The 228,332-nt window shown below is 38.4% G+C and overlaps 10 protein-coding genes and 4 long non-coding RNA genes across 21 annotated transcripts; 6 read left to right on the top strand and 8 right to left on the bottom strand.

The window, feature by feature from the left end:
• Positions 1-5,178: 5,178 nt before the first annotated feature.
• On the bottom strand, positions 5,179-10,922 carry LOC122995187 (aquaporin-11-like). Its single transcript, XM_044370219.1, has 3 exons — positions 10,136-10,922; positions 8,883-8,999; positions 5,179-7,917 (listed from the first exon to the last, which is right to left on the bottom strand). The coding sequence occupies exons 1-3, from the start codon at positions 10,725-10,727 to the stop codon at positions 7,811-7,813; spliced, it is 816 nt and encodes a 271-aa protein (XP_044226154.1). The 5' UTR covers positions 10,728-10,922; the 3' UTR covers positions 5,179-7,810.
• A 4,381-nt stretch (positions 10,923-15,303) lies between these two features.
• Positions 15,304-35,119, top strand: LOC122995186 (glycerophosphodiester phosphodiesterase domain-containing protein 5-like). 2 transcript variants are annotated; one of them, XM_044370218.1, is made up of 18 exons: positions 15,304-15,403; positions 15,473-15,561; positions 16,557-16,652; positions 17,331-17,554; positions 19,851-19,954; positions 21,280-21,373; positions 22,444-22,503; positions 23,756-23,854; positions 23,953-24,046; positions 25,104-25,249; positions 25,781-25,863; positions 26,448-26,598; positions 27,536-27,760; positions 29,490-29,647; positions 29,782-29,929; positions 31,701-31,783; positions 32,010-32,092; positions 32,181-35,119. In XM_044370218.1, the coding sequence occupies exons 4-18, from the start codon at positions 17,381-17,383 to the stop codon at positions 32,261-32,263; spliced, it is 1,785 nt and encodes a 594-aa protein (XP_044226153.1). In that variant the 5' UTR covers positions 15,304-15,403; positions 15,473-15,561; positions 16,557-16,652; positions 17,331-17,380; the 3' UTR covers positions 32,264-35,119. The 2 variants fall into 2 exon arrangements, with proteins under 2 accessions (XP_044226153.1, XP_044226152.1); XM_044370217.1 differs by having other exon boundaries at positions 16,557-16,649; positions 17,330-17,554.
• On the bottom strand, positions 23,728-25,096 carry LOC122995188. 2 transcript variants are annotated; one of them, XR_006406757.1, is made up of 3 exons: positions 24,377-25,096; positions 23,972-24,077; positions 23,728-23,812 (listed from the first exon to the last, which is right to left on the bottom strand). It is a non-coding gene; the product is annotated as an uncharacterized LOC122995188 (long non-coding RNA). The 2 variants fall into 2 exon arrangements; XR_006406756.1 differs by having other exon boundaries at positions 24,334-25,096.
• A 1,612-nt stretch (positions 35,120-36,731) lies between the features above and the next one.
• LOC122994950 (unconventional myosin-VIIa-like) lies at positions 36,732-94,706 on the bottom strand. Of its 2 annotated transcripts, XM_044369775.1 has the most exons (51): positions 94,572-94,706; positions 94,371-94,444; positions 92,084-92,194; positions 87,257-87,325; positions 78,521-78,634; positions 76,858-77,010; positions 75,277-75,461; positions 74,215-74,336; positions 73,426-73,568; positions 73,183-73,296; positions 72,195-72,348; positions 71,879-71,955; positions 71,467-71,586; positions 69,970-70,112; positions 69,606-69,816; positions 68,516-68,651; positions 67,002-67,108; positions 66,677-66,718; positions 65,048-65,185; positions 64,293-64,451; positions 63,862-63,954; positions 63,331-63,425; positions 63,057-63,141; positions 62,632-62,850; positions 59,941-60,258; positions 58,552-58,761; positions 57,282-57,458; positions 57,023-57,112; positions 55,259-55,386; positions 52,978-53,104; positions 51,972-52,091; positions 51,404-51,577; positions 50,767-50,994; positions 49,346-49,516; positions 49,141-49,258; positions 48,910-49,036; positions 47,767-47,936; positions 47,447-47,637; positions 46,493-46,617; positions 46,179-46,336; positions 45,612-45,765; positions 44,051-44,206; positions 43,841-43,946; positions 43,274-43,387; positions 42,590-42,677; positions 42,360-42,466; positions 41,976-42,161; positions 41,182-41,298; positions 40,927-41,010; positions 40,471-40,590; positions 36,732-37,659 (listed from the first exon to the last, which is right to left on the bottom strand). In XM_044369775.1, the coding sequence occupies exons 4-51, from the start codon at positions 87,272-87,274 to the stop codon at positions 37,567-37,569; spliced, it is 6,585 nt and encodes a 2,194-aa protein (XP_044225710.1). In that variant the 5' UTR covers positions 87,275-87,325; positions 92,084-92,194; positions 94,371-94,444; positions 94,572-94,706; the 3' UTR covers positions 36,732-37,566. The 2 variants fall into 2 exon arrangements, with proteins under 2 accessions (XP_044225710.1, XP_044225711.1); XM_044369776.1 differs by lacking the exon at positions 66,677-66,718 and having other exon boundaries at positions 94,371-94,706.
• LOC122994953 lies at positions 37,545-41,458 on the top strand. Of its 2 annotated transcripts, none has more exons than XR_006406692.1 (3): positions 37,545-37,633; positions 40,474-40,572; positions 41,236-41,458. It is a non-coding gene; the product is annotated as an uncharacterized LOC122994953 (long non-coding RNA). The 2 variants fall into 2 exon arrangements; XR_006406691.1 differs by lacking the exon at positions 37,545-37,633 and adding an exon at positions 39,087-39,106.
• On the top strand, positions 72,281-73,301 carry LOC122994955. The gene is made up of 3 exons (XR_006406694.1): positions 72,281-72,355; positions 72,985-73,046; positions 73,171-73,301. It is a non-coding gene; the product is annotated as an uncharacterized LOC122994955 (long non-coding RNA).
• Positions 94,707-96,384: 1,678 nt separating the features above from the next.
• On the bottom strand, positions 96,385-161,661 carry capn5b (calpain 5b). 2 transcript variants are annotated; one of them, XM_044369777.1, is made up of 14 exons: positions 161,462-161,661; positions 144,567-144,740; positions 128,031-128,162; positions 119,835-120,043; positions 118,520-118,712; positions 114,085-114,278; positions 110,694-110,771; positions 109,493-109,688; positions 109,275-109,397; positions 108,999-109,195; positions 107,415-107,536; positions 107,252-107,302; positions 105,763-105,899; positions 96,385-104,155 (listed from the first exon to the last, which is right to left on the bottom strand). In XM_044369777.1, exons 2-14 carry the CDS (start codon positions 144,729-144,731, stop codon positions 103,973-103,975), a joined length of 1,980 nt encoding a protein of 659 aa, XP_044225712.1. In that variant the 5' UTR covers positions 144,732-144,740; positions 161,462-161,661; the 3' UTR covers positions 96,385-103,972. The 2 variants fall into 2 exon arrangements, with proteins under 2 accessions (XP_044225712.1, XP_044225713.1); XM_044369778.1 differs by lacking the exon at positions 107,252-107,302.
• LOC122994952 (olfactory marker protein-like) lies at positions 122,436-123,806 on the top strand. Its single transcript, XM_044369779.1, has one exon. The coding sequence runs from the start codon at positions 122,677-122,679 to the stop codon at positions 123,157-123,159; it is 483 nt and encodes a 160-aa protein (XP_044225714.1). The 5' UTR covers positions 122,436-122,676; the 3' UTR covers positions 123,160-123,806.
• Positions 126,730-134,492, top strand: LOC122994954. The gene is made up of 3 exons (XR_006406693.1): positions 126,730-126,894; positions 128,043-128,141; positions 133,988-134,492. It is a non-coding gene; the product is annotated as an uncharacterized LOC122994954 (long non-coding RNA).
• A 14,314-nt stretch (positions 161,662-175,975) lies between the features above and the next one.
• On the bottom strand, positions 175,976-197,912 carry LOC122995534 (cullin-5). 2 transcript variants are annotated; one of them, XM_044370824.1, is made up of 19 exons: positions 197,813-197,912; positions 194,371-194,480; positions 194,186-194,285; positions 192,856-193,032; positions 192,612-192,753; positions 191,899-192,044; positions 189,365-189,445; positions 184,455-184,548; positions 182,814-182,944; positions 181,373-181,480; positions 181,195-181,259; positions 180,961-181,093; positions 179,635-179,766; positions 179,349-179,472; positions 178,366-178,541; positions 177,979-178,140; positions 177,677-177,795; positions 177,074-177,197; positions 175,976-176,898 (listed from the first exon to the last, which is right to left on the bottom strand). In XM_044370824.1, exons 1-19 carry the CDS (start codon positions 197,834-197,836, stop codon positions 176,704-176,706), a joined length of 2,343 nt encoding a protein of 780 aa, XP_044226759.1. In that variant the 5' UTR covers positions 197,837-197,912; the 3' UTR covers positions 175,976-176,703. The 2 variants fall into 2 exon arrangements, with proteins under 2 accessions (XP_044226759.1, XP_044226758.1); XM_044370823.1 differs by having other exon boundaries at positions 184,410-184,548.
• Positions 197,913-203,013: 5,101 nt separating this feature from the next.
• Positions 203,014-211,409, top strand: LOC122996208 (solute carrier family 35 member F2-like). 2 transcript variants are annotated; one of them, XM_044371814.1, is made up of 9 exons: positions 203,014-203,150; positions 205,346-205,451; positions 206,620-206,792; positions 207,246-207,373; positions 208,139-208,298; positions 208,670-208,826; positions 209,806-209,858; positions 209,996-210,150; positions 210,665-211,409. In XM_044371814.1, the coding sequence occupies exons 2-9, from the start codon at positions 205,351-205,353 to the stop codon at positions 210,896-210,898; spliced, it is 1,161 nt and encodes a 386-aa protein (XP_044227749.1). In that variant the 5' UTR covers positions 203,014-203,150; positions 205,346-205,350; the 3' UTR covers positions 210,899-211,409. The 2 variants fall into 2 exon arrangements, with proteins under 2 accessions (XP_044227749.1, XP_044227750.1); XM_044371815.1 differs by lacking the exon at positions 210,665-211,409 and adding an exon at positions 210,433-210,601.
• A 1,887-nt stretch (positions 211,410-213,296) lies between these two features.
• On the bottom strand, positions 213,297-215,113 carry LOC122995687 (tripartite motif-containing protein 16-like). Its single transcript, XM_044371021.1, has one exon. The coding sequence runs from the start codon at positions 214,962-214,964 to the stop codon at positions 213,297-213,299; it is 1,668 nt and encodes a 555-aa protein (XP_044226956.1). The 5' UTR covers positions 214,965-215,113.
• A 4,656-nt stretch (positions 215,114-219,769) lies between these two features.
• On the bottom strand, positions 219,770-221,569 carry LOC122995915 (tripartite motif-containing protein 16-like). Its single transcript, XM_044371317.1, has one exon. The coding sequence runs from the start codon at positions 221,435-221,437 to the stop codon at positions 219,770-219,772; it is 1,668 nt and encodes a 555-aa protein (XP_044227252.1). The 5' UTR covers positions 221,438-221,569.
• A 4,673-nt stretch (positions 221,570-226,242) lies between these two features.
• Positions 226,243-227,990, bottom strand: LOC122995465 (tripartite motif-containing protein 16-like). Its single transcript, XM_044370732.1, has one exon. The coding sequence runs from the start codon at positions 227,908-227,910 to the stop codon at positions 226,243-226,245; it is 1,668 nt and encodes a 555-aa protein (XP_044226667.1). The 5' UTR covers positions 227,911-227,990.
• Positions 227,991-228,332: the final 342 nt, after the last annotated feature.

Raw genomic sequence — 228,332 nt, forward strand, 5'->3', positions numbered from 1 at the left:
ATGCCTTCAAGACATAGAAATTATAGCCTATTAGCATTTAACACTCATACACTGGAAACTGTGGCTAATTAAGGTATATTTAAACAAGACAAGAGCTAAATGCTAACATCAGTATGCTAACATGTTAAAAATTACAATATATCTTAATTTATCTTATAAATATTAAATATCTTAATATATTTATGTATTCTATTGAGACTGATATAAGTAAAAAATATTTTTAAAATCTCCCAAAAAAATGTTAAGCAGGTATAATGTTTTCTATGTTAGCCATCTTAATTTAGCGTGTTAGCATGCTAGCATACTAGCATTTGCTCTGAGGCTGAAAGTGTCAGTTTTGCTGGTATTTGGGAAAAAATACCAATTAGATGAAACGTTAGGGGATCACCAACTTTTGATGTAAAAAAAAAAAAATGTTGTGTTTGGCCGCCGTTAGCCCAAAACTGCCCCAAGTCCTTCTGCAGCAATGTCGTCCCTCAGCACCTATAGAAAGACCTGGATGAGCACAAATTTCCTCCAGTTACACAGCAGCAAAACGGAAGATCTCCTTATTTGCGCTCCACACCAGGTTCAGTGACCCCCCACATACCTCATCTCACCTTTGACGGGCCAGGTACTAATCTGGGTGTTAGGTCTGACCCTCAGCCAACGTTTGAGGACCATATAAGACGTCTATGCAAAACCTGTTTCAACCATCTCAAAAACATCTCTACACTCAGTCACACTTGGAACTCATTCTTCATTCAGGATTCTTGCACTTCAACTCAGATTTTGTATATATTGTTTTTATTTACTCCTGTAATATTTCATGCTTGTTCTATGCTTTTCTCAGAGCTTTTGAGAGTTTATAATGAGGGCGTATTGTGCTTGTCAGGGTGGTTATGTCACAACACTGATGATGTCAGGCTGTGTGCCAGCAGGTAGGATGTTGAATCTCGATCATATAATTGAACAGCAGGTAGTGGAGATGCTTTAATTTAATCTTTTCACAGTGTTTAAGTGTTGGCAGAGAGAGTAATGACACACAAGAAAGCATCTGACATGCTATTAGAGACATGAGTAAAGCTGTATGGGGCCATAGCTTACTCTAGAGCTGAAATTATTTGATGATGAATCAATTAGTTGATCTACAGGAAAATAATTGGCGACAATTTTGATAAGTGATTAATCATAAAAGTCTTTTTTTTTTTAAACACAGAATTCCCTGGTACCACCTCAAATGTGAATATTTGCTAATATTCTAAAACAATTCAGGTCTTAAAACTGGATTTTGACACAGAGTCTCTCCTCGAAACCATAATAGTTCATGTCATAGCTGATATGATAATAATTACAATTAAACTATGTGAGAAAACAGAATATACTTATAAAATAATTACAAAAGGAAGGATCAAACTTACTCTAATATCAGCTATCTGTTACTTTACATTAAACATAAGTATTTTGGTATGAAAACCATAATTTTTGATTGACTAAGTATTGTGTATTATATATAAATGTCTTTTGTGAACCCAAACTGCTGAAAAATTGATTGACACTTCAGTGAGTTATGATAGCTCTAAAGCGGATAACACACTACTATAATAGTTGATATTATAGTTGTTTAACTATGTAGTGTAATTTATTATCTTATTATGTTGTTTCATGTAACATTTTAATCAAAAAGTTTAAAAAAAAAGCAGTCAAAAATATGTAGTAGAGTAAAAAGTACAACATTTCCCTCTAAATTTTAGCAGTTGAAATACAAAGATGCATGAAATGGAAATACTCAAGTAAAGTACCTAATTGCACAGCACAGTAAATGAACTTAGTTACAGTAACAACACTGAACTTTAGCACAAGAATACTTTTCACAATTCAGACAGCGAAACCAGCCGAGCCAAGAGTGTAAAGCCACAGTCACCACAGTGTCACCAGCAGACTCACAGCAGACAAACCCAAATGCCTTTCTACTTCTAGCTGGTGTGAACACCGCGGGGCACGTCTCGTAATGTAGGCTGTGAACTCTGCGACTGTTCCTGTGTCTCCAGACAGCTAAATAAAAACTCTGACAGGAGCCGCTTGTTGCAGAAGAAATGACACCACATGACAAAGCTGCATTACTTAAACTAGACCACAGTTTTATTTTATGTTTCTTTAGTCTCAATTTGTTTTATTGTTTAGATTTGTACTGTCTTACTATTGGCTTGCAGTGGTGGAAATTAACTAAATACATTTACTCAAGTACTGTACTTAAGTACAATTTTGAGGTACTTGTACTTTACTTGAGTATTTTCATTTAATGCTACTTTATACTTCTACTCCACTACGTTTATTTGACAGCTTTAGTTACTTTTCAGATGCAGATTTGACACAATGGATAATATAACAAGCTTTTAAAATACAACACATTGTTAAAGATGAAACCAGTGGTTTCCAACCTTTTTGTCTTTTGACGTCTTACAAAAAGCAGTGTGTAGTCGGGGTCACATTTCACATGTCTATGAGTTGTTAACAGCTCCACCAAATAGTGATTTTTCCCTCTAAACTTCTCACATGGTTTCATTTCAATAAATGTTCAAATGATCCAATATTTCAGCAAAAATCAAAGATTAGAGAAAAAGTCCAAAAACTGAAAACAGATTTGTGTATCAGAACTTTGTTTTTTCTTCTTTCCTCTCCCATTAATCATCTCACCACCCCTCAGATTTATCTGGTGACCCTTTTGGAGGGGCCCGACCCCTAGGTTGGGAACCACTGGACTAAACTAGCTAACTGTATATAAAGTAGTGTAAACTAGCTCCACCTCCAGCAGCTACAACAGTAACATGCTGCTCTAACACTGATGCTTCACTATTAATAATCTAATGATGTCATATATAATAATATATCAGTCAGAGGGACCAAACCACTACTTTTACTGCAATACTTTAACTACATCAAGCTCATAATACTTAGGATTTATGCAGGACTTTTCCTTGTAATGGAGTATTTTTACATTGCTGTATTGCTACTTTTACTTGAGTAAAGGATCTTCTTCTGCCACTTGTCCTTCATCTGTGAAACACTTTGGATTGCTTTAACCAGTACAGAGATCGAGCAGAAACTTGTCAAATTTGGTTGAACTTTCACCATTGATCGGTTTGATTGACATAACACTTCCCTCTGGCTGCCAGCAGAGGTCATCAGCGTGTATCAGGAACCTTTAGGAGCTTTAATGCAACATGTTGTCCAGGTGTCCCAGTAAAGCTCCCTATGACAGCCTCAGGTCTGTCATCTGCTGTTTATGTGTTGAATGTTATCTGCTGCAGCAGCGGATAATTAGCTGATATTCAGCTGAGTCAGAGAGCGGTGAGAAAGGGGGCAGGTCAGGGCACAAAGGTCAGCTTGTGTAACGGATACCATGCAGGTCAAAGTACCAAGTGCTCTGGAGCTGGGCAAGATCTTACAGGCTTTTTTTGTTGGGCTAATCCAAACCTCCTTGATAAATACACAAGGAGATGACTTTAACTGTCATTTGGTTCTTGTTTTGTGGTTTTGTTGATAACATTACATCCTGTGGTTTAAGTGCTAAAATATTGAATATAAAACAAAACTGTGGGCTAGTTAAAGTAATAATCAGCTACATTTTTACTAGAAAAAGGATCTAGGATAACAAATCTCATGAAAAGACCAAATTCAACAATAAATTGATGCTACTCACGAGTATTTTCCGTGTAGCCAAAACGGGATAAATGTAATTCCTCTGAGCCACAGAGATCCATTGTTGTCCAAAAACTATTAAAAACACATCAGTGAGCCACGCTGTTGTGCTGGGTGACATGTTCATTAATTACACTCCAGTTTATTTTGAGTAAATCCCACAAACGCAGTCCTGCTGCTGTAAATACTCACTAGAGCACGAAATGTGTATAAATCCGTCACTGAAAATAGTCCCCAACAAACGCACCATTTTCTCTTGTTTGCTAAAAACTGCAGCACCAAGCTGTTTAAGGAAATTACTGAGCCTTTAACTATATATTTGTGACCCATTTTTAAAGAGACTTTAAAGAATTTATCAGCTTTGGATGAGAGACACAGACAGGAAAGTAGGAAAAAAGTACTGAGAGACGGACTAACACGTCGTTGGCTTCAGACATTTTTTTACCACAGTTCCACTGATGCAAGAATCCAGCTTGTACTGTTTAAGGTCATTCATCATTTTCAAGAACCAGACTTAACAGGAGAAACAAATTATTTCAGACTGCAACAGGTTATTCTGAAAGCTGCTATATAACATTCAGCACAGCTAAAAGGGTTCATTTGAGAGAACGATGATCAACTTATTTTAAAAAGTGGCTCAAATTTGTGGTTTAAAGTCTTTACTTAGAGCCAAATAGATGCTCCTCGTCTGACATGTTTTGCTAATTCGTTAGCTTTAGGGTTCCTTTAGGGCTCATTGTATCAGAAAGCTTTTTTCCCCCAGCCGACCCCAGAGGGCCTCCGTAGAAAGCAAATGGACTCAGCTGCAATTTAGTAGTCTATTGATTTATGTGCTCTTCTAAATGGTTTATATACAGTACTGTGCAAACATTTTAGGCACTTTAGATGTTTAGATTCTTATCCATAATGCAACATCGTCAGAGAGGCATCTGAAGGGTCCCAAATTTGTTCTGCAACACGGCAACGACCGCAAACATCCAGCCAGAGTCATAAAGAACTATCTTCAGTGACAAGAAGAACATCATGGAGACAGTCTGGGTTTACATGAAGAGACAGAAGCAGCTGAGACGCTGAAATCCACAGAAGAAGAACTGTGGCGACTTCTCCGAGATGCAGGAAACAACCGACCTGCTGAGTACCTGAAACACTGAGGGGAACTGCTGCTGGTTTAAAGGCAAAGCCGCTCACAGCAAATATCGATTTTATTTAGGTTTCTTCTGTTTCAACTTTCATCCAGTATTTTTTTTAGTTGCTAAAACTTTTGTATAGTTTTGTATTTGTACAGTTTATTTAAACTGACTAAACTGAGGTCATGCATTTCTTTCCCAATAACTCAACTGCATTTTCTCACAGTGAAAAAAAGCAGTTTTTCCACATATTTACAGTGATACGCGTGTTTACCATCTAAAAAGTGTGTTATACAGTGTAATCCTGCAACACGGAGAATTGTGGAATGATTTTGAATTTCTTTGCTTTATAAACAACCACAGACCTGTGTCTTTATCAAACAGATGTTTTTAATCAAAATATTTCACACAAGATATTACAAATGCATTTCAATCACAACATTATACAAACCTTGTGCTCTAAAAACATTCTGTACACGTTGCTGACAAGACGTTAAGTCAGAAATTAATAAAAATTAAATCTTTATTCACATTATTTAAACTGTTGCATTTAAGAGATGGAAAACATGATGAACCTCTCACATGATCTGCTGTTAGAATAAACAAAGGTTATCATCTCCAGAGGTATTACAGTTACAAATCAGCATGTCGTTGGTTCACGGAAAGATGGAAATTGTTGCAGTTTAGACAGAAAAAAAAAAGCCATAAAAAGCGTCCTGTGTAGGTTTTACAGTAGCAGTGTGTGTTTGGGTCTCTGTCAGTTAATTATTAGCTAAACTGATGCAGTCAAACATGATTTACGCAAGAAAACATAAGCTTTGGTCATCTAAACTTTAGAGAGAAACAGGAGAAAACATCAATCAGCATCACCTCAGTGTCCTGAAGGTAAAATCCAGTTTTCTGTAAACCATGTTCACTTATCAAACTGAAATTACAAACATGAGGAACCTTGTGCCCAGTAACCCCACATTAACCAAACTCAAACAGACAAAACCACCAAACATTTCCCTTCACCTTTAAGCAACTTTGCTTCAAAAGACTTTTTTATGAGTATTGTAAGTTATCTGAGCTTATGTGGTGATAACAGTTATGTTTCCTCTCATCAGTCGAGGTTTAGCCGGTTTATATTTATGTATTTATTCAGGAATGTCACCTGCATGGTCGGTATTGAGGAAATATCTTCTGTCCCACTTGGTGCAGTTATAAAAATTAATTTAGGGGACAAAACGACTTCCAGTGAGGCCTGACGGCAATGACACAAACACGACTGGAAGAAACTTGCTTGCAAAAAAACCCCCCTGAAAATAAGTATCGAAACTTCGGATGCTCACGATTCAACCGAAAGACGAACATAAGCGGCAAATATGCAGATCCGTGCGACACTACGGCCGCTTGTGTTTGTCTTTTGATTTGTATGTACTTTAGTTCATTTGCTTTGCTGTACGTCCACAGGATGCAGCTGCATCACATGCTGGAGGATCTTTTGAGCTGTTTTGCTGACATTTTTTTTTGCGTTTTAAAAAAAACATGCTGAAAACATATTTGCAGCTCGTTTATGATCAATGTGGTGATGGATCTTTTGTGGTCGTACTTGACTTGTTTTAATTACTGTTGAATGCAGCGAATCGTCTCATCTGACATCATTTTGTGATGGTATTTCCTGAAAAGTGACAAAGAAACAAGAAAAAACTAGTTCTGCTGTATCTGTGTAAATTTGTCAATAACAAATGAAAATGAACCATTAAATATGAATTAGTGTCAACTGTCAATAAATAAAAGGCATTTATATACATTAATAATCGAATTTCACACTTCAGACGTGAGCTGAGACACGAGCTGCTCCAGCAGAGAGAAACCTGAACGGTGAAAAGAGCTGCAGCTGCTCTGCTCTGCTCGTACATCTGCTGGACACTGGTGAGAGCTGCAGCGGTTGATGATTGGTCAATTAATCAATTTGTCGATGGAGAGAAAATAAACTGGCAACTGTTTTGATAATGCGTAATAGTTAAAGTTAGTTTTCAAGCAAAGATGCCAAAAATTAGATGGTTTTAGCTTCTTAAATTTTATAATTTGCTGGCTTTCCTTGTCTTTACCTTTTAGTAAATCAAGTATCTTTGTGTTTTGGCAAAAACGAGACATCTGATAACAATCTAAAAAATCTGCATGTTTCACAGTTTTCTGATGTTTTAATGACAATAATCTTTAGTTGCAGCCCTACAGCGGATCGTCTCCCGCAGCCACAACGTGTGATGAATGTGACGCAGGCACTTCTGGTGAATATTGGGTGTTAGAAGTTTCTATATTTTCATTTAACGAGATCAAGGTGCTTTCAACTCTCTTTACATTGATTCCTATTTGGTGCAGTGATGTTAGCAGGACAATAAACACTTGACTTTAACAGTAACACTTCATTTTAACATGAGAACCTGAATGTGTGTGTGTGTTGTATAATGCCTCTTAAATCACTAAATGAAGATGTGCGGTATGTTAGCAGCAGGTTTGTGCCTCTGAATAGAAAGCACAACGGATATCGATGTGTTTTGTTGCTCTTGCCAATCGTTCCCATGAGAAGCTGAATGTACTCGTGTGTTTGCCGATCAATAACCCCTCCTGTGTGCTCTACAGCAGCTCTGTCCTCCCTCCCAGAGGTCAAAAGGCCTCATGACGTGTGGTGCACGTTGTCATGCGTAGTGTGCTGTGATTGTCGGACAGTTGGCTGCATTGTTAGTTTACTGTGTGTTGTGAAAACTGCAGTACAAGTACAGTTCACCCTTATGTGTCCATCAGTGCATTTGTGTAATAAATGTGTGTCACTGCTGTTTCATGTTTACTGAAAACGTTAGGGACTTGCATCATGTGCAGTTTCACAGTCACATGATGCAAGTTTTATCCACCCAGACACTTCCACTGGGAGGAGAGACATGAAACAAAATGCTTGAAAGAAAGATGCCAACTTTTAGCCGTACGACTCGGCTCGCCCCCCCCCCCACCCTACATCAGCGCTACTGTGTCTTCTGTTTCCGAGCAGCAGGGACGTCCAGCCCGATGGTGCTTTTTCCAGAGAGGAAAGGAACGATCTTCTCAAACAGCAGAACGCAGCTCGCCACACCTGAGGACACGTGTGGAGACACAGGAGGTTACTTTAGTGGACATACGGGAGCTAATCGGACTCAAGCAAAGATAATTCAGGTATGAATCATTAAAAACAAGCAAAAATGATTCATAAAACTGGGGACAGCGGTGTTAAATGACGAGAAAGTACATTTTTATTTCTATAACGCCTTTTAAAACCACTTACAAGGTGCTTCACAGGTACACAAAAAAATACAGTATCATAGAATATAAAAGGAAGTATTAAAACAGAGAAATCAAACAAAATCAAGCTGCAGCAATTGATTAATTGATTTCTTTTGGTTGACAGAAAATTAATCTGCAGCCATTTTGATCAAATAATTGGTTTTGTCATATTTTTTAAGCAAAAATGCTAAAAAGTTACTGGTTGTAGCTTCTCAAATGTGAGTGTGTGACGCTTGTCATACATGATAGTAAAGTGAATATCTTTGGATTTTAGAGGGTTGATCAGACAAAACAAGATATTTGAGGACGTCACCAAGAGCTCTGTGAAGAATTTTTCACTATTTTCTGACATTTTATAGACTAAATCGGGAAAAAGATCAATCAAGAAAATGTAAATAATATGTAAATTTTTAGTTCAAGTCCTGAAACAAAATATAAAATGTAAAACTATTGGAGTTTAAATTATAAAAGGAGATTGTAACTATGTCTATATCTGTACAAGAAGGTTTTAAAAGCTTTTTAAAATGAGGCTGTGAAAGCTGAAGGAGTAAAAGCATGATCACTGTTTGTCTTAAACCTGGATCCAAGAACTTTTAACAACATTTGGTTCTCAGATCTGAAGGGTCTTGGTGCAGAGCAAGGGGTTAAAAGATCTGAAATGTAAAGAAGATCCACACCATGTTGGGATTTTAAAGAATCTTAAATTGAACAGGGAGCCAGAGTACTTCAGTAAAACACAATAAGGAAACTGCTAAATCCAGCCCTTCTGCTCCTTACCTAAAACTGGTCCCAGCCAGTAGATGAAGCAGTACTCCAGGTAGGTGTGGCCGCTGCAGGGGAACTGGACGGAGAAGGCCAGGACGGGATTAAAAATAGCCCCTGATATACTCCCACCTGCACACAGAGAGACAAACAGGTCTGAAACACGGAGCAACTTCTCATCTCTTCATCATCCCTCCAAACTGTACTGTGGATGCTGCACAGCGTAATAAAACCTCCACATGACCAGGCTCCTCTATGTTTGTGTACTGTGAATGTAGGGGAGACCAGGGACGGTTGTAACACCTTGAATTCCTCCAATCAGAAACAAGCTACACTGATTAAACTCACTCTGCACATAATCAGATTGTTTTCTTGTTTACAAAAAAGGAGACACATTTGAAACTCCCAGAGAAAGTTACCGGCAAAACTGTTTATTTTCTTCAGGTAAAAATTTGACTTTTCTGTCAGATGTATTTTTGGGATACTGTCCTGAGATCGAATGTCTAGGAATCCAAACAAGTATTAATAGAATCACGGTTTTGTAAACTAAAAATAGAAATGGCTAACATGTCAAACAAGTGTTCAAGCTAGTTCACATGAGGTGAAAACATGGCTGGTGATACTGGGACAGTTGTAACGCCTTGTTACAACCAAGTTTCATTTATAATTTAAAAACCTAAAGGCCTACATAAACTAGATAGATAGATAAATGGCAAATTAAATGTAAAATTACATAAAATTACACACTAAGTTAATGCTAATCAGTGGCATGCTAATAGTGGTGTTTGCTTACAGCAAATATTTGATTGATTAATTATGTATATTTTTGACATGTTACAACCTTCCCTGTAAACTGGGACAGTGGTAACAGTGGAGTGACGGTATTCAAATCAATTTTGCAACCTGTACATATTTCATAAAACCACTTAAATATATTATTTCAGTAGGTGACACATTGCAGTTTATAATATATTGAATGGACTGTTCCAGTTCCAATGGTTTTTATTTATTGGGAAAATCGCAAACGTTGTTACAGCTGTCCCTTGTCTCCCCTCTACTGTTGCCATCAAGTTCACAGCACAGTAACACTTTATCTTAATACTATATAATTTCCTAATAGTTCAGAGGGAAATAACTATGTAATGTGGTACTAATTACAGGGAAATTAATAATAATAAAAATTAATTCCAATAATTTCTTGGAGCGCCAGCATCAATTAACCTGCCAATTATTTTCTCAATTCATCATTTTGCCGTTAATTAACACACCTGTGTAGACCAGAGCCGTGATGACAGCAGCGATGAAGTGAGCGCGAAGTTTTTCGTCCAGCTTGTGGACATGCATGACCGCAGCCTGGATGATGAACCCGCAGGCCAGCTCCACGGCGGCGGCCTCCAGCACTGTCCCACCGAGAGGGTTGAAGCATCTGAACCCGAACCTCTGGTGCCTGAGGTGGACGTCGGACAGACCCAGCGACCACATGGCGGCGGCGAAGTACTGCGCGGCGACCGCGGCGCCGAACTGGCAGGCTATAACGACGAGGGCCGCCCTGAAGCTGCTGCTCCCGCGGCAAACGCTCTCCAGAGCCCCGGTGGGGTTACACGACGCGCCCCGGAAAGTTACCAGGTGGATAATGGTCATGGTGTAGGTGAGGGTCAGGCCGACAGCCAGCTCCAGCTGGGCCGTTTCCCCGAACAGTTTGAGTTCATGTGTGCAGCTGCAGAGCTGGAAAGTGGACGCCGCTTCCAGCAGGTAAATCCGATAATCTCCCGGGAGAAAACGCGCTGCTGCCCGGCGGGTCACCTCGCTGAGGAGCACCACAGCTCCCAACACCGACAAGGAAACCCACAGGTCAGTCATCTGTCCGGCGGTTCAGACCATAAACCAAAAAGTACAATGCGTTCCCAGAGACGGGGGCAACTTTAAAGTATCGCAGTCTGCTGAACTTCGCTCCCACTCGACGCTAAAGTTAATCCATGCCGCCGCAGCCGCGTCAAGCCGCGCGCTACAAAACAGGAAACGCGGCGGTGGGGCCTTCAATATAAAAGCCGCACAGCTAGCTGCAGCTCGCGTCTTTCCTATTAAAGGACGAGATCACTATTTTTCAAATGTGTCTTAAAACAGTCAGAACTCCAAATAATCATCCCTCCTGTTCATACTGACCATTAGAAGATCCCTTCATGATGCACTTACAATGTAAGTGATGGGGGACAAAATCCACAAAAATGTATTTGAAAGTTTATCTGCAGCTAATATGAAGCTTCAGCGTCCAAATGATTCAAATCAAGTGGATATCTTTCAACGTTACAGTCTTTTTAGTGCCAAAGTTCCTCTTTTTGTTACTATACTTCCACTGCAGCTCAACGGGGAAACACAAAGAGGGAATTTCATGCTAAAAAGAAGATAATTTAAAGATAATTTTCTGCCACTTTTTACTTCTTTTCTACATTTATTTGACAACTATAGTTTAGAGCTGCAACTATTAGTCTATTTTAGTAATGTAGTCGATTGACAGGAACAATCAGCAACTATTTTGATAACTGAATAATTGTTTTAGTCATTTTTGTTAAAGGAAAAATGCTCAAAATCTGCTGGTTGCAGCTTCTCGAATGAGAGGATATGAAGCTTTTCTGTGTCATACATAACAGTAAACTTAACATCTTTGGATCTTGGACTGTTGCTCAGATAAAACAAGACATTTGAAGACAGTACCATGGGCTCCAAGATATTATAACGGACATTCTTCTCCGTTTTCTGACATTTCATGGATAAAACAATTAATTGAGAAGATAACAGTCAGCCCTACTATATACTTATTACTTTGCAGATTTAAACGTTAAATATAAAAACATCTGATCAGTTTATAATATAATGCATCATTATAGATGAAATAAAACCATAAATTGATAAAACTGCTTATCCTCGATCATTGAAACTGCAGTTTAATTTTACAAAATAGTTTTTTAAATGTAGAACATAAACTCACATTGCTAAAACCACAGATTCCCGGCAAAAATACAAAGGGCTTGACCTCAGTAGGTACGGCTATTGTTAGAAGGGAAGACAGTAGATAAGAATAGAAAGAGAAATTTACCATTTTAGAAGATAATATTTTAAAAATCCATGCTGAGATGGACATTATGGAGACAAACTGTTGGACAGAGAGATTTCATGTGACTATTTTAGACACAAATCATCATCAGATATCCACTTATCATGTTGTCTCAAAGAATTAATTAGACATTTTGTGAAATGTGCATATTCATTTTGTTGCAGAGATGTAGAGAGTCTGTTAAATATGAATCCAGAGCCGGATGGTTAACTTAGCTTAGCTTAGCTTAGCTTAGCTTAGCATAAAGAGTGGAAGCAGGTGGAAACAGGTAGCCTAAAGGTAGAAAAAAAATCAATACAGGGACTTCAAGACTGCCAGAAGTTACTGCATTTAGCCAAGAAATAGTCCAGCTCATAGCTCCCTGTAAAACCACAACGTGTCATTTTTTCACCTCAGCTTTTGGACAGTAAACAAACGAGACATACATGTTGATTAGTGAGCTTTAGAGGAGCTTTAGAGCTGCTGATAGGGGTATTTTTTTACTCCCTTTTGAACAGAACTAGGCTAACTGTTTCACCCTGCTTCCATGCTAAGATAAACAAACTGTCTCCTGGCCTTTGCTTCATATCTAATGTGCAGATATGAAGAAAAACTCTTTGGCAAGAAAAGCTGTATTTCTCAAGGAGTGACTGGGAGGCTCAGATCCAGCTTTTAACTGCAGATGCAGAAACACAACGACTGGTTATTTTTATTGTCTTGTCTCTGTCTGTAGATCTGAAATTAAATTACTAAAGTGTCTGTTTCAAAATAACAGTAACATTTGATACCCAAATGCATATTGAAACAGATTTTTTTTTTTGCCATAATCATTCCTCTCGTTCATACTGATCATTAGTCCTCATTTTGTGCAAAAAATGATTTAAGAGTTTATCTGAAGATAATTTGAGGCTTCAGCTGTCTGAGTTAGTCATATCAAGTGTTTATCTGCCACAGTTACAACCTTTTTAGTGGGGCTGCAACTAACAGTTATTCATTATCGATTAATCTGTCGGTGATTTTCATGATTAATTGATTAGTTGTTTGGTCCATAAAATGTCAGAAAATTATGTTTGTTTGCTTTTTGTCCACATCCCAAAGATATTCAGTTCACTGTCATAGAAACCAGAAAATATTCACATTTGAGAAGCTGGAATCAGAGAATTTGGACTTTTTTTTCTTGAAAAAATGACTCAAAACGATGAATCGATTATCAGAGCAGTTGGCGATTCATTTAATAGTTGGCAACTAATAAATCGATTAATTGGCTAAACGTTGCAGCTCTACTTTTTAGTATGAAATTCACTCATTCGATCGGAACAATAAGAGAGAAATTGGTACTAAAAAGGCTGCAACTTTGGAAAATATGCACTTGATTTGATTAATTTTGATGGCTAAAGCCTCATTTTAGCTTCAGATAAATTGAACATATTGTTGCCATTGCATTGCTCCATCCCAATATAATGGAGGTGAAGAGAATTTTACTTACATTAAAAAAAAAAACTGAATCAATCTCCTTTTTTTTACTGTGGGTTTTCTACCAAAGACATTGAGGATTGGGTGATAACATGAATTGCAAACCACAAAGCACAACTGCAGCCTGAAAAACCAGCAAACAAGCTATGATTGTAATTTCCTGTTTATGAAGAATTGTTAATATTTGCAAGAATTTTGGTATTTGGTAACTCCCTCCTGTGACTACAAACAAGCCAGCAGGAGCCGCTTATCTGTCTTCCCAGCAGGAAATGACACAGAGACAGAAAAAGTAAACAAGAGGCAGAATATCCAACGAAAATAGAATTGGACAAAATAGTAGAAAACGTCGGACGGTCTGATTGTGGGTTTGGGAGATCTGCTCTTTATGATGCTGTATAAGATAAAGTAAGATGTGATAAAGTGAAACAGCTGAATATAGTGGAAATAGTGAAGAAAATGGATCAAATAAAAAGCTGAAGCAGATTCACACGTGTTCATTTTTAATTAGATTTTTACATATTTTTATTTCTTTAAAAAAATCATTTATTTATTTCTTCTATTTCTTGATTGTATTTATTCTAATTTATCATCACACTGTTTTCTTCTGTTTTTTTTGCCTCCATGCTGTCAGTTTTGGTGGAATTCTCGATATTTTCATGATATTTTGGTAAAGGATTTATGCTGCGTTATAGTAGGAAGTGTTGCTCTGTCTCTGCTACCTGTTGGTGGAACTGACACTGTTTGTTTATTTGTTTATTTGTTATGATCCGCATTAGCTTTGCCCTAAAGCACAGTTAGTCTTCCTGGGGTCCTGTGTTAATGATGAGGCTGCAGTCTGTACTCTGTTAGTCTCTCCATCTCTCTCTGTGCACATGTGCATGTCCAAAAATGAATTAAAAATCTACATTTTGCTTTATGTCTTAATCCTACATTTATTGTTTGTTATGAAATACGAGACGCAATTACATTAACTTGTAGTGTAATAGGGTGTTTGTGTTTTTAATTAGTTGAATTAAATCTTGATTTTTTTCCCTCAGATTTCTCATAATGTAGCTTTAAAGTTACAAAAAGAAATCTCTGTGTATAACCTGCACACTATTAATATTCCACGTTGCATATTTGCCCTAAATACAACTTTGCACCCTGCAGGTCCCTGTTCATCCATCATATGTCCAATGAATAAAACCCAGCTGGGTCTCGCTCTGTCCTGACATCCTCTTTGTGTATTTTCTAATTTGCTGCCTCTAACAGTGTCAGAGCTGCTCAGCTGGAAGTTGTTGTGAGGCAAAAATCCTCTTTATCCAAACTCGTTCATGATTTTTTTTTGGCTTCATCTGCTGCTTTTAAAACATTTCTAACAGGTATGTTCAGTTTTAATCCTTCTTATTTTCATATATTATTATATATCGGATCGCTTTGTTGTCTTCTACTGTTAGATTGCTGCCGCTATTTGTCACCAGTGTGTTTCGGTGTGAAAACTTTTCACCTGGACTCACCTGATGTTACGATGTGTTTGCGTCACTGTGGCAACAGGTGGCGGTCGGTGACACAGAGACACAGATCATCAACAGCAGCCGATGTTAAGCACAGAAGGACACACAATATAATCATTTCCGTAACAGCTTTCAACATACAGCCAATTTTGTGTTTGTTTTTGAGTTTGAAACTCAACTCTCTGAATGAAAAAACGCACTGATTTGGATTCTCAGGCGCATTTTTTTTTTTTAGTTTATATTAATATTTAGATGTTTAAATCGCTTCTTTTTTATTTCCCCTGAATTATTGATAATAATCTGAGCTTCAGTGTAAACATTTGTTGCCGTATCTATGGAGATAAAGCATTTCATTTCCGGTCTCCACGTGCGTAATTCTGGTTACCTTGACGTTCACCTGCTTTGCTCTCAGCAGAGGAAGAAGTACGCACTGCGGCTGCCTGTCTGCTGTTTACCGGGAGGCACAACCGACCCTGGAGGTACCGACACCCGCAATGTTGATTATCAGAATAACACCGGAACTGCCTTTGATTATCGATTTGTTTCAGGGGGTGATGATCGGCTTTCTTCTTCATGCTTTTAGCTCTCAATACGCGCCGTCCTTTCTTCTGCCTGGAGTGTGTCACCAAACTTCATGGTAACAGTGTTTAATGTGATAATTTGATGCTCGCCGGTCGGGGTGCACAGTTGATTTATACATGATTTAAACCGGTTTTTACGCATTTTTAGGCTCCAACAGGCGTCAATTCGGCTCATGCACAAAACCTGAATCAAGGTGCAAACCAGATCTGCAAAAACAGATGAAATGTTTGATCAGTGTATGTGCGGAATTTTCCATCACAACGACAGCGTCCTTAATCTTTAATCCTGCGCTGTTAGACCAGAGATTATTGAGAGGAATTTGGTAACTTTGCTGAATCCAAGAGCAGCTCGTGACACAACGGAACCGGTTTGTTTTTCTCGGTCCTGTTATGCAGTTTAAGACTTTTTAAAAAATGTTTAATGATGACTCATTACAGGTTATTTCTGTAGGCAAAGCAGGTTTATTTGTATCGCACATTTCAACAACAAGGTAATTCAAAGTGTTTTACAGAGAACATAAAAGGCATGAAGACAGAATATAAAGGCAACACTAGGCAATATAAAAAGACATTTAAAAACAATTAAAAAGTATTAAATTGGAGATAAAAAATAAGCTAAAATGGAATAAGACCTCAAGAGACCCTCAAACTTGATTTAATAAAAGGCAGCAAACTGAAAAGTCTTCAGCTGTGATTTAGAAGAACTGAGAGTTTTCTGGGAGTTTGTTCCACAATATGTGGAGCATAAAACCTGAACGCTGCTTCTTCATGTTTAGTTTTTTTTGACTCTGGGGACAGAAAGCAGACTTGACCCAGACCACCTGAGAGGTCTGGATGGTTCATAATGCAGCAGCAGATAAGAAATGTATTTTAGCCCTAAACCATTCAGTGCTTTATAAACCAACAGCAGTAATGTAGCCAACAGGATGCTGAGATGCTGATAATCCAGTAAGTTTTCCATTGTGGTTTAAACTGTGTAACCTGTATGCATACACTGCAGATAATTGTAAAGGAATTGAATTTTAAAAAGTGTCATTTTTAATCCATACAGATACTTTTCATTCCATGAGGATTACGAACTGACTTGCCTGAGTTGCACAAGAGTGGTTTGATCCGAAGAGACTGAAAGGAACAAAACAAACTGGTGGGTTCTGACCAAATCTAAAACTACTTTTCTGGGAACTGCAGCAGAAGAGTTTGGGGGGAGAGAGGGTGGGGTATATACAGGAAACCCCTGCATAGAATAACAACAAAAACAAACTTTATGAATAGTCTACAATAACAGAGGTTTGACTTAGTTCAACTGTTCAGTGTTCCTCTCTTGCTGCAGAGCTCAGGAAGCCTGTTGCACTGCAGAATACTGTCTCCGATATTCAAACCTAACTAGACGAGCTGATATTTCAGCTGTAACGACACTTTTGTCTTTGATGATACAATTTAAGTGACTACCTGAAATGAATTATTAGCATCATTGGGTACTGATTGCAGTATTGTTAGATTAGGATTAGAAGTGAGTATTTCTCAGAATAACTCATATTTCCAGCTATAATAAGGCCTTATATAAAAGGCTGCTGATTCACAATAGAACCATATTTTGACATTGTGGTTGCTTTGGAGTGTAGAGACGCTACCTGTAGACCACCAGCACAAATATGATGTAAATACAACCAGTAGGTAGAAAATGACATGGGATTAACTTGATTAACTTTGTCATTGATGAATTTTATGACTTTTGCGGTAAAAAGAAAAACTAGCTAGTCTTGTTGTAATATTTTCCTTTGACTGTTGTGTTTCAGGTGTGTGTGTGTGTGTGTGTGTGTGTGTGTGTGTGTGCGTGTGAGCAGGATGGAGGGTGTGTCAGAGCGCATGTGAGCCATGGCGTCCACGTTGTCCCGGCTGCAGTTCGGGCGGCTGCACGGTCTTCGTGCTAAACTGCTGCGGCGCTACGAGCACCAGCCTCTAGTGTCGTGTCTGGCCGGTTTGTACGGCTGCCAGTGGAGACGCTACGAGAGGAGCGGCGCTCAGCCCGGAGACTGCTGCTGCAACAAGGTCAGAGGTGCACACACGCCGTGGAGAGGATGCTGTCGGTGTCCTCACGTATAGATTATAGAATAAATGACTTGGTTTGAAGAAGATAAGAGTGTCCATTATGGGTTTTAAGTGAGAGTTTTAGTTTTCTGTGACCTAAATAACATGCTTTTAAAAAAATTTTTATTACAGTCTATACTGATTGAATCCCACCTAAAAACCAGTAGTGGAAGAAATATTCAGATCTCTTATATGAGTAAAAGTAGAAATACAACAATGTAAAAAAAATCATTACAAGCAAAGTTCATACTTAAGTACATTTTGGTGATAGTACTTGAGTATCAAACTTGGAAGTACTGGAGTAAAGTACTAAACAGCATTTTGTAGATGGTCAAAGTGGAGTTAATTTTGATTACTGTTGTATAGTTTAATCATATATTGTATAATAAAGTGGATAAATGAAAAATATGAATGCTGTTGATAAACGTAGATGAGTAAAAATCTATCATAGCACTTTCCTTGTAGGTTTTAAGCTTGAATGGAAATACTCAAGTTAAGTACAATAACCTCAGAATGGTACTTACTCGAAGTAACCTTTCCATTACTGCCAAAACACTGTTTGTTAAATACACACTTAGCTAATTTAATAATAATTTAAGTCCAGGTAAACTCATTTCAAACTAAAAGCTTTCTGCAAGATAAATGTTAAAATGATGGTATGTTGTTGTTGTTCTGATTTCAAGTATGAAAAGACAAAATAAAGTTTTCAAAAATCAGACAGAAATTGCACAAATGTATTAACAGGATAAAAGCCCTTGAGATGCAGAGTCTGGTTTTCAAGAGTTTATATTCCAGACTCTTCTGCACTGAAAAGCGAAACAAACACAAGAAGATGAAGAGGAATGAAAATGAAATACAATCACTGTGATGAAGCTGATTCATGAAAGGAATTTACATCAAGGCTGTAACAATCGACTCGAATAAACTTGCAAATTGAAGTGAAAACACTTAAAATCCATTTGATGATGGAATTTTCTTCTCTCATTTTAAGACAGCCAAATTACCAGCATTACCAACATTCAGTCTCAGCAGTTCACATATTGTCCAATTTCTCAACATTTCAGACGTGTGTCATACAAACTATTAAAGCAAGCAGCAAGATGCCTTTTTATCATCCTATCAGTTAATCTTTATTGTCCCCAAAGGGGAAATTTGGTTTGCAGTCAGAAAAAAAAAAAACAGTAATAGTTACACAACACAGTGAAACAAACAAGATAACAAACACAATTTATATCGTCCTTCCGGTGCAGAACGTCCTCTCAAACCAGCCTTTCCAGATTATGTAACACCCAAAGTCTAAAACATTGTGAGAGTCCAATTAAGAAAAAGTATGGCAAGAGTTCAACCGGCCTACAGCCACTGAAACAAAGGATGATTTGACCCTTTGGTCGACCGGATAGACGTAACTCGGACTCCCTGAACGAGCCAAAACAGCCGCAGCCTTCCTAAGAACGTGCTTATTATAGATGTCAGAGAGCTCAACCTGATGCTTGATTTTACTGAACACTTTGACAAGACTGTTTAATCTGTTTTTGTTGGACAGGCTGAGGTTCTCAAACCACACTACAATGCAAAAAAATAAAATAGATTCAACAAAAGTGCGATAAAACAGAGTCATCATGGATCCACAAACATTATGAGTTCATTTTTCTAAGAAAATAAAGACGCTGTTGAGCTCTCCTATAAACAAAATCAACAGTTATCAACAACTGTCCCAAGATATTTATAATTATCTATCGGGCTGAACCGAACAGCCTGATCATCCAACCGAAACATTCAGCTAATGAATGCTTGTAGGAGAGTATAAATCATTATAATGCAGGTTGGACACCGACAGAACAAATCAATAAACCAGTGAAATGTAATGATTTCTTTGAGAGAAGAAGAGGTAATTATATCTCACTGTTTATTGATTTTTTTTTTTTTTAAATTGAAGTTCAGCATCTTTGCCTCGGCTCAACTATCGGCGTATGAAGCCAACAATGTAGAAATGGTTTTCAAACAAGACGGGACAACGATTAAATTCACCAGTTCATTAACGCTGCACTCAGCTCAGACCAGAGCTTCTGTTTCTGAAGGTTTTTACAATCACAGTTAAACCAGTAAAGAGTTTTCAGGTTTTATTTCCTTTCTCTTCACACTGAAGGCGTCAACGATCAGTTTTCCATCTCAATGGAAACGAGGCAATAAATCGGAAGTAAAAAAAAAAAACACATGTTATGTATTAAAGGACAACTTGTGTTTCATGTTTTGACAGTTGGAAGGAGCCAGCTTCGCTCTGCTCGTGGCGTCTTTCTGCTTAACGTTGGTGTTTCTCTACTTCTGGGGACAAGCACAGAACGACTACAATGACTTTGACTGGTGGGTTCAGTAACTCTTGTACTTGTTGTACAGTCATAACTGAACATACTGTACATGTATGTGTGCACAGATTTGCACTAACTGCACACTAGGGGTGTGCCTGAATACAAATACATTATTCGGCAAAGCACAAATAGTGTTTTTTTTTTATGAATATTTGTTTCATACAAATATTTTAAAAATTATTTGTTTTCGGGAAGAAAAAAAAAGTTGAATAGCAGCATGCAGGTCGGTTACATCACTATCTCAGTCTCTCTCCTCTGCTCCGCTGTTACGTCTATCAGCAGGTCTCACTGAGGCGAGTCACATCCACCTGCTACATGATGCATATTTCCTAATTTGGACATCACTTCCGGAGTTGGGGTGTTCCTCAGATATAAAGTTGAGCTACTGACACATGCAAAGTGCTCCTGAGGGACTCTCCATAACCTGTTCCCCTTCTCCTTTCCACAAAGTTAGGTTGTAAAAAATAGGCAATAAATGAGAAGTGCACAGCAAGAATCGCCTTTGAAGCTCCTCCCTACATGTTACACACTGTGCTGTCTCTGTCTTATGGGTGTATAAATAGGTAGAGGTCTGTCTCCAATGATTTCATGAGTAAAGTTTTAGCTCAGTAGTCAGCACAGTCGTCTATGATCTGGGAGACTCCAGTTTGAGACCTGATGTGGGGACCTCCTTCGTAAGTTAGTTTATTCATGAACACTTATTGTAACACTTTAATTTTCTAAAATTAAAAGCGTATTAAAAACAAAACTTTCCACTTTTATTCGAATACAAATACAAATAATTTTGCTGCCTCAACAAATACAGATACAAATACAAGTACTGGGCTCTCTGCAAATCCCTATTGCACACATGAACATCACTGTAGCCTGTAAACATTACATAATCATCTTTGTTTACTTTTACAAACATTTTTAACTTCATTATGTAGTGGCCTTTCTGGTCCTCGTTATTTTTATTCATTGTAATTCTGTTCATCTTGAGTTTTTAGCAGAGGTCTTTGTGTTGAGGCAACAGATGGAGGATTTTGTTCATGTTTTTATTGTTAAACAAGTCAGTCGACCAATGAGACAATCATCCAAAAAACATGGTGTTTGTCTTTTAAAAGTTGCAAAATTTTTCTAAAAAACTTCCAGCACATCTCCTCTGCTGGAGACTCTGTCCTTCTCTCTCTCGCTCTTTGCACAAACTGTATTTCGGGTCGTATATCTACTCGGTTTATCGTTGCATGCTGGTGTTTTCACTCGAGTCCTCCGCTATCGGTCACTCACAACAGTCTTTCTATCTTCACCTGTTTACCTGACATCACTCTGAGAGCGCAGGTTTAACTTTGGGAACTTGGGCTTCTGGTTTCCGTGGTCTGTGGTGCTGCTGGTCATCTCTGCAGGTTTCTTCACCTACATCACTGTGCTGATGGTGAGACACGAACACAACACGGAGGGATATATTTCTGATTTAAAGAACCTTTTATGAAAAATTGGATCTAGAGCTGAAACGATTAGTTGATTGACAGAAAATTAATTGTCCAACAAAGACAAAAACAGTCTGACATTTTATAGATGATTTATATCATGGCCACAACTAACGATTATTTTCATTATCGATTTATCTGCAGATTATTATCTCAATCAATTGATCAATCATTTGATCTGCAAAACATCAGAAAACTGTGGAAAATGCCCACTTCAATATCCTACAGCACAATGTGAATATTAAACTTATTATCATGTAAAACTCTGCAAAAAACAGCAAAGACAGACTAGAAAAAGTGTGAATCCATCCTTTAAACGATTAATAAAATAGTTGGTGATTAATTTTCTTTCAATTAATCAACTAATTGTTGCAGCTCGAATTTACAAGTTTTTAAATGAACAATTACAGATAAATTTATAATGACAATAATCATTAACAGTAGCCCTAATTAAATCTCATCTTAGTGTCATTGAGTTTGTCACATTTTATATATATATATATATACATTTAGCTTTTTCATATTAATTGTTGTTTTTTCATTTCTTTTTGTGTACAACTTAAACAAGTAAGATATGAAGTGTTAATTATTGAGTTTTAGATGTGTTGGTGGGTTTATTATTGAACTTCAGCTGTTTCCATTTGCTTTCAGACTTTATGCCAAACTGATCTAATCACATCCTGACTGTAGCTTCATGTTCAACAAACACACACACTGGTTATCCATCTCTTTATCTAGCTCTCAGGAAGACGGAGAATAAGCGTATTTACTCAAAAGTGGAACTATTTTCCTCTAAACAGAGTGCCTGCTGTAGGTCTGAATGAGTAGTCTTATCTGTCTGAAAACCAGGAAAAGGTCTATTGTATCTCTTCTTGTAATGCTGTGAAACGGTTGGTCTGCGCTGTGGAGACTGCTGATATTAAACTATGACTCAGTGGAGTTTATCCCTGTGTCACTTATCAGAGTTAACGTGTGTGTGTGTGTGTGTGTGTTCATGTCTTATTTCTCTGTGCAGCTGCTGGCTGTGTGTTTATTGTCAGAGGGCCAGAAACTCTATTTACACTGGAGTCACAAGGTAACGCTCTTCTCCTAGTTTTTATATCAAATGACGAGTCGATGTCTGTTTTATATTAAAGTTTTAGTGACAGTTTCCAGATTATTGTGTTTAAGAGATTACATCAATTTTTGATGGATTGTGTTTCTCAGCCTAAAAGTTCATTGATGAAAAATACCAAATTATCCGTATGTCCTTGGTAGATAATTATTAAGTACTGTACTCAAAGCTTAAGTGATTGTTGGCTTCTATACAAAATATTATAGCATCAGCAGAGTCTTCATGTCGAGTGATAATAACATACATGCTGCTCAAGATCTCTTTTATTAATTTAAAGCATGTTCTTTACACCATTAAACCATTAGATGACATTTACCACAAGGCCATTCGATGCATTACTCACTGCAGAAATATTTAACATCATTAGCTTAAAGTGAACAAGCGAAACGCTGCTGAACTCTGAACTGGTTTCCAGTGCTGTGCGCCTCATTACTGGACCGAACTGCCAAACAAGCTGAAAGATGTTCATCCTTGATGGATTTTAAAGTCTAACTGAAATGAAACTTTTTTTTAATTGTCTTATTTTCTTATCTAACTTACAAACATGAACACGTCTTGTGTTTGTCTTGTGTTTGTCTGAGTCACCAAACAAACCTTCATCGGGGGAAAAGTGCATCGCTAAAGTCAGTTAGCAGCTTGGACTTTAAACTTCTAATTGCTGATGTTTTAAATTAATATTATGACTGTTTAATTACTGTATAAACACTCACTGAGCACTTTATTAGGAACACCTGGACAATCTTATGTAACAGCGCTGCCATAAATCCAACTTATACATTTTTAGTTTTTGTTGACATTGTCAGAAAGGTGATAATTCTACTTTATCTTTATTATTTAAGTCATAGTGGGTGGTGGTGGTATACTGGACTGCTTCATGTATGCCGTTCATCTATGTTAATGGGGTCCACCACCAACACTCACTACGACCTCAATAAGCTTTGTAAAAGTAGAATTTGTGGCAGAGCTGTTGTATTGGGTTACAGTAGAGTGCACAGATGTTCCTAATCAAGTGCTCATGAGTGTGTGTATATATTTGTCAGTGAGAGATCCTGAGTGAATGAAGCTTAAACTAACAATCAGCTGCCAAAAAGAAAAGACAGACAAAACAGATGGCCCCATAAAATATATTTTTATAACTTGATACCAATTGACTCAATGATAACTGCATCATTTTTGGCTGGATGACGTGTTTTTCTTTTTGTCTTGCTGTCAGATCGGGATCCTGGTGAGCCTGACTTTCTCCATCGTAGCCACCGCTGTCTTGTCTGACCTGTGGAGTAAAGAATGGACGACGTTACTACTTTCCTTCCAGGTGACACACTCCTTCTGTTGATCCATCCATCACAGCCTCACTGGTCCTCAGTGTGTTTTCGTCTCCTGATACCTGATTGTGTTTCGTATCTTGAACAGATAACAGCACCTTACTTACACGTGGGTGGAGTCTTACTGATGACGGCGCTGGCCTGGCCAATAGCTTTGCATTTCTTTCGCATGAACAGCAGAGGTGAGATACACTGATGTCTCTACACATGGATCTGTAAGGGATAATTTGTGGGAAATATATTCTATCGTTTTCTTGTCGAGAGTTAGCTGAGAAGATCGATACACGCTCATGTCTGTCTGTTAAATATGAAGTTAGAGCCAGCAGCCAGTTAGCTTAGCTTAGCACAAAGCCCTGAAACAGGGGAAACAGTTAGCCTGACTGTCTAAAGGTGACAAAATCCACCTACGATCACCTCTACAGTAAATCTCACTAATTAACTAGTTATATTTAGTTTGTTTAATCCTTACAAAGCATAAAAAACCAACAACTTCTGAACTTCCTGCTGGTTACCTGGTCACTGCTCCTGGCCAAGAAACAGTCCATACATTACATACACTAACCCCCATAAAGTGACAAATTGACATTTTTACACTTCCATTTTTGTACAGATTGAACTAACAAGATATAACAAGTTTATTAGTGATCTTTAATTTATCTTTGGACAGAGAGGGCAGTTTCATATTTACCGTACAAACATGAGAGTGGTGCTGATTCTCTCAGGAAACTCTCGGCAAAAAAGAAAATCTTATTTCCTAAAATGTCAAACTATTCTGATACTTTATATCCCCGTTTAGTGTTTTTAAGCAGTATACAAACATTTCATAAATGGTTAATAACACACTATAATGTAGTTGTTAGCAGATATGAGTTAACATATTTAACAAACTATAACTCCCCATTTAAATGTTCTTATATCTGCTTATAGTTTACTAAATGTTTATATACTGCTTATAAATGCTAAATAGAGGGACTTAGAGTTAAGTGTTGGCAAGTCATTTAGTTTAGAAGTTTTACCTGTTGATTTTCTTTTTTTTGACGCAAATATCAGTATCTTGAAATAAGACCGATCATCCCACTATATCAAGATGTTTCTTGATTTTAAAAAGATATTAACACATTGATTTGCATTGGAAACAATAGTGAGTGTGTGTGTTATTGAATGTCCTCAGATGCTTTCAGTTAAACTCTTTTCTCTTTGTGTATTTTTTTTTTTTTTTAATGGGCGTCTGTGTTCCAGTAAGACGGAGCCTGATCATAGGGGTCTACCTGACCGTCCTGTTCGCCCTCTACTTGGTCCCCCTCGGTTTGTATTCTCCTTGTATCAAAGAGGAGGGGACCCTGGGCCCCGCTCCGGCCCTCATCGGCCACCGAGGAGCACCCATGGTGAGCAGGAATGAGACGGCTCCAACACTGAAAAAATAACAAGCTTTAATTGTTTCTTCTATGTTGTCAGATGGTCTTACTGAAAGCCAGGATCCCTGAGCAGGATCAGGAATGTAGAGAAAACGGAATCAATTTGAGCTTTTTCAAGAAATTAAAACTAATTTGAATTAAAACAGTTAATATTTCTCAAATTATTCTGACAGTTACATCTTTTCACCTGAGGAAAATCACTCGCCAGAGCAGTAAGATAGCAGTAAGATTTTTTTTCTGTTGCAGAAGAGTTTTAAGTCTGGAAACAAGACAAAAATCCCTTTTTATAAAGCAGCGTAACACTAAATATTCTCTTGGATACTGTTTGGAGATAATGCCTCTTCTTAAGCTCTATATTCACAAAACGTTTTATTCTCCTCAGTGAAAGAGCAACCTCAATGTCCTGTACATGTATTGACTACAGCTGTAAGTCCCTGCAATCACTGCATGTGAATGTATTGATCATCTATCGTTTATCATTGTGTGTAACTCTATTTGCAGCTTGCTCCAGAAAACACGCTGATGTCGTTTGAGAAGGCTGTGGAAGCTGGAAGTGGAGGTCTGGAGACGGACGTCACTATCAGGTCAGTATCTGACTGCCAAGATGTATAAACTGTACGGGGCAATATTGGCCTTTTTAGTACAAATCTGATATATTTATTGTCATTGATCAATCCTGTAGACAATCAGTATACAGTGAGACTAACAAACTGTGAATCAAACAGAACATTTTCAGTGGCTTGTATGTAAAGCAATATTTAATAAGTGGAAATGTGAAGTTTTACACATATTTAACATTGGTGCAAATTCTAGCTTTATCATAACAAGTCTTAAAGTAGTTATAATCAGTATTTTTCATAATAACAGTGTGTAATGTGTTGGCTGTGGCTCGTAGTGATGAACCTACAGAGAATTATCAGTGACTGCAGCTCCCTTCGGCTTTACGCAATTGTTTATCTATCCAGCTGCAGCTGTTTTGGTTTCACTGAATCTTCTTTCCAATCCTTCCCACAAACACCTCATAAAAATATGTTGCATGCAGTGTCCTTAGATGACATGTTGATCTTTTTAGGCCTCTGATATTTAGTCTCAATTAGATCATGCTTTTCTAAACTGAGACCAGGTGTAAAACGTTATAAACTATACTGTTGTCCTGTCATGGTTGCAGCTTTGATGGGGTTCCCTTCCTGATGCATGACCGCACCCTGCGGAGGACCACCAACATCCACGAAGTTTTTCCCAACCGGAGTGACACCTCGGCCGCCATGTTCACCTGGGCTGAGCTGGAGAGCCTGAACGCCGGGTCCTGGTTCCTCTCTGTGAGTGACATCATCAGCTTTCTTTAAGTCCCCTCCCAGTCAAAAATAGATTTTTTTTTTTCTTCTTGTTCCTACAGTTGGATGTTTGAGCTTCATAGTGCAGGATGATGTAAGTGCAGAGTTTGACACCAGAAGGCTGTTTAGATATTCATCTCATGCGTCTTTGTTCTCACCCTAACTACTCTGGAGCCAGTCGTGGTCCAGTGTGCAACTTCTTTGAGTCATAACTAAGTAAAATCTGAACACACAGACATGATTGACATATTTTTAGATTCTGTGAGACTTACACTCGTCATTGTCATCGTCCCTGATGTGCATCTCGAATAAACATCCATAAATCTGCTTAGAAGAAAGACGCTCCCCATAACTCCAGAGCTTGTCTGAGAATCATCATGTTTTAAAGTTTTCTTCAGTATCAAAGTAACGCAGTGAGAAATCCTACTCCTAGGCTAGTTGAACTCTTGAACTTGTTTCTATCTGAGGGTTGTTTGTTGACGTCTGGGGTTAGCTAGAGATATCTTTGCCCACTGTCTTAGAAACTGTGTGGATCATGAGGTACCTAGACGGACTAAATTTGAAGGATGTCCTTGTTTGATCATACTTGTTCGTAAGAAGGTGTAACAGTTTGTGGAAGTGTTATGTCTGTGTGTGGTTCTTGAGCAACAATGCTTTCAAATTGTCACTTTACCTGCTCGTCGGATGTAGAAATGAAGTAGAGTTGAGGCAGATGTGCTGCATCTGTACCGTGCTGCTCTACATATTCTCTGTTCTTTCAGCTTTGTGTACAGACAACATGTGGCAATCAAATCATTAGAGATGAGCTACTTCCTCATCACAACAATAGTACTACACCGTAATAAGCTGGCAGATGAAGAGCATATTGGCCAGCGTGTTATGTCACTGTATTAATTAGATATTGATGTTTTTCCCATTCTAGCACAATCCGTTTGGTACAGCTGGCTCTCTGGGCGCGGAGGACCGACTGCGGGCAGGAAACCAGTCCATCTGCAGCCTGCAGGCCTTCCTCCAGCTGGCAGCTCAGACGGACAAACTGGTGATCTTTGACCTCTACCGTCCGCCCAGAGGTCATCCTTACAGGGACACCTGGATCCAACGTACGCTGGAGGTCATCCAGAATGAGTCCTCCATTCACTCCTCACAGGTGAGTCTTTGTTTCTCTGTTATTCCAGCTTGTGATGTTTCATCAAATGGACATCAAAGTAAACAAAATAATAAAGTAAGACTTGCTGCACGTTGTTGGCTCTGGGGGTCTGTATCAAGAAGCGAGATTAACCGGCTATCTTTGGGCTAGCAGTATGTTTTATTAAACATTGCCGGGTATTTCTCAGAGATACGGATACTTAGCTCTGTTTACTTGAATATGAAAATAATAAGCAAGAGGCACAAACTGGAGCTCTTTGAGTTTAAAGGACTGGTTCAAATTTTTCAAGTGTGTCTTAAAACAACAGTCAGGAGCCCAAATGAGCATTGAAACATGTTTTTCTTGCTGTAATCATTCCTCCTGTTCATATTGTGAAGATCCCTTCATAATGTACTTACAATGTAAGTGATGGGGGACAAAATCCACAGTCCTCCTTTTGTACAAACATGTATTTAAAAGTTTATCTGAGGCTAATATGAAGCTTCAGCGTCCGAATGTAGATATCTTTCAGCGTTACAGTCTTTTTAGTGCCAAAGTCCCTCTTTTTGTTACTATACCTCCACCACAGCTCAACAGGGAAACACTGTCTCATCCTGTAATGTCTTTTTTTTATTGAACTAGAACCAAGGAGTAAGTTAAGTAAATGTAAATAAGTTGACTTTGCTGCATTATGTTCTGTTCAATGTTCAACATCGTGTCGTGGAATTGCTGCTAAAACGCTGGACACAAACACAGAAATAAAAGCGCAGACGCTGGTTAATCTGAAGATTAATGGAATTATTATTGATCAATAAGGACACAAAGTGAATCATTCCCCCTGTCTCACTATACAAAGCCAAACTTATGTAAACTTATAGTCTTCAGAGACAAAGAAATGATCACCGTATATATTTACATGCCCATGTATGCTAGATAAGAGCAACATCTCCCAAGGACACAGGAAGGCAAGAGCCCAAACCTATGTGTGGTCATATTTACTCCAAGACCCAGGATTTTACCTTATCTGAGCCTCTGCCAGAATGAAAAGAGAGGAGTTGGCCTCTTAAAACACATTCCTTCTCTCAAGGACGTGCACACATTAACGGAGCAAATCATCATCCTTGAACAACTCTGCATATTAAAAAGATAAGCCAATCCTTTCAAGTCTTTCATTACCTTTTATAGTTGTTTAACAAAAGGCTTTAACCACTTAACTATGATGAGTCATATTTGAATAACAATAATTAGGACATGCTTTATGCCATAACTATGTAATGCAATTACCACATACCCTCTATGTCTTGTCAACTTGTATAAAATCCCAGACCTCTAGGCCTAACTTTACCAATTTGGCCATCTCCAATTGGCCAAATAGTGCTAATTGCTTTTAGTCATTACTGTGTGATGAAGGATAAACACGTCTGTATCTCTGGATGAACTGAGCAAGGTTTTTATGTATTTTTGCTTTAGAAATTTATTTATTTTTCCATGTTCCATGATGCTATTTATAATTTTTCTCCCTGCTCAGCCTCCACTTTGCCTGCTTCTCTTTTCTCAAAGCACAAGATTGAAGCATTTCTACACATGTTGAGATTTCAGATTTATTTTTTTGTTTGTTCCATCACTGTTGCCACAGTCTCAGTCATCATTAGGTTATATATATTTTCGTAATTTTGATGGCCTTTGTGTTATGTTTTTATCACCACGTGGGTTACTGTGTGTGTGTGTGTGTTGGTTACTCTCTCACCAGGTGCTGTGGCTGCCCTCAGATCTGCGGGCTCTGGTCCAGGAAATTGATCCCGAGCTGAAGCAGACTTCAGGCAGTCGGCTCCCTCTAGAGGAGCTCAAGAGCAACCACATCGTCAAACTCAACCTGCACTACAGCTCCATGTCCACCGAGCTCATCAGGTCTGTGTGTGCGTGTGTGTGTGTGTGTGTGTGTGTGTGTGTGTGTGTGTGTGTGTGTGTGTGTGTGTGTGTGTTTCAAAGATGGCCCCTGTTGATTTATAACACAACGTGACTTTCTCCTCACTTGTGCGCAGCGAGTACGCCGCAGTGAACATCACCACCAACCTGTACGTGATCAGCCAGCCGTGGCTCTACTCTCTGGCCTGGTGCACCGGAGTCCACTCGGTCGCCACCAACGCTCCTCAGATCCTCAGCACCATGAGCTCCCCGCTCTTCCTCATGGTGAGACGCTCACAGTTCAACCCGCATCTCTAATAGTGTTCAGCTTCTCCTGATAGAGGCGAGGGAACGTTTCTGCTTTAAAGGAACTCCAGAAATGTTGTATTTCACTTCCACAAAGTTGATTCATGACCTTGGAAATAGAAGTTTCACTAAAATGTTTTTAGATATACTGTAGGTCCACTTATTAGTTTTTTTTACAAGGCTTTCAACTTCATCTCATGCCCCTCATCAGCAGATAAAGGTTGCTCAGTTGTCATGGAGATAGCTTAAGTAAGTATGGAGCTTGGGTCATGTGATGACAGGTGGTCGTATTTGACTTCCTGTTTTTTCCATCCTTAGGTCATGTGATGACAACTGAGCAAACTCCTTCTAGTAAAAAGCTAGTAAGTGGACCTTGAGTTAGGATTTTGTTTTTCAGGAGAAATTTATATCAGAAAAGTAGATCTGAAGTTTATCAAAAGAAAATTGGTGCCTTTTTTGATAACTGATTAATTTTGTCACTTCCAGCAAACATGGTTACAGATTCTTAAATTTGAGAATTTGCTGCTTGTCTTGGTCTTAGATTACAGTAAATTGAATATTTAGGGTTTCGGACTGTTTATCCAACAAAACAAGACCTTTAATAGCAGCACCTTGTGGCATTTTTCACAGTTTTGATGCTTTACAGACCAAACAATAAATCCAGAAAATAATCGGCTGATGAACCAATAATAAAAATAATCGTTATTGGGTCCATTAAAGGGACAAAAACTAACATCAGGTTATTACCTTTTTATTTACTTGCACATGTATACACTTATTGTGTTTAAAGGATAAGACTGAATGTTCTATATTTCTCTTATCATCAAAAAATCTCATTGAAAAAACGAATGTTAGTCGGTGTCTCGATACATTTCGCATCTTGTCTGTTCACTGACGTGTTTTCAATAGTGTCTGAACAACACTGGAGCTCTATGGCACAGAGGAATAACGGCAATAATTAGTCAATTAAATAATTAGCTGATTGACAGAAAAATAACTATTTTTGGCAGCTATTTTAATAATTGAATGATTGATTTAGCGAATTTTAAAGCAAAAAATGCCCAAAATTTTAGATTGCAGCTTCTCAAATGTGATGATTTGATATTTTTCTTTGACATACATGATCGTAAACTGATTATCTTTGGATTTAAGAGCGGTTGATTGGACATTTAAAGACATAACCTTTGAAATTATAACTTTATAGACAAAGCAATCATTAATTAACTTAAGAAAATAAATGGCAGATTTATCGATAATAAATAATTTTTAGTTGCAGCCCTACTTTGGATACACACACAGTGCTTGTTAGTCAGAAGGTTTTATACTTTTCATGGGTTTTTGAGGCAATAAGAAAATATAAAAGCCAGAGTCAAGTTGAATTGAATTCAAAAATAGTAGTGCAATAAAATTAAATACATTTTTGAATATAAATGCATTTACATAAAGAGAATCCCCTCCCCTCTCTTCCTTTTCTCTTTTCCTTTATTCTTTTTTTAAATATATATTCAATACCAAGATGGCGTTTGCTTGTTAATTTATCCGGATTCATGAACATATGAACATATTAACCTTGAGACTTTATATTAAAGTAAAGAGAAGGTTGGATTCAGGATCTTTTAAGGTAAAAAAACTACAGTTAAGTTTGGTTTGTTACCTTTTTATTTACTATTTACTTTGTTTACGTATGAAACACTGACCTCTCTGTTTCCACACTATTCTTTTTTTTATCTCCTTCCCGTCTCTCTTTCAGAGTCCAGATGAATATAACCTGATGTGGATTCTTATCGATCTGGTGTCCCTCGTGCTGATCTTCATCATCTTCATCTTTCACTGGTGAATCTCACACACACACACACACACACGTCGATAAAAACAAAGACAATGAATAAGCAGTCAGCAGAGCATCCCACCTGTCTGATTCCCTGAATAAACCGGAGATGTAGCAATGACTTTTCACCCCAGACAGGACGACAGACAGAGGTTTGATGTGAATGAAGTGAGATAAAAGCGTCCGGTGCTGACAGAGGTCACGGGGGGGTCGTGTTGTGTTTGCTGACAGGTGGCGAGAGCAAGGACTGGCTTTCTGCTCGGGCAGCAAAATCATGTTGGACAACAACGGCACTTACAGCAAATACAAAACAGGTAAAGAAGTGCGATTTAAAAGCAGAATCAAGGTGTCTTTGTGCTTATTGTTAATCCACATCTTTCTGAATCTTAATTCCCGTTACAGAGATGAGTGACATATGGTCAGTCTCCAGCAGTATCTCCCAAGCAGAGAAGACGCCGTCACTGAGCACTGACGTCTGCCTCTGAGCCCTAAACTGCCAAACCTGTAAGATCTCAGTAAAATACGTTGTACAGTACAGGTACAACACTTTGTTTGTGAAATAAAGTGACTGAAGCCTTTCTTCACTTTGTTAGAATTATCATTCTACACAAATATTAAAATGCTCTTCTGAGGTTGAATAACAAAGTGGTTTTTATCTCAGAAATGAAAAAGAACAGCTGATGAAAGCTTTAAAGAAATAGTTCAACAATAATCAGCTTATTCATGTTTTGCCAAAATGAGGAGATTGAAGGAAAAAGTCGAGGATGTCCACACACTGAAAAGTGCAAGCTCCCAAGTATTTATTATGTTTTATCTTCCTGTAGTTTACTTAATTTCACTATGATGATGTCGCGTTTACGTCATACCAGGATTATCGTAACTACGAGATTGCGTCTTGTAAATGGCGTCCGTGCCAACTTCCAAATTGTAACTACGATTTGGCCAACTCTGGAATCATACAACCGCCTTCAGTTGTCTGACGTGAATATTTCCCATCTTTCCCATATGACATGAACACAACATAAGCAGTATCAATACTGTATTAACAAACAATGAATTTTATATGGTTTATACAGTTTTGGGAGAATATGAACTGTAAATAAAAACATTCTCTAGTCTCGAAAAATAGAAATAAACATGCAGAGGAGGTGACCAGACTTTTTCCAGACTTCAGTAAAAGTCTCCAGTCTTTCTCTCAGGCTGCAAATCCACAAATCACTCGCTGCGGTAATAACTGAAGGTGACTCCGCTGTATCAACACTGATAAACTCTTCTCTTCTCATCTGTAATTTGGCAACTGAACAGTCAGCGGGGGGGACACTGCTGTTTATAGAGATCTTAGTGAGTAAATCAAACTGAAACTGTAAACTGTTAATTTAAAAAGTGGAAATTGCACCCTTGATTAATGGCAAGAACACAATTTCTACAGAATATTTATGCTTTTTTTTATCTCCACTAGTCTTACTTTGGAGTCAAAAAGGATCAAAGCTTTCAAGTAAAACTGGTAACAGAAAAGAAAACATTCTTCAGACAGAGCAAGGAGAGGAGTTTTATTTAATTTGGCATTAAAATGCTGAACGCTTTTGACCTCACATGGTCTTCATCACGGCAGAAACAGTGAAAACAGATTGCTTACATCTGGTACTCTGAGGAGACAATACACCGTGAAAAAAACCCTGACCGACCCTGTGAGATCGAAACTGCTCAGCGTTACCCAATATGAATATGAAATAAAGGCTGTTAGTGTAACTCCTCTCCTTGCTCTGCCTGAAGAATGTTTTGTGTTCATCTTCAAGAGCATCTTTCCTGGACGTAGCTTTTCGTTTTTCATTCACATGAAGCTTTTGAGGAAACCAGATTAAAGTGACTCAACTTGAGTAAGAAATGTGGTAACGCTTTATTTTATATTAATGTCCTGGAAGTAATTTTCAGGTAATTAACAGTTAATTTTTTAGGACATTTTACAGAGAAGGTGGTGCAGTAAGGATCAAATTAAGAGGAAAACGTGTTAAGTTGGTTTAGCTGAACATTATATTTGGGTTCATATGTAGTTGATGCAAAAATTCTTAATAAATTGAACAATTCTTTGACAGAAAAAACTTTTTTGCGTCAAATAAAATATTAACATATGAGATTCTTTCCTTAAAAACTCTAATGAGCACATTTCCCACATGCTACCAAATTACAACCATTTCAAAGAAATAACAAAAATTACACAGCAGCAACATTAGTATGTTAGGTAAAAAACCTAACATACTAATATGTAGTTAAACACACAAAACTACACTGAAAAGTATTTTCTGTCAGTTAAAAAATGCAAATGAACAACTACATATGAACGTAAATACAATGACCAACTAAACAAAACTTTTTTCTTATTTCTACCAAAATTGCACCTCCCTCTATGTAAAAGGTCTCAAAAATTAACCGTTAAATACCTGCAAATTACTCAGAAAATTTCCTGGGGACCTGTAAAATAAAGTATTACCAGAAATTTCTATTTATTTCATGTTTTACCACTAACAATATCACCATCCACTGTATAAACCAGTGAGCACCATCCCTCTAAGAGAGTGAGTGTAGAATATTTTGTATAATTATAATGTATACTTACATTTGTGTGAATGTTCAGCATCTTCTGGCTCCTTGATCAAATCTAAAATCACTTGTGTTACAGCAGAGCAGCTCTTATTAAACAGAAATGAACTCGTTGTGCTCTTTTGAAAAATGTAATTTATTCATCGCTACATCAGAATACGTGGTCACATCCAGGATGACACAATTTCTCCTTAATAAACAAGGTCAAAAAAAGTATTATGATTATTACTTGATGCTTAAAAATCAATGCTAGTGGTTCATACATTTAGAAAAAAAACATTCGGATCATTCACCAGCTACAGTACATGTTTACATGGACAAAAACTACTGTGGATCAGCTGATCATCAAACAGGTGGTGTTTGAACTTTGTGGCACACGTATGGTCTGTTTCCTTTCACATTCATGACTAACAATGCTATAAAAATATCTTCAGGTTATATTTTCTCTCCACTGCAGCTAACCGTAACCGTTCACAGTGCTGGAGTTTCATCCAAATCCGTCCATGATAACACACATTCGACTGCATAAATTGGTAACGAAACAAACCAATGACCAACTGATTTGTGAAGGGTCATTTGTTGAAGTATTGGTTAGCTTTGGTGTAGTCTACATTTAAAGAGATTTGATCTAAAACACATTAAAAAGTGACACCACATTTGATGCTGGTTTGGTAAACATGTAAAACCTCTGAGCATAAATAAGGATGCATCTGAAAAATGAAGCTAATTACAAGACAAACAAAAAGCAACAAGACAGACTGACTTGTGTTTTGGGGATTTTAGTCTTGGTTGTCGAGGGATTTTTTACAGCTGGCCACTTACTAACTAGTCACTGATCTTTTTTTTGTACAAGTTATTAGAGACTGGGACCGTATTCACAAAGTATCTTAACTCACCACTTGGATTCTTCCTAAAAGGCACTAAAAGTTCCTCTTAAGACCGATTCACAAAGCTGCTGAGAGCAACTTTTAGTAAAGAGCTGAGAGAACTCCAAGAGAAGCGTCGGGATGACCCCGTTGCTATGGATGACGTCATGTTTCATCACTGTCTCCTCAGTGATTGGTTAACAGGTGACTGGCGTTTGTGTCAGTAAATGTTAAGCATCTACAGTCTGTGGTTGATACCAAGCGGCAACCTCCGGGGCTGAAAAATGAAGCCAATGCGGAAGTGCCAAAAACTGCAGTTCCTTGAATGGCCACTTGAGGGCAGATCCAAAAGCGAGTCATTCTCCATAGACCCCCATGTTAAAATGCCCAACTTTACAGCAGAAATAAACATGTTTACAGCCTGGTACAAAAAACGATTTTGGTCTCTATAGCTAATTTCCCCTTTCATGACAACTGTACGGAGGTTGAACTCACCCGTTTAAATTTTATTAAGCCGTAAAGTTACGCATAATGAAAGAGATAGCTGCTTTGAGTGACAGGTCCGCCAGCCGCTAGGTGGCTTGTTTCAGGCCCCGCCTCTTTGCCCATTTTTGATTGGCTGGGAGTTAGGCAGCGTCACGCACTGCCAAGATGGCGACGGCCGGAGCGGCTCACTTTGAGCTTCAAAACCGCTCTCCAGAAACCAACGGATGATTCACGGTAACTACGTTCATATTTTATACAGTCTATGGTTTATATCGAGATATTTTTTCCAGTTGACTGAACAAATCATCTTTTGATGGGATAACTCTACATATTAGCATCGTTCCCTCTCCGATGATTCAATACGTATCTATATAACGCTACAGTGTCCACAATGTACAAAAACGATAGATAAATTTGTAACGATTACCTTTGCGATATAAAGCCGAATTGATTCAGCTGCGATTAGGAATTGATATTTTAACTTTTTGAACAAAAGTATGACTAAAAAAGAAACAAAAAATTCTACATATCTTATTTTAAATACAAAATCATAAACACTCCAGAAAAGTACGTCTTCTGCCACACTAACAGTAGTAAACATGGGCAGAGATACACTGGATAACCTTTTAGCCATTAAAACGCTGCCAGGGCTCAGTTTGAAGTAGCATTAGCTGCTAACGCCTTGTGTTGACTTTCAGTAACTTTTCTGTCAGTACACACACACACTTCGCCTTCATAAATTAGCAGAAAGATGTTTGGTTCCACCAGCGTATTTTATGATACTGCGGTGCGTTTTGAAGACTGCAAATAAAATGTAAACATCAGGTAGCATGAAGCCGGTGGTACCAACATTTCTTTCAGTGTGGGATGGTTGAATGGTGGCGGATGAAGAAAAGCCCCGTTTGGCCTATTTTTGGTTTGATGAATAATTCTGACAGATGGCGGTTATACTCTAAAACTGCATGTTTCCAGTGGCACAGTAGTGGAGAGTTATGTAAACTGTTTTTCTTTTTCTGGTATTATTGTGTTGTTTTAATATTTTGGTACACTGATTGAATCCTTATTAACTTACCTGTCATCAAAATACACTTTAGAGAGTTCATTATCATAAATTTTTTTCAAAATCCTGATGCTGGGAGGCACTTTTCTCAGATTCAGGAGCTACTTTTATCACTAAAATGCTTTGTGAAAAACTCTTAGACCAAAAACATATGAGAACTAAAATTCGTTCTGACACGCCCCTTATTTTTAGGAGTTTCTCCTGCAGTAACTCAGCCAGTTAGGAGCTACTTTCAGCCTTAAGATGTTTTGTGAATACGGCCCCAGACTGACATTTTATTTTTGTGTGAATCCAGCAAAAAGCTGGAATACAGTTTGATTGTCTCAACACTGATTCCTGGATTTGAAAAAAAACAAACAAAACAAACATCATGGCATTGAATTCAGTCTGAAAATGTCTAAAACTAGTCGTAATGAAAGCTCATTTAGGAAAACTTTACAGCACAGAGATAATAAACTGAGAAACCTCACTGACAAAACAATGCAGACTGCTGGAGATGCAGGAGGACGGCAGATAACATGACAAACAGTTTATAGAGAGCATCCAAAATTGTCCACCTTACATGTGTCATGTTGGGAAAAGGTCATTTTAAAAGGCAACAGGTGAGTTTTTAAGACAGGGCCGATAAACAATAAGATAAATGAAAATGTTGGCATTACAGTGTCACAGCTGTTGGGACAGTTTTTGTATTTTTTTTTATTCACACTGTGCAGGAAACGCAGGATCGACTGACCGTGCCTCGTCTGTCACAGAGATCGATGAGTTTCCAGCCGTCTGCTCACTTGCTGTTGCCTCGGGAGGTTCGCTGTTTGGTCATGGTCGTCAGCATCTGGCTGATGTAAGAGGTCAGGAGGTCGTCCATTTTGTAGCCCTGAGGGGTCCAAGATCAGACGCACTTTAGTAAACTTGGGAATTTAATACTCTTTTCCAGGCAATCCTGAGATTTCTTGCCATAAAGTAAGTCTGATGTTAAAAACAGAACTGCAAATAATTCAACAATATCTTTGAAGTGGAAAAAAAACGTCGTCAGCCATAAAAAATCATATGAAACTCAGTTTTTCAGTTCTAGTTTTTGAGTGTTATACAGGAGACTAAATATTATATCTGAAGTCTTTTTTAATTTACTAGCAGACAAATGATGATGTCTGTGTGGCACATAGGACATTTCCACTGATTTAAATGTTATTTTTTTATATGTGTAAAACTTTATTTTGAATGTTAACAGACACCCTCCCCCCATTTAATTTCACATACTGGTAGTTGGAATGGAAAAGGCAATAGACCACCTGGGGGTATATAAGGAATGAGCGGTTGCACTCTTCAGTTGGCAGTTAACGTTAAGAGTAAAGCCACTGAAGATCAGCCGACTCACCAAGTGTCAATTTGTTCTTTCAGTTGGGTAAATGTCATGTAAGTGTGTATTCAATTTTTCGGTTTTTCTATTTAATGTACTGTTTTTATTGTGTTATTGTTGTTTTTACTGTTATTGTACTGCTTTATGTATGGTAGCGTGTCTGTAGGTTATTAGTGTATATGCGCTAGCTAGGTGGAGCAAGTTGGCACTAGCTTGCCAGTTACAATGATAGTTATCTTTAAATTAAACAGATGTAAGGTTTGCCTGACTGCACTGATATGTATGTATGTATGTATTTATGTATAAGATTTAATGTTATAGTGTTTTGTGGTTTGTATTTTCTTTGTTTTGTTCGTTTTCCTCTAGCAGTTAATAACGTTTATTTTCAGTTTGTTTATAACGGATAACGTTTATTTTCAGTATGTTTATAACAGTTAATAACGTTTATTTTCAGTTGTTTACAACGGTTATAGAACATCGTCAGTTAGAGCCAGAGCCCGAACAGCTGATTAGCAGCGCTGTTGTTTACCGTTGTCAAGGCAACCAGGCAGCTCACGTTGTAATACATCACGCGTAAACAGAGGATGAATGAGTGAGATTATATTGTAATGTAAATGTTGCGTGATTGAAGTTATGAGGGAATGAGATAATTGTTTTATACCTGAAATGATAAAACTGTAAATAGACTGATATAGTACTTTCAGTGCTCTGTTATAGAATTGATAATTTTTAATAGCCTATTTTATGTATATATATTTTGTGATTCTGTCAGACTAATGATTTTAAATGGAAATAGCTAGTTTATACATGATTACTGTATTTTGAAATATTGAATTTTTATATTATATTGTTATTGTTTTGGATTGTTGTTCTATTGTTCCAACTAATTTAAATTGGCAGTTAATGTTAAGAGTAAAGCCACTGAAGATCAGCCGACTCACAGAGTGTCAATTTGTTCTTTCAGGTGGGTAAATGTCATGTAAGCGTGTATTCAGTTTTTCGGTTTTTCTATTTAATGGACTGTTTTTATTGTTGTTTTTACTGTTGTTGTACTGCCTTATGTATGGTAGCGTGTCTGTAGGTTATTAGTGTATATGCGCTAGCTAGGTGGAGCAAGTTGGCACTAGCTTGCCAGTTACAACGATAGTTATCTTTAAATTAAACAGATGTAAGGTTTGCCTGACTGCACTGATATGTATGTATGTATGTATGTATTTATGTATAAGATTTAATGTTATAGTGTTTTGTGGTTTGTATTTTCTTTGTTTTGTTCGTTTTCCTCTAGCAGTTAATAACGTTTATTTTCAGTTTGTTTATAACGGATAATAACGTTTATTTTCAGTATGTTTATAACAGTTAATAACGTTTATTTTCAGTTTGTTTATAACGGTTCGTAACGTTTATTTTCAGTATGTTTATAACAGTTAATAACGTTTATTTTCAGTATGTTTATAACAGTTAATAACGTTTATTTTCAGTTTGTTTATAACGGATAATAACGTTTATTTTCAGTATGTTTATAACAGTTAATAACGTTTATTTTCAGTTCCAGTTTATAACGGTTCGTAACGTTTATTTTCAGTATGTTTATTTTCAGTTGTTTACAACGGTTATAGAACATCGTCAGTTAGAACCAGAGCCCCAACAGCTGATTAGCAGCGCTGTTGTTTACCGTTGTCAAGGCAACAAGGCAGCTCACGTTGTAATACATCACGCGTAAACAGAGAGGATGAATGAGTGAGATTATATTGTAATGTAAATGTTGCGTGATTGAAGTTATGAGGGAATGAGATAATTGTTTTATACCTGAAATGATAAAATTGTAAATAATGGACTGATATAGTACTTTCAGTGCTCTGTTATAGAATTGATAATTTTTAATAGCCTATTTTATGTATATATATTTTGTGATTCTGTCAGACTAATGATTTTAAATGGAAATAGCTAGTTTATACATGATTACTGATTTTGAAATATTGAATTTTTATATTATATTGTTATTGTTTTGGATTGTTGTTCCATTGTTCCAACTAATTTAAATTGGCAGTTAATGTTAAGAGTAAAGCCACTGAAGATCAGCCGACTCACAAAGTGCCAATTTGTTCTTTCAGAATAAATTATTTTTCTAAAATATGTCACCCCTTGAGTGAGCTTCCACTCTATGGGTGTAACATCTGTCAAAAAATCTTATAAAAATATGCCCCAGTCCATTCTTTTCTGCTGTTTTGGCCATTTTTGCCCAAAAGCTGCTGAAGTCAACCATAAGACAGATGTCCAAATACAGAGAAATTTTGTTCATGAACATGTTATTTAATTCGTTTGGCTCACCAGTGAGGTTTCACACAGCAGCTTGCTGCCTCGGACCAGGTTTCCGATGGTGATATGGAAGTACGTGTTGCCACTGCTCCAGTTGGAGATCTTAGTGAAGGGGTGAGTGGTGAGGATGTCCTACGGGAAGTATAACGAGTCAGGTGAGCACAGATACACTGCTGCTGGCAGAAACAGCTATATCATACATACAAGGAAATTAAAAATGACACCACAGTAACAGAATGAAAACACATCGTGGTGCTTTAACTAATATGTAACTTAAAGCCAAAATGACTGAGATATAAAAATCCCAGATCTTGTTTTTAAAGGTTTGTTTGGTGGATTTGTGGGTCATAACTCCAACCTTTCAGGCAGCCAAATCACAAAGTTCTCTTTTGTAGCTGTAAACATTTGGATCAAATCAAAACTATTTTTTTAACACAAATTGACACAAACAGATAAATCTGGACCCACCTTAGACTTTGGATCAATCAGACTGACTCCATGTTTGTTGATTGCTATCAAGAGGGTTTCTGGGTAATTTGGATCAGTTGTTTGCTGCAGATAAAACAGAATAATTTTAAAAAGAAATTTCACACGTTATTGTGTATTCCTGTTTTCTTAAAATGAGAATAAACACAAAGTAATCACAACAGATGACAAGACAACTCTCAAATTCAACTTTTTATATGCTTTTATAAACTAATTACTGTGATCTAACGTCTTTACCTTGATTTCAAAGAAGGCAGAACCAAATGTTGACCACTTGTAAATGATTTTCAGGAAGGAGAGTTTGGCTTCTTCTCGAGTCTTCCCTGAGTGTTTGTTGAACAGCGACATGATGGACTGAGAGCACAAAAGAAAGACACTTTTTCACTTATTCATTAATTATGTTTACACTCTTATCTCTAATCAGGGTTCAGGGCACTGTAGCTTTAACTGGCGTCCATTTAGCAGAGATATTTGAATAATAACATTAAAGTCAGTTTTTCTGTGTTTCTTTGAATTGACCTCTAAATGTGGGACGCTATTATTTTGTATTTGTGTTGTGTTTGTAACATTAATTGATGCCTGTGTAATTTCTAGGGTAAGTAGCTCTGGTTTCAGTCTATATTTTGTATATTTTTTAGTTTTTTTTACTTATTTGTTGACTGTGATTGAGCCAATATTAATATTAGAGTATCGCCATACACTTTTATGGATAAAACACATCTATTCTGATGTATGTTTTATCTATGTGAACATCAGAAGTCAAAATACATGCGAACTACCAACATCAGATTTAAAATTTGTATTTTTGGATGAGAATAGCTACTAAAATAATGAATAAGTTAACAGAGAACTGCAAACCAAGATGCTTCAATCAAAAGTTTTTTTATTCTACGTCTGTGGCCACAAGCTCAAATGGAAAATATTTGTCAACTGATCATTGGTGCATAACCTGACATGAAATAATACAAGAAATTTCATTCAGACGTCTCGGTGTGTGAGTCAGTTCGTGCTGCTCTCATATATCAGCTCACCCTCTTCCAGTCGTCGGGGGACAGATATCTGATCTGCTCCTGAGGGACGAGCTCCTTGATGATCTTGGAAATGTTGTGGAAGTGGGATTTGTCTTCCTCATACTTCACCCTGTAGATCAGCGCCGCCAGCTGATGCACTTCCTCCTTGGAACACTTGTGGTAGCCACGCAGATACTTAGGCAGCTCCTGCACAGAGAGGAACGTCATTTTTACAATACTGCACGTCTGCATGTGTTTAGTTCAGTTTTTTCAGTTTGAAGCTGTCCGTTGGTGTTAAACTCATCCCTAAACATACACAGAACATCCAAACTCCTTTAAAAAGACCATGTTGATCCACTTGTTAAGCTGTTTTAAGTAAAATAATCTGTAGCAGAGGCCACTCACTTGGTAGTAGTGGAAGATGGAGTCAGCCATGGAGTCTTTTCCCGGTATAGTGTTCGTCCACAGCTTCTTCATGAAGAACACCTGATATGTCAATGAAGGCACAACACCTGCACACCCGCGACACACAGTTGAGAAGATAAACTGTTACAACCAGATGAAACAATCAGACAGAGGACACATTTACAAGATTTGCCTTTTGTTGGAAGAGATATAGTTGAATTTTAGTTTACCATCTTTCACGTGTCTGGCTTTCTTGATCCAGTCAGTCAGGTGCCTCACAAAGTCGAAGAAGAAGTCGCCATCAGGCACACTGATGACCTGGAAAACCACAAAATAACAGACTGAAATTACCAACATTTATATTATAACCCTCTGTACACAACATGTCATATTTACACTTCAGTTTTTACACAGATTAAACACACAAGATATAACATGCTGATTAGCACGAAGCAGATTTTTTACCTTCAGAAAGAGCCAGGCTAGCTGTTTCCCTCTGTTTCTGTTCTTTATGCTAAGCTAAGCTAATCTGCTGCTGGCTGTGGCAACACATTAAACAGACAAACATGAGAGTGGTATCAATCTTCAGAAAGAGCCAGGCCAGCTGTTTCCCTCTGTTTCTTTTCTTTATGCTAAGCTAATCTGCTGCTGGCTGTGGCAACATGTTAAATAGACAAACATGAGAGTGGTAACAATCGTCTTATCTAACTCTTGGCAAGAAAGCAAATAAGTGTTTTTCCCAAAATGTAGATCTGTTCCCTTAAACAGCACTTACTGTACACTGTACTCAACTGTTCTGACAGACATCTAGTTTTAGAATAAAAAACATATAATTCACAGTATATTGATGCTACAGTACTAACATACAGGGTATTTACTAGAATCCAGTTAATAAGGCTACAGATTGTCTTCACCTTGTCAGTGATCTTGACAAAAAGACTGAAGCCCTCAGAGGATTTGAGCATCAGACGTCCAGAGATGTTGTGACAGAAGTCTTTGGCTTTGGTGCTCGACTCCACTTCAAACACCTGCGAACACAACACAACATGACAAATGAGAAAGAAACTGAAATTGTGGGGAGAAAAATGTGAATTTTGAGCAAATATTTTCAGTGTAGCAGGTTTACAGAAGGCCATGTGCAATATATGATAATAAAAATGTCAATGCTGTTGTGTGGAATCTCGAATTATGATTGTTTTTTATAATTTCAAGTAAACTGAAGGATTATATTGATCAATTTCCAACTATTTTACAACCTTCTAGACTCATAAAAATCATTCAGAACCCTTTGGATAATGTCAAAAATGCTTCTTTACATACTGTATGTGGAGTCCAAAATGTCTCAATGCTAATCACAGACAATCAGGGTGTTGATTTTTAAATAAAAGCTAATATGAGCTTCGTAGCTAGTATCAGTCTAATTCTTGCAGTTATTATATGTTATGTAATGATATACATTTTGGATTTTAGTCGTCACTGACCTCATCTGAGTCATCAGGGAAGTAAACTTTGTGGAAGATCTGAGTGGTTTTGTGCTGGATGGCCTCCACCTCCACCAGGTGAGGAGGGTACTTTCTCGACCCATTTCTACAATAAATGAAACAGAAGAGAGACGAATGTAAAGTGAACAGAACAAGAGTATTTATGAAGACCAGAAGAAAGGGACGTGTGTGTGTGTGTGTGTGTGTTACCGTAAGGCTTTCTGTAGTCGCTGCATGCAGTCTGGAGCCAGCGGATAGTGTTTCTTAGCCTGTAGGAACTTCTGGACATGAGGCAGCAGGATGTTACTGGGAGGAAACAAACCAGTGCAGAGCCACAGCAGCTCCCAGCCCTTCTCTTCACTGTACCTACACACACACACACACACACACACACACACACACACACACAGAGTAAGCAATGATCTAATGATGAGCTATGATCCAACTGAGTTAATGGTCAAAAATGTGTTCTTTTGGCATTAAAATATCAACAGCAGTGCCGTTGTGTGAGTTAGAGATCTAAAAAAAACCCTCTCATTTAGTGAGTTAACCCTCCTGTTGTCTTCCCATCGACCATGCATCTTTTGTCTTCCCGGGTCAATTTTGACTCGGGAAGACAAAAGTCCACAGATGCTATAAATTTTAATAAAACACCCAAAATTCAATGAAAGTAGTGATCATTACTTTTACTTGCACAGTGTGTGGTATGGAACCATCCATGTGATCTTCAGGCAATAACATGAAGGAAATCCACATTTCTGATATAAGAACATTTGAAGACGGGTCAAATTTGACCCGAGGACAACAGGAGGGTTAAATATACTTAATGGCCAAAGAAAGAATCATAAAGAAACTGTAGCACGGAGGAACTCGACTGAGTCCTGATCTCCCATCCAACACCTTTGGGATGAACTGTATCGCCAACTGTGGGCCAGACCATCACCCAACATCCAACTCCAGATATATTCTTCATATCAACTGATCTATAATTTTGTCATCCTGTTTTTTCATGCTGTAATTTTGTCTTAGTCTATTCTGTTCACACAACATCTATTGCATGTATCCGTCCTGGGGAGGAGGAGGGATCCCTCCTCTGTTGCTCCCTCTGAGGTCTCTCTTCCATTTTTTCCCCTTTAAAGGTTTATTTTAGGAAGTTTTTCTTTATTCAAATCGAAGGTCTAAAGACAGAGGATGCTGTATGCTGTAAAGATTGAAAAGCCCCATGTTGTGATTTGTGATATTGGGCTTGTATAAATAAAAATGGACTTGACTTGAACATCAGTGTTGGACCTCACTAATGCTCCTGTGGCTGAATAGGAGCAAATCCCTGCTGGCATGTTAAGTCTTGTGATAAAAACCTTTGCCAGAAAAGTGGAGGCTGATATAGCTGCAGCTTATTGCCAATGGGTTGTGAATGACATGTTTAACAATCACATGAGGGTGTAACGTCCCGGCGTCCATTTACTGTTGGACATATAGTGTACCTGCTGTATTCATGCATTAGTTTTCCTTAAGTGTATGAAAAGCTGTATGAAAGCTGTGTCATTATGCATTTATAACATGTTTTCTTATTCTAAATAAATGAACGTAAGAAGAACCAAAACTTTCATCACATCTCAACTGTCCCTGTCATGTTCGTAAATACTGAACTCATAATTCTGACATTTGTAAGAGCTCCTTAAAGGCAGCATCATGCTCTGCTACATGCTTTACATCTTTGATATCTGTTTATGTGTGTGTGTGTGTGTGTGTGTGTGTGTTTTAAACTTACTTGATCTGATTATCGGTGAGCTGTTTGAGAATCTGACAGAAGATCTCGTCTTTGAGCGGCTCGGCCTTCAGCGCTCCTTCAAAGATCTGATCGGTGAGCTCGTTGACAGAGCGTGCTCGTTTGGACGGGTAGTCGCCCATATACTTCATAATAGGTAGGGCCACAGTTAAGGACATCGACTGTTAACATGACAACAGGTCGTGAGGTACAGTGTAATGTGACTGAGTGGTTCTGAAGCTTATATGAGGCTTCATCAGTCTGAGTTATTCATATCAAGTGGATATCTGCCACATTTACAGTCTTTTTAGCATCAAACTCCCTCTTTGTGTTTCCCTGTTGAGCTGCAGTGGAAGTATAGTAACAAAAGGAGGGACTCTGGCACTAAAAAGACTGTAACGTTGAAAGATATCTACTTGATTTGACTCATTTGGACGCTGAAGCTTCACATTAGGCCTTGGTAAGTTTGGAGAAAAGGTTTAGAGACTATTAAATTTACAAAAAAGACATTAATGACAAAAAAAGAGCCAAACATACAACAAAACCTGTTCATCCTCCACTAAAGGATATCTATGAAGGCCAGGCAGGCCTCCTGGGAGAGCTCCTCGTGGGCCAGAACCTTCTTCAGCAGAGGCTGTTTGAGAGGCTCCCTGCTGCAGCTCCACAGACGCTCCTTCCCTCGGGCTTTAGAGATCATCACCCTGCTCAGAGTGCTCTTAGGAGGAGGCCTGGAAACAAGGAGAAGAAACATAACATTCTTGCATAATACAGCTATATGTTAACAAGGCAACTGTATACGTTCAATATCAATATTGTTTGGACACATGGAGTAAGACGCCTGAATTATATCTGTATGTGTGCATGTAAAGATTTGGGAAACACACCTGAAGTAGTCGTAGGAGAACTCCTCCAGTGTGTAGGCCTTGGTTTTGTCCTCATTGTCAGAGAGGTTACTCAGGGAAACACTGATGGATTCTCGCCTCTGATCAGGAGTCATAGTTACCAGGGCCTGAAAGAGAAAAGAGGAAGAAAGACAAAGAGACAGAAAGAGTGAAAAGAGGGCTGAAGACTTGTGAAAGGTGAAGCCACAGAGAGGAGACGTCTGAGTTATTAGACTCACTTGCAAAGACAAGATGTTAAGATGTAGTTATATAGTTTTTTATAAATCGACAGAAGGATGCATCAAATGACTTACACAGAGAATGTTTTTAAAGCAATAGTTTAACATTTTGGGAAGATTTATGATTTCTTTCCAAGAGTGAGATGAGAAGTTTGATTTCAGTCTGATGTCTGTGCACTTCATCTGCAGCTGGAGTCAGGATGTAGTTAGCCTAGCTTAGCATAAAGCATAAACTAAACTATAATGTTAAAGACAGACGAATGGACAAATGAATTGATCACTGTTTAAATGCAAAGTCTTGTTGCTCCTAATTACTTTCCAGCAGCCAATAATATCTCTTGTTCAGAAGTTGATTTAGCTGTTTCACCTGTTGCATTGCCGTTAATAAGACGCATCTCGCATTCAGTTGAGTTCTGTCTCTGTCAGTAATGTTATCTCACGTTACTGGTTCTTGGAAAAAACAGATTTATGAACTACATTCATCTGCCGAGAGAATTAGACAAGAAGCAGCAACGAAACAATTGGGACAAACTACAATAACATGCAGGCAGCACACCCACATTTATTAAGATGTAAGCTAATATAACATTATCAACTGCTGTGGCTGTAATGTTACTTTCAGTTGGCTATCTTTCCTCTTGTCAATGTCAGGAATTGGTGACAGATGTCGATCACTGTTTCCTAAAGCTCAAGATGTTGTTGTTCTGGCTCCACTCACCACTATGTCATACTGCGGTCTGGTGATAGTAGGAAGTACGTAGACACAGTCTGCAGGGAAGTCCCCTCTCTGTTTGGTCCTGTCGTTGATGCCGTGAGCCCAGCCAGAGTTCATCACATGCTCTCCGTCATGTTCATCCAAGATGATCAGATCCCCCTTGGAGAAACTCAGGAATGTGGAATCTACCCCCGCTGGGAGATAAAAACGAATATATGCACAATTAAGGAAAACAAAAGCCAATGTCTCCCAAAAGTGAGGCCAAAACTTACAAAAAATTAACCAAAACATGCTTTTATTTTCAAACCCTCGCTGCTTCTTACCAGGGTTGGGACAGTCCAGCAGTCCTACCACATACTTGGACTTCTTCCTCAGACCCTCCAGGAAGGCGACCACCAGGTCGCGGATGTCTTCTGCGTTGTTGGAGGTGAACGTGTACTCGTCTCCTTTCATGGTGGCCAAGGTAAAACTCTGGCCCTGCAGTTTACCCCCTCTGGAAAACGAAGTTTACTTTAACCGATTGCTTTCATTAATGTATAAATTAATTTCCAAAACATGGACATCATGTAGTAGTTCATGAAAGTAGAAGATCCTAACCATAAAAAAGGTAATTTTTTTCAACTTTGGGATACGTTTTTTAAAAGGAATAAACTACTTTTTTTCTTTTCTGTTGATTGATAATTACAGCTCCAGACCACAGTACCACAGTTTAGTGTTGTATTGAATTCAGAAGTTATACATCTGTGCATAGAAAATGACAATAAAACAAACTCAAGTGCAAACAGGCGACATTAAGAGCATGACCCAAATTAATGGTACTTGTATTAAGTAAAAAAGAAAGATAAAGTCAGATACAACCAGAGGTCCAAACCAAAAATTACATTTTCTACGTAAAAAGGTAATGTTCCTCAAAGCATGTAGACAGTTGTACTTTATTTTGAAATCATAGCAATGCTAGAGCTGAATTTAAGCAATATTCATGCTAGATGGCTAACACAGAGCAAATGTTAAAAAAAAAAGCTAAATTTATGATTTGTTGATGGTTATGAACTCTGGTAAGTTAATATGTTAGTTTTTCTGTTTGCTGAATTAAAAAAAAAATTCTAAAAAAAAAAGCTTAATTATGTTTTTGTTGGAGAATTAAAAGCTTTGGACCAAATTATCCTAAATCCAAAAACTGAGCTGAACCTATTTGTAATGTAACAAATAGTATTCTCATTCTCCCTCATCAATACATCACTGATATATTGATAAACTGCTTGAGTTAGTGTTTTCGTAATATTTTCAGGTCTCACTTTGGATAAAATTGCACATACATACAGTATCAGTCAAACATTTGGATGCACTTTCTCATTCAAGTGAATGGGAAGATGTGTCCAAACTTTTACTGGTACTATCTTGTATAATTTTGACATACGATGTTTTGTTTTCAGTGTTGTTTTGTGTGTTGATACAGTGCTTCATACCTGCTACTGGACACAGCAGTGATCTCAGGGAAAGAAAGCTCCAGAAGGACCTGCTCCTGTTCGTCCACAAAGTAAACCCCGGTCCAGTTCACTGCCACGATCACGTCATTCTTGGGCAGGCTGGGCCCTGTGAACAGACAGTAACATATCCATGAAAACACACAAACATACACAGGAAAACATAGTTTGCAATAGAATATCTTTGCCTTTCAGTGCTTTGGTGTCACCAACCTGAGAATTTGAAGGCCTCGTAGAAGCGAGAGAAGAGTAAAGGCCACTTTAAACGAGCAAAATCCACCACATCCTCCTTCACCTTCTGCGTGTTCATCCTCCTCTTCATGTGTAATCCCTGGACGTTTAGTGGTTGTTAGTCATCTTCACACAATTCAAAAAACTCAAAACATAAAAAAAAAGACAAAGTGCTGGTTTTGGTCACCTTTTTGTGGGCGTTGATGATAAGCTGAGCCCACTTCTCTGCGGTCTTTGTTGAGGTGATTTCTCTGTCGGGGATGTAGGAAGGGATGAGGCTGAGCAGGCGGTCCTGGAGGATCTCTAAACCATAATCCACATAGTACTGCTGAGAGGCCAGTTCTGCTAGATCCTCCTCCTTTGGGACAGATACAGAGTCAAGAGATGATCGCAAGAAATCAAAACCAATATCTGTGATAGTCACTGACTTCTTTAACTGTCTTTTACTGACTGTTCTCCTGCAGCTGTGGTTATAGAAGAGCCCTTATTGTATCAAAAGTGACCAATTTGGACCAGTTTTTGGTTAATTTTTGTTCTGGTGTTGTGTTTTAAGTCTAACTCAAATTTGCAGCTCAACAGTATGAAATATCAATTTATTCAGAAATGTTTTTAAATATTTGTTTGATTGCTAATAAGGGTTTAATTTGTACCAGTACCTCTCAATTTGGATTCAGACTTTTGGCCAACATTTCATGGCAAAAGTCCAGCTTCATAGAAGGATTGCTGCACGATTTTGATTTCAAGCACCTATAGTGATATATTGAGCACATTTTTTTGGCTTATTTTGAATAATTTTCAATGATATAAATATAAATATTTTCTTTTTCTAAGCACAAAAATATCAGATTTTGTGAGATGACAGGCCTAAACTAAAATATGTTTTTGCAAGAGATGGCACTGTCGGTCTGTCGGGTGGCGGACCGTCTGCTTGTCCACCATTTTGGTCCAAATTGAAATATCTCAAAAACTGTTGGATGAATTGGTATGAAACTACAAACACTGATGGCGCCAACCAATTAAACAGAGGATGTGCCCCGGACATTCAGGGGACTATTGTGACCTTTAGGGGCCTTATTTTGTTTGCTGGACATTGGAATAACATTAATGACTTTTGAAATCTCCTAATTTGTGTCTCTCACCTCCAGCAGGTCAGCAAGTTTTCACTTGTCCAATGAAAAATCTCTACAACTATTGGAGGGATTAGAAGAAAATTTGGAACAGACAGTCATGGTTGTCAGATGATGTATCTTACTGACTTTGGAGATCTGTTGACTTTTCCACCAGCAGGTGATATGTCTCAATATCTGTTGCTAGGAAACTTGGTCTTGATATTCATGTCTCCTTCAGGATGATGTAGTAACCTTTCTGATCCCTTAACTTTTCATCCAGCGCCATCATCAGGTCAAAATTTCAATTTCAGCATAACTTTAGACTCTTAGTCCTGTTAAAACATCTTCAGACTTTGCAGAATTGTCTGTGTAGCCTGAACATGTGTTGTTCATCTGTAAATTGAGCAAATGGAGTTGATGGGACTTTTTAAAGTTCTTGCACAAGATCTCCGGTGAAAAAAAGAAATCAATAAGTTACAAAACAAACAAAGCTGCTCACCCTCTCACAGCGGTACTCTCCAAACTTCACCCCTCGGACGATCTGCTGGTAAATGAGGTTTGTGGCGACGTAGTCCTCGGCCGGGTTGTGCCAAGGGTTGAAGATCTCCTTCCTGTAGAACAGTCTCCAGGGGGCGTTCCTCTCCTGGGCGCCCTGCTCCTTCGCGTACTGCTCACACTGGGAGACGGCGTCCATGACGTGGTCGCTGCCGCTGCCCAGCGATGACACCTGAAATAATGAAGTTCACAAGTTTATCCAATAAACAGTAAAGTCAGAGATTTTCAGTTCGGATGTGAATATACAACCTCTATCATATCGGACAACACTGACTGTATGATTTTTAATGAGCAGGTAATACGGTGTCATATTATTGAAACTAATGATTAAATTAATTATTGATTAATCTAACAGTTATTCTCTTGATCAGTCGGTAAATCATTTAGTCTACAAGCATCAGAAAACTGAAAAATGCCAGTGAGAACATTTCTAGAGCTCAAGTTAACGTCATCACATACCTTATTTTGACCGAGCAACAATCCAAAATCATGCCAATTAATCTTCTGTCAATTAGTGAATCAATTAATCAACTAACTGTTGCAGCTCTACACATTATATACTGGTCTAATCCCAGTTATACCTTGTCAAACAAAGCGATGTAGAGCGAGAAACCGAAGCGATCTTTGAGGTTTATCTTGTCTGCCAGAGCGTTGCACAGCTCACTGGCAGTGGTGGCCGAGTCCGCCAGGAGGGTCTTGGTGGTGCCATCCATGAACGTTACTGGGAGCATGATGGGCTTCTTCGATTTAGTGGCCTGGGGGGGGCAAAAAAAACTCTAATCAAAACAGTCTACAGCAATGCAACATCATGCCTTACATAAAAACATCAGATAATAAAGTTTTAATACTTAGGGGGAAATGAAAGAATCTAGTTTGAGGACAGTTTGCAGTTCATTACATTTGAACGGTGCATAATACCTGAAACCAGTTCTGCCAAGATTAGTACGTACATATGAGGTATCTAAGGTTAAGTAATTATTGGATCGTGTGCTGTAGTTACAAGATTTAAATGTAAGAAGAGATGTGAGGTCGTTGGAAAGCTTTAACAGTTGAGCTTTAAAGATTAAGATCATGAGATGATTATTTCTTCTAGTCTGTAAGAGAGTCAATAGAAAACTGGTTACGGAGAGCAACAGGCGTGTTCAGTACCTGTAATTCCAACCAAGATGGCGGCTGGGTCCTTGTGCGGTTGGCAAACGTCCTTCTCAACCTTTCCTCACAATATGGAGCGTAACCAGGTGGACCGTTGACTAGAAACGTCCGTAAATACTGACAACAGAAGGGACAGAGGAGATGGAAAGAAAAAACAGTTATTATCTTTTTAATGTGAAGCACTTTGAGCTGCATTTTGTATGAAAGGTGCTATACAAATAAAGTTTATTATTATTATTATTAGTGTAAAAGTGAGTAGAATTAAGTCCTTGAAGCATGAAAATACAAACTGATTTCACAGGGGATCCCAAAAATAGAGTCATAAAAGTCAAAAATGAAAGAACAACATGTTTTTTTTTAACTAAAGGGGATAAAAGCTATTACATTAGCATAATTGCAATGAAAGATAAAATATCTTCTACTCTGAGGAACTGTAAACACAGTGGCTGCTGAGAATATGCACATTATTTACATTTGACCACAGGAATAAAGACATAAACCACTAAACTCATCACCAACAGCTGTATCTAACAGTGTTTTTATTTCCCTCATTGACTTTGATGAATTTTTGTTAGTTCATCTGAAGAACAGACTCTGTGTCGTTTATTTATGTATACAGAAAGAGGCTGTTATACATCGAGAGCAGCTGACTCTGTGTTTCCAGTAATTGATCTGTCTTGTCAATACCTTCAGTTGGATTTTCATCAATCCAGTAAACATAGGGATTTTTTTTTTCCTCGGCTATGTTCGGTCTGTATTGATTTCTCAGTGTTACACAGCTGTTCTTACTGGCATATTTTGTTTTTCATGTTTTTTTTTGCAAGAAAAAAAATGCTTTTAATTATGGGATCAATAAAGTACAGACAATGTAAAAGAATTATAGTTAATCAAGCAGCACCTGGCTCACCTTAGTAAAACTTTATTTAACTTAATTACAGTGAGACTGCAGGTTTTTGATGATGTTTCCTGAATGTTTTGATCAATAATGTCAAACATTTCTTACTTTGACAAACTTTTCGGAGGGAGCGAAGCAGCCCACGCAGAGAGACAGCAGGATCCATCCGCGGGCGTGGCTGCTCTTCGACGGATTCTGAGTCAGCTGTTTGCAGATCTGACAGTAGATCTCATCCCTGTGAGAGAGAGAGACGGCTGAACGTAACCAGATCCACATCCTGAACACAGTGCTGCGGTAAATCAGAGGCTGTTCTGAATATCTCATTGTAAAAATACAATGAGTTAAATCAGAGGAAAATCCAGATACATATATTCATGGTCCTGGGAGGATTATTCTACATGACGACACTATTATCAGGTCAAACTTACCTTTTAAAGACACAGTGTAATGAAAAATACATTTCCAAGTTCTCATCCTGTGTCCCCACGCTTAATATGTGTTAAAAAATATTTCTGTATTTTTATTTCAAAATTTCTCGCTATTGTTTTTCTGTAAAAATATTTTTTATGACTCATCTTGAACTCAGGGGTGGTTACATAACTTAATCCAGTCCAATGTGATTATGGGGTGACTAACTAACCACATCCATCATATAAAACCACGCTTGATGGTTAGCTCGAGGCTAGCTAGCAGAGTAATATCTCAGTAGGAGGTGTGTGTTTGGATTTCAGCTGGCAAAAAAACATGTTTACATTTCCAAAGACTGTGATTCAGGTCAAATTTATTCATTTCACCCTCACATCCTCCTCCTCCCCGATCAAACATCGTGGTTGAGGGAGTTGTGTCCTCTACAGCTCCATATTGTGCTGTATTCGCTGAACCACAACCACTTTTGAGTTATCCAATCACATCTGTAGAATTTGATTTAACCCTTTCATGCATGGTGTCCACTACAGTGGACAGATATTTGGAAGCCATCTTGAACCATTTAAGTTGTAGTACCATGTCCCAACTACCAGGTGGTGAATCCCCAAAGTGTTGTCTACAATTCCATCTGAATATCATTTTTGACTCTCTGTGATTTTGAGATATTGAATCATAAATTCAAAATGGCGGAGGGTGGAGGAAATGCACCAAGTAGCTCAGGAATATCTGTTAAATACTAACAGGTAAAAAGTATATTTTTCAACTAGATAAGATATTTTAAATACTTTTATCAAGTTTTTAATAATATTTTTCTTGTACATTATTGTCTGTGACTGAAAATACATCTGTCCACTCCAGTGGATGTAATGCAACAAAGGGTATATTCTGTCTATTGGGCCTCGGTCTTGTTTTTCAAATATCTTCTCTATTGTTGTTGTTATCTAATGTGTATTCATACCATTTGCTCTTAGTAATAAAATAATATATATATATATATATATAAACATATATATATATATATTTTGCCTATATTGATTTCCATAAATCACTTTTTACACTGTTGATGCATGGTGTCTACTACAGTGGACACATTTCAAAATTCAATATATTAAAAAAAAGTTACTGACATGATTTTTCACTTGTTTAAGAGTAAAAATAAACAATAACATTTTTTTTTACTTAATAATTCATGCATGAAAGGGTTAAACCCCCCTTGCAACTAAACCCCCATCCCACCCAACATATTCTGTTTCACACAGAAATACATCACATTACTGAAGCTAAAGACCCTCCAACTTCCATTTCACTGTGACTTTAAACCACAAATTGTTTTATGACAGATTTTAAGATATGGAAAACTTATACTGAGCTCTCACAGTGAGGTGATGTGAAAACTAAGGGCTTTGTTAACATGATCTTTTGGAGGGAACTGGAAATAGAATGAAAATGTTTTTGGTGACCCCCCTGACCTTTCCTCAAGCTTCACTATTGGGCCAGAATTTTAACTTGTACATAATAAATGTACTCAGCTTTTCATGCTCCAGAGAGGATAAAAGCTTCTCATATCAGACTCTCTATACATTTTCTTTTATCACCACACTCAAGTAAAAATGTCAACTTTTTAAACAGAGCTAATTTCAACTATATTTAGTGAACAAATTCATGCTCTCAAGCAGATAAAACCTTCTGATTTTAACAAACGATGACCTTCCCTGAGGACTGACTCACTCATTTTTACTCCACTACTCATGAGGCTCTCAGCATAAAAAACCATCAGTATGTGATTTGTTTTATCCAACACAATCATACTGCAGAGTGTTATGAATAATGCAGCTTCAAAGGGCAGCTAAGCATGGATTTAGACTTTCAAAAAAGAGTTTTTAATGCCATTGTTTATGGATCGCAGTAGTCTGGATTCGGTGATGACCTTCAGACACTAAAACTACATTTGCTCGTAGGTCACCTGAGGGCGGGGCGTAAGATGCCGTTTCCGATGATGAAGTGAAGTTTCTCCAGGTTGGAGGTGGGTCGGTCCTCCAGCATGCTGTTCCCCTGGAGGCTGTAGTCCACCTCTGTCAACCTCCTGGTGACCTGCCACAAACATTAAAGAAAACAAACACCTGATCTTCTCCACGCCGAATGTAATCACACTGTTCATTAACGAGCTCCTCTGCTACACACAGAAATTAACCAGTGTCAGCCACATTTGTAACAATGGCTCAGTTAAACAAATAACATATGTAGACTGGAAGAAATAACATATTTAAATCCTGTGTTATGATTATGATCACTGTATTCTGTTGCTCTTCATATATTTACTTCATATACAACGTGTACAGCTTATTAGCAGTTATTTGGGAAAGTCTTTATGAGTTAAAAAGGGAGGGCGTAATAAGCTTAGGTTTCAGCTTTTACCTCTCTGGTATTTAGAGAGACTGTTAATTATGATAAGAAATTATGCATTGAATGTTTTCTTGAATGTATGTTAGACATAATGCTTTGTATATGTGTAAATGGTGTAAACATGATTTGATATGTATGTTGTATGTTTTATTATGGACCGGAATAAACTAATGAAATTTATTCTAATTAATTTCCACTGCAGAAACTTTCCAGAGGACCAAGAACATTTTGATGAACTCAGGAACTCTCTCTTTTGACTGAAAGAACCAGGGACTAAATTTAGTTTTTGTACAATAGGTAGTTCCAGGTGTGAAAATAATTCCTACTCTGGTGGTTGCACTTCCTGATGGTTCAGGGACTGATGGGGCAGAGTTTTCAGGGCTGAAAGTCACTGCATCACAGCTACGTCAACTTGTGTGCAGCCTCGTTCACAAAATAAGGAATTACTGGGAGCCACTAGTGTTAATATCAGGACAGAAGGTGGACTTTTTTATATGTTTATTACATTAAAATGATGTTGTTTGCTTTGCTTAGTTAAAAAAGGACCGAGATGGGGCACCTCGGTAGCTTACTGGTCCAGTTTTTTGAACACACTTTCAAGTGAATGGGGAAGTGTGTTCAAACTTTTGACTGGTACTGTATACCACATAGTCATGACCGCAATGTCCGTGGTTCAGTCCCGGCCACTGGCATGTGTTGCATGTCAAACCCCTCTACCTACCCCTGTTTCCTGTCTGTCTGCACTTTCACAAAGCTGACAAACAAAATGCCAGAAAAGTAGTCTTAGAAAAAGCATTAGCAAGGGAATGAGAGAGAGGGCTCACTGTACGTGGCATTCAAACTGACATTAACCATGCATGAAAAAACATATTGTTTAAATCAGCAAAAAACAGAGTTGTTAAACATGGATCAACTTCAACCAGAACGCTATGCAACGTCATCAGGAAAAGCTCTGCACTGGCCAATCAATAAACTGTATTTCTATAAGCCTCCAAACTCACATCTATTACTCCAACTGGATCATATTTTGACGTTTCTGAAACAACACATTTTTTTAACGCCACTTAGTTCATGAGTGTAGTTCCTGAAACTGTTTAGTCGAAAAGGACTATTCAGGAAACACATAAGAACAAACACAGAATCCAAAGACTCACAATTTTAATGTTAAATATCAAAATATTCACTATTCCGAGGGTTAATCTAACAGTAGTCGTATCAATATGTTGGTAATCTGTAAGCGGTGGCTAAATGCTAAAAATATCACCGTATAAACAGCAAATATTGGTGTTTACTTTAAAAAAGGAGTTGCTGGTATGAGTCTCACCTCCTCAGTGATCTTGGATTTCCTTTTCAGAGTGAGAGACACAAGTTTATGTCTGACGCTGTTCCTCTTCTGGCTGTCTATGGAGCTGTTCTGTAGATACAAACACGGGATAACAATGATGTTTTACATGCTTGTAGATCACATCCTCCACTGTCACTGTCTTCAAAAAGGTAACAATCATCATGCTCCAGAATTATTTGAAATGATTTGAGTATTTTTCACTCCACGTTCCAGCTTCTTTCTGTTCATTTCCTCTCACCTCTCCTTCCACCTGCAGCTCCTGCAGCTCCCTCTTGTAGGTCCTCTTGCCGAGGGTCTCGTAGATCTTGGTCATGACAGGGATCTTTTCGCTCCCGTCATTAATGACCATCTGGCATTTCGGCTCAGGCAGGTCCCCCATGAACCTCAACACGGTGATCCAGACTGCTAATGCAGCCTGGAGGACAAGACAGGATGTTTAATACAGCAGTGAGGAGAGAAATAAAAGTGCTTCATTATGTGACGTGACAGTTAAAACTTCTTTTCTTATCATATATACACATAAAGGTACTTTAATAACTGTTTTAATATCAGTCAATCAACCAACAATAATACCAATAATTAACATGAACAAATGACCATTAACCTGCACTACCTTCATATATTGTGTGTCACTTGGTCAAATTTAGTGGAAAAATCCACTTACAGTAGAACAAAACTGTCATTTTTAAGAGATATTTCTCACATTGTCGTTATTATAGAGTGAAAAATGATCTTTTCATAATGGCAAAACATCTGATTATAACGAGAAAAAACAACAAGTTACATGTTACAACGAGATGTGACTATCTGGATATAACAAGCTCATTTTCTAGTCATAAACAAGAAAACTTTTGTGGTATAATCTGGTTTAATAACTGGTATTTAATAACTGATCAGTCGCTACGGTGCTCTTGGAGAAATTTGGCAGCTCCTGAGAAGGTTCACGACTGTGCAAAGTTTTCTCCAGTTGGAGATTATGGCTCTCACTGTGGTTCTTTGGAGTCCCAGAGCCTTAGAAATGGCTTTGTACCCCTCCCCAGACTGATGTATTTAATGCAGTTCAATACTTTATTGCCATTTCAACAAATTGATTGGAATTTGGTGCAGTGCAGCTCAAATACAATGCAGTTCATGCATACACATATCATTTCTATTATACCTAAGAATGATGTTTAGTCCAAATGAACCAAATTATCAATGAATTTCGGTGGATTAGTGGATTAGTAATTATGGGGGCAAATACTTTTTCATGCAAGCCAAGTTGGTGTTGGATATCTTTTTTGCTTATATAAAGACAATTCTAATTTAAAAACTGTATTTTGTGTTTACTGTGTTAGCCTTTGTTTTATGTTAAATTTTGTTTGAAGATCTGGAACAGTTTAGTATGAGATATTGTACTGTACATACAAAAATAGAAGAAATCAGGAGGGGAGCAAATACATTTTCACAACACTGTAAATAACTCAGTGGACCGCTGGGAGGTGAAGAGGGCTTTATGTTTGTCTCACCAGTTGGTCTCCTTCGTCCTCGTGAAAGAGCAGAGGTTGTTTAAGTGGTCGTCTGATGTAGGTGTGAGTGGAAACACCCTGGAAGTAGGTGGCTGCGAACTTAGAGAACTTGTACTCAGACAAATCCTCATCTTCCTCGTCGGGTAGCGGCGGAGCTTCATTCACCACCTCCTCTTCGGCTTCCTCACCGCGAGGAATGTTCTCCAAGTCCTGAGCGACAGGAAAATACACACATGAAGAAATACGTTAGAAATAGCAGACTAGCTGGTGTAGTAAGTTCAACATTTAGCCAGATAGAGCCAGATATTTAGGAGGTAGCGGAGACCAAATCAGAGTTAAACTAAATGAATGTTAGATTTTAATTCATCAGGTGGACAGAAACATGACTCCAAATGAATGCTAATGTTGCTCTGTGTCTGCTGGATGTGTAAGTAGGTAACTGTTTGCTAACATGTTAGCAATAACAAAACCTTTACCATCATAATATGTCAGAGCTGTATGTATGTCAGCTTGTTGTGATGTTGTTCTGACCCAAAGTGGCCAAAAAACAAGATGAAAAGCAGTTTAAATCTATTACTTAGGCTTTGAGCTAAATGCTAACGTCAGCAAGTTAGCATGCATGCTAACTTGCTCACAATGACAATTCTACTATGCTGATGTTTAACAGGTATAATGTTCACAAAGCTCACCATCTTAGTTTAGTGTGTTAGCATGATAACTTTTGAAAGTATACAGCTAAAGATGATGGGAATGTCACTAGTTTTGCAGATATTTGGTCATAAATCAAAGTGTTGGACAGGTTGAAATGTTGGCATAACGATGAAAAGTTAAGAGATTATTAGATTTAAACCAACTATTTAAACCAACGTTTAAGGCCAGTATTTCCACAGTGGATGTAGCAAAGAAGAGAACAGTGTTTGTAGTTCTGTTTCTGAAAAAGCTGGGCAAAGTTTGTGGAAATACTGGATTTAAACGTTGGTTTCGCCCAGAGCAAAGATGTTCTCATCCTGAGCAGACAGTTAATACCCATGTGATCATGAAAATACCTTGGAGCATACAAAGCGCTGCCAGATAACAAGTAAAAAAAATAATGTTTGTATTTCCCCCATCAGGTTTGCACTGAGAAACCAGTCTGACTGGGTCACATATGGGGCTGAGGGATCACCAGAGTTATCAAAATTCATCCTGAGGGGAACATAAAAGCAATCCATCCAGTGGCTGTCATCAAGAAGGATTTACCCTCTGGGGACCATGAATGTATGAACAAGATTTCATGGCAGTTGTTACTGAGATAGTGGTTAACTGACTGACTGACATTGGTTAAAAATCAATATAAAGTAGTACAAAAATTTGAATTTATATGACTACAAAACCCATAATAATACATACTTCAAAGCCAGTTGGTGCTTGTCCGTCCTGGTTGGGCAATGGCCCGGAGTTCCCCAGGAAACCAAACATGCGGTCCACCATGTCTGAGTGGTCCACGGGCTGCTCCTTCTCCCTCTCCATCTGCTCCAGAAGCTCCTTCTTCCTCCTCGTCTCCTCCTTTTCCTCCCTCTCCCTCTCCTCCTGCTGCTGGACCAGTTGGTCGAGCCGCACCTGGTGTTTCCTCTCGGCCTCTGCCTTGGCCCGTCGAGCCGTCATCTGGTTTCGCAGCTGCTCCTCCTCGGCCAGGCGCTGGCGCTCGGCTTCCAGGCGATGCTGCAGCTGTGACGGGAGGTGAGAGAGGAAACAGGGGGAATAGGGTTCAGGTAGGGTGTTATGTATAAATCAGCAACCTGATTTGCATTTATTAATTTTCTATAAGCTTTTCATAAGTTAAAATTCAGAAAAAACTAGAGCTGAGGAACTGAAGGGAAATATTAAGGGTGTAAAAATGACTTTTTGTTATGATAATTCTAAGAAATGATTACACAACAGTGAGCAAAGAATATAAACTATTCTCAAAAGCTGAACACAATATAAAGTACTTTTACCTCTATTCAGTGTTTGGCTAACGCATGCTATTTACCAGACCTTACAGTAAGTGCTACAGCAGAATACGTCTACATTTCTACATGCTAACATGGCACACAACCAAAAGTAGGTAGTGCAGATGCCAAGGTCAACATCTTTGGACGCATGTGCGACATTGACAATATATAAACAGCAGCCGCATCTCGTCCGTTCAGGTCCACACGCTGCTCCGCTGTTGGGCTCCCAAAGAGCTCACCCATCTCGCCCAACTGACTTCGTCATTGTCGCATCACTGGAGCTGCAGACTTGTTAAGGATTATTATTTGCAAGTTCTCTGAAAGCTATTTGTAACTGATCAATTTAATAACAAGCTGAGATTTAGCAAACATTTTAAAAACGACTGATTTATTCAACATTGACTCTCAGAACAGGAAATGTGCAACAATGGCAGATAAAGTAGCATTTTTTAAAGCACAAACATTCTTAGAAGCTCACAAACATTTTCATATTTCACAAACAGACATGCAAACAGGTTAAAACAAGCTTATTTAAAAAGAATGTATAAAATAAGGTTTTATGGTAAAACATTTCTAAACATGCAAGGTTCTTTTGAAAAGAAAAAAACCCTACTCTTAAGAGCACCTCAGATTGGATTCAGTGTGCTTAAAGGCCTCAGTATGCTTCAAATGAAGTGCTTGTCGGATTGTCCAACAGTGTCTAAAACTCCCTTTCTGATGGCAGAGCAGTAATTTGACAAATATGTGCCACCTAAAGCAGCGACCGACCAGATGTGCAGAGATGAGAGTGAAAGTAAGGCAGGGTTTGAACTTCTCTCTCAGACTCTCTTTTTGCATTCTTCACACGACTATGTTTGTGAGTTTTTGTGTGTACAACTAAGTGAACTTTTGCCTTTAGTCGACGTTGGATGACATGTTGTAAAACATGTCGTTTGTTTGAAGCATACTAAGGCCTTAAAGCTGGATTAATAGTTGATGAATGAGTTTAAGGGGTTAAGGGTTGAACTTTCCTTTGCGTGATAGGTTGTGTTAAAAATAGCACCAGCCACCAGCCAAATGCTGGTAAAATATGCAAGTGGTGGCAGATTTGTGTCACTCACCAGCCCAAAAAACAATAATCTATTGATTGGCTGGTAAAATCTGAGCATTCATTAGCCATTTGGCTGGTGGACAAAAAAAGTTAATTTTGTACCTTGCCCACATCATTTATTTCCCAAACTTTTCCAAGAAAAGGAAAGACACCTGTAGTATACAACTTACTGTCACAGATACAGGTGAGTAAAAGGAAAGTTGCACCCATAATTCACACAAGGTGTCATGGGGTTAGGAATAAGGTGGATAGGCATCAGATTTCACATGTTTTCTATCACCACTGCAACACCAGACAGATGTATTGTATGCAGCAGTTGATCAAGAGCAAGATATTGATTTGTCATATCCACTTTTAATCCCAGTCACATGATCCCTTCTGTTATCTAAAGAAATAATTCAAAACTTTTGAAATTATACATTTATTGTCTCTCTTTGCCAAGAGTAAGATGAGAAGATCGATACCACTCTCATGTCTCTATGCTAAATATAATGCTACAGCCTAACAGCTGGTTAGCTTAGCTTAGCATAAAGACTGGAGGTAGGGGGAAACAGGTAGCCTGGCTCACACTTGGGTTTTTGTATATATTAAACAAAGTATATTGGTTAAATAGTGAGCTTTAGAGGTGTTGGTAGGTTGACTATTCAACCTTAGGACAGAGCCATGCTAGCAGCTGCTGTCTTTAGCTTCATATTTACCTTACAGGTATTGATCTTCTCATCAAACTCTGCTTATTTCCCAAAATGTCAAACTATTCCTTTAAGGTCAGCTAATGGTTTCAAGATATCCCACCAGTTATTGGTGCAACCAGAATGATCCCTCACTCACAGCTGATCTTTGTATTTGAGTATGAAGAAAAACCTTCTGTAGTATTTATCTATTAATGGCATCACAAGAACAAATACAGTAAGGCTTCACATCTTCTTTTAGCCAAAACCCTCAGCACCAATATCCTTCTCTTTCTGGCACATTAACAACAAGATTCGAGTAGCAGTAGTAAACATAATAACTCTTTACCTCTGCCCTGAGCCTCTGGCAGAGGCGTCTGGCTATCATGCCCCTGGTGTAGGCCTGGATGGTCAACACAGCACGAAGACGCCGCCAAAATGTCTGCCGGATGAGGAAACCGCGGGAACGGGCTTGGATGAGAGTAACACAATGGCGAGTCTTCCGGTAGCTTTTGTAGTGCTTCCTCGACCTGTAGACGGCCTGGAGACGCAAGAAGCCAGATTGCATCTGAAGGAGAGGAAAGTATTTTAAAAGGTGGAGTGTGATTAGTTTGGTGTAGAAGTTGTATAAATTAGCGTGAATGGGACACTAGACTTGTGCAGCTCGTAAGAAATTGGGGATTTATTGGGATAAAACATCATACTGCATCTAAGAAATTAGAGAGCAAACAGCTATTAAGATGTTTCTGAATATTTTGACCCATGAAAACTCACAATTTGGTAATTCTTCCTGCACCGATAACCCCTCCACACCTTCTGGATAAAAATCACAGCACTCCTTAATTTGAGAAAGTTAGTCCTAAAAAGAAAGACAGAAATGAGTTTTCACACCAGGACGTACAGCAGAAGAAATGTATCCTGAATCCTTTAGAGCTGAACATGAAATTGAACACAGAGGTTCACTTATCAAATACATCAACATGTAGGAACACTTTTATTTAAAAAAAAGACACTCAAAATAAAGGTACATATATGGAAAGTTCCTGACCTCTCTTTAAGTCCGCGTACAGCCTTCTGGATGAGGATGACCTTGTCAGTAATGGCCGTGTCTCTCTCGATCTCCAGTTGCATGTCGTGGTGATCCTGACAGGAAACAAGCAGAGATACAGCAGCAAATAAAACCACCAGCGGTTGAAAATCATGATGTTTTAAACCAACAAGAAGAAGAAGAGAGGCACTGATTATGTTTTAAGATCAAATATTCTTGTAGATTACATCACTTTAAAGGATAAGGTGATTATTGTGTGTGTATCCAAAGTCTGATATATCTTATTCCTCTATGCTGTAGTCCTAGTTGATGAGCCACACTGCTGCACTCTGTGACATGTGCCTTCACCCCGAAGAGTTTCGACACCTTTGTTTATTTGTTTGGGTACGTTCTGTGGTCTACGACACAGAGGAATTAGATACATCAGGCTTTGGATACACACACAATGTTGGTTTGGCTCTGCACATGAGATTTGTTGACAACAAGACCAGCTTTATCCTTTAATGTTATTAAGTGTGATATTCAGGAAACCTTCAGGAAAATCTTGGTCTTTCCGATCTGCCAGTCATCATGTTTCCCCAGCCGGGCCAGGACTATCTGTTGGCAGGTCCCTCGTAGGTCTTCCTGGAAGGAGAAAGGACTTTGTAAAAGAGAAGTTAAAGACTTTGTACTTTGATCTAAGGCTCATCAGATACCGCAAACAGGAATGTTGTATTAAAATCAGTTGAAGTTAAGGCTTTACATAATTAATGCAGTATTGATCAGTTCTACAATAGATATTTATCAAACAAGCAGATCATACACAACACATTAGAGGTGAATGATACTGCCTGGCTGATATTTGAACACATTTCTACTGAGGTGGACGTAGAAATCTAAATATAAAAATCTGTCTTTGTTACAGGCAGTCCCTTTGAACTAAAAGAAACTGAATTTTAACAGATGCAGGCGGTGCTGTTGACCTGTATGTGGGCAGGTTTGATGCCAGGCATAAGGACTCGGTAACGCTCCACAAATTCGGCAAAGGTGTATCGGATGGGATAACCGGCCCGTCTGATCCGGATGGTCTCCATCATGCCGGAGTAGCGCAGCTGACGAATACACAGCTCTCTGTCAAATAACTGAGAAAAAAAACACAGAGAAACAAGATGTGCAACATTAAAATGAGGTTAAAAAAAGTCAGAATGCCCCATGTAAGAAGACAAAAGTTGAATTAAAGTGTCTTAATGTGTCCAGTTTCTGCAAGACTTTGAGCTGTAAGGTAAATGAGAGAACAGATTTAATATGTGTAACTGTACAAGTGTTGCTGAAATCAATGTTATTGTTAAATCTACAAGTAATAAACACTCAGAATACTCAGTAGTTTTATTTAATATTGTTTGAATTACACTTTTATGCTCTCTGATTAAAATAGCTAGCACTGGCTATGCAAGTAAATAAGACTGATTTATGTAGCACTTTTCAAAACAATAGTTACAAAATACTCAAAATAAAAGCATTAAGCACAAAATATTAAACATGCATAATGGCAACAGACACAAGAACAACAAAGTCATAAATCTGAAAACTCAGAGGCTTCATCATGTAGAGTTTGGTAGGTAGGAACTAAAATTTTATGGACGATGGGACAAGGTGAACTTAAACCAGGGAAAGTCTTTTATTTTGAAAAAAGAGTTGTAGAAATCCCTTCTCACACACACACACACACGGCACTCACCATAGGTTTTTTGAGCTCGTTGGGTTTTATACAGCGAACGAAGAACGGCTGACAGACGCTGAGTGTCCTCATCAGCATCTCGAGGGAACGTTTGAACTGGCTGCTCAGAGTGGGAGAGCGCTTCCTGGTCTCAACACCCTGCGCGCGCGCACACACACACACACACACACACACACACACACACACACACACACACACACACACACACACACACAAGGTGGAAGTAAATAAAACAGTTTCAGAAACCCAAATGACCAATTTTTTAATTTTTTTTTTAATCTTTGTCATGCTAGTGAAATTTGTCTCCATGAGCTGACTGTTGGCTGTAAGTTGGCATTTTTTGGTGCCAAACTCACTTTGCGGGACTCTACGACACTTTTTAAGAACATTTTTACGTGTTTTCACCCACCAATTATTTTAAATAGTCTTTTCTTTTAATTCAAATGTATCCTATTTTAATGTATTAATCCTTGTTCTATTGCAAAAGTCTGATTACTTTGTGTTGCATTTCAGACACGAAATGTGCTATAGAAGTAAAATTTATTAATTACCAAAATCAGTGATCAGTGTGGAACCGTCGCTCACAGAGGGCCTAAGATTTATCCAACTCTAATTGTAAAAAACATTTCTTGTTTATATTTATACATTCTCAAAGTAATTTATCATAAAATCTAAATGTCTCCAAGTCAAAATTAACCTTTGCAACACCACAATAATTTGGCTTAATTGTAACAATCAAGCACAGACAAGAAAATCACTTCGTCTGTTTCCCACCCAATTAGGGATCTCTGTGATTGGTGGCCCCTTAGTAAATTTGCAGAAGGCCTTAACAACACAACAAAATTAAAAAAAAATACAACTAACCAATCAGATTGTACCCACAGACTTTTCAGCAGCTGTTTCAAACTGAGGAAAGTAGAGATATTTAATTACTGTTGCTAAAGTTAGCTTGTTGCTAAAACCGTTTTCACGCCTGAACTTGAATAAAAATGACAACTTGGAATAGATTTGGACATTACTGTTATTTATGGATTTTATTATTTAAGTTTCTGTCACCTGCTCTTCTTATCATCAAGGCAAACTGTTGTTTTAATTAGTTAAGCTGCTTAATAAATTGTTCTGCATTACATGTGGGTAAACACGAGATAAATGTTCACACAGTTGTACACAATGCAAGAACAGGGTGCACACACATTATTACTACAGCACACAATAAAAAACAAATAAAACAGGAGACAATACAAAATCTCTGACAGCTTTCCTCACTGTAATCCTTTCAGTGAAGCCAAACAGAAAACAACTCACGTCTAAAAGTTTTTTAAATTGTCCCGTCAAAAGCAGTTATTACAAGACTTTGCCTCTACTTTTTTTTGCCACAAGACTGAGAAGTCAGAGAGTTTGCAGATTCATTTTTCATTAAATTCATGCTAAATTTCCCCAAATCAACACAATTTTCCTTCTGGTTTCTGCTACAACAAACTGCACACCTGTGGAATAAAGAGAAGAGCTTAAAGAAAGGGGGGGGGTGCTACTATCTGGAGGTGCGTCGTGGATATTTGGATTCATGGGTTTTTTACTCAGTTTAAGGAAACACACACACACACATGTTACTAAAAGGCCTATGATTACCTTGGGAGCAGGGGTGCTGGGCTGCTGATAGCCACACAGAAACTGATGTCAGGAGGAAAAGACAGAGGAAACAGAGAAGAGACAGCAGATAGAGAGGAGGGTTGTGCCATTAGTAAAAGCCAACACCGTGGGGAGAAAAGCTAAAGGGAAGCAAAAGTCACCAGTGACATCATCACTTGAAGACAGCAACACCTTTAAAAGTCATAACAAAAGCGAATAAAAGGAGGTAAAACTTATTAGTCGACCATTACAAGAGTTCATGTGCTTTAATAACGAGTTAGACTGCGGGAAAACCTAGCGGTATTACAGTGTTTGTTGGTCTCACCATGGCCACGTCAGCCTGGAAGATCTGCTTGATGAACTTGTTCTTGGACGAGTGGACGAGCTGGATGATGTCGGTGTGGAGGCTGTCTCGGTTTTTCTCCAGGAATCCTTCAGGGAGGGAAAGAAAGAGAGAGAGAAATACCATGAGGTCGCTTTCACACCTGTAGTTATACATAGTTGTCTGTCACTTATTGTTCACATTGGACAGTTGACCCATGTTGGGAAATTCTGGTGATTGACAGCAAGTTTTGCAGACCTTTAATGCGCCTGATGTGTATATTTATGTTCTCTGGTAGACAGAAAGAACAAACAAAGAAATAATTGATTATGAAAACTGATAGCTGAGACTGAAACTGGACCTCGTATATATATATATATCTCATAGTGACAAATGTGTAGAAACGGGCCGTAAATTAGACATTTTGTACTGTAATATTAGAGTTTCACTTTCAGATTTGTCGGGGAAAATCAACACACAGCATAAATATAAAGATCACTTCCTTGATAGTTCACGATCAGCAGATGGATTTAATAGAAGTTTAGCTTTTTAAAGTCCTGTTTCAAGATTGTTATTGATTTATAAAAGAAAAAAAAAAAGAGGGTGGACCCTGTCAGCTCTCCTCCCTCCTCCCGGGCTGCACTGAACCCCTGCATAACTGAAGTCAGTAGTAGTAGTAGTAGTAATGGTAACAGTAGTATTATGATACTATATACATATGAGCATGTTTATACACATACATGTATTTTCTTTTCCACCATTTGTTTTATTATTTCATTTTATTTTATTTTTCCCCTTCCTTGCACAGACCTGCACATTCCCTCGGTCACAATTACACACACATACATACTATGTTATTTATCATTTACGTAACCGACTACAAATCTGTACCAACTCATGACCTCTGTTTGTTAAGTCTTACTGCCTTTGTATTGTTGTTGTATTGTTTTGTCTGTATATTTTGTTACACAGTTTAATTTGTCACTTTTTGTACAGTATCTAATTGTACTAATAAGAAAAAAAAATGAAGTCATGTTACAATCACATACAGTATTTACTGTGCATTCGTAAAAGCATGAATCAGACTCTTACAAATAGTTTTTTTTGGGGGGGCACAGGCCAAAAAACACTGGTATTAGGTGAAACTGTGTGTTATCATCACATTTGTTCAAAGGTGTTTTAAATAAGAGAAGACAAGAAACTTAGCTCATTACTTTTAATGCAACACATGACTGGATTAACACTCTCCCATCATGTCTTCATTATCTATGAAAGGATTAAAAGCTGCTTTTCTGATCTTCTTCCAGAACGAAATCCACATTTTTGCTCATGAACAATTTAATTCTGTCCCTACAAATTAGCAGAAAGGCTGCTCCTCTGGGCAAACCACTGGCATAACCACTGAAACAATTACACGAACCAGTACAAACAAGAGAGGAAGGAGGAGAAAAGCTTAAAACAAAACATGAAAACAAGACAACATGGGGGACGGATGAGACTGATGAAACAGAACCCACCTCTGGTCTCGTAATGCACCACACCAGCGAAGTGTTGGATACCAAACTGGGTTTCATAGCTGTTCTTTGGGGGGATGTAGTTGGAGTTGAGCTTGTGCTGTGAATTGAGCTTATACAGCATCGTCGCATCAGTTCCCTGAAAAAATACAAAGAACCAGGCATCAACTCTACACCATAAACAGAGTAGAAGAAGTATTGAGATGTTTTACTTGAGTAAAAAGTAGCAGCACTACAGTATAAAACACTCCATTACAAGTAAAAATCTTGCATTCAAAAGCTTAAGTAAAAGTACAGAAGCATTGAATGCATAATGTAATTTAAGTATTAAAAGTTCTCATTATGTCAAATGGCCACAGTCAATATTTTTGTTATATATACTGTATATATATATATATATATATCTATCCAGATATTCAGTGTTTGTTAAAAGTATTAAGCCCCCTTGGATGTTTTATTGTTTAAAACATTGAACCAAAGAGGATTTAATGTGGCTTTTGACACATCAAATGGTCTTTTTTCTGTTGATCAAAGCAAAAACAGATCTTTACAAGTGATCTAAATTATTAAAAATATAGAAAATATAAAATAAATCATCTGTTTTACTCATTAAATCCATCTGCAGTGTTTAAATAATAAATGTAGCACCACTACTGGCCTCAGAGAAACAAAATTTCATCCCTATTGATATGAAAAGTAACTACAGCTGTGAAATAAATGTAAAAAGTAGTAAAAAGTACAATATTTCCCTTTGAAATGTAGAGTGCAGAACTTTAGTAAATGTACTTTGTTACATTCCAAAGAAATGCAAAATATATTATTTAAATATATTGAAGCTAGAAATTTTTGTTGAGTTTTAAAGCCAAAATACAGAATATGCCAACATTTTTACTGTTGAAAGTTTCTGACATTACACACTTGAAAAATCTCATAAAAAGGCCCCAAAAACTTGCCCAGCATGTCAGAAAATCAACATATCACTCAAACTACAGACCACAGTATCCGTCGACATGATAACTATGAACATTTTTAACCTGGTGGCTCAAGACAAAACCATTTAACAGCTTTTATGCAACTCTCGCTTGTATTGTACCTTAGGAAATTTGCTCTCCTCATCAATGAGGGAGATGATGTTCATGGGTTTGTTGGCGATCATGTCCAGTGCGTCCTGGTTGTCCGTGAACTCGATGTGCTTCCAGCTGATGTCCTCCAGGTTGTACTCCTCCTGCTCCAGTTTAAAGACGTGGCGAACAAAGAACTGCTGCAGGTTCTCGTTGGCAAAGTTGATGCATAGTTGTTCAAAACTACAGTGAAAAAAAAAAAATCAGAAGAGAGCAGAGAGCAGGAGGTGTCAAGGTATTAAATTAGCAGAAACAGTACAGTTTTTTATGTTATACGAATAAATAACCAATAAAAAATCGACTTGACTACGCATCAAACCACAAAGTATAAGTGACCTGTTGACACTGAAGTTCTCGAATCCAAAGATGTCCAGCAAACCGATCGACCTGCGCATGATGTTACCCTCAGAGGACGGAGGCCTGTATATAGCGGCATTAATCTTATCTACAATCCAGACAAACAGCCTGCCGTAGATCCCCTGGAAGATAAAACACAGAGGCAATAAGAATATACATATTTTTTTTAACTTTTCATCCTTCTTTTTAACTTTTTATCATCTCTTTATTGTCTTTCTTTGCCTTTGGCCGCCATCTTTTTAAGGTCAGATCTGTTATTGTCTCTGTTTCATGTCTTTGCTTTGTCTTGTAAACTTTGTTTTTAAAAGGTGCTATATAAATAAAGTTATTATTATTATTAATTTTTGGACATTTCCATTGTAGATACACTTTTCTGATCCAGGACCTGTAAACATTTTCATGAGAGGACCCTCCAAAGACTGCGATAGAGGGACCAATAAGGAGAGAATCCCTAATCTAATCTAATCTAATCTCTAATCTAATATTTGCTTTCATGATAAATGATTTTAAAGCAGCGATTCTCAACTATTTTAGCTTGTGATCCCTTAAAACAAACCACTGTATACTTGTGACCATCCATAATTGGGTTGTGACAAGTTCAACCAAAGAGTGACTTTTTTTTCATTGTTTCAAATATTTTAATAAAAGCTAGAGATGCCTAAAATTATCCAGTAATTTGCTTGAAAAGATAGTCAGTTAGGAAGCCTCCTGAGCGCCTCGCTTTGGAGGTTTCCCCGTCCAACTGATAGGAGACCTGGAGCAGACACAGAACACACCTGGAGAGATTATACTGTTTATATCTCATCTGGCCTGGGAACATCTAGCGATGGATGGATGCAAGAAAAGTTTGATTAGTGAGCTTTAAAGGTGCTGGTTTTGGGGTTTTGTTACCTTAGGAAGGAGCCAGGTAAACTGTTTCCCACTGTTTCCAGTCTTTATGCTGAGCTAAGCTAACTGGCTGCTGGATGTAGCTTCATATTTGCCGACCCTGAGAGTGGTATCGATCTTCTCATCTAAGTCTCAGCAAGAAAGCGGACAAGTGTATTTCCCAAAATGTCGAAATTCTCTTTTAATAAATTATACTTCAGGACGTTTTGGTCCACATTTTGCTCATTTAGTCATGAATTTTTAAAGTCTTCCTCCACTAAAAAATGTTTTTTTTTTCTGCTTTCTACAGAACAGAATGATGTATGTGCAGAGTTTGACACTGGAAGGCTGTTTTCAAATTAGTTCACAGAGTTTGGAGCCACTCATGGTCCAATATTTAATTTACACAAGTGTAATATAGAAACTTGAAGCCTCCAGTGCACATACACTTGAATGGACTTTACAGTCAAGTCAGAGGCATCTTGTGTCCATCAGTTCAACTTTTTAACATGCTAATTATTCTTTTTTGTGAAAAAAAAAACCCATAAAAATAACTGAAGTTTTCAAACTAAGTTTTCAGGGGCTTTAAAGTGGTAAAAATATCAATACCTTGACAAAGGCATCCCTGACATCCAGGCCTTGTTCCACACTGAGAGGCGTGGCGACACTTTCACCACGTGTGATCAGGGTTCGTGTGGTCAAACACACCATCACGTCCTTAGGCTCCACCTACAGAGAACAACAAGCAGTGACGAGCAGAAAAATTAAGAAAAAAGAAAACCAGTGAATGACGAAAAAGTAGTGAAAACTTATTTTAATTGAAAGCATCATCCATCACTGCAAGTAACCCTTTATCAGATATATCAGCATATGAGTTAACTGTCCCTCAATGCAGGGATATTGCTGGATTGATGCAGGTGATTACTTTTTTTGATACATAATAATTTAGTTTCTTATTCACTAGATCAATGTGTAGACTTATAGATAGTACACACACACATACTCATACACTCATACACACCTCCATGAGTGAAGCTGCAGTAACCAGGTCAGGAGATCTCACGACCACACAGGCGTCCAGGTTGTCATACGTACGAGCTGAGGAAGACGAGAAAGATTATTAGTTTCCTCACAGCTCTTAAAGGATACGACTTCTCTGATCAGTTTTTCAACAGGCACAATATTAGAAACTCCTCTCAATATTATGCAAAGCAATACAATACCACTACTAACTACAGCCTCTAATGTGACACTAGAGTTGAATCACTTCTCTGACTCTGTCAACAAAAGCTGAAGGTTATTGTATAAGCTAACTGTATGTGTGCAGTGAGACGTACCCTCGTATCGGAGGTTGCCCATGTGCAGGATGGCAGCCAGTAGCTTTGAAATCTCCCAGTTCTCAGTCTCAGTGAACATGAGGACCTTCATGGCTGACAGGATGCTGGAGTAATCTCTAAGATCGTCACGACCGTCACATTGTGTACATTTACCCTGGAAGGTAAAAAAACCAAGAGAACTTAAGATGATTATTTTTAGCCATGCTAACTGCTCTAAAGATGTCAATGTCTGTCTGTTGGTTGGTCCACATCTTTGCTCCAGACTGAAATATCTCAACAACTGGATTGTCAGGACTTTTTGTACATATATTCATGATCCCAAGAAGATGAATCCTACAGAATTTTTTCATCTAGCCCTTAATGTTTATGACCAAATAGCGCAAAACTAATGACATTCCCTTCAGCCTCAGCTGCACTTTGTGTTTTTTTTTTTTTGCAAATTAGCAAATGTTAGCATGCTAACATGAGAAACTAAGATTGTGAACATGGTAAACATTAAATCTGCTAAACATCAGCATGTTAACACTGTCATTGAGTCTGTTAGCATGATGAAATTAGCATTTTAGCTTCCACTAGCTGTGTTTGGATGCCTCCAGGGAAGCGGCTGTGTGCTGCTCTCTATCGGAGGTACATTTGCCAAACCAACCACTATGCTGGTTTTGTTTGTCATCTATGATGTTAAACAAAATATGTTTTTTGGGTTTTCAACTGTTCAAGCAATTTGAATATGTTCACTTGGGTTTTGGAAGATTGTGATGAGCATTTTTTAGATTTCTTCTTTTTTTTGCAGGCATCATGTTACCATGCTAACAAGACAACATGCTAGCTAACTATGAGCATGACATGCTAAATGTAAGTATGGATAAAGTGAAGTATTGGTATCAGTCAATATATCATACCACACTGATATAATAATGTCAATAATGACCTCATTTATCAGTCAATACACAGACTCATAAACTGGTCTCACACACAGCTGTAAACACACCATGGTGAGGTAGGAGTAGTCTGTGGCGAGGCCCAGGCCCAGCTTGGCCTTCATCTCCGGAGCCATCCCCCTCAACATACAGTAGAAAACATGGTAGTTCCTCTCATCTGGAGCCTGGTGGAGAACAGAGAGTCAGAAAAGAAAAGGAGAAAAGTGAGTTGAAGGAACCACTGTGATCCTTACTGACACTGAGGATATATTAAATCTACCAAGATAGGTGTAAAATATGATCCGGTGTCTCACCTGCCGGCACACACGAGACTTCTCCAGCAGGTACTGCTCTATCTTGGCTCCTTCAATGGCCCCTCGCTTGTTGAAGTGGATATCAATATACTTCCCAAAGCGACTGGAGTTGTCGTTACGAATGGTCTTGGCATTTCCAAAAGCTGAATGAGTTGACGAAATCAGACAGTGAGGCGACAGGGGAAGAAGCACAGAAATAAACACACATCAAGCTGGGAGAGGAGTCTGACAGTATGCAGCTATAGTGCAACTGGAGTCATGTGATGTTTGACAGTGTACAACTATACAGGACTGATATCGCAAAAAAGGATTAGATTTGACATCTGAGGTACAACGTTCACTCTCGACATCGGAGCACTTTAAGGACTTCCTGTGCAGAAGAAAAGTCCTTAAAGTGCTCAGAAAAAAAAAGGTTTGAACATTTCCAATTCCATGCAAACTGGTTACAACGGCATCTGCTGCTAATGAAGATCATATGACGTGAGCAAAAGCTCCAGAACAGCTACTTAATGTAATTTATGGTGAGGTTGTTTTCTTAACTTCTGTTCCCATGGTCAAGACTAAACTTTGAGCTTCAGCTTTTAATCCAACATGGCTGAGAAGTCCATAAAGTGAAGATCATGTGACACGATCTAAAGCTCCTGAGCGGACTTTGTGGTGAGATTGCTTTCTCACACTTTGGTTCGACTTCTGTGTGTACAGATTTGCATGTACATTTATAAAAAAAACACACAGAAACCAGACTAGGAGATGGTAAATGATATTTTGTGTCAAAGCACCGCAGCTGACCTTCCAAGATGGGCGTGGCCTCCAGGACTTGCTGCTCAATCCAGGAGTGTTGACCACTGATGGCTGCGAGGAACTGCAGAATCAGCTTCGTGCTCTCAGTCTTCCCAGCTCCGGACTCACCACTGTCACACAGAGAAGACTGTTACACACTCATCCAATACACACTTACAAAGACACCCATTGTCTCTCGTGGTTGTAACAAACAGGATTTTGATCATCACAAAGGTGGTGCTGCACATCTGCAGTGCAGTGTCACTATCAAAGCATAAATCAAGGTAAATTAGCTCCTTTCAGGCTGTATACATGCAGTGTTCTCCACAACAGAGCACACTCACAGGTTCACAATCAAAAGGAGAGCCTTGACTGGCTTCATCTAAAAATAAAATAATGTCCTTGCACAAGCAGCGCAGAAGTCAAAATCATGCAACAGGACATATTTCGCAGTCAGCAGTGTAATTTCCGCTGGGGATGGGGGATACATGTCTCTCTCACTTTCCAAAATTCAATTTTTATTTAGTCCTCTGACTGTTCAGCTGCCAAAATCCATATGAGAGAAGAGAAGAGCTGATAAAAATGTTGATAAAATGCTCTGACAACAATTTTATCTTAGTAATGAATAATTTGCAGAATTTTTTTCGCCCTGCGTTTTGTCTTTCAGGCAACATACAAGCTGCCTTGCCTTTAATGGTGGAGGCTGTGGGAGCTGTATGCAGCCTGAGAGGAAGCTCTGCAGACACTGATCGTGCTCTGCATAATTTTTGGGCAAAAAAAAAACAAAAAAAACTTTTGGTCTATGTTTTTATTTACAGCCTCTCTTCTGCCGAAAAGACGCTCAAATTACACATCAATCAAAGAAAAAAGACAGGACTCTTTGCGGTGAAGATGGAACTATCTCATTTTCTTTCAAGGGTCTGTCAAGGAAACTAAACAGAATTTTAAGTCTCTGATTTTATTGTGTCACACACAACTGTCAACACTCAGCTTTCTCTGAGTATTCAAAGGTTGTTTGTGTTAATTATTGAGTGGGTGTAATCCTCAGTACACACACACACACACACACACCTGATGATGCAGCACTGGTCCTTGTTGTTCCGCTGCATGTTGAAGTAACAGTTGTCTGCTATGGCGAATATGTGTGGCGGCAGCTCGCCGATCTTCTTATTGGTGTAGAGGCGGATCTGGTCTGGAGTGTAGATGGGCAGCAGCTGGTAGGGATTGACTGCGACCAGGATTGAGCCTGTATATGTCTGCAGGAACCAAAAGACAGAAGAGTCGATGTTTCAAACACTGACAAGAATATCTCCACTTACAAGATGTCTTTTTATGCAAATAAGTGCTGTCATATTTTCCCAATCACAAGATCACAGGATAATTAATTATGGATATGATCTTACTGTATTCACTTCTCTTCTCTTTGATTGGCATTTGTTAAACAGTGTTAAACAATTACAGCTTATTTTACTCTAATTAGATTATCTAATTATTATCTAATTTGACTGATTAGAAAATGTGTCACATTTACAAAGTGACTCAAGGAACTCAAGAGTCCATTGCATCAATCACATGACACTGAAATTCTTGCAGCAAATTTACAATTTTTAAAAACAACTACTTTTAGAAATACAGTATATGAGCAAAAATCAGCTACTGAGTATCGAGTACATTAGAAAGTATTAAAAATCAGTTATAAATAAGGCCAGAAAAACTTGACCAGTAACATATAGAAACCAAGAGAGGCCATGAATTAAATACATTTTCACCCCTTAAAAATCAAGATCATGACTCATTAATCTTTTCAGTTCTTGTTGTGATACAACAATTTTCTCATTATCTTCAAATGACCAAAGAATTGTTTGTTTCACAACTAAGCAGTGATGTGTAAAATAAAAACAGATATACAGAAAGAAAACAGAAAAAAGTATGTTAGGAGGATCGCAAAACTGTGTTAGCATACTTTACTTTCATACTCACCCTTCCACCACAATTTGTCTACACAGAGAGAGAGAACAAAACAACCAAAAACCATTATAGAACTAACTGGGACACAATCTCAAAAGGAACACAGCACACGTTTTCAGGAGATTGTCCCTTTGGTCAAATGAGCTGTTAGACGATATCCACCAATATCCACCTATATCCACTGATATCCACCTTAAACCTATTTAAGCCTGCTTGGCCTCTCGGTAAAGCTGCTACACAGGTGTGACCACAGATCGGCTTGTTTCGAGTGAGAAGAAGCTGATAAGGTGTAAACCCTGTTACCAAAGTAACCTGTATGATCAGTGCATGTATGGAAACATCTGACAGCAAGTAGATAGTTAGTAGCTGCTGTCACTTTTATGTCTGAAATCCCTCTCACACCTCAGTCAAAGAGCAAGGTGGGGATATTCTTTTAATTGTGTTATTTATAGTAACAAGTAAACTCAACCGCAGGGCATTAAACGAACAAATAAACAGCTTAACCTGAGTAAGAACTTAATAGTCAGGGTACTACCAGCATGTAAATATAGTCAGTGAGGAAAGCTTGGAAGTCACACACTCTCTCTCTCTCTGCACCTTGTAAGTCCTCGTTAGGTATGACTATAAACATTTGAGTACTGTTTGCAGATGAGAGCTACAGCGGTGTCAGAGGGGGGAACTAACATAGATGACGCGTTCATTGTAGCGGATGAGCAGATTGCGGAGGATGCCAGCTTCGTTGAGGTCACCCAGACGGATCATGTCCTCCACCCCATGGATGGACGTTGGGTGCATGGGCTTGATGTTGGTGGCATTTTGAGGGGAAATCCAGTGTTCCTGAGTGAGATGGGAAAAAAAGGATTAAATTAGAAAGGACTACTGATGTGATATGTTTATAAGGGCGGGACTGAGAGAAAAAGGTGCAATTACAAATCTGTCTGCTACTTCAGCACCACAGACAGCACCATGGATTAATCAATACACAGCACAGTTAGGCTATTGATATTTCAGAGCCACGGTCGGGCCATAGATTTCAACGCACAAGCCTCAGTCAGATAAAGCATCAATGAGACAGGCAGACTACTAGGTCTGCACTCTGTCTGCTGCTAGGGGATGGAGAGGGGGGGTGGCAGGTTAATAAGGGGGATGGCACGCCCTCATTATCCCTCCTCAAATCGCCAACTGTGATCTACCCAATGGTAAATATAAAGTAGTTCAACTTATCTCTACCTCAACAAGCTACAAGAGTAAGACTACATTTGTTTGACAATTTGACATTTGTTCGCTAATGTTACTGCTTATTTTTCAGATTAAACTTTACATCAATTAACAAATATCAAGCCTAAAAAATACAACAAATTGTGACAGTTAAAATAGTGGTATCCAATTTTTCTGGCTTGTGACAAAAAAAAAAAAACAGGGTCTGGTTTGGGGCCCTTGTCACGTTTCAAATGTCTACTGAATAAGTTTTTAGCAGTTCCACCAAATTTTCCATCTAAACTTCTTACATGGTTTCATTTGATCAACTGTTTGAGGCCCAACACATTGTACTTTTATGTGAAAAATTAAGATTTATTTGATGTGATTTGATTTGATATACGGAAAGTGCAGTGGGTGGGAAGTTGGTCTGTAAATTGTGATGGATGTTCACAAAAATTTCTCGTCTTTGATTTCTCTTCCAAATAGGTTGGACATACTGGGTGTGTTTCTTTCCCCTTTTGACTTCTTTTTGGCCATGATGCCTCGTTTAGTGAGTACAATGTTATTACTACTGAGAGAGGTATGTTGTACAGATTGTAAAGCCCCTTGAGGCAAATTTATGATATTGGGCTACATCATTGAAATTGACTTGAACTTGACATGAGAGATGGTGGCCAAAACTACAAAAATAAGATCCAAATAAACTGCAATCCTCCTTTAAGAATAAACATGACTAATGAAAACATGTAGTTATTGAAACAGTTAGTAGTAATAAAGTAGATATGTATTTCCTGTAAGTAGAATATGTGTAAATAAAGGTTTGATTGATTTTACTAAGGCTTATAAAGGCATAAAGTCAGTGTAGCTTAAGGCTAAAAGCAGCAGTATCAGATGGATTAAAACAAACAGAACAACGGCTCTCACAGATCAATAGTCTTCTCATTTATCGTTGGCAAACTAAGGCTTCACATAGACCACCGTTTTCATTTTACTGATTCAAAATATACAATAAAAAAAACACAATGGTCACAACTATTTCTAAGTACACAACAGTCAATTTAAACAAAACATATGTATATATACATATTATTTAACAAAATGCAAATACAACAGCACAAGATTCCTTTATGTTTTGCTGTCGACTCACCCTGCCTTCATCATCCAGAACCTGGATCTGTCCAGAGTCGCACAGTTTAACCACGGCTCCCACAGGAACGTCAAACTCTCGGCCCGTTTTAAGGTCCAACCACACATAGTCCCCCTGGATTACAAAAGCTCTGGTTAGATACAGCACCAAAATGACATTATAAACCTTTTTTTTTTAAAAAAAAAACATTTATTTCCTATTTTCTGTGATGTTTGGAGTGACTTTGGGGTGTGCAGTGTTTGTTGTGTGTCATATGAGCAACGGGTGGGGATAAGGTGAGGCCAGAACAATGAAGTATTTCTGTATTTTTATGTGGGGACTTCCTGGAGCAGATAAAGCACCAAAAATAGCCGATTATACCTTTATCATGTAATTCGTTCTACTATAATTGTAGTATTTAGTGATTGTTTCATCATGTATGTTGAATAACTAGGAAATATCAAAGTTGCATCACACACCCAGAGTCACCCAGTTTTTCTGCTGCCAACTCACTCAATGGGAGGATTTAGTCCGAAAAAGGCTTAGCCTTTACCACCTGCAGTCCACAAAGGGATGATGTAACCCCCTGACCTTAAAGCTTGATGTTGTTTGGGAGGGTATGTAACACTGTGGTGAGGTTTAATTTTAGTGAGGTGGAAGGAGATTTGAGTTTTGACCTGTCAAGTAAATCCACGCCTGAACTAGAAGCGTGCGCTCAGTAGAGTGCAGATCTCCGCCAGGTGTGTCTTGGGGGCATGTATGTATAGTCTCAGTTTTCTTTATGATGCATAGAATAATGTAATGGTATTGTAACCCAGCATCCTCCTGGGTTCGCCTAACCGTGCACACTTAATAAGGTAATAAGGTAACATAAGTCCAAATGTCTAAATTTAAACAGTTGTTATTTATTTAGAACATTTTGCTGTAAAACACCACACAAAATAAAACCCTTGTTGAATCTCACTCCTGGCTCCCTTGCAGTCAAGATGGCGGCAAAGCTAACAAAAACAGGAATTTATTCATCTCATATCATGTTTAACTTTAGCGGATCATAACATAGCAGGTACGGAATTAAACTGCAGATGCTCCAATTCAAGACGAGACCAAACTTTTCTATTGATGTCAGTTTTTGAGCCATGACGAAGGCCAAAATGTAGCCTGCACCAGATTTGTTTTTAGCCTTGCCGATTGCCGGAAATGCCTTTTGCTGCAGTTGTTGATCACTTGCGCCTCCTACTGAGTGAAATGAGGAGTCAGCAGTCAATGTCGGTATAAAACGGGTTATAAAATAGGTTTTTCAACAATTGTGAATCACTGCAACCACGAGAGGTCCTTGAGCATACAGTCATGAATGTGCACAAAAATATTAGGCTAATGGGTCCGGTAGTATGTAAGATTAGCTGCAGACAGAGACACACACACGACCAAACACATGACCATCACATGATAATTAGTTGATATGGAAGCAGCTAGAAGTCATAGATTATGTCCCTTTGATGACTAACCCTGTAAATACATGTAAAAACAAAATGTTGGTCATCAAGAGATTTGCAGCTAAAAAAGAAACAATTTGTTGGTATTTCTTGTGAATTATCTTGTATGATGTATTGCATTGAGACAACATGGTCAAAACAACTTAGTTTGACATTTACTGAACTCATTATATCCTCTTAGCTTCTGTACAGATGAAATTACTTTACTGGTACGATGAAGATAAATAGTGTATCTTTAGATAGCTAGACAAGCTGCCATTACTGTGGTGACATCAGACTTGAAAACCCACGTATAACACAGTTTCACTTGAAGCACTTTGCTCAAGAAATCCGTTCAGGAACCGGTTATATGTTGAAAATATAGACATCAAATACCATTAAAATAAAGGTTATAATCTACAAGACTTTTAAATGAAATGTAGTCCCCAAACCTCTGCTCCATGATTAAATAATTAATTTAACTTCTCCATTAATCATCATGTTTTGATTATGTTTTGAGTGGCTGCTGATGTCTTGCTAGCTTGGCGTCACATTTACATCCATAACATCTATTTCTATAAATTCAACTTTAACAGTATCATGTGTTTCCAGTTTTTTATTAAATAATGCATTTTTTTTTCTGATCACAGTTTGATGATTTGAATCATACACTAGCAAGTAATTCCCACTGGGTTTAACGAGTTACTTCACACAACACTTTCACATCCAGACTGTTGAGGTCGGACAGACGCGGTTCGTTTTCATGTTTCTGCATGTCCCTGATTTATGTTTATGACTGTGTGCTGTTGTTTGTTAGTTTTCCTGGTGAATATTTATTTATGTTATTTTTTCCTCTCGAAGTCTATCAAAACCAACTTCAGACAAGTGTTTTGAGTCTGAATGACTTCAGCTTTCATGCAGACAACCTTCATCTGTTGATCTTGATTAGTTCTGCTTTCACTGTCTGTGTTCAGTAATGGCACTTGAAAGAGCAACACATAAATCAGCCCCTTGATTCGACTATAGGCCACCATCTAAAAATACCCACAGCTCTTGACAGTCCCTGGTTTGTTTAGATGCTCAGCATAAAGAGGGCTGCTGGCAAATCTCCTCATAACAGAAAACACCGCAGCATAAAGTCGAGTGCTCATCCCGACAGTCTAGACCGTGACCTTAAGGATGCTATTTTTGCTTCCATTTAACAACATCCAGATGTCTCCTATTAAATGAGATTCATAGCTGAGGCTCTGAGCTGAGATTGAGACAGCAGAGTGTGTCTGAGCCGTACCCTGCAGGGGAGTGAGGCGCCGGGATCTAGTTATTGAGGAGAAACTATTGATGGGCTGATATGGGGTAACCACAGCCGACTGAGACATGCTGGCTTCTGCTATATTTAGTGTGCTGGGACTTGGGAGCTCTACTGGTGAACAGAGGGTGAGAAACACGATGTGCACATTTAGTTTCCCCATATATGGTGTCTACATCTACCTGCATATGTTTAAATTTTCATTTAATGCCTAATTTGTAGCATTTAAACTTCATTTCAACTTCAAACTCAGTGGCTGGTCCAATAAGACAAATTCAAGGCCTTAAATGTTTCCAAACGTACCAAAATGTCGGACTGTATTTTGGGGATATTTGCATAAGAATAGTAGGGTAACAGTAGTAGTTATGTTTTAGCTCCTGTCTCTTTGAGGCAGCATCCTGTGAGCACACTATATTTGAGTTGGATATCTTCTGGAAGCTGCCCCCGGAGGACTTTTCCCGGCTCTGGAGGCTACGTAAACAAGCAGTCGTAGAAGAATTCAATTCTTTTTCTCATTCTTTACTCGAAATAGAAACTTCTGAAATATATCAGTACATGTTCGAGCCCGAATCAGATCTGAAATATTCAAAAAGGGGACAACATGAACAACCTTAGGAACAAACTTTGATTTGTGGTCATGCACGAACGATCTGACGTCAGGTCTATGAGGAATTAGAGGTGACTGCAAATGAAGCGTTCAGAGCAGGCTGAAGCCCTGGCTTTTGACTCTCAGGGGGCATTTTTACATACGTTCACCTCATGTTTTGGAACTTTGATCATGTTTATCAAAAACATCTAACATTATAACAGTATATAAACGACAGAAAATCACAAAAAGCACGATATGTCCCCTTTAACACTCCTTTGCCGTATTCTTGATACCTTGAAGTTTTAATTATCATTTTTTTCTGATTTTGATGTTGCAACAATCCTATTAATTTATCAAGTTCCATCTTATCTTTCACTGATATTATAATTGCCTTCTGCTTATCTGGCTTTTAAGCCAATTTTATGCGACCAGTGTCACCCAAAGTGTAATGCAGTGAGGTTGGCAGCCTAACGGAAGAATGCTGAAGTGAATCCAGCAGAGGAAAAAAGAGCAACCTTCTGCCTCCTTCAACAGCTACTAATACTCAAATACCCTTGAGTCAGGCCCTAAAACCCCAAAATGCTGCTATGTAGTTGCTGAGAGGCTCAGACTACCTTATGTGCTTAATTGTTTACTGTAAAACTAGACTAAAACTGTGTGTGACAGGAACTGAGCAGTCTATTGTTCTTCCAGCTCTGTCAATCCTTCACGCTGAACACTATATTATAAAACTGGTCAGACATTTGCTAAAATGTAGGCACAAGGTGATCATAAGCAGCAGATGTCAATTTACACAACATGACATATCCCCACTTCTGGTGCAGACAGTAAGTAAAAAGACAAAATTATGGAGTCAGGGCTCATCTATAAGGGTCTATAAAAACAATAAAGAAGATGGACAGTTGACCGTCGCTAGACTGCTGCCCCTAGCAGTGACTGTCCAATCATAGCTTAGCAACTGTTACTGGGCCTGTCAATTGTCAAAAGTACATGGGGATGTATAACAGCAACACCTTTTATATATATTGAGAGTTTGGGGATTCATGTCTTTTTTATCACCTTTACGAAACAGGAGCAAAAGTGTAAGAGTTGGATTAAACTGTGTGCTTATCTGCTCTAAAGTAAGCGTCAATCATTAGCATGCCAGGCTAAATATCTTCAGGACTGGAACATCCACTGACTGGGAACCAAGATGCTACTATATCAGAGTTAAGGCTAACAATAGTGGCTCTGTCTGGATTTGTTTACTCTCCAGCAGCTCTAGCCAAACTTCAGTCGATGGTGTTAAGTTTGCCAAACTCAGTGGTTACACCACATGGCCAAATTCTTTTCCATTGAAAAAGTGAAACATACTGTTGAAAATACAAACATTAATGCATAAATCTAACCTCTCTGTTGCTTGTCCAAGTATGTTTTTCCAAATAGTTGGTAAGGGTTGTGTTAGAGGAAATACTATTTAATTAAATTTGTATTTATAATACTGTACTCTAAAACTAGGAGTAACTAGTTCTATTCTGTAATACATGAACAATACTGCTTCTTTAATTTCATGTCTTCTACTGTTTATAAGCTGGTGAGGATGCAGAGTTTTTTCCTCGGACATGTAGCTTTAGCCTCAGTGTTTTAGCATTATATCATGTACATAACCATCATGTGCATATTTAAAATGCATGTAAGGATTTTGCTTTTAAACTGAATCAGCTGGAAACATTAAAAAAGTCAGCTGGAGACAGTGTTTTCAATCAACTCACTGAGTTTTAGTGTTAGCATGAACTTACCCTAGCGTGCTACAACTGTGAAAACATGCTAACCACAATTGTCATTTAAGCCTACAAAGTCCACGGTTTTTAGCTAGAAATGAGAAACTGCTTTTCTTTGTAAACAGGAAAGGAGTTATACATAAAAACCTAATTAAATGAACACCTCCACCGCTATGGTACAACAAAATAGCAGATTTAAATATGGACTCTTAAACAGTAGATCTCTGTCATCTAAAGTTGTATTAATAAACAATCTAATATCAGATTATCATATTGATTTATTTTGCCTTGCTGAAACCTGGCTGTGTCATGAAGAATATGTCAGCCTAAATTAATCCACTCCTCCCAGTCATATTAATTCTCAAATTCCTCAAGACACCAGCTGAGGAGGTGGAGTTGCAGACATTTTCAAGTCAAGCCTAATAATCAACCCTAGACCTAAACTTAATTATAACTCATTTGTTCTTAGTCTTTCACACCAAACCTGGAAAACATCACAGCCAATTCTATTTGTTATAGTGTACCATCCTCCTGGCCTGTAGTCTGAATCTTTATCTGAATTCTCAGAGTTGTTTTTTTAAAAAAGCCGTCTCTTGATCCAAATGTTTTAGCCAACTATAGACCTATATCTAACCTTCCATGTCTCTCTAAGATAGCAGATAACACAAAAAGCAGATGCAATCAGTTGTGTGACTTTTCTACATAACAATAGGATTTTCAGTCAGGATTTAGAGCGCATCATAACACAGAGACAGCACTGGTGAAAGTTACAAATGACCCCCTATGTAATTGCATCAGACAAAAGGACTTCTCTCTGCACTTGTCTTGTTAGATCTTAGTGCTGCATTTGACATCAATGACATTCACATCCTATTACAGAGATTGGAACATTTAATTGGTATTAAAGGAACAGCACTAAGCTGGTTTAAGTCCTATTTATCAGATTGATTTCAGTTTGTACACGTTAACGATGAATCCTCCATGCACACAAAAGTTAGACACGGACTTCCAAAAGGTTCCTTGCTTGGACCAATGCTATTCACCTTATATATGCTTCCTTTAGGTAATATTATTAGGAAACATTCTATAAATTGTCATTGTTATGCAGATGATACCCAATTATATTTATCCATGAAGCCAGATGAATCCAATCAGTTAACTAAACTCCAAGCATGCCTTAGGACATAAGTGACCTGCAATTTTTTTTTGAATTTTTCTCCTTGTGTGTGTGTGTGTGTGTGTGTGTGTTTGTTCTAATTACAGGAGTGAAGACAGGTGTGTGGGAGTCAGGCAACCAGCTGTCGATCATCATGATTAGCCCTGCTTAAATACCTGGTTCAGCCTCCACCTGTAGACTCTGTTCATGCATTAACTTCCACCTGACTTCAGCCCCTCTTTCCAGACCTCCTGCCTTGTCTGTCTCTCTCATCAGCTCTGCACAACTCCCTGCTCACTGGATACCACTCTGCCTGGCTCTCCTCAGCTTTTCCCCTGCCCTGCTTGGCCCAGCTTTATGCCCAGGTCTCAGCCCCAGGGTTCCAGCTACCTGCCCAATCCCTTGCCCTAGTTTCCCCAGTTTTCTAGCCTGGCCCTGATATGTAGCTACTCTAGATGGCATTACTCTGTCCTCCAGCACCACCATAAGGAATCTGGGAGTTATCTTTGATGAGGATATGTCCTTTAACTCCCACATAAAATAAATTTCAAGGACTGCCTTTTTTTCACCCACGTCACATTGCAAAAATCAGGCACATGTCTTGTTACTTCTAGGCTGGATTACTGCAATTCCTTATCAGGCTGCCCCAACAAGTCTCTAAATACTCTCCAGCTGATCCAGAATGCTGCTGCACATCTACTGACAAAAACTAGAAAAAGAGATCATATTTCTCCCATATTAGCTTCTCTGCACCAGCTCCCTGTAAAATCCAGACTATAATTTAAAATCTCTCTCCTTACCTATAAAGCCCTTAACTGTCTGGCACCATCATATCTTAAAGAGCTCATAGTACCCTTGTGACATCCCTCTCTGCCTTTTGCTTAAGAGGCTGCTTTGGCTTCCTGGCTCAGGAGCCAGTGGGTGGGATTGGAGAGGACATCAGGGAACTACCTGCACCTGGGTAGTTTAGGCTTCCAGCCTATGTAGGTGTCTTCTTTGTCAACCTTTCTTCTCTTCCTCCCAGGCCTCCATCAGCCAGATGGGTTAGACTTTTGTTTTGTTTGCATGCATCATGCATGTCATTTCAGAGGCTTTATGCAAGAGGTCCTGGGTTCAAATCCCAGATGAGGCCCCATTTGTCATGGACTGGCTCAGGGTCAGTGACAAAAAAGGGAATCACACATGATAAAACCTCTAAAATTACATTTATTGTCGACTTAAGATAAAATGTAATGTTAATCAGCTAAGTCAGTAATGAATGCACTGTGTGGATGAGTGAAGTATGTGATGCATGCAAACAAAACAAAACAAAGCAAAACTCTAACCCATCTGACTGGTGGAGGCCTGGAAGGAGGAGAAGAGAGGGGTTAGCAACAAAGACACCTAAATAGGATGGAGGCCTAAACTACCCAGGTGCAGGTAGTTCCCTGATGTCCTCTCCAAGCTCACCCACTGGCTCCTGAGCCAGGAAACGTAAGCAACCTCTTAAGCAAAAGGCAGATAGGGATGTCACAACCTATTACCCCACTGGAACACTGCACTCCAAGAATCCAGGCTTACTTGTGGTTCCTAGAGTCTCCAAAAGTAGAACAGGAGACAGAGCCTTCAGCTATCAGGCTCCTCTCCTATGGAACCATCTGCCAATTTGGGTCTGGGAGGCAGACACCCTCTCTACGTTTAAGTGTAGGCTTAAAACTTTCCTTTTTGATAAAGATTACAGTTATGCCCAGGCTCACCTTGGACTAGCCCCTAGTTATGCTGCTATAGGCCTAGACTGCTGGGAGACTTCCCATGATGCACTGAGCTCCTCTCTCCTCCTCTCCCTCTCCATCTGTACGCATTCATGTCCCATTAATGCATGTTACTAACTCAGCATATTCTCCCTACCGTAGTTTTGTGCTTTCTCACCTCTCTCTTCTCTCCTCCTGTTGCAGTGTGCAGGTATTTCTGCCTCTGGAACTGTAGAATCTGGATCTGTGATTGTGGGACACCTACTGCCCCCCACCGCTACAATTATTATTATCATTATTACTACTTCCATGATTATTACTATATATCTATGTGGAACTTGCATTGTGCTATGCTCTCCTTCCTCCTGCTCTCTCTCTTTCTCTCTCAATCCAACTGGTCAAGGCAGATGGCTGTCCACCCAGAGCCCGGTTCTGTTCGAGGTTTCTCCCCGTTAAAAAGGGGAGTTTTTCCTTGCCGCTGTCGCCAAGTGCTTGCTCATGGGGGACATTAAAGACTACAGTCTAGACCCGCTCTATATGAAAAGTGTTCTCTCTACTAAAAGGAAGGAACCTCTGTTTGTATGTATATCCTTTGCGTATATCGAGAACCATTCATCCAATTGACTCCAAACTTGGCGGGTGTTTGTATGTCAGTTACAAAAATTTTAAACACTGAGATGGGGAAAATAACAGATGAAAGCCGCTGCTGAGCAGATGGAGTCATTTCTATCTAACATGACCTACCTGCTGCAGAATGACCATGGTTCAGCCTTGGGTTGATTCCAGGACATCAGAAGTCACCATGTGTGGGCTCTGCAAAGGAGACAAGTTACAGACATCATGTAGCTGAAAGAAAAAACTACTTCTTTCGAATGAATTATACATAAACTGAGAAGAAAAAATAGATTAACATTAGCATTCATTTGGAGTTGTTTTTCTGGCCATCTGATGAATGCAAGTCCAAAATTAATACTTCTTTTAGCTCTCTTTTGGTCTCCACCAACTCCTGAGTACAATATCTGACTCTTTAGCTGCTAAATGTTCCATTACGTTCAAAAGGTTGTCGGTAACTTTGTCTGTCTGCTGTTTGGTGCTGGGCTGGTTGTGTACAGTTGGTTTATCAGAGCTTATTTGCTGAAAACTACGTCTGGAAATGAGTTTGATGAACTGAAGTGAAGGAAACAATGCACTAAAAGAGGGTAAAAATGCGAATTCTCTTTGAGATCTTTACTACAAGCCACCCCTTCTGCATTTAACAGTCATTTGATCAATTGTTCATATAAACACACAGTATAGGGCAGCAACTAATGCCCTCATCATTATCAAATAATATGTTGATTCCTTTTTGTTGATCAATTCATTAATCTTGGGTCTATAAAACATAAGAAAATACTGAAAAACTTTTCCCCAGAATCCAAGATGTCTTAAAATATCTTAGTTTGTCCAACCACTGGTCCAAAAACCAAAGATATTCAGTTTATAATGATATAAAACAGAAAAAAAAAAATCAACAAATCCTCACACTGTAGGAGCTGGAAACAATAATGTTTTTGTACTTTTTGCTTAGAAAATGACACAAACTATTAATTGATTTTCTCTCAATTGACCAACTTATTAATCAACTAATAGTTTCACCTCTGTGAACATATTAATTAGACAAGATACTTACTATAATTTAACATAGCGTACACAGGAAATGCAAGCACACACAATCATCCACTAATGATGTGAATGAGTAATATCAGTCACAGCAGGTTTAGAGTAGAGACAGTCATCTATGTGGTTCAGCCCGACATGGGAGACCAGTGAAGGAAAGGGGGGTTGGGAGGTTAAAGGGTCTGGTGGGGGCTGCTGAAGGCTTACGTAGATTCCTGGGGCTAATCCCATCGCTTAAGTATGAGGCATAGTTTAGTATGACTGCTGAATCATTTTCTCCCTCACTGAGCCGTCTTTCCTTTGTTTCCCTCATTTACAGTGACGTTGATGTGGTACTATGTACAGTATGATGGCCTGTTTTCAGGTTTAAGGAGAATTTTGAATATTTACAGGGTCACTTTTAGGGCTGCAGTTAACTATTATGTTCATTATCAACTAATCTGTTGCATGTTTTTTTTAAATCGATTAATCGTTTGGTCAATAAAACATGGGAAAACCAAAACAGAAACAGTATCCTAGAACAGATGTCTTGTTTTGTCTGACAAACAATCTGTCCAAAACCCCTAAATATTCAATTTACTATAATGTGAGACCAAGAAAAGCAACACATGTTCATATTTGAGAACCTGGAAACATTGAATGTTCTGTTTTTGCTTGAAAAAAAATAGTTAAATGATTAATCAATTGCCAATATAGTTGCCATTTAATTTCCTTTCAATTAGATCTGCAACAAGTTGTCAATTAATTGATTAGTTGTCAATTATTTAATTAATTGGCAAATATTTTGATAATCTATTAATCATTTGGAGACTTTTCTAAGAAAAAAAAAATCAAAATTCTCTGGTTCCAGCTTTTCAACTGTGAATATTTTCTGGTTTCTTTAGTCTTTTATGACAGTAAACTGAATATCTTTGGGTTTTGGACTGTTGATTGGGACAAAACAAGACATTTGAGGACGTCACTTAGCACTATGGGAAGCAGTAATCAACATTTTTCATTATTTTCTGACATTTTATAGACAACAACTAATCAACAGTTTACTCGATAATGAAAATCAATACTGAAAATAACTGCCACTGTTGATCATTGAAAAATAAGCTCTGACTCAGTTGTGCTGCAGTCCAGATCCATCTAAATGACTGATTAAAACAGGACTTAATTATGAAAGGTTAAAGGAAACTACATACATACAAGTTGGCAACATAAATGGCTTGTGAGGCTAAAAAAAACCCCAGACTGTATGAGTGATGAAATTAACCCATGTCACAGGGGGAGGTGCTAAGTGCAATGATCCATTAGTGTTCCAATAAGTAGATTAACATTTAGTTGTATGTGCAGCGCCTCACTACAAATCAAAGGAATCTGTATTCAAGACACATTTTATATGGAAAAAAAAAAATCACAGATTCACCTCCAACAAGGGAAGCAAACCTTTGGCGAGCAGCAGTGCAGATATACAGCATGAAATTAATTTCCAGCCAACTTCATCCATATGCAGTGACTGTAGTCACAATAGGCTCGGCTTATGCCAAGACAGAGCCTCTTATCCAGAACCACAGGGTGCCAATCTGGCAACTGTCCCGAACACAGACCTTAAGACCTGTACTAACCTTACAGTATGGCCTACCCCATATCAACAACCCCAAATTCACAAATTACAAACTCAAATCTACTGTAGATGCAAACCATTAGCATCCACACACACACAAGCCTGAACTTCGAGCACTTGCAGATAGAAAGCAGAAGTATGCCATATTGAAATACACATGACAACTTGGCAACGTGTTGATAAAGTATTAAGCTTCATGCTTGGGTCAAGTTCAAGTTTGTTTTTTTATCTAATGTAAATTTTATGAGGACGTTTCTCTCTTTCTCTTTCTGACTGTGCCAGTCGTTGCAAGCAGATATGCAGTGCCCAGTGGGAAGAGAAAAACAGAGACAGAGTAGCTGTAGTATTGTAGTATTCAAATTGTAAAGTGAGCTAACGGTCAGAAATATATGAAATTAAAATAAATGACAGCACCAGTCAGGGTCATTCGGTTCAAGTCTCTAAGACACAGTTACAGTCGAGATTCAGGTCTCAGTTTTAGGCCTGTGCAGATCTCAAGTGGTTCTGCACACACCCTTATTGGGCCCCAACAAGACAAAGAGTCTACAGCCTTGCTAGCAGCTTTGTGAGGTGTTCCGAGGGGTGCTTTGTGCTAAATGCCAATGATAGCATGCTAACATCCTCACAATGAGCATGCTAATGCTTAACATGCCATACCATATTCACCATCTTAGTTTAGCATGTTAGCATGCTAACATTAGCTAAACAGTATTGCTGAGGCTGATTGGAATGGCATTCATTTTTCAGGTATTTGGTCAAAAAACAAAGTATTGGACAAATCAAATTTTGCATTTCGAGCTAGGCTAACAGTCTCTGGGCTGCAGGCTTGTATTTAATGGACAGATATGAGAGTGGTATCAATCTTTATTTTATTTATTTTACTTTATTTGTAAGGGACCATGTACAATATTAAATATAAATGTTACCATACGATGTACAATGTTGTACTAATTTTCATCTGCAGTCCCTTAGCAGGTCACAATTAAAACATATAAGCAGTACTGCACAAAATGCAAACAGGACACATAATACAATTCACAGTTTCTCAGAGGCCACAGTCATTTCTTCAATTTGCTTTTTTTGTCTGACTAAGAGCCTTAAATGTTAAGATATTCAATTCACTGTCAAACAGTAAATAGAAAAGACAGCACATCCTCACATTTGGGAAGCTGGAACCATCAAATGTTTGGCATTTTTGCTTGAAAAATAACTGACATGATGAATCGATTATCAAAATAGTTGCAGATTAATTTTCCGTTGATCTAATAATCATTGCAGGTCTATACATTACACACACAGCTTCAAGTGTATGTTTAACAAATTAAAAGCAAAAATTATATTCTTATCTTAACTTCTTAACAAACTGTTCTTATCTGAACAAAATTTCATTCTAATCTTCGTCGAGACATTTCACTCAAGAACCATGAATGTTTGATCCAAATTTGGTGCCAATCCATTTCAAAGATGTTGAGATATTTCACTGGATAGTTGAAAACTTTCACGTCATGGTTGCACTAAAGGAAAAGCCAAGGGATCACCAAAGTCACTGGGTTTCATCCTCTGGGGACCATGAATATATTCGTACCAAATTTCATGGCCATCCGTCCAATAGTTGACAAGATGTTTCAGTCTGGACCAAAGTAGTGGACCAACTGACTAACATTGCCTCCCCAGAGCCACACTGCTAATACCGCTAGCACAAGGTTATAGGCCAGAGAAGGTTGAGTAACCTTGATGTAATATTAGCAAAGTGCGACTTACCAGGTGTTACGTGCTTTATTAGTTGCACTGTTAGTTTCTCAGTTCCATAATCAGCTCATACTGGATGGCTTTATTGTTCTTTGTTTGCCATATCATTATTTGCCAAGACTCTAAATAACGTTTGCTATAATTATCTGCATCTAAGATGCTAAGCGAGTTTTTAGTTTAGCATGAGTAGAGAGCAGCGTCACAGGTATCGCTTTGTTTTTTATTCTTTTCACATCCCTTCATCCTTTCTTGGGCTCTTTTCAAGTGCTAAATTCACAACACAGTCAAAATTGATTTTGAATTGATAATATATCATAGCCTTCACACTAAGACAACTCAGAATAAGTCAGAAAACAACCCAGAACATCCAGGAGATGTTTAATCAGACCTCAAAGTTCAAACCTCAACTCTCTGTCATCAAAGTCCAAGTCAACCTGGTCAGAGATTTTCATGCACTAGCCAACAGCAATCTTGCTAAAGCCTTTGCTGCTAATCTGTGTGTGTGGCCCATAATGCTCTTTTAACAAGTATGTGTATGTTTAACAGCTCTGACTCACATGGCAGGGATTCAGAGGCGCAGGCACAGAGGGGCTTGAAACATTCATCGTTGACCAAGCAAGTTTAAGAGCCTTGCCTCCATGTCCTCCATGAGTACTGAGGTTCAGTCTCTGCAAAAAAATAACACAATTTAGTTTTGGCAATTTAAAGTATCTTGGATTTACTGTTAATATTAACAGTTTGTGTTTCAATGTTGAACAAAAAGAAGTACATTTGCACTCAAAAGACTAAGAAAATATCCACTAGATTTGACTAATTTGGACATCTGAAGCATCATATTGGCTTCAGATAAACACATTTTTGTTTGAAATGAGGACTGTGCATTTTGTCCCCCATCACTTACATTGAAAGTGCATCAGGAAGGGATCTTTTAATAGTCAGTATGAGCAGGAGGAATGATTACACTTGAAAATAATGAACCTTAATGGGTGGAATATTCTGTATCTGTAAACTGTATTTATGATTAATATTCACACCCAAGACTCCCTGTTTTTTATGGCTGTACCATTTCATCACATTGAAATAATCTAAATGTTTTGTGCATAATTTTATACACATTTCCTCCCAATTCAGGAATCTTTGGAATCTGAAGGATCTCCAGTAGAATTTAAAATGAAACTTTATAAGTGTGAAAAGTTTTGGGTGCAGAGCATGAGTTTGTATAAGTTCAAGAGATTAAATGAATAATTTGACATTTGGGAAAACAAGCTTATACACTAGCCTGTTCTATCCAAAGGTAAAAAGCTCTAAAGCTCACTAATATCGTTTGTAAAATCTTTACAAAAATAGTTTGTGGTTTTACAAGTAGAGCGGAAGAAGGGAGGTGGATTTTGTTACCTTTGGACAGAGCCAGGCTGTTTTTGTGTTTCTAGTCTAATTTTCATTCGCAGTCCGTTGGCAGGTCACAATTAAAACATATGCAGAGTGAACAGAGCAGCACTAAACAAAATACAAACAGGACATATAATACACAAGTTACACACAGTAAACCACACACTCCCATAATGTTAGCTACAAGTCTATGTTTAACTCTCTGCAAAAAAGGGAATAAGTGTATTTCCCAAAATGCCGAACTGTTCCTTTAACAAAGCTCCAGCAACCTGACCTGACTGGGGTTTAATGTGAGGAGAAAAACAGCTGTTATTTGATTGAAGTGGTTGACCAAAACACTGCAGGTAGTTGTAATGAACATGCTAATTCACATATTTGAGCTCAGCTGCAATACAGTAAGGCCCAAACTAAACAAGGAAGTGTGGTGAGACAAGTTTTTCAGTATAATCACCAATGTTTGGTTGTGTCACTTTAAGACATTTTAGCACACATATTGATTGTATGAGTTAGTTTGTCCCACATTCAGCCGTCTACATTTTAGACATAAATGCTCATTCATGATCTTGGAAACAGTAGTTTTACCAGGAAAAAAAAAAGACTTAACTTAAGGTCCACTTTCGGGCTGCAACTAACAATCATTTTCATTACTATTTGGTCTACAAAAATGTTTATAATTTAACAATTTCCTAAAGCCCAAGGTCACATCTTGAAATAGCTTGTTTTGGCTAACCAACAATCCTAAAAGGTCTGTTGACTAACACACTGAACAAAGAAAAGCCCCAAATCCTCAAAACCCAGACTCTGGAACTAGAAAATGTCATTTTTTGCTTGAAAAATGACTTAAACGATCAATCAGTTATTAAAACAGTTGCAATTTTTCTGTCAGTTGACTAATCGTTGCAGCTCAAGTTACTCTCATTGTCACAAACATTGAAAGCACTGTAAAAATCTAGTAAGTGGACATTAAGTTAAAATATTTTGTTGTCAAACTATCTTGATTTAGTCTTGTTCTGACATAAATATTGTTGGTTGCTACGCAGTCACATACACGTTATTTTTCACTGTCCCCACTTCTCTGCTTTTATGGTGAACTATTCACTTTTCTAGTTCGTCCAGTAAAGTGTTACTCTCTTTCTTCTCTGTATATTTATATCTGCTTCCGCAAAACTGTTGTCTTATCTGGCAAAAGATAATCTCTAATGGAATCTAAATTGGAAGTAAAGAAACCATTTAGACTTTATGCAACAAACAAACACACACACACACTACAGCCAACTGTATTTACTTGAAGGGTACATAATGGCTCCTTTAAGTGCTGGCACAGTGATGAAGAGCTTGGGGGTGAGCAGAGGGCAGTAAGAGGCTTTGGCCTAAAGCTACAGCAGAGCAGCAGCACTGTGGCCTGGCTGCACGCTAAGCCCTCAGTCTTGACCCATGTTCACCTGCCCCACTTACCTCTCAACACACTTCATAAGGTCCCTTTTCCTTTCTCCTGTACTTTTCTCGTTTGGTTTCTGGTCCTGCTTTATCTGGGAAGGTGTAAGGTATTGACAGGTTGGTTGACAAGATGGTACAGCAGTGGAGAAGAAGTTGGATGAAGAGGAATTTATCTGCGTCTCTGCTCCTGTATTTGTTTGTCTGTCCCCCTTCCTTCACCTCTTTTCCCTTCTTTTGTGGTCCCAGCCTCCTGTACGTGGTTCAGTGTTCACGGCAGCCGAGTTACAGTTTGACGTCTGGGTCAGTGAAGGGGCTCTCCAGACTCTCTCGCTGCGTCTCATTCATGGCTGCTGCTGATCCTGATTAGCTGGGAGGTGGAGCCTGTTGGTGGCAGATACAGAGACCAGCTGGGAGGTGGAAAGGGAAGTGACCCAGGTCATGATTTCCAAGTTGTTGTTTTGTTACCACAAGCTAAGTTATGTTAATGGGTCAGCACACAAAAATGAAAAAAAAACTAATCAAACAGATTTTCTTGCAGATATTTTTAGTGTTATGTGTCCAGATTGTTAGATAAGTGTTTCTGTCTCCTCCCCAACACAACTAAAGTGAACAGAACTTTGTTTGTGATGGTCAAAGCATTTAAAAATTATATTAAAATTTTCATCGGCAACATCTCTTTCCAGATGCAGTGTTACTGTTACTTTGGATAATCTACAGAACACACTGTCGTCAATTTTCATCGGGAATGTTTCTTACGTTGACAATATATGTAAAAACTATTCTGAAAACTGTTGACAGTTTGACAGTCCCATGATTATCTTGAGCACTAGGAACTACCAATGCTGTGAGCACCACAAACAAAATCCAATTAATCTCCATTGTGTTAGGGTAAATAAAACTGAGAGAAAATGTTTTTGTTTTTTTTTTTCAATTTGAGTGAATCTATAATACTATATTAATCTAATACTTTCCTTTAACGTCCAACTCTGCAGTTCCTCTCAGCTCTACGGAGCATTTTAGCATCTTTTGGCTCATTGTTTTGATTTTATAGCTCACAACTTTACTGTTTTGGTTCACTCGCACCAATCTCATCAGTGTCATTTCTCAGCAGCAACAAAAACACTGATAACTGCACACTACCTGCCCAGCACCAAACAGCAGACAGATAAAGTTGCTACTAGCTGGTGAAAAAATTGCAACATTTAGCAGCTAAAAAGCCATTTTTCTAAAAGTTGGTGGGGACCAAAACAGAGCCAAAAGGTGAGTAAATATTGGAATTAAATTCATCATGTAGACACAAGGACGATTCCAAATTAATGCTAATGTTGCTCCGTGTTTCCTGTGTAAATAAGCAAATGTTTGCAATACCCAGGGTAGCGTTGCTTTTGCTAAACACATCGGTTAGTCCTCATCCTAAAAGTCTTTTCTCTTAAAATTTAAAGTGAAACATACTGTTAGAAAATACAAACAAGTATGTAAGCTAAGCAGCCAAAAAAATGAATGAAGTTACATTTTTCCTTACAATACTAAATAATGCTACCACAAGAACATGACTTTTCCAAGTCTTTTGGATCAGAAACTGTTAGCTTTAGCCCCCGTCTTTTAGCAGGATATCATGTATATAATCATCATGTCCTTATTCAAAACCCTTGTACAGGATCAATATTTTAAAAACTAGTCAGCTGGAAACATTAAAAAAGTCAGAGACTGCGTTTTCAGCCAATTTATGAAGCTAGCGTTACCTAGCTACAAGTGATAAAATCTGGCAATGACAGTTGTCATTTCAGCCAGAAAAAGTGATGGTTGCTGGCTGAAAATGTGAAGCTGTTTTTGTCTAAAATCAACAATCCTTGTTTCAAAATGTATGAAGAAATTTTAGCAGTGTGTCCAAAGGAGGCAAATATATTTACTTTATTTACAGTAAGACTTCAGGCATGGATTTATTATATATAAGACACATTTTTCTTTATGTTTATGTTATTGTCCACTCAGTCTTCCTGCTCATTACTATACAATGATGACAAACCCAGTATAAGTTTTCCTGTTTTATTTCAAAGTCATGCCACAAGTTGACATTAAATACAAAAGAAAAAATAATAATTTCAGATTGTAGCTATAAAATAACCACAGTGTAACCGAGAACCAAAAATCAACAAACACGCATTGAAAAAGAAAAAGGAAAGCTCAAGCTGAAAAGAACACACAGACAAGCACACAGTACAGAACATACAGCAAAGCGCACTGATACCTAGCTATCAGTAAACATACCAGTTTGGAACGCAAGGTAAAGTGGATATATAAAATTAACAAGGTTATAAAATACAGATAAAAGATACTTGTTATAAAGACTGTAGCATCTTCTAGAAGTGTCACCATGCAGTAGGTATTTCCAGTCTCCAGTTAATAAATATCAGCAGAAAAAATACAAGAAGAATCACAAGCTCATTCCTTGAGTGGACAAGACTCGATCTCGGATAAAAACGTCAGTGACAAGAAAGCAGAAGGTATCCGGTGACCTGGTACAACTGAGTCAAATTCAATACAGTCCACATAATGCTGTCGTTCAGATAAACATAGAACCTGGTGCTGTCTCTCTGCACTTCCATCACCAATATCTTGTAATTTAGACACATGCAGCAGTATGCGAGTTGACAAGGCCATAAGATCAGCAGGCAAGCGAAGCTCAACTGCGACCATGTCAGACGGAAAAAAGCCTCTTAAACACTCACAAAAAAAGTATTTTTCAGCTCTCCGGATCCTTCATATTTTCAGTTTTGTCTGTAATTCCCTTATTTCCTCTCTTGCTGACCACTAGAGGTAGTGAGCAACAACATTTTCCCCCTTTAAATAAATGTACAGAATATACTCTATAACATCCATCAATACATGGATCCCATAATAACTGATAAATCGAAATTGCTGCTACTTTTATATACATACTGTATACTGCAAGTTACTGAATACACAATATTATAAAACCGGATACTGTTTTAATGCATGCAAGTGTGCAACATAAGCCTTGTACTTCACACAGTATGTTTATCAAAGTAGCAACAGCGGATTATGTTCAACAACACTCGCGGGAACCAAAAATATATAATCCTGTGATTTCGTAATGTGGTGCCGGCAGATTTGAAGCGGGTGGTTGCTACATGCACTGGTATTTTTGGATTCGTACATAAAAGTAATTTCAGCTTCATTCGAATGGTTTCGTAGTCTTAAAACCTGCTTTGGCATCACCGTGCAGAAAATATATACAGAAAATCAATATGCTAATCATCAAGGTCCTGACACTCCAACCAACCTTGGTCAGTCTAGTCGCTGGAGTGTTTGTGTGTGTGTGTATATATATGTGTGTATGTGTGTGTGTGTGTATATATATGTGTGTATGTGTGTGTGTGTGTGTGTGTGTGTGTGTGTGTGGAGGTTAACAGTGAAAGCCTTAACACTTTTGGCAAAGAATCACAATGTGCGACAATTACAATGAGTAACCACGGCAACGCAGTGAGATTACAAAGACAGACACAAAAGAGGACATGTAGAGAAGAACGAAAAAAAAACAAAAAAAAAAGGTACAAAAAACTACAATTACATAGCATCCCTTCACAATAGACCACCTGTCTTTTTGGCACTGCTGTAGCACATGAAGAACGCCTGGATGAGGTTTCACATTTATCGAATTTGAGAAGGATTTGAGTGACACGCTGTTATTTTGGCTCCTTACTCTTAATACTATTTAGGATTGTGAGTGACACAGTGACTCTGAAACCCAAATACTCTGATACATATATCAAAGATGTCAGGTTAGCTGTGTTAGCTGTCATATTTCTGTGCCAAATCTGTACAAATACAGAAATAAGGAGTTCAGAAATAACACACGCTGCTGAAAACCTGATGTGAAACCTTAATGTAGAAAATGGTACCGGCATCAGTCGAAGAAAATTCAACAAATAACAACAACATGGCACATTCATGAGTACTAATTCACTCTTGGATGCTTGAGCAGAGAATCTATTGTTGCCAGACCAGCTTGTGTCTCTAAAGTCAGTTTTACTTGTATATAAATATCTATATTTATTTATAATTGACATGAAATTCATATTTAAAGTAATAGATCTTCATTCGGGTAAATGCACAATTTTTACTTTCTTGCCAAGAGTCAGATAAGAAGACTGATACCACTCTCATGTCTATTTGTTAAAAGAGTACTCAGTAGCCAAAATCGATGCAGCAGAACTGAGTTATTGGGCATCATGCAAGAACAGTTTTATATTTTTATCCTAAAACTATTTTCTCTGAGGTTTACTCGTAAGAGTTTTTCAAGTCGGATTCAACAAACTCTCTTAACTGTCTAAGCTTGTCGTAAATCTCTTGTTCCAGCCTGTGACGATGTGACCTGTTCGTGAGGAGGTGCACATTCATGACATTTAAACATTAGCATAATAAACGCCCCTAAAATGTAAATATAAGGCGACATGTTCCACTCCGTTTGTGAGCAAGTTTCATTCACAAAAATGTTACCAAAAGAGTAAAAACAAGAATTTCACACCACAGAGCTTCAAGTCCTGTTTTCAGCTTAGCTCAGCGTAAAGACTGGAAACAGGGGAAACAACTAGCCTAGCTTTGTCTGAATATAACTATATCTGCCTACCGCTACCTCTAGTGGCTACCTAGAGCTTGGCCAACAAATAGTCTGTACATAACCCACTGTAAAACCTAAAACTGCTGCTTTTAGACTTCTGTTGTTGTTTTTTATTTTGATTAAACAAAACAAGATATAATATGTTAATCAGTGAGCTTCAGAGGTGCCGGTAGGTTGATATCGTTACCTTTGGACGAAGCCAGGCTAGCTGTTTCTCCCTGTTTCCAGTCTTTATGCTAAGCTAAGATAACCGCCTATCTAACGCTCTGACATGAAAGTGGTATCAATATTCTTATATAACTCTCGGAAAGTAAGAGAACTTCCCAAAATATGGAACTATTCTGTTAAACTTTACACCACTATCAAAATAATAGTGACTTTCTACAATAATTGCTACAAACAGCTAAAAGTCAAATTATCTCCCAGCTGTATTGAATATAAATGTATTTATTTCAGTAATTAATGCTTGATAAACGGCTCATTAACACTGTGCCATGACACATCCGGCTTCATCATATGTGTCTGTGTTACTATGATCTCTGTATTAAAATAAAACTCACACTAATTTACATGGCTAAGAAGAAACAGTGTCTACTGCCATTAATAATTGTTGAACATTGATTCACAGCTATTACAATGACGGAAATATTACTTTAAACACAGATTGAAATTAGACATTAGGTTTGAACTGGCATTCATGAATGTACCACAGAGCAGTTATTAGCTGAAAGACATATTTTGTCGTTAGTGTCGTTATTAACTGCTTTATTGACAGTCAAATCAGCATTTACATATGTATACATACAGAATATCCTGTAAATTGTGATGTAACATGTCGGTATTAACCCAACATGGTTTGGTGAATTTTGTTTTTAACAAATTTATGTACTCATGTAATTTTTATGAACCGCAATTTTAGCATCCAAATGGAGGTTCAATGTGTCTACCCATGTGGGTCACTAATGGATGGATGCTACATGTTAGCAATCATCCTCAGATCCCACATGAGTGTCGACATAATCTAAATGGGCTGATGATTGGGGCTACGAGAGAGGAGTCTATATGGGTAAAATAAGGCCCGATATGGTTTATCTATTTGTTATAATTAAATCTGGGTTACAGAGAAGAGTGGAGCATTGCAAGGAAATCCTAAATTCATGATTTACCGTTACATTCAGCATCCATTCAGAGATCCACTGAAATAAATATCTGGCAATTTTTAAAAACACTTACCACTGCTCTGAAGGTATTTCCTGAATCCTCAAAGACTCTTCAAATCATCTGGATGAAAAAATATTCTGTTCACCGCATGATTAAAGTCGCAACTATATTTTCTAATCCAGGAAGATGAAAATGACAATCTCCTCGCTCTTTTTGTTTTGTTATTTTGTTTGAAAATATAAGATAATAGGAAGCAACATCAACTATACACAAAATATGTGATTGTTAAGTTCTTAAGGTTTGGTTCAGGTACAAATTAAGCAAAGAAATATGACACGTACGGCTTATTTGGATTTGGAAACAGAGTCGCAACTGGAGAAACTGATAAAAAAAATCATCTTTACATGCATCATCCTGATGGTTGAGGCGACTAAGGTTTCTAGAAATACCTTCAGAACAGCGGTAAATGTTGTTAAGCGAACTTCTGATGGTGTTTAATATTGTTATTGATTATTTGATCTTCTTTTATGTATTGGATTTTATTTACTTTTCATTCTTTGTTTTTGAAAGGTGCTATACAGTATAAATTAATTTATCGTCATGATTATGAGGTTTTCAGAGATTGGCAGGTATTTATCAGCAGAAAATCAGACATTTAGCCCTGTAACTCGTATGTAATGGTAATGCGTGAGAGGCTAGTATTACTCCCTGGTCTGTTTAACCATATCCATGGAGCGAGCTACCAATTTGGCACCAATTACCTCTCACCATAAACCCCATTATTCAACCCTCAGTTAGCCATTAAAAGCTGAGTTTGAACATATTCACAGTATTGACCTGTGGAGGGATTATTAGAGGTTTTAGAGAGGCAGAGTTACACAAACATGTGCAGTCACACCTGGAAGCTGCCCTGTACAATAGCTGATTATTATGTTATGTTATGTCTGGAACAGTTAGGAGTTCAGCGCCTTGCACTAAGAAACCTCAACTGTACTTAACGAGGGAGGAAGAAGTGCTTCTTTCTATTCTCATCTGGTCTATAAATGTGCACCAGCAGCTATCCAGGCACATGTTCCCACATCTCATCTCTCGCTTCAGACTGTTGGCACCACAGTTTCTAACACTAGCTGTCTGCAAGCAAACATTTTACAAATTCAGTCTTGTCACATTACCAAACCTTCATTTTCTGTACCTTTGTACGACTGAATACAACATAAAAGAGCACAGAGAAGATAATTAGCACCTAAATAGTAGTCAACAACTGCTGTTAACAATGTTCACTGATGCTAGAGGCGTTATGAATGCATCACTGTATTACAAGACTGTTTCAAAACTGTTGATATGATCAAACTGACGTGAGGTGCGTTACTGTCGACATGCTGATTGCTCAAAACTAGTGTTTCCAAGACTTTGAGATAGAAAGAATAAATATATATAGTAACAATTGAACAGTACAATACAAGGCATGGACATATTGGAAAATAACCCATGCAAGATACATTTATAAAGATGCTGTACACAAAGTGTGTGATCAATTAAATGCCATGTGTGACAGTTCAAGTAATGGCAAAAGGCGCTGAAAAACCAGGAAGAGTAATAGTTTGACTGTCTAACTGTTTGTTTTACATTCAAAGGAAATCTCTTGATAATGACTTTAAATTACAGTTTTAATTCTTATTAAAACACAGACAAAAAAGACTAAGACATACCCAAAAGTTAATTTAACTTGGAATGAAAAGTCTCTGCAATTATATTGCACTTTTGAATAAACAAGAACAGGTTGTGATTTTTCTGTCTGAGCTTCTGTCACAAAAAGCCCCGCTAGGTGCTCGAAGGTCAAATCGGATGGCCACATGATCTTCGCGAGAAATGCCATCAGAGATAGATTGTACCAGTGTTGGTTCAATATGGAAAAGCCTCTAAAATCCCCCTGAAAGCACTGAACAGTTCATCCCATGTTTCCATGTTGCTTTCCTGCTGTGGAGGCAAAGCCAGGACCCGAGGCGATGGCACAGGTTGTTTGGCAGGGCGTTTCCTCTGCTCTCCCTCCTCTTCCTGTCACCTTTGAGGGTCTTTGCTGCCCCCCATTAAAACTAAATAAAGTGCAAGGTGTGTGTTTCTTCTCTGTTCGGTTCACACCTTTCCTCACAAATTGTTTTCTTTCAGGTACGACGCAGATTAACAGATATACATTCATACAAGCGCTCCCAGATACTCCCATTCAAAGCAGCACTGGAACTAGCAGGACACACACACTCTCTCTCTCTCTCTCACACACACACACACACAGACACACACACACACACAGACACACACATGCCTTTCCTGTGCCAACAGCAGAAGCACAGCTGCTGTCTCCCAGGGTCACGTGGCATGAGCCTTTGGCCTGGGCCAAGAGGCTCAAGTCAGAGGAAGCATCAGGCAGTGGTGTTGCCGTTAAGAGATGATGTGGCACAGGGGGTGGTGGTTTGTAGCTAGGCTTGGGGCCAGGCCAGGCCGGTACGAAAGGGACTAAGAGAGCGAAGGGCCTGGCTCATCTTTGGTCCCATAAAGCACTTGATTATGTCAGGGTGAATCTTTGCACTCCACTAGACTGGGAAGTTGTGTACATGGGAGGATCAACGGAGGAAGGGTAACACTATCAAAAGCACCGGCTGTTAAGCTACGACTGGAGAGATGTGCAGCACAGGCAAAGAGTTTTGTCTTTTCAAGCCATGCAGTTTGGAAATCGTCCATAGCAACCGGCAGAAAGCGTCTCGGGGAGTTTTTGAAATGGTACTAGTGATGGAAGACGGGAGGCAAGATTTCACACATGTGCACACTCACAGAACATCACAGAAAAGCTCTCAGTAGAGGGAGAGAATAGCTGCTGTTGGCTTTCGTTTTTTTGTAAAGTCCACAGTAAAAAGTGACAGACAGTGCTGCATGCTCTCCAAAGCACCGGCAAACTGGTGAAGACTTGAGGTGTCTTGGTGGGCCGACTGATATCCACAGATAAAAAAAAAAAAAGAAAAAGAAAAAGAAAGAGTATACATCATGTCAATATAGAGAAGATAGAAACTATGCAAAAAGCGGGGAGTAATGTAGATTTTAAGGAACAAGAGTGGAGGCCGTGCTAACACTGAGGACAGCTGATAGAGAAGATAAACACGGCGAGTATTTAACAAAACCCCCCGCCTCCTCAAGGTGGAGAGACAGACTCAGCCTTAAGGCAATGCATAGCCCTTGGAAACATTGGCACATGCATGGAGAATGCAGAAATTTCTGCATATGTATTATGTGTGTGTTATATAAGTGTATGTGTTTGAATATAACAATGTGCAGAATTTAAAAAAAAAAAAAAGAAAAGAGGTTTGTAGAGTAGGGTCAGACCGATGTACTCATTTGATAAAACTTTTCAGGCCAATATTGTCCTTTTGTTAAAATTCAGTTTGTAGCTCAGTTGATGTCGTCCACTGCTGATTTGATGGAGATTCTGGCTACAAAACCTGCGATGAAACGTACCCTAAGAACAAATATCTGAAGCAAACACTGGATTATGGACAGTTTTGGCAGGAATGTGTTCAAAGATATTCAATACGAACCCCAAATATTGTCTATGGATACCTTCCATCCATAAATATTAGTAAAGGCTTTCAAAAACTAACTCAATCTAAATGCTGAAGCAAAGGAAAACAGGGAAAAAGACACAAAGAGAGTGCAAGCGGCAGAAAAAAGACACAGTGAGCTCCCGCTACGGTTGGTGATTGTTGAAAATAACAGCGGGCACGATTGAACGCCACCTTGAGCGTCGATCATTATAATCCTAACGATCGCGTTAGATGTTGGTGAGCGTGGTCGAGGTGATGAGGCGCACAGTGAGCGTGCCCGGGAGGTCGTTGTCCTGGCGACTGCCCTTGTCGCGGAGGTGAAGCGTGTGCTGCTCCTGCCGCTCGTTGGGGTCGCTGAACATGATCACCTGACCCAGGAAGGTGTCCACTATCATGTTCTTGTTGTAGATCTGTTCGCCGCTCGTGGGAGGAAGGCAGAGATCCGAAAGCGAAAAAAGGGCACGTAAGAAAAGAGAGAGGAGAGAAAAGACAAAAAGGCAATAAGCTGTTACAAAAGAGAAACCACAGGAGAAATTAAAACTTGATAGAGGGCGGTGACACCAAGAAGAACAGAGAGACTGAGGATGAGAGGAAGTGCTGATGTATAAGAGTTCAAAGTAAAGCAATAAGTAAGAGATAATGATAATCCTTAAACATAAAGCACACTTCAAAAAGAACTATCTTACAAAAACCTTTTAAATTTGATTTTAAAAGATATAGAAAATCTAAAAAATGTTGAGTTCAGAACATAAAAACAGTTGGAGAAAATAAAAAGGGTTCAGTCTGAGCTTTGAAGTAATTACATGCACATTTCTGCCTCCGTTCACCATGATCCAAATTTCACAGGTCTGATTGAGTAAACACAACAATATATATTACCGATGATAATCCATTCACAAGTACACTCGCTTACACATATCGCCTGATATTGAGCCTGTAATTGATCGGTTACGGATGTTCAGCACATTTCCGTGGTCGCCTCGCTCTCATGTGACACAGTCATGCACACGGAGATAATGAAGGGAAATAGGATGGAAAAGGAAGGTGAGAAATATGGTGTTGGGGATCGAGAGCTGAGAAATATAAAAAACAGAAAGAGCATGCTGTAGATTCATATACTTCCTCCCTGATGTCAGCTTCTGCATCAATCATAACTCTTTCACTAACTACTAAAGGAGACCCATGGCTGAGAAGGGTTTAGGTCAGGGGTCACTAACTGGCGGACCACGGTCCTGGTCCGGACCCAGAAGCTGTCCCATATGGACCCAGACCTACAGCCAAGACAGAAGGTTATTATTTAAAACCTCAAGGGGCGCTTCTGATTTAACTGGTGCAGCTTTTGTAGTCTTTACGGTAGATGGTGAAGGTTGGGAAAAAGATTTATGAATTAAAACTTGACGGGGTGCGTCTGATTTAACTGGTGCAGCTTTTGTATTCTTTACGGTAGACGGAGAAGGTTGGGATAAAGACGAGTGAGATGAGAAAGGGAGAGAAAGTCAAGATGTGAAACAGAAAAGGGGAAATTCAAGCTTTTCCTCCCTTTATTTTATTCTTCTGAAGTTAAGCACTTTATTTAAACATTTGATTTATTTTCTCTTATTTTCAAATGCAGCCCTACTTTATTTAGTAGATGAGATTATTATTATTACATTAAACATATCAGCAGTCATACATATATGTTCAGTTCTATGTTACGTGACAATAAATATTGTCAAAAAGTTTTTGAATTGTACTGAATTCATTTGATTTGACAGTCAGGTATTTACCTCTTTAAATTTTAGTTGCTGGTTTAGGTGATATGGGGAAAAGACATCTGTTAAGTTTATTTTATTGACAGTGTTTTAAACTTTTGCATCACACAATTAAACATGCTTCTGGAAACAGGTTTTCGTCTTCTGTGATGCCCGATAGCGACCATTCACAGGATCTGATCTGCTACATTTTGGTCGCTGGTTGCAGCCGACATGAACATTCAGCTAACTGTCAGCGTGTTGTCCCACAGAGAGTGACAGCTCACCTCGATGTGGATGCCTTCCTTGGGTTTCTTGCGGTAGAACAGGCCTTTGATGTCAAAGTTTGGGCACCGTGTGTCCTTATGAACCGGTGAACGAACCCTCTCTCCTTCACAGGTGATGATCATGTATGGATCGACAGCTGTGGGGAAAAAAAAGTTTTTAATCAGTATATTGTGTTGATAATGGACACTGTGATTAATATGCATGTATGTGGTTTGTTTACTGATTATTTGGGTTGATTAGGTGAAGAGTTTGTTTCCAGAGCAGTGCGCTGTACTTTGGAAGTCGTCTGTCATTTAGTGTCGACAAAATACGGAGGATCAAGTCTGCACATATTTTTAGTCAATATTTTAAAAAAATATATATTTAAAAAAATATATATACTTAAACCTTTGCTGTTGATCATATTGTAGGATATGTTTATATTTTTTCAGTCTCATTTTGTAAAAATTACAACAAAATTCTGTATATGAGTGTCTAGACAGCTGCGTCCAATCAAAAACTCTAAAAAAGAACATAAAAATCCTGCACACTGGTCATCACTTGTACTCTATATATTTTTTGGTGTAATATTCCTGTTTCAATTGGAAAAGCTCAGTAGGGCTGTTGTTTGTAATTAGAAGAGCTCATTGACCTTATTTTGTATGGGCGCCAGGGAGAAGCTGCTAGTTCCCTCCGACTGTTGTTATTTCCCCTGAGCTCTGTTTACATGGTCGAGTTGCTGTTTGTCTATGAATTTAACCTGATCAATGTCTGAGAAACGAAATGTCGTTAATTAATTGAGTACAAGTGATAAACAGTTTGAAGGAGTTTTTGTTTCTTTCTCATTTATCAACATTTATCTCATTTTGGAAACCAAACTCTTCACCTTCACTACAAGTCATCAATTCTGTAACAAACCCACAACCTGCTCGCTCAGCAACAGTAAATCAAATTAAAGCCACTATGTGAAGGATATGAACGGGGACACGGACTGAAAACAGACTGCAGAGGTTTCATCTGGATTGTCTCTTTTTTTGGCATCAGAATAATTTGAAAGATGCTATAATCTTTGAAACTTTGGAGTCCTCCTGTTGAAATTTGTCTTGCTACCTCAGTGACTTCCTTTAAATCTCTACTAAAAATTCATTTTTAGAAACTTGCATTTCTGCGCTAATTGGTCCTTATACTCCATGTCACTGTAAACTTCTACTTTCTATTATTGTTTTTGCTATATTTTTGGGTTTTTTGTTTGATTTTATTTGTTTTTATGAAGCACTTTGTAATGTTGCTTTGAAAAGTGCTATACATATAAAAGGTTAGCCTTACATTTCAATATAATAACAAAAACATCTACACGTAGTGGCTTTAAAGCTGAGTGAGTTGTAAATGTTACAACAGTTTTTGCACACACTGGAAGAGATTTAAGGGAGAAACTACTACTGTATATGCAGGCTAAAGCTAAATCACTAAACTAAATGCATTTAGTTTCAGCAGATGGTGCTGTGGTACCTTGTGTTTTGTTCTGGAGTCTTTTCTTATTGGGATTGAGGCAGTGAAGCTCTGTGGGTGTTTATAGGAGTTTACAGCGCTTTTCAACACAGGAACATGATAATCAACATGCAAATACACAGTCAAAGACATGCTGAGATACAGCTAGGTATCGTGGTCCTACCTCCGTTTGAGTCCTGGCCCTGCAGACCCTCAGCAGTCATCACATGGACCTGAGTGACCAGCTGAGGGTAGCCACACATCCCTGTCCAACACGTCTGAGGAGGCTCATCCAGAGACAGCTCTCTGGGAGATGAAGAGTCCACATGATTGTTAGAGAAGTGTTAAAGCTAAGTGGACTGAAACATGGGTAGAGAGAGGAGTATGACATACAACATCTAGTTACAGTATGTAATACATTATGCCCACATTTCAACGAAACATGATTAATTAGTTTATCAGTTTAGTATAAGGTTATAATACGGTTAGCTATTAGCTTTCTACACTATTGTACCTTTACTTTTTTGTTTATTAGGACAAATTACACATTTTTTCACATTTAGCTGAAGCAGAATTTTTTAAAAAACATTTAGAGTTTGTTTGAGAATGACACACAAAAATACAAAAGTTGTCTCTTTTCTGTTTGCCTTTCATTAAACCACATAAAGGTTAATATTTTACACTGCACTGTTACTTTTATTCTCTTGTTTTTATCTGTCTTATTCCCTTTTTAGCTTCTTTTTTTATTTCCAAATGTAACACTTTTTAATTGCTTTTATATTCTGTTTTAATGCCTTTTTATGCTCTATGTAAAGCACTTTGAATTGCCTTGTTGTTGAAATGTGCTCTACAAATAAACTTGCCTTATAAACTGTGTTACTGTTGAATCAACCGACCATCCGACGAGTCCATCACATGACACAACGAGCATTTAGAACAATGTGGTTTTCACAAAAATGTTCTCAATCAAAGAAAAAAACATTTCTACTACAACAATTACCTCGTCTCCTCTCATATTACAACGTGGATGCCACTATAAAGGTAGACAAAGCCTTCAATCAACAACAAAGTCAATTTCCTACCATGTAATACTGCTCCCTGTCATGTACTTTATTTAAAGAATGGTCTATCAGTTTGCAGAAGCACTAACAACCCGCAATGTAAAAGAGTTTGCACATTACGTGATTCCACTTGCCATAAATCTTTGTAGATTTATTGGCTCACTGACCCCCTCTATTAGTAGTAAATGCTGCAAAACTTTGCCAGTCATGAGAGAAAAGCCTGAAACAGGTTGTTGAGCTCAGCACCCTGCACAAATATAATGTACTGACATAAGTAAATCTTCTGTGTTCACTTGCTAGCATTGTGACTTGTTGAAAGGCAGGCTACAAGTCTAACTACTGGACTTAACACATTTTAAAGTGCTAAATTGGTTGTAAAACATTTGATAATGCACTTGATGCACTTTTTTATTTGGTGTTCTGGCTGTTTTTTGACAGCTTAAGGTGCAGAGAGACAGGAAACGGGGACAGCGAGGGGCAGGACATGCAACAAAGGTCTGCAGTTGTGGTTATGCGGTATGCATCTTAATATCACCTTTGACTCTGGGAAATTATGCCGGGTCTTTTTCACTATTTTCTGACTGGATCTTACAGAGAAAAACAATGAATGGAGAATATAATTGGCAGATTAATGTATGTAACAACACGTGTTCACTGGTGCAACATCACATGTGATGGACATGACTGGTTACAGATAACAGATTTACTTGCAGTCTGAAGGCACATCAGTGAAGACACGGAGCAGGAAGTCACCCTGCTGCCCGGGGTCAAAGGTTGTGGGAATGATGACGTAACGGCCCTCTTTCAGCTCCTTCCTGAGGAAGACGCAGCGCGAGTTGATGTAGATGGAGCCCGCTACTTTCTGCTGGGCTGAATGCATACGGTACTTCCGATTTAGCTCCACCTACGGGACGAGGAAACGTTACAGAAGACATCTGAGGTCACTCATTCGTGTATATGTATGTTTTTGTGTGTGTTTCTACCCGGTGAATATCGAAGCCTATGGCGAGGTTTTCTCCTTTTCCCTCTTTGGGCGTGGCTCTCTTTTCTTTCTGCTGTAAGCAGATCAGCACCTCGTCCTCCACCTTCTTCACATCAAACACGTACTGTGAAAAAGGAAACAGGGACACCAAGTCACGCTCCGACACTGCTTACACACCTCTCTATCACGCACATGAACACAGTCACTACCTCGACCCACCTGAGGGTTCTGCAGGAAGGTGGTCTTGTGATTGATGCAGCCTCCAGATCGGTTGCGGAGGGGGTCTTGGCGGTGGATCCAGGAGCCTCTCATCACCTCCTCCTCCCAGGTTTTGTGGATGCTCAGGTAGGAGGTGTTGATGAGGCGGCACAGGATCAGGTCGGTGAAGTACTGGCAGAAGTCGTCGAACGTCATCCTGCAGGTGGGCGGGAAAAGGAGAGGAGAGAAGAGACCGGAAAGAGTGGATACCGACTAGAGGGAAAATCTTAAAAGAAGAAGACCTTCAACCGGTAAAAAAAAAAATAGAGGAAATGAGACCAGGAACAGAGGAAAGGGTTACATGTTAAAGGGAGACTGGGATTCAAAAATCTACAAACATTAGGTGTTTCTCCACAAACTGTATTCATGTTAATGTGGAAAAGCCTCTTTAAAGAAATAGTTCAACATTTTAGGAAATAAGCTCATTCACTCTCTTGCTGTTAGATGAGAAGATCAACAACATGTTCATATTTGTCCGTTAAATATGAATCTACAGCCAGCAGCATATTATCTTTGCTTAGCACACAGATAACAATTCATCTCCCAGCATCTCTAAAGTTTACTAATTAACACATTAAGGAGATGACTGCCTAGCCGAGAAATAGTCCAGAACCTAACTTCCTGTAAAACCACAAACTGTTGTTTTACATGCATATATGTGTTTATTAGTGAGTTTTAAATATGCTTTGGACAGAGCCACTCTGGCTGTTTACTCCTGTTTCCAGTCTGTATGCTAAGCTAAGATAACCAGCTGCTAAGTGGCTTTATATTACACAAACAAACTTGAGAGTGGTATTGATCTTCTCATCTAAATCTCACCAAGCATATTTCTCAAAATGATCATGATGCCTACTTTTAATTGTCTTGTTTCTTCTTTGGTCTAATCTTCTTCTTTTTTCAGTGTTTATATTGTTGTATTATTAGCTTTACAAGTTAATGGTGTATTTCTTGTGTATGTTTTATGGATTTGCACTTGTCTGTGTAGTATCTGTGTAAAATCTGCCCAAAATGTCACATTAGCATCAGTTCAGGTGCTCTACACAGTTAATGCAATCATTGAAATGCAATCAAACCTTTATACACTGTTACCATGACATCAAAGCTACGATAAATCAGTCTAAAGGAAGGGAACAACAGTTGTTAGTACATTTATGGTTCTCACCAGAACTCGCCATCGTCCTGCACGGTGACGCCCAGCTTTTCTCTTTCACTCTTGCTCACTTTGTTCCATTCCTCCGAACTGCAGCGAACAAAGACATGAGAGCAAACACTTTATTTACATCGACTGCAGAGAGAACCAGGGCCCATATTTATCACACTTACATTTAAGGATGCTCTAAAGTACCAACTTAAAGAGTAAAAAAGTGACTACTTACAGCAAAGTGGAAAAAAAAACTATCATATACTGTATATCTCATATGTACACTTACATTTTTTTATATATTTTAGAAAACTGTATCTATTATATACTGTATCTATATAGTAAAAGTAAAGATGAAGGATATTTATCAGAACTCTTGACTTTGTACTTAAGTTCTTACAGTGTACAGTGCAGAAGTGAAGAGGTTGTGTTACGTAGCACAACAAGGTAATGAAGCACCGTAAACGGAACCACGTCACCGCACATGCTCAGTGATGTCTGCCGTACACATAACTACTCTCCGGAGACTGAAAACCTGATCCTAACTGTTATTAGTCTTTAGAGCCGTTTATAAAAAAAAAACTACCCCCCGGTGCAGCAGTGTGGCTCACTGATGTGTTTTTAATAGTTTTTGGACAACAACGGAGGTCTACAGCACACAGCAATAAGATATATCAGACTTTGGATACACACACAATACTTTAATTGTTGGTTTGGCTCTGCACATGAGATTTGTTGGCAATATGAAACATATAGAAAATCCCTCGCCATATGCTTTAAACAGATATAATCCTCTTAGTAGGAGATCATAGATATTAATAGTAGGACATTTAGCTGTGAATCTTTTAATAATCATAATAATTGTAAAACTGAATTCTCAATCACTGTATTTTGCGTCTATCCCTCGTAAGCACTCTTATGTTAACGAGTCAAACTTATGTATGTGTATTTGTTACATCAAGGGCTATTCTGTATTTACTGCTCAGGGGAAACACAGACATTTACTGGATGTATTAGTGTTTATAATTCACTGACAAACGTCCACATCTCAAACAGTCTTTCAGACTCCATTTACAGTAACAGGTTTTTATCAAACCATGAATAAATTATTCAGTCAGAGGGAGCGAATGATTAAGAAAGAGGATTGATAACTCACGTCTCTTTAATAAAGTCTTTCTCTTTCGCTTATCAGTGATTCAGATTCCATTATGATCGGGTTTTACCACCTCCCTGTTTGTTTCACGTGAGTCTGGATGCTAACGATTCAAAGATGTCGAGGGAGCAACTTTATCTCAGGTTTATCTATTCCCCTAAGAGGTGAAGCGTGTGCAGAAATGGAGGAGTAATGCAGAAAGTAAACCTGGAATGAAACACTTTTTTTTTTTTCTAGGGAGAGAAGACAGGTTTATCCACCTGATGGAGCAGCTACTTGCACAAACCAGTCATTCTGATTCACTCAGACATTTTGAATTGAAGGGTCAGTCAGCTCAATTTTGGTCCGCCTGTTCTGGGAGTGTCCCGGGGAAAATGATATCTGAGCTGGACTGCACTGTCTGATATCGTTCTCTACATACAAGCAACGCTCCAACAAAGCTGAATTCAGTCATTCTTGTTCGCTCCGTGGCCCATTACTTTGATTGCATCAACATTTTTCATCAGCTATACATTTCCCATAGTGCAGCTTTCTTGTCATATGTGGATTGGTCGTCACATGACATGCAATCCCATAGAAACCGGTGTGTCCAATTTTTAGAGACAAACAGGACCAGTGCACATGGACATTTTAAAAATTAAATTAGTTAAATTGGTACAAGTCATAACAAGGTCACATATAAAAGGACGACTATGTTGTTTGTGTTGCTCTGGAAATGTTCCTCGTCTGACTCACCTAAATCACGGTGCAATATCAGGACAGATGGATGAAGAAGGCTAAATGAGCCTCCATGGCTACGTTCACACTGCGATCTTTAGTGCTCAATTCAGATTTATTGCTCAGATCCGATTTTTTTATATGGTTGTTCACAGTATTTTTTAAATGTGGTCAATATCAGATTCCAGTGTGAACTGGTCACAGTCCTGAACTGACCCACACGCGCAAAAGAACAATAACAAAAACATCACCCGTATACGCTGTCATACAGAAGTAAACATGGAGGCCTCAGTGTTTACGGTCTCATTTATAAGCCAGTGAATTCGTGAGCAGATGATAACATGGAAGAGCATGAGGAGAAAAAGAACCAAAATTTAATTATGGCTTTTTGTGGAGGAACGGTTACTTCTGTACGGAGGTGTGTATGGATGTAAAGTTGGAGCCAGGAGTGGTGGGATCGGGTACTTTTAACTACATCTGTCGGCACCTCTCCACGAGACTCTCGGGGCAAGACACTCAGCTCAGGCGGGTGAAGTAAAAGTCGCATGAAATCCAATATGATTGTTCAGACTGAGGTCGCATTGCAAAAAAAAAAAAAAAAGAATTGAAAATTGATTCCATGTGATTTGTGCTGTTCGCACAGATCTGAGTCACATATGAGCAAAACAAATCGGATTTAGGCCACTTTTGCCTGCAGTCTGAACGTAGCCCATGAGACACATTTTTAATTGTTTTATAGCATGGATGTTTGAGGAACATTTAAGAAAAACAACACATCAGGTCTTAATGTCAGTTGCCCAAAAATGACATATGGTTACATTGGAGTGACATCTAGCGGTCGTAGTAATTATGACCCGGAGCAGCAGCGCAGTTCAGATGATGTATATAAAAGTAACCCAACAGTGGACCGCTGTTTGTTTCCCGTTTCTAACTGCAAGGGTCTGTTTTTAACTGTAATTACAACCTAAACCCTCTGCTTATTATTATAGTCATGATGACGACTAACTTTAATTAACTGGTAACTTTAACACCACATGTTTTGCTGACTTGAACAAAGTGATCATTTTAACCCAAACTATGATCTTTCCCTAAACCTAACCAAGTTTTTGTGTCTAAACCTAACCAGACCTTAACCACAGTGTTGTCACATCATAAAGCATCATTATTTTTTAACAGTGATTTGTAACAGTTTTGGAAAAAACAGACAAATTATATTGCACATGGTCAAACGAAGTATTTGGTCATTTATTTTGGAGGACTTGTTGGGATGTATTATAGGAAATGGATACAAGACCCATTGATGGCGCCCATTCCTTCAAATAAGCAGAAAAAGTTTTTAGCTTCAGGTTTCTGCGTTGTGTGGCCCACTGCAAAAAATAATTGGCCTTCTATGCATTTGGAGATGTCTTGACAACCGCTTTTTTATAATAATGGGAAAAAATTGGCAGCAAGGCAGATACATCCATATTTTTTATCTCCAAGATAAGATCTGATAAGCTGCAGTAGTTCACTCATGCCTGTAGGGGGCAGCGTTGTGATTACCTGTCGCTCCAAGGGCCGCTCCACTCCTTCTCTCCCCAGGGGTTTCTCATGCGAATCATGTGCAGCTTCTCCGATTTGAAGAAGGCCAGCAGTCCGTGACCTAGCCGCACTTTCCGTACATCTGTCACAGCGTAGGCGTGGCCTTTGACCAGGCCACAGTCCAGCCGTGCCTCCATGTCCTCTATCGTGGTCGCCTGGGAAACGGCAAAACAGGGAGGTTTAGTGGTTGAAAACAGAGATGCTATTGTGGATCCCTAAAAATACACACAGAGGGAGGCTGGTACAGTTCCCTGTGATATTACACACAGGTAGAACACGAAAACACAGCTTTGAGTCTGTTTTTGATGAATTTCGCAGTGGCACTTTCTGGTGCGACCAAACCTTTGGAAAGTTGTTGTGGTTAATGTGTTAGCAAACACTTGTTTACACATCCAGCACACAAGCAGCACATTAGCTATAAGAGGCTAAAAATCTCTGTTGAGCTGTAGGTTGGGGTCATAATCTAAAGGTTTGTAAGAAATGTGAAGAAATGTAAAGTATATACTGTATATAATCATTGAATCAATTGTTAATTTGAAAAATACTGATTAGCAGAACTTAAATGTTTCTATATTACCGAAATTATCTTAAGGATTTAGCAGAAATGCTACTGGATGGCTCTCTCAAAAATCCAAATGCAAATTCATTTTGCACCTCGTAAAGCCATGCAAGGTCTTAAAAAAGGTACGTTTTCATGACTACAAGAGAAACCACAATTGAAGGAGTTTTCGTTGCCTGGGAAACCACATGCCCTAGAAGATTTTCAATATGAGTGAGCAAAAAACAGTGATGAGACACTTTCAAATTTGAGCAATGCACCATTTGTGACTCAAAAGCTTTGGATGGTGAGAGGAAAAGGGGAGAGAGTCATTAGGCCGCCTTATCAGAAAATTGATTCTTCGATCAAAAAAATGATGTGTTCGGTGCACTTGGCTTTTATGTAACACATTACACTGATAATTTCATACAGTATTCTTCTTGGTACAAGTGAGAGAGCCTGATTAATATGAGACACAGACAGTCGAATAGACAGACAGGACAAAAAGATGAACTACTTAATGGAATAATAAAACACTGGTTTTGTCCAAATAGAAGCTGTGAAAAGGAATACTGATCTCCAGTGAGTCCACTGCTCCTAAAAAAACAGCTAATCAGAGTCACGGTGTCTCGACCATAGGCTGCATTTAAAGATGGAGGTAATATTGGAGCTGGTTTGAAGTCCAGCATTACAGCTTATGGTTGATGCCAATTTTAGCTAAATTGTGCTAACAGGGCAGGCATCATAATCAAGTAGCATTAAACTAAATTTCCAAAATGACCACCAGCACACTTATTAGAGGGCCTGAATTTAGCGACTGAGACCAAGAAATAAACAACTTAGTGTTTCTGCAGAGAAGTTGATACTTTTTGAACTGGAGTCAACTGAAGCCAGCATCTAGTGGCCGTCGATGGCATTGCACTTTAAGGTATTTCCACATTGGCTTCAACCTCAAGCCGTGGTAATGTCCGTTTGGTCTCAACAATCTTTTTGTCCAGCCGTGGAAGGTCTAAGGCTGAACACTAAAGGTCTAACATGGTACATTATAATCAAAATATCTTATGAAATCAGTAGCCTATTAAAACATTTCTGTTATTAAATGAAATTTCACAGATTGGTCAGAAAACGACCATCTTCTGTCTATCTCTTGCCCTGTTGGCTACGGTAGGTTTTATTGTTGGTGCAGGACTTCAAAACAGAACTTTTTAATTACTTCTATTAATGAGTCTTTGAAGCATATAAAAAAATGTTTCTATGACTTTATTTATTCCTCAGACATTTGATTATATTTCTGCTATTTTGTTTTATTTTTGAAAATTAAACTCATGTCAGGTTTGGGGCAGGTTTTCAACAAGTCAGTTTCGGATCTGCTCCTACACTTTGGACCTCAACAGGACACTAAACTCACAGAGCCACCATGTCATGTATCATCACCAAGCGGCAACCTGCGGGGCTGAGAAATGAAACCAATGCATAAGTGCCAAAAACTGCAGTTCCTCAAATGGCCACTTGAGGCTCCAAAAGCGAGTCAATCTCCATAGACCCCCATGTTAAAATGCTTTTACAGCAGAAATAAACATGTTTACAGCCTGGTACAAAGAACAGTGTTGGTCTCTATAGCTAATTTCCCCTTTCATGACAACTGTACGGTGGGTTAATCTTTTTATAACTCAGCCGTTTAAATTTTGTTAAGCCGTAAAGTTATGCATAATGAAGAACATGGCTGCTTTGAGTGACAGGTCCGCCAGCCGCTAGGTGGCTTGTTTCGGCCATTCGGCTCCGCCTCTTTGCCCATTTTTGATTGGCGGGGAGTGAGGTGGACTAAGTCACTGCCAAGATGGCGACAGCCGGAGCGGCTCACTTTGAACTTCAAAACTGCTCATCAGAAACCAACAGGTGACGTCACGGTGACTACGTCAATATTTTATACTCTATGATCATCACCCTTCCTCTCTTATTCTTTTCTTTTTTTCCTTAAATCTGTCCAAGAAAGAAGAAAATGCAATGATAGTAACAGCCTAAAGATTCCTTGATCCATGACTATTATCAACCAGAATATCCCAGAATAACAATTTATGATATAAGAATACACACTAAAGTAATAACAACAATGGAGAAAAGTGGAAAATGCATTTTGTATGGTATTTGTCATGATCTCTAAGCTCTCATTACTCTTACTGTTGAATAATTGACCCTCCAGAGTTAAAACTCATGCATATAAAAGAGCGATATCATTTAAAAATTGAACTGCAGCGCATTCTGAATCACAACAGGGTGAATTAGTTCTTGCTGGAGCGCGACGTCAGGGAATAGGATCGACATGAGACGGGAGACAGAGAGCCAAACTCCTTTTCTCATAACAGTGAAATTCATGATACAGCATGCATTAGTTTTCTTAACAAGTAAACATGAATTCACAACAAGCAGAGAACAAAAAGAAGAAAGAAATTTTTGCAGGCAAGTCCAGGATTTCTTTGACTTGAATCATTAATCATTAAACTCTATTTGAAACACACTAACAATAACGTAAAAGGGAGACTTTAATACAGTGCTGTAAAAGTTTTCTAGACATCAAGATAAAAAAAAACAAAACTTAATATCTGTTTGAACTTCATAGATCTTTGTTCTCTCAAACATAGTCCTTCATGCTGACGGCCTCCAGCTCCCTCCGTTGATCAAAAACATTCTACGTGGGTCATTTCAGCGATGGCGGTAGAGTTTGAGGAAACTCCGTGACCCAGTTTGTAACACAGGCTCTCTCTTATAATGTTGAGAACTGAGTGATGTGTGTTGTGACAATACAGTTTCTTTTCATTCTTATATATATATTATATTTCAACAATTATCGAATGCATTGCAATGAAATTTGGTACAGACATCCCCAGAGGATGAGTCCTACTGACATTAGCGGTCATCTACTAGATACTAGACATCCTAATTTATTGTAGTTGCCAACAGTAGATTAACATTTTTGGGTCTGAGTGAAATGTCTCGACAACTATTACATAGACGGACTGGCACAAAATTTGGAACAATGGGTAAAAAGGTACGCACATCCTAAAAACTCTTGCTGGACCAAACGATGTTTATTTTTATTTACTCTTTGTTAGTTGCAGTGAGAGGCGTCTTCATTGTGGACTGCTGGTCTTACCTCTCAGCTTGGGATTTTATATTATTTAGTTTTTCTGCTGCATTTTGATTGTTTATAGAACATATTTAGTGTTCTGGTTGTTCTGTATGTTTTACATTAATAAATCCCATGGTTTGAGTGTTTTAAAAGGTGTTTGTTTGTTAAAAGAGTTTTAAATTGGGTAAATGGTGGATTGTTGTTCGCCCGATATGGCCGACCAAGGGTGGCGTAACACTCTTGTTGTGCAACGTTTCGATCAATCAGATCTTCTACAAACATCATATTATCATCGATCACAGTTGTCAACAATCGGAACGAAAAACAATATGATTAACAGTCAAACATAAACTCAAAGAGAAAAGTATATATTACATTTTTTGTGTCTTTCTTTTCTTTCTCTTAGGTTATATGTGACTGTTTTTTGCATTCCAGTTGTTGACACCTGCAATCGACTGACTTGTACTGCACCTCTTTCATCAACTTGTTTGGAATAAATCTAAGCAAGCACCTGAGAAAAAAAAAACCTCCATCTGAACACTCCCGAGGTCTTACTACACAATTCATAACCTCTGCTAACATGTGCAAGGTTTTTTTTATGCCACATCTTTCTATATATAGATAGTGAATAAGCGGATAAGAAAAAGGAAGTAAAGCACTCAGGTATGGTGTAAAAAGCATCTCTCAGATAAGCTGCAGTATCTGAACCAGCCAGGCAGCTCTTCACTTACCCTGATGGAACAGCTGATGAGGCCATCTCTGTTGTGGACTTTGAGAACCCGTTCAAACAGCTGGTTACGAGCCACCTCGTCTGTAGCCATCTGACCCTCCAGCAGGTCCACGGGCTCTGAAACACCACCCGTGAAGTCCACCAGTGCATCAGCCGTGTTTCCCCCATCCAAAGCCTCGTAGCAGCCGTAAACCCTGCAGGAGGAGAGTCGCTGTTACGTTTGTTTATGGTCATTAAGTAATTTATTGTCTGAATGCTGAAAAAAATAAGACTTTTCAATGCTGCTGACTTTGTATGAGTGTGTTCAAGTAGGAGTGCTTTTTTTCCACAATTTTTTAATTGCAATTCTTATCTAGTTAGTTAATAATGTTATGGTTGAACAGTGAACGGCGCGAACGAGAGTTCATCTTCAAAAAAGGCAAGCGTTTGGGCACATTTTTAAGATTTAGATTTAATAACTTGATAATTAGCTTTGCATGATGAAAGTGAAGTATTGTGTGAATACTTTATATTCCATCACCCAGAGACTAATGTTAGTGGAGGCGAGCACCAAACACTAACATACAAGAAGCCGACCAACATAAACAGCAGCACTTAACAAAACTTCAACAAACTCTGGTCGAGTGAAGAAAACAACTCGTTCCATAGTCTGTTTTATTTAAAAAATTCTGCGCCCGTAAAGCGTTTTAAATGACGATGGCTTTCAACGGTGTGGGAGAGAGGCTGTTAGCTTTCCTGCCAGTTATGTTTCACTGAGGACACAAGTGAATGGTTTTCACATAGTTCACTTCCATCCTTTCTTTATTAAACCGAGAATCAAGAGATTCACAAAGATTCCCACCCCAACGTTTCAGCGTGAGATTATGGGATTTATCTGGTGTTTTTCTTTGAAAGTTTATACTTATCTAGGCAACTTTAAAGGATAAGACGATTTTCTATATTTTTCTTACTATCAACAAATCTCATGTGCAGAGCCAAACCAACAATGAGCTGATCCTACTTAAGTATTGTACGTTTATCCAAAGTCTGATATATCTTATTCCTCTGTGCCGTAGATCTATGTTGTTATCCATGTTTCTTCACGTCGAACGTTAGTTTGTTTAGAAACATTTTTAGTGCCAGGAGAGTAGTTCTGTGTAACATAGTGCTGTTAAATAGTTTTTGGACGACAACGGAGGTCTAAGGCACAGAGGAATAAGATATATCAGAGATTTGAGATTTACTGATAATAAGAAAATAATTAAATCCAAGACTCAGTTTTTAAGATGACCATGTTTCTTGTCTGAAACTGGATCTGTATATTTGTTGGTACTAACTTGGCGTAGGCCTTCTCCACTAGAGCACTCCAGAACTCGTTGCTGTCGTTGGAGTGGCAGTAGACCAGCTGGTTGTCCACCGTCGGTAGCCGGTCGTCAATCACCACATCCACCCACTCGCCAAAGCGCCAGAAGCGGAAGTGGAAAATCCCGGCATACGAGTCTGGCTTCTCCGTATCCCACTCCTGCTCCTTCCAGTCAGGAATGACCTGCCCAGTGGGAAGAAGAGGGTGGCAGGGGAGGAAGAGGAGAGAGGGCTGGTAAGCCAAGCAAACAGCCACTGGTCCATGGACGATAAATAATGTCAAGGCTGCCAGAGTGCGACAGCGTACCCTCATGTCTGCTGATGCATTCAGGATTAGGGGACAAATTTATCACCTTGGCTTTCTCAGTCATAAATCCAACTGTAATAGGACATGGGTGAGAGGTAATAACTGTGTGTGTGTGTGTGTGTGTGTGTGTGTGTTTGGGGCTGCCTGCAATTGCTGTGGTCCAGTGAAACCCCTGTAACCCAGCCTCCATTTTGTGAACTGCAGTTATTAGTTTGACAAGACCTCCTAACACACACACAGGTTTCAAAAATTGCTTTAACCTTTGCTGATAAATAAAAAGAGCAAAATACAGAGCAGTAAAAAGCATAATCTGCAGGCAAACAAACAATATTACTCATGAACAATAAAAGGTCAAATAAATGTAACTTATAATGACAAACATAATTAAATGTAAAAAAAAAATCTTTCAAGTGACAGACTCAAAGACATTGTTTCCTGCCTAGATCCTTGCTTGTATTGTATTAACTCTCAGATGAATGTTGCTTTGGATAAAAGTGTCTGCTAAATGAAATTGTAAAGAAAAAATTCTATTCCAGTGATGTCCTTCCAGAGTATAAAATCTATGTAATCAAAAGAAAAAACATATTAAACACCTACGATGGTTTCCACTCTTTTTGAATTGTGACATAATATAAAACTCAGAAGGCGCTCACAACACCATTTATAAATGGATTCATTATATGATGCAAACATAGCCAGGCTCTTAAAGGAACAGTTCCACATTTTGGGAAATAAGCTGATTCGCTTTCGTTCTGAGACTGAGAGGAGAAGATCAACATAAATCTCATGTTTGTGAAAGCACTGAGCTGGAGTTGGGATGTGGTTAGTAGGCTTGGGTGGTATCACGTTATAGCAGGGTATTTAGAAATCCCACAGGTATGATTTTCAATACCGTCAAAAATACGGACTCTGAGTAAGCCTGGAGTAGAAGTGAAGAAGCAGAAGCAGCGATTGAAAGATTAACTTCACTGAAATGTTTTCTTTGTTTGAGCTGATATTCATCTGCTGGCCCTCAGTAAGTTTGTTCTTGACATTTATTCAGCTGTTTCTCTGCTGTAGCACCAGATGAACGGTAAGAGACAGTCTTAATTGTTTTATCTCTGAATTTTTGCCTTGTACTTCCACCTAAGCGCTCATATTCATAACTTATTTTCCACACAGTTGGCGGTTTGCGGGTCGGGTTTGGTGGATGATTTAACCTATCGTTAATACAAAAATATTGATTGGTGCAGATTTGTTCTTTGTTGAGTACCTCATCAAAACTAGAAGTTGCCATGAACTGTTCTGTGCTTTGTTGGTTTGAAGGATTCTGCATTCAGAGCCACAACGGCAGTAACAACTATTTTCAGCACTAAGTCATGTTGTAATTGCTCTTTAAAATGTGCAAAAAGTCCCACTGTGCCTTATCAGAGGACCCAACCTAGGGCACCTGTTATGTATTTCAGTGGGGAAACCTCTATGCAATAAAAGCTGAAAATGATGCAATGAGTGACACCACATATGAATTAACTGACAGTATGGCAGCAGGTGTCCTTGGAGATGTCAAGGTGCGCTAACTGAACAGCAGTTTCTGTCGAACCTCTCTGCAGGAGGTGACACTCTGCTGATGGAGGGAATCTGGCCTCTCCGGAGGACCGGCCATGTGAAGCAGCAACAGCTCCTTTAAAAAGAGGAGGAGGGGGAAGGAAAAAAAAAAACAATACAAAGCACTGCACCACAGAAACCTCAGAGTCATTTTGTAATCCTTCGGGAAGCAAGTCTCTCTTGCACTCCACCCGGCTACTGCTCACTCTCTGACTCTGCACTGATGATAGTGAGAGAGCGAAGGATCTATCTATCTAAGCTTTCATCTGGGCCCGGTGTCACTATGCAGGAACTGAACTCTGGTAGCTAAGTGACCTGACGACTGACTAGAAACACAAGTGGAAGGCACCTTGGCTTCCCCTGCTATCTGTCAGTACTGGCACAGAGGGAAATAAAGAGGCTTTCCCCTCACTTCCTTCTCCTCCCCCCTCACCTGATAAGAGTCTGACATAAAAGGGACTACCTTACTCTTACAAAACAGTTTGGGTGTTTATGTTTTCATCGGTGCTCATGCAAGACTCTGGGATTTCCTTCATATTACATGTGCGGGATTAGAATCAAGGATCTGTAACCAAACAAAAACATGACACAAACAGTAATAAGTACAGTTCCCTGAGGGCAAACCCTGCACTGTGGTTGCAAATGTCATTGGATCTTGTTGCCAAGCATCTCTGCTCATCTGCACGTCTTTGTAAGACCCGCCCTCTGCTACCAGTGCTACATACATACATACATACTGTACAAGCCCGCAGGAAGAAGCAGAGAGTAAGAGTTACCGGGTAGAAGGAAGAGGACTGAGTGAAAGCGAGTTCAGAGGGAGGAAGTGAAAGCGAAGAAGCTTAGTTTCAACAAAGCTGCCAATCTAATCCAGCCTCGCAGTTGGTATTGACCTCTTAGCCTGCTGAGGTGAGGTGCGTCATCCAAACATGTCTACTGAGTTTGAGCTGCCCTTCCGGTCGGACACCCAGCTGACGGAGGTGATGCGCCTGCGGGTTCAGTCTCTGCAGCAGCGCGGCCTGAAGAGGCAGGACGGTGAGCGCCTGCTGCAGCCCAACGAGGCCGTATACCGACTTGACTTCTCCAAGCAGTCCCTCCGATTCTCCCATTGGACGGTGCAGCTGGCCCAGACGGGTCACCTCACCATCACGGCCACCTCGCAGCTCTGGACGCCTGACCTCACCAACCTGATGACCCGTCAGCTGCTGGAGCCCGTTGGGACTTTCTGGAGGGCGCCCGGTGACGCCCGCGATGCACCTGTCAATTGCCACGAGGCTGACGCACACGAGTTTGGTGAGAGGATCGCCGAGATGGCGAAGGTAAGGAAGGTGATGTACTTCCTGTTTGCATTTTCGGAAGGCTGCAGCCCTGAGACTGTCGACTGCTCCATCACCTTCACAGTGGACAGTTGAGATTTGAAATCAATATCTTGGACAGACGCTTGTTACCTCGTCTATGCTTGTTCTGTGCTTGTGTGCTTTTAGTTAAAGAAATAATGTTAATTTTAGGTTAAATCTGCATATTTTCTATGTGTGACTGTTGTAGAAGAGAAAGCATTCAATGTCACAAAACCTAAAAACAAGATTGCATTGTTTTCTTTCACTTTTCTTCATCCTTTTGCAGTCAAACTCATTACATTTATGCAAATATAACTTACTTATTTATACATTTGTATCCCATTATATCGGGCATTCATACAATTAAATAAATCAAATTAACTAAAAAGGTGTATCTGCATATTTCTTAGTGTCTGAATTCTGTTGATGTTTTTCTCCCTCTCCTCCTGTTTGACAAACTGCCAGCCCTGTTGGGTTGAGATGAGTCCCACATGAGATAATAGATGACGACACTTTGTATTTGTGTGTGTGTGTGTGTGTGAGAGTATTCCCTCGGTGGTCAGGCGAACAGGTTCCTGCTGCTTCATCTGTCTCTGTCTTGCATGGTGACCCTGACAAACAAGAGAGGGGAGGCATGTGGATTTCATCTCACAGCCCTCCTCCTCCTCCTCTACCTCCTCCTCCTCCTCTTCTTCCTCCGGTTTCAGGCTCACCCTGACTGCCTTGCACTGCCACAGGGGATAAAACACTGACTGAGACTGTGAATGAGAAGACGCGTCTCAGATGAAGTGTGAGAGCAAAGAAAATAACTGAGACATCAGGAGGTATTAAACTTGTTTCTTGTCGGTACAAAGCATGTAACTAACTTGCCACCTGAACCTTCAAATCATTAGAGGCTGAACCTCCCTATTTTTCTGATAAAAGTCTAATGCTGCACATTCTCAATTAAATCAAGCTTGCCTACAGCTTTGAATGCATAAATATAGCTCCTTATTGAGTGTCCTCATTGGTGTGTGTCCTTTTGTCACTTTATGATGGAGAGTAAAATTAATGGACCAGGCTTTTGGTAAATCAGCCCATTATTAAGTGACTGCATGCTAATATTTAGGGTATTTGGGTAATTACAAGGATCTAAGAGAGGCAAACGTAGAGGTTACAACAGCTCTCGAGCTACATGATAATCACTTTAAAGTCTGGCAGGTTTTTTTTTTTTTTTTTTTTTTTTGCAGGTGATTAATGTGCAAAAACAATGACACAAAATAACACTGTTTTGAAGTACTAGTACAAGGTTTCACTGGGGAAAAGTGTGTTCTCCAGTGAGACTTGGACCAGGACTTGTTTTGCATGCTAAGTAGTGAAGCTAGTGGCCAACAGGAGACCCAACAGATGATCATCATCATCATACGAAGGCTGATTTCAAAAAACAAACTCTGACTATTGTTTAGATCTAACAAACAGACTTCAGACAGAGATTTAACTTCATCAGATCTTTATTCTCTTTACCAGAGTTGTGGTCCAATTAAAACTACAAACTAATAGCTAAATATCGAACCAGGGGCCAGATCAGACCGGCAGAACCATTACAGACCCCAGGAGTTTAGAATTTATTGTTACATCCAGCCATCTCCATGTGGATTTCTCTCCTTTCTTTTGATTTCTAGTAATCATCTCATTTTTTTTAGATTGATTACTAGATATCATGCTTTTTTAAGCTTTGATTCTGCAAAGCTAAAATCTGGCTTTTTATTACACATTTAAAATCTAGCAAGCTGCACCGAACCCCATTTCAACCAAAAGTTCCAGGTATTTTGGACGCAGACGAACTCATCTCCGGAACTAAACCTGGAGCTAAAAGTCCCTGTAGTGCAGTCCTGTTTGCGTTTCCACATGCATGTGAGGAACGAGATAGATCATACAAATTAGTCCCATGAGGAATTAAACGATTACGGCAGCACATGAAACGTAGCATTCACACATAGAAGCAAAAAAAAACAACACAGATTTGTCCTGTTGTTCTTTGTATTTACTGCTGCATGAGTTGGATGTAATGAACGAATGAAAAGGAGAAATGCAGAGGAGGGAAAATGAAACCCAACTGGTCAAGACAGATGGCCGTCCACCTAGGGCCCGGTTCTGCTCAAGGTTTCCTCCCATTAAAGGGGAGTTCTTCCTTACCGCTTTCGCCGAGTGTTTGCTCATGGGGGGGGGGGGGATGTTGGCGTCTCTGTAAATTAAAGAGTAGAGTCTAGACCTGCTCTATGTGAAAAGTGCCCTGATATAACTTCTGTTGTGATTTGGCGCTATGTAAATAAAATTGACTTGACTTGAAACAGTAAATCAGCTGAGCGTTTGATGGTTTTATTTCTGCTTTAGAACGTAACCGCCATAAAACAATCAGAAAGTAACGTTTTATTTCTCTCATTCACTGCTTTCATCTCACTCCCCCTCTTCATTCAATCTCTAGCTCGCTCGACCACCACACTCTCAGCTCGCTCGCTGTCTCTCTTTTTCTCTCGCTCTTTTTTTTTTTTTAAACGAGTCGGGAATCCAACAACAAAGCCCAACTCTACTTTTAACATTAACAAATGAAGAGAAATGTCCTCCCCTGGTCCTAAATTGATACTAGAGCACCACCTTGTTTTATGAAATAGTACACAAATTAAATCAGCGACAGTCATCCCTGCAAACCCCGCCCACAAAGTACCCGTACTTTTGGAAAGTACTAACAAAAATAAAAGTGTTGCAAAAAAAGTAAAATCAAGTGTCCGGACACACAATCTTGGCCTAAACATAGGATGGGATGTGCACACAACTACATCTGTAAGTTCTACGACTGAGGGTCATGATAATGCACCTGCAGCTGTTTGGTAGCGGCTACAAAACACCCAAACAAGAATAACTTGTGCATCTAAGTCACAACAATAACAGCTGCTTGCACTGACAGCAAATGCATCCAAAAAGCAACAACAAAAACAAAAAAAAATCTTGGAATAAAATCATCAACAGACAACTTGAGATGCTCTGTGGAGATGAGATTGATTGTGTGTGCATATGTGTTTGTACTCTGAATCAGTGAAACAGAGAGAGCAAACAGAGAGGAAGATACCATGTAAGCATGCCCATATGTGCACACTCTCTCTGAGCAGACTGTCACAATCCAGCATCTTGCTACAACAGGCCGAGGCATCTTGTTTCAAATCCCATTAAACCTCGGTAATCACTTTCCTCTAACAAGATGGATGCTAAAGAACATTTCAGAATAATCCTGACACTCGAAACTCCAGACCAGCTGACGAGATAAGTACACTTCAAATAATATTGGGTTTTTTTTCTTTTATCGATATGACACCACCGGTTTTGAAGCCGCCAAGAGCCGATTTGTGGTGCCAGGCTTCATGCAAAAGTTTACATATTTGTTCTGTTCAGTGTGGAAAAGGCTTCAAATTGCATTAAACTCCCCTGCTGATTAGCCTTGTGAAAAATAAACTAATAAAAACACATTCCGTACCGACAGAAGTAGGGCTGTAGTCTGCTGGTCGATTAGTTGGTCGATATGCTCTCGTCTGACTAAATTCTCATTGGTCGAATAATCTCCGTGTTATTTTCATAAAGAGAAAAGTGCTACATCAACAGCTTTCCAGCGTTTGGGAGTCTCAGTGCAGCGCTGTTCCGGTACGTGAGTCAATCTCTGTCGTTGCCTAGGAAACCGTTGGTAGCGTGGCTCCGTTAAAGAGTATGTTTGCGTAGCGAGAGGGAAGGAGCGAGGATCAGAGAAGTGACGGTGGATGCGAGCGGAGGAAAAGATTAGTAGTAAGTTGTCAGTCTGGCAGTAAATGTACAGTACAGACTACAGTGTGTCAGTTAATAAACGCTAAAAAGTCATGTCTGTTCTTCTACTAACTGATGGAGTCTGCCTGACAACAGGGAGACGTCGTGGTGCTGTAATGAGCAGCACCACAACGTCTGTGGTGTGGTGTTTACTTCTTATCATAATGGCTCCTAATGGATGTTTAAACACTAAATATGGAATAATTACAATTGAGTACAGAAAGAGTTTCTTTTTCAAAACACATTATACGTGCTTTTGTGCAGGAAAACATCTCGTTTCCAGTTATCGTCTCCAGTCTGTAAAAATCAGTTTGATTTTAGCCTTTTGACTGAGTGTGTTTAATCAGCAGCAAAGGCCGCCGATGAGAGAAAACTAACTGACAGCATGGTTGAATCAGTGATTTCACTGACGTAGTGTTATTTCATCTGCCTGTTTACTCATGCGATGCGTTGTTTTCTTCTACCAGAAGCAAACAACTGCAGGCTGACACTGCAAGAACAAAAAGCAAAGCAAAGTCTCAACTGTCAATTAGACGTTTTCTCAATTAGTATTCTGAGCGCCAGAGACCCTTTAATCAGCTTTATGATGGCATTAAAAGTTTTTAATGTTTCTTCACACAGGCAGAGAACATAATATGAGCACATTAGCTATGCAACAGATGCAATATAATGTGCAGATTTTTACAGTAATATTAGATGTGAGGCAGCAGGACAGTTCTCTGAGTGGGATTTTAAACTCTTGGTAAAGAAATGAAAAGACAATCATAATCCTGCTTTTGTCTTTCTTCGTCCGTTGGTTTGTTTGATTATGTGCTGTTGTTGCATTTGTTTTAACCGGTCTTGCCTGACATGAATATCTACCATCTTACTCCTTCTCCCCTTAGACGACCAAAATGGAAATAAGCTTTTAGCTTTATTCTGTTTTTATCCTCAATAATTTAATCGTATGTCATGACTGGGTGACTTCAGACTTGTATGTATTTGTGCTGTTCTCACCAAAAGATGTGTGATCAGTAGCACTTTGTCTGCACTAGCTCTCTGAGGTCAGGTTGGTGCATTAGGGAAAAGGAAGCGGACAACAGACAAACACACATGTACACAAACAAAGACACACTTACTTTTTGCCACAGAGACTCTCTGGAGGCCAGACTGGAGCACGCCGCTACAAACCAGCAGTTACCCAGCTGTCCCTGATGTAGATCGTGTGCGCTGATGCCATCTACAAACAGGTGAGGGTCCTCACACAGCTCCTACACTCCAAACGACACACAAAGTAAGTAAATACACAAGCTGGTGTATCGCAGCTTTCAGGTTAAACAGCAGCAATTTTTCTGTCAGGATTTGACTGATGTTAGTGTTTCAAGGTGCATATACAGACATTTATTTGGATTTAAAGCTGTTGATTTTGAGCCAAGATGTGTTAACCTCAATCATTTTAAAGGAAACATTATATAAATGTATGTTTTTTTGCAGGGTTTATGGTTGACAAATGATGTGTACAGTACAAGATGTAAGACACAGATGAGCATAAATAGGTTATTGAGGCAAATTCATGAATCAGAAAGAGACCATCTGTCCATATCTACCCACATATCACATCCATGATCTTCTACCCGAGTGTGGGAGTGCTGCGTGCATTTGTGAAATCACATTTCCTGTGGTGTCGAAGTCCTTTTTTTGCCACAATGTGGACAGATTGACCTCTATTACAGCTAACAACATGGTGCTCAATGAGCTGTTTTTGCCGTTTCTCTCTCGCATGTGTACTGAGCTCATACACCTACCCACATGCATGCAAACACATGCACACACACACACACACACACACACACACACACACACACACACACACACACACACACACACCATCAGACATCCTGTTCCTGCAATAATGTGTGGGATGATTACTACGGGCAGCGGGCCGACAATAGCCATTTACAGAGAGACACGCTGTCCTCTCTGCTCTTTTGTCTATGCACAATGGCTTCACTTCAGCATAAATGTTACAAACAAGAAGAGGTATGCCAAAAAGTGAGAATTATTTACACCAAAATATATAAAACAATAAAAAGTAAATTAAAGTTCGGCAGTTAATAGCTGCAAAGGCGATGTTGTTAGCTGTTTCTATGTCACTATGTGACTCTGTACGTTACTTGTGTCGTGATTTAAATCATAGAATAACATACAAAGTGCTGAGGTTACAGGATTACCCGTTGCTGTGAGTTTTGACAGTCTGGTACTTTGCCATCAACAATGTTGCTAACTTAGCAACATCAGTGTTTCCCCTGTAATGCTAGCGGGCTGCCAGACCAATGAGAACCCCTCCAGGCCAAAAATATCTTTTTTAATGCCAAATATTAATTCATTTAGAAATCAATAATCATTTGCGTCCGGGAGCCTCTGTGTTGCATTGTTCTGAAATGTGACAACCTCTGTATTGTTGCCTGGGAAACTGTGTGTGTATGTGTGTGTGTGTGGTTATTTGATGACATCACAAATATGCAAATTGGTGTGTGATGTCATCTAGTGACTTTTCATGCAGGCTTTAGCTACTTACAACAGAAAATAGTTGGCAATATTTGCCATCACTACAACTGTTCGCCAAATTTTTATTCCCAGGATGGCGAAGTCATGACCCGCCCTACTCTGCCTCTGATTGGCTAGTGCTCGGTGCCTTCATTGGGTACAAGGGTTGGGTTGGTTAGGTTTAGGCACGAGGAGTGAGATTGGTTAGGGTTAGGGTAAGAATATCAGGGTAAGCCAATCAGAGGCAGAGTTGGGCGGGTCATGACTTCACCATCCTGGGATAAAAAATATCGCCAACTGTACCCATCAAATAGAGACAGCTAATGCTAGCTAGTCCCCTTCTGTTTAAAAAAAACAGCACCTGGTGTACAATTCTGTCAATAATAATAATTTCAACAGGTATTGAAATAACTTTTGTGAATAAAAAGAGACATGTAGTAGGAATCACTGCTAACTTTAGCAAGCTAGGCTAATTAGCCCCTGGGAACAGAACTGGGCTCTGAAGCCAATTTGACATAGTGGCCAAACTGTGTAATTACAACATCACATGATGCTATTGGGCCCTAAAAACTCTTTCCCATAGACTTACATTGTGAAAGAGACATCTGTAAATCAGCTGATACGTTTTTTGAGCGTCACAACTCCAAATGATTTGTTTCACTATCAGAATTTGATCCGTTCAGCCACACAATTGAATCATTTCATCCTCATTCAAGTTAGCTGGAGGGCTAAACTGGAAGTAAGTGGTCTTGGCCAGTGAAAGTGTCCAGTGAGCACGCTCCATGGGAGCATTGGGCCCATAGAGCGTGTGGAGTATGTTTTTATCTGGGTAATTTTATACAGCGGGAAGTGGCTTTTTTGGTTTCATGCGCCACTGAGCAACTTTCATAGGAATGAACTGGGCCTCGTCTCCAACCATGTATCCAGTTCTCTTTATACATCCATGCTTGGCACTCAGGCCCACCCAATCAGAAGGCTTCCTTTTTTGCTGGATCATCCAGTGAACAGAAGTCAATGAATAATGTTTCAATTTCAAATGTGACTACGCGAGCAATAAAAAGTTTTGTTTCTTGCTTCTTGTTTACCATATGATGATGATGATGTTGATGGGACAGCTCCTCCTCTTTCATCAGTCCATGACCTCAATTTAACTGTGTGCCCTAGCAGGTTTCTTAATGCACCAGAAACTTGTGTTTTATTTACTCTGTTAGAGTTTTTTATGTTCATGCTGATGTTTTATTTACCTCGCTGGGGTATTTTTGATACGTTTATTCTTGATGTGTGTTTGTATTGTACTGTTGATGTGTGTTTGTATTGTATTGTTTTGTCTACCCCGAGCACACGCCAAGACAAATTCCAGTCAATGTTTCATTTAAATGGTAATAAATTATTGAATCTTGAATCTCAAAAGGGCTGAATGCTGATGGAGCAGCATCTGATTCTCCAACGACGAGCTCCACTCCTCCTATGCCAAAGCACAGATACCTGCAGCATGCAACCATGCACCCAGAAAAGCAAATTTAAATATTTTACCCTCCTATTGTGTTCAAAAAGAGTTTACACCAATACACCCTCAGTGTTTACAGGTCTGACGCGTTTGGAGACAGACCAGAAACTATTTATTCATTGAATTTACAGAAAATGTGCTATAACGTGCTATGTATCGTTATCGGGATAAGAAATGCCACAATGCCAGGCTATGCGATGCTTTTAATGTCTGTCTTGGTGTTTGTAACATTACCTCTGATGATGTATAAGGCTTGTATGATTAAACTGTGGCTAAGTATGATTGGTCTGGGACGTTGTAGGTCCACCTGATTTTCTCTGTGCTCACCCACACTGTGATTTCTGCCTACGCTATTAGTATTAACGGTTGTGGGTTCTACAGTCGGTAGCGCGCCACAGGAAGCTCGTCTCCTAGCAACGCTGGTTCTCAAATGCCACTTAACCGCTGTAAATGTGCTCAACAGCTGCAGGATCATTATAGTTTATATTTCCTTGCATAAAAAAGTGCAGATAATTCAGATTTAAACTTTATTAAAGTTCTGTATAAAATAATAATAAGTAGAAGAGTATAGACCTGCAACGATTAGTTTATTAATCAATTAGATGCACACTATTAAATTAACTATTTCAACACTCAATTAATCATTTTGAGAAATTTTAAGAAGATCATTTCCAAATTCTCTGATTCCAGCTTCTCAAATGTGAATATTTTCTGGTTTCTTTAGTCCACTATGATTAAAAGATATTCATAAACTGGATATCTTTGGGTTGTGGACTGTTGGTCGGGACTAGGGCTCAAATATCACGATACAAATGCCTCAATATTTATATTGTGACAACATTGTAGGGATGACTATTGGTGCTTTCACAAAATTTTTACACATGAGATTTTTGATAAATTATCATCAGTAAAGAGGATAAACTGAAAGATATAATAAAGTGGGTAAAGGCAAATAATAGAACAACAACAGTCTGGTAAGTTCAGAAAATTACATCACTTTACGGTAATGCAGACTTTAAAACCAGGAAAACACTTCTGCCATATCGTGATATTACAATATCGAAAATCTAAGACGATATCTAGTCTCATATCACGAGTATCAGTATAATATCTATATATTGCCCATCCCTAGTCGGGACAAAACAAGACATTTGAGGATGTCATCTCGGGCTTTGGGAAACAGTGACTGATATTTTTACCATTTTCAGACATTTTATGGACCAAACAATTAATCGATTACTCGAGAAAATAATCGACAGGTTAATTGATAATGAAAATAATCATTACTTGCAGCCCTAGAAGCTTGAGAGTCAGTCCGATTGGAGAAGCTTCATGGGACACTTCAACCCTCAATAATACTAGTGAAACATCCATCCATACCTGCATAGTATACCATCTGAGGTTAATGTAACATCTTGACCTATTGATTCTACAATAAATATTAAATTAAATCAAACAAACTGCATCATATCCATCATTTCAGTGAATGGCCACTATTTGATTTTAATATAAGGTTAACAACAGCGCAGTATATAAAATATAGAGCAACTTAATGTTGACTACGGCCTGCAGAGCTCTGCAGGCAGCGGTCTGGGTGTGAACAGTCTGTCTGTTTTCTGCTCTCTGCTTTATGGGACTGGTGGGTCGATGGGCACCTCGGCCATTACTCAGACAGCACAAAGCACAGCACCACTTAACAGCTCTTTATCTTTACACACTTGCAGCACTCAACTAGGGTTAGAAAAGTAAAAGAGGGAGAAAGAGAGAGAGATGGTGTATATGTGAGCATGTAACACATACATACACAGCGGCTCTACATAGTGGGACGGAAACTGGCATTTTATTAAAAACTGGAGAGTAAGAGTCAATTTTAGGGAGTTTTTTTTTACAGCTTAGGCCACTTTTATACTTGTCATTTCAAGTATCTCATATCAGGATAAAATCCAGATGTGTTATAATACACTTTTGTTTAGCCACATATGCTGTCTCCATTAGCCAGAACACGACAAATTTGATTACATCAGTCTTGGTTTGCAAGCAACTCAGGATCAGCTCTACTCAAGTCCAGAGAGTGGTGATAATGCACCTAAAGCTGTTTAGTAACAGCTTAAAATACCAAAAGGAGAATAACCTGAGCACGTTAGCAGTTAGCTAACAATCATCCATAAACACTGACAAATGTAACTGAATGTGACCCAAAATTATATTTGATTGAATACATTTTTGTTAATGATATTTGATATTTTGACATATATTTGGCATATAACATTAACACAGGGACACAGTATTATATTCATTTCTGTCTTTAAGGTCTTTTGAGGTATTCATATTCATCATAGGTCAGGTAATTAGATTATAATTTTTATATAGGTGACAACATTTTGGGAAATTGGGAGGATTTTACCATATGGAGATGTAAAGATTACTGTCAAAGCAGCACAGTGGCTCAGCGGTTACAAACCCACTGAAGCTGTCGACCATCTGGAGTCCGCATATTGTGTTTTCTGAGAGAGTTCTTGTTTCCTCCCACGCTCCAAAGACCTGCAGGTTAAGTGAATTGGAGACTTAAGACATTACCCATATTGTATTTTTGTTAGCCCTGTGATAGCCTGTCGACCTCTGCAACGTGGGCTGGATTATGCTGAGGTCTCCCACCATCCTGCTTTAATCATAAATATATACACACTATGGTGTATGTTCAAGTGTGGGAGACAAAAGCACATACACACACACACACACACACACATATATAGGACACAACCAAGGTCAGTAATTTGCTGATGCTGCAAAGCTGATTGCTGCAAAAGCCAACTTTTAATCAGAAGCAGAAGGCACTGCAGTGCTCCCTGGAGGCCTGCGGTCTCTACCAGCACCGCTCTCCCCTTATAATGACCAGCACTGAAGTGCTTCCTGTCTGAAATGTGCATCTGTACGTGCAAGTCTGTGTGAAGCAATGTTTGGACGTTGTTTTGTGGAACTCTGTCTGACCAGTGTCAGAGTTAAGATCTCTAATCACGTTTTTTTTTTTTCTGTCCGCAACAGCATTGATTGGTGGAGTCTGAGTGGCGGCGAGGGCTCCCTGTGGTGGTCTCCCGTACAGGGATTGGCTCAGGTGGAAGAGTAATAGAGTATCGATCCCTGCTCGGTCCTGCAGACATTGAAGTAATGTGAATATTGTGGCTGAGCACAGCCTAATCATTTACCCGGCTACTGAGAACCTTTCAACCAGCTTCATAGTTCTCCTCAACACCATCCATCAGCTTGTGAGATGAATCATCAGACACACATTCAAACACAGAGCAAAGCACACAACCAGCCACAAGCACAAAAAGACAGAGTACAAAAATCCAGGGTACGAATCCAAAGATCCTTGTAGGGTGTGGAGTTCTCTTATACACATACATTCAGTTTTCCTCATCAAAATGCATTGTGTGTATCCTTGAGGCCTCACAGACCTGTTGAGAGCATTTCCTTCCTCATCAAAAATTCGCAGGGAGCGCCCTGGTAGCCTTGGTTTGTGGCCGGGACCTTTGTTGCATGTCATATCAACCTCTCTCCCCTTGTTTCCTGTCTGCCTCTTCACCATCGGCTGTCTAATGAAGGTGAAAATGCCAGAAAAACAAACATTTGTAAAGCCATTTTTAAAAAAAAATGTTGTTATCCTGCATTGTTCACATCCATGTTTGCTAACTAGAAGTCTTCTTGTTGCCTATCTGTGTCTCCTGCTGTCATGCTTGTTTATGTGCCCAACATGCAATCCAAATAGGGACCCTCATTACTAGTGTTCGAAAACTCCACAAGATACCTTTAAGGACAATGTTTCCTGCTATATGAGAAGATTAACAGATCTCATTAAGACTATACATATGGATCAAGATTTTTATCACAATACCAGTAATCTTATAATTGTGATATTGCTAAATATGGTGAAAATTCGACTGAGAATCCAGTGAATTAAAAGAAGATTCTGGTTCATTATAATGGTTGTATTTTTATAGTATTGACCATCATTTTTATTGGTAATGATGACATTGTTTTCACCAAGATAATTGCTGAAATACGGGGACATGGTGGCGTCGCTACAACAAAGTCAGACGGGGCAAGAAACGTGAGAGGTCAGACAATCGGATCAGAGTTTTAGATAATCTGTCCCACTTTACTTGTAAACCTATAAATGAGGGCACCTGATTAATTGAACCTGCTTGTACCACTACAGGAAGTACAGTAGGTCAAAGTTGAACTAGGACGTGATAGATGTTTACGACAAACCATGTGGGTAATAATTTTAGCGTTTGCCTTCATTTTCTCTTCCAAATAAAGTCGACTAATTTCGTGTTTGTTTAAAATCTTATCTGATTGTTTGACTACTTGTGTTTCTTGCCCTAATGTCACTACATTCACAGATCACACCAGTTACCGTAACTTGTTGAGTACAATGGCCCAAAACTTTGAAAACAAGGTTCTAACAAACCAGAATTATCCTTTAAAGACAAGGTAGAGTACTTTATCACACTGGCAGCAAAATATCCAGTAAATCCAACATTTCCATAGAGGTCTTTTATTCGAAGCATTTAAGAAAGCACGGCTCCAACATTTTCACCCTCAATAACACCTCCAACACCTAAACTCAGGGTATCTACTGATACACAGTACCAATCAGACACCTTTCTTTCTTACTTTTCTTTTTAGGATCTAATTTGTGGTCGGCAAAAGACCCAGATTCATTAAGCTCTGACGCTAATGAATCTCTTAATCAAACCTTTTATCTCTCCTCAGTCTTTTTTTTTTAATTAGCAAAGAACAATAGAAAACACACCCTGTAGGTAGCACCTTCTCATTTGAAGCAGACTGTCGCAAAGTCAACTTAATTCAATTCACTTTAATCACCACACATTATTTGATTTGGTTCGATACTGGATTCTACTTTGATAAAATGCTGTCAAACCCCACCCATAGCTTTCCAAATTTTTACATCTTTATACTTCACTGCCTGTATCTCATAAGATCATATCTATGTAAGGTAACATGACACCAGGCACGGGCGTATAAGGGATGAAATGAAGAGGTAAAGAAGGAAAAAGTGAAGTAAGCAGGGAAACAAAAAGGGATGAAGGGGACTAATGAAGAAAACAAAGACCACAGCAGTGTCACCATTACATTGTTAATACAACTGGACACCTGATAATTGTGTGAGGTTATGAAATTACCCTTAAGTCATTGTTGGTGATTGATTGTGTCACATTCATTTCAGTATTTCATGAGATTTTGGGGTTCTATGTGTTGGATTTGCTATTTGAAATGTTAGCAAATATGTATTTTAGCCAGAAAAGTATATATCAGGGGCCTGTGCCACAAAGCTATTATGATGTTATCCAGCTACACCTTTGCCACTTATGAATTCAGGACTGTTGCTTTTCATGAAAGGTGGCGGATGGTTGTTATATTGATGCATTTGGTCGTGAAATATTGCCCTAAATATTAATGTGGCAGCGTTATCTGTGTAAAAATGTGTGTGTGAACAAAGCTAACTGGCTAACAACATAATCTAGCTTTGAGACACAGTCCTCAGGTCCTGGTGATTCTTCATTGCAGTAGTAATGACTAGAAGATGAATGTAGTTTATTGGAGAATACATAGAGGCACTTTGACTACAGCTGTCCCCTCCACTTCACTTATTCACTTAAGAGTAAAGACATTCATTTAACAGAAATTGCAATTGCATGCAAGCATAATGAGATCCTCAAGTTTAAATAAACAATGAGTGGTTATTATTAATGATGATTAGCCATCGAATCAGTTTCTGTACTTTTTACTTTTTAATATCTTTAAATATGTGATCTGGGGCCACTTCCTCTGGATGAAATTACAAAATGTACCCATAATTTTTCTCATGCTGATATAGCCAGATAAAAGTATTAAACGCACAATATGTAATTTCAGCCGCTAGGGGTCTCTCAATCAAAACAATAACAAAAGACGGAGTGTGATGACGGTGTGAAGCAGCAAGGGATCATGGGAGTTGTTGTCTTCGTTGTTAAATAACCAGCTTCACCGGGATAGGATTACTCCAGATGTTTTTACCGGGAGCCGAACTACCCGCAGAGGTCTCCTCCTCTTCAGAACAAACGGACCCAGAGATTACAGGTAAAAACGCTGAATAAAGCTGTTTCACCTAAAAAAAAAATCAGTGTTTCTCCAACGATGTACGGCGACCACCGGACGTCCAGTGCGGGCTGTTAGCCGAGCTGCTGCTAACACTTGTTCGGTTTATTTCTCTTATAACTTTAGATCCAGATGTTCGGTCATTTTCTCCTGGAGCCGAATTATCCGCAGAGGTCTCCTCCTCTCCAAAAACAAACCTACACGCAGATTAAAATCGTTAAAAATACTAATTAAAGTTGTTTCACCTAAAAAATCAACGTTTCTCCGACGATGTTTGGTGACCACCGGACTTCCTGGAGGGGCTGTTAGCCGAGCTGCTGCTAACGTTTGTCCAGTTTGATAACTTAAGATCCAGACGTCCAATGACTAAAATCCTTCTTCCAGCTAAAAGATATAGTTAAAAGTGAACTAAATTTATCATGAAAATGTGGCTTAAAACTGAATAAAAGTCAATTTATAACAGTTTCTGTGGAACAACCACAAGACCGATGTATTATCTTGTATGTGTGTAAGTTACTCTTTGGTAGACGCCATTGTAGCGGACAAACACAGCGCCGCCGTCTGCATGTTGTGTGTGTTTACTTTGGTAGAGGAGGTATGACGTCATTGACATGCGACCAAATGAAACAGTCTGTTACTTTGATTAAATTACAGATTTCTCTGGGTTTGAAAATTGTTGGAAACATTTGAGATAATGTAAGTACACAACTCAACAACATATATAACATAGGTCTAGTTGTTTTTAAACATTTTAATGTGGAATAATTACATATTATACCTTTAAACCACCTGTTAAAAGGCACCAGAATACAGGAAATGACATCTGTTAAAAATTTCCTGGGGGGAGGACCCTCATACCCTTCACTAGATTGTCCCACCCATATTTTCAATGCTTCCTACGCCCAAGATACCAGAGATTGCTGTGGCACTAAAAACAGAGTTATCAACTGATGACTGGAGGAGGACAGAATTTTATAATGACAAAAACGTCTGGCAGATACACGATCCACTTAATCAGGTCAGTACATCGATATTGATCAAACTGATCGGATTGAATTGGTACATCCCGAGCAACTTCACCCACAATGACCTGATACATTCAGATATATGAAAATGATAGCTACCTTGGCATGAATGGTATAAAAAAAACCAAACTATTTTCCGTTTCCATTGTCTCACAGTTCTTGTTGTTATTTCACCCTTTTCAAGACACAAATAAGTAGAGGAGATGCAGCGAGAGGAAGAGGAGAGAGAGACAGACAGGCTGAGAGACAATGTGAGACAGACAGAGAGGAGGAGGAGGAACATTTTATTAGAGATTGCTCTTTATGCTCGCACGCTCTGCCACTGGGACTACATTGCTGCCATAAATATCGCCTGGATGCATCTGAGCAAGGATAACATCGAGCACAACATACTCTGGAGGGGGGGGGGGTTTAAACCCATGAACCTTCACCCTGACACTGATAACACGGATCTCTGATCTCTGCAGTCAGATTGTGAGCAACTTGACGGACTGCTGTCAGTGTAAAATAGCTTATTTGAAATATTTCAACTTACATTCAGCATCTGTTCTAACACCATTGCTTTCTTCACATAGTTGTAAACTCATTTTTCATTTTCAGATTAATTTTTCATTTGGCAGAAGCTTTCTGCCTCTTTTTTATTTATTTGGGAACATGAGAAAACAGCACTGCAATGGAAATCTTTTTGAGACACAGGTTTATTGCTTTAAACCAAAAAATGGAGTTTTTTCCAGCAGTAACACACTACCAGAAGACGTGAGAATTGTGGTGAGAAGGAAAATCTTTCCTGCATCAAATTACTGAACAACAAGGGGGAATGGCTGCTTCTCATTGATTTTTTGTTAATAAATTATCACCTGCTCTAGATATGTTTCACATTAATTAGTATATCAGCGATTCATGTGAGCTAAAACAGAACTGCCTTCTTATTTGTCATGTTTTACTGCAGATTTAGATGTTGCACAAGATAAAAACATATGGTCTCTTAAGGAGTTGAAGTCCATGGAGATGATTTACCAGTTTGGATGATTCTGTTTTGGTTTTTTTTGTTTTTATTTATTCACTGCTATATATCAGCCTGCTGCTGACAGGCTCTTAAGAAAAAGAACATTTTCCAGAGACGTTTGAAGCTGTAAAAGACACTGAAATTTATGTCCACATTTGGATATTTGCAGAAATCTGAACCACTGTCTGCAATCCAACTGTGTAACACTGAGATAAAACAACATTATATTTGTCTGTACACCATACCATCACTATAATCCTTCACAGTGTAATATCCCACTCTAATCACATCAAACACTACATCTCTGGAGTCCCGTCGTTAGTTAACTGTTAAAAACCCAAACTATCTGTCTGTGGCTACAGATTTGTGGTGCTGTGTGTTCACGTCATGACGCTCTGCACCGTCCAGACAAAAGTATGTTATGCCCTTTGAGCTGCAGAAAGGCTTTTAATTTGAAACAAAGTGTTGCCTTTCACCAACAGAAGCTTAACAGAGATTGAAAAAAGTGGAGGAGACTGGAAAAGAAAAACATGAAGAAAACAATATTTCTGTTGCAGTAAACAAACTCAGAGCAGCAGATTGATGAATGTGACATGACTGTTGTTGTTCTGATGGAATTAGAGCTGAGAAAATGTCCAATATACTGAATTTATAAAGACAGCAAGTAAACATGGAGGATGTATTGATTTTACAAAAAATGAAATGGGAACAAATCAGAAAGCAGGAAGCCTTAAATATACTGATATAAACGGAAAAACAGAAACACAGGCCTGGTCCTCCCTGCACTTGAGGCTATTTGAGAAATTACGGTAATTTTGAAACTATGCCGTATATATGGGATTATATTGGTCTCAACAGGAATTGATCAAAATGTGTTCTATAATATTGAAACTAGGGCTGCAACAATTATTTGTATTATTGATTGCTCTGATGATTTTTTGTGGATCAACTGCTGTCTATAAAACATAAAAAACTATGAAATATGTATAATTTCCTACGGCCCCAAATTATGTTATCAGATATCTTGTTACATATCAACTGATATTTAAAACCCTTCTTAAGACCCATCTCTTTTCTTTAGCCTTTTAATAGTCATCATCATCATCATCTATTATTTATTTGTTATCTGTGCAATTCTGTTCTGTGTTTTTAGGATTTAATACATTTTATTTTATTCTACACTTTTATTAATTTTATCCTTGATGCTCATAACTATGTCTGTGTCATTTGATTGTAATTCTCAGTCTCTTTAACTCACTTTGGTCAAGTTTTGTTATTTTTAAATGTGCTCTACTGTATAAATAAATTGACTTGACTTTACTTGTTAAGCAAAACCAACATTGTAAAACCCCCAAAATTTTCAGTAAAGCCTCAAATGTTTGGTATTTTGATTTGAACACTGAATTAAACAATGAATCCATTATCAAAATAGTTGCTACTTAATTTTCTGTTGACTAATCATTGCAGCTGATACATATAGTTTTATCCAAGTTGTACTGTGTATTAATGGTGTTAGAAGCACTTCAGTGTAGTGCAGAAATGCAACGTATCCACATGTGTGATATTTTAAATGAGGTTTTGTCAGGAACTTCATTAAATTTTGATTATTCTGAACATTTCATTCTCTCAAACAAACTCTGTCCCTAAAGTAGTTTGATGTTTAATTTCATCATTACGCACTCTCCCCTGAATGAAACACCGCATTGAGAATGAGCGTTCACTAACCATTAGGTAGAAGAGGAAGAAATTCAGCATGTTTAAGGTTTTCAGTGCGTTAGTATTAGTAGTATTCAACAATTATTGAATTGTTGGTGAAACTGAATTACTCTTTTTGAATTGTCAGTTTTTGTTGTAAAACACTGTTTTTTTTATAAATAAAAACAGATGATGATGAATGTAAAATGCTGGATGCTATGCATAGTGAACACCAACTTCTTTTAAGACTATTTTACAGTGATGGAAAGTATATTTACTCAAATATATACTTCACAGTTTGGAGGTACTTGTACTTTACTTGTTAGAGTATTTCCATTTTATGCTATTTTATACTTCCACTCCACTCATTTCAGAGGGAAATATTGTACTTTTTACTCCAGTGCATTTATTTCAAAGCTATAGTTACTTTTCAGATCTAAATTTTACAAGTAAAACAGGTGCAGACAGTATTTGTAATTCATTTTTATTAATTTTTAATAAGGGTCTTTTTCTGTTGCCAAGATTCCATTTTGTTTTATAACACTGAATCAAAAAGCAAAAAGTGAATACTTTGTACATGCTATATCTGTATATAAATAGAAAATATAACTGTACGGCCATTTTGCATAATGAGTACTTCTGCTTTTGATACTTTAAGTAAATGTTTCAATTAAATACTAAATACTTAAATACTTAAATACTTCAATTAAAAATAAAATACTTTTCTACTCTTAATATGCAATTTGAATAAAAGACTTTTACTTATAATGGAGTATTTTTATCAAAGATATTTTTATTGAGCAGTTTGATTGATATGCAGATGACAATGAGTCAGTTGTTGCTCAGTTTCACAATTATAAAGCCAAACGATTCCTTATACAAGTATCTACTTGACATTCACTGAGTAAATAATAAAAAATGTGCCTGGTTGGGGTTCCTAACATGCTGACAGAAATCACAAATCGGATCCTGGAGAGAATGAAAAGGATGCTCCTTCTGCTTTTTCTCCTCTCCACTTCTTCCAGTTTTCAGTCTGCATGACTGACATCAGCACAGACCAAAACATATAATCTGCGTGACCCAGTTTCCATGGCAATGCACGCTGGATGTCGATGCAGCGGCACACAGGCAGAAGGAGGTTACTCCATCCAGAACTGCAGCCTGCTGTGTGAGGGGGATAACAGGGGCAGAGGAGTCAGCTCACTAAATCCTGAGGCCCTGCATCTGATGTCATACATATACAGCACCAGCTTATACAAGGAAACTAAAGAGTGGAGAGGAGCAACGATCGATGACTACTGACATAATGTTATGCTGTAAATTATAAATGATTAGTCATAGGTCATCAAACTCTTATCCTGCAGGGACCTTTGGCACTGAGAGCTCCCTGATGTGAATGTTTTAAAGGTGGAATAACGGCTCCCCATGTAAGCCCAGTTGCATAAAATGATGATGAGGAGTTAAACGAGATGGTTATTTGACACCAGAGTTTCAATAATTAACCAGATGAAGGATTAAGTAATTCTGAATGCATGAAATACATACATGAATACAAACTGTGCAGTCAGAGTCAGAGTTTTTTCAGACTACATGCAAATCAGGGCGATTCCCACTACAGCCCAGTGGGTGTTAGTAATACATCTGAAACTGGTTGGTATCTGCCAAAAACACCAGGAGAAGAAGAACATGCACACTTCAGCAATTTGTTGACAACTTTAACTGTTTGCGGAGTCGAATGGTTACTGCACATGGCACATAACCACAAGGTCCCTGGTTTGATTCTAGCCAGAGACCACGTCACGTCATAGCCATCTCTCTCCCCCAATTTCCCGTCTGTCACCTCACTATCAACTGTCCAATTAAAGCAAAAATGCCAAAAAAATAATCTTAAAATAAAACAACAAGCTAGCTAGCTAACAACCATCCAACAAACACATGGATAGATCGCATTTATGGACTACGATCGAGACAAAACTTTCATCATCACTTCACTCTTGCCGCGCCGTCACACAGATCATTCAGTGGCTGAACTGATCAGGGATCAAACTACAGTTGCATTTTTTTTTAAGATCGTACGATTTGAAATTGCTAGAGCCTCTTAGTGACAGAAATTGTGGAATTATGACTTCTGGATCTCATAATTACAAGGAAAGTGATCTCATACACTCACTTCAGTTCAGCTGTATTGGACTGCATTAGATTGCACAGGTGTTCCTAATAAAGTGCTCAGTGAGTGTAATTACAGTAGTTTTCTTGTAATTATGAGATACTTAAAAGTATACTATGCAAGATTTTCCTAAAAAGCAATGTATAAACTCACTAAATACAAAAATAACCTCTCTCAATCATCACTTATGACCCACTAAAAGTGTGTGGTGGTGTATGTATCTACAGAGACTCTGCCCTCTGCCTGTATTTTCTTGTTATTTTGCTGTGTTTGGAACGTTTCTGGGCGTCAACCTTTGGGCAGTGGGTGTGTAGCCCCCAGCCAATAACAGCGCGCAGGGTGTGAGGTCAGGACTCGTAGCGTAGCGACAAGGTTACATCGCTGTCTCCTGTCCCTCCCCTCTGCTCGGTTCTGCTATCTGTCTCCGTGTCAAGGATGTATAAAGAGCTGCAGGTCTGTGTGTCTGCTTGACGGAGGGCACGTCTGAGCTACACACACGCAGAGCAGAAAGGCCACAGGATGACAGGACGAAGCTCTGCATTCACACATAATCCAGCAATGCGGCACCTTCCCACAGGGTTGTGTGGAAGTGTGGGCATCTCTTTCCTCCCCTCCCTTATTCCCTCCCCTCCCTCTCCGCGCTCGGGGGAGGAGGTGCCAACTTTGAATGCTGTGTTTACAAACACCAACTGACAAATCCCGCATAGTATACCTTTAAGTCATAATTACAAGATAACGCCTCCAAACTGTTTTTCACTGGTGACTGAGATGTGCTTCTGTAAGAAATAGTTGTGAAACAAGTGAAAAAAAAAAAAAGAGCTTGAGAGAGAAGTTCTCACCCTGCTAACTTATCTCACCTCTGCAGAGCTGGCCAATCACAGCGTGAAGCGGCCATGTTTGTCAGATTATGTGTTTTGGAAAGTTACAGATATTGTCGGACACGTACGCTGAATTTTGCCCTGTTTTGATGCAGCTAATTAACTTTTATTAAGGGTTTGGCTGACTATAACCTAGTAATTAAAAATATACAGTATTAAGAATATGTAAATGTAATATATTGGCATTTCCAGACACTTGGGAACCCATCAGTTACCCTGAAACAAGAGGCCTTATTTGTGTCATGAACTAACATACTGATACATCCTGAACTATTTTGGAGCTTTTGGGGCATCTAGAAAAATCTATCAGCTATGGGGCTGCAACTATGATTATTTTCATTATCGTTTAATCGTTTTGTCTGTAAAATGTCAGTAAATATTGATTGAAATAATATAATTTCCCACAGCCCAAGTTGATGTCTTCAAAATGTCTTATTTTGTTGGATCAACAGTCTAAAACCCAAAGATATTCAGTTTTCATAAAATTATCACATTTAAGAAGATTGAAATAGAAAATATTTGGTATTTTTGCAGAATGAAAACAATTATTTGGTTATCAAAACAGTCGCCGATTATTTTTTTGTCGATCAACTAATTGATTAGACAAGAGTTGCAGCTCTAGTCAGCCTCAAACCAAATGTGTCAGTTTTTATCAGTTGAAGCTCTATTATTGCACCAAGCAACTCACCCGAGGCCTCTTCCAAACCACACGTCCGATCCTGTTGCCCTGGTAAAAGAGCGAGTCATCAGTTGCGGGGAAGCGGGGGTCCTCAAAGAGCAGGCCACTCTGCAGGCACTGCCTCTTCAGGGTGGAGTACTGCTGCCCCTCGAAGGCCTTCACTGAAGTGAACATACTGCAGCCCTGAAGGACACGACCAAGATGACAAGAGTGGACACCAGTGAGACCGAACCAGTACACACACAGATACACATCATCATAGAGCCTGCTCTTCTATCACTGACTTTCACTCATTTTATAAACACTGTATTTCTCTCCAAAAGGCAACATCTGCTGGCATCTTTTAAACCACTTCTCCTCCCGAAAACTTCTGCTTCTTCCACTCACACGCACAGGCAGCTGACTGACAGCAGCATCCAGTAGACTTTAATACCTTAACAGTGAAAGCTCTCAGTGGAAATAAAAAAGTCGATGTGTGCGGCTGCCGTGAGCACAGCCTGGATTCACTGGGTCAAAATGATTAATCTGTCAATTCACTGATATCCTCTGGGGCCTAATTATCACTGCTATGCATTGAAGGAACCATGCAAACATTGATCAGCCCAGTACTGGCAGAGCATATGGAGGGACTGGTGAGTCAGGGCAGAGACACACTGAGATGGAGCTACTGAAGGGCTAATCAATGCTAGATAAACGACAAACCTTTCTTGCTTTTGTGTTAAATTTTATTTTATTACCTAGTGTTTCTCCATCAGAGATTAAACTGTAATAATTGTTGTTGAGTGGCCTGCTCTTTGAGGACCCCTGCTTCCCTGCAACTGTGATAATTGTTGTTACCACTATATTCATTTATATGCTAACGAGGCCGGATTACCAACTGGGCAAAGTGGGCAACTGTCCAGGGGCCCCAAAAGCCCTGGACTTACAATTTGGGTCGACATAATTTGATTACATAAACATTTGTTAGAAATTTGTACAACAGTTGAGCTAAAATGCACAACTGGCCTCCATCCTCCATCTTGTGATCCTGGTCTAGAGGAGGGTCAAAATCTAGTTTTAAAAAGGAAGAGTCTTAAAACAATAGTCAGGTACCCAAATGGACATTTACATAATGGAAAAGTAACGCACACCAAGGGTTGTAGTGAGGTGCTGATCACTGGAAGTAACACTCTGGCTCCATATGCATTTATCTTTTATTCAGATGATGTTTCGGCCCTCAAGCCTTCTTCAAGATCGACAAAGACTGTTGATGTCACTACTCTTACTACTCTCAAACCCAAATGAACATTGAAACAGGTTTTTCTTGCTGTAATCATTCCTCCTGTACATACTGGCTAATAAGAGATCCCTTCCTAATATGCTTTACATGACATTATACTGTGAGATGATGGAAACGTGTCAGGCCGTCATGATAAATTATTCTGAATGGCTTAATTTGAAAAGATATTTGAAGAGCAGAGGTGAGGATGGATGACACCGGAGGCATCACCTTTGTGAAGATGTGATAAAGGTCAAGACTTGTCAAGACCACATCTGCATGCAGATTGATACAGGCCTGCTGTCCTCAATGTTAATTTGAGTTAAGTCTGATTTATTTTAATTGAATCGCTAAGAAGCAACTAAATACTATAGAATTTATCTGACCAGTGGGTTAGCATTGTCTTCAAACCCTTAACTTTTATACACATTATAAAATGATGTGATATGATTGATTTATGGGTTATAGACACAAAACATAGTCAAATGAGTAACATGTCACAGTAAAAACACTTATTTCCAATATGGTCCCAAGATGTTAAAAAACAAAGAAACATAAAGAATATCAAGACATTTAAAGCTGGAGGACTGGTAAAAACGCTTTGATGGTCCACCAGCCCACTGGGATTTGTCCCAGTATGCCTGATGGCCAGTACACCACTAGCTGTAACCTACTGTTACAGCTGTAAAACAGTGGATAAATTGTTTTGAGCATCAAACAACCCCCGCTAAATGACTCGTTCCACTACCAGAATTTGATCCATTCAGTTCAATAACATTTGGAAAGTCTAGAAGAGCCGCACGATTAACGGCCAAACGGCCAGTGCGGGAATGTCGCACCCGACATGAAATTTAAAAACTCTGTATACTGTGAAATACAGAGAGATTTATCTGGCAGTGATAGACTTAATCAGCATTGTACAAACGTGATCTTTTCCAACCCTTAAAGTCATTTTAGTCGTCTAAACCACTGATTCCCAACCACTTGTACCCGAGAGATTGTAGAGTAGCTCAACTAATTTGAAAAATTTGAATTAAGGATTTGATTAAAAAATACATATTGAGTCAGCTATAACAATTAATTTAGATGTTATTGCAATTAAGAGTGTGTGAAAACTAGTTAGCAGGTGAGCAGAGGAGATGAAATAATTAACTAAAACTAATGGATGAATGATTGGAACGTGCAGCCTTTGCCACTCCATGTAGTTGTAGTTCAAATGCAAACTTGACCAAACCAAACTAAACATCGACAGTTCCATTGTATGAAAATATTGTAGAATCCACTGTTATATCCATTTTATATGATTATTAATTAAATTACATCCAGTTTGAAATTAATTCAAATGAACACATCTGGAACATAAATGGTGGTGTTGATGAAGGGGTACTTGAGTTAATCGGACTGGGCTGTGGGGGTACATCTTACAAAAAAGCTTGGGAACCACTGGTCTAAACTAAGCAGATCAGATTATATTGTTTTAAAGGAATATAGTAATACTTTAAAGTACTCAAGTTTTATCTCATATTCCTCCTGTTTTGTTGTCTCGGATGTGATTGTTGTAAATTAATGTGTTTTTTTGCATCTTTGTGACACCTATTGTACGCTGCCATTTTGGCCATGTGTTCTTTGTGAAAGAGATTAAGTATCTCAAGAGACTTCCCGGTTAAATAAAGGTTAAGTTAAATAAAATACAATTAAAAAATGGGTATGTTGTAATTACGGTGAACATTGCCACATTATACAAATTAAAGTTATACATGTGTTTTTTAGCACTAAGCACCACTATACTGTTGTTGGATATAAGCAATCAGTATGTTTTTTGGGTTAATTTAGCAATCTGTAATGATTTGGTAGTGCAAACGATAATGTGAATGCTAACGCTAGCTAATGCTAATTTGCGATCGTCATTTCCAGTAAGTACACAACGGCTGTGTTTGATTTGAGACAACACTACCCTGTCAAAATTTGCACACTACGCCAGTAATATATAGTGTACACAGTGTACTACATGAACGTGTACTAACAGAAGTATGTGATTTGAGACACAGCTCTGGTCAAATGGGTTGTTGATAAAGGCAAAAACAGCCTCCGACCTTTAGGTATGAGGGCTTGTTGTCAAGCTAACACATTCTGAACAAAACTGATATTGAATGCAAGACAGACACCAAAATCAAAGTGTAATCTACCGCTTGATGCACTTGAGACCTAGTAGGAGTCTGATTGCAATTGATGCTGTGCTCTAACAGAGAGTCAGGGGAGAGATGTTCAGATGATGTAGGAGGGATTGTTCCTCTAAAGCTTTTCAAACTCATATTTAACTCTCAGATGAATTATTCCTCTGATGTTGTCTGTCAGCCATGGAAAGAAGATGGACTGTGTTGAGAGGGAAATGCACACAGATGGACCGGTGCAGATGCTTCACATTTACACCAGGTGTTAACATGCAATATGTATCTGAATATGTTAACTGGATGAAGGGGGGGAAAGGAAGTAAATGCACACATAGCAATCAGACTGGATCGGTTTTCCAATGCTTCAAAATAATTCTGGAGGCTGTAATCATACCCAGCGTAATACCCTTTGATGTATTATTGGTATATTTATAATTTGATATATTATTTGTCCCCTAATAAACAGAAACAGGAGTCAAATGGATTGCTGAACCAAACCAATGACCCAGGATTTCCATAACTTTGACCCAGAATGGTCTCAATAATGTACAGTCCCATATACAATGTAGGAAAGTTCCCATTTCCATTTGGTACGGCCAACACAAATTACCCCTCACCAGTTTCATTCTGTGGAGTCGATGATAGTGTCTCTTATATTGTGTAGACTTCGCTTTTGCTTCCTTTACATATTTTCCACATTCCGCAAAGATCTTCAATTATTCCCCCCTCTTCAAATCCTCTTCTCAAATCTCTGCCACTGTGATCACATTCTTAAGAAAAACTTCTGTCCAACATGTTGAAAGGTCACCTAACTCTGCCTCTTCCTGTTATCTCAAGCTGTCTGTCAAAAAGCCAAAGACGAGTTCTTTCTCGACAAAGGAAAAAGAAGAAAAGCCCCATTCAGCAGTATCACTTTGCGGTTCAGGAGGCTCTCAAGCAACTGCTACAAGGTGCAAGACCAGGTCATGGGACCAACAGTGGTAGAGGTAGCTGAGGTAGCATTAGTGCTAGCATCTGTTTACCTTCTTACAGTATAAGTAACATTAGCCTAGTTAGCAAGGTACATAAAAAGTAGCCTACAGATGCCTTGAGCTGTTCTGTCATGTGACCCTCTCCTTGCACATCCCTCGAGAATACTCTGCATCACTTCACTTGACCTGAGACACAAAGTCCACAGATTTCACCTACCTAATTTGCGTATTGGAATCAGATCATAATGCAGAAACAAGATAATGAGAACGCCTACATATTATACCAAGTGTAAAAACGCCCCAAGATCTATGTCATTATCCCGATAATGCATCCAGATACAGATCACATGTTCATACCAGATGGAGGTCTAAGATCCTGAACAATTCCACAAAGACACGACTGAATCAAGGAAGTCATGATCGAATGTAACTTGTCCAAAGATAGATTTTTTTCCCCTTTTTTTTGACAGAAAAAAACTAAATAAAAAAGGAACAATTTGTGCAAACAGCTTTTTTGTTCTTTGAACTTTGACTTTAGTTGCATGCACCCCAGTCTCCCTTTTTGTTTTTGGATTACTGCTTTTCACTTTAACGTCTTTTTACCAGAAGATCAGTTGTACAGCGATTGGTCAAAAGCTTCTGCCAAATGAATAAATGAAAATTTAAGATTACAGCAATCTAAGTTCAACTCTTTTTAATAGACTTAATAGGATATAACAACATAAAGTAGAAAAAAACCATGATGAACATATATTTAGTGGACATTAAGTCTCTTAATGCCACATTACTACCAAGCAGCACTATCAAATTAAGTTTTTTCTAACTGAGCTGACCTGTTCACCCTCAAGCGGTGCTCAATGACATCTAATATCTGGGGAAATTTAAACGAACTGAAAATAAAGGGACGCCAATTCAAAAGGACAACAGGAGCAACATGACATCTGACTACGGCACCTTTCAAATATCATTAACTTGAAGCCATAAAGAACAAACTTTTCCTGACATTCAGAGGAGAAAAAAAAAAAAAATCAGATCGAATTCTTTCAGTCATGTGACATGCTGAACCCAAACAGGAAATATAACTATAGTCTATGGAGCTGCATTGTAAAACTCATGTCTGCACCCCCTACAGCAGACTTCCAACACCAATTTAAATGCAGTAATTATAAACTCAAAGGTTAAAAACTCTCTTTGATCAAATGTGCGTTTATCTTTATCCTGACAAATGTTGGAGACGGTCCACGAGCGTAGGTCACAAATAATACCTGGTCCATGTTGTTGCCATTAACTGAAGCCTTGAGTCTGCACAGTATTTGACCTTAATTAAAGAAAACATCCAGTAACTTTTATTCAGAGGAATTAGCAAACTAGCTGACTCCTGAGTGAGTGAGAAAGTAAATTCCTGGGGGAATGAGGAGGTCGCAGTTGGAAGCTAAATCTGACAGATGGCCTGGTGTCTTGGCTCGTGACTGCGATGGGGAAAACCATGCTGTCATCTGGCCTGTGTGGACGGCCAACAGCTTCACCTGCAGAGACTGAATCCTAAGAAGCTTCTGTGCTGGATGCCTTTAATACTGTGGCAAACACAACAATAAGCACTGCTCTGAGTTAAAGAAAGAAAGGTTACTTTTAGGATAAACAACATAAACACAGTATTATCCTAAAACATTCCATGAAATTCTGATCCCAATCATCCAACGTAGGGCTGCATATAAAGATTATTCTCATTATTGATCAATCTGCAGATTATTTTCTCAATTAATCATTTTATCTGTAAAATCTCAGAAAATTGTGAAAAATGCCCACTATAATAATATTTTGTAGAGCTCATGGTGACGTCTTCAAATGTCTTTTTCTGTCTAATCAACAGTCCAAAATCCAATGACATATAATGTGTGATAGCAAACTGAACTGATAGCAAACTGTGTCATAATTTATGACTCAAATCTTCACATTTGAGAAGCTCCAACCAGCAAATTTCAAATTTTTGCTTAAAAATGACAAAAACAATTATTCAGTTATCAAAATGGTTGCCGACTAATCAATTAATTGACTAATCGTAGCAGCTCTAATCCAACGTTCTAGTCTTACCCAGCACTGTTGTTGCTAAAGCTCAGAGCTTCCATAATATCATTAAAGATGCATTATCTCATTTTTGGCCACTTTAGGACAGTGAAATAAGCTGTAAACAGAACATCTGACTTATTATCACCTAATACAACCGATATGGCATACATGTTAGCAAACTGTTGCCTATTTACACATCCATCAAATATAGAGCAACATTAGGGTCAATTTGGAGTCTTGTCTCTGTCCATCTGATGACTCCAAGTCCAATATTCACTCTCTTATAGCTCTGTGCTGGTCTCCAAAGAAAAATGCTCTTCAGCTGCTAAATGCTCCACAATGTTCGCTAGCTAGTCGCTGACTTTGTCTGCTGAGCAGGAAGCGGACAGCAGGATTTATAAGTCCTATTTGCTGGAAAAAGCTGCCTGCCGCTGCTGCTAAAAACAAGACTGATAAGAGTGGAGCAAGTTTGCAGGCTGGAAACCAAAACAATTAACTAAAAGACTGTCAATATAAAAAAAATATTGATTAGTGCAGCTTTAACGATTCTGACATTTCATACTGACCAGAGGCCAAAACATGTTTAACATCCCTTTATCTGGTTAAATAGTATTACCCATTTCCTCTGCAGGTATTTTTCATGATCTACTGAATAACTTTGACTGACTTTGTTCACTACTGTTGTTCCTGTTATGATTAATTAATTTAGACTTAATTATTTTCAAATTGCTAACATGTCTTACGAACTGTGCAGCATCTTGGGATGGCATGCGTCTCCTCCTCTAAATGAAAGTTATCCATGCTTGATGTTTCTACTCTGTGATGCACAGAAGTCTTAAACATTTCATACTTTGCCTGTTTCTTAAAAAAGAATAAAAAGTTACCAGTGTGTTAATTTCTCACTGTTTGGTAAATTTATTGCTGAAGTTTTCACACTATGTGAAAATCTTTGAGCTGTGATGATGTGAGCTGATATTAGTTTGATGACTTGACCCTTCCTGCAGCATGCATCACAATAAGCCACACAACTTTCACCAGTATATTAGTGGGCACAGATGCTTTAATGTGGAAAAAATGCAGTTGGACTGCAGACAGATGTTTGGGAAGATGTGATCTGTGATGATATAAGACTTTAGCTTTAATACAAGGGAGGAAACAAAACAGATGGGAAAGTATTGAAAGGAATAGAGTGAAAACATAATAAAAAAAAATAGCTGCACTGCAGGAAGAACTGGACTGCAACAGTCTGGCCAGCTTCAGACTACAAACTACTGGAGATTGCAAGTCGATCTATTAATCATGTAGTGGCTAAAAATGGCCAATTTGTTTGTGACATTTCTGGGATAATGAACAATTAAGACTTGGAGAGTGTGGATGTTGGCAAGATGGCATTCTCATCTTGCACCATACTAACTTATTTGATCACCAGTTCTAAGGAAACTGGAAAAAGAATGACAGCAATGCCTTAATGATGGTCATTTAAGATCTCAGTTAAGAGCTGCAACAATTAGTAGATTAATCAATTAGTCAATCAACAGAAAATTAATCAGCAATGATTTTGATAATCGAAGAATCATTTAAACTTTATTTTGTAGCAAAAAAAAAATCACTGTTTCCAGCCTCCCAAATGTGAATATTTTCTAGTTTTCATTCTCCTCTATGTTAATAAACTGATTGGTTTTTGGACTATGATCAGACAAAATAACATATTTTGAAGAGTATGCATGGGCTGTGGGAATTTTCTGGACATTTTACAAACCAATACAAATTATCTACCGATCAGGAAAATAATCAGTAGATTCATCGATCATGAAAAGTAATTGTTAGTTGCAGTCCTACCTCAGTTACAGATCATAAATGTTCCTGGAAGTTTATGTTTAGAGAAAAGGGTAACCGGAAGAAGTTTGAATTATGAAATATGACAAATAATCTGTTGCCTGAGGAAAAGATGTGCAGAGGAGAAAAAAAAAAGGATGCGATGAAAGTTGAAGAATTGATGATTCACAGATGATGCAGTCCCCCAAATAATCCAGTCATGATTCAGAAAATGACAGCTCCTACAGTGGAGAGAGGTGGAAAGCTGGAGGGAAGAGTCGACCCATCAATAATCAATACTCTGAGGAAAAAGGAGACAAAACAAAACAAAATGCCTCTTCCAACAGATGGAAACACTGTGGAATAATAGTGTGTTTCTAGCCATGTGTATTGATTATTACCTACAGTGCGACTCTAAAGCATTGATCGAGGATGACCAATAATTCATAATGCTTGTTTTCTCCTCATTTCTGACTCTGTGTGCAAAGCTTTTCAATAAATAAGTACTTTATTTACTTTGAAAAATATCACTAGTCAGTAATATCACTAACAAACACACTTCCCTTTATAAATCAAAGCCTTATGGTGTTGACATTATTGGTGTGTTTACACCTGAAACACACAGTGACATGTAGATGTAGAGACAAAGACTTCAGAAACTACAATCAATGAGGTGACAGAAGAACCAATCAAGAAGGAGCCTGAAATGAAACATTACTGCAGCTTCAGGGGAGTTTTGAGACACAGCAGCAACTAAGTGGAAAATCAATTCAAAGTTTTATATATATTTTTTTTTTGGATACGTGGAGGCGGAAACAAACTGAACACACCGCTGAGATATTAGCACCTTAAAAAGTTGATATGGCGAACTTGCTAGCAAACAGTTGGTTATTTACACAGGCAGCTGACTAAGGTAAGCCCAATATTCACTCTCCATTTAGCTCTGTTTTACTCTCCATTAACATCGGAGGTAAATCTGGTTCTTTAGCTGCTAAATGCTCCACTACGTTCAACTAGTAAGCTAGTCGCTAACTTTTTTTGGCAGCTGTTTGGTGCTGGGCAGCTAGCGTACAACAGGTTTTTGCTGAAAACGGCCGCCTGCCTTGGCTAGAAAAGACTATGAGAGCAGTAAGTGTGAACCAAAACAGTCAAGTTGTGGGCTATAAAACCAAAACAATGGGCTACAAAGACAATAAAACGCTCTATAAAGACAAGAGGAACTGCAGAGTTGGTGATCATTCTCTGTGGATTTGTCACTATGAACGACCTTTTCACATACAAGTAGTTTAAGTAGTCACATTATCCTTTGCCAATATAAAAATACTAACTAAAGGGGTTATTTTAGGTTAATTATGTTTAATTCCACTGCTTTCAATTATTTTTGTTTGCTTATTGTTCAGTTTACAATTATCTCAAATATGTACCATGCCCTTAATTATATGAATGTACACATTTTTGTCATTGGAGTCCAGAGATAATGATAATCTTAGAGTTGGAAGTCCAGGAATTCATAAAAATGTATTTTTCAGTAAAATGTCATGAATGTGTTCAAAATGTCAGACAATCTAAAATGGTGAGAAGTGATGTCAAGCATTACAGCAGGTGTACAAGTTACTTGATAAATAATATAAAACTGGTTGTTATAATTCCATCATCTGGCTGGCTAACTTTAAATTCCTGACTGAGAGGTGACAATTGTGACTGCAGGCCTTAAAGGGGAACCCCAGCAAAATACATCACAGTCTGTTCACAGATCTCGGGGAGTACAGTACTACTAGATATCTGAAAAAAGAGTTGTGAAAGTTATAAATGCTCTTGTATCTCCAGAGGAAGCTGTGTGAAATCTGATAAATTGTCTGAAGTGATGTCACTTGAGTTAGCGTCTGTTGGGACTACAAGTTTGAAAATGAAAAATCTGGGGGTATGAAGTTAAAAAGAAGTGAGGTTACTACATTTCTGTAGCCTGCTCCTAATCTCTGCTTGAGGCTAGCTACATTAGCCACTACTAGCATAACACGCCCGAATCTGTACAGTCGAGTGAGTCAAGTCAAGTAGCATTGTGGGTAATGTAGGCACCAGGTTTTGACAAGGAAAGAGAACACGTTGAATAAAACCAATTTTATCTCTGATTCTGTTGCATCGATTTTACTATTTTTTGTCATTGTGAGTCTGATAATGTTAGGGAGCGCAATGCTAAATCAGTGGAGTGACTCTTAATGGTTATCAGGATCTAGGTTAGGGAGGAGAAGAAAAAAACAGAATAAGACACTGAGGAAGAGGAGAAAGATCATAAAGAAAAAGTGCCAGATCTTATTCCCACATAGGGCATTAGCATGGCCATGAACAGCATTTATCTAAGAACAACATGGAGCACACTGCTTAGTACTGGCAGCAGTCACATCAGTATCAGTGAAGGCACTTGGGGAAGTACCATGGACAGCTCCTGTGTTACAACAGTGAAGGGGCAGAAGAGTTTAGCCCTCGACAGTCGGCCTTCTTTTCCTTTCTATCCAATCAATTGGTGAGAAAAAAAAGTTGTATCTAGGGAGGCAGTATCACCAGTGGATGATGATGTGCCAGCCTACACTTAAGCAATTTTCTCCACACACTCCCTGGCACTGTAGCATATTACAGGGAGAGCCTGTTACTTTAAGTGTTTTATTCTGGGTATGATCTAGCCATGTTGTTGCTAGTGACTCTAGGCAATGTAGTTTCTCTGAAGTGACAATTTCAATGCTGATGTACAGTGTGCATGCACGGGTCAGCCAGCAAGCTTTCGCATCAAAACACACAGACATGATACACATATTTTTAGATTCAGTATGACTTAGGAGTTGGTTTGCTCTAGTTTGAATCAGTGAACGAGTTGGTAAATCTGGTGCATTTTCCTCTCGGTTTCTTTTCACACAGCCAAAAATTCAAGCAAACCAAAATACATCACTACAAGCCACATGAGAACGTTCATTCCACTCGCTGTTCAGATGTGTCTGGGGTGGTTGCAAAAAGATAAATGACAAAAGAAGGTCCTATCTGCCCAAATATCAAAATGTTAATTAATGCAATGTACTTTGTTGCACTAGTCCATGTCCGACCTCATCCCAGTAAGCACATCTGGCTACGGGAGACTGGACAGTGACCACCTCCTCCAAGTGTCTTGGTACAGTTGTTTTGGTCGGCACCAGAGTACGATTGCTGTGTTCAGATGTGCCCAAACAAGTCACACCAAGAGGGATGATGAGCTAGTTCAATTCAACCAGACTAAAAATCGCAGGTCTGAAAACGCCCTCACACTTCGGGGATATCAGCATGTGTGATGTGCATCACAAATTAATAGAAATCATAGAAAAATTATTATTATTATTATTAGTAAGTAGTCTACACAACCCGATGTGGGAATCAGGCCTACCTCACTCACAAAGCTGTGCTTGCCTCACTAGTTGTGCACTGAATAGCAGTAGCCTTGTACAGGTGAAGCTGAAATAAATTCCTGTCTTTTATGAATGGAATGCAGCTTGTGCCGTATCTTCATGCAAGAATGGAGACAAACTCATAGCTCTCATTTAACATTTTGTTTTATTTTTTTTCCACATGCTCTTATCTAACGTTTTGTTTTATTTATTTATTTTTTTACATGCACAATAATGACTCATAATAACATAAAAGAAACTTCTCAGTCAAAAAAAGAAAGAAGTAAATTGGTTTAAATAACATTGCTTAAAAGAAGAAAAAAAAAAGAGCATGGCAAATGCCAGCCTTATGTGACAACAGAAAATGGCTATAAATAAACAAAACAGACTTTAGTTGTCTTAGTTGCCTTCTGGCCTTAGTTGCCAGAAATGTTGCTATCAAGAGTCAGTCAAACGGAACAGATACGCGGCTTCCTGCAAGGCATCTTTACATCAAATAAAACGTTAAGTAGACCATGTCGTTTAACAATGAATCCCATGACTAAAACCCTAAGGCTGAAATACTCACATTTGGTTAATGGGAGAAATTACATTTCCCCTCTGACACCAACTTCTTCACATCAGGCTTGACAGCTGTTAAGCTGTTAGGCTTATTGGCAAGCGGTCCTTCAAAGATTGGTTTGACAGTCAGTCCTCTCATGCGTCTTGATAGTGTTCATCTTTGAGAACGTACATTTGCATGTATAGTTTGACCCAAACATGGTGAGCACATACATAGCCAACGTCTTCAGTGTGCCATAGTCTTGGGAACAAACCACCCAAAAAGTGCTCAAGTTTTCAGCACCACCGAGAGCAGCTTTCATTTCATTGGAGGCCTGCATGTCAACTGGCACAACAGCATCACCTTTAACGGAGAATTCTGCACCTAGACTTATTGTGAATGGGTCATGCACAAATTCAGTGACATCCCTGCAAATGGCAGAGAAATTCTCCCTCAGCTGTGTGATGAATTTTTTCATATTCTCCGTGACGTTGCTCTCACCCACTGTCTTCAGGGTGTTGAAGTACAGCAGCCTCCCTGATAGCAAATCTGCTTGGAATAGATCAAGTTTGTTCCCAAAGGCATCAAGCTTTTCCATCATATCCACCACAGATTTTTCTTTCCCCTGTAGTTGCAGACTGAGTGCATTCAAATAGGAAAATATGTCTGCTAAAAATGCAATGTTGCACATGAATTCTCCGTCTTGCATGATGAGCAGGTGGTCAGCTGCTACTTTTGATTTACTTTGCTTCAAAAAACTCCACAACTTGATCCCTGAGTTCAATGAATCACTTCAAAGCTTTGCCCTTACTCAGCCAGCGCACGTCATAGTGGAGTAAGAGGTCATCGTGAGTAGCTTGAGATTCCAGCACCAACAGGCAATGCCACATAGTAGAATTCTGATGAAGTTAATTATCTTCATCGTTTTGTCAATAGCCTCTTTCACATCCCCACTTACTTTAGCGCACAGCACGCTTTGGTGAATGAGACAGTGAAGTACATTCGTTTTTTGGGGGTGACATTCTTAATTCTGCTCACCAGACCCCTGTTTTTTGCCAACCATTACAGGAGCACCATCTGTGACGATTAGGTTGACTTATTCTAATGACGAGCCATGATTTTTAAATAGCTCCTCCGGTTTTCCAAAGATGATGTCACCACTGGTTTTACCTTCCAGAGGAATCAAAGCCAACAGCTCTTCTTTGAAATCTTTCCCATCAAAATAACTCACAAAAACACACAACTGGGAGGTTTTTTGTGTTTTCAGTGGACTCGACAACAGCCAGGGATACGTGTTGAGCTTCCTTGACCCCATCAAATACAAGTCTCTGGACGTCCTCTGCCATGACATGGACACTGCAGGTGGTACTTGAAGCAGACAGAAGTTTTTGTTTAAGAGAGGCAACTGTCTTGTCCATAGATTTGTCAGTGGTAAGTTCCTCCAAAACAGTGACCATTCACTTAAAAACCTCAGGATTGGTAAATAGTTTATGTTTGGGGAGAACCCAGACAGCTTGAAGAGGTGCATTTGTTGACCTCTCTCATTCAGTTAAAGTTTGGTTAATAATTCTGTTGACATGGGAATATCCAGCTTTCAAGGGGCAAATTTTCTGCGATGGGCCTCTGACTGCTCAGGGTATGAGCTCTTTGAAAGTTGCATGCCTTGCGTGAGGGTGACACCTAGCATTGTATTCTTCTGCAAAAGTGATTGTTTCATTGCAAATGAGACACACAGATTTAGCTTTACTGAAAGTAGGCATGATGAATGCGTAATTATCAGTCCTTTCTTCATTAAAGCTGCGTTTTTCCACGTTAACTTTCCGTTTTAGGCTCTTTGCTTGCCTGACAAACAATTCAAAAAGGCTTTTCTTCCTGCAAATGTTTTCCACCAACCAGAGCACTGCATAATAGCGTCAAAAGCGGTTAAAGTTAGTACTATTTCCTGCCAATCAGGACACTGCCTTCTGCAAGAATTACAGATTTTAACGATCATTCCTCAGTGAACTTCTTCCTTGGCAGAGGACTGAGAGCATTTTCTAAGCTAATAAAAATAACATTAATTTAGTAAGAAAGTGAAATTATTAAACAATAATTAGGCTAATTAGGCTTTAATATTCCAGCCCCCACAGTGCCTGCTTCAAAAAATTCTGGCGCTTGGACAAATGTGGTTGATGACTCCTGCAGTAGACATTGGCTGCAATGTTATAAAATTAAAGATTGATACAAACACAAATATTAGACACAAACTACATGAATATCATATGCTATAATAATGATACCACCACGGGTAAAGAAGAAAAGAAACCACATCACTGCAAAGAATATTACAATGATTCGTTTATCAGATATCATGATTTTAACTGTGCACAAAACTGAGCGTCACATCATTATTGTGCGCAGCAGGCAGCAGCAGATTCTGGCAGCATGCTGGTCATAGATCAGGGAAGAGTGTGTTCGGGTGTTGGTGGGGGAGTGACTGATTGAGTCTGCTTCTGCTGACAGACTGATTACACTCAGAGAAGTGAACAGGGAGCAGTAATGCACCAGTATACGGAGGGGGGGGGAAAGAGAGGGAGAGACAGGGAGGGGTGCGGCAGACCATCCCTCATCCACCCCCCCCCCCTCCTGCATCAGGGAGGAGGGCTATCCCAGCTTCCCTTCCTCCCAGCATCGTGATCTCCTCTCTGCAGTATCTTCTCCCGTTGCCAACTCCTGTAGGCTTGGCCATGACATACAACACTTCCTCTGAAATTCTCTTTCCTCTGCTTACAAGTCCATTATGGTCGATTCTTCCACTTAAATTCCTGCTAACACATGATCTCCCATAGATTTGAATGGCATTATTGCCCAGAGTGGTCGGATACGCCACTTAGATTAGTTTATGTGAGGGAAAGCAGACCTAATCTTACAACAAATTATCAAAAGATGCTGTCTAGATATCAACTTTTAAATTATTTTATTGCTATTGCTAGTATGTACTCATTATTGGACTCACATCTAGTCCTTGTAACAGTGATGCACAGATTCTTCTTGTGGTTCAATCATTGTTGGTGTGGACATTGTTTTTTTCTCTCTCTAATGAACAATAAAGTCAGATAGGCACGTATTAGGCTTATTTTCATTACTGATCAATCTGCTGATTATATTATATTCTCAAAAAATGTCAGAAAATAGTGAAAAATGTTTGTTGTAACATCCCACAGTCTTGCTGATCAGTTTTCCTGTGAGATTGAAACAAAATAGAGCTATGTGTCTCTGTTTGATAAGAATTAACTTTAAAGACGTATGTGGGAACATTACTGCTGTTATTTTAGCTGTGGATTTAGAGCTGCAACGATTAATCGATTAGTCGATCGACAGAAAACTCACGGACAACTATTTTGATAATCAAATAATTGTTTGAGTCATTTTTTGAAGCAAATGTGGCAGAAATATGCAGGTGTCAGCTTCTCAAATGTGAAAATTCGATGCTTTTCTTTGTCATATGTGACAGTAAACTGATGTTCTTTGTGCTGAAGACATTTGAAGACATCACTTTTTTTTACTATTTACTGATATTTTACAGACAAAGCGAATCATTCTTTAATTCAGAAAATAATCAGCAAAACTAACTGATAATGTAAATAATAGTTAGTTGCAGCCCTAATCAGACTGGACTGTATATAATTCAACATGATAAGAGGTGAGATAACAGTAGTGAAAATCAAATCTGTTACTAAAACTGCCATTCTTGAAAGTTTTCTGACAATTTATAGTGATTTCAGACCCCCACGTAAACCCATACTTATAGGGGTTTACTCCAGTCTCAGGACTCCACTTTTGGCAGCATTATCCTTGGCAAGTAGCCTGATCTGGGGCTTACACATGGGGCATAGACTATTAATGTGCCTTCAGTCCCCTCTCGGTGCTCTGCAGAACAATACACTCCTGAAATTATTAATTTATTACTCCAACCATTCTCACGCACAGGAAAACAGGCTCCAAAGCATCACACGGAGGCAGCAAAAGGCACAAAGACAACGAGAAAGTCCCTGTTTGATGTCAGCTGACACCAAAAACTTGCAAAGCCTTTTAACCATCATTGATGACTGATTACTGTTTATTCGGAGCAATATTTTTGTTTTGTTCAAAAACTATGAGCTTGAACGCTTCTCTGATGTTATTTTCAGATATGGCTTCCTTATAGATTTATGTCAACTGTGGCTTTCTCATTGCTGTACAATGAAATAATGAAAAGAAGATCATTTTTTTGGACATATTTAGTAAGGTTTAGTAAATCGCTAAAGCCAATTAACGCCCTTATATTCTAATGACTGGGAAAACAAGCAAAGCAGCATACAAGCACAAACAGTAAAGCGGGAACTGCGGTTCTGATATCCGATATATGCCGCTATTTTTGCGCAAAAATAAAAAAAAAAACCGTCCAGTCCGTTTTATAAACATGCCTCTCACCCCTACCCTCACCTCCCGGTATCGCCTCAGCAACCCCGGTCAGAGAGGCCATATAAACCCACACGGCTACGGTAAGTAAGTAATAGGATCTCGGATCTGCTGAGATTTAACAAGCCGTTTCGTGCTGCTCTTCGACCGCCGCCTCTCCATCTCCAGCAGCCCTTCAAAAAAAGCACCTGCTTGCCCAGGAAGCAGTACGAACCGGTTTCACGGCACGGTTACCTGAACTGAGGCCTCTCCGGTGGCAACGTGGTTCTCTCTCTGATCCTCCTCCGGGGGTCCAGCCGGTCCGGCTCTCACTCTCCTGGGGCTGCTGGGATTCCTCACCACGCTCTCCCTGGTACCTGGCGGAGCTCCTCTCTCTCCTCTCCTCACCCGAGCAGCGTCAAGCCGCCGCGGAGTGGAGCAGCTGCAGAACAGGAAGCTCTCTTCTTCTGGTTTTCAAAAGAAAGCATTTGTGAACAGTTTTGTAAACGTTTGCAACTGTCTTCATGAAATTTCTACGCTGAAATGTTTAAATAACTTTAAGAGGTACGTCTGAGATGCAGGTTGGAAAGCATCACTTCAGTCTGGAGAAAGGAAGATCCTGCACTCCGCTCCTGCTCAGCATCACAATTTATTGATTATACTAACGTTTTAGTCCCTCTGGACCTTCGTCAAGAATATTTTAGACTATTGTGGTGGAAAACTGCCTTTCCATGAATAGGTCAGTAATTGTGCAAAGATAACATTTACGTCAATAAGAGATAGTTCCCAAGGGAGGATCAGTAATGTCACATTTTAATTTTCTGTGTGTAATGAGTGAAGGCTGCTGGGCCATGTGTATTGTGAGAAATGGCGGAAATGTTAGAGAAGTATGAGACACCTTTGTTTTCTGAGATGAGTCATGTTTGGATTATTATCAAAGTGTTAAGATCAAGCAAGGTGGGATTCAGCAAATAAGCTCCACATTAGGAGGAGTTATGAGAGGTTTATAATTTAATGTTTTATTATTTTTCATCAGGTTATTTTGTCCATTTTGGGTCAAAGCCTCAGTTTGCTCTGTATTTCACTTTGATGCACAGTAAACCTATTCACTTTGAACTCTCTCAGCTTCCAGTGTATTCTTTTGAGTCTTTTTCATAACAAGTGGCCCATCTGAAGATTTCCTCGCGACACCTGTAAAGCTGCACGACAACACTTACTGTTTGTTGATGGAAGAAGTAACCATATAATTCAATTTGAAGCACGATTACTTTCAGAGTCAAGAAAGTTCAATAACTGTGCAAATACAAGGAAAAAAAATCAATAAATAAAAAATAAAGTAATAAAAGAAACATTTAAGGAATCAAAAGTACATGAAAATCAATCATAATGTGATTGTTTAATATAAACAATCACAAACAGTGCAAATTGTTAGTTGAGGTAGACGAAGCAATCGAACATTATAAAAAGAAATGCTCAGCAAAAACCTGCTGTATGTTTTGAATATCCCTCACCCACTGTAAGCTTGTAGGAAACTAATTGAGCACATGGATGGACGATTCAGAAGTGGATCAAGCTTTTCAAAGGTTTTATGGAAGTTGGATAACCACTGGCATCCACTGTAACAGAAAAATCCATCATATAGGAGGAAGTTACAAACATGTCCAAGCTACCTTTCAAGCTTACAAGGTGTTTTATACCAAAACATACTTCAGGTTTCCACCTGAGTATTCCTTTAAATTATTGTAATTTCTCTTTATCAAAAAAAGAACTTAAGTAATAACAGACTGACAGAAGCAGATCCACATATGTACCTTTACTATATGTACTCCCAACAATTTCAATTTAATGTTTTATGATTTTTCATTAGGTTCTTTATCCCAAGACTGAGGCCTCGGTTTGCTTTGTATTGCTCTTTATGCAGAGTAAACTTATTCACATTGAACTCTACCAGCTTCCAGTTGTATTTCTTTGAGTCTTTCTCTTATAAGTTTTGAGTTTAATACTAAGTTGTGGTCGACCTGAAGATTTATTGGCCCATCTGAAGATTTCCCACGACACTATTCTTACAACAATGATCTTAACTAATGCTCCTCCCATTCTGTCTGCACAGGTGTGGGACAATTATTAATCTCCTGTTGGAGTGTCTCTCAGTAATTGACAGTGACATCACATTATCACATTAAAAGAAAAACAGAAACAAGCGACACATACTTATATCTATTTACAAGAATATTTACAGAAATCGCATATCTAATGAATGAAAACATCGGCCTTGCAGCTTTCATAAGTCATTCAAAGTTGTGCAATCATATGAAATACTTGTATCTTGAGTGCACCATAAATAGATCTATTTGATCCCAGAGTTCCTTAGAGCATGACATGCCATGGAAAGAAGCTCAAGAGAACTTCTTCAAATGTCTTGTTTTGTCTGATCAACAGTCCCAAACCCCAAGATATTCAATTTACAGTGATATAGCATAGAGAAAAGCAGCAAATCTGTATATTTGAGAAGCTGAAAGCAACACATTTTTGGTGTTTTTTCTTTAAGAAAATAGTGAAACAATTATATAAAATTATATAAAAATATAATTGCTGATTAATTTTCCTCCAATTAACTTTATCAACTAAACATTGTAGCGCTACTTCAAACCCTGCCTGTATTACATTTCTCACATTTTTACTTGGCTGTAAACTAATCAAAAGTTCATATTCATGTGTTTGGTGCACATCTAGGACTAAAGAGGCCTAAATCACCTGACTCACCAAAAAGCAGCTATTGTATTGGTCAGATAAAAAGTTACATTTTGTATTTAAAAAGTCACTTAAGCATTTCATTGAAGTCCTTGTTAACTGGAATAATTAGGAATTAGGACTGTAACACGAACTAGAAAATGCATACGAATGCTGACAGCTGAAATGAATCGCAAACGATTGCAGAAAATGCAGAAATCTGAAATGAATTTTATTTTTTTAAAAGCTGAAAACTCAAATGCATTGCACTGCACTGCTGAAAAACCTGGGAAACTGGAAACTGAACTCTGTTACCTAAAGAAGCTAAGAGTTGAAATACATTGATAGAAAAGCTGGAAGATAAACTTTAATACTTTCAAAGATGGAAGTTGGAATAAATTGCCTGAAAAGACTGAAAGAACAAATGTTTTGTTTTAATATCACACAGATGAACTGAATCGCTAAACATGTTGGAACAGAAAAGGCATTGGCCCAAAGAACTGAGAGTTGCAAAGCATTAATGAAAATGCAGAAATGTGAAATGAATTGCTAGAACTGGAAGCTAAACTGCATTATCTAAGGAGTCTATGAGTTGAAATGCATTGCTATTGCTATGCTATGCATTGCTAAATTATTGAAAAAACTTAATATTTTAAAAAAGTATAAACGGTAGAAAAAAGTTAAATGGATGCATAAATGTCTGAAGGACTACTTTTACTGCAATACATTAACTACATAAAGCTCATAATACTTATGAACTTTTACTTCGGTAGGATTTTTCATGCAGGAGCATTTGTACTTTATTGATACTTTTACTTAAGTAAAGGATTTGAATACTTCTTCCACCACTGGGTGCCTGGGTATTTTCCATGGATGTAATTATTATTATTATTATTATTATTATTATTATTATTATTATTATTATTATTAGTAGTAGTAGTAGTAGTAGTAGTAGTAGTAGTAGTAGTAGTAGTGGTAGTAGTATACACCCATGGTATTTTACCATCCTTTTTTGTGTTAATGAATTGGTTTCCATTGGTACACACACGCTCCCAAATCCATTTTATTTTGAAGGCGTAAGCAGGAAGTGTTACGTTTCCTGTGCCAGTACATGATAGCGGTCCTCACCTCAAGCGAGAGAGGAGGCTGCGCGTGGATGTGAGAGTGGGGTGGGTTGGGGGAGCTGCAGACTGAGCATGCGCCGAGCCACCAGGCCTGCTGTAATCCCCTTTGTCACAAATAACAGGAGGATGCGATATGCTGTAATTAAGAAAATCTATCTGCCTAATTACAGCCTTCCAGTTTGTGCTGCTTATATCTGAAAAATAAACACTATCCGTTTTATTTTATTTTTTATATTTCTGTTTGAGAAATGCAAATATCAGCAAAAACAATGATTGGAAGCTTTTGGATATGGGATAAGAGAGACTGGATGCTGCTTTAGGATATGAACATAATGTGATGTTACATTCATTGGTGGACATTATTATTATTATTATTATTATTATTATTATTATTATTTGATGCTACTTTATACTTCCACTCCACTACGTTTCAGAGGGAAACATTGTACTTTCTGCTCCACTACATTTATCTGACAGCTTTAGTTACTTTTCAGACGACATGAAATACGTTGAGTTTCTATATTTAAGAGTTATTTAAGATTAAACCAGCGGTTGCCAAACTTCACATATGATCAGCGTGTAGTTGTGTCTCCTTGTCATGTTTCAGATGTCTGTGAGATGTTGCTCCTCTAAACTTTGTTTCAAATAAATAAAACCCAAAGAGGTAAAACTCCAGTATTTCACAAAAAAACGCAAGTATGAAAGAAAAGTTCTGGAAAATAAAATCAAAATGTTTGTATCAGAACTTTGTTTTTTCTTCATTCTTACACAAACTATCATCTCACAATCACTCAGTTTTATCTTGTGACTCTTATAAAATCCTGAAGATCAAATAATCATAAAATGCTGCAGTCAGTATTAATATTTTTCTTTATTTATTTAATACAGTCACAGTGATTTTCTGCAAAACCACTACTTTTCCTTTAATACTTAAAAAAGTTTTGTTCGAGGTCATCCAAATATGGTATGTACCAAGTTTGGTGACGACAGGATGAAATATGCACAATAAGAAGCACAAACTGTGTTTACCAAAAAATGTGAGATAGCAGAAACATTTTATTGGCACAAATATCTCCATCGATTGATTTCAGCCAAGAATCCCACAGTTGCTTGCAGCAATCTCACAATAACAATTTTTTTTATTCAACCAATGAAACTGGGTCACATATTCATTACTATTGTTTGACTCGCATCACAGGATTTACTGTGTTGCTAAAAGTCAGAGGAGCAGGTCTCTTTAAAACGGCCCCTGTAACACACAATGACGTCATAGTTTGGATTGTTTTAATGGTGATCAGAGAGAAAACCATCCGACTCCCCTGACACACGTTTTAAAAAGACACACAATGGCCTCCATCATGTAAAATTGTCCAGAACAAAAAGTCGGGGATGTTCATGGAAAGCAGGTTGTTGTTGTTGTTGTTGTTGTTGTTGTACACAGCCCCTCCGCCTGCCTTTCACACTAACCACAGGGCCCAGTGGAGTGTGCTGGTGTGACTTTGCTCTCAGGCTCTACTGACGGATGAAACTGTCGCTCTGACATGTGAGAGAGAAAAAAAGGGAGATGGTGGGTGATAAAGGTCATGGGTCACATCAGCGCTGACAGGATTTCCCGTCGGCATTTGTATTTTGTTTGACATATTTTAATGTTGGAGTTCAGTTTCAGCCTACTTAGTTTTTCAATTGAGGAGTATGAAGTTTCAGTATTTTGTAAGTATTGTAAAGACGGATACTACAGTATATTGTCCAGAATGATACCCACAACACAGGAAGACTTTCATGTCAAATTTTCTGACTATCATGATGTAACATGTTCACAAATCCTCTGTTTTGTTAAGATTATGAAATACAGATTCAGATATGACCTTATTATGAGAAATACTGATCACCTTGAGTTCACACTTAAATGACTGTGTTTGTCTCCCAGAAAGCTTGTGTACCAAGTTTAATTTTATTACAGACAACAAAATTGTAGTTCACCTCTTGGTGCTACTTGGACACATCATCAGTGATGAACCCGAGGTCATAGGGTGTTTCGGGTCTTAGATCATCAGACACCCTCGCCCGGGCGACCCAGTCAGGGGTGATCTGCCCCCGACTTGTGTCCAAGTGGCCCACTACTCCAAGGATCCCTCCTCCGGATTCACAGCCATCTTGAGGCTTTCTCCGCAGCCTCTATGATGTTCTTGATGGCTCTTTTGCACAGCTGGCCTTTTACTCCAAGGAGTTTGAGGATTCGGTGTAATGACTGGCCAGCGAAACCCCTGCAGCCCACCTCAACTGGTTCACCGCGGGCCTTCCAGCCTTTGCTCCTGCACTCCGACACCAGCTCAGCGTATTTGGCTCATTAGCCTCCTCAATCCGGTCTTCCCAGGGGACAGTAAGCTCTACCAGAACCACTTGCTTCGTTGACTCTGATGTTAACACCATGTCTGGACGGAGTGGAGTGGCTGAGCTGCTTTCCCAGGTTGACTTGGAGCCTCCAGTCCTGTGCAGTGGTGAGAAGCCCTCCGGAGGAACTTGGCTGATGTCGTGCCTTCTCCCCAGCTCTGATGAAGGTAATGGATTGCTTGGGGGTGTGCTGGTACTTGCTGAAATATCATGTTATAATGTTACTGTAGCGCCAACTGTGGCTGCATGTACAATATTCCCAAATTTGGTTGCAATCGAATTTAGCATTGAAGAATTATGGCTCGTTAAGTGCATCAGGCCACGCCTTCAAAATTTTGGTAACTAATTACGTACAAACGATACGTGATACCCAAAAACGAACTCATAAGTCTTGTTTGGGGTCATCTAAATATAATATGTTTGGTGAAGATTAGATGAAATATGTGCCAAAAGAAGCAAAAGATGCGTTTACCAAAAAATCCAAAATGGTGGAAACATTTATAGGCGTGGCCTGTATCAGTTTTGCTACACCTCACGGTTCATGAGTTATTAGCCAAACGTAAAACATGTAATAACTGACCACATGGTGGCGCTATAGGTACCATGTTTTAATATGTTATGCATTTCCACATGGGACACCTGTCCATGAAGTATGAATACTTCTTTTAGTTTTTTAGATTTCAGCTTTCATACTGAGATGGATCACTCCTCCCATAAACCACCATTAGGAATTTTAATATATATATTTTTTAATTACATAAAATTAGTGGACTATGTTAGAAAAAAGAAAAATAATAGCAAACATCTCCTGAAGAAGACGCACACTTGGCTGACTGACATCTCGCCTCTCCCTCCATTTGTCATTGTTTTAAAAAATCTTAATTGTATTACATGCAAATGAAGACATTTGACTTTTGCTCATTATCTATTCATAAGAGAAAATGAACAGAACATTAGTGGGTCACCAGATGAGGGAGAGGAGGGAGAGGAGAGGGAGGGGTGAGACAGACAGTGATGATCAGTATACGGAGTTAAAGAGAACAGGCAGCTTCACACACACTGTTGTTAGTTTGGCTTAGAAACTCCATTTGAACACCAAAACGTGCATCTTCTTCAGGAGATGTATGCTATTACTTTTATTTTTTCTAGTATATTCCAATGATTTTATATAACTTTATGATTGTATATGTTTTTATATAATAAGTGTGATTGCTGCAAGCCTTGCCCTACAGTATTATAGGGATGAAAGGATTGTTTTTAGTACAATCCCAAAAGTTAAGAGACGTCAGAGTGCTGTGATGTAAAGCTGCCTGTTCTCTTTTACTCTGGGGAGCACAGATAAGCATGCAGTGTATGATTGCAACCTTGTCTCTGGAACTATCCTCATAATTGTATTGTTTGTATTTTGCAGCAGGAGGGCGAGATAGATATGGCTGATTGGTGCGATCCACTTCAGCCCTGAGAGCGTCTCTGTTGTAGTCGAAGATGAAAGTGTTGGGAGTGGTCTCCCCAGGTTGGCTGATGCCTTTGTACTGCTGTTTGGCTGAATGAATGCATTGCATTTAAACTATCCTCAGAAACTCTTTCAAACTTTTATCCAGAAAATACTTATGTGTTTTGATGATAGTAAACGACTGAAACAGTTCCTACTGAAAATGACTTGTTGAAAGAGTGAACCAAGCCACAAGTTTGACTGCACACATGTGCTATAAAGGTACATATGTGGATCTGCTTCTGTCAGTCTGTTATTACTTAAGTTCTATTTTGATAAAGAGAAATTATATAATAATAATCTAATAATAATAATAATCTAATAATATTAATCCTCTTCTCATGTAATTTATATGATCAAATGTTGTTGTGGGTTATGTTGGTAAGACATCACGTTCATTAAAACAGAGAATAAGTGAACACAAGAGCTCCATAAGGAGAAATGATGGCGATTACCCAACAGCAGTACCTCAAACATGACATCTTATCATTCAGGTTCCAGGGTATCGATAAGGTGACTCTGCCAGAGAGAGGTCGTCACCTTGATGGACTTCTTAATAGAATAGAAGTATACTGGATATTTAATTTGTAAACTTCATCCCCCAAAAAATGAACCGAAGAGATTCCATGGCATGTCATGCTCGAAGGAACTCTAGGATCAAATAGATCTATTTATGGTGCACTCAAGATACAAGTATTTCATATGATTGCACAACTTTGAATGACTTATGAAAGCAGCAAGGCCGATATTTTCATTCATTAGATATGCAATTTCTGTAAATATTCTTGTAAATATATATAAGTATGTGTCGCTTGTTTCTGTTTTTCTTTTAATGTGATAATGTGATGTCACTGTCAATTACTGAGAGACACTCCAACAGGAGATTAATAATTGTCCCACACCTGTGCAGACAGAATGGGTGGAGCATTAGTTAAGATCATTGTTGTAAGAATAGTGTCGTGGGAAATCTTCAGATGGGCCAATAAATCTTCAGGTCGACCACAACTTAGTATTAAACTCAAAACTTATAAGAGAAAGACTCAAAGAAATACACTGGGAGCTGGTAGAGTTCAATGTGAATAAGTTTACTCTGAATAAAGAGCAATACAAAGCAAACCGAGGCCTCGATCCCGGGATAAAGAACCTAATGAAAAATCATAAAACATTAAATTGAAATTGTTGGGAGTACATATAGTAAAGGTACATATGTGGATCTGCTTCTGTCAGTCTGTTATTACTTAAGTTCTTTTTTTGATAAAGAGAAATTACAATAATTTAAAGGAATACTCAGGTGGAAACCTGAAGTATGTTTTGGTATAAAACACCTTGTAAGCTTGAAAGGTAGCTTGGACATGTTTGTAACTTCCTCCTATATGATGGATTTTTCTGTTACAGTGGATGCCAGTGGTTATCCAACTTCCATAAAACCTTTGAAAAGCTTGATCCACTTCTGAATCGTCCATCCATGTGCTCAATTAGTTTCCTACAAGCTTACAGTGGGTGAGGGATATTCAAAACATACAGCAGGTTTTTGCTGAGCATTTCTTTTTATAATGTTCGATTGCTTCGTCTACCTCAACTAACAATTTGCACTGTTTGTGATTGTTTATATTAAACAATCACATGATGATTGATTTTCATGTACTTTTGATTCCTTAAATGTTTCTTTTATTACTTTATTTTTTATTTATTGATTTTTTTTCCTTGTATTTGCACAGTTAATAAACTTTCTTGACTCTGAAAGTAATCGTGCTTCAAATTGAATTATATGGTTACTTCTTCCATCAACAAACAGTAAGTGTTGTCGTGCAGCTTTACAGGTGTCGCGAGGAAATCTTCAGATGGGCCAGAGATCTTCAGGTCACCCACAACTCAGATATTAATTTACCAATTGTTATGAAAAAGACTCAAAAGAATACACTGGAAGCTGAGAGAGTTCAAAGTGAATAGGTTTACTGTGCATCAAAGTGAAATACAGAGCAAACTGAGGCTTTGACCCAAAATGGACAAAATAACCTGATGAAAAATAATAAAACATTAAATTATAAACCTCTCATAACTCCTCCTAATGTGGAGCTTATTTGCTGAATCCCACTTTGCTTGATCTTAACACTTTGATAATAATCCAGACATGACTCATCTCAGAAAACAACGGTGTCTCAGACTTCTCTAACATTTCCGCCATTTCTCACAATACACATGGCCCAGCAGCCTTCACTCATTACACACAGAAAATTAAAATGTGACATTACTGATCCTCCCTTGGGAACTATCTCTTATTGACATAAATGTTATCTTTGCACAATTAATGGCCTTTCCATGGAAAGGCAGTTTTCCACCACACAGGTGTTAGAAGTGTTGCCTATAAAACTAATCAGGCCATTACGTTTTACTTTTTGTTTCTCATTTAAATGGCACTACTCATGTGAGATTAGGGCTGCAACTAACAATTGTTTTTTAGTATTGATTAATCTGTCGATTATTTTCTCTGTTTAATCAAGAAATTGTTTGATTTATAAAATGTAGCAAGAAAAAAAGCAATCGTAATTTCTAAAGATTGCTTGTCCGACCAACAGTCTAAACCCCAAAGTATTTAATTTGCTATCATAAAAGATAAAGATAAGCAGCAAATCTCACAATTGAGAAGCTGTAACTAGTGAATGTTTGAAATAATTGCCTAAAAAGTAACTGAAAACAATCAATTGATTATCAAAATAGTTGCTGATTCATTTTCCTACAATCAATTTATCATTTCAGCTCAGTGTAAAATGTGCCTCTCCTGTTTTCAGCCTGATGTTGGAGATGCTCGTCAGCGTGAAACACTCGGTTGCTCCTGCGGAAAAATACTGTAGTTTTACAAGAGATGTTTCAGTCTCTGATAATGACTGTTTATGCTTTTTAAAAGTCAAAACACAGAGTTTGAAGGAAGAGAGAATCTGTAGGTTTAAGAAACAGGAGAGATCACCTGCAGTTTGTATTGGAGTGGCATCATTTTAGAGTCAACACTGTGGGAGTGAGACGCGTTTAGAATATTTTTTTTCTGGTCTAAAAACTCTGCTCTCCCCTCTGCCTGATCACATGCTGCACACTGCAGGTGCAGCAATCACACAGTAAGAAATTGTCCATGATGATTGAATTTTGATGGCTAAACACACTCTAGGTTTAATGTTGTGCTATTTACTGAAAGTTTGCTGTTATTTTTATTTGTTTTATTTCACTGCCTATATGTATATATTTTGTTATTTTAAAATAAAAAAATAAACTAATCTAATCTTATGACTTGATGTACAAGTTTCATGTATTTTTTATGTTTTATATAAGTTAGTCTGTGTGCTTAAAGGACGGGTTCACAATTTTTCAAGTCTGTCTTAAAACAACAGTCAGGAGCCCAAATGAACATTAAAACATTTTTTTCTTGCTGTAATCATCCCTCCTGTTCATACTGACCATTAGAAAATCCCTTCATAATGTACTTACAATGTAAATGATGGAGGACAAAATCCACAGTCCTCCTTCTGTGCAAGAATGTATTTAAAAGTTTATCTGAAGCTAATATGAAGCTTCAGCATCCAAATGAGTCAAATCCAGTAGATATCTTTCAACGTTACAGTCTTTTTAGTGCTAAAGTTCCTCTTTTTGTTGCTATACTTCCACCTGCAGCTCAACAGTGAAACACAAAGAGGGAATTTGATGCTAAAAAAACTGTAAATGTGGCAGATATCCACTCAGACTGCTGAAGCCTCAGATAAGTTTCAGATATAAAATGTCTGTGTGGACACACTGTGGATTTTGGCCTCCATCACTTACATTGAAAGTACATTTGAAGGAGATCTTTTAATAGTCAGAATAAACAGGAGGAATGATTACAGCGAGGAAAACCTCTTTCAGTGATCATATGGACACCTGACTGTTGTTTTAAGACACTTGAAAAATTGTGAACTTGTCCTATAAGTCTCTGTGTTTTCTATATTTTATGTGACTGCAAAACAAATTTCCCGTTGCAGACAATAAAGTTAAAGTTGAAAGTAAAAGGCAACTGGGGAGCATCATTCTCAAGCATATAATATAACTAATACAACAAATTTCCGAAGAAATTCAACAAATAGGCAGTGAAGCTGATTGAGGTCAGTGAACTGTCTTAGAATAACAAGGAGAAATCAGTATTCATCAAACATTTATGATGAGGTAATGCATTAATGCACACTACCTACTTACATTACTTCTTCAAAGCAATGTTTGGTGCAGCATTGCTCTGGCGCCATCTACTGGTCAACCACCACTTTTCATACTCCTCTTGTCTCCATGAAGGAGAGTGATTTATCCTGTGGATAAACTATTATTTATTAACAAAGACATACTCCTCCTCTGCAGCGCTCGATGGCTGGAACATCTTAATGTGACTCCCCTGATTAGAGGTTTGATTGAAGCAGAGAGACTTAAACTTTAAGTAGTCGTGATGATGCGCTATGCTGTAAGACGCTGTGGATATGCAAATGTTCCTTTAATATCATTTTTCATTAATCTTTTCGAGCAGATTGTTCCCTCTAAGTCATTTTTAATGAATCTAGTGGTATGACTCTGAAATGGTGATTTCAGTCCGGTCAGTCCTCCAATTTGGTCCAGATTATTGAACTGATTGCCATGAAATTTTGTACAGACATTTAATAACGTTCAGATGATGAATCCTACTGACTTTGGTGACCCCCCCCCCCGACTTTTTCTCTGCCATCTACAGCAGGATAACAGTTTTAATTCTGAGTGACAACTATTGCTTATAAATTAAAAACAAAGAAATTGAAATTCATTAGGATTTGAATGAATCCTACAGACATAATTAATGGGATTCGGGAATGTTAATGATTTTGACGATCCCGTTTTTATCTCCATCACCACCAGCAGACTGACATTTTTAACATTTTGGAAGACCGCTATTACATAGATTTGCGGGATGACACATTTTCATGGTGCCCAGAGGATGAAGATGAATGAATTTGGTGATCCCTTGACTTTTCCTCCAGCACCAACAACAGGTCGAAGTTGTCACTTATAATGTGGAATATCTCAACATGTGCTAAATGGATTTGGACAAAACTGAAGACAGACAAACTCATGATGGCGCAAAAGGTTTCCTCATGTTTTAGTGACAGATCTTGACAAATATTGGATGGATTGCGATGAAATTAGGTACAGACATTAATATACCCCTCAGGAAAAATTGTATTCACTTTGGTGGTCCCATAACTTTTCATTCAGTAACCAGGGGAAACCATTTAAAGGCTCATTTTCAACGATGCCCTGACACAAAACCTAAGAAGATTTATGACTAAATACCTGCAAAACTAATGACATTCCCATCAGCCTCGGCTGTACTTTGTGTTTAGTGCTAATTAGCAACTAAGATCAGGAACACAGACACCAACATGTTAGAATTATCAGTGAGCATGTTAGCATGCAAGCATGTGGTTTTCAGTGTTTTTTTCTTGTGTGTGTGTGCATGCGTTTTGGCTTATTCACACATTCATTGCCTCAAATGGTAACAATGGTTTGGAGAAATCATGTGAAAAATGTCTTATATTTCATTGAGGTAGGCTTGAAAAGGGCACTTCCCCTTCAGGACAGCTGAAGACCATCAGCTCAGAATTTTTATTCATCTACCAGAACATCTGTGTAGGGGTAAGAACATATATGTACATGTGTGTGTAAGTATATAATACAATGCTATAGTTAGTAAAATTACATTAACAGAAGTCAAGACATCCGGATACGTCCCAGAGTTCTGTATTGTGAAACCCTGCTCCAGTCTCCGAGGGTAACAGCTGATGTGGTTACTGTTCACCTCTGAACTGCCTGCATGTAGAAATAAGAGCAGCGTTCACTCAATTAATGGGAAAAGGAACGACAGTATACGGGAGGGAGAACAGCAGAATCGACTGTTTACACCAAATGTAAAATTGTTTAATTATTGGTGGCAAATTGAAAATGTTGACAGTGATGGTTTCTGAGATGATCAGATACTCATATTCGTCCCCGAAATAGGGCTGAACACACAGTTTGTTGGACCTTCATGGTCGAAGAGCACATCTGTAGCCTCTTTAACAACTGATACTGATATGTAGGCATGTTTCCTTGGGGTGAACTGAATCAGCTTCACATACTGGATCCTACACTTCCCATAATGCATTTCCTCTCTGTTAGATCCTCTCTACTATGTCTTTGAAACTTTATGCTGCCAGTTTGTAACACAGGCTTTCTGTTTTAAAATTTAGTCTCCTGAGCTTGTATTCCTCCTGATGACCTTTAAAGGAAAAGTTCAACATCTTGGGAAAATCCTTTTATTCGCTTTCATCCAGCATCCAGTTAGCGTAGCTTAGCATAAAGACTGGAAACAGGGGAAAAACACCTAGCTTGGCTGTTCAAAGATAACAAACAAACCCCACAAATCAACATGTCATTTTTAAAAAACTGCTCAAAAACCAGAGTGTTAAAACTACAATTTGTGATCCAGTCTTTATGCTAAGCTATGCTAACAGCTGTAGCTATATATTTGCAGTACAGACATGAAAGTGGCATCTCACGTCTGGATCTCCTCATTTTACTCTTAAAAAGCATATTTCTCAATATGTTGAACTAATACTTTGAGTGTAAAATTGGTGGAGGACATCTTCCCTTAAAACTTCAATAATTCCATTTGTATAAAGAAAGATTATGGTGTATTTCTTATGTATATCTGAGCTAAGATAAATGACAAGCCTGCATGTTTTATATAAGGTGCTGTTTATTTAATCATTTCATTATTCACGTGTCATGGTACACTCTCCCGTAACTTTGAATTGTAGTATTTACCATGTTTAATACTGACCTCAGCCTCTCCTCCCAGGCTTCCTGCAGAAAAGAGGGCTGTCGCTAACATGAGCGAGCTCCCGTTTAGACTCCAATATCACCTCTGTCCCCGGGGACGTTTGGTAGAGGAAATCAGATTCTGGATAACAGCAATATGCTCATCTTTTTTCCCCACAATCTATTTTTTTTTTAAAACCAGGGACAGAGGCTTGATGGGGTTTTTAGAGTTGTTGTCTGGTTCAGCCCTGCAAACTGTGAGGTGCACATCTGACTCTTTATACACACTGAATGTCTGGATTAAGTGTTTGATCACTTTAACTATGACGGCAGAGAGACACAACAACATCGGGGCCCCCGCGACAAACCAGCTAGCCGGGTGAGAGCGGTGTCGTCTCTGAGCGAGGAGGGTCCTGCTTTGTTCAAGGTTCAGATGGTCTGGGTTTGACGTGGATTAAAACTGGACTGCAGGTATTTTGAGAAGTTCCTCAGCTTTGTCCTGTCAGCATGCCTTTAGACTTGCACAAGCATTGAGCAGGAGTGTTGTAGTAGCTGCCCAGATGTCACCACAGTGTTGGAGATGCACCATGGCATCCCAGAAAAAAAAAAACAAAACCCAACAAAAGAAACATTAACGATTACATCTGGACAGCAAGGAAACTCCCTCCAACTAAAAACAGTTATAACCACTTGGTGCAGACTCCCACAGCAACTTTTGCATTCTTCTTTTTTCTTTATACAACTTTAAGGCAGGAAGTTCCACTTTTTTAAAGTAGCTCTCAGTCTTAAATTCATGCCTCCCTGCACAAAACTGGATTTTTTTTTTTTTAAATAGAGGACGGGGAGCCTGGAAGTATTCTAGTGTCCATCAGGCCTGAACCACTGAAACCAAAGTCAACACAACGTCATCCTAATGTGCTGGGCTATGCCATGTAGATGAAGGTATTTATATCGGTCTCATCCCGCTTTATGTACTTGTGGTCTATCAGCCACTCGATCTGCTCCTTGATCATCTTCTTCTGTGGTAAAAACATGTTCTTTAGGATCTCCACCAGCTCCGTCTGCAGCTGAGCGTTGTTGATGCGCTTCCTCATCTTCATGATCTGGATTATGGCCTCCTGGACGTGGGAACGGAAAGAATGGCGTGGTGAAAAATATGGATGACATCGCAGCCTTTTAAGTTTACACTAACATAACCGAAGATGTTTGTTGAAATGGAAGGTGAAACCGTTTATTCACAGCAGGTGAAGCTGTGTAACAAAAGGAGATACCAGCAGTGTCTTAACTTCATACCTGTGTTCTTAGTATCCTGAGCTGGACGATACCCTCGTTCTCCTCCTCTCTCATTCGCTCTGTGGTGAGCTGCAGCCGACCAATCAGGTTAATCTTCCCCCTTTTCTGAACCTTTGAGTTTTTTCTGTAAAGTTAAATAAAATAAGATTACTGTAACACTAAAATACATACTGGAAAAACTTGCCTGTTGCTGAGCTTAAAGATCCCCTTAAGACATTTTATAAAGATATATAAAAAATACTTGGAATAATCATATTGGTCTAATATGTTTTTTCCTCAAAAAAAGTAGAATTAGCTCAGTAAAATCCTTATAATTGCTTGTATTCCTTCTCCATCACTGAAAAATCCAGAATCGATGAATATGCAAATATTGTTCATTTAAAAAGTTCAAAGGGGACCTATTATGCTCATTTCCAGCTCTATATTTTTATTCTGGGACACCACTAGAGTAGCTTTACATGATTCACAGTTCAAAAAACTCCTTATTTATTTTATACTGGCTTGTTATGCAGCCCCTCAGTTCAGCCTCTGTCTCTAACAGGCTGTTTTAGCTCCTGTCTCTTTAAGGCTTAAAAAGGTCCCCTTTAACTCAACGCTCCTTACATGAGAGAAAACTCCTGGTTGACGAAGAATAGTGTTCCTTCAGCAAAGTCTTTGGGCGACGACACCACTGGGTCGTACAACAACACCTGCCGCTTGAGTTTGGGAAACGCCACCAGAGACTGGGAGGGAGGAAGAAAAGCATGATGGTTCAGAGGAAAAAGAACCACAATTATACAACTCAACGCTAACAGAAAAGGTGAACTTGCTGATTAATTTGTGACAGACATGATGGAGCCAAGACAGTTTTATCCTCATCATTTTTCTTATAAAGATCTTCTCCCCTCCTCCCTCGTCTCCTTTACCCAGAGAGTGCGTCGCAGCTCAGCGTCTGGCAGCTCAGTGGCTAGCTTGAGGTTTTCAAAGCTGATCCTCTCCCTGGGTCTCTGGTTCCAGGCAAACAGCACAGCCAGCTGGAAAGTGGTCACCTCCAGGTCATACTGTCCCACCTCGTTCTTAAAGGTTATCTGGAAAAAAATGAGGGATATTTTCTTTAGTCTGTTTCCCACGTTCTTTCACAGAATCTGCCGCATGGCTGTGTTGTCATGTCACAGATTAAAGATTTCGGTGTGGAACAAATTCTAAGCAGGTCTGTTCAGGTCAACTGGAACAATGTGATTTAATCTCAAAGCTCTCTAGGTAATGTAGTGTGTGTGTGTGTGTGTGTTTCTGTGCAGATCTGTTGCACTCACGATGCCGTTGGACATGAGGTGATGCCAGTGAAGCTTCCTGCCACTGTGGTTCTTCTTATAGAAGTCTTCTACCTCTGGTATCAAATCCTCCAACTCTGTAGGTAGAGACACGAAGACCTTCTCGCTGCTCCTCGACCACGCTCCAGCATTCAGGATCTTTATGTTGACCGAGTCGGCTGAAGGGGAACATACGAGGACATCTTTGTTAATGAATGAACTGCTTACAGTTAACCTTGAAGAACACAGGTAGACATACAGTATGTTGTAATTATTAAAAGGATTTTTAATACTAGCAGTAATGTCATTACTTTGCCTGTGTGGAACTGTGTGGAAAATACGCTTGTTTGCTTTCTTGCCAAGAATTTGATGAGATTGAAACCACTCTCACTTCTATATGGTAAATATCAATCAATCAAACTTTATTTATATAGCGCCTTTCATACAAGTCGAATGCAATTCAAAGTTCTTTACAAGTGATTGACAAATGAACAGGATAGTAAATATGGATTGGGAAACTAATGCACACCAAGATACGAGTAAAATAAAACCTAAAAAAATGATGACCTGTAAAATGTAAATTAAATTAAATATGATAATAGAAGAGAAAGAAAAATATTTAATAAAACCTATTTTAAAAGAATTAATTGAATGAGAAAAATATGAAGCTAGAACCAGGAGACACTTAGCTTAGCATAAAGAGTGGAAACAAAGGATAGCTGGCCTAGCTCTGCCTAAATGTGAAAAAAAACACCTACCAGCACCTCTTAAACACATTAATTAAAAAGTTATACATCATTTGTTTCATTCGTACAAAAATTGAAAAGTAAAAATGACTGAATGTAGTACTGAATTGATTGACAAACCTAATTAAATGATTAGTCATATGACATAATTGATTAATCATTAGTCATTTATTGAATAAAAATACCAAATATTCACTGGTGAAATGCTGCTTAAATGTGATGAAGACTTGTACTTCTTACCTGGTAAAGCAAGCTTGTTATGTTTATGCATTTCTTTGAAAGACTGGTTTAGGTCCTCTGACACTTTGATGTCTTGAAACATCCTCGCTAGCTTGTTGACATAGTCAGCCGGCATTCCTACTTCCTGTTAGGACAAATTACATCGCAAGTAGACAGTTTTTACAGATGATGAAAAACGACCTCCTGAAGTGATTCCATGTTAATTTTTTGGCTACATTTAACGTTTCCGATAAAATAAAAAACAACGTTTATGATGAGTAGAAAGTCAGCAGTTTCCAGATCTTACCCTGAGCCACTCCACCATGTTCTCCTCGATCTCGCTGTCTGCTGAGATGTCCAGGATGAGTCGGCGGGTCAGGTGGGCTTTGTGGTAGCGCATGAACACATCTTTGTTCTGGACGTACTTCAGTACCAACAGCTGCAAAGAGTATACAGATAATTACAGAAAAGTTTTTAAAAAGGAAACTTTGCACTTAGGAGTTTTGCAATATGGAATAACAAATTAACAAATTACACGATCAGTCCGTGTCTGTCTGCGACTGTTTATGCCTACACTGCTGTTTGCCTCAAACAGACTTGAATGAATTTTTTTGGGCTGTACAGAGAAGAGAAGTGTTTTGAGTTATGTTGGGCAGATTAGTCTCCAAATGTCCTATCAATTTTATCAGCAAGTGTTCTACTTTTTGAGGCGGTGCAACAACCAGAGCAAGTAGCACTGATGGCATCTTCCTGATCTTGCAAGGTGCACAGCATGCACGGTGCAAACAGGTCAGATTTACACTCAGTTTGGTTAGTGCAAAGCAAGTTGTTGATTGTATTCCACTGATAATAGACGTCTCTGACACAGATTTGTTTCTGGTGCAAAGTAACTAAGCTGAGATTTAGAGGGGATGGTCTGGTGGTTGGATATGACACGTGCCACGTAACTATAGCGTTCATTTCATGTGTTCTTCATCAGTTTATCCCGACAAAAACATGATTTTCTAGTGCAGCCTTCTGTCCATTTGTTGAGCTGCTGTGGTCGTGCTCCACGGTGACTGATACAGCTGTTTCAGCTAGATGAGATCAGCGATGTGACTGGCTGAGAGTATATTTATTCATCACCACACCCTCTCATCTATATTCCACTTCACCCTTTTGTACTTGTGCACCGCTGCACATATATGAACCAAAACAGCAGATAAACACATGAGGTGATTCTTATTCTGTTTTTGCCGTCTAGAGTGCCGCCTCTATTCCTACCTTTGTTTTTGGTAAATATATATATATATATATATATATATATATATATATAAAATATACCCAAACAGATTGGGATCTTTCTGGAAAAACAATGAAAACTTGCAGCAGGTAATTCATTATAAAACTTGATCCAAGCAAGTAAGTCTACAGTAAATTCTAAATGAGTTATCAGGAGTCTGACCAGTGTTTAAATAGAGCTTCAAACTGAGTATTGAATCCATTAATCAAGAATTCAAAACACATTTGGAAAGATGTCTAATCAATTTGTCACCTACAGTAGTACCAGCTCCAATTCTAACCACATGGCTAATATAAACAAGGCTAATAACCACAATCTGACAATAAAACATGCAGGTTCCCTGGAACATACCACTTCCTTGAGCTTAGCCTCGATCTCCTCAGAGGTGAGCTTCTTGCTTAGTGGGGTCTTCCTCAAGAGCATGTCACAGTAGTTGGCCAGCAGCTCCGGACACTTGGACTCTGGTTGAGTTTTCAAACCCACCCTGTAAACAAAGGTGAGGAAAGATAAGTTCAGTCGCACAATACATTGCTTTTATAATTCATAGCAAAACATTTATTATTTCACACAGGGAGCGTCTCTTACCCTTTCTGTTTCATAGGAAGTTCTAATTTAAATATAGTGGCATCGTTCACAACAGCTTTATATGCCTGCAAAGAGATTTGAAAAACAGAAGAGCGGTCAGTGAAGAACGTATTCTGACAGGTGGATCCTTCAGTGACGGCGTACTGTTGATGGACAAGTTGGTGAAAGTTGAGCTCACTTTGTCTCTCGCTGTCAGGAAGCGCGGGTCGTCCTGAAAGGCTTCTTTCACCAGTCGACTGAAGCGGTTAAACAAGGTGAGCAGCTGCTCCACATATTTCTCAGAGTCCTGTAACAAAGAACAACCAAACAATATGATGAAGGTCTTAACCTTGGAATCTTGGATGTAGTATTTTGACAAAATAATCATTTCTCAGGTTCTCAATTTATTAAATTTGAACTGAGCTATCACCTGCATCTCACAACCTTCATTAGCTGATCCATGAAATGAGGTTGAAAGATCCACAAAAAGCTAATAAATGGACACTGACTTTAGATCTTATCCTCCTCTTGCTGGGAATTAGGTAAGAAGATCAATGTCAAACCAGTATCTTACATATATGCATCTTTAGTTTTGAAATAATTAATTTATACAATTTGGTGGATCAGTACCAGGAGAAGGCCTCTAACATTTTATTTACTACCAAAAATCCAAACATTCATGATTGCAATTTTACTGCGTTAAAGGGAAATTTGCTCATTCACAGTGACTTCCTGAAAACTCCAGTTAATTCCTAGGAACAACTGGAGACCAGTTTATTTAGATGGTTTCCCATCTAAATATACTGTTTTAGATAGGGGTGCATGATATTATTGGCACGTCATCGGTATCGGCCGATATAAGCTCTAAAATGAAATATCGGCATCGGCCTCCACGGACTATTTTACCCTGACGATCCCAGTGTTTCCTCCGCAGCCTCCACTTCACTCAGCTGCCCATCAGATCAGCTGTTATGTTCGGCTGCACAGATAGGAAACACCTTGGCTGACAGGATGTACCACTCTGTTTGGTTTATAACTGCGGTTGGCAACCAGCGTATTAGCTGCATTACCGCCACCTTCTGCTCCGGAGTGTGGACCAGAGATTAAATCCTACACATTAATCCTGTCTGTCTAATGAACTCAAAGTGAACTCTACTGCTCCACTCACTGAGCAGGTTCATTAAAGTTTTAATGCTGAGCTCCTGAACTCCAGTCTTCCTAAGTTCTTCCTTCATATGTTGTCTTTCTTGATCATATTTACTACAATCTATGCTTGAATGCATAATAGTCTCCTCAGCCGGCTGGAAAAAAATATGTGCATATATGGGTATCGGCAACAATGAGTTGGAAATATCGGCATATCAGATATCAGCAAAAAATCCAATATCATGCATCCCTAGTTTTAGATAATCTGGATGAACTGTTGGCTTGTTTAAAACCGTTCTGATCGACCGACTGCTCGTGTTTCTTGGACTTTACCGTAGCTGTGATGCCATGTTTCCCAGCTCTCACAAATTACTTTTATCATAACCGATAAATAATAATCAAAACTGAAAACTACCCAAGTTGTAATAAACCTGAATTATCATGAACATTCAACTGCATTTAGTGAGTGTATACAGCATGTGTGTGACACTCACAGAAGTGATTGTCTCTGCGGAGGCCACCATATCAGCAAGGCCAGCGCTCATGATGTGCTCCTCCAGGTCCTTCAGCATGGGCTCGATGCCGCTGGGCACTTTGTCCATCAGAGAGAACATCAGATGCAACTCTGTGATCGAAGGAAAAACCACATCGTCACTTTCTAATTTAATTAGGATTCTGAGCTATGATGGACTTCACAGTAAACTATTGGTCAATGTATCTGCTGCAGATAGATTATAAACTCTTATAGAGACAATAAAGACAGTCTGGTCTATTTTGATATTTCATAGATTAAACAATTAATCAAACAAAGAAATCAATAGATATTCGATTATGAAAATTATTATTAACTGTAATTTAGTGCCAGTTTTACCCGGTTTGTCTCACAGTGAAGCAACAGAAGTTGAAACAGAGATAATTACATGATGTCATATTAAATACTAAGCTTTTAGTTGGAAGCTGCATTACAAAACCAACAGAAGATGGGCTACTTAAAAATCCATTACGGTGGATGCCCTTTGTCCATTTTTCACTCACACTGCATGAACACAGACCGCGACACACACACACACACACACACAAATGCATTAACAACGATGAAGGGTGGTTAATGTAGCCTTGAACATGAGCAGAAGTCGTAATTATGAAAATGTTCTTCACTAAGTGTATTTTAAACTGAATTGAAATTTAAGTGCAAAGGGAATGTGGACAGATGTTTTACAAATATTGTATATTTATACTCTATAAACATATTGCATGAATCCAGCACTTAGGGCAGGGTATAATAATAATAATAAATCAATACTTTTTTGGGTAATGACTGAAATGAGTCCAAAAGCTGTCTGGTCACATATGAAAACCTATAATTTTATACTAATTACTTTGATCAGACAAAAACAACAAAAACAACATTTGAGATTTTGTTAAATGAAAAAAAGGATCTCATAGAAGAGCATGTTAATATTCTCAAAGTAAGGTATCAAAAAACTCACACAGCCCTTGCAGCACACTGGTGCATCATTTTGACAAAACAATTTTGTTAAGGATGAAAGTGACTTTAAAGCCACTCGTCATTATCAGAAACAAATCCTTGTCTGGTGTCCCAAAATGTAAGATCAGCAACGGCTGAGCTCCTATTTCCTGTTTTAATATCTTCTACTAAAGTCGTTTATTAAGTGTTTTCTCTCTGAACAGCTTCTGCACTTCCCACACACACAGGCTGTTTACAAACCTGCAGGAAATTCACTTATGTCCTCTTACCAACATACTTGAATTGTGGGTTCATGCTTATGTAATTACTTAAGATGAAGTTTGTTCAAGGGCTGCATTTCTCAGAGATGGTTAGTATATAAAATTAAAGCATTTAATTTTAGTGTGTCCTCTTCAGTCAACCTTAAAAGGACACTCTCAATGTGAAAACTTTAATATATTATTACCAATTCAGTCCTGTAATAGCTCTAGAAAGCCTATCTCTATTTAATGATTTCTTAGTCTAATTTCTGTGAGGCAACAGATGAGTAAGGTTGGTCACATCACGCATGGTTCTTCCACGACTACTCAGTGTATCATCAGGGCTATTTCCTGGTGCAAACCTGAGCTGGCTGAGCCTTTGGTGGGAGCAGTCCTGCCGTACTCACTCTCTGTCTCATTTCGTTTGATCATGCCTGGACACTCGGCTAAGATGGTCTCCTTAAATGATGTTACCAGTGCATTGACGCAACACTCCATTAACTGGGTAGAAAAACAGAGGGAAAACAATTCAGTAGAAATACATGAGAGACAGTGTGTGTGTGCAGTACATTAAGAAAAAACACTTTAACATTTTGGGAAATGGGCTTAAATGTCTTAAATCTGAGAATGAGAAGAGAGAATCGCTTCCGTTCTTATGTCTCATTTTTACAGAAACAGCAATTAGTGTTTTTTGGGGGAGTTTTGTATTGTAATTATTTCAGTTTAACCATCTATTATTGCTATTGTGCTGGTTACAGTTGGTGACGTAAACATGCATTAACTGTTTTTTGGCCACTTGGGGGCAGCAGAGGCAAGTTGTGAACACAACATTGACATATCGTCCATTACCTTTTAAGTTTATATGTTAAACTTATTAGTAAACAGTTGCTTATTTACACATCCAGTAGTTACGGAGTGTTGTGGAAATTGTCTGAAAACAAAATAATTACACAAAACTCTGCTGGGTTGAAGATTAAAAAATATTATTGTACAATAAGGAGACAGAACACACAAAGATTTGCATCAGTTCGTCTCACCGAACAAAGAGCAAACCTATTCTATTACAGTTGCAGAAGGAACAGAGAAATGATCTGCGATTGGTCAATGTATCAGCTTATATGATTACAGCCAATGGCAAACATCCACGAGGTATACATTTACATGCTTATGTATGCTAGATAAGAGCAATATCTCCCAAGGACATATGAAGGCAAAAGCCCTAAGCTATATGTGGTCTTTGACCCCTGACTTGTCCTCTTTACTCCAAGACCCAGGATGTTACCTCATCTGAGCCTTCGCCAGAATGGAAAGAGAGGAGTTGGCCTCTTAAAACACAATCCTTCTCTCAAGGACGTGCACACATTAACAGAGCAAATGATCATCCTTGTACAACTCTGCACGTTAAAATGATAAACCAATCCTTTGGTCTTTCATTACCTTTACATGGAACAACATTATCATTCATTTGGAGTCGTGTTTCTGTCCACATAGTGAATGCAAGTCTAATATTTACTCTCTATCAGCTCCTGAGGGAAATATCTGGTACTTTAGCTGCTAAATGCTCCACTATGTTCACCAGCTATTCTACAGCAAACTGTGTCTGTTTGCTGTTTGGTCATGAGCAGGTAATGTACAGTGGGTTTTTAGAGCTTTTTCTCTGAAAACAGCTGCCTGCTACAGCTGAAAAAGATGCCATGAGAGCGCTGAGAGTGAACCAAACCTGTTAAGTTTCAGCTGGACAGTTAAAATATGAGCTGAAAATCATTGTTAAACTAAATAAATTATTAACAGTATATAACAAAACTGAGTAAACCCCTGATCAGTATCACTAAAATGCTACGCAATTACAAATCCTTTCAATTTAATACAATTTTATTTGTTTTTAGAAAATACCCAAGAAGAATTAAGCCAATTCATTTAAAAACAGAATGTCTGACTAATTAAACTACAATGAAAAGTTTAAGTACAATCTGCAACAAAAGTCAGCACACCCTTCACTAGTGAGACTCCATTTTTCTTTATTTTTTTATGTTGTGTATGTTTTTGATGACAGTTTCGATCCTCCTGTGCAGGGATAATACCAGTCTAGAAGAAATCTGTGGAGAGATGCTCTTTCATTCTTCACAGATGATTGTTTTTGCTGGAGAGGTTTTGTTGCTCTGTCTCGCTCTTTAAAAACACTCTAAATGTGTTGGATTGGATTCATGTCAGGGGTAATAATGGCCAGGTTGTATTTTTCACTTTTTTCTTCTTTAAAAACTCTTATGTGATTTTTGCAGTGTGTTTGGGATCATTATCATGTTGGAAAACTCCGCTCCTGTCAACCTCCTTGAGACTGGGAGTACAAACTTTCATTCATAGTGCCATCCATGGGCGCCTGGTTATGTTTTAAAATGGGGGAGTAAACTTGGAATTATACATAATTGGTGGGGGGAGGGGGTCTGGCGGTCCTCCCACAGAAAAAAAAAACCTAATTTAAAACAAATTTCCTGCATTTTAACACCACCTAACCTCTTTAATTAAGTCAAGAAAGAGCTAACTGCACTAGTCTAGATTGAGGGTGCTATGGAAAGCAAGAATGAATCCATAACATTTATGATTGTTTGGTCAGGACAGGAAATGATTATTAAAAGAATTTCATATTTGAAATTATGTTTATAGAATCATTATGTAGCATAAAATAGTAGTAGGTTGCAGGCTATTAGGCCATCGGATGGGATATCAACTCAGTTTTGACATCAGAGGACATCGTCTATTCAGTGGGATCATACTTCTTTACACTTAAATGGTTCTCAACTATTTCAGTTATCCTTCTCCTAAGAGCTTTCTGTTGTATTTCTATTATCTGCATCTCACTTGGCCCTCGTCCCCCTTGACTCTCCTCGCTGTGCTGTTCTCCTGAATGTAGTGAAAGCAACAATGAGCACAAAAAATGCCCTGAATGTGAACATTTCAAGGCACCATTTCTATTTTGTCCACAACAGTCCTGTGTGTATTGAAATACTGCAGTGAGAGAGAGAGAGAACTAGGTGTAAAAACGCACCTGAAGCCTCGACTATTTCTGTTATCCTGCACTTAATACCTGCATCTCATTTGGCTCCGTCCCTCTTGACTATCCCTGCTCTGCTCTGCTCTGCTGTCCTCCTGATTGCAGTGAAAGCAACAATGCCGATAAACACAGAGACGCCTTGAATGTGAACTATCGAGGTGTTACAATGCAAGTCTACCGAGAGCCGAAGATATCAGCATTTGAACATAAAAGCTTATGGTCACTGTCTGGTGATACTGAATTTTGTTTTCAGGGGAATATGAGAGGATTTTCAAACAATCATCCATTTACATTTTCACTGTTCTCTCTCCTCTCCTCACCTCACTCTCTCTCCTGCTGCCTTTTCTCTGCTCGTACCTGCATTCTCCTGATAGGACGACTGATAATAACAAGGACAGCGTTACATTAGGCTGTAACTGTTACTGTCAATGAAAATGCTTGGTGTACACTTACACTAGTCTTCATTTTGAAAAAATTTCAATAGGCCTATGCCCTCGGCCTTGTTGCATTTTCTTGGCTGTGTGTGGCTGAAATAAGCACAAGATACCAGGGGCTAATAATGGACACTTATATGGATAATTACCAACAAAACCTTGAATTAATAATGTAATTTTCCCTAATATCTCATCATAATCCAACTATCCCTTACTTCAGGCTAATATTTCGAGTCCCACAATAAAGTTGGCTACTTTGCATTTTATTTCTTTCTTAGATGAGATAACGAGTGTTGTTTCACCACTGTGATGTCTGTCTGCAATAGCAATGAAGAACCAAATAACTTTGGCCTACTGACTTCCTCGACTGTTCTTCTGGGTCAGTGTTTCCCAAACCGCTCCTGGATTAGCCACGGTCACAGTTAAGCTAAACGGCATGTTCCTCACCTCTGTAAACAGTAAGACTCCTGTGTGGATTAGCAGACTGTGACTGACAGCCAAAGCATGCTGTGGCAAACGATCAGCGTCAGGTTTGACTGAACCACATCAAAGGGTGATCCAAAAATGTGCAATCAAATATAATCACCTGTTTGCAGAGACTGTATGATGATAAGTCAGACAAAAAGTGGGGGAAGCAAAACCATAACCATCTTTGCTCATGCAGCCCCTTACCAGCATACTCCCACCTCCATGTTTCACTGTGGTAGTCCTGGCCAAGTCTATGGCGAACATGCTGGACCCCATCTGATCAAAATTCATTTTGGAGTCAACTGACCAAAGAATATGCTGCCAACATTCATCATGTTTTTTTGGCAAACTGAAATCTTGCAGTTTACGCAAAGGTTCCTCTTTGGACATCATCTGTAGAGGTTGACTTCACGCAATGTCCTTCGCACAGTGACTCACTGAGCAGTCACTGAAGCACCAATTTCCACAGATAATCCTTGTGCCAAGTCAGAAACACTTGCCTGCCTGTTTTTTATCGCAAGGTTGGGTAAATAGCAAGTTGTGCATGCCGTCGTTTTAACAACCTTCTGTTATTGCTAGTATGGGTCGTCCTGTACTTCCTAACAACTGCTGCAACTGTGTTTTGGCTTCTGTTCAGTATCCTACTGATGAAGTCTCACAATCTGGTGTCTTACTTGTTCAGGCAACTCCTCACCATGTGGAGTCATGTTGAATTAGACACAACCCAGGCCAAAATTGAGAGAGTTATGGTGTTGACAGGTTCTTTTGTAACCGTGTTCAGGCGGTTAGTTTTCACTGGAAGTCGCAGGTGTGATCATTTTTGTTTCAGTGGTCATATGTCTACTCACTTTTGTTGCATTGAGGTTGTACTTTGAGGTCAAATAAGATCAAATACCCGACACTTCACCGTAAAAATACTACAATTATTGTAAGATGATACAATTTTGAATCATTTAACATTGTAGTGATATTGCACAGGGTTTACTCAGTCTTGTTGTATACTGTAGATTACACACTAAACATAAATATTTGTAATTTTGTCATTTTAAAAACACTTCTTGTGTAGAAATATGGAACTAAAATGGTGTGAAATAGAAAAAATCTCAATATGTTCATTGTACGTGGAGTCCTTCTAAAAATTAATGTAAAAACTTTGATTAAAACTGTAAAAAATAAAATCTATATTTAACAAATGAATATAAAATTGTGGGGAAAAGAGAAATTGTTATGTTACACAACAGCAAACCAAAACAATGAAGCTTCTCTTCACTCTTTTGCACAGTGGACTGCACTGTTTTTTTTTTTTTTTTTACTGACTCAACTGTGGACTCGTTAACATAATGAGCCTTGTGGGTGTAATACTCACTGCTTGTACAGAGTTACAGTCACGTCTCGTCTCCAGGTATCGCAGTGCACGTTTCTCCTCTTCCCTCAGCTTTGAGTCAGCCTGGTGAAAATACACATCAACGTTTATTACATTTATTTCACATAACATACCCAGCATCATCTCTCAGAGACACCTGATAATAAATATTAAAAAGCCTTATACAGTATATGCGTACATTTCTGTTGTGAAGCATTAAAATCTAAAGCCCCTTTCACACTTGCAGTCCTATCCCTGAAATGTTCAGGAACATTTCCTGCATGGGGTCGTGTGTGAATGGGAGCAGGGATTGATATTCAGGGAAATCTGTACCCACAAGACCTAGTAACATTTCAGGGAAAACGCTGGTACAGCTGTGTTGTGAATGACAGCAGTAACTTTGCAGGGAAGGGCACGTAAAGGGTTACATCTGTCTGATGAAAGATGCTTTCACGTGGAGTGAGTGAACCAATCACAAGACTCCGCTGAATAGAGGAGGCAATGCTATTTTCTGAATGTTTAAATACTAATGTTCAGGCTCTTTTGTAAATGTTTATTCACATAACTTTAACGGCATTGCTTTCATAAAGCCATACCGATTATTCAAAGCTCCGTCAGACGCTGAGCCGCGCTCAAGCTGATTATTCAAAACATTCAATCTGACAGAGCTTTGAATAATCAATACGGCTTTATGAAAGCAGTGCAGTTAGAGAGTTAGAGAGTTAGAGTGTGAACACTTTAATTAAAATATTTACAAAAATAGCAATGTCACCTCTATTCAAGCGGCTCCCTTTTAAAAGTCTGTGTGCTTGGTGACAATATCACAGCATCATGTTCCGTTTAACACTATTATCTTATCTTTAAAAAATGTAAATGATCACAGCTGGTACATGAAACCACCAGAGGTGAGGCTAGTACCTACAGTAATTCTGACAAACTTAAAAATGATATTAACTGTAAATAAAACCATCAGCAGATTAGTAATCAACAACAAAATATGATATGAATTCCAACATCTGTCCTATGTACTTTATTTGTTTTGTTTTGTTTGTCGTTCGCTACATTAGTAACCTGACTTACATGGTCTATTGCTCAGATGTTTTTAAGAAAAATAATCTAAAACAATGTTAAAAACAAAGGCAATGGTATTCCAGCACCTGCTGTTTCTGAATCCATAAACAAATTCTGAATGAAAGGGATCCTGTCCCTCCACAAAACAGGACCTTTTCCAAATTCATATAAAAAATGTTCCATGTGGTTCCTTCAGTGGTTGTACTGTGCAAAATTTTCCAAGATGAAAAATGAGCCCAGCCCCCCTTAATGGTCCAGAGACCTATCTACACACAGTGTTAAACCTTGAAACAAACTGTGGCAACTGTGTTTCTCAAGAGAAACTGCACATTTCTGGCTCACGCTGTGCTTGAACAGACACGATGCTTCTGCTTTTGTTTCAGTGAGAGTAAGAGAGGAGGTGTGAAAAGGACGATCCTGCTGACTGTTTTCTCTCATGTGATTCATCCAACTGGCTTATTGCCAAGATCATCCTAACAGGGAACAGGGGCTTTAAGTCTCAAGTTTCTGCTTTGTGTTGTAAAATGCAAGGGTAAGGCAGTATTTACTATATTTGTGACAAAGTGAACTGAAAGTGGTTTTCTTTCAGTGGGAGCAGAGAGCAAGCTGGGAGTGGTCGAAAGAAGAGTGATTACAAAATGGTTTGAACAGGAAGCAGAAATTACTGCCACACCAATCCCTTTATATTATCAACTGATAATAATATATATGACGATATTACCGTCTGATATTTATTATAAAATGTTATTTATATCTCAACTTTATGGCATTGTTTCCCCCATTTTTTTTATTTCTTTGACTGTGAAGCACTTTGTAACTGGTGTTTGTGAAAGGTGCTATATTAATAAACTTTGCTTGCTTGCTTGCTTTTTGGATAGAGACCAGCGAGAAAAGAACATTAATCAACAAAGGACATGCATTGAGTAAGATTTTCCATAAATGTACTAAATTTATACCATTTAAAAGGTCATGACTAGTGAGACAAATTAGCTTCATCATAGCTTTAACTTATACCGAGACCCCAGAAACTGCTCAGGGCAGTGAGGCAATTTCGGTGAAGTAGCCACATGCTGCATTGCAGGATCACATGACATCAACTGGCTCAATAACACTTTTCCCCCGAACACATTCACTATAAAAAAAAAAAGCATGTAAAACAGTGAATAAACTTCTTTGAACACCACTGAACTCGCTGTGTGATCAGAATTTGATCCATTTAATCCAATAAAAGTTGAAAAGTCTAGAGAAGCCGTATCAATAACTTATCTGATCCCAGTAATGTGTGCAGGTATCCAAAATGAAATCAGAGGAAGTCTGAGTGCATCCTCTCAACTGGGTCGGCCAATGTTCAAAAACATGGAAGCGTGAGACTTTTTTTTGGTGAATGCACTCAGTGAGCAGCTTTAAGACTGAACGAGGCATCTTAGCATCCAGTTTTTCTGAACAGAAACACGATTCATACTCACATATTTCATGTAGTTCTGGACCCCGTTTTGCTGGAGATAGGCGGGCGCCTGCGTTCTGTAGAACCTCTCAGTTGAATCCATATACGCCTTCTCAAAGTTGTCTCTGTAGATCTGCAGCTTGTCGTCAGGGTTGGAGCACAGGTTCACTGCTCAGAGAAAAATATACATCAGCAATCATGAAGGAGATACAGCTAGAGAGTAGAGCTGAGTCGATTGGTTGATTGAATATTGTGATAATCGATTAATCATTCTGAATGTTTTTTTTAAGAGAAAAAGTCCAAATTCTCTGATTCCAGCTTCTCAAAGTGAATATTTTCTGGTTTAGTTTGTCTTCTGACATTTTCTGACATTTCATAGACCAAACGATTAATCCAGAAAATAATTGACAGATAAATTGATAATGAAAATAACCATAAGTTAAAGCCCTAACAGACAGGTCAACAACCATCTCAATAAAGAAAAAGCATGTATTTGAACTGAGCTACCCACCTTGGTTGAAATATGTACATGTGGACAGATAGTTCAACAAAGTATTTAAAAGACCACACACAGACCCACAAAAACTTGCTCTGTGATATAATTACTCATCCTTAGGCAAAAAGGACAAATATTTCTGTTCAGACAAAAAATATATAGTCTATGAATGCAGTCATGGTCCTGTAAACCTCTCTGGCTGCAGATATTAGAACGACAATGTGATCTGTGTTTCTCACCGTAGGACTCTCGCACTCCAATGACCAGCTGGGAATCAAAGGCTTCTCCCAACCTCTCAGCGTGGACCAGCTTCATGGCACTATCTTGTAACCTGTTCTTAATGTTGGAGAAGATGGACTCGTTCCATGTGTCCAGCATCAGCTGCAGAGACACACAATAAGAAAGCAGTATTACTCATAACATGATGACACTATACATGCACGACAAAAAAAACAAACAAACCCAACTGTAGCTCCTCCTCACCTTGCGGACGATGCTGTCCTCCACATTGGACTTTTTGTTGCTGCCTTGCTTGCCCATCAGAGTGATTTCCAGCTGGCAGAAAGGTTTGGGCAAGATGTCACACTGTGTGAAGAACTTCCTCCACTCGACAATGTATGCCTTCAGCAACGCTGTGTCATCCTGGTGACTCAACACCCGCTTAAAAAGAGCGATAAACATAGAGAAGTGTTGATTAACAAAGACTATTAAAACCTGCACGATCTAAAGCAAATCAGATACAAGAGACCTGGGACAAATATTACCTTTGTTCAATATTTGTTGAGGTGTTGACTCAACTCTACTGTAATATTTAATAGTATTAATCAATATATGAAAGTCATGGTGGTAGGCAGCACCAGGATCTGTTACCTTTTTGTTTTTTGTAAAAACAGGGTGTTAAAAGGTACAATCTGCCTTAAAACACTAGTAGTTACTGATAAAAACAGCCTTTTTTTATTCCTGTACATAATTGCCAAAATAACTCAATGTGGGAACTCATCAAAATACTTATAGTGCAGTTAAAGATATCATGTCAAGTTTTGACCAATGGGAGCACTATGGAGCAACGTTTTTACACTTTCTTTGTATCATGGGAGCGTGCAAGGACTTAAGTGCACATGCCCAACACCAGACACATTCCTGCTGCCTGTTTCATATTATTCTGAGTTTTCACTGAACAGTTTAAGGCTGCCTTCAGACCACCATCAGCTCTGTTTGAAAAAACGCAGCCCTCTCATTCATTGAATGGGGGCAATGCGTTGACAGAGTGGGGGTGCGAATCCATGGTGCTCCGACAAAACAACACAGTGTTGTCGGGCAAAAAAGTTGTACTTGGTTCAACTTTTGCTGCGATGCAACGCAACGTCATCCAGCAAGACGCTGCATTGGCCAATCACATTCACGCAAATGCATGTTCGGTTGACGTGGACTGTTTACCTGATGATTGTCAAGATGAAAGATAAAATAGTTGCCACTGGGGTAACTTTCAGAGTTGTCAAATCCTCTGTGCGGTGTTTTAGTGTCTGATAAGCCTTTAAATGCATTAATCTGTAGCTCCAACTTCCTAGATCATATTTCATTGTCTCCCTGGTACCTTAAGCAACATGGCGCCACCAACGCAGCCTTTTGCATTGTTTTAAAACAGGGCTGTCTTTGGTCTGAAAGCTCATTTTGCCTTTTAAATGCTTATTAAATAATGTAGGATGTCAATAAAGTGGACTAATGGAGGAATATGGGAACAACAAGAGAGTAGTTTAGACATAAAACAGCATCATTTCACCGGTGCTGAGACGAAAACCCATTGTGGTCTTACTGCTTGTGCTTGTTTGATAAAATCTAGGATGTCCTCTTTAAGGGCCTGGTGGATCTTAGCTGGACCTTTGTCATCCCACAGGCATACTGCGTGGACGTCTCTGTGGAAGCAAAGAAGAGAAATGATGTCACCTATCCCCATTTGCCTCCAACAGCAGGGTAGCAGAAGCATTACAATAAACTTACGAAAATAGGTCGAACCACTGTTGTTTGGTGACGGACTCCTGCCGTAGCAGCTTCAGCACTATAGGACGCATCAGGTCCCATTTATCCTCAAACTGAAGGGAGCCTTTGTTCTGGAAACAGACAGGTGGGAAGTGAATTACATGATATTACTGGTTCATGAGCTGTATCGCACAGGTAAGTCTTATTCATCAAACATATGAAACATTAGCAACACAGGAGAACAACTAAAGATTTTGAACACAACATAAAAAATAGATAATTTTCCTGGGTTAGAAACCTTTGAAATTACTTTTTTTTTAAATTAGCTTTAGGTAGAAGTTTCTCATTTTCCCAAGTGACCTTTGTGCGGTACAAAACATTTGTGGTGGCAGAACATTACTCAAGACTATTTCATCCTCTCTTTCTAATAGATTTGACACCCATTTGACAGAGGGGTGAAAAACTGAATGAAAAAACTGAATAAATGCATGCAGAGACTTAAAGAACGCAGATGCTTCCATAGAGAACACAAAAGCCATCACAGTCACCAGATCTCAACCAAACTGAGCACCGATTAATGGTGTTCATCCCTCCACTAAAGTTCGGAGAGAATCTATACCATGAAGACTTGAGGCTGTTTTGGAGGCTTATGGTGGAACAACATCTTACTAAGACACTTGATGTTGGTTTATTCTTTCTGTCTCCTGCCTGTATAAACCACAAAGCAGCAATTATTTCTGTAAAATAAAGAAATGATTAATCATTTAAATAATTTTTTTACACAAAAAAATGCCACATTACCTAAGTCCAGCTTCTCATGTGGTGGGATTTGCTGCTTTTCTTTATCTTATGTGATAGTAATGGAATATCTTTGAGCTTTAGACTGTTGGTTGGATAAAACAAGCACACTTAAGTTGTCACCTCGAGCTCTGAGAGATTGTGATCGGGATTTTTTTTAACTATATTCTCAAGATTTATCAAGAAGATTGTTCCATCCCTAAACTGAGGGAACTAAAGTTGACATATAATCAAGATAAATTATTGTAAAAAGGGTACTCGCGTGATTTAGTATCGCACCTCTAAAAAATGTGGGAGTCAGAAGAGACAGTTGGTCAAAACTGATGCAGCAGAGGCCGAGACATCCTGGCGTTTAGTCCCTAGTGTGAATCCATGCACCAAAAACATCCAACCCTACATTTCCCATGATGTCAACCAACCAATAGCATGTGTTTGTTAAGACTCCCTGTGCCTGGTAAATGCCAAAAGCTGTGTCCCTGTTCCACACTACACACTAATTCTAAACATGTAATATGTCCAAACTGTAAAAGGAGATACAATTAAGTTTACACAAGACAAAACAGTCAGTATGCATATAAAAACCCCTTTGAGTGTGCTGTTGATGTACACTATTCTCTCACAATGCAATGTGCAGGAAGGAAATTGAGTGGCAGCTCACAGCTGTAACAAAAATAAAACTTGTAACAAAATAAATTTATGAATGGTGGTAAAACAGCTACAGGAACACAAGAAAACAAACAAGATTACATACAAGTTTAATTGGTCTAAAGTTACAGTTGGATTAACGTCTGATAGCACAATAGTTTTTTCTACCCTTTTAGAAAAAAACAGATAAAGTATGTTGATTTTTAGTACAGTAACTACAAAACAGTGCTATAAAGATCAATATATACTGTAAGTGTATACAATTAGAACGTAGTATGTATTGGGACACAGCACAAGTGTTGTAAACTCAATCCCTGCATTCTGAACAGCAGCCGTTCTACTATAAATTTGTAGTCTCCCTCTTGGACTTGTTGGCAATGGAGAGGGCTGCATCAGTCATCCAAGACTTGGATAATGAAATCAATGGACGCTGGAAGTTTATAAGGACCTACTTAGATAACAGTCAGTCATTGTAGCTCCGCTGATGAAGTCTCCTTATTGTATGTAGGTATACAATGTTTTGTCTGAGTTAGTTGTTGTTTTTTATGTCTCAGTTAGTATAATAGTGTTATGTTTGGGTTTTTTAGGTGGTTGTTTGACTCTTATATATATATATATATATATATATATATATATTACAACAAAAAAAAAAAAAAAAAAAAAAACATTTGCAGTCTCCTAGCCTTACAGTAGCTATACATCTCTAACAACACTGTCAGGGGTTATTTTCTGACTCAATAAAGCTCCCTCCAGAGTCCATTATAGTACAACTGTTTTCACACACTGAGTGGTACTCCTCCATTACTACTAAACTGAGCTTTATGTGCAAAGTCTGCAGAGTTCTCATTTGAGGCACCAGATGTTTGCAGTGTTAAGGGGTTTGGGATCCACAGGCTGTGGTGTGATGTACTGTATACATGATTGGGCTGAATGATGAAAAACACTAGTTATGGTCCTTCTTCCTGATGTGAACATTTGCAGATAATCTGAGCAACATGACAGTAACAAGATTTTGAAAAATGTGCCACTGACATCATGTTGGTTCAGGGCAAGAGAGAAGAGAACATGCAGTGGGACTAGATAACAGTAGCCCTGCAGCGAGGAGTCGATTAGTTTCCAACTATTAAATTCATCGCCAACTACTAAACACAACTTTTCTATTTTTACAACCCACAACTCAGGTCGTGTAGCCTAAGTATTGTAATGTGCATAATGTTTATAACGTATATAGATTGAACTCCATTTGACTTTTCATTTTGTTTGAATGTATTACTCCTAGTTATTATCTGCTACCCTGTTTCCTGCACTGATGTAACATGCAAAAGTCCCCTCTGAGGATCAATATACTCTTATCTTATCTTTAATCAATGTACTTGTGTTGCTATTCACCACAGTTGAAGGTACAAATGATTGGTCTGAAACATGCAAAACACTAGTGTGGTCCTTCTACCTGATGTAAACATTTGACTGTAATGCTATTTTTCTATGAGCAGTATGTGTCTCTTCCTCTGCTTGACAATATAAATCATGTTAGACTCATATACCTGTCAAGTTAAGCTTTGTTAGGGAGCAGGATTAACGTTCACCCAGTCAGTGCCCAGAAACTAATACGACAGTCGCTTTTTGCAGCCTTTAGCTTGTATTTTAAAGGGGCTGGTCAGCTGCAGATTCTTGTTCCACTGACTGACAGATGATAGCAAATCTGCAGCTCGCGTACAGGCAGAAAATAAATAAATTTAAGCCTCTCTGTCTCTCCGTGTCTGTCTCTTTCCTTCACATTTGTTGTCGCTTTTTTTCTCTTTAGCCAGCTAACCTAAAATCACTGACAAGTAGCTAATGTTAGCACAGATGTAACTTAAACTGCTCCCCAGCTAAAGTCAACACTGACAGCAGCCCCGTCGCGTACAGGTGCAGTGTACTGTTCGCTCGGGTAAGAGTTAAACACCGACATTACACCACACAAGTGACAAGCAGCCCGGCGAGCATTAAACGCAAATAATTGAATTGGAGTGGGTCTTACCTTTAGCAAATTAGACGACGCCATGTTCCCTCAACTTATCCTCTCGTAAAATCTCGCGTGAACTACGCGTCGGAGGTTTAACCTTAACACATCGCTGACTCTCTAACTGTGCAGCATTTCACTTAATAGAGATCAATGAATCGTCATAAATTAATAATAGAAACATCTAAAAGTTAGGATATTCACCTTCACGTCTATTTTTCCTTTCTTTATGTCCCTTTTTTCAGTTAAGTAGCCTTCAGTCTAACATACAGAACTGTCTTAATTTATCACCGCTTATTTAATTCTCAATTAAGTTAGTTATAGCTTTCAGCCTACAGAAAAAACTGCATCTTTTAATTTGATGATCTTATCCCCCCCCCCCCCCAATTATCACCTTTCTGACAGTGTCTACAAAACCTGAAAATATATAAGCTTCCTAGAAGTAGAATTTATGGCCAAGCTGTTGTATTTGAGTGCAAAGTGCATATAAAGTGATATATATTTACAGTTATGTTTATTTGTTGTTTGTTGTCTCACTATAGTCTTACACATACCCATAATTTTGTGAATATAAATTCTGTATTCTTATTTTTATTCCTAAATTCCCTCATGTCTGTCTCTGTTTCTGTTTGCTGTATTTGTAAACAATGAGTTGTCATAAATTCATAATAGAAACATTTAACAGTTAAAATAATTATAATAATTCATGTTCACATTTGTTTTTGTTTTCTTTATGTCCCTTTTCTCAATTACCTTAATTATAGCCTTCAGCCTCTGGATTAAACTGTATGTTTTAATTTATCATAACCTTTTTAATACAGTATACAATCCATAAAATGTCAGAAAATGGTGAAAAAGGTCGATCACTGTTTCCCAGAGCCCAAGATGACGTCTAAAAAATGTTTTGTCTTGTCCACAACCCGAAGATATTCAGTTTACTGTCATAGAAGATGAAAGAAACCAGACAATTTTCACATCTGAGATGCTGGAACCAGAGAAGTTGGACATTTTTTTCTTAATAACTGACTTAAAACAATTAATCAATTATCTAAATAATTGGTGGTTAATTTAATAGTTGGTAACTAATTGATTACAGTTGTGTTTCTTTGTTATTGTCTCACTATGGACTGACACACATTCATAATTGTATAGCCCTCATTTGTTTGTGTTTCTGTTCACTGTTTCCACCTAAACTAAAATTCTAGAGCAAACACACCAACTTGTTTCAAAGTTTTGAAATAGTCAGATTTAAAGACATTGAATTTTATGTAGGCTAAATATATCCGTTAGTCAAAATACAGCGTGTCTCTGATATGTCTGGTCGGCTAAAAAAGTCAAGGTTGTGAGGAACTGGGTGAAGTGCTGGTAAATTCAAAGACCTCATGGTGGTCGGTGTGGTTTCTTTGTGCTGTGAACTGGCTCCACCACATGATGGTTTGCTCAGTGTCAACAACACAGAGATTCCTGAACTGTAATTAACCAATTGTTTAGTAGTTTTTCATTCATTCAGCAAAAGCTATTATATGACCCCTCCAAGACGACTGCTATTCTTGCTACTACTACTATTATTTCATAATTAGCCAATTATACAATTTGTCAATCCACAGACAATTAATTGGCAAATTTCTTTATGATCAATTAACCATTTAAGTACTTTCTGAGCAAAAATGCCAAACATTCCCCAGTTTCAGTTTCTCAAATATGAAGATTTCCTGCTTTTCTTATGCAATAGCTAATTGAACATCCTTGGGGTTTGAACTGTTTGGTCGAACCAAACAAGCATTTTTAAGGCATCACCTTGGGCTTTATAAAACTATAACAGGCATTTTTCTCTATTTTTTGACATTTTATAGCTTAAACAATGACTTAATCAATCGAGAAAATGATCTGCAGAATAATTAATAGTGAAAAACATTAGTTGCAGCCTTAATTACTGTTACTGTATGACTACCCTCTACTACAACTATCAGTACTACTATCATCACTGCTACCCTCTACCACAGATGGACTGCTGCTGCCACACTTTGACATGTACTGCTGTTGTTACAACTACAGTACTGCTCTCTGTGCTAACAGTAATACAACCTCTGCTACCCCAACTACAACTAAAACTACCATATGTTTATTACTGTATTATTATCAACAGTGTGACCTCCTCCACTTTGGTTATGGATTAAAGTACCTCCAACACATGTTCCCCCATTCCTGCAAAAAAACTGACCAGACACAAAGGTTACTATTAAGGTTTATTTCTCAAAAATGTTTCAAAGCCTTCTTATTGGTGAAAAAGTAGTCATATTTAAATATATTCAACAAAATCCCAGAATAAGCACATAAAATAAAATAAAAATAAAATAGTCTATTTTGCTAAAGCTGAGTATTTGGCCTAAACACAAGCTCTTCAGACTTTGTGCAAAAGTAATAATTTAGAGATTAATATTATATAAAATATATAGAATAATATTTGTGCCAATCAGTATTTCACAACAGGGTCTGTTACTTAGAGTCCCCCTCCAGTAAACAATGTGTTTTCCTTATTGTTCCTACAGAAGGCTGTTTTCACCTTCATCTGCTGAAGGAGGAATGTTTGAGTTTAAACGGTGGACCTATGAGCATCACAACTAGTTTGGAGGCAAACGAGGGCCAATAAACAACATAAACAAGTATGATTTGGAAACTTGAAGCCTTCCAGTGCACAAACACTGAGAACGGACTTTACAGTGGAGTCAGAGGCATCTTGTGTCCAGTAGCTAAAACATATCTGGAGGGGATCTTCAATGGGAAACTGTTGATGTTCTAACTGTCTTCCTACAGTTTTGGACTTAGCTTCTCTGAAAATACATATTTTTTCAAGAAAACAGCAGTAACAGCATCAGCCTCTTGGAGGACTGAACAGCTTTTTAGTGATGTCAATCTCAGAAATATTACAAAACTATGAGTTTTTAATTTGCAGTTCTTATAAGTGTATTGTGTTTTATACCTTAGTGTTTTTAAGTGGCTTTTTGTTGCCACATTTGCTCTACATGTTACATATTCTTGAGCTGCTTTTATGTTTTGTTGAGCTAAAGACCATTTTCCACTCCGGTGGACAATAAACTTATATTCTGTTCTTTTTGTTCTATTATTTTTATTCTATTTAGCTCCAAACCCCCAAAATTACCAGAAAAAAAAATCAGAGATGAGACCTCACTGACCTCAGCTTTGGCCTTCAGTTCTAGTCAGTTATCTTGTAGCTTCCAGTGTACAATCACAACTTTTAAAAATATCCTTTTACCTTAAATCTCAGCACTGTTGAGTAACATGTTAGAGAGAGTTAGAAACAGATAGGGGACTGAAGCTGGAGGCAAGAAAACAATATTTGTACAGCTTCAAGGACGGGTACTGTTTCTTACTATCGGTATGGTGCTTGTTATCATTCTTTCTCTGTCAGACAATCTTGGTCAAATGCTTTCTCACGCAAGCAGGATAATTGTTAACCGTCATATGAGGATAACAAGGGCGGTTTTGGTAAACAAGGTGCATAGCAAAGATGACAAAGACAATTCTAAAGGTTGAAGTATGGAGGTGAAGAAATGAAAAGCTAATTGAAGGTTCAGTGATTTCTTTGATGTTGTTTCATCAAAACAAAATATATTTTCATCATTAAGCCCCATATACTCCTATATAACTTGGGAGAATTACTTTTTTCTATCTTTTATTACAGTAAAAGTAGCAGTTTAAAAATGCTTTAATTACAAGCTACATTACAAATTCTGCATTCACAATTTTACTTGAGTTAAAGTACAAAAGTATCAGCAAAATATGCTTAAAACAGGAAAAATAAATGTACTCATTATGAAGAATGGTTCCTTTCAGAGGTTTATTAATTATTGGATTATTATTACTGATTCATTAATATGAAAGTAACATTTAAATGTTGCAATTTGGCTTAGAAAAGTTGATCTACTTGATTAAATGTTAGGCATTTTCATCTATAGGAATGCACCATATTTTAGATGATGATATGATTTGTATGGAAGTTTCTGTAAAGTAACTTGTGTTGTCAAATAACTGCAGGGGACTAAAAAGTACATTATTTCCCACTAAAATATAGTGGACTAGAGGCAGCCAGTTGTGGAAAAAGTATTCAGATCCTTTACTTAAGTAAAAGTACCTATACAGAAATGTAATAATACTCCATTACAAGTAAAAGTCCTGCATTAAAAATCCTACTTAAATAAAAGTACATAAGTATTATGAGCTTGATGTAGTTAAGTATTGCAGTAAAAGTACATAAGTATTATGAGCTTGATGTAGTTAAAGTATTGCAGTAAAAGTAGTGGTTTGGTCCCTCTGACTGATATATTATTATATATGACATCATTAGATTATTAATAGTGAAGCATCAGTGTTAGAGCAGCATGTTACTGTTGTAGCTGCTGGAGGTGGAGCTAGTTTACACTACTTTATATACAGTTAGCTAGTTTAGTCCAGTGGTTCCCAACCTAGGGGTCGGGCCCCTCCAAAGGATCATCAGATAAATCTGAGGGGTCGTGAGATGATTAATGGGAGAGGAAAGAAGAAAAAACAAAGTTCTGATACACAAATCTGTTTTCAGTTTTTGGACTTTTTCTCTAATCTTTGATTTTTGGTGAAATATTGGATCATTTGAACATTTATTGAAATGAAAGCATGTGAGAAGTTTAGAGGGAAAAATCACTATTTGGTGGAGCTGTTAACAACTCATAGACATGTGAAATGTGACCCCGACTACACACTGCTTTTTGTAAGACGTCAAAAGCCAAAAAGGTTGGAAACCACTGGTTTCATCTTTAACAATGTGTTGTATTTTAAAAGCTTGTTATATTATCCATTGTGTCAAATCTTCATCTGAAAAGTAACTAAAGCTGTCAAATAAACGTAGTGGAGTAGAAAGTCCAATATTTCCCTCTGAAATGTAGTGGTATAAAGTAGCATCACATGGAAATACTCAAGTAAAGTACAAGAACCTTAAAATTGTACTTAAGTACAGTACTTGAGTAAATGTACTTAATTTCAACCACAGCTTATATCCTGCATGTTAGGACTTTCTTAAACAATAACACTGTTCACATTATTATGCATCGATGAGTAAAATCCCTTTTTGACTTTCATCAGCATCAGACCAAGTTTGACTGCACGGTGCAGACGTCATTTAGCGTTTCCTTTAACCAATCAGAGCGCAGAGGGCGGTCCTACGTAACAGCATGAGGTTAGATTGACCTGCGGCTCCGCGTGGACGGCAGTTAAGTGATAATTCTGACAGACATGAGGCTTCATCACAGCTGGAGAATATCCTCACCTCATCTTCACATCTGTCATGACTGAAGAAGAAGACGTATGTACACAGATATGTTTTTATTTGTTAGCAGAGAGCCTTTATTGACGTTAAGGTTTATAATTCAGCCGTTTGTAGTTGAGGGAAACCCTTATGATGAATGACTCCAAACTGCACTGAAAATATGACAGTTTAATGTTTCTGTGGTCATTTCCAGTCATTCATACCTGCTTAAACACGATTTTAAACCATATTACGAATCATTATGGATTACTTTTAAATTCGGGTATATATATAATATCTCAAGTGTTGCTCATCACAGTAAAACAAAACATTTCCTGAAATTGATCCACTTTAAAAGCGCCCGCGCCTCCAATGCTCTTCAAATTAGCTTCATTACAATATGGGAAGGGTGCAACGCTGAAGTTAGCTGAGGATTAAGGGAAAAGTCAAGGGGAAAGTTAAGAGTAACATAAACAGGCCTCCAACTAAAAGCTTTAGATTTTACTATGATGTTTAGATATGAAAAATATTGAGTTATGTTACTATTTTAACTCATTGTACCCCGAAATAACTTACAAAAGGCACTTAAAAATATGCAGCTGTATACGTCTACTTCAGAGGCAAACATTGTACCACTCCATTTAGATAAATGTTACTGGTAATGTTGTAGATTCAGATTTTACTCACAAAATATAACAAATAAAACATGATGCATTGTTATTCATTAAACTATCCAGCATTATATAAGAATCAAAAGCTCCACCTTGAACACAAGTTAAGTAAATTTAAGTACATTGTGCTAATAATGCCTCTCTTTCACTCTTCACTTTTAAGTAAAAATTAAGTGAAATTCCCAGTTAGAGAGAGGGTGAAAATAAAGCGGCTGATTCTCCGTTTTTGTTTTTGTTTTTTTTTGGTTTTTTTACCACTTACACTTGTGAAAAATTGTTAGACATCATAGCTAAACAATGTTTAAATCTACTTTCAGATTTGTGAAACCTTTATTTTGCTTATGAAAACAGAAAAAAGGGCGATTTCACTGCTTTTTTCCACATCCAGATCCAAAACCACCATACTTAGACTTGTCAGATCTGGATACGATTAACAAAGAAACTCCAGAAACTCATTAAAACACAGTTTCAGATTTGTGAGACATTTAAAAAGGGAGATTTCACTGATATTTCTCCATCCAGACCATATTAGACCAGTTCCAGATCAAAAACCACTGCACTTAGAGCTGTCAAATCTGGATTAGTTTAACAGATTTGGTCTAATGTGGTTGGGATGGGGGAAAACAATAACCCAAACCCAGCAAAATAAAGGTTTCACAAATCTGAAAGTGGGTTTAAACAGTGTTAAGGTTTTTGCTACGATGTCTAACACTCTTTCATAAGTGGAAGTGGTGGAAAAATGTAGAATCTAAATTATACCTAAATTATTTATGTTTCCCTCAAACCTGATTCAGAAGCTAACTTCAGCGTTGTGAAGAGTGCTGTAGCTAAGCATGAAGGATGAAATTTCATGTCACGATTATCCTGGCTAAAATAATTGCAATTCACAATATTATCCTGATAACCATCAAAATATGCTTAAAACTCTTAAAATGGCACTAAAACATACTGGAATCACTTTACCTTACATTTTGCTAAGAAACAAATATGTTTATTACATCATAGATGGGACACACATTGGTTTTTAGTGAACAAACCTTTTTAGTGGAAAAGAAAAATCAAAGAATGACTGTAAAGATGCGGACAATGTGCCAATTCAAAATAAACCAGGAAGTCCATATGGGACTGTACGTTAACGAGCGAGACGGCTTTTTCAAGTCACTCATGTGAGGATATTCACGATTATCCTGATAATGGAAATTCACCACGATCAACTTAACGTGAGTGTTTTTTTTTTTTATTGCGATCTGTGATTTAAAATCTTTAATCGTCCCATCTCTAGCTGTAACCAATGTTGAATTCACCACAAGACCGAGCCAGTTGGTTTGCTGTAAGTGTAAAGTCTAGGAATAAAAAGCAAAGTAGGTTGTTGGGTTTATGTCTTTTTTAGTGATATTTTGTCTGTATAGAGAAGAGAAAAGCTACCACCTGTATTAAATATATCCTGTACTATAATTGGAGTGAGAATCATGAGTCCAAGGAGGCAAATCACATTCCTGTGGAGATTTGCTGCTTGGGTAGTCTGATGAAGACAGTGAGCGTGAAAGACTCTAATTCTTCTTCTTTTATCTTTCTTTTTAGGTTTAATGCTCAAAGAGATGGAGAGGCATGAGGAGGAGAGGCTGTGTGGGAAATGCAGGGTTGACTGCGGATTGCACAGTTACAACTTGAGGGATATCTTCACATGGTGAGCACCGATCCAGCTGTAAATGTCGACCTAGCATCTTTAATTTGTCAGTTACTGTATGTACGGTAGCGCTGATAAGTTAGTTTTGAGCAGAGATAATTTCACCCCAAACCTTGTTTTAAAATGTAATGATACTTTGTTGGCGCCAGATGGGATGATTCCAGTATTTAAGAAGCAACTGGCCTCCTGGGATTTTCAAGCATCTTTTCTCGGTTAATACCATTGATTGAGAAAAAAGTATATTAATAATGTAGTATTAATAGTCTGTAAAATGTTTAAACATAGTGAAAAAGTGCCATTTATAATTTCTCTGAGCCCACTATGACTTCTACAATTTGCTTATTTTGTCATATTCAATTTACATGTCATATATGACAAAGAAAAGCATCAAATCCTCACATTTGCTTAAAAACCAGAGAATATTTGGCATATTTTGTATGAAAAATGACTGAAATGATGAATTGTTTGTCAAAATAGCTGCAGATTAATTTTTAATTTATTTTATTTGTTTATTTAACAAGAACCAAACAGATTGTTAGATACAGAGAAGCAATGCAACAGATGTAATGTAATGAGTATATCTGGCATCTAGCTGATGCTAATTTGCAGCCCTCGTCTCTGTATTTACAACTACGATTAATATTTGCAGCTCTAATATTACATTTACTGCATTAGTTCTGCGCAATACATATCATGTACATTGTACAATAATTATCTTTCAAGAGTCAAAATAATGTAAATACTAACCGTACTGTACTACCTAAACCAGCAGCTCTCCTCTGGCCTATGAAAAGAAGCTTTTCATCAAGTCAAAGAAGTCCAACTTCCTGTTAAGTTCATGTTCAAATGTTTGTGTGTTGTTTGTTTTTAATCTCTCGCTCTTGCTTCCAGGAAGCATCAGATCTTGTTCCTAACATGGTGATTGATGTACATGTTAGGAAATGTTGACTGTAATTATAATAATAGCTCCGTGTGATGACTAAAAGGAGTCACACAGAGCTCACGATCACAAGCGGAACGTAGATGAACTGAGAAATCGAAAACTTCGCCTTCAGGCTCAGCTTACGTCTTTCCTCACAGCACCTTCATGAGTGCCGTAGCAAACAGGGGGGATATATGTGTGTATCGGCTTAAACAGTTGAACATAATGCTCTCGCTGACCCTCCAGGCGTCTGCTGAAGACCATCGCCATGGGCCAGATCCTGTCTCTGCTGATCTGTGGGACGGCAGTGAGCTGCCAGTACCTGGCCGACGCCGGGGTGGAGACGCCCATGCTGCAGAGCTTCCTCAACTACGTGCTGCTGCTGCTCTTCTACACGACCATCCTCAGCACCCGCAAAGGTCACACTGCCGTTCATTTAGGATACATGTACTTCAAATTTTGTGATAAAATAAAGGTTTCTTTGTACTTAATTTGCAAATATCTGGGTTATCAGTTGCTCCAGGAGTTCTGTCTTGAAGTCAGAAGAATGAACACACATTCAAATACAGATTAACTCTACAGTGAGGAACAATGAATTTATCTTTTTGGGCAGCGTTTGCCCCCCCCCCCCCCAGGCTACATGTTGTTTTGTCTCCATTCAGCTGTTGTAGCACTGCAACTGTTTCTGAAATTGTAACTAGAAAAAAACTTTATATTTCACACACAATTCAGGAATTTTCTCATAGAAAGGGACATTAAATGCTTTAATGTAAAAATCTGACTTTTTTTCTCATGGATAGACCCAGATAAGGATTAAATAAAATGTATCTCCTCCGTTCCTACTCTGACGTGAGCCTTATCTGTTTCTACAGGTGATAGAAACATCCTACACATTTTAAAAACCAAGTGGTGGAAATACTTGGTGATGGGTCTGGCAGATGTGGAGGCAAACTACGCAGTTGTGAAGGCCTACCAGTTTACCACCCTGACAAGTATACAGGTAAGAGAAAGCAGCGGTCTGGAGTTTTGAACTGCTGCTTAAATAATCAGACAAATAAACAGGACAGTGACCTGCTGGACTCGGTACACATGCCTTGACTTGTTCAGCACAGAGGCCTTGTTATGAGAGTGTTTGATACTGTATATGGTTGAAATCAATATCATGATGTTCACAAAAAAAAACTAAACTATCAACTTCCAATGTCTGTTTGTCATAATATAACATAAATATGCCAGTCTGGCTATTGCTTTAACATTTTAATACAAGTGCAGATATGATATTTAAGGTTTGATACTGATTCTAAAGCTTTACTTTAAGAGATGTTAACATTATTAACATTAGATTCATATTGAAAGTAAAGCCAAAAGCGTGAATAAAACTGCCACCATGCTCATGTGACTTTCCTCCTTTTTTTTTCATTAAACAAAAAAAAACACAAAGTCCTCAAATATTAAATGTTTAAAATCCAGAAAATAGTCTTATGAGGCACAATTTTGATGTAAATCAGGAACTATCTGATATAATAAGTTAACAGTTGATAGAATAAGTTGCAAACTTAGTGTCGGATAAAGATGAAGTTCCAACTTTGAATTTATTGAATTGTGAATATCTGATGTTGATGCTTAAATGCAAAAAATATCTATATATCGACATATAAATGTCACCTCTATATTTTTTTTAATCTTCCTGACCTGTTTTACCTGATGTCTTTCCTTCTCTCTACACGCTTTATCAACAAGACCAGTCTGTTATTGTGTGTTCCAGCTGCTGGACTGCTTTGTGATCCCAGTGCTGATGCTGCTGTCCTGGTTCCTCCTGAAGACTCGCTACAGGATGATCCACTTTGTAGCCGTGATGGTGTGTTTGTTGGGGGTGGGGGCCATGGTGGGAGCTGACATCCTGGCCGGAAGAGACCAGGGATCCAGTAAGGACACTTTTCCATCATAAACATCTATAAATGTACTGAAACTTCATGTCGAACACGATCAGTAATAGAAGTCACCTGTTGAGCAGTAAACAATTAAAGAAAATATAAAAAGGTGTGTTATTGTAGCACAAAATGACCATAAAACCAGTAGAAAGTTATTATAACTGATGGAAACGGCCAAATCAATTAGTAATAAACCAGATTGTCCATATTAAATATTTCTTGTTGCTTTATGCTGCTGTGTTTCTGTTATTAAAGATTATTCTCCATTTTGAAATCACAGTGTGCTTCTTGCTTGAAAATTGCTATTTAAATGAATAATACTGATAATTGCACATTTTTAATTTCCTCTCTTTCTCTGTTTGCAGCCAGTGATGTCGTGCTGGGCGACGGGTTGGTCCTGCTCAGCGCTGTCCTCTACGCTGTATCCAACGTGTGCCAAGAGTACACCGTGAAGAACTTGAGCAGAGTTGAATTCTTAGGCATGATGGGCCTCTTTGGGACACTAATCAGTGGCATACAGCTGTAAGTTATTGATTAAACTCCCCCCTATATTCTACTTTTTTTGATTATTTCCCTATAATTTTGTTGCATCAGTGACTCGGTTACCCAAGTGGAAACAAAAATGGACCAACACGGCCACATGTCTCCAAGAGACTCAGAAAGCAGGAAAAACAGGAAGACTCCTCTGAATTACATAAAGAGATCAGCTCATGTAGTAGTTTTATCGACAGATGTCAGATGCATTTTAAGAAAATGTTTTTGCAATTAAAATTAATTAATTAATTGCAAAATACAGTTAATGTTGCATCAGCTACATTCATGCATGTGGTTTAGAGCTTCTCTCTGGATTGAACTTTCATAATTTTCATACTTCTGATACTGTAATGGACTAAGGAAAGTAAAACAAACATACCTTGTCGAGATACCTTTGACATCACTGTATCCAGCACAATTCAGTGTTTTATGCATTTTAACAATATAGAAAGCTTTTTTTTTATAGAGATTACCTGCTCAAAGTACAAGACAGCTTCATACTGTAATGAGAATCTAAGCTTAAATTCATCTTTTGACCAGAAACTGAATGCTAATGTTGGCTAATGTTGCTAACATGTTAGGTGAAGGTGTTTCTGCTGCCCACAAGTGGCCAAAAAAAAAAAAAGTTATTGCAAGTTTTAATTTTTTCCAGACTGCCTTTCAAAAACAAATAGTTTGCTCTGTGATAAGACTCTGAGGTGTCAACACATCTTTGAGCTGCATTACAGTCTGGAGATGTTTGTATCTCTCGGATAACTTACAATAAAATGTTTGTTTATTGATAGTCAAAGCAAATTAATGAGACTAAAAAGAAGACCTCGTTCTTTGCTCTCTAGGGACTGGCACTAAAAAGCTGATAGATAAATAAAAACACTTTCTGCAGTCGGACTCAGCTGTAGCTGTGCGTGTAAGTGTGAAAACAAGTGTCTTCCTCACCGTCCTGACTCAGTGTTGCTTGGCATTGCAGAGCTGTGCTGGAAATTGGTGCAGTACAGGCAATAAAGTGGGACTGCCGCATCTGTAAGTGAACTTTCTGTCTTGTTAAATTATCAACAAACGAGTATTTGATGACAGTATTGCAGCGTATTCACAGCTACTGAAGTATTCTCGCTTTCAAACATCATTGATTTGAAATATCACCTCATTGTGTTGTGCAGCCATGCTGTTTGCGGTCTACGCCCTGTGTATGTACGCGCTGTACAGCTTCATGCCCGTCGTGGTGAAGATGACCAGCGCTACCGCAGTCAACCTCTCTCTGCTCACAGCCGACCTCTTCAGCCTCTTCTGTGGCATCTTCCTCTTCCACTACACAGTGAGTGTCATTAAAAAGCATCATGGCGTCACCACCTGTTTAAATGACTTTCAAACCTTTTTGCTGCCTTGAAACATTTTGATAATTGCACAGTGAATTGCGCAATTATCCTGCTCTGTATTTGTCTGACAACAGCAGGACTCGTCCATTTCATTTTCAGCAGCAGGAAGTGATGTAATTGATAGTTTTAAAGGTGCTGTTGTGGAAAATCCATTAGTAGTTTTTCTGAAAAAAAAAAAAGGATCACATGATCAATTATAAAATGCATAATTGTCCTTTCAGATGTGTTTAGAGCAGAAAATTAAAACCAGCTACAAGTTAGAGTGCAGCATTTGCAACTGTGACAGGTACATTACTGCAGAAAATCCCAAATAGGAGTTAAAATGTACACAGTCAACCATTTACACGTCCATCATTAAACACCATTTGTTAGTTAAAGTGGAGCCTCGGACAGGAAGAGAATTTCTCAGATTGAAAATGTTAGTAACATCTTTCTCTTGCGTCTCATTAACAGTTTTCAGCTCTGTACATCATCTCGTTTGTCGTCATCACCGCGGGTTTTGTCTTGTTCAACGCCGTTCCCACATACTCTGCTCTACCTGAGTCCGGCTCCAGTGAGGACGACCCCGCTGAAGTGTTTGCCGATCACACGGCTGAGAGCTCTTCAGACCATCTACTGCCGGCGGAAAAAGACCCTCAGAGACCTGAGACGCTCATACCTGCTGCTGCTGCTGCTGCTGCACTTTGACTTGTGTGACTGAAACTGACTGCAGAGAGAAGAAGGCCTTCCTGTTGGTAGACAGGCAGCTAAATGCCGCTAGACTGCAACACTCAGACGTGTGTCTGGGTGCAGAGATTATTTTTCTTACATCATAGGTCAAAGGAAAAAGTTCGTTTTAAAGAGAACTGTTTAACTTCTTTATTATATTATGTTACAGAAGTACATGTTTTCTTGTGCTTAGTAAGAAAGTTTATTTTGCATTTTCCATATCAAGGGAAATGCGGTTATATGACATCTCAGTGCTTGTGGCAGTTTGCATTGATAATGTTTTTGATTCTTATTGACATTATGTAAAATTACTACTGATATGTTACTTAATTTGTACTTGATATCAACTTTTTTTTTTAACACAAACAATGCACCGATGTGGCTGCTGTTTACTGTTCTGGTCAGTTACTTGGAAGTTGTTTCTCCTTTTTTATATTTTAATATATTTGGTATTTTGTAAAATACATCAGTTGTGCTGTTTAACCATCAAGTGCATCGTGTCATTACTCTATGTTTTCTGTTAACTTATGATGGTGTCACAATTTTCAGACTCATGTCATTTGGTAATCTACCAAATATACTGTAAAGAACATGGATTTCTTTGCCTTGTGTTGCCAAAAGTAAAGCATGGTAGCATGCAGTGGCAGTTTTACTTTTTTTAAATTTTTTTTTTTTTTACTATTAAACAGATTTTTATATTGTTTTTGTCTACATTATTTCACAGTTACTTTACATGTTAAATGTGCTTGTTTGGTATATTTCACATGAGTGACATCTATAAGTTTGTCCATCTCAGTGCTGCACTAGAATAAATGTTAAAATTAATTAAATAATCTTAACCAAATGTCCACTTTCAAGCTTTCTCAATAGCTTTCAACCACATCAGTCTTGATCAGCAGATGGAGCCAATTCCATTCTCTGGTTTTAGTCACTTTAGTGCAGTCATTAGTACGGGGTTTGGTGTGACCTGTGCTGTTGTCCTCACCTGCACAGATGCCAGTGTGCTCTCTGCACTATTCACAACTATTTAACAAAGTTAACAGAACAAAACTAAATTAGTTTCCTGATGGTTTTTGTTATTGTTCCATTATTCTGTTTTGGTGCAGAACTGTGAAGAAAGATTAGTGCATTAATTCATGTTCACTATGAATTACATTTCATAGGAAATAATGTTTTTGATAATATTGTTACTAACATGTTTCCATCTCAGACATTTTTTAAGTGATATAAATGAAAATATTCAGGGCACTACTCATAACAATAACAGCGACTAAATCAGCAATTTTATTTCTTAACCCGTGTTGAAATCATTCCAAATGTACTAAAGGGATTTGTTATGGTCAGAAGGAAACACAGTTGGAGAAAAGTCTTAATTGTACACTGCACCTCATGGCCGAATGCCGTCTCAGCCAGTAGGTAAGTTTACAGGAAAACTTGACAAATTTGAATATATGTGTCAAAGTAAGTTAAACAGTCACATACAGACACTTTGATTTTATTACTTTTTCCAATTTTTTTTTAGGTCTGTTTTTTAAAAAAAAGACACTAAGTCCACAAAAAATGATAAAAACTCTGCTCATTTCTCTGACAATTAGTGAAGAAAGTTGAAAGTTCAGACACTCACTGAAAAACGTTCTTCTGCTCTAAACATGAACACTGAACTTTGTTGTGTTTCAGGAGGAAAAGTGCCTCAAATAAACTCTCATATTAGTTTCATATTTTCTCCAGAAGCTTTTAATAAGATCCAGAAATGAAGACAAAAGAAAATACTTTGTTCATTGTTGAGAAAAAGAACTTTATTCATGATATAAACCTTCAGTTTGTTCACACATCTAATCAGTAAAGTCTGTTAAATGACTCTTGTTCAATGATTTCATGTTCAGATTCACTTCATCCACACAATCACTTTGTTTAACCCAGAATGTCAGCTATGTACAAGAAAATAATAAATGATCTCCTTATTGATTATTATCAGCATAGTTACAGTTTTATTGTATATCTCTTTATAAAAATGTACAAAGTGGTGAGAACAAAATATCTATGATAAAGGAAGGTCTGGTGTTTTCTCAGTGGAGGAGAAACAACAACACATAAATACATCAATACAAACATTAAACTAAGATTTAGAACAAAGAGAAGTTTAAATTTTCATCTGAAGAAATGTCAGTAAAAGTTAAAACATCATCATGAGCAGTGATAGTCTCCATGGATGAAAACACACAGGAAAAAGTGACATTTAAAGAAATTATTACAAAGAAAGTGTTGATAATCCCAGTTTGATTGACAGCTGATCTCTGCAGTTCAGAAACACTGGAGACAAAGAAAATGAAGAAATTCAACACAGAATCTGACACATGAAGTCTGAAATGGTTTCTGTCTATTTGAGTTTACAGAACTCAGCTGTGTCTCCAGAATAACAAAACCTAATTCCAGCATAGAGAGGCTGAGTGAATGTGGTCTGGACTCTGTGGAGGAGAGTCATGGTTTGAGAGACGCTGTAGAAGGACAGAATACCTGCTCTGTGATCCAGGTACACTCCTACTCTGGAGGACCGAGGACCTGAGACGGGAGTTGAGATGTTGTTGAACCAAAACTTATAACTGTCAGTGTCACAATCTAACGCCCAAGATTTGTCATTGTGTCCAAATTTACTTTCATCCCCTGCTCTGCTGATATTCTTGTATGCGACTGCTACATAAACTTCCATCCCGCTCCACTCCACCTCCCAGTAACAACGTCCAGTCAGACTCTCTCTACTCAGGACCTGACAATATCCAGTGAATCTGTCTGGGTGACTAGAATAAGACTGTTGTTTCCTCATGAATGTTGCTTTTCTGTTCCCCTCAGATAATAACAGCCATGTGCGTGCAGTGTTTGGATCCAGTGTGATTTCATTTGAATATTTTAAGAATCCAGCTCTGGTCCTGGGTTCTGGTTGTGACAGTAAAACGTTCACTTCAGTCACTGTCAGTGAGATGTTTGTCCATTTCTCCTTCAGGATGTCCTGTAGTTGATCTCTGAGCTCTGACACAGCTGCTGCCACATCCTCAAAGTATCTCAGAGGATGGATATTGATGCTGGATGAGTCTGTAGGTTCACTGAGTTGTGACAGTGAGGGGTAGTTGTGTAGAAACTGGTTGTGATCCTCTGTGTGTGAGAGCTGCTTCAGTTCAGCATCTTTCCTCTTCAGCTCAGTGATCTCCTGCTCCAGCTTCTCCTGAAGCTCTTTGACTCGACTCACTTCAGTTTCCTGCTGGGATCTGATCTGCTGCTTCACATCAGAGCTTCTTTTCTGGATGAGATGGATCAGCTCAGTGAAGATCTTCTCACTGTCCTCCACTGCTTTATCAGCAGAGCGATTGACGGCCTCCACTTCCTGTTGAAGCAGCTTCGCATCTTTCTCTCTGTTCTGGATTCTCTGCTGGATTTTGTGTCGACTCACCTCGAGCTCTCTCTGCCTCTCAGTCCTTTCTGCTGCAGCTGAGACTGTGTCGTGGCCTTTATGTTCATCCACAGAGCAGAGATAACAGATACTCTGCTGATCAGTACGACAGAACATCTTCATCACCTCATCATGACGAGAGCAGATGTTCTCCTGCAGCCTCTTGGAGGGGTCGACCAGCTTGTGTTTCTTTATTGGAGCTACATCATAGTGAGGCTGGAGGTGTTTCTCACAGTAAGAGGCCAGACACAGCAGACAGGACTTGAAGGCTTTCAGCTTCCTCCCAGTGCAGACATCACAGGCCACATCTTCAGGTCCAGCATAGCAGTGATCAGCAGGAGCAACTTGGAGTCCAGTCTTCTTCAGCTGCTCCACTAAAACTGCTAACATGGTGCTTTTCACCAGGACAGGCCTCGGTGTGAAGGTCTGTCTGCACTGAGGGCAGCTGTGGATTTTCTTCTCATCCTCTTCATCCCAGAAGCCTTTAATACAGCTCATGCAGTAACTGTGTCCACAGTGAATAGTCACCGGATCCTTCAGTAGATCCAGACAGATAGAACAAGAGAAAGCTTCCTGGTCCAGCTGAACTCCTTGCTGCGCCATTTCAGCTCTCAGTGTCAATGACTGTCTGACTTTCACTTTCTTAGAAATGAAACTAGTTTGAGCTCTGATCTAAACATCATGTGTCTCTGGAGTGAATGGAGGCTGACAGCTTCCTGCACTTCACCACATGTTGGTTACACCCATCTTCAAACTGTAGATCTAAAGGGGAGGGAACTGTTGTGGAAATTTTCTCTCGAGAAAGAAGGCACATGGAGACATAAAGAAAGCATTAAACATTGTTACTTGTTGAAGCAGTTGTAAACACTGTACAATCCATCACATCATCAGTAACAATTATACAAATGTCCAAACACAAACAAAAATACAATCATCTTGTATTTTTGGAGAGAAAGCATGTTGTTCAGCTGGCCCTTTCCCTAAAGCCAGCCCTTTCTCTAAAGATTGTGAACTCAAACTAGACAGCTTTATACCTCTCCAGAAGCAAAGCTAAAAACAGTCTGGTCCCTAAATGGACACTTCCACAAACCGGTACACCTTCTTACAAACAAGTATGGTCTCTAAAACAGTAGGCTTAAGACAGATATCTCTAGCTAACCCCAGAGGTCAGCAAGCAACCCTCAGATAGAAACAGGTTCAAGAGTTCAACTAGCCTAGAAGTAGGATTTCTTCACCAACATGTGTCCCCAAAATGACGATGACATTACATCACATTCAGTTGATGACAAACATTGACTCCTTAGTTTGAAAACATTTGTAACATATATACAAAAGATTTATAAAATGATAACCTACTATTCAATTTTCTTTCACAGAACAAGGACAGGTGTGACAGAGTGGAGCTTGTTGTGTTTGAGAGCAGGAAGAAGAGGGAGGAGTTATCAAGCTGCGATTCATTCCAGGAAGAGGAGCCGTTTGAGAGAGATACTGTGTGTTTAACCTTTATTAACAGCATATCAACAAAGTATATTCAGAATAAGTTCATATGAATTCCTGAAATGAATCTTTTAAATTTTCCTTATGGCTTTATTCATTTGTATTATCTCATCATTATCTTTTTATTATTATTTACTCTGATTTACTCAACTTTAATCAGTTTCACAGCTGGTTTCACAAACATTACCAAAGCTAAAAATATTCATTTAGTTTACATTAGATTTTAATTAGTCTCATATAATCTCAAGGTAAATAAGTTTAGATTTGGGGGCAAAGCTGGCTGACAGCTAAAGGGACACTTTATCAAACTGAACCAAACAAATGAATGTAAATCACACAAACCAGTTAGGATTACTGCTGGCAAAAAATACAAAACAAAATAAAAAAGGAAAAAACAATTTCTGTCGTGCTAGATATGATTAGTCAAGTTCTTGTCAACTCCTAAAACAAATGTTAGTCAGGCTACATGTTACATGACATCATGTATCTTTGCTATCTAATTATTTTGGTTTAATTTATTAATTCATCATTAATCATCATTCTTCATTATCTGCTTCAGTTGTTACTGTCCTGCTTTCTTTTCTCTTCTTCCTCTTTCTTCTCTTTCTTTTTTCACTACCAGATGGATAATTCATCCTCATTTTACACAGCCGACATGAAGATGATGCACAATGAAATATGAACGTGTAAACCTGGTGTGGATATTAATTTAGTTCAGTTATGTGTTTTCCTGAAACATAAATCATGATACACAATTAACCATCATAATATCTACATCAGCCTGTTATCAATAAAGATGGAAACATTTTACTCAAATAAGAACTCGAGTAAATCATCTCAAAAGTCAGATTTCTGTTTCACTGAAGCAGAAACAGTTTTTATGTTATTTTTACTCTTGCTGTGTTACATCACACACATTTGCAGTGACAGGATCAATGATAGGATGGTGCATAGAGTTAGTCTCAAGTTAACTTAGCTGTAAAACACTGAGTCAAGTTTATTCATACAGCTCACATTACATGCACGTCTCAAAGAGCTTTTCATAAAGTGTGTATCTTATTAAATATCACATGTTTGTATCTTAACACATCACAAATCATATTACATTAACATATGTGAGGTGTGACAGGTAAACTTTAATGTGACGACATCCAGTTCAAATGTGAGACATGTTGGAAGTCTTATTTGTAACTTCCTCAATGTTTCTTCTCAACCCAAACACATAAACAGAAACAAGAGAGGTCAACCATTAAATCAAAGTGTTTTTTTTTTAGAAATAAAGAGAAAAAGAGAAGAAAACTGTGATGAATACAAAAGCGTGAATCCCACAGTCTCCTAGAAATATAAAGTTTTGTTTAGAATACAAGCTGTAAACCTGCTGCAACACTCACAATATAACAGTGGATCATCCAGAATCGTTGTGTTTGGGTTATATCTACAGTGTAAATACTAGAATAATCTCAGCTTCTTGTCTAGCTGCCACAGAATCTATGAAACCAAGTCTATATAACCCACTGAGGGCTGCCTTTGTTTCTTAAACAGGAAAGTGACTGGGGGGCTTTCCTCAAAGATGAAACCAACATGTAAAATTGCTCCAATGTTTACACTATGAAATGCTCATGTGAAAGGGCTTGCTTGTATATTTAAAGCTGCTCTAATCAATATCTGTATATTAATGGACAAAATGACCATGTGTAATGTGAAAGAGGTTGCAGTAACAAACACACAGAGAAGTATAAGCTGACTCTGCAGTCCCCCTCAGCTCTTCTGAGTGTTTCAGCTTCTTTCAGCTCATTGTTTCAGTGTTAAAGTCCACAAAGTTACTGTTTTGGTTCTTAACAACGTTGCTTCCGGCCACAGCAGCAACATTCAGCAGCTACAGTCACACATCTTTTACTCAGGAGTTGTTGCAGACCAAAACAGACCTAAAAAGAGAGTGAATGTGGATTTACATTTGTCAAGAGGACAGAAAAATGACTGCAAATGAATGCTAATGTTGTCTCTTGTCTGCTGGATGAGTAAATAGGCAACTGTTTGGTAACATATTCACCACATCAACTGTATAAGGTGATAATACTGTATTCTGCCAGTGATGTTTACAGTGTGTTCTGCTGCCCCCAAGTGGTCAAAAAATGTATTAATGCAGTTGAAGAGAAAATCACTTTAAGTTCCCTTATTTAACATTTATAATCAGTATATAAACATTTAATAAGTGGTTTAGAAAACACTATAATGTAGTTGTAAGCAGATAAGGACATTTTAAGTGTTTATTAATGTATAGTATTTGTCAACAATTGTAACTTGTCCTATGAAGACATATTTTATATCTTTACAGCTGTGTTTCATTGTCCATTATCAGTTTATACACCAGCCTCCATGTATGGGTGCCCACAGGAAGACTCATAGTTGTTGATCAATATATTTAGAGCTTCAACTAATCATAATATTTATTGTTGATTAAGTTTAGTCACTTTAGTGCAGTCATTAGTACGGGGTTTGGTGTGACCTGTGCTGTTGTCCTTACCTGCACAGATGCCAGTGTGCTCTCTGCACTATTCACAACTATTTAACAAAGTTAACAGAACAAAACTAAATTAGTTTCCTGATGGTTTTTGTTATTGTTCCATTATTCTGTTTTGGTGCAGAACTGTGAAGAAAGATTAGTGCATTAATTCATGTTCACTATGAATTACATTTCATAGGAAATAATGTTTTTGATAATATTGTTACTAACATGTTTCCATCTCAGACATTTTTTAAGTGATATAAATGAAAATATTCAGGGCACTACTCATAACAATAACAGCGACTAAATCAGCAATTTTATTTCTTAACCTGTGTTGAAATAATTCCAAATGTACTAAAGGGATTTGTTATGGTCAGAAGGAAACACAGTTGGAGAAAAGTCTTAATTGTACACTGCACCTCATGGCCGAATGCCGTCTCAGCCAGTAGGTAAGTTTACAGGAAAACTTGATAAATTTGAATATATGTGTCAAAGTAAGTTAAACAGTTACATACAGACACTTTGATCTCATTATTTTTTCCAATTTTTCAAGGTCTGTTTTAAAAAAAAGACACTAAGTCCACAAAAAATGATAAAAACTCTGCTCATTTCTCTGACAATTAGTGAAGAAAGTTGAAAGTTCAGACACTCACTGAAAAACGTTCTTCTGCTCTAAACATGAACACTGAACTTTGTTGTGTTTCAGGAGGAAAACTGCCTCAAATAAACTCTCATATTAGTTTCACATTTTCTCTAGAAGCGTTTAATAAGATCCAGAAATGAAGACAAAAGAAAATACTTTGTTCATTGTTGAGAAAAAGAACTTTATTCATGATATAAACCTTCAGTTTGTTCACACATCTAATCAGTAAAGTCTGTTAAATGACTCTTGTTCAATGATTTCATGTTCAGATTCACTTCATCCACACAATCACTTTGTTTAACCCAGAATGTCAGCTATGTACAAGAAAATAATAAATGATCTCCTTATTGATTATTATCAGCATAGTTACAGTTTTATTGTATATCTCTTTATAAAAATGTACAAAGTGGTGAGAACAAAATATCTATGATAAAGGAAGGTCTGGTGTTTTCTCAGTGGAGGAGAAACAACAACACATAAATACATCAATACAAACATTAAACTAAGATTTAGAACAAAGAGAAGTTTAAATTTTCATCTGAAGAAATGTCAGTAAAAGTTAAAACATCATCATGAGCAGTGATAGTCTCCATGGATGAAAACACACAGGAAAAAGTGACATTTAAAGAAATTATTACAAAAAAGTGTTGATAATCCCAGTTTGATTGACAGCTGATCTCTGCAGTTCAGAAACACTGGAGACAAAGAAAATGAAGAAATTCAACACAGAATCTGACACATGAAGTCTGAAATGATTTCTGTCTATTTGAGTTTACAGAACTCAGCTGTGTCTCCAGAATAACAAAACCTAATTCCAGCATAGAGAGGCTGAGTGAATGTGGTCTGGACTCTGTGGAGGAGAGTCATGGTTTGAGAGACACTGTAGAAGGACAGAATACCTGCTCTGTGATCCAGGTACACTCCTACTCTGGAGGACCGAGGACCTGAGACGGGAGTTGAGATGTTGTTGAACCAAAACTTATAACTGTCAGTGTCACAATCTAACGCCCAAGATTTGTCATTGTGTCCAAATTTACTTTCATCCCCTGCTCTGCTGATGTTCTTGTATGCGACTGCTACATAAACTTCCATCCCGCTCCACTCCACCTCCCAGTAACAACGTCCAGTCAGACTCTCTCTACTCAGGACCTGACAATATCCAGTGAATCTGTCTGGGTGACTAGAATAAGACTGTTGTTTCCTCATGAATGTTGCTTTTCTGTTCCCCTCAGATAATAACAGCCATGTGCGTGCAGTGTTTGGATCCAGTGTGATTTCATTTGAATATTTTAAGAATCCAGCTCTGGTCCTGGGTTCTGGTTGTGGCAGTGAAAGGTCCACTTCAGTCACTGTCAGTGAGATGTTTGTCCATTTCTCCTTCAGGATGTCCTGTAGTTGATCTCTGAGCTCTGACACAGCTGCTGCCACATCCTCAAAGTATCTCAGAGGATGGATATTGATGCTGGATGAGTCTGTAGGTTCACTGAGTTGTGACAGTGAGGGGTAGTTGTGTAGAAACTGGTTGTGATCCTCTGTGTGTGAGAGCTTCTTCAGTTCAGCATCTTTCCTCTTCAGCTCAGTGATCTCCTGCTCCAGCTTCTCCTGAAGCTCTTTGACTCGACTCACTTCGGTTTCCTGCTGGGATCTGATCTGCTGCTTCACATCAGAGCTTCTTTTCTGGATGAGATGGATCAGCTCAGTGAAGATCTTCTCACTGTCCTCCACTGCTTTATCAGCAGAGCGATTGACGGCCTCCACTTCCTGTTGAAGCAGCTTCGCATCTTTCTCTCTGTTCTGGATTCTCTGCTGGATTTTGTGTCGACTCACCTCGAGCTCTCTCTGCCTCTCAGTCCTTTCTGCTGCAGCTGAGACTGTGTCGTGGCCTTCATGTTCATCCACAGAGCAGAGATAACAGATACTCTGCTGATCAGTACGACAGAACATCTTCATCACCTCATCATGACGAGAGCAGATGTTCTCCTGCAGCCTCTTGGAGGGGTCGACCAGCTTGTGTTTCTTTATTGGAGCTACATCATAGTGAGGCTGGAGGTGTTTCTCACAGTAAGAGGCCAGACACAGCAGACAGGACTTGAAGGCTTTCAGCTTCCTCCCAGTGCAGACATCACAGGCCACATCTTCAGGTCCAGCATAGCAGTGATCAGCAGGAGCAACTTGGAGTCCAGTCTTCTTCAGCTGCTCCACTAAAACTGCTAACATGGTGCTTTTCACCAGGACAGGCCTCGGTGTGAAGGTCTGTCTGCACTGAGGGCAGCTGTGGATTTTCTTCTCATCCTCTTCATCCCAGAAGCCTTTAATACAGCTCATGCAGTAACTGTGTCCACAGTGAATAGTCACCGGATCCTTCAGTAGATCCAGACAGATAGAACAAGAGAAAGCTTCCTGGTCCAGCTGAACTCCTTGCTGCGCCATTTCAGCTCTCAGTGTCAATGACTGTCTGACTTTCACTTTCTTAGAAATGAAACTAGTTTGAGCTCTGATCTAAACATCATGTGTCTCTGGAGTGAATGGAGGCTGACAGCTTCCTGCACTTCACCACATGTTGGTTACACCCATCTTCAAACTGTAGATCTAAAGGGGAGGGAACTGTTGTGGAAATTTTCTCTCGAGAAAGAAGGCACATGGAGACATAAAGAAAGCATTAAACATTGTTACTTGTTGAAGCAGTTGTAAACACTGTACAATCCATCACATCATCAGTAACAATTATACAAATGTCCAAACACAAACAAAAATACAATCATCTTGTATTTTTGGAGAGAAAGCATGTTGTTCAGCTGGCCCTTTCCCTAAAGCCAGCCCTTTCTCTAAAGATTGTGAACTCAAACTAGACAGCTTTATACCTCTCCAGAAGCAAAGCTAAAAACAGTCTGGTCCCTAAATGGACACTTCCACAAACCGGTACACCTTCTTACAAACAAGTATGGTCTCTAAAACAGTGGGCTTAAGACAGATATCTCTAGCTAACCCCAGAGGTCAGCAAGCAACCCTCAGATAGAAACAGGTTCAAGAGTTCAACTAGCCTAGAAGTAGGATTTCTTCACCAACATGTGTCCCCAAAATGACGATGACATTACATCACATTCAGTTGATGACAAACATTGACTCCTTAGTTTGAAAACATTTGTAACATATATACAAAAGATTTATAAAATGATAACCTACTATTCAATTTTCTTTCACAGAACAAGGACAGGTGTGACAGAGTGGAGCTTGTTGTGTTTGAGAGCAGGAAGAAGAGGGAGGAGTTATCAAGCTGCGATTCATTCCAGGAAGAGGAGCTGTTTGAGAGAGATACTGTGTGTTTAACCTTTATTAACAGCATATCAACAAAGTATATTCAGAATAAGTTCATATGAATTCCTGAGATGAATCTTTTAAATTTTCCTTATGGCTTTATTCATTTGTATTATCTCATCATTATCTTTTTATTATTATTTACTCTGATTTACTCAACTTTAATCAGTTTCACAGCTGGTTTCACAAACATTACCAAAGCTAAAAATATTCATTTAGTTTACATTAGATTTTAATCAGTCTCATATAATCTCAAAGTAAATAAGTTTAGATTTGGGGGCAAAGCTGGCTGACAGCTAAAGGGACACTTTATCAAACTGAACCAAACAAATGAATGTAAATCACACAAACCAGTTAGGATTACTGCTGGCAAAAAATACAAAACAAAATAAAAAAGGAAAAAACAATTTCTGTCGTGCTAGATATGATTAGTCAAGTTCTTGTCAACTCCTAAAACAAATGTTAGTCAGGCTACATGTTACATGACATCATGTATCTTTGCTATCTAATTATTTTGGTTTAATTTATTAATTCATCATTAATCATCATTCTTCATTATCTGCTTCAGTTGTTACTGTCCTGCTTTCTTTTCTCTTCTTCCTCTTTCTTCTCTTTCTTTTTTCACTCCCAGATGGATAATTCATCCTCATTTTACACAGCCGACATGAAGATGATGCACAATGAAATATGAACGTGTAAACCTGGTGTGGATATTAATTTAGTTCAGTTATGTGTTTTCTTGAAACATAAATCATGATACACAATTAACCATCATAATATCTACATCAGCCTGTTATCAATAAAGATGGAAACATTTTACTCAAATAAGAACTCGAGTAAATCATCTCAAATGTCAGATTTCTGTTTCACTGAAGCAGAAACAGTTTTTATGTTATTTTTACTCTTGCTGTGTTACATCACACACATTTGCAGTGACAGGATCAATGATAGGATGGTGCATAGAGTTAGTCTCAAGTTAACTTAGCTTTAAAACACTGAGTCAAGTTTATTCATACAGCTCACATTACATGCACGTCTCAAAGAGCTTTTCATAAAGTGTGTAGCTTATTAAATATCACATGTTTGTATCTTAACACATCACAAACCATATTACATTAACATATGTGAGGTGTGAGAGGTAAACTTTAATGTGACGACATCCAGTTCAAATGTGAGACATGTTGGAAGTCTTATTTGTAACTTCCTCAATGTTTCTTCTCAACCCAAACACATAAACAGAAACAAGAGAGGTCAACCATTAGATCAAAGTGGCTTGTTTTTAGAAATAAAGAGAAAAAGAGAAGAAAACTGATGAATACAAAAGTGTGAATCCCACAGTCTCCTAGAAATATAAAGTTTTGTTTAGAATACAAGCTGTAAACCTGCTGCAACACTCACAATATAACAGTGGATCATCCAGAATCGTTGTGTTTGGGTTATATCTACAGTGTAAATACTAGAGTATAATCTCAGCTTCTTGTCCAGCTGCCACAGAATCTATGAAACCAAGTCTATATAACCCACTGAGGGCTGCCTTTGTTTCTTAAACAGGAAAGTGACTGGGGGGCTTTCCTCAAAGATGAAACCAACATGTAAAATTGCTCCAATGTTTACACTATGAAATGCTCATGTGAAAGGGCTTGTTTGTATATTTAAAGCTGCTCTAATCAATATCTGTATATTAATGGACAAAATGATCATCTGTAATGTGGAGGAGGTTGAGGTAACAAACACACAGAGAATTATAAGCTGACTCTGCAGTCCCCCTCAGCTCTTCTGAGTGTTTCAGCTTCTTTCAGCTCATTGTTTCAGTGTTAAAGTCCACAAAGTTACTGTTTTGGTTCTTAACAACGTTGCTTCCGGCCACAGTAGCAACATTCAGCAGCTACAGTCACACATCTTTTACTCAGGAGTTGTTGCAGACCAAAACAGACCTAAAAAGAGAGTGAATGTGGATTTACATTTGTCAAGAGGACAGAAAAATGGCTGCAAATGAATGCTAATGTTGTCTCTTGTCTGCTGGAAGAGTAAATAGGCAACTGTTTGGTAACATGTTCACCACATCAACTGTATAAGGTGATAATACTGTATTCTGCCACTGATGTTTACAGTGTGTTCTGCTGCCCCCAAGTGGTCAAAAAAATGTACTAACGCATGTTGAAGAGAAAATCACTTTAAGTTCCCTTATTTAGCATTTATAATCAGTATATAAACATTTAATAAGTGGTTTATAAAACACTATAATGTAGATGTAAGTAGATGAGGACATTTTAAGTGTTTATTAATGTACAGTATTTGTCAACAATTGTAACTTCTCCTATGAAGACATATTTTATATCTTTACAGCTGTGTTTCATTGTCCATTATCAGTTTATACACCAGCCTCCACGTATGAGTGCCCACAGGAAGACTCATAGTTGTTGATCAATATATTTAGAGCTGCAAATAATCATAATATTGATCATTGATTAAGTTTAGTCACTCTAGTGCAGTCATTAGTACGGGGTTTGGTGTGGCCTGTGCTGTTGTCCTTACCTGCACAGATGCCAGTGTGCTCTCTGCACTATTCACAACTATTTAACAAAGTTAACAGAACAAAACTAAATTAGTTTCCTGATGGTTTTTGTTATTGTTCCGTTATTCTGTTTTGGTGCAGAACTGTGAAGAAAGATTAGTGCATTAATTCATGTTCACTATGAATTACATTTCATAGGAAATAATGTTTTTGATAATATTGTTACTAACATGTTTCCATCTCAGACATTTTTTAAGTAATATAAATGAAAATATTCAGGGCACTACTCATAACAATAACAGCGACTAAATCAGCAATTTTATTTCTTAACCCGTGTTGAAATAATTCCAAATGTACTAAAGGGATTTGTTCTGGTCAGAAGGAAACACAGTTGGAGAAAAGTCTTAATTGTACACTGCACCTCATGGCCGAATGCCGTCTCAGCCAGTAGGTGAGTTTACAGGAAAACTTAACAAATTTGAATATATGTGTCAAAGTAAATTAAACAGTCACATACAGACACTTTGATTTTATTAGTTTTTCCAATTTTTCTAGGTCTGTTTTAAAAAAAAAGACACTAAGTCCACAAAAAATGATAAAAACTCTGCTCATTTCTCTGACAATTAGTGAAGAAAGTTGAAAGTTTAGAGACTCACTGAATGTTCTTCTGCTCTAAACATGAACACTGAACTTTGTTGTGTTTCAGGAGGAAAAGTGCCTCAAATAAACTCTCATATTAGTTTCACATTTTCTCCAGAAGCTTTTAATAAAATCCAGAAATGAAGACAAAAGAAAATATTTTGTTCATTGTTGAGAAAAAGAACTTTATTCATGATATAAACCTTCAGTTTGTTCACACATCTAATCAGTAAAGTCTGTTAAATGACTCTTGTTCAATGATTTCATGTTCAGATTCACGTCATCCACACAATCACTTTGTTTAACCCAGAATGTCAGCTATGTACAAGAAAATAATAAATGATCTCCTTATTGATTATTATCAGGATAATTACAGTTTTATTGTATATTTCTTTATAAAAATGTACAAAGTGGTGAGAACAAAATATCTATGATAAAGGAAGGTCTGGTGTTTTCTCAGTGGAGGAGAAACAACAACACACAAATACATCAATACAAACATTAAACTAAGATTTAGAACAAAGAGAAGTTTAAATTTTCATCTGAAGAAATGCCAGTAAAAGTTAAAACATCGTCATGAGCAGTGATAGTCTCCATGGATGAAAACACACAGGAAAAAGTGACATTTAAAGAAATTATTACAAAAAAGTATTGATAATCCCAGTTTGATTGACAGCTGATCTCTGCAGTTCAGAAACACTGGAGACAAAGAAAATGAAGAAATTCAACACAGAATCTGACACATGAAGTCTGAAATGGTTTCTGTCTATTTGAGTTTACAGAACTCAGCTGTGTCTCCATAATTACAAAACCAAACTCCAGCATAGAGAGGCTGAGTGAATGTGGTCTGGACTCTGTGGAGGAGAGTCATGGTTTCAGAGACGCTGTAGAAGGACAGAATACCTGCTCTGTGATCCAGGTACACTCCTACTCTGGAGGACCGAGGACCTGAGACGGGAGTTGAGATGTTGTTGAACCAAAACTGATAACTGTTAGTGTCACAATCTAACACCCAAGATTTGTCATTGTGTCCAAATCTACTTTCATTCCCTGCTCTGCTGATGTTCTTGTATGCGACTGCTACATAAACTCCCATCCCGCTCCACTCCACCTCCCAGTAACAACGTCCAGTCAGACTCTCTCTACTCAGGACCTGAAACCATCTAGTGAATCTGTCTGGGTGACTAGAATAAGACTGTGCTTCCGTCATGACTGTTGCTTTTCTGTTCCCCTCAGATAATAACAGCCATGTGTGTGCAGTGTTTGGATCCAGTGTGATTTCACGTGAATATTTTAAGAATCCAGCTCTGGTCTTGGGTTCTGGTTGTGACAGTAAAACGTCCACTTCAGTCACTGTCAGTGAGATGTTTGTCCATTTCTCCTTCAGGATGTCCTGTAGTTGATCTCTGAGCTCTGACACAGCTGCTGTCACATCCTCAAAGTATCTCAGAGGATGGATATCGATGCTTGATGAGTCTGTAGGTTCACTGAGTTGTGACAGTGAGGGGTAGTTGTGTAGAAACTGGTTGTGATCCTCTGTGTGTGAGAGCTGCTTCAGTTCAGCGTCTTTCCTCTTCAGCTCAGTGATCTCCTGCTCCAGCTTCTCCTGAAGCTCTTTGACTCGACTCACTTCAGTTTCCTGCTGGGATCTGATCTGCTGCTTCACATCAGAGCTTCTTTTCTGGATGAGACGGATCAGCTCAGTGAAGATCTTCTCACTGTCCTCCAGTGCTTTATCAGTAGAGTGACTGACGGCCTCCACTTCCTGTTGAAGCAGCTTCACATCTTTCTCTCTGTCCTGGATTCTCTGCTGGATTTTGTGTCGACTCACCTCGAGCTCTCTCTGCCTCTCAGTCCTTTCTGCTGCAGCTGAGACTGTGTCGTGGCCTTTATGTTCATCCACAGAGCAGAGAGAACAGATACTCTGCTGATCAGTACGGCAGAAAATCTTCATCACCTCATCATGACGAGAGCAGATGTTCTCCTGCAGCGTCTTGGAGGGGTCGACCAGCTTGTGTTTCCTTAATGGAGCGACATCATAGTGAGGCTGGAGGTGTTTCTCACAGTAAGAGGCCAGACACACCAGACAGGATTTGAAGGCTTTCCGCTTCCTCCCAGTGCAGACATCACAGGCCACATCTTCAGGTCCAGCATAGCAGTGATCAGCAGGAGCAGCTTGGAGTCCAGTCTTCTTCAGCTGCTCAACTAAAACTGCTAACATGGTGCTTTTCACCAGGACAGGCCTCGGTGTGAAGGTCTGTCTGCACTGAGGGCAGCTGTAGATTTTCTTCTCATCCTCTTCATCCCAGAAGCCTTTAATACAGCTCATGCAGTAGCTGTGTCCACAGTGAATAGTCACCGGATCCTTCAGTAGATCCAGACAGATAGAACAAGAGAAAGCTTCCCGGTCCAGCTGAACTCCTTGCTGCGCCATTTCAGCTCTCAGTGTCAATGACTGTCTGACTTTCACTTTCTTAGAAATGAAACTAGTTTGAGCTCTGATCTAAACAGCATGTGTCTCTGGAGTGAATGGAGACTGACAGCTCCCTGCACTTCACCACATGTTGGTTACACCCATCTTCAAACTGTAGATCTAAAGGGGAGGGAACAAGGACAGGTGTGACAGAGTGGAGCTTGTTGTGTTTGAGAGCAGGAAGAAGAGGGAGGAGTTATCAAGCTGTGATTCATTCCAGGAAGAGGAGCCGTTTGAGAGAGATACTGTGTGTTTAACCTTTATTAACAGCATATCAACAAAGTATATTCAGAATGAGTTCATATGAATTCCTGAGATGAATTTAAATTTTCCTCATGGCCTTTTTCATTTGTATTATCTCATCATTATCTTTTTATTATTAT

The sequence above is a fragment of the Thunnus albacares genome, chromosome 13, assembly GCF_914725855.1.
Source record: "Thunnus albacares chromosome 13, fThuAlb1.1, whole genome shotgun sequence".
NCBI classification, from domain to species: Eukaryota; Metazoa; Chordata; class Actinopteri; order Scombriformes; family Scombridae; genus Thunnus; species Thunnus albacares.

Coding starts and splice junctions, on each gene's coding strand:
- LOC122995465 (XM_044370732.1), bottom strand. CDS start 227,910: ATGGCGCAGCAAGGAGTTCAGCTGGACCGGGAAGCTTTCTCTTGTTCT.
- LOC122995687 (XM_044371021.1), bottom strand. CDS start 214,964: ATGGCGCAGCAAGGAGTTCAGCTGGACCAGGAAGCTTTCTCTTGTTCT.
- LOC122994952 (XM_044369779.1), top strand. CDS start 122,677: ATGTCTACTGAGTTTGAGCTGCCCTTCCGGTCGGACACCCAGCTGACG.
- LOC122995186 (XM_044370218.1), top strand. CDS start 17,381: ATGGCGTCCACGTTGTCCCGGCTGCAGTTCGGGCGGCTGCACGGTCTT. Junction 17,555..19,850: donor GAGACTGCTGCTGCAACAAG/GTCAGAGGTGCA, acceptor ATGTTTTGACAG/TTGGAAGGAGCCAGCTTCGC. Junction 26,599..27,535: donor CCGGGTCCTGGTTCCTCTCT/GTGAGTGACATC, acceptor TTCCCATTCTAG/CACAATCCGTTTGGTACAGC.
- LOC122994950 (XM_044369775.1), bottom strand. Junction 73,569..74,214: donor GGCCACGCCCATCTTGGAAG/GTCAGCTGCGGT, acceptor CAACTCATTCAG/CTTTTGGAAATGCCAAGACC. Junction 53,105..55,258: donor ATCTTACGCCCCGCCCTCAG/GTGACCTACGAG, acceptor TCTCTCTCACAG/GGATGAGATCTACTGTCAGA.
- LOC122995187 (XM_044370219.1), bottom strand. CDS start 10,727: ATGACTGACCTGTGGGTTTCCTTGTCGGTGTTGGGAGCTGTGGTGCTC. Junction 9,000..10,135: donor CACGGCTCTGGTCTACACAG/GTGTGTTAATTA, acceptor CTCTGTGTGCAG/GTGGGAGTATATCAGGGGCT. Junction 7,918..8,882: donor CTGGCTGGGACCAGTTTTAG/GTAAGGAGCAGA, acceptor ACGTGTCCTCAG/GTGTGGCGAGCTGCGTTCTG.
- LOC122995915 (XM_044371317.1), bottom strand. CDS start 221,437: ATGGCGCAGCAAGGAGTTCAGCTGGACCAGGAAGCTTTCTCTTGTTCT.
- LOC122996208 (XM_044371814.1), top strand. CDS start 205,351: ATGCTCAAAGAGATGGAGAGGCATGAGGAGGAGAGGCTGTGTGGGAAA. Junction 206,793..207,245: donor CATCCTCAGCACCCGCAAAG/GTCACACTGCCG, acceptor CTGTTTCTACAG/GTGATAGAAACATCCTACAC. Junction 208,299..208,669: donor CGGAAGAGACCAGGGATCCA/GTAAGGACACTT, acceptor CTCTGTTTGCAG/CCAGTGATGTCGTGCTGGGC.
- capn5b (XM_044369777.1), bottom strand. CDS start 144,731: ATGTTCACTTCAGTGAAGGCCTTCGAGGGGCAGCAGTACTCCACCCTG. Junction 110,772..114,084: donor AGCGGCCCTTGGAGCGACAG/GTAATCACAACG, acceptor TGTTCGCTGCAG/TTCGGAGGAATGGAACAAAG. Junction 109,398..109,492: donor CCTTCCTGCAGAACCCTCAG/GTGGGTCGAGGT, acceptor CCTTTTTCACAG/TACGTGTTTGATGTGAAGAA.
- LOC122995534 (XM_044370823.1), bottom strand. CDS start 197,836: ATGGCGTCGTCTAATTTGCTAAAG. Junction 181,481..182,813: donor CCGCAGAGACAATCACTTCT/GTGAGTGTCACA, acceptor TCTTTGTTACAG/GACTCTGAGAAATATGTGGA. Junction 177,198..177,676: donor AACCAGGAGTTTTCTCTCAT/GTAAGGAGCGTT, acceptor TTAACTTTACAG/AAAAAACTCAAAGGTTCAGA.